This window comes from Dysidea avara, chromosome 6, assembly GCF_963678975.1.
Source record: "Dysidea avara chromosome 6, odDysAvar1.4, whole genome shotgun sequence".
Taxonomy (NCBI): domain Eukaryota; kingdom Metazoa; phylum Porifera; class Demospongiae; order Dictyoceratida; family Dysideidae; genus Dysidea; species Dysidea avara.
In genome coordinates, this window is record NC_089277.1 from 5025305 (window position 1) to 5313662 (window position 288358).

The 288358-nt window shown below is 38.1% G+C and overlaps 4 protein-coding genes and 4 long non-coding RNA genes across 9 annotated transcripts; 5 read left to right on the forward strand and 3 right to left on the reverse strand.

Moving 5' to 3' along the window:
• Positions 1-2227: 2227 nt before the first annotated feature.
• On the forward strand, positions 2228-31824 carry LOC136257629 (P-selectin-like). Its single transcript, XM_066050884.1, has 7 exons — positions 2228-2373; positions 2535-2726; positions 5480-5992; positions 6165-6359; positions 6415-6801; positions 30820-30999; positions 31285-31824. Exons 1-7 carry the CDS (start codon positions 2283-2285, stop codon positions 31647-31649), a joined length of 1923 nt encoding a protein of 640 aa, XP_065906956.1. The 5' UTR covers positions 2228-2282; the 3' UTR covers positions 31650-31824.
• Positions 31825-53105: 21281 nt separating this feature from the next.
• LOC136258664 (uncharacterized) lies at positions 53106-57257 on the reverse strand. The gene is made up of 3 exons (XR_010702915.1): positions 57199-57257; positions 57046-57144; positions 53106-53371 (listed from the first exon to the last, which is right to left on the reverse strand). It is a non-coding gene; the product is annotated as an uncharacterized lncRNA (long non-coding RNA).
• Positions 57258-59259: 2002 nt separating this feature from the next.
• On the forward strand, positions 59260-212649 carry LOC136257624 (uncharacterized). 2 transcript variants are annotated; one of them, XM_066050877.1, is made up of 18 exons: positions 59260-59372; positions 99132-99194; positions 114292-114777; positions 145277-145762; positions 148019-148213; positions 199687-200193; positions 200366-200560; positions 200615-201001; positions 201718-201861; positions 204832-204875; positions 205198-205475; positions 209903-210184; positions 211027-211180; positions 211241-211333; positions 211383-211496; positions 211550-211635; positions 211694-211741; positions 212348-212469. In XM_066050877.1, coding segments are annotated over exons 2-17 (3504 nt in total). In that variant the 5' UTR covers positions 59260-59372; positions 99132-99142; the 3' UTR covers positions 211695-211741; positions 212348-212469. The 2 variants fall into 2 exon arrangements, with proteins under 2 accessions (XP_065906949.1, XP_065906948.1); XM_066050876.1 differs by lacking the exon at positions 211694-211741 and having other exon boundaries at positions 212348-212649.
• On the reverse strand, positions 91137-92494 carry LOC136258449 (uncharacterized). Its single transcript, XM_066051760.1, has 3 exons — positions 92329-92494; positions 91650-92017; positions 91137-91604 (listed from the first exon to the last, which is right to left on the reverse strand). The coding sequence occupies exons 1-3, from the start codon at positions 92492-92494 to the stop codon at positions 91137-91139; spliced, it is 1002 nt and encodes a 333-aa protein (XP_065907832.1).
• On the forward strand, positions 106202-107417 carry LOC136258079 (uncharacterized). The gene is made up of 5 exons (XR_010702562.1): positions 106202-106331; positions 106380-106480; positions 106530-106752; positions 106808-106981; positions 107037-107417. It is a non-coding gene; the product is annotated as an uncharacterized lncRNA (long non-coding RNA).
• Positions 212650-228762: 16113 nt separating the features above from the next.
• Positions 228763-229250, reverse strand: LOC136258785 (uncharacterized). Its single transcript, XR_010703001.1, has 3 exons — positions 229123-229250; positions 228861-229069; positions 228763-228805 (listed from the first exon to the last, which is right to left on the reverse strand). It is a non-coding gene; the product is annotated as an uncharacterized lncRNA (long non-coding RNA).
• A 9415-nt stretch (positions 229251-238665) lies between these two features.
• Positions 238666-239846, forward strand: LOC136257631 (uncharacterized). Its single transcript, XM_066050886.1, has 2 exons — positions 238666-238939; positions 239235-239846. The coding sequence occupies exons 1-2, from the start codon at positions 238873-238875 to the stop codon at positions 239597-239599; spliced, it is 432 nt and encodes a 143-aa protein (XP_065906958.1). The 5' UTR covers positions 238666-238872; the 3' UTR covers positions 239600-239846.
• Positions 239847-241144: 1298 nt separating this feature from the next.
• Positions 241145-282721, forward strand: LOC136257633 (uncharacterized). The gene is made up of 3 exons (XR_010702087.1): positions 241145-241283; positions 281738-281800; positions 282594-282721. It is a non-coding gene; the product is annotated as an uncharacterized lncRNA (long non-coding RNA).
• Positions 282722-288358: the final 5637 nt, after the last annotated feature.

The window sequence follows — 288358 nt, forward strand, 5'->3', positions numbered from 1 at the left end:
AAATATTATACTTCTTGGAGTTGGGCTGAAAACTGTGAAAAGGATTGATATAGTCTACTCTAATTGAACTCTCAAATACCCTAATAGAGCAGTCAAAGCTCTTCATAAAGAAAACATGTTCCTAAAATTAGTCTTAAAATGAAAAAAATAGTTACAGCAGGAATTGTAACCACTGACCTCTTACTTGAGAGCTGGTATTTACCACTGTACCAGGTGTCTAAAGACTGGTTATAAATGTTTCATGTTTATTCAACAGCTTTTATTCTAAAAACTTTGCTAAAAAGTTTTTTACTGTATAGACTGTTTTAATATGTTTGACTAAAAAGTTGATGTTTTAGTTGAAAACTTTTGAAACATCATGAAAACTAAAAAGACTACAGTTTCTAGGGGGCTGTGCCCCCAGACCTCCTGCTGCTAGAGATTACATCAGCCCCCTCACATCAACTACTTCCTCTTTTTACCCCCTGACATCACTACCAAAGTATGGAAGGACATTAGGGCAGGTTCATAAACTGGATGATTTAAAATCATCCTGTTGATCATGCTATTAATCATGTAGCACAGTATAGTAATAAGAGCCCCATAAGCACTGCAAAGGTTCATTTGTCCCTTGTTGTGCATGCTTGTGGGATGAAAAATCGGTCTAACACTTCTTTGATGATAACTAACCATATATTTTAAGTGTACATCAGCCTAAAAAATAATTATGTGCTCAGAGCGACTTTGTTGACTCAAAATGCTATTAATAAGTTTTTTATTTAACTGAATGTTTAAATAATTGGTGGATACCCTCAGTCAAGTATAACTTGACTATGGTTGATATTACAGGCCTAGCTAATTTGTTTAATGTCATTCAGGCCTGCAAAGCACCTTTTTGCTCATCATAGCAGCTACAATGTATGCATCATGGACTGACATACCTTTGTCATCATTTGTGTCTTTGTGTCTATCATATTGAGAGAAACTTTGGTGAATTTGGTGATTTGCTACAATTTTGCCAAAGTTTAACCAACCAATTACTTGTAGCACCTGAGATAAACTTCTTTATGGCTAAAGATTGAGCTAGAATTTGCCAAGTCTATTTCTCGTAATAAAATTTTGCTATGTGGCTATTCATTCAAGTTTCCCTCTATACGGTATTTTTTCCACTAGCGCATGAGTATTGATTCATGCATGGGTAGCACATCTTGTGTTAAATTGGAATTGCTTCACTGAGTGGATTAATCGCACTTCTTATACTCTTCGTAACTCTGTGTAATGGAAGGAACACAGCTGAAAACATGTGAAATAGCCACATCAGTTGATAGTCAATAGGCATTTAATTTTGATAATGCCATACTTTCCTTTGATGTAGCTGGTATGAGTGGGCTCACCAGTCATAAGTTATGCTACAGAAAATAAGTATATAAACTAACAAGAATAAGAGAAATTATAAACTTTAGTATGGATAATGGAGTGAAACAAGAGGTTGCCTACATTTCCAGTGGACATTTATTTAATCCCAACCTCATTTGTGCATGAGTGTACCCATTATGACTGAAGTAGGAATTAAATATGCACTAGTATAGCTGCAGGTAAAAATGACCTTCGTTTATTAATACCTTGTATTCCTATGTTCCCTTCTTAAATTTTAGAATTCCTAACCTTTCCGCTACAATAGTAGTAGTAGCTATTGGAATGGAAGTGACATCAAAGTCTTGGTCCTGCTTCTAAATTCTAATATAATTCTGGAACTACAGTATAAAGTAAAATTAATAGATAAGTGCTAACAAAGTATCTATAACACATTTAAATCATACCTTTTACCCATGTGTTAGTAGTACGACATTTGGTTGTTAAATATTCACTGTTATGGTTTCATTCAATAGCTGGACTGACTTGTATAGATGTTGTTGATAATGTTCAGCAAACTCCTGATAGTCAGCTCATTGCTAATAGAACAGTAATTGTTCCACGTCTCAACTTTACTTGTAATGGTAGGATAACCAACATCAGGGTTAGGATAGATACTCCTACTGAGATACCTAATTATGATAACACTGGGACTAATCTTCCTTATATACAAGTATGGAGACAGTCACCAACTTCACAACTCAACTATAGTTTAGTTAATCAAGTTCAGATACAATCAAGGCATCTCAATACTCAGTCAACCCAAGCTAACATTCCACTTACTGGCAATAGCAGAATACAATTTCTATCTGGAGATGTTATAGGATTTTATAATCCACCTGATTCTGGTTATGTCACTAGAGATATGCAAACACCTGGATATGTGATGTATGTATTCATCGGATCTAATGCTTCATCATTTTAATCTTAGTACTGGCATCATGTCTGATAGACGACAACCATTGATCCAGTTCACACTTGGTGAGTATGGTGACAGTCTTTTTGTGTGCTGAGTATTATACACTTCAGTATCATAATGTACATAATATTATGTAGATATTCATCTATCTGTTTGTACTGCACCTTAATTAAATTTACTTAATTATCAACCATCATTTTTCTTAAATGTTTCATTTGTTTAGATATTCAGTGTAATAACCTCACTACACCATTCAATGGAGAGATAACATGTAGTTCTGGTAGTATAGGAGTAGGTTATGAGAGAGACACTTGTAGTTTCACTTGTAACACTGGTTATGAGCTAACTGGTAGTGACACTAGGATCTGTCAGAGTGATGAGACCTGGAGTGGTAATGATGTTGTGTGTAGAAGAGGTATGTTAACACATCTTTATTAGTTCTTAACCTATGGTATGAGTAATACTATGCTATTCTTTGATATTATCTCATTGTGGTATAGGAATATAACAAATCACGAATTATACAATGCTGAATAGCCTAGCAAACTTTTTAAGTTTAGAAATTTAACAACTGCAAATGTAAAATACTTTTGTATAGCCTTAGCTGTATGCCTCCAATTTGCAACACAAAGAATGATACCATCACACCCTCACTATATCATCTGATGACAGTACAGCTGAACATGACAGCTATAGGACAAACTTTTTTGTAGTGTTTTAGAGTATATATAAAGCTAAAACATTAACTGAAGCATGCAGCTGATTCCTGGAGGGATAGTGAGACATTTACTATAGTTCTAATTAAAGCTTAACCATATCTATGAGTGGATGTGACAACTCCATGAGAGGTGTATACGTAAAGGAGTGGCTAGGCCCAGCAGCGATGATGTCTTTTGTACAGTTGGTTGCTGGGACCAACATCCAGAATCATGTAGTCTTGTTGGTAGCAAGATAGCATAGTTGTTAATACATGATATATAAGTGGTACATATGTTGATGTTGTATTTAATTAAATAAGCAAACCAAGACCATGGTTTGGCTTGCATGAGTGGTGCCTGATTTCAGTATACTGATGCTGGAAACAAGATCTTTTGCCTGTGCCAATATGATCCCCAGGTATGTACTGCTACAACTGTTGCAAATAGTTGCTTCCACATTATGGCAATGTGTACTTGTGCTTGACCAATGCCCTTGGAGCCATTTGCCACACCAGTATGCACCCCATCCACTAGTACCTGGTATGCACCTGTGTGTAGTTGTATTGGAGTTCAATGTTCTTCTAATATTGGTTTATTTACTAGTCAGTATGGCAGGAAATCAAGCCACTATCATAGTCTATATAAGCATCTAGTCCTGGGATGGAGATGTTTCACTTTGGTACTTAAGTATATATCACCTTCTTAAGAAACTTCTGCTAGCAGGAACCACACACACCTTGCATGCAAATAAAAACTCTTATCAATGAGAGGAGTTCTCTCTTGGTACATTTCCTGGGAATTCTATCAGGCAGCGATCACTAAGTCTGTGTCAAATATGCCAACGTAATAAAAAGCATAATAGGCTGGAGTGCTGTGCCAGCATAGTGCTAGCATATCAGGTGGATATTTCAAACCATGGAACTCAATTCCATGAAAATAGAATGATACTCCCTAATAGAGCAATCAATGGAAACTGCAATAGAGTACTAATGTGTTGTCCATTGCCCTGTAGCAGCTGGCTAGAAGCCATCAGCCAATACATCATGATGTATGCTAATGAAGTAACAATAGGCTATTAATTGCACACACTTTTTAAAATACCATAAGTAAACAACATTTGCCATAAGTAAGTAAGTAAGTAATGCCATGAGTAAGTAAGTTAAGAACATGCAGCCTTCACCTATAGCTGACCCTCAAGGCCATGACACCTCTTACCTACAACCCCTTAGATAGAGCAGTCACTTTGTAGTGAAATACTAGTCAGAATAGTGATTATTTCTATGCACATATGTGCTTTAGACCAATGTCCTTGGAACCATGTGCATGTGCACCCCATCCATGGGTATCTGAGGCATCCATGTATAGTTGTAGCTTAGGACCTAGAAACCAATGCTCTTCTAATACCAGGCTTTTTCCTGGACGTTGTGGTATGAAATCAAGCCACCATCACATATCCATACAGACATCTAGGGTGATTGTAGTCCTGTGATGGAAATGTTTTAAGTCTGTCATCCTTTTAAAAAAATTCTGCCATCAGGAAGCACTTTTCATGCAAATAAATTTTTCTATCAGCAAGAGGTGTTCTCTCTTGGTGTGTGATCTCAGTTCTAGTAGTAGTGCCTACTTTAGTCTCTATCGTTATGCTTGCTTCCATAGTAAGGGTATTCAGATGTATGTATGCCTAAGCAAGTAAGGGAAGTTAAAGGGCCATAACCTTGGACGGCTTAATACAGGTACGTAGGTATTGTACATCTCTATGCCATAGTTATGTTGAAAAATCCAGTGCAGTGAAAGACAATTAAACAGATAGTGTGCTTGTCATAGACCAAATGGCAAACATGTATCAAATAGAACTGTCGTTTCCAACATATTCTTAGCAAGTTCCACTACACTGGTATTAAATGAAAAGCATATTTCAGGTCAATTTTGTTTGAGTAGCATTCACTGTCCTGATTTATTAACCTGTGCCAAAAACAGTCCAGCTGTAAAAAAAGGCGAGGCCAAGAATGCACAAGTACATGTTCATGGGGTAACCAAGACATGATATCAAAATCTGGCCAAGAAAACATTTACAGTATAGGCACTTTTGTGCATTCATTTTCTATATGCTTCACATTATCACATCCAGCTAGCTGTACATGTGTGCTTGCAATATAAACAATACTACTGAGATGATAAAAGATGATTACACTACATTGCTACCAAAATTAATTTAACTAAAAATTTACAATTGGTTTCTACTTGGCCATCTTTTTGCACTGTATATTAAAATAAAAAGATGGCCAAGCAGAAACCAATTGGATTTTGGCCTGTGTCAAATATGTGAGCATAATAAAAGCATAATAGGCTGGAGTGCTATACCAACATAATGCTAGCATATTACGTGGATATTTCAAACTACTCCTTTGTGTTAGTAGTATGATATTTGCTTTTTAATTGGTCATTCATTGTTGTGGTTTTCATTCAATAGCTGGACTGACTTGTATAGATGTTGTTGATAATGTTCAGCAAATTCCTGATAGTCAGCTCATTGCTAATAGAACAGTAATTGTTCCACGTCTCAACTTTACTTGTAACGGTAGGATAACCAACATCAGGGTTAGGATAGATACTCCTACTGAGATACCTAATTATGATAACACTGGTACTAATCTTCCTTATATACAAGTATGGAGACAGTCACCAACTTCACAACTCAACTATAGTTTAGTTGATAAAGTTCAGATACAATCAGATCACCTCAATACTCAGTTAACCTACCGAGAAGCTATCATTTCACTTACTGGGAATGACAGAATACAATTTCTATCTGGAGATGTTATAGGATTTTATAATCCACCTGATTCTGGTTATGTCACTAGAGATATACAAACACTTGGATATGTGTTGTATGTATTCATTGGATCTAATGCTTCATCATTTAATCTTAGCAGTGCAAGCTTCACTCCTGATGGACGACAACCATTGATCCAGTTCACACTTGGTGAGTATGCATGGTGACAGTCATTTTGCTGACTATTATGTACCTCAATATCATATATACATAATTATGTAGATATTCATATACTGTATGCGTTTGTACGGTACCTAAATTAAACACCTTTTTAATTTACTAAAATATCAGCCATCTGTTCTTTAATGTTTTGCTTGTTTAGATATTCTGTGTAATAACCTCACAACACCATTCAATGGAGAGATAACATCATGTACTTCTGGTAGTATTGGAATGGGTTATGAGAGAGACACTTGTAGTTTCACATGTAACACTGGTTATGAGCTAACTGGTAGTGACACTAGGACCTGTCAAAGTAATGGGAGCTGGAATGGTAGTGATGATGTATGTAGAAGAGGTATGTTAACACATCTTTATTAGGCCTTACCAAATTATATGCATATGTTATATAGTTCCCTGTCCTTTGCTTACTGACCCTAGTAATGGTACAATAAATTGTTCACTGGGAGATGATGGAGTTACTTCCTATGAAGACATTTGTAGTTTCACATGTTACACTGGCTATGAGTTAACTGGTAGTCCTCAGAGAACATGTCAGTCTGATGGTAGCTGGAGTGGATCACCAGTGTCCTGTACCATCATTGAGTGTCCCTCATCATCACTACCAATTAACAGCATGTTGGCTGAGTCTTGTAGTAGGTCATATCAGTCAATGTGTGATCTGCAGTGTGAAGAAGGCTTTGATGGTAGTGGAGAGCCATCATATGTGTGTGATGTATTGAGTGATGGATCATCAGTAATGTGGATGACAAGTGGAGGAGGATGGAGTTGTGAAAGGAGTAGGTTACTGTGTTGTCTTTGGTGTTGTGTATTCTTTAAAAATAATTTGTGATATGTAGCACATGAGGGGTCATAAGAGAGATGTGTACTGTGCATAGTTATACAGTACAAGTTTCACTGGTTATGAGCTAACTGGCAGTGACACAGTATTTGATGTGATGTATGTGCCTTTTTTATTTATAGTTTTGTAGGAATTTATATTGTATAGTTTGTAAATCACAGTGCTGTAGTTTAGAAGTAGTAATTTGAAACCTCTACAAGTTTAGCAATGTAATTAAATTAGTTAAAGTTTACTAGCTTAGTACACAATACCGGATTTATTATTCCAGAGATTATGTCTGTATAATGACCTCATTCCTGCACTCAGTCTCACTGAGTGCAGGAATGAGGTGACTGTAAGTACAGCTAGCATTACATCATGGATTATAAGCTATACTCATAATTATGGTATGGAAATAGATGTATGGTATGTACCATACACATATGGTTGTACTGTATAATTTTAATGGCTTGTGCCATATACGTGAGTTGCAATAGAAAGGTATGAAAATGGCTGAATTAGTAAATGAAGGAAGCCCCATGAACAACTGATAGCTATATCTCAGCTCCCATTTGTAGGTTATTATGCTAAAAGTTGTTTATCCATGCACATAAGAAGCCTGTCACTATGTTCGTCGCTTACTGATCCTTGTAACGGAATGATCACTTGTAACAATGGTTATAAGCCAACTGGTAGTGATACTAGGAAATGTCAGAGGAATAGGAGTTGAAGTGGTAGTGAGATAATGAAGTGGAGATAAATGCATCTAGCTAATGTGACTGCATCCTTAAACATGTATATTTTTTAAACCTCATTAAGCTAAGTATAATTTATATGTAATTACCACTTTCACACCTCAGTTCAAAGGAGTCTCCAGGGCTACGTTAGCAATGTAGCCCAGTTGGCAACTTGCCTGGGCTACATCTGAATGTAGCCCAGGCTACAACTGAGCAGGAATTATATAATCTAATCAAAAACAGCCAAGCTGTAAAAAAAGGTGCGGCCCCCAAAAAGGCCATGCTGAAAAAAGATGTGAAATCCAAGGTGGCGGCCAAGAAATGGCTGTGATGGTAAGTTAATGGTTACATTTTAATAACAACAATTCAGGTGAATTTGGTGCCAAGACCAAGTGGCACAAAATTCACCTGAATTGTCGTTATTAAAATGTAACCATTAACCTACCATCACAGCCATTTCTTGGCCGCAATCTTGGATTTTACATCTTTTTTCACCATGGCCTTTTTGGGGGCCACACCTTTTTTTACAGCGTGGCTGTTTTTGATTAGATATCACTTCTTTTTGTATTTGTATACTGCAAAGCCGGCCTATGGCTGGCTTTGGGGCTTTTTTAACCCATGGGTTTTTTTTTCTTTACCACAGGTAGAAGAAAAGAACTTAAAGAAGATTTGTAATACTTCAATTATTTTTGATTTTATTAGTAATTATATACATTATATACATATATTTATTACATGCCCATTATTCCCCACAGGATATTTTTTTGCAGCTGATCTCTCTACCGGGTGACTTGAAATGTAGCTGAACTATATACAGGATGGTTTCTTTGTAGCTGGACTCTCTACAAGGTGACCTCTTCTAGCTGGTCTATCTACAGGGTGATTTGTTTGCAGCTAAACTCTCTACATGGTGCTTTCTTTGTAGCTGAACTCTCTACATGATGGTTTCTTTGTAGCTGAACCCTCTATAAGGTGACTTTGTCTAGCTGAACTCTCTACAGGGTGATTTTTTTGTAGCTGAACTCTCTACAGGGTGATTTGTTTGCAGCTGAACTCTCTACATGATGGTTTCTTTGTAGCTGAACTCTCTACAAGGTGACCTCTTCTAGCTGGTCTATCTACAGGGTGATTTGTTTGCAGCTAAACTCTCTACATGGTGCTTTCTTTGTAGCTGAACTCTCTACATGATGGTTTCTTTGTAGCTGAACTCTCTATAAGGTGACTTCGTCTAGCTGAACTCTCTACAGGGTGATTTTTTTTGTAGCTGAACTCTCTACAGGGTGATTTGTTTGCAGCTGAACTCTCTACATGATGGTTTCTTTGTAGCTGAACTCTCTACAAGGTGAATTCTTTTAGCTGATCTCTCTACAGGGTAATTTGTTTGTAACTGAACTCTGTACAAGGTGCGTTTTTGTGGGTGATCTCACTGCAGGTTGATTTGTTTGTAGCTGAACTCACTAAAGGGTGATTTGCTTGTAGCTGAACTCCTTGCATTGTGTCTAGTTTCTAGCTGATCTCTCTACAGGGTGATTTGTTTGTAGCTGATCTCTCTACAAGTTGATTTGTGTGTAGCTGATCTCTCTGCAGGTTGATTAATTTGTAGCCGATCTCTCTACAGTGTAATTTGTTTGTAGCTGAACTGTCTATAAGGTGATTTGTTTGTAGCTGATCTCTCTGCAGATTGATTTGTTTTGCTGAACTCTCTACATGGTGATTTGTTTCTAGCTTATCTCTCTACAGGTTGATTTGTGTGTATTACTAACTGATCTCTCTACAAGCTGATTTGTTTGTAGCTGATCACTCTGCAGGTTGATTTGTTTCTAGATGATCTCTCTACAGGTTGATTTGTTTGTTGCTGATCGCTCTAAAGGTTGATTTGTTTGTAGCTGAACTCTCTGCAAAGTGTTTTGTTTGTAGTTGATCTCTCTACAAGATGATTTTTTGTAGCTGACCTCTCTTCAGGGTGATTTGTTTCTAGCTGATATCTCTACAGGGTGATTTTTTGTAGCTGACCTCTCTTCAAGGTGATTTGTTTCTAGTTGATCGCTCTACAGGTTGGTTTGTTTGTAGCTGAACTCCTTACATTGTGTCTAGTTTCTAGCTGATCTCTCTACAGGGTGATTTGTTTGTAGCTGATCTCTCTACAAGTTGATTTGTGTGTAGCTGATCTCTCTGCAGGTTGATTTGTTTTAGTTGAACTCTCTACAGGGTGATTTGCTTGTAACTGAACTCCTTACATTGTGTCTAGTTTCTAGCTGATCTCTCTACAGGGTAATTTGTTTGTAGCTGAACTCTCTATAAGGTGATTTGTTTGTAGCTGATCTCTCTGCAGGTTGATTTGTTTTAGCTGAACTCTCTACAGGGTGATTGCTTGTAGCTGAACTCCTTACATTGTGTCTAGTTTCTAGCTGATGTCTCTGCAGGGTGATTTTGTTATAGCTGATCTCTCCACAAGTTGATTTGTTTGTAGCTGATCTCTCTACAAGTTGATTTGTGTGTAGCTGATCTCTCTGCAGGTTGATTTGTTTTAGCTGAACTCTCTACAGGGTGATTTGCTTGTAACTGAACTCCTTACATTGTGTCTAGTTTCTAGCTGATCTCTCTACAGGGTAATTTGTTTGTAGCTGAACTCTCTATAAGGTGATTTGTTTGTAGCTGATCTCTCTGCAGGTTGATTTGTTTTAGCTGAACTCTCTACAGGGTGATTGCTTGTAGCTGAACTCCTTACATTGTGTCTAGTTTCTAGCTGATATCTCTACAGGGTGATTTTTTTATAGCTGATCTCTCTACAAGTTGATTTGTGTGTAGCTGATCTCTCTGCAGGTTGATTTGTTTGTAGCCGATCTCTCTACAAGGTAATTTGTTTGTAGCTGAACCCTCTATAAGGTGATTTGTTTGTAGCTGATCTCTCTGCAGGTTGATTTGTTTTAGCTGAACTCTCTACAGGGTGATTGCTTGTAACTGAACTCCTTACATTGTGTCTAGTTTCTAGTTGATGTCTCTACAGGGTGATTTTTTTGTAGCTGAACTCTCTACAGGGTGATTTGTTTCTAGCTTATCTCTCTACAGGTAGATTTGTGTTGATTTGTTCATTGCTGATCGCTCTAAAGGTTGATTTGTTGTAGCTGAACACTCTGCAAAGTGTTTTATTTGTAGCTGATCTCTTTACAGGGTAATTTGTTTGTAGCTGAACTCTCTCCACAGTGACTTGTGTGTAGCTGAATTCTCTAGAGAGTGACTTAATTGTAGCTGAATTCTCTACAGGGTGCATGACTGGTTTATAGCTGAACTTTCTTCAGTGTGACTTGTAATGTTCTGAATCTCTATAGTGATATACTTGTCCACATGGTGACTTGCTTCTTGCTGCACTGTCTATAAGATTAACCGTTTGCAGCTGAACTCCCTACAGAATAACTTGTGATGTAATAAAATTCTATAATGGATTAAATAAATTAGCCGAATGCTCTATTAGGGTGACTGTTCTATTAGAGTATCTCGATCTCGCATTTGCTACACGTAGTTGGCTTTAGAATCATAACTCAGTGGTTTGTAATCCGATTCTTCTGTACTACTGCAAGGACATTCTATGAATATTATTCCAGCTATACACCGATTTTCAGCTCATTGCTCTAAGCGGTTTGCCTAGTAGGCGTGAAAACTAATACTTTTTATTCGTAAAAATCGATTGCGTAATTGTGACACAGGTTGGGTTTTGTGTCATATCTCCATGGTCTTTATCTCAATTCCTTTCAAACCACCAAAAGGCACTCCTACGATGGTTACTCCATCTACATAGCAATTTTCAACTCATTCCATGAATCTGTTTACCCTGTAGGCGTGACAACAAATCGATCTTGTTTTACACGAATAATCGGTCATAACTCCTGAACCATTCATCGGATTTGTACCAAATGTGATGCTAGGATTCGCCGTTGGACTCCCTTTCTGTGTGCCAAATTTCATGGCGATCGGAGTACGCGTTTGCTTGTTATAGCAATTTTTGCAAGTGTGCGAAAAGACGAAGAAGAAAAAAATGAAGAAAAAAAAATGAAACTTTGGCAGCTCATATCTCGGAAATGGCTGGAGCGATTTCCTTCAAATTTGCAATGTAGACTCCCCTGGCTGGCGGGCAACTGTGTAGCAAATTTGGTTCCAATCGGATAAGTGATCACTGAGATACAAAGGTGTGAAAATGACGTTTTCGTTCTTCCTGTCAATATACTCATGGGTGTGGCTTGCCGGCTCCTTGGGCCGCACGACACACTACCGTGTGTCTTGATATTAAGACCAAAATTGTTTGTGGGGATCACATGCACATGATTAGTATGTATGACTTAGATTTGGCCATGAAAACCACTCAGACAGAAAGCTTTTTGTTACCTTCACTGTCCCATGAGTTGAAAACATTGGGCTAAGGTGAAAAACTAGTGCTATAGCAAGCATTTCCACATGTTTTCAAATAATGGGCCATACCCACATTACTGATAATATGAAATTACCACTCTACATGAAATAATGACTTTGCAAGCAAGTTTACCTATCTGGCTTTAGTAAACTCCGTAACTGTGATTCATTAGCACTGATTAAAATGTATAACCAACATTATATTTCTAGGATTTGTATGTTTATCATATTGTTGAACCATGTCATCCTAACCATCCAATATACAGAGAATACTCGTTATAAACTATGTTGTTTTTGTTAATTAACAATTACCTCAACAAAGTTACAAACAACCAAGTCTGTACTTTAGTAAAAACCAACCTGAACAAACAATGGAATTCCCCCCCCCCCCCCTTCCACAAGGTGTCTTACACTCCAAAATACTATTCTATACAATTTACTCACAATGCATGCAATCCATTCCATAGCTGGTTTCTTTGTAATTTGTCCACTTTTTGCTGTTACACATGCATATATTTACTGGCACTCGTGTCCACCATGCCATGTCCAGGATAAAGCAGCCGACTGTTGACTTTACCTGTCTCCATTGATGTATAACACTTTCTGTATACTTTTCAACTTGAAGAACGATTTAACTCACGAAAGGTTACATTGCTACTGCATAACAAACATACACTAATCTGAGAAGGATCTGGTTATCTGAGAAACAGAACCTCTATGGGCATGTCCATTTTAGTACTAGCGTATCTTACTGTGAAACACATTTTACAAGTTATAGCAAGGCTAAAGTTTTATTCTATGGGTAAGTTATGGTGCCAAACTACCATAATATGATTGCAGTGGCCATTAATGGGTTAATACATGCAGTATATGTTTGTGACTTGTTTATGCTATACCAGGAAATAGCATGTAAGTATGTACCACTGACTTTCTCAATATTATCTTAGAGGTAACAAAAAAGCATACAGAAAGCATGTTTTGCTATTTTCTCACCTACTGTTTCTTTTCAGTTATGCTTATTGTACTTGATGTTATGGTCAACATTAATTTTATTTACAACAGCATGGTGTATTTATTTGTTGTTCCTGACTTGATATTATAAAGATAAATGTTGATTGGGCTTAAGTTGTGCTTTTAGTGTACAACAAGGGATGCAATGTATGCATCATGGACTTACTTTTGTCCTTCTTGTCCCACTTTTTATAATAGTTTTACAGTGCAATGGTATTTATTTAAGCTTGCGTCGATTTTGCCAGCATAATTTTAGGCGTAGTAGGGCATGAAAAGCATAAAGCATAATGCTGGCATAATTGCAGCATAATGGGCCCAGCACAATAAGTATAACTTCTGCTATAACAGTTAGAAAGTAAAGGGCTAACCTGTTTTTGGATGGTGAAATAATTCCTCTCAATTAAGTAGAAGCAATGCACTACACTAATGCAAGTTTACAATCGATGGAATAAACGCTTTTCATTGTGGGTTTGAGTTTTATGGGACATATGCAGTCACGTGCCAACTAGTACCAAGGCATAGCAAAGCAGTTTAGTTTAGCTTCAATCATTGAATTTGGTATCATATCTAATGTGTCACACCATATGAGTTAGATAAAACGTGATAATGATGATTATGATTGTTGAAAGACAATATCTACGATGAAAGCTCTGATGAATAAAATTAATGTTGAGTCAGATAGCTGCTTCTTCTGTAGGGCTATGACAGTCCATACTGAACAATAAGATGGCTTTTCACCAGTTGAGCTGTGTGGGGTGTTACAATAAACCCAATGGCCTCCATGTATGTACTGATCCCATGTATTGCAGCTTGCTTCCTGAGCATGGATTTAAGTGTACGATTAAAGTATCCAACTGCTCCATCACATTCAGGGTGGTGGGCGGTGGTATTTAACTTCTTAATACCCAATAGTTCACATACATCTTTCATCAGGTGGGACAGCAAATTAGTTCCTCTATCAGAAAGAAGTTCCCCAAATAATGGTACTATCTCCTCAACCAATAGACAAGCAATCCATACTGCTTTCGATCAGGGGTGAGATAAACCATTGGCCACTTGATGAACAGGTCTTGAAATACAACCACATACTTGTTACCTCTTGTTGTTATCGGTAATTCCATCACATCAACTCCAACTATTTGGAATGGACGTTCAGTGGGAATAAGATGGAGCGAAGGTTTCTGTTTACTCCCCGCTCCTTGGGAAATGGCACATTGGGGACAACTCTGAGCATAATCCATGGCATCTCTGTCAGATACGATCAACAAACCATACAGTCGCAGTGATTGGTGGCTGTGATACAAGATTAGCGATACTGACATCATCTCTACTGGAAATAAGTGCCACTTGGACTTCTTCAGTACCCTCATCCTCAACAGGCGATGGTAGTACTGGTTGTCTAAATAAAGCATCTGCATGACAGTTGCTCTGTTTAGATCAGTAGACAATATCAACTTCTTGTATTCCACTACCATATACGTACCTTACTCCACCACCTAGCATGTTTCCCATTCAGATTAGGAGCACCCAATACAGCTTTCACTGCTGCATGGTCAGTGTATACCGTCACTTTGTGGCCATACAAGTGGTATTGAAAATGTGTTATTTCCCACACAATGGCTAAAGTTTCAAGCTGTTATGGCATAATACCTTTCACTAGATGACAAAGATCAGCTAGCATAAGCTAACAGGTGAAGCCTGGAGTCATCCTGGAACTGAGATAGTATAGCCCCCAGTCCCATTTGCTAGCGTTAGTCTCAAGCACAAACCTTTTCTAAAATTGGGATATACTGGTACTGGTGATGTTAACAGCCTGATCTCAATTCATCAAAAGCTTGCTGCTGTCCAATTAAATGGAGCTCCCTGTCTGGTAAGACCATAAAAACGCTGCATAATTGGGAACAAATCTTTAACAATGTAAGGCAGAGACAATTATAATTTTTTTTCAAACCCCAGTGAAAATGTTAGGCAACCTAAAGCATTACCTGACATTGATATGCTAATGTTTTACACAATTCATCATAATAGGGAAATCCTTACAATACATTGACAGAATAGAGTGACTCAACCTAAAATAATAATACAATCATTGTTGTCAAATTGTGTTTGCTATTATTGACAATGCTTCACTATAAAAACTCTACAACTTTCTTCTATTTTGATCTGACATTTTGTCAGGCAAACCTCTGTAATCTATACAAAAACGAAGGTCACCATTTCACTTTCTAACCAAAACTACAGTGCTAGCCCATGGACTCTCCGATGGCTGTATTACTCCCTCAAACTGCATTTTCCTTAGCTGGTTAGCAATTTCTTGTCTGGCTGCATAAGGTATTCTGCGGACTGCCTGCTTCTTAGGAGTAAAATCATCGGTATCAATACTAAATTTAACCAGACCAGTTTCTCCTCATTCTCCTTCTTCAAGAGAAAACACATCATGATGACTAGCTAATAACTCTGCTAACTGCGAACTCTCTTCCAGTGTAAGATTAGGGTTAACATTACATAATAACTTCATTTGTTGTCTCCTCCACTGTACTCTCTCATTGGTAAACTCACCATCCTCTACTACATCTGATGTGTCCTCTAGCTGTCTCAGTACATGACACAATTTGAACTTAGGAAGATTAACCATACTTACATCCTGGACTGTTCTTAACTCTTCCCCTTTCTTCAGTAAGTGACTGGTCTTACTGGTATTTGATGCCACTATCACAGCTATTCCATCCCTATCAACCTCTAACAAAGACTCTTCAATATGCAACATATCTACTAGGGCTCTAATAGTACTGTACCTCTATGGCCAATAATTTTCACTGGCATCACAGCTATGTGTTGTGCTGGAAGTTGAATGGACTGTATTATCTTCACTTTATCCTTAGAGATTGATCTACTGTGCCAGCTATACCAATGGTCTGATATTGACTTGGGGGTGATACTGAACGATTCCCAATTCTTAATAGACAGTTTCAGACAACAGCAACCGGTCAGGTGCCTTGATCTTCACATAAACTGTAGTACACACTTTCCTGTCTTCAAAGCCAATGTCAACTTCCATTTGTCCATCCAAGACAATAGGCTGCTTGTTGTAATTGAAAGCTCATTTATTGGCAGGTTTAAAATCCTCCTCCTTCAACCCGGTGTATTGACTACTGTCTTAAATAAGTCTCCACTTACAATACTAATGTTTGAGCCTGTATCTATTATACCAGTTACAGGTACTCCCTCTATCTCAACAGTAACACTCAGAGGACTACCCTCTTCACCTTGACAAGTGCCCTGACCTGCAGTTGGAGACATAGGCGATTCTAAGGGGGGGCCAGGGGGGGCCAAGGCCCCCCCGTTAAAAAATAACTTTTAAAAAATCTTGGGAAAAAGTTGCTGTATAGATTGGCATTGTTATTTTTAGCATTTTTCATGTTTTTAGAACAAATTTTAGGCTGTTTTCAAGCCTTTAAATTGCAAAAATCCTGCAGCTTCTGGTGCACCCCCAGACCCCCCTGAAAATTCTACTTTATACTATAGCCAAACAACAATAGTTATGCTGTTCCCTACTGGCCCCCCCCTGTAGGTCAGGTCTAGAATCGCCACTGTTTGGAGATGTAGTTGAATTTGATGGAAACAATATTTCAACAACCTTTTGAAACTGGCTTTTCTCTGGTGAACTAGCTTCCACTACTGAACAATTACTGCCATGAACAACTCTGTTCTATTTTGATAAACTACTCTTTCCCTCACTTTCAGTTTTCTGTACTTTGCAGTCTCTTGCTAGATGATTTGGACTGTTACAAACATGACATCTTGGCTGTTGTTTATAGGGTTGCTTCAATTTACTATTGTCAGTATTCTGTAGAGATTTCTAGTTGAGGTTACCTTGTGGCTGTCTAATAGAATATCTCTGTAGAGATTATCTCTGCTGATCTCTCCCATATTGCTGTCACTTCTTCAACTCTGCCAATCTTTTCTCTTCATTTCTGGCAGCTAGACACGGGTCAGTAGTGCTGTGAACCTGCAGAGTTTACTAAAACCGGTTATTGGAAGGTGAATAATTGGATATTGGCCGGTTATTGTCTGATTTTAGAAAGCAGCATGAATAATTCTCTTTGATGTTGACACAGTTAATGAGGTTATTAATACCACTTAGAGACCTGAGGTGAGGGCTCTAAGTTTCATTTAGAGACCTCTTGTCACGTGAGACTGTTGGTAAATTCAGCAACACTTCAAAAAGTTTTCTATGTCACTGATTTAATTAGTGGTTGTATGGTTAGTGAGAGTTGGGGTTTTACCTTCATCAGCCATCCCAGCACTTGACCAATCTAGCCATTAACCGAAAGAGCCAGCTGCTCGATGCACATCACAGTTACCCCAACAATGTTCACATTCACAACTAGCTAGCCATCAGTGAAACTACTGGTGTTGCGAGTTTACAGCAAGCACATTTGCGTTCGTCTGCTTGTCAGCACTGTCGCCATTATACCATCAACACACTTCAGCTATGCTAATGCACCTGTTTGTAACATTTGTCACTCTAGATCTGTGGCCAGTTATAAAGCCTGTAGCTTCATGGCCAGCTGTTATAAAGCTTGTCGCTTCGTGGTCAGCTGTTATAAAGCTTGTCGCTTCATGGCCAGCTGTTATAAAGCTTGTTGCTTCATGGCCAGTTGTAATACAGCTTGTCGCGTTGTAATAAAGCTTGGCACTTCGTGGCCAGTTTTTATAAAGCTTGTTGTGCTTCTTGGCCAGCTTGTATTAGCTAGTAAACAAGCCTTGGACCTAAATAACAGCTACTAAAACAACACTTACCTGGCCACTAAGCTGGCGGCACAAGCAAACACGCTGTAAAGGACCTTACCTAGCGTGAATCTGTGCTTCTTTTGTCAGTGCTGGTAACGAGCTGCTTTCTAAATAGGTTAGATACCCACTGTCGGTTTTTAGTAGGTTGAAACCCTCGTGCTTGGTTTGGCACCTCGGCAGGAATTAATTAGTGACCTCAGCTGTGCCTCGGTCACTAATTAATGCCACGCCTCGGTGACCAAACTGCTCCCTCGGGTTGTCAACCCTACTAAAAAACCTCCAGTGGGTATCTAACATACCCGTAAATTAGCAGACATTATGGCACTAAACATGCCTTTTGGAAGCCTTAGGGTGGTACCAAAGTGACCATCAACATCCTGCCTTGCAATAACAGCTATTACAAGCACATATTTACACATGCTTTGAGGTTATGTTGTGATGTTAACACTTGTCAGCAGGAGTAATTTATGGTTTACCAAGTGGGTGGGCAAAACTGGTTAAAAGGTTCTTAGCCAATAATTGGCTTGACCCAGACAATACCAGACAATACCGGACAATACCAGACAATACCGGACAATACCGGTTATTAACCGGTTTTTCCATACCGGTTCACAACACTACAGGTCAGGGTAGCTTCTTGCTCCTGACACAGCAGGGGCTTTGCTGAACTCAAATATAGGCTGCTCTGCAGCTGGCCATACAGCTACACACTTCTAGCCTCTGGGGATATCTTGTCTTTCCCAAAACCTATTGAAAGGTTCGTCAGTTCTAGACGTCTTATATAGTCCACAACAGTTTCAGAGTGATTCTTTACTGCATGGCAAAAATCAAAAGCTGCTAGTGTCTGATTCCCAGGGTCTAGTCATGTATGTAGAACTTTTATAGCTTCCTCATAAAGTGCCACGGTCCTGTCTATTCAACAACTTTCACTCCTGGAAAGCCCTGTTTCTCAAATACACTGCCAATTGCATTAGAGTCTCCTCTTCAGACCAACCATTCCATACAGCTGCTCTCTCCAAAGTAGGGAGCCAGTCATCAAATCTTATTTCGGGGTCCTCAGCTGTGAAGGGATCAATTGGTGGAGCCTTTCCTTGTCACTAAACTGGTTGTGTAGTGTAAGCTGGACCAGAGGGTACTAATGGAGGACATGAGCATGTGATTGGTGCAATGTAAGTACCAGTAGTTAGAGTCATTGACTCAGATGTGTTCAAAGGTGTTGACCCTACCCCTGTTACTCCACTTGTCACCAGTCTGTGTTGGCTATAGTCTGGTGGTGGGAGCCTTGTTGCACCACCTGAACTCAGCAATGTAGGTACTGAATGTGTTAGAGTTACACTTGTTGTTTGTACAACAGGTACAGTACATTAAACAATGGACTTTATCCACAATGATGTCACGAGCACAAGATGGCCATGTTATTCGGGGTACTAATGTACAGATGCCTATGGAGAAATTGCTTTGATCAATCATATTTTAGCCAGGGAAGGAGACGTTGAGCTCTAAGCAACAGGTATGGGTACAAGAAAACATAATAAATGATTAGTATTGCATGGTGGAAAATTTTCGAGATAACGCTTGTTTACAATGGTTTTTGTTACGTTATACCCATACCTGTTGGCTACTGGTTGGTATCTTTCTTCACAAGTGAAATATGACTGATCAAAGGAATTTCTTCATAGGAGCCTGTACATTAGTACCCCAAATAACATGGCCATCTTGTGCTCGTGACGTCATTGTGGATAAAGTCCATAACTCACCTACATTAAGTAAGGCTGCACTGACTCTTGAAATGCTGTAGAGAAGTTGAGTTGTACTTGGTTTATTGGCTGTCAGAAATTCAGAAGATTGCCCATAATATATGTGCTTTGAGATTTGCTTGGCAGCAGACTTCTTAGACTCTGTAACTCCTCGTCTTTAACCAACATAGCTTGATCAAACTCATTTAACTGCTCACAGTTGGTCTTCCAAAGGTCTTTGACACTACTCTTCCTTGCTTCCAACTCTTTATTCAACCTCTCAATTTCTTGAACAGCAAACTGTTGCTGTTGCTGCAACATTTCTACTTTATCCATCAGTTCTTCTGTTATATCCTTAAGAACATTCAAATCTTGTTCTTTAGTGTCCAATTCTTGCTCTTTTCCCAGGGGTGGTGAAGCAGGCCAAAGAGTGAGGGTGCCAGGCCAGCTGTAAATTGAAGACAAAAAAAAAGATCACAGCCTGCTGACAATAGCTGCTCTCCACCAATCATATCTCCTTATTTATAATTACACATATGTAGCTAAGTAACTTGCTACACTGGTTCTCTGAATACTGTGACTGCTCTATTAGAGTATCCAGATCCTGACTGTTCTATTAGAGTATCTCAATATTTTCTTACAAACAGTGTTCCTGGCCCCCAGCCCCCTCGTCTCCACTGCCTATGTCTTTTCCTCGCCTCAGGAAACTTATCTCCTCAGTGGAGTGGTGCAGTTACTCTTGCAACTTTACACAATTGGCCTCTAATTTTGATAACTCCTTACTTTATCTTTGTGTTTTCCTGGACATGTTTAGTTTAATATTCTTGTGGGTGGTCATCCTTGACCTCTTCTAGGGTTTCTTTAGACAGCTCTGAAGGCAATTCTTCCACAGGAGCTGAGATGTTCGAGGAGTAAGTGACTGTGAAGATAATGGTGAAGTAAAAGACAAAAATAACCCATCTACATCCTGTAGTGACAGGTTCCTTCTCCACATCAACCACAACTTGAGTGTCTGGAGGATTCTTGTCCATTGCTCTCAGTTTCTCCTCGATCATAGCCCTTAAATCATCACTGGATGCTGTAGTGGGGAGTTCTAATGCTTGTGCCAGCTGCTGTAGCTGGTATATCTTCAGTCTTTTAGAGTTTAAAGGAAACTCTGTCCTAGACTTTCCATTCCTCTGGCTCATATCCTAAGCCAAATCTTCAAGCCTCTATACTATGTACGTGGTAGCTCTACTAACGCACTAAGGCTAAAACTGCTATTGAGGTCCACTCTCCTCTCTGGTAACAGTCAGTCTCGGTAGGACCTCCAATGTAAAGCCATCTAGAACTGCTTTGACATTAACAATCTATGAACCCCCCCCCCCCCCCCCCCCCCACAAATCATGTCAATTACAAGGTTTTTATACACAAAGGTAACCTATATATCATGTGACCTATATATGTAATTGTTTATTGTTTAATGCTCTGGAATTATCTGGAACAATCTGAAGCAGTCCAGAATTTTCCTTATTGTATAAAAGGACACCACATCACACAATTATAAAAAGCATGAAAACAAGCATAAGAGACAGGAATGTTGGGAAATTCCAAAAAGTATAATAGGTACATTTTGGAGCATAATAGACTCAAGCCTAAGGCTAGTTTATAATTAGCTTTGTGCATAGGCCAGTTGTGGAGTACATGGGAATTGCCCATATGTTTTTGCAACAGTCAAAAGTGAGAAAGTTGCTTGTTTGTAAATAATTAAAATCAAGACACACAATAGTGTATTGTGCAGCCAAGAAAGCTGGTGTGCCACACTGTGAGTATATTTACAAAAATGCCATACTTAGTCACTGTAAATCCCCTCCACCTTCAGTACCCCACATACCAAGATTGCCTAATGCAGTCATGAAATATATGCCCTCAAAGTTTGGGCTTATTCTCTCCGTTCTTCTTTTTCTTCGTTTAGGAGGCTTGGAGGCTTAGATTATTCTTTTCGCACACTTTACAAAACTATGGAAATGCGTACTGTAGCTCAATTGTCTAGAAATTTTGTGCACTTTAAGAATCACGACATAATCACGTATCAAGTTTGATGCAAGTCTGATAAACAATCATAGAGCTATGGACGAGTATTTGAATTTAAAAAGACTGACTTGTTGTCAGGCCTATAGGGTAAACCGCTTACAGGAATAACTAAAAAATCAGCATGCGTATAGGTTCATCACACTTGTAGCTCAAACCTTTTGTGGTTTAAAAGAAATCGCATTGATAGCTATAGGGTTACAAGGCAAAAACTGGACTGCAGGGACAAGTTACTGTAATAGAACAGTCGTAGGGTAAAAAGGTGCACAAAAAATTTTGAACTTACCAGCGTTCAAACCAGGGACCTCCATACTAAACACCCAAATCCTTAGCCACTGAGCTGCTGTTTTCATGATTGTTCACCTCACTTAATTTCTACTTTATAAATGAAAATTCTAGCTAAAATCTACTTAATAGTAAATGTTGTAATTTAAATCTATTAGTGGAACATCTAGCATTCTGTGTGTGTTTTATTAGAAATTCTTTAAAAAAATGTGCACTCTATTAGAGTATTGACGAAAGTTATAAGTAAACTGTACAAGTTGTGAAATCAAAGGTGACGGTCATGAAATGGCTGCAATGGTGGTATTTTTAATTATTGCATTATTAGAATGTATTAGCATTAACATCTTAACAGCTGTTTCATGACCCCCATCTTTGAATTCACAACTTTTTTCACCCAGGCTTTTGAAGGCTGCACCCTTTTTATACAGCTTGGCTGTTTTTATATGGATTAGTAGTTATGGGTGTATAATATTAATCTAATCCAAAACAGCCAAGCTGTAAAAAAAGTGTGCGGCCCTCAGAAAGGCTATGGTGAAAAAAGATGTGAAATCCAAGGTGGCGGCCAAGAAATGGCTGTGATGGTAGGTTAATGGTAAAAATTTTAATAACGACAATTCAGGTGAATTTTTGTGCCGCTTCACAAAATTTACCTAAATTGTCATTATTAAAATTTTTACCATTAACCTACCATCACAGCCATTTCTTGGCCGCCACCTTGGATTTCACATCTTTTATCACCATAGCCTTTCTGAGGGCCGCACACTTTTTTACAGCTTGGCTGTTTTGGATTAGATTTCATTTCTTTTTGTATTTGTATACCCCAAAGCCGGCCTATGGCCAGCTTTGGGAATTTTTTAACCTATGTTTTTTTCTTTACTACAGGAAGAAGAAAAGATGAAGTAGATGTACTTTAAATATTTTATCAGTAAATGTACAAATTATATATACTGTATAATACATATGTGACCGGATTTGCGAAAAGGGGTCTTCCACACACATCCAATTTGCCAACTTTGACAATTGATAACTTCAGATTGGAAAGAGCTATTGCCTTGAATTTTGGACAGTGGTGAGCACCACTATAGCTGAATACGTGGTGAAATTGTCAGGTTAATATGTTACTTGAACACTGAGTTATGGTCTCCAACGGTTACGGAATTGGATGTGTGTGGAAGACCCCTTTTCGCAAATCCGGTCACATAATATTATATTGATTACAGAAATCTCCATGGTGGTTTCTTTGTAACTGAACACTCTACAAGGTGACTTCTTCTAATTGCTCTCTCTACAGGATGAATTGTTTGTAGCTGAACGATCTACAAGGTAACTTCTTCTAGCTGATCTCTCTACAGGGTGATGTGTTTGTAGCTGAATTCTGTATAGGTGATTTGTTTGCAGCTGAGCTCTTTACAGAATGGTTTCTTTGTAGCTGAACTCTCTAAAAGGTAACTTCTTCTAACTGATCTTCTACAGGGCAATTTGTTTCTGGCAGAATTTTCTACAGGGTGATTTCTTTGCAGCTGAACTCTCTACATGGTGGTTTCTTTGTAGCTGAACTCTCTACAAGGTAATTTCTTCTAGCTGATCTCTCTACAGGGAGATTTGTTTGTAGCTGAACTATCTACAAGGTAACTTCTTATAGCTGATCTCTCTACAGGGTGATTTGTTCATAGTTGAATTCTGTACAGGTGATTTGTTTGCAGCTGAGCTCTTTACAAAATGGTTTCTTTGTAGCTGAACTTTCTCCAAGGTAACTTCTTCTAACTGATCTTTCTACACGGTGATTTGTTTGTAGCTGAACTATCTACAAGGTAATTTCTTCTAGCTGATCTCTCTACAGGGTGATTTGTTTGTAGCTGAATTCTGTACAAGTGATTTGTTTGCAGCTGAGCTCTTTACAGAATGGTTTCTTTGCAGCTGAACTCTCTACAGGGTGATTTGTTTGGAGCTGAAATCCCTACAAGGTAACTTCTTCTAGCTGATCTTTCTACAGGGCGATTTGTTTGTAGCTGAGTTCTCTACAGGGTGTTTGTTTGCAGCTGAAATCTCTACATGGTGGTTTCTTTATACCTGAACTCTCTACAAGGTGACTTCTTCTAGCTGATCTCTCTACAGGGTGATTTGTTTGTAGCTGAACTCTCTACAGGTGATTTGTTTGTAGCTGAACTCTACAAGGCGATACTTCTAGGTGATCTCTCTACAGGATTCCTTGTTTCTAACTGAACTCTCAACAGGGTGATCTGTTCATAGCTGAACTTTCTACTGGGTGATTTGTTTGCAGCTGAACTCTCTAAATGGTGGTTTCTTTGTAGCTGAACTCTCTACAACGTGACTTCTTCTAGCTGAACTCTCTATAAGGTGACTTGTTTCTAGCTGATCTCTCTACAGGGTGACTTGTTTCTAGCTGAACTCTCTACAGGTGATTTGTTTGTAGCTGAACTCTCTACAAGGTAACTTCTTCTAGCTGATCTTTTTACACTGCATATTTGTTTGTAGCTGAGTTCTCTACAGGGTGATTTGTTTGCAGCTGAACTCTCTACATGGGAGTTTCATTGTAGCTGAACTCTCTACAATGTGACTTCTTCTAGCTGAACTCTCTACAGGATGACTTGTTTCTAGCTGAACTCTCTATAGGTGATTTGTTTGCGCTGAACTCTCTACATGGTGGTTTCTTTGTAGCTGAACTCTCTACAAGGTAACTTCTTCTAGCCGATCTTTCTACAGGGTGATTGAGTTTTTTGCAGCTGAACTCTTTACATGGTGGTTGCTTTGTAGCTGAACTCTCTAAAAGGTGACTTCTTCTAGCTGAACTCTCTACAGGATGATTTGTTTGCAGCTGAACTCTCTACGTGGTAGTTTCTTTGTAGCTGAACTCTCTACAATGTGACTTCTTCTAGCTGAACTCTCTACAGGGTGACTTGTTTTTATCTGATCTCTCTACAGGGTGACTTGTTTCTAGCTGAGCTCTCTATAGGTGATTTATTTGCAGCTGAACTCTCTACATGGTGGTTTCTTTGTAGCTGAACTCTCTACAAGGTAACTTCTTCTAGCTGATCTTTCTACAGGGTGATTTGTTTGTAGCTGAATTCTCTACAGGGTGATTTATTTGCAGCTTAACTCTCCACAAGGTGACTTCTTCTAGCTGAACTCTCAACAGAGTGATTGATTTTTTTTGCAGCTGAACTCTCTTCATGGTGGTTTCTTTGTAACTGAACTCTCTACAGGGTGATTTGTTTGTAGCTGAACTCTCTACAGGGTGATTTGTTTGTAGCTGAACTCTCTACAGGGTGATCTGTTCATAGCTGAACTCCCTATAACGTAACTTCTTCTAGCTAATCTTTCTACAGGGCGATTTGTTTGTAGCTGAGTTCTCTACAGGGTGATTTGTTTGCAGCTGAACTCTACATGGTAGTTTCTTTGTAGCTCTACAATGTGACTTCTTCTAGCTGAACTCTCTACAAGGTGACTTGTTTCTAGCTGATCTCTCTACAGGGTGATTTGTTTCTAGCTGAACTCTCTACAGGTGATTTGTTTGCAGCTGAACTCTCTACATGGTTTATTTCTTTGTAACTGAACTCCCGGCAAGGTGACTTCTTCTAGCTGATCTCTCAACAGGGAGATTTGTTTGTAGCTTAACTCTCTACAGGTGATTTGTTTGCAGCTGAACTCTCTACATGATGGTTTCTTTGTAGCTGAACTCTCTACAAGGTAATTTCTTCTAGCTGATCTCTCTACAGGCCGATTTGTTTGTAGCTGAACTCTCTACATGATGGTTTCTTTGTAGCTGAACTCTCTACAAGGTGATTTCTTCTATAGCTGATCTTTCTACAGGGTGATTTGTTTGTAGTTGAACTCTCTACATGATAGTTTCTTTGTAGCTGAACTCTCTACAAGGTGATTTCTTCTATAGCTGATCTTTCTACAGGGTGATTTGTTTGTACCTGAACTATCTACATGATGGTTTCTTTGTAGCTGAACTCTCTACAAGGTAACTTCTTCTAGCTGATCTCTCTACAGGACAATTTGTTTGTACCTGAACTCTCACATGATTGCTTCTTTGAAGCTGAACTCTCTACAAGGTGATTTCTTCTAGCTGATCTTTCTACAGGGTGATTTGTTTGTAGCAGAACTCTCTACAAGGAAACTTCTTCTAGCTGATCTCTCTACAGGGAGATTTGTTTGTAGCTGAACTCTCTATACATGATTTGTTTGCGGCTGAATTCTCTACATGATGGTTTCTTTGTAGCTGAACTCTCTACAAGGTAACTTCTTCTAGCTGATCTCTTTACAGGGTGAATTGTTTGTAGCTGAACGATCTACAAGGTAACTTCTTCTAACTGATCTCTCTACAGGGTGATTTGTCTGTAGCTGAACTCTCTACAAGGAAACCTCTTTTAACTGAGCTCTGTACAGGGTGAATTGTTTGTAGCTGAACTATCTACAAGGTAACTTCTTCTAGCTGATCTCTCTACAGGATGATTTGTTTGTAGCTGAACTATCTACAAGTTAACTTCTTCTAGCTGATCTCTCTACAGGGTGATTTGTTTGTAGCTGAATTCTGTATAGGTGATTTGTTTGCAGCTGAGCTCTTTACAGAATGGTTTCTTTGTAGCTGAACTCTCTACAAGGTAACTTCTTCTAGCTGATGTATCTACAGGGTCACTAGTTTGTAGCTGAATTCTCTACATGGTGGTTTCTTTGTAACTGAACTATCTATAAGGTGACATCTTCTAGCTGATCTTTCAACAGGGTGATTTGTTTGTAACTGAACTCTCTACAAGAAAACTTCTTCTAAATGATGTCTGAACAGGGTGAATTGTTTGTAGCTGAACTCTCTACAAGGTGATTTGTTTGTAGCTGATCTCTATACAGGTTACTTATTTCTAACTGATCTCTTGAATTCTGTTCAGGGTGACTGCTCTATTAGGATGACTGCTCTATTAGAGTATCTCGATCTCGCACTTGCTACACCAAGTTGGATTTCGTGTTATAACTCCGTGGCTTTAAGTCTGATTCTTCTACACCATTGAAGAGTCTTTCTAAGATGATAACTCCATCTGTACAGCGATTTTCAAAGCATTACCCCAAGTGGTTTATCTGGTAGGCGTGGCAAGCATAATAATAATAATAATAATAAAATAAAAAAATTAAAATTTAGCTAATCTCGATTGCGTGATTGTTACACACTGTTGATTTTTTCGCTGTATCTTCCTGGTTTTTAGCTCGATTTCTTTCAAACCACAAAAGGTTTAAGGTTCAATAGTTAACCTATTCACCCACCGATTTTCAGCTTCTTCCCATACGCGGTTTACCCTGTAGGCGTGACAACATATTGGTGTTATTTTTCGTGCATAATCGCTCATAACTCTTTGCCTGTTTATGGTATTCCACCCAAAGTTGGTACAGAGATGCGCCTTTATACCCCCCTTCTGTGTACCAAATTTCAAGGCAATCGGATAACGCGTTCGCGTTTTATAGCAGTTTTTGTAAGTGTGCGAAAAGAGGAAGAAAAATAAGAAGAAAAAAAAACGAAGAAACTAAGCCAATTTTTGAAGTCGCATATCTCAGGAATGCCTGAAGCGATTTCGCTCAAATTTGGAATGTGGAGTACTGAAGTTGGAGGGAATGTACACAGCAAAATTTGTCTTGTTTCATCAAGGCAGCACAGAGCTACGGAGGTGCGAAAATTGCGTTTTCTTTCTTCCTGTCAATATACTCACGGGGTTGCGCGCCGGCTTCTTGGGCCGCACGACACACTACCGTGTGTCTTGATCTGATTTTCAGTCTTGTCTGATCAATAGAGGTTATTCATTTACGTCATTTTAAGTTAGTAACGGTTACTAGCCACCATGTTTTTGAGGCATAAATTAATGGGACCCATGTGAGAAAGTGAAACTTTTTGTGATTTTTGTACAATTGAAGTTTATATTATTAGCCAAGTGAAGAGCGGGAATAGAGTGGACTGGGTTAATTTAGCGGTACAAGCCAGCAAGCAGCTGGAGTTTAATGGCCCTGTTTCTTCAGCTGAGAAGCGATATTACTAAGCAACGAATAACATAACAAATGCACCACAGCTTTCTTATTTCACTAGCATTCTTTGGCTTGTAACTCATTCTTGCTTCACACATTCATGAAGATAACCTGTAATTATATGGAAAATACTTAGTGTGACATCAAATGGATAACCTCTATAGCTGACACATGGTGCATAGAAATATACATCCATGCACTGCCCAAACAACTATTCAGTTATGATTCATGTACTACAATAGTGTATTACAATGAGCTAGTTGCAATCTGTGACTATGCTCAGCCTACAACTTTAAAATTAAATTCTACACTAATATTATAAAGTTGTGTATCAGTTAGTAGGGACCACAAAGGAGTAGGTATGGCCCACGGGATAAAATCGCACAAAAACCAGCCTTAATTTTTCCTGACGACAATGAGGCAGTATTGGTTAGGTAAAACTAAACCCAAATAAGTTTTCAGATCAACCCGAAATGATTTCAGCAAGTTGCTACGAAATTTAAAAAAATTTATAACAGAATCTTCTACTGACTGACTGACCGAGTAGTAACCGACCGATGCCTTCAGACAAGCATAACTCGATAACGGCTAAGGCTATGGGCTTGATTTTTTCACTGTTCAACGTCACTTCGGCCCGACAGGTGCTTTTTGGCATACCGCAGTTCGTACAGTGCATTCTTCATGGACTTACCAGCGTCTTCCTTTGTGTCCCATTCATCTTCGCTGACAACAAAAAGTGTCGATATGGTGGTAGCACGTGATGGCTTCCCTTTGTAACAGAAATCGTCCATATTTTTCATAGTGGCTATTTTGATAGCAGAGGTGCTTTTCAAACAGTTCTTAATTCGTACTGCTGTGCAATGGATTGAACATAGCCCACAACAAAGTGTAATGGATACTTCACTTTTCAGACAATAATAATTGATATAACTGGGGCGTGCGGTACCATTTTTTTCTTTCGGTATGCGTGGATTGCAGAGGTGCTTTTTGAACAGTTCTTGATTCAAAATGCTGCGTAACGCATTGAACATAGCTGACAACAAAGCATAATGGATACTTCACTTTTCAGATGATAATTGGGGCATGCGGCACCATTTCAGATGTGGTTCACCAGTCATAATAATTATTTACAAAAAATAGGTAACAAATAAGTACACAGAAAGATTCGAATTTTTAACTAGAGTAGGGACCATAGCACATCAATAAAAAGTACTGAAACAAGCTGGTGCACAATAGTAAAACAATAAGAAGTGTTATATCCCTACTGTGCATTTCCATTATAGTATCTTGAGCACAGTACGGATGTAACATTTCTTATTGTTTTACTGTGATTTAGTATCATGCACTACTCCAGCTTGTTTCAGTACTTTTATCGATGTGCTACAGTCCCTACTCTAGTTGAAAATTCCAAATTTTTGTGTGTACTTGTATAATGAGTCACAGTGTATTGCATCTTTGAACTGGTTGGTCATCAAAGATATCAACAAACTGCTTTACCAGTATACTCCCCTAGCAATGTGCTAGTTAAAACCTGATTGTCACCTTCAAACGCCCATGCTAATACATGCATATTGTGTATATATGAACTAGATTTTCTTTATTTATTTTTCCTAAGTGTCAGTACATTATTATGGATTTGGTTTATTACAATTAGACCATGAAATTTCTACCCTTATTAAACATTTACTTAGCTACGTATATAAATATAGTTACAGAATGCAAATATTCTATTCAATTACTGAGATATGACCTGGTATGTGACGGGGTGTAGTTTGTGCCTGCATGCTCTATTTTTACAGGCCCAGTCACAATTATTAATCAAAAACAAAATGAAGAGTTTAGATGATAGAAAGTATGAAATAAATGGTAACATAGCTACAAATGTGTATAAAAATCCCAACATCGACATGCTTTATGCCACTATCTGTTTAATGCCAAAGTATCACATAGCTACGTATATTGTAATAGCTACCATTTTTCATATTTTTATCTCTTGTTTCACTTGCTGGTATACTCTGCTTCATTTTTAAATTAATAACTTATAATTGCACTAGTTTGTTAACTTATTTGTTATGGTATAGCTATATTATACATGTGTGGTTGTGACTGCTGTATTAGAGTATCTGGCTGCTTGTCTTGAGTGAACTACACAATAGATTGAGAGGTGTAGTTTTTACTTATTGTTTTCTACAGCAAAACTGCAGATGATTGCAGCTAGATTACTAAACGGTATGGTCTGATCACTGAAGATGTGGCAATGCATTCTAATCTTTTAAGGACATGGTTTCACCATGAAACAGTTTTATGACTTGGGTGCAGCTACATGTATCTACTCCCTCTTATAGTAACACAAGAGCATCTAATAATTTTGTGGCATCTAAATATGCTTCTCTAAGGATATGAAAATTAATTCCTCCATATGGTTTCATTGCATAAATAAGAAAATGACCATACAATCAAAGATAAAAGGAAAGGCAAAGCGTGGAAGGTAGACACTCATCAAAACCTGAAAAGCGCATGCCAACATGAGTTCTTTATTGTGATGTAAAGTGGTAACTGTGTACTGCTTCGTTTGATATCTAGCCTTATGACCAAGTGCTGGCTGCATACATAGCCAACTGACTGACCAACTATCCAAATATAAAATCGGGTGATGACAATTTTGTATAGTAATTAGAATAGCTAAGTACATAATGTCTGTGGATGTACAGACACAAACCTAATACAAATACTTTTTTAAAAGTAATATGCGGTCTTTTGTATATTATGTTTTAACGATTTGATGTAAGGCTATTAGTAAAGGTAAATTTCATCACTTTTAACCGCAACATTTTGGTGGGTGCCATTCATTTTAAGGGGGGGGGGGAACCCTACTGCCGTACTGTTTGATATTGTTTCAATATAAACCAGGATCTCAAACAAGTGATAATGGAGGATCGTCTGGTGCTATTATTGGTGGAGCAGCAGGAGGAGTTGTAGTTATTGTAGTCATCAGTATAATGGTACTACTTGTATTAATTTATATGAGACAACTACATCAGAAGAAATCAAATTCAGTTGTGGCTGGGATAGCTAATACCATATCTGATAGTGAGTGTACATTATTATATACACATGTTGGAGTAAATGAAATTGACTGAGCCGAAGCCAATGATTTTAGCTATATATCTCAGTGCATATCTGTATAGCATGTTTGTTTGGTTTATATACTTTGTGTTTAATTGTACTGAGCTTTAATTTCTCCTTACTCACTTTGATAGCTTTACTGGCCATTACTTGCATGATACATGCTTTGTTGCCTTGTGGTCATAATAGTAGACTACTTTGTGTCTTAGTCATGATATGCACCCTTGGTGATGCTCACATGTACTACAGGTGGTGTAAGTTCTACAGAAAAGAAAGTGAAGGAAGAAGAATACAGTGAGATAGTGTTGCCTCAGTTACGTCGTGATGATCCTATCAAGATGAACTCTAATCCGTCATATGGATCTTACACAGGACAGGGTACTAATATTGCTGTACAACCTAACCCATCTTATGGTGTGAACAAACCTAACAATAAAATAACTGAAGATCGGTATGATTATACTCGACCTACTGAGATCACTAATGTTGCTATAGAGCCTAACCCATCATATGGAGTAGCCACAAGGATGGGAACTAACACCAAAACTACTCCAGGCTCTGGTGTTACCATTTCTCCCAATCCAGCTTATACTAGTGTGAAAGCTAAAAAGTAATTCAATGTGCTTATGTAGAACATCAAACTATTGCATCATTAGCTCTGTACTTTTGTAGTATATAGTGACATTTAACACATTAATTTTGTATTATTGTTAGTCAACTGTTTTTGGTTTTTTGTCATGTGCAGTGTTTGTGTTAGTCTCACAATCCAACATGCAAGACAATGTTTGATGTTTGGGTATTGTATAGAGGTACCATATTTCCTTGGTTAAACGCCACAACTTTAATAGTCACCACATTTGAATATAGTGGCCTTAAGGACACAGTATAAATGCTGCCCTTGAATAAACTCCTCAACTATTATTTGAATTCATAGTCCTTGATTATTCTGAGGCATATTTTGCTTATCTTTGGCGAAGTAGACTATCCTGCAGTGATATTCTGTAGTGTTCTTAGTGAGGAAAAGAACAATAGTTGTTCTACATCATGTACAGAGGCCATACCATTTATCTTCATTTCTGGTGTACATCGCATTGAAATAAAGTAGAGCTACTAAACATGAATTAAATAAGTACATACTATTATTATAACAACAATTTTTGTTTGCTATACAGAATAGTTGCCACAATTTAAGACCTGCTTTTATGCTACTAATTGCCACCTTCAAATACTGCCCACCCTTGAATAGTAGCCACACTGAATTTTGACACTAGGCTATAGTAACCAATACTAACCATGATGTTTAACCAAGAAGATGTATGCTACAGTGCAAAAGGATGGCTAATTTAGTTAACCATTAGAGTGAATAACCATGATGTATATGTTCCTGAAAATGTTTTGCAATCTTGATGTTATCTGCTACAATTTCAGGACATCTAGATATCATAGTATACAGTATGTGTAATATTTCTTTGACATTCACTGTCAACTACAGTTATGTACATGTGTAGGGATATGTCGTCTAAGCCACTGGATACAGTAGAAGCATAGATAACTGATATTGTATTCTAGTAATAGAATACAAAGCACTTTGGTTCATGGTATATACCTGTAGGGACAATTTCTGGCAAATTTCTTTTAGTGGCTACTACAACAACAATTTTTATGGCACCTTGCTACAAACTGGATTCCTAACATTGTCTAAGCAACTAAGACATGTATTGCTTGGATTCTTAAGTGAATAAGTACCCCTCGGGAATCAATAAAATTGGCTCTGCCTTGTTGATCACTGCATCATTCCTTCAGGTTGTACATTGTTTATCCCTATCCACTGAAGAAGCCTAAAACTGCATGCTTGTCTTATTGATGCTAACATGTTGACTTCTCTTTAGCAGCAAATTAAAGATGTACTAGTCATCCACTACCATACACAAGGAAATTTTGACATAAGAAATACTTGACAAATTCAGACTTCAGCAGATTTGACGAATAAAATGTTGACGAAAATCAAGAAATTGTAGGCAAAACCTGTACTTTTAAGGGCGCTTATAAACATTTGATGAATTTAAATTTGACGAATTAAACCAATTCGTCAAATTTTTTTGACATCAAAATTTCCTTGCGTACGACGATATCATAATTATCATGGCAAAAATGTTCTGCTCTTTCTTTCTCTTTAGTTACTCTTCACTCTTGTAATATAACTAGCATTAAACAATTTTTAAAAATTATAATTATAAGAAATAAAGATTGCTGAAAAAGGCAAGAACTAAGCAAGTCAACATGTTAATCCATACTAGAGCTACTATGGGGCATGTCAAAGATATATAGCCAAACAACTGAAATTGTCACACACAGATCTCTATTCAAACTCAATGATATGGTACATATTCTGATATATAATGGACTGGACTGTTCTATTAGACTATCTTGATTTTCACCTCCTGTTACCAAAAAGCATGCAACTATTAACAAGAAGGTATATATGTGACCAGATTTGATGAAACCAGGCTTCCACACACATCCAATTCTTTGACTTTAATCACTTGATTGTTTGATTGCATTATGTAATAGACCATACAACCATAACCATATACTCGTGTACATGACTGTTCTATTAGAGTATTATTTTCTAGCAAAATTTGCAAAGTTCATGTTCCCCAGTGTAAAATTGCACTGATTATGCCAGTATTTGCTTATTGATTTACCTATCAGCTGTGTCACAAAGTTTACTGGCAAAATCAATGCGTCTTTAAAAATTTTAAAACTTTTTTGTCAGTACCAATTTTCTAAATTAGGCTATGCAACACTACAGGATTGGATTAATACCTGTACTGTAAAATTCCTCTTATTAAGCCTCAGTTTTGAGCCCTTAATACCCTATAACTTTCCATCTATTTTTCCATCCATTTAACTCAAGCCACAAAAACATAATAATTATTAGTTGCTCGTGTTGCCATTTTTATGTCTCATCAATGATTGCTTGCATCATTGGTTGCTGAATGCAGTTAGCTAGCTGTTTTGCAATATAAAAACATTAGCTAGCTACAACAGACTATACAGGTTGTATTCTGATGTATGTAAGATAATTTAGTAATCATACAGTATGATAATATATACTGTATAGTAGGGACCACAAAGGCTTGGGTGTGGTCCATGAAAAAGCATCAGCCTCACTTTTCCCTGACAACAATGAAGCAATATTGGTTAGGTAAAACTATGCCCAAACAAGTACGCGTTCAGATCTGCATATGCTTTCAGCAATTTGCTATGAAATTAAAAAAAAATTATTAAACAGAATTTTCTACTGACTGAGTAACTGATGCCTTCAGACAAGCATAACTCAACAATGGTTAAGGCTACGGGCTTAACTTGATTTTTTCACTGTTCAATGTTGCTTCAGCCGGACACATACCACAGTATGTACAATGCATTCTTCATGGACTTGCCAGTGTCCTCTTGTGTCTCATTCATCTTTGCTTACAGCAAAAGGTGTTGATTTGGCACTAGCCTTCCCTTTGCCGGAAGTCATCCATATTTTTCATAGTAGTTACTTTGATTGCAGAGGTGCTTTTCGAGATTTGTAGTTCTGTGAAACAGGTTGAACCGAAGTGTAATGGATACTTCACTTTTCAGACGATATTTCATAGCTGGGGCATACAACACCATTTCTTTCTTTTATGCACTATGCGTAGGTTCACCAGTCATAATAATTTTGCACAGTAGGGATAGGGCTGGGCGGTATTGGAGTTTCGCTTCACGATATATCGTGCAGAAATATATCACGATATTACTATTTATCGCGGTTATTAAAGATGACTGCTATATTAGAGTAGCTGACTGCTTTATTAGGGTATCTCGATCCTAGCTGACTGTTCTATTAGAGTATCTCGATCTTTGTAAAAAAATTGACTAGCTAGTACTAGGTCCTTGTTTGCAGTAGTATCACGTGATTATTTGAGGTGCATTATAACAACCTTAAGGGCTTAATAAGCTGTCACAAACACTAAAAATCGTAATAATATCGATATCGTGATATTATCGTTTCACCGAAATCTACGCGATACAGATATCGTTTCATTGCAATACCGCGGTATTACTATAATACCGAGAAACCGCCCAGCCCTAAGTAGGGATATAACACTTCTTATTGTTTTACTGTGATTTAATATCGTGATCTACTCCAGCTTATTTCAGTACTTTTTATCGATGTGCTATATCCCGACTCTAGTTGAAAATTCCAATTTTTTTGGTGTACATGTTTTAATAAAACTAGTAAAGTTAGCAAACATCCAACAATGCACTTGCATTGCTATTTTAAGAAGCATCAAATTTTGTGGATGAGAAAATTCTAAAGACTAGGTGCTCAGTAAGCTAATATTTTTTCCCGCTCAGTAGGACCATAACCATGGATTCATGCATATAATATATACATACATAGGCGGATCTAGGAGGCAGTCAGGGGGGGCCAAGGGGGGGCAAGAAGTTTTAGTGTACAACAGCATCTATTCCACTAAGAGGAATTCTAGCACACAGGTTATATTCAGTTGTATAACTATATTCAGTATAGCTGGATGAATGATAGACATACAATTTTAAGATTGTAGTTAGAGAAAATTTTTAAAAATTAGACCTCCTAGGTTTGAATTTGGGAGCATTTTTGGTAACATTTAGCTAAAAAGTGTATGCTTGCAATGTATATAAAGATTAGTTAGCCTATCTGAGATAAAACCTGTTTGATGGTAAAGTGTAATAAATCAAAATATAAAGGTGTAGCTAGCATTGTTATGACATTAGAATTGTGACTGTTCTATTAGAGTAGTGACTGCTCTATTAGAGTATCTCGATCTTGGCACAAAAACTTAAACTTACTTTCTTTATAATGTACAGTATAACTGTAAAGTACATTTATAACTGTTGTCTTCTATTTACCCATTGGCTTTCTATACTTCTGAATACAGTATGAATGCATGATTCCAGTTTCTGGCATCAATATAGTACTGTGAGTCCAAGGGGGGCAAGGGAAGGGCCAGGGGGGGGCACAGCACCCCTTGGCCCCCCCTCAGATCCGCCTATGTATACATATATAAAATGTGTAATTTTGATTTCGTTTTTATTAAGGATGGGTAATTAATTCGATTAATATGAGCTATGTGATCCACTTAACCACTATAACAAAAATATTCAACTAGTAAATGGAAAAAAAATTCATGGTTACTCTTTAAAAATTCCTTAATTACTGTGCAATAATTGCCGATTTTGATTATCACTAATTAGATGATGTCAATTATTGCCAACAAAACAATCATGATTGTCGTGATAACAATAGATCCTTTGCACTCAGAGTATAAAGGATCTATGTAATAACAAATTGCCCATGGCCATCCCTATATATGTACTATACATTATCAATTACTTTTGTGTATTATGTGTAAATTATTAATTATTTTGCTATACACTGTTAAAAATTCAACCAATACAATTAATTATTAGCTAATACACTTAAGTAGCTACTTACGTACATATCTTCTAAGCTTGACTGTTTATTAGTTTGTATGAAAATTCTTTACACAATGCCCCAATGCTGCATTTCGTGTATAAGGATGGAACACATAATGCATGGTTCTAAGGGCATTTTACCAGTTTCCGGAAACCAGTCAGCTTTGAAAATAATTAAAATTTTAAGTCTAAACAAGGTGTATTACATGTGCTAAATTACATGTGCTAAATTACATGTGCTAAAAGATAGTAACTTTATAGTGATCAAACTACGTGACTTCTTTTGTGCACAAAATTGCTTCTCTCGAGCCTTAAATGTAATATGCACCTCTAAAATAATTATTGATTAAGCTGTTGTGACTACTGTAACTCTTTTTTTTCGGTAATGCATCAAATCTTCACTGCACGAAAAGTAAGATGTCCTGCTTGTGTCAGCATGTAGGAAATTTTTTTAATGATTTCCTATTTGAGTTATCATGTAGGAAATGTTTTTGAACAAGATTCACGAAGAAAGAAGTCACTGAAATGCATACCAGTGGATATTCCAGTATTCTTCTGGAGAAGTGTAGATAATATCAGAATGGTTTACAAAAACACAAAATTAATATTCTAATACTGAAACACCTGATTGCTCTATTAGAGTTATTGACTGTTCTACTAGAGTATATCGATCTTTTTCTCAGTAAAGCGTTTTCACACGTAGGTTTCAACATAGATCAGTGATTTTACTGGTAGTTAGCTATTAGTGTTATACTTGATGCTTTAGGCATCCACTGTGCTAGTAAAATAAGCAAGTACAAACGAACGTTATTTTATTCTCGCACGTGATAAGAATCGGTATCTGCAACAATAAATGGCCGATTCCGATACTCCATGAAAACAGCAGTATCGGCCCGATACCGATACCGATACTAGAATCGGTGCACCCCTAATATTATTAATATGTAGCTAATTTAAAATGTCTCAGAATAGACTTCCCCCACCCCTGATGGGCTTTTCTGCCATTGAGTTGGAAACCAGTCAGCAAATTTTCCAGAACCGGCCCCTGGAACATATCCTGTTAAACTCAATTCCTAGTTTATTTGGAAGTTCTCTATGTTATTTTGGTCATTAATGTGTCTAGAGTGGGCTGAGGAAGGCACTCAGAGCTCCTTCAGAAACTTGTTACTCCTGTATTTAAAATGGGAATGAGTGCCACTTCATAACAAAGCTTAATGATATGTGGAAGCTAACTACAGGCTCTACTTAGCCTTCTACTGGCTGCTTTTAATGCTTAAAACATATTGCTCACATGCCCAGAAGCAGACAGCCATACAAACACACACTCGTGTATGTTTTTCAGTAAACAAGCAGGCATGCATGCACAGCCAGCCTGTGACCAACTTTGGACATTTGAAATTGAATTAAGACTTTTGTCCACCCCTTCACCCGTGCATGCATTCACCACCTGATCAATGCTAATGTCAATTATTTAGCTTGACAAAAAAGTGCTGTGTAACAGAACCAATTGAAAGTCTGTAGTTACAACAAAATGTAACAATATTTCCTTTTATTGAAGTTTCTCAATCGTGAGTGGGTGGCATTAATATTTTACATGACATTGCAGTATGTTAAGGGTGCTCTGTACAGTCCGCTTATATGGCTTCCCATGACATTTAATTTGTTCTAGCAAATGTTCTGTACTTTTTTTACTGGATATAGGCCAACGTTGAAACCGGGTCACTAGCTACTGCTGACCCGGATGACCCACTGACCCGGATTAATTAAAGCCGAGACGTGTTTCGGCTAGTCTCGGGTGAGCGAACGAGTCTACATTTTGAGCGTTCGATTTGTGTTGAGTAAATATTGCAACTTCAGCCTAGCTGTAGGTTGAGGACCAAAAAAAAAAAAAAAAAAAAAAAAAGGTCTTCACCTACTGACAATAGCTACCCCTCACCATAGATACCCTTAGTTTCGTGCTACATACTGCACTTACTAACAAATAGGCGTGGCTGAACATATGTTGGTAATGCGATAAGTGGGCGTGGCTCACGAAAGAGCTACGCGACAGCGTTTATAAGTTCCACGTCGTCTAACGAACAATTTCGTTTCTCACGTGATCCAATCCGGGTCAGACCCGGATAAATTGTAAACCGGGTCAGACCCGGATGACCCGGAGAAAATGTGACCCGGATGACCCGGATGACCGGACCCGGTTTCAACGCTGATAGAGCTCTATAGGCTAACACTAGTGCACAGTTTAGTCCAAACCCAACTGCTAAATTTGCTTTAGAACATGATAGTAGGGTCAAAAATAGTGGTTTCGTGACCAACCTCTGGCTAACAAAGTTTGATGGTTTAATATTGTACTTTAGGGTATTTTAAACAAAATGAGCTCCCACGCCGCTTTTTAAAATCCGGGGAAAGTTCGGTACAGCCAAAAGTCCAAAATGGCTACTAGCTGACATGTGCAAAAATACAACAATGATAAAAAGTCAAATAAAGGTTCTTTTTAGACTAATTTGGGGTCAAGGAATCCATTTCTGATGTTAGTTTTGTGATTGGATGTTCTGTTAATGTAAAATGTTAACAATTTTGCTCAATAAGATGTAATGCATATAAATAGCGTGTTAAGTCTAATTCAAGGTTCATCCAATGACTCCAACTCATTTGATGATTCAGGTTCAGTATCAAAATCAGATTTAGATGCAGCTTCAGATTCAGCTCTGAATTGGCAGAGTCACAGCCATCCTGTTGTACTGATGGGACTGAAAGTGAAATTGGAAGGGCAGGTTTGTGTGGCACACTGGTCTGCAACAGCCATTCACCAATTCCTAACCATGACCTATAGGAGAGGGATGTCTTCTCAAGTCATGGTGGCACTGAACATAGGCTAAATAGTCTGCTGTCTTAGGGTTTTTGATGTGCACTTTTGGCAGAAATCACCAAATTTTGCACAAATGACCATTTATAGGTACTAACCAAATTCTGATATAGGACACGCCCCTTGTGTTTAATTAACATGCATTTTGCATAATACCACCGTTTTGATACTTAATTTGTTTTCACTATTGTAATAGAATTTGTTCTGTAGCTTTCATACAGTAATGGTAAATATTTTGAAGGTCATATGATAATCTATAACTGTAAATGGACACAAAGTTAATTAGTAGATGATGTAGTTTCCTGCGGCTGCCCATAACATGTTCCTCCACATTTACATCTGGCTGTGCACACTAGACCTTTCTTATAGCAGGAGCATTTTCCTAAACAGCTTTTTGTACACCCACACCTAACCAGCTCTTGCAGAGCCTTTGCTGCTTGAGGAAGGGGAGTCCAAAAAGGTTCCCACCCACACTCCGACTCAACCCATCCCCATGAGCCTGGATTAGGTAAGACTTGTTCCGCCACAAGAGATTGTCCCCATACATACCCAGCTTGATAAGTCACTCTCTTTATGTGCTCTATCAGAGCTGCCTTGGTTGGTGGTAGGTATTCAAATGTACGGGATGACTGGGCAAATATTTGCTGGCGTGCTTTGTTGACTTCAGTCAAGGAAGAGGTTGCAGAATACAAAGAGACAACAAAGCTCTCGAAGACTTTGATATCCTCTGATGGGAGTGTGAGGGGCCTTTCCATCAGGTGGCACAATGCTGTTGTGAGTTCTGGTCTTGTGGCCCACTTGAGATATGCCGATTTCTTTCCTGTTCCAGAAAAAAAGATGTGTTGTCACACCCTGTAAGGGCATGAAAACCAGGGAGAGCACGCGTTTTTGCAGGAGACATGGCACTGCAAATATCGTGAATGGAAATGTATCTCATCTTCTTGCCCTTTCCAAATGTCACCCATAATTTCTCTGCACCAATCTCGTTGAAGAAAGAAATAGCTAGGACAACAACATCAGTGTCATTGGCAATGATTAGGATACGCTTGTATCCTTGTGATGCTGCATTTGCTGCATGCAACATTACTCTTGTATCAAACTCCTCATGATTGCATGGAGAGAGAGGATACTCAGATCGAATCATGTCATCATCAGCACAAGGATTTCTGTGAACAGTTGTGTCAAATGTTGTAAAGACAACCTTCCCCTCATCAAAGGTAGACTGGGCAATCACTCCTGATAGGTGCTGAAACAGTTCAGTCTTGTTTGCTGAATTGCGAAGGTAGCTGCTCCAGTTCTTTGGGAACTTTCCATCACTCCGTAAGCGCTGTCGCACTCCAGCTCCCCTGCTCTCTCTAGTTGTTGCCTTCAGGCTGTCAGAGAGGTACCGGTCCCAGATGACATCAACACGTCCAGCAGTGATCAGATGCCGCTTGATGAATGGAATCACCTTCTTCTCAGCATAGTCATGGAATGTTTTTATGCTCCTATCTGATCCCAATCCATGAACCATGTTTGCACCATCAATGAGTTTAACATCCGCTTCACCAAAATCAGGCAGTGAGTCTGTTTGCAGACATGAGACCAGGTCAGACTTTTGTCCACTCCTCAGCTTGCCATTCTTGGACAAGGATGGTGGTGCATCGAGGTTTTCAACTTCAAACAAGCTGTCGGCATGGCCTTCTCTGGCTTGCAGTGAGATGTAGAGCTGCCCAAGTAAGTGCATGTCATCTTTTGTGCTGTCCACATGCTTCTTGCGTATTCGTGTTTTGTGTCTATTGCTGGGAAGAGAGATATTGTTCTTCTTGATGGGCTCGTGCAAGGAGACAGCTTGAGACTCCAGGCGCTCTTTCACAAAGGCTGAATGTTGCTTTTTCCCCTCTTCATGAGCACACATGACACTTCGAGCAACCTCATCTGACATAACCTCCTTGGTATCAAGGATGGTGATTTCATCACTGTCTTCCTCAAAAGGATTCCCCACTTCTTGGAATGCTGTAACAAGTGCCTTGGTATCTGCAGCAAATCTGTTTTGGACACTTGCACTCTGGTCATGATGCTTGGGAATGGAGCGCTTGCTTGAAGTCATGCCAGCCTCAAACTCTGCAATCACTCGTGCAACTTCTGGTCCTGCCACAGACCACTCTGTAAATACACACTCATCACCAAGATTGAGATTCCCACCATGCATTTTCAGTTCCTTGTTCAGCTGCTCATGGTTATGGTCAAATCCAATCAAGGAAAATGGATTGTTTGTCTTGGCAACAGTGAAGAAACCATCATCAAACTGCTTGTAAAGATCTGGGTGTTTGTACTCTAGGTTCAACATATCACGCACATGAACTGGAAGCCAGCGAGAATAATTGTAGTGATCAAGAATGAATGCCTAATCTGCAACCTCATCCAACGTCCTCACGTACAGATCAAAGTCACCAACACGAATAGAGCGTACAAAACACAGAAGTAGCATCTCCATGTCATAAACTGTCTGCCAGTATTTGAATTGAGGCAATGTTCCTACCATCTTGGCGCACCATTCAATGAATGGTAGAGGTTCATCCGCATTCTCCTGGCACTCACATGTGTACTTTGTGTATGCTTCCCTTCTCAGGATAGAAAGTGACAAGGCTGTGACCTGATGTGTGTAACGTGTCCTTGTGACATGTGAACCCTTGAGCATTGCCTCAGCCCGACCTGGTGTAGTCACTTCAGCATCAATGAGAATTGCTATCCAACCACTATCTCGAAGCCAGTCACCAAGCAATTTCAGAAGGAGCATTTCTGAATGGAGTGGGCCCAAGAACACTAAATAGTTATCTTCGTTGAACTCTGTATTTTGGTCCCACTGAATGCCTTTGGCAATTGCATAGAGTGGTTGGTCTAGCGTGATCACTGGTGTCTGCCCAGGGTTCAATTTCTCAGTTGCTCGTTGGATAACTGACATGGCATGGTAAATCATTGGGGAAGTACTGGCTTTGTTTCGGAAGATTGGGAGCATTGAAGTGATACAAGGTAGACGGTCCATTAGTGACTGATTGGAAGCGCAAAAAGCTGCCCATGAAACAGTGTCACCTTGGCTGAAATTATCCCTCTCAAAAATTGACTGTGCATGTGTAACCCAGCGTTCTTCTACTGAACTGGATGGGGTTGCACCTCCTGATGGTAGCAGGTTATTGGCAGTCAGGAGCATTGATTCTGTAGAGTCAGAAGTTTGGGAAAGAGCAGGTGGTGATGACGTGGAAACGTGTGCTGGTGGCCTACAAGGTCCAGTAACAGCTGGTAAAGGGACACTTTCAGTAGAGACTTGCACTTCCTTTATGCTTGTGTAAAACCCTGGTAACTGAGCAATGCTAGACAGACCTAGAGCAGCATCACGGTAAAGCTCCGCACTCCTTACAGTACCTGTGCTGGTGGCGGTTGGAAGTTGGGTAAGGGCACATCCAGTACCATGCAAGGCATCTTTGGCATCACGGTTAGTTGGGTTAACATCAATGTTATCTGCACTGCCAATTGTCACCAACCCCTTTCTCAGAGTTGGCCCACAAGGTGCACCTTCTGCCTCAAACATCTTGACAACAGAATTTCCCATTATCCTGGAGATATCTCTCACTCGAGCGTAAGATACACACATCCCAAGTTCATGTAACTTGTTTATGGTTTCTTCCGAGTGTTCTGTAGCAGCATATACTTTTAATGCAACATAAACTGGAAGAGGTGTCTCCCTTTCAACTCTGTGTCGGATGTTAGTAACTGATTTGGTTGGTTTCTTCTTCACAGCATTGTAGATCAACAACTGAGCAATTGCTAATGCCACAGACTTCCTGTCATCAACTTCCCTATTCGAGCTATCTTTCACTGAAGGGCCACACAACAACATGCCAATAAAGGATAACAAAACTGGAGGAACTGACTCCTCCTGTACATTGGTTGGAAATTCACCACTAAACCCTTGTTGAAGGTCAAAGATTTGTTCCCTGAGGTGAATAGCTGTTCGAGCCATGTTACAAACATCTTGATCTGGAGTCTGATTTAGCTCACGAGCAGCAGCTTTTCCAATTGCACTTTCACATGCAATGTAAAGCTTTCTATCAGACATTTGACCACTCATCCACGGTATTTGTGACAGAATGCGCTCTTGAAATCGACTTGTATGTATCCTGTCAGGGACCACGCCACCCAATTCATTTAGTCTAGCTGTGTACAAATTAGCCAGCTCTGTTACATAATAAGGGCCATCACTATCATCCTCAATCACATATGCTACCGTTTCAGCAAGGGCAATACCTTCCAGCTCAGATTGAGTGACCTTGCCCTCATTACGCCTATTGCGCAGATAGGACCTGTGACGAGTGTAGTATTTCGTCATGCATTCTTTGTGATACACTGCATCTTGTGCAAAGAGATCACTCCTTGTAAGTTTACCAAGCATATCAAAGTCCTCCAAGTCAGTAGCCCATGCTCTCACACTAAGGTCACACTCAGTAGAAGAGACACTTAACAAATGACCATCACTAATGCCACAAAATAGACAAATGTTAACTTCGCCATGACTTACACTGCATCGTCTGGTCTTCGCTGGACTTGCATGTGTTGGTTCCTCAACTGTAGTATAAGGTCGTTTTCCCTTTCTGTTTAACCGAGTGAGCTTGTTCAAACAAGCTTTATGAAATTTTGCACTGTTCTCCATTAAAGTCTCTTCAAGATTCACATCGTTTGCAATGAAAGCAGGAACATCTATTGGTAAGCTGTGGCTGTCCTTGAATTGTGAAAGTGCATTTGATATTGATTCATATCCTGCACCTTTATCTTTTCGCTTGCTTTGAGCTGGGCACCTCATCTCACCGCTAGCATTGGTTTGGCAGAGACAACATAGCGACCAATTTACTTCCGCTGAAGACATATGTAATCTACACATAAAATACAGTGCAGCAAGTTTAAGGTTGGTCCAGGTAAGGAAAGGCTGGTTTTACACAGTTCACACAGTCTAAAATACTAGTGATCACACTGTAAAGTGCAGCCAGTACTTAAGTGAAGTCTAAAAAAACCATCCTAAAAGTTATAGCTAAAGGCTATACACACTGTAACACTAAAATACCATAGTAATTTACCTGTTAGAAATAGCTAGGAACAATTCTGCTGCATGATTGGACTGTTTAAAACGGATACAAACTATAACACATGTGTTATGGTGAGTATTAAATAGGAACTTCCTAGTGAATGTTTAATGGAAACAAAGCAAATTATGTTTCTAGTAACTCTGTGGGTAGAAAACGGAGTCTAGTGTAAGTTGAAGTCTAGTGTATTCAAATATGCTAATTAAGGGGTGTTAATTAAACAAAAGGGTGTGTCCTATATCAGAATTTGATTAGTACATATAAATGGTCATTTATGCTAAATTTGGTGATTTCTGCCAGAAGTGCACGTCGGGTCCATATTTTGACCCTAAGACAGTGGACTAAAAAAGTTGGAACATTTGATATGCTGCTCAAGATTGTCATCATCAGGAGGCAAAACGCATTGAAGATTTTTTTCTCTAGTCTTTTCCACTTGGTTGCATGGGCTAGATTCAGAGAGGAATTTAGTGTGTCTCCGTACATGTAGCAGATAACAAAGGACTTTAGGTCATTCAAGACATTGTCACTCAGCAGAAGGTCTTCTCTATACACTTTGAGATGAGGCTATGGGCCTCGGTACGTTTTGACAATTTTTCATAGAGGGATATCTTGCTGTGCCCAGAAAAACAGCTGTTGGCATCACAGCCAGTCAAGACATGAAAAGGTATAAAAGATTTGGCAAAATCATCAGTACATACACATGCTTCTGCAAAAAAAAAAAAAAAACTGCTTTTTAGAGGTATTATAATACCTGGAATGTCATGTGAAATGGCTGCAGCCTGAATGTACACATCTGTGTCTTCTGCATCAATTACTATATATGAGATTGTTATAGCCAGGTGATATCGATCTTAGAGCTGCATAAACAGATAGCATAATTGTGTCAGCCTCATCCTGACTAAAGCCCAGGCTTTCTTTGGTGTCACCAGTTGACAGACTCACACAGTCCTCACCCACCGAGTAGACTAGTTCCTGACTGATAGACTTAGACAGTTCTGAGAGCTGATGAGTTTTGATTAGAGCCTGGAGGCGTTTCTTATTGCCAGCAGTGCAGAGAATTGTCTTGAATTTGTAGGCCATGGGAAACAGATCAGCTGGCTTCGTATACACATTGGGTATGGAACCTTGACCCTGAATGCGCATTTCACGCTCATCATCTCTGGTGTACTCAGCATAACCATGGGGATCATTGATGCAGATGATGGTGGTAACACTGACATGCTGTGCCAGGATCACAGACACTATTTTGTTGGTGTAGTCACCCCAAGTGTATGGAGATCACTCTTGACCCATAGGTGATGCTAGGCACTACATCACGTCCACTAATTCTGTGTAGGAGTTGACATCAAATGGCTGTAATGCTAACTTCTGCAGAAGTTTGCTCTTTTGAAAGTACCATTGGGTTTAAATGGTGTTAGGTATTCTTCAGATATATGATGTTTCATGAGCTCAGGTAGAGACAGTAGACCACTGAAATCAACACGGATGCTAGTGTCCTGCTATCCATTTTTCCTCGTTTTATTTTTAGTGTCTTTTCAGAGACTTTTCTTGATGGAATCCCTGCAAAGGTGAGATGCAAATTATGTTTTATGCGATCATGGATGGATTTTTCTTTAGAATAGATGCGCTCATCCATAAAATTTTTATTGGCTGGGTCTCCCCATCTTGCTTGGCCTTCTTGAAGTCTAAAATGAGCTCAAGTGTAGCTGGAATAGCTAATTGTAAGGGTCTTAGAGCAGGTGGTGCTAGATCAAATGGAAAGCATGATGTTAGATCTTGTACAGCTTGCCCATCTCTGTGCATACGTGCTAAACAGCTAGCTAGTTGTTCATTCTGGTAGCTACCAAACTTAAATTTCTTGGTTATAAGAACATCCAATCACAAAAATAACATAAAAAATGGATTCCTTGATCCCAAATTAGCCTAAAAAGAACCTTTATTTGAATTTTTATCATAATTTTATTTTTGCACATGTCAGCTAGTAGCCATTTTAGACTTTTGGTTCTACTGAACTTTCCCCGGACTTTAAAAAGCGGCGTGGGAGCTCATTTTGTTTAAAATACCCTAAAGTACAATATAAACCATCAAACTTTGTTAGCCAGAGGTTGGTCACAAAACCACAGTTTTTGACCCTACTATGAATTACAGTTTTTCCCTTTATACTAGAACTAGTCCTACAGTTTACGCACAAGAGCCTTGATACTTTCATGATACACTATGCTAAACAGCACAAACCATTGCGCATTTTTATTTTTGTCTTTTAGCTTCTCATTCATCACATATTTATCTTTTGAGATGACACTCCCAGAAATCCCTTTCTTTACTTCCATGTTATTCATCATCTCTGAACTTGCTATTTTTAAAAATGGCAAATGCTCTTCTTTGGCAAAATTACTAAAGTAGCTTGTGTGAAAATTTCATGTCCATTAGATTAAAAATGATGGAGTAGTTCTAATTTAAGTGAGAGGGTGTAGAATAGCAGGATGTGTGTTCTTGTTGCTATGGGATACCTAATTTATGGGTTCTAAAATGTGGCAACATGTCACAGACGAATTAAGTGACCTTAATATTTCTTTTAGTGCAAAACAGATTATGTCTTGGGAAGTCTTGTACGAACTGTACAGAGCATCCTTAAGTTAAAATAAATTGTGTTGTAAACATTTGTTATCCTGAGTATACCTACAAATGAAAGTCACATATAGCAGAGCTCTCAACTCCCACGCATTGAGCGTGAGACACACGCATTTGACTCCAATCTCACTCTTGATTTTGCAACTCACACATAGTTTTGCAAAAATCTCACCCATTTTTCAGAAACAGACTGTCTAGCTTTATAATATAGTCTCTATTAACTTACAATCTGAGCCCGATACAATCTTTGTACCCCCGCGACAACGAGCCGTATACTTTCGTACTTGAGATTTTGTAGTGAACGGCGCCAGCTCGCTTGTATCACATGCAAATACATGTGCAGCTGTACTGTGATGCTGTTCATATGGAGCAGCAAATTTAATTTTTATCTCTAAAGCTTCCTATAGTGAATAGCACCCAATATTATTCACAGTGGTTGTTTACTTGTAATATCTGGTTAGCTCAGTACAAGTTACTCCCCTTTCATAGTGGCCTTTGTGCCGCACTGCCAGCTATGGTGTTCTCTTTGTGTGTTGAATACAATAAAGCTCACAGTAGCAAACAATAACTCTATAGACTATGTTACATACTGTAGCTAAATAGTATAGTTGTACCATGCAAGTGAGTTGTTTTCACTGCTGTATAACTTACATTAATATTAATATTTTAAGATACTCTCAAATCTGTATAGTCTAGCTATTTTTCAAAATTTTCCCAGGGTACATGGCCACCAGGTCTTTGCACACTGTCGGATGTTCACCAGCATGTCTCACTCCTACATACTTATTTCTCACTCATGATCATTTTAAACTCATTCATCACTCTAGGGTAACTGACAGGTTGAGAGCTCTGCATATAGTTCTGTATAAAAGGTCACTGCAGTACATTTTTTTTACAGCAACCTATTCAGCAACAGAATAATATGCAGTATAATTATTTGAACTGATGTTCCAATTGATAGCAAAAATTTGTATACTTAGATATATTTTTAGCCACCAGGCATCCCACTTCGTGTGATTACTGCAATAATAACAGTGGATTTAAATTTTACGCTTTGTACATAATTCACTAGTATATGGCTTCTTGAAATCATGTGAATGTAACACCGTACATACATAAACGAATTAGAAATCAAAGCTGAAATTTAAAGCAGATCATTATTCTTACATAAAAATACCCAGTAAAAAAGACCACGTGTGGCTATAAGAGAAGCTTGTGAGCTCTTGGTCTGACAACTCTTCAGGTGAATCTTTCTACTGCTATATCAAGTCTGCCATGAATATTTGTAAGGTATGTTAAAGGTACAATGTTGTACTTGCTTGTTCAGTTGTGCACTTTTTGTCCCCACATCAGATGAACAAGTCTACAGCAATACTTGACAGTGAATGTAACCTCAAGAACATTATAATAATACTATAGCTTACTAGCATGTCACACATCATCATGTTAACCACACACTTGTCTGATACCATATATGTGTACTGTATAGCTCAATTAGCAGCTACTGAAGCGAAAAATTATTTAACTCTTTGGTGATGTGATCACACAACAAAGATATGCATTAAATGTATAATACAATGAGTCTTGCACCACAAACATGGACTGTATCATGTGATCAGCATCAAGACATTCTACTGGGAATTGTGAGAGGACTGAATCAGAATCTTGACACTAAAACTCTGTGATGGTGGAATGATATATGTAACAGCAATGCGACTTGCTTTCATTGTAGCTATATACATATAATTATATGTATCCATTAATAAAATAATATTATTAATTTTAGTAGCAAGTGTATTACTACAATTACATTGTTACCATGTATACTGCTAACCACTTTGGCCACTAAAGTGATTAACTATAAATGCTTACTGATAGGATGCAACCAAAATAATTCCCTTTAGAATGCTACCCATCTGTTATAAGTGGTTGTGATCAATACATTATTTTGGTTATCACAACTTCCATGTGTACATTCTGATTTACCCATCACATGTATGCATATCAGCTGTGGAGTATACAGCTTTCTCCTGTACCTGCATATTATCAGAAAGCATTATGCTGCAGAGAGAATCTTATGTGGGTCACACTTCTACTTTCCACGCTGTGTAATCTTCACATTAAAAATCAAACAAGAAACTTGATACTGGATACAGTCTCCAACCACCTCCTGGGCTATATACCGAGTAATTGTTGGAGTGTATACACAAATAAATCAATGAAATTTTTTGCTTGTTTTTTTGTGTGGTTTGTGCTGTGTATATGATATGTGTGTTGTATGTATATTTGTTGGGGGTCAATGTTCTTAGCTATAGGCTTTAGCCTCCTGCTCTCCCACAAAGAATTTTCACAAAGTAATAAAAGCAAACCATGTATTAAGTGCTTAATATTAAGAGAACTAACTTGTTACCATGCAATAAGTACTTTTATGCATACAGTATGTGCTCTGGAAACTTGGAACAATATCCAACAACATGTAATAAGATCATGTAATCCTATTGTATTTCAGGGACCCCGCATAAGCCAAAGTCAAAACTTGGACAGACCACCACACACTGGTAATAATCATAATTACTTGTCAGCTGGTCTGTTGAAGACAAAAAATATGGTGATGAAGATACTGACATGATGAAGTATGAAGAGTTACAATAATGTTCATCATAATCAAAACATTATATTTAATGGACATTTTGTGCTTTATTTTAAGAGTATATAGCCATAGGACGGTGTTTGCCATTAATTTCCAACCATATATGCATGTATTTTTATTTTATTGGGGTGACCAGAATGTTTGTGTATTGCAACTGGCGTGGTAATTTATTGAGTGACACTAGTTGGTTGTAAACTGTATGCTGAATGTAGATGTACTGAAGGACTGGGTTTTGTGCACTAAATTAAATGTGCAGCTTCTGGCAGCCATATACGTATATTGAATGGCTGCTGAAGGCTTTGTAGTGTGTGTGTGTTGTGTGTGTGTGTGTGTGTGTGTGTGTGTGTGTGTGTGTGTGTGTGTGTGTGTGTACATTAGGGACCCACCGATTATGCTGGCATAATTATGAGCATAATAGGTGCCTGAAAGCATTGAGCATAATGCTAGCATAATAGGTAGAATATTTGTGTAATAGTATGAATTCTAGCTTATTAAAATAGTTATCACAGAAAGATCGATATACTCTAATAGAAAAATCAGTAACTCTAATAGAACAATTAAATAGCTGACTGTTCTATTAGAGTATATCGATCTTTTCTGTGATATGCAGTAAGTTAGTGCTTCAGCCACTTATCATTTATCCATAAACTGAAAATTATTAGCAGAGCATGAGAACTGAGGCATAAATAATTGAGCATAATTTGAGCATAATAGGTAAGTATTGAGCATAAATTTGAGCATAATAGGTAAATTTTTGAGCAGTGCAGCATAGCTATAGCATAATAGGTAAAATTATGAGCATAATCGGCGGGTCCCTAGTGTACATGTGTGTGTGTGTGTGTGTGTACATGTGTGTGTGTGTGTACATGTGTGTGTGTGTGTACATGTATGTGCCCGTGTGTGTGTGAGAGAGAGAGAGAGAGAGAGAGAGAGAGAGAGAGAGAGAGAGAGAGAGAGAGAGAGAGCAGTAGCTAGTGGTAGAGCATTGGCCTGGTGGGATTCAATACATGGTTATGCCCAGTTATTGTTATACTTGATGACCTAGTTGGTGTTGATTAGGTGTATTATCAATAAGTACTTATGCTGAGCAAGAAACTACTCCAGGATCCAATCTACCCAGCTGCTTGGACCTAGGAAGTAATGTGAGCCCACCCAAGTGATCAAGTGTGTCATCATTAGTATTACTGGTGAACATAATAGGCTTAAGATATTAGGGGATTATTTGTCATTGACTCTATGCTTAAGTTGAACAAACATATTGACTCAGCACATTAACTGAAAAGCAAACAGTTCTTTAGCTTTCTTAAAGGGGACCTTACTATCTCCATGCAAACATGCATGGAATAGTAAAATTTTTGCGATGCCTCTGGAGTGTATATACTTCACACTTGTTTATAATGAAAGTCATCAACCACTTGTTGGTCCATTGTTTGGATCATTTTCATTATTTTTATTTGTCTATATATGGTAAGCAGTCATCTGCAAACAAGCTACTACATGAAGAAACAGTATCAGGTAGTAGTGATATAAACAAGAAATAACAAGGACCCCAAAACAGTTCCTTGCATGCACTGGGAGCCTCAAACAATATATCCAGTTTATTTGATAATCCCTTGAACAATTTAGGTGGTAACCCATCTGGACCCATTTTTTAAAATGGGTCAATATCATTAGGGTCATTCCATATCAAATCAACCAGGAATTTAGGGTCACCTCTCAGATTTTGACGAAACTTTGTAGTACCTGTGATGCTTATCACTCATGCAAATTTTTAGCTCCATACACCCCGTAGTTTCTGATTTATGACCACAAATAGTTTGAATATTTTATGAAAATTTGCTCCTGACCATCTCTAGTTACAAAATCAGTCATAACTTTGCATTGTGTGAACATTTTTAAACACAATTTTCACTGATGGAAGACCTGTTGATTGACCTTTCCAGTGATCCCTAAATTATGGGATATACACTTAATTATGGTTCAAAAGTACTGTATTGAAAACTTTAATTCTTTATATTTTGAAAATTGCTGCTTAAAATTCTTTGAATATTTTTTGAATAATGATTGGATTGTGGCCTATGTTTGATAAAACTTTTGTGGTGGGACCACAATGAGTTCAAGAAATATAATGAATCATGTTGTGGTATGTAGTAGAATTTTGTAGTCTATTATTGCTGTATGGGAGTGTACACCTCCAATAACCACTAGCAACAAGGCCATACCAAGTTTGTCTTACAGAGTGAAGGTGTCTAGGTACATGTGCAACCTGTATTAGTGACCACCTGTATTGAAAAACCATCTATGTGCTGCAGTTACTTTAATTGGATATTAATGTATAGCACCAAAGCATCAACTCTTTCTAGCAAATCCAAAAATAGACAAGTTGACAGATCTGACCTGACAACCATGTGTCCATAAACATATCATGTGAATGTTGTACTATCTCTTCAGAAATACCTTCTTTATTAAGTTGAATCCCACTGTACTGGACTTAGCCCTATTTAAGTTGTGTATGTGGTTGCATAGGTACACACAACAAATCTCCTCAAAGGGATACCTGGACACCTTGATAAGCAGGATGCCTGTTTGTATTCCCACTGTAGTCAGTGGCGGATCCAGGGGGGCACAGGGGGCACATGTCCCTCTTCCTCTCCAAAAAATCACAAAAGATTGAGATACTCCAAAAGAGCAGTCAGTCAATTACTCTAACTTCCACGGTAATTGCAACTTGCATCTGTAGCACCAACCCATGGACATAATTATATGTAGGCTTAGCTATATAGCCTGCTAGGAATTTAAATACATTTGGTTGTTTGCATATCATTCTATATACGACAACTTACTTTGGATTTGTAACTGAAATCATGACTGCATGATCCCTATAACTCTTTATCAATGAAGATTACTTAGAAAGCATGATTTATTGGATATTTGTGCTTAAAACTACCCTACATCAAAATTTTCAGTCATAAGATACCTGTAGCTTCCAAGATTCTGTGCTTCTGCTTTATAGCTACCTACTATGCTGGTCATGATGAACCCCTCTTGCCAAACCCTGGATCCACTCCTGCTAATGGTGCACATACATTTGGACCAAGATGGTTTCTGTAATATGAGCACTGTAGGGGTTTTACCATATACAAGCATTACATGCACCTCAATGTGTGAAATAAATTACTAAATTACTTTACACTCATGACCACTTTGAAGATATTAATCATAAATTCATGCACATACTCACGCAGGATGTAAACATGTTGATTACATTTTCGTGTGCATTTGCCTGTACTGATCTTCAAAGCATGAATGCAGCAAAATACTTTGCTAAACCATTTATTACTTACAGTACTATAAATCACACATTGAGGTACAAGCAAGTGTTCATAATATAAAAAACTCTTGGTACAAGTAATGCATCTACTGTATACAGTGTAACTCTTCTATTCACTGAGCCATTGATAAAGTGAGAAACCACATACTTGTCTTGGGTCCAAACGTACCTACAATTATAAAGTGAGATCAAGAAAACATATCTTGGATATCAAGGTGTCTGGGTATCCTTTTTGAGGAGGTCTGTTGTACCTATATAGACATGTATGTAACTTGAATAGTGTGGAGTGGGGCTATGTATGTAAGTGCACTATGGCAGGATAGTGCGTTTACACTAGTAGCTCCAGCTCGGTACGGTACAGCACGATACGGTACTCTACGTTTTAAGTGCGCGTTTACATTGGTAAGGAAATAACCGTGCTGGGCAAGTTTATACATAAGCACGTGATGGCTAAAGTATCATCCTATGAGATGTCCTCGCGTTTTCAAGCTTGTTTCAAGCTGTTGCTGTCGTACAAGTTACCAGCAATCCGTTTGAGGGACAATATCAGTGGCTACTGCTCGATGGACAGCTCATTTCAAGTCGAACGTGGTAACTGGACTTTGTTTCACATTTGGCCATGGTAGAAGCCATCGTATTTACGTACAGCAGCCAAGGATATAGCAAGGTTTGTTTCAATTTGTCTACCGTGCCATGCCGTACCGAGCCAGCACGGTTGAAGTAGCAGGGCCAGGCCAGCCTGGCACATAACAGTTTGGCTCGGATCGATACCCATTTACACTAGCAAAATTAAGCATACCGTGCCGTGCTGTACTGTACCGTATCACTAGTGTAAACGCACTATTAAAGTATTTCTGAAGAGATGGTACAACATTCACGTGTTTGTGGATGCATGGTGATCTCATTTAAAATCCACCTGTCTAATAAGGACCATTTTTGGATTTGCTAGAAAAAGTTGATGCTTTGGTGTTATACAGTATGTACATTAATATCCAATTAAGGTTACGGAATGCGTGGGCGGAACAAATTACAAAACCTGCTTTAAACCAAGCAGGGATAAATAATTTCAACAACTGTGTTATGTTAGCAATACAACTAATTGTGCTTGTTTGTTTTCACTACAGAACAACGACTGTTCTTGGGTGTGTGGTCTACAATAGAACGATGTTTTATAAAAACGCGCCGCCAAAAACCAGACTAACAGATTACTGAATCCTTATAATTTCAACACAAGTGACTAAACAACTAAAATATCTAGGTCCTGTGGAAGCGATTTTTTAAGTTACTGGTAGTATAGACGTTTTAGTAATAGTTAGACACTCGCAATAGATGTCTTCGAGGATTTAAAAACCTGAGGTGGCTTCAATAATTATTATTGACGTCACCGATGGTTTTTAAATCCTCGAAGACGCCTATTGTGAGTGTCTAAGTGTTTTAGACAATGGCGTAGAGGCAGTGAGTTAGTATAGAGAGTTCCCATTGTAAACACCTAGGGTATTTCAGCGAGCGAAGGATGTGAGGTCGCACAAGCTCGTGCGCAAGCCATGAAGCGCGAATAACTGAAGATTTGTAAAGTCGATAAAAAGTATGTTTGAGGCATTATAGATACGTGTGAATGGCAGCAAATGGGAATAGCCAGTGCCAACATGGCTGTCTTGCTTGGTCTACAGAGCGTGCTTTAATATGGCGAAGGCCACAAACTGAATTAATGGCTTGTACCACGATGGTCTATAAATCCGTTGAGCTACCCACGATAACAGCGTACCTGAGTGTAATTTCTTTGTAATAATCTGCTCGCAATCGCTTGGTGTTTAGAGTAAATTATCTATACTCGGACACCATGTATACTCGGACACTCGTTCTCGTAAACTGCTGGACGGAATCCTACGAAAATTGTTTTGGAAATACCTTGTATATAGCCCAACTATACCTCCAATTTTGAACCAAAACTCTTGTTTGATTGTTGTGCTAGACCACATCAAAGTCGTTGCTCAAAATCATATATTCTCGGACAAAATTCAAGTATTGTCGGACACCGGTCAGTAATCCTACATCAAATACTTTAAAGATTTACCACCAACACCATCTGTAGGGATGTTTATTAGCTATCAGCAGAGCTATAGTTTATTTCTTTCTATCTCATTTGCAGGAAGCTGTGATCGGAAATATGCGAGCATGTCACCACCTCTATTCTCGGACACGAGCTATCAGCTGGTTCTCGTACACGGTTATATCAAATCGTACAAAAATTATTGTGGACATACTTCATACATAGCCTATCTCAACCTCCAAGTTTGAGCTAAAAAGCTTTTATGGTTACCTAACTAGAGCGGATTAAAGTTTCCACGAGAAAATTAGTATTTTCATTTTTCTCGGATAATAACCGATGCTTCCTACCCCAAATAATTTAGCCACTTTCTACCACCACCATCTGATAGAGCTGTTCATTGGCTATCAGCAGAGCCATAGTTTATTTCTTTCCATCACCGTAATGGATAGTTATGATTGGAAATATGTGAGTATGTAATTACATCTATTCTCGGACACATCGTTTCTGTGCTGTCTGATTGAATCTTGGCTCAAGCTATTTCTGGTGAATTTTTTAAACTTTTTATTGACTTGAACTACTTTAAATAGCATGTAATGCCAGTGAACTACCTTTTTGCATCACCAGAAATAGCTTGAGCCAAGGTTTAATCAGACAGCACAGAAACAATGTGCCCAGAATAGATGTAATTACATACTCACATATTTCCGATCATAACTATCCATTACGGTGATGGAAAGAAATAAACTATGGCTCTGCTGATAGCCAATGAACAGTTCTATCAGATGGTGGTGGTAGGAAGTGGCTAAATTATTTGGGGTAGGAAGCATTGGCTATTATCCGAGAAAAATGAGAATACTAATTTTCTCGTGGAAACTTTAATCCGCTCTAGTTAGCTAACTATAAAAGCTTTTTAGCTCAAACTTGGAGGTTGAGATAGGCTATGTATAAAGTATGTCCACAATAATTTTTGTACGATTTGATATAACCGTGTATGAGAACCAGCTGATAGCTCGTGTCCGAGAATAGAGGTGGTGACATGCTCGCATATTTCCGATCACAGCTTCCTGCAAATGAGATAGAAAGAAATAAACTATAGCTCTGCTGATAGCTAATAAACATCCCTAACAGATGGTGTTGGTGGTGAATCTTTAAAGTATTTGATGTAGGATTACTGACCGGTGTCCGACAATACTTGAATTTTGTCCGAGAATATATGATTTTGAGCAACGACTTTGATGTGGTCTAGCACAACAATCAAACAAGAGTTTTGGCTCAAAATTGGAGGTATAGTTGGGCTACATGCAAGGTATCTCCACTCCAATTTTCGTAGGATTCCGTCCAGCAGTTTACGAGAACGAGTGTCCGAGTATACATGGTGTCCGAGAATAGATAATTTACTCTACTGATGTGCGAAATACTAATTGTCCACAAAAGGCTAATTGCATTACTTTAGGCCACATTGTGGTTGTAAACAACTGTCGGGTGTCTTACCAGTAAGACACCTGATACCAGGTTTCTTTGCAAATAAGAGACCTCCACACATCAAACGAAACACTGCATGCCATTGTCTAATCATAGGTCTAATTGAACTTTAGTAGTTTTTTCGGGTGAAACAAGCTCTTTGAAGGCTTGTATCCGAGTCACTGGAAAAACACGCCAAAAACGCTTCCACAGGACCTAACAAATTTAATATACAGTATCACTATGCCCCAGAAAAGCCAATAGAGCCTACAGCTTTTGCTGTATTTGGCGGCGGAAAAACATGGTAGTGACAGCTGGAGCTGAGCGATGTTGTGTTACTACAACAAATTGTAGTGTTCCACCTGCCTCAAACTACACTGTAGCTACATAAAAACATTAAATGAATAGTTTCACCTTCATTTAAAACTTTTCACGCTGCTAGACTGGTTTTATGGGCTTCTCAAAAAGTATCGATAGGCATTCGTGTTACTACAACAAATTGTAGTGTTCCACCTGCCTCAAACTACACTGTAACTACATAAAAACATTAAATATGAATAGTTTCACCTTCATTTAAAACTTTTCACGCTGCTAGACTGGTTTTATGGGCTTCTCAAAAAGTATCGATAGGCATTCAAAATTTTGAATGATTGCCCGTGACTATACCGTAACCCGAACTGCAGCACATAGATGGTCTGTCAATACAGGTGGTCACTAATACAGGTTGCACTGTACCTAGATACCTTCACTCTGTAAGACAAACTTGGCATGGCCTTGTTGCGAGTGATTATTGGAGGTGTACACTCCCATACAGCAATAATATTCAGGCCACTGCATACCACAACATAATTCATTATATCTCTTGAGCCCATTGTGTTCTCACCACAAAAATGTTATCAAACGTAGACCATGACCCATTCATTATTCACAAGAAAATTCGAAGAATTTGAAGCAGCATTTTTCAAAATATAAAGGATTAAATGTTTCAATACAGTACTTTTGTATCATAATTAAGTATATATCCCATAATTTAGGGATCACTGGAAAGGTCAATCAACAGTCTTCCATCAGTGACATTTGTGTTTAAAAATATTTCCATAGTGCGAAGTTACAGTCGACTTTGTAACTACTGAGAGATGGACCAATTTTTCATGAAATATTCAAAATATTTGTGGTCATAATCAGAAACTATGGAGTGTATGGAGCTTAAAATTTGTATGAGTGATAAGCACCACAAGTACTATATACACACACCAAATTTTGTCAAAATTCGAGAAGTGACCCTAAATTCCTGGTTGATTTGACATGGAATGACCCATTAGTAACTAAGATTATTATACCATTAGCAATTCATTTCTATATTGGACTATAGTGCCAAATGTGTATCTCTGATAGGCATAGCATTGTGATCTTTAGTAACTACGAGTAATAGGTAAACAATTGCCTACAATATTATGCACTTGCCCACTTGACTCTAGTCCTGCTCCATGACACCCTAGACATTATTATCAAATCCCAGCCTGAGTAGTCCCACATTAGCTCACCCTAGGCCTCCAAAACTACCTTGCAATTTCCTGTAGGTTTGGACTGAGTGTGACTGCAGGGGCGGATCTAGACTTTTTAAAAGGGAGGTTCCACTCTGGAATCTGGAGGATTGCAACTGATTCAGCCTAGCTGTAAGTCGGAGACCAAAAAAAAAAAAAAAGTCCATCACCTGCTGACAATTAATAGCTGCCCCTCAGTCACCATACATGATAGATACCCTCACCAACTACATTAACTCCACACATAGCCTGCCACACCGGCTACCCCCTTAAGATACTGTAACTGCTCTATTAGAGTATCTCAAGTAAGAGAGGCTCTTTCAAAGGGGGATTCCATGGAACCCTTTGAACCCCCCCTGGATCCGCCCCTGGACTGAAGCAGAGAGAGCTCCACCTTCTTAGCTGCTCTGGTGTAAATCCCCAATTCAAGCTTATGTACTCTTTTTGTTAGAATGATATCCTGGGGGAGAGTAGGTGGAAGGCCGGCTCTTTCACTACACCCAGCCCTTCACAGAGGCTCACAAGAGTTGGGAAGCACGATATGCACAGTGGAAACATGTTTACAAAGACAACTGCACATGCATGAACTTCAAATGCTGCTTCCCACCTACCCACCTATACATGCAATAACCTTAACTGTATCTATAAACTACATAGCTAGTATGCCCTTTAAAGTTTATACAGTCTGCTAGATATATCAGTGGAGTAGCTAAGTCACCACCTATATACTGAGTCGGAGGTAGTGAGGATGTTTCATAATGTTTACAGAGTTGACTCCAAGTTATTATTTATTATTATTATTATTATTATTGTTACTGAGCAGACAGCACAGCTGATATGCTCAGGAAAAGAAAAGCAATCATAAAATGAATTTAGCTACGTAGTTACAAAGATTACAGTTATTGAGTTCTATACAATGTTTGCAGTTCCGCTGAAAAAGAGTCAATATCATTTCCGTTTTATTCGGCCAGTTGTTTTACTTTCTGTTGCTTTATGTGTGTTTCCAGGCATTCAACCTCTTGGTCTGAATAAATAAAAATAAAACACGGAGCTTATTTGCGCTAATTAAATTGTGAACCGGGAGGATCGAGGCCATACGATCGCGAGACTAGCAATCGGAACAGACGCCGGAAAGTCTGAGAACAGACGAAGGTCAAGATAAGCCTAAACCAGCATTGTCCTTCACCCAGGATCGAGGTATTCATTAATGTGACGTGTACGCTAGTAACTGATTAATATAAAGTGTGTAGCTTCAATTGATTCGTAGCTTGCCCAGTAAGGCTTGCAGACTTGATTATAGGCCCCTGTATGTATGTTGTAATCAATAAGGCGTTTTTAATCAGCCTATAGAGGGAGTTCAGCTTTCGTCGTTTTTGAATATCTACGGCTATGACTATAATAATAATTATGATGATTTAATAAGAGCCCGGCTCTGAAGAGGGGGCGGGTACCACATGGCCCTTCAACTTTTCAGAATTAAACTGGTACTCATTTTCTTCGTTAGTGTACAGAATGATTAACAGCACGAGAAACCATCAGAAGAGGGTGGACACGATATAAGCGCTACTGAAAACTATTACCGTTAATTGAATACTTCTAATACCAAGACTAAAATGAAGTGATTAAAACTGTTTAGCAACAATCACACTAATTTATCTTGTGCTTCTTGTGACAAACGGAAGAAAATGAGTACGAAGGTGTCTTATTTCCTGCTTGATTCTCCATGAGGACACATTAGCAGCGTCCGCTTTCCTTTCTTTAATTCCATGGGAGCGAGCATAGGAGGCACATAATACCTTTCTTCGACGATTTTTGGGCTCGAATACAAGCTTCTAAGGTGTTTCTAGAGTGCAACGCATCGATTCCACCGACAAACTTACTGCACACATGATCCTCTATAAATTCAAAGAGCGATTTACGTGCCGGGAAGAGTGGGGCAGACCGGCGAAATATACTAAACATCCAGCACACTTTCAAATGGTACTTATTTAAACTTCGCTGAAGGCTTAGTTATACTTTTAATACAAATGTATGTGTTCACGTGCGCATGTCCACCCTCCTCTGAGAAACCATATAAAACGCATGTGTAATAGGAAGGCGTGTACCCCATGTAACATAATATATGCGCTTCCGATTCACATATCATTGCCAACACACTTTCAAATGGTACTTATTTAAACTTCGCTGAAGGCTTAGTTATACTTTTAATACAAATGTATGCGCTCACGTGCGCATGTCCACCCTCCTCTGAGAAACCATATAAACGCATGTGTAATAGGAGGGCATGTACCCCATGTAACATAATATATGCGCTTCCGTTTCACATATCATTGTTCAATTGACAGAAACATTAGTTTTAAATGGACCTATCAATGTATTGCCCCCCTGAAGGGTAGTTAACGTCTTGGGACTCGCATACACTATCTGAGACATCTAAATTATTATTTAGAAATCCCAAATCCCGAAACACATACAAAACATAGGTTATTCTCTGTTTATGAGTTCAATTACGGCAGCCACTCTATACAATAATTCTAATCAACAGTGCAAAGTACGCCTGTGCCTCTTCTGAAGTTACTCCGATCCCCTCTTAGTTACTCTCTTAGGTGTTTCCTGTACAAGTAAAACTTGAGCATCATGGTAAAATCGAAATCAGTATTATAAAATATTTTTGAATACAGAAATATTAACATTTTAAAAATACCTAACTATTGAAACTCTCGTACACCATGTTGGCTTTTTGCGTAAGCGTTGACTATCCTCCAATCCCCTTGGGCATACATGGGGATATAGTGGGGAGTTGACACAGCCAAATGTCAAATGCCCCACAGTAGGGCAAACCTATAGTGCCAAATCCCCTCTGTTGGCCCCAGTTGTAACACGGGATTTGACATTGCATAGAAAGTTACAACAAGAAACCATCAGTCAGTCAGTTACTGAGTCTAGAGTTGCACCGATAATCGGATTGGTTATCAGAAAAACCATGTATCGGCTGTGTTCTTTGTATATTGGTATTGGATCAGCACCATGATGAAAAAAACAGCAGATACAGATATATTTATGTATTTAGAAATACATGCTCATGTGCACCAAATGATGTTTACAAATGCATTGGGTTTCATTTTCCTATATTACAACATTGTTATTACTGCTTCAGTGTACTGTCAGCTGTTGTTGTAGCAATACTGCCACCAAGGAGCAGCCAACCTTGGGACTCTCGTACACTGAGAAATCCAATTAGAAATCCATTAAATATTTAGAAATCCCAAATCCAGAACCGCATACAAAATAGGTTATTCTCGTTTCCGTCTGTTTATGAGCTCAATTACTCTATACAACGGTTCAAATCAATAGTGCAAAGTACACCTGTGTCTCCTCAATTTCCTCTGATCCCTTCGAGGTGTCTTATTAGCAAAAACTCGAGGTAAAAACATCACAATAAAAATAAAAATTTAAATTATATTGTATTTACAAATATATTTTAAATACAGAAATCTTTTTGAAATACTTAAATATTGGGTACACCATATTGGGTTTTTATGTGGGCACTGGCTACTCCCCGACTGCCACTATAAACAAGCTAAATTGGTCCTTTACAATCAATTTCTTTGTAAAAATTGCTACAAAATAGACATGCTGTGTTATATCGGATTGGCTACATTTATTGGCTTGAAAATAGTATCCAATATCGGCTTCCAGAATATCGGAAAAATCTCATATTAGTCCAACACTAACTGAGTCAGTTAGTCACTAGAAAATTCTGTTTTTTAAATTCCATAACAACTTTTTGGAAGTGACTCGGCTCAATCTGAAGGCTTGTTTGGGCTTAGTTTTATCTAACCAATACTGCCTCCTCATCGTCATCAGGGAAAAGTGAGGTTGGTTTTTGGGTGATGTTTTTTCATACGCCACGCCCAAACCTTTGTGGTCCCTACTGTACAGTGCTATCATACTGTATGATATGTAGCTAAGTATAATACTGTACAATATAAAACACTAGTCTGCACTTAAAGCACTGAGATACTGTACTAGCAGCCTACTTGCACTTTCATTCCGAAAAGTCTATTAGTAAGAGCATGTCATGCTCCCATGCATTGTACATATCCAACTAACCACAAACTGATCAACACCCATGCAGACACACAGGGCCCTATTGATAGGCTCCTGCAGCTCAGTTCATACCTGCATTTATATAATGGTGTTGTCAAACGTGTTATCACTAGCTACAGCTTTATCTCTTTCACTCCCTATCCTGCTAATGACTGCTATACTCCTCTACACCTACTCTATGTGTACGACGCATGTATATATCAAGTAAGAAATTGTGGTCACGTGAATGAAGGTCTTCTCTTTATGTTTAATACACTTCACTGCAACATTTAATCAACATTTGTTTTCTGTAAAGTAAAACATTGTATCTTGGGATGTCTGCTCTAGCAGGTGTTTGAGTGTAGATACCACACTGCATTCACCATTGGCCACTTTCACTTTCAGTATCCTCGCTACAATTCCAGTGTATTTTTATTAAGCACCTACATAAATTAATTATTGTGTGCTTGTTATAGCTCAATATTGTTTGTCGCACGCAATCTCTAACCCGCTTGTTGAACAGAAAGGCTGACTCAAGTTTGATAACCTGGTTGGCCTGTATTGAAAGTAACCCGGGACAGTGTGAATGAGGTGTTAGTTTGAATACTACGAGGAATGCTTACAGCTATTAATGAGTAGATTATAGCTAGCTATTGCTATCAAAACAAGACTAAAATATTTAATATGCTTCCATTTTCTGGGGGGAAGGGACATGCCCTCAGAACCCTTATAGTAAGAGCATGTTATGCATGCTGCATACCAACTATACTCAGAAACCATGAGTGGCCCACCCGACTCAATCTGACCAGCAAAATAAAGCACTTCTAGGCGTATCACCATCAACCCATCTATGGTCAGGTCCTGCACTTGTCTGTCTACTGTCGATTCTGTTATTTTCTGTTTTTATTATTATTATTTTCTGCATATTTTACAGGCTTAGTAAAATGATTTTTGTAAGGGTGTCACTTCACATGTTAGTGTACTATCAAGTAAGTACCGAAAGATGAAGGTACAAACTTAAGCATGCTTTTATGCAGTCATTTACTATGGCTGTGAGCAGGCTAATAATAGTTTGAAAACTTATAATGGAGTACTGACTCAGGTGCGGTCTTGAGCCAAATATAGCACTCGGCCTTGCCTCGTGCTATATTTGTCTCTTGGCTATACTCTCGTGCCATATTTTCCATACCATGGTGCTTTAACTAGTATATAAAATCCCATTGTTAATTTAGCAAGAATGTATTCAAGCACAAGGCATACAATACAATATAGTTTCTTCAATTTTTTTCATCTGTCATTTGGGGGTAGGTATAAACAGTGGACCTGGGAACTGGAGATCCCACAAGGACCCAGGGTCCCAGTGGACCTCCAGAGACCCAACTTTTCATGGAAATTTACGTACTTTGCAATGTTTATACATATTCTGTACTTTTACTAGACACCTCTGCTAGTCACAGTGGCTAATCTCACTTGGCCAACCCACTTTCTGTTTGTTACAATTGTTCACACTGTGTTTAATTCAATTAGAAATAACAAGCACCTCTGAAAATTGGCCGCGGTAAGCTACTCGTGCTGCACAAAAACACGCTAGCCTATTTTATCCCCAGTTAAATAAGTTCATTTCACATGAAAATGACTTCAGTGAAGCAATTACTACATGCAGCTTGATAACAGACGTCATGTGGTGAAGGCAATGACCTGATGGAAACAGTTAATACTACAGTTATTGAAGACATGTGGCCTACAAGGCACTTATAATTTCTAGGCATTGTGCAAGGAACCGTTATGATGACAGGACAAAGAAAGAGTGATCTAGGCTATTTGAGACTAGCCACTGTGACTTGTAAAGGTATCTAGTACAAAGATAGAATGTATAAACATTGTTAAGTATGTAAAATTCTCAAAAAAGGTTCCACAAAACACATGGTCCTTGGGTCCCTTGGTCCTTAAATCCATGGTCCCTCAGTCCACTGTTTATACCTATCCGTCCACCTAAAAACCATATATGAACAACTGGAATGTGATAGATGAGTGCCTAATATATGTATCCATTAACAGCTTTTTGATGCCAGTTTCCTTATATGGTCAAAGGGAAATTATTTGGTATAGAATCAACACAAGTGCAATGAATGGCTTCTGTACTTGACAAACTGTCTGACCATATTAGCCTGCAATACAGTATGGTATGTATGGTATATTAGATCATGGAGGTTTGTGCTTTCTTTAAAACAAAAGATTGACCAGAAATCAGCCTCATGGTGCCTTGGCAGTATTTTGGTAGGTATAACTATGCCCAAAAGTGCAGCACTTCTACAATTATATTTAAATTATTCAGTATCATATTTAAATTATTCAGTGGATTTTTCTGGTGACTGCCTGACTTACTTATGCCTTCAGACAAGCATAACTTGATAATGGCTGAGGCCATCGACGTTACTTCAGCCCAACAGGTTCCTCTTGGCATACCACAGTACGTGCGATACACGCATCATGGGCTTACCTTTCTTCTCCTTTGTGTCCCATTTCTAGCCCAAGGTGTCAATTCGCAGTAGTGCAGTGACTTTCCTATTTTTGTAAATAGAATCGTCCATATTTTCCATGGTAACTGGATTGATTGCAGAAGTGCTTCTTGTACTGTTTTTCATATGTAATGCTGTGTAATGGGCTGAACATAGCTAAAAGTGAAGCACTGCACTTTTGAGTCGGTAATGTGGTACACAGATAATCCATATTTTTTTGTGGTGACTGAATGGATTGTAGCTGATTTTCATTTGTAGTGCTGTGTAATGGGATGAACATACATAGCTAAAAAAAAGGTTAATGGCTACTTCACTTTTGAGTCAGGAATTGATAGTTGAGGCATGTGTTCAGATGAAGCATTACCTCTGGCAGTATTCTTATTTTTTGATGCAGTATGTACCAAGTTCAACAGTCATAACAAGGTTACAAAAAAAGTAAACAAACAAGTGTAGGGAAACAAGGGAGGTTGCCTATACCTACAGATATACGTACTAGTGGACATTCAACATCTAATTCAGTAATCGGTATAGACTGGAAATAGGAATTAAATGTCCACAAGTATATCTGCAGGTGTAGGCAGCCACCTACTATTATTTCTATGATCCCTAATCAATTCCTTATACTTGTAATATTATGTAATCAGCAATGGTTGGATTATCATCAGTAATTAGGTGGTTTAGTACTGAACAGTGCTCTTAACAGTTGTGACAACTTTGCAGAAAATTTGCCAAGTTCACTGACCATGTAAAAGATTCAGGCAAATTTTTTGGTCACGAATAGTTTAGTTTTCTGTGAATCAAGAGAGATACCATCTAGATGGTCAAGGGAAGTCATAGATCTCTGTAATTTCATGCTTCTTTTTATTCAGCCATGCAGGTAGAATTTTGGATTTTTAGTTGAGGCATGATAATAGGTGACAGGCTCAGGATCAGTCATAACACTCCAGGAACTCTCATTCATGCACTTCACATGCCAAAAAGAACATTTTGTTAAAGCAACCAAATGCCTATATTTGGTCACAACATCAGATAACCTGGATTTCTAGTGTCTCTGCAGCATTGCACTACACTAGTGGTGTACAATATAATTATATTAATTATCCCGATAATTATTTGGATTATCAATTAGTAATTGTTATAACATACCATGAAACTTGTATTCTAATTTGTAACACACACAAACATACTGGTTTATAAAAACTAAATGGTTGTGTTAGTACAGTGTTACTACTGTTTTGTGAGGTATGAGGTGTGCATGGATCAAAGATTTGCAACACAGAAGGAGGCATGAACTACTGCTTCCCATCCAGATCATAAGTATTCCAATATTCAGCAGATTTATGGTTTATTTGTGGTGGTGGTATGATATAATATGGTTCCTTTGAAGTACTTAGTGGCCAGACTGCATGTGGTGCTTATCCATATTACAACCACTTGCTTACTGGTATTATACAACTGATTTGTAACACTGGCAGCAGCCTTTGATCTGCCTACAAACCACTTATCATACTGTATGGTATTTAGTACTGTATAATAGAGATCATTACTTTCTTCACAAAAAAATATTATTGATCAGAAACCAAATAATCGAGGGACACACAGCTGCAAGGTAAGACAAGCCTGTATGGATTCAGCAATAACAACAGCTACCAGACAAGAATGATAGTGGGATACAACTGTAAAATAACAATCCAGCAGGGAACAAAACAGCAAACACAGCTGCCCCTCAACTCCTCAGATATGATCCACCCATAGGGTTCAGAAATGATAGATAAACAATCACACAACTCAACAACAGGTAAATGCCAGTAGAGTATACCTATATAGCCTTATTACAATTTCTAAGTGTGCATCAAATATGAATCACCTATCACCATAATGTGAATAACTGTGAATCAACACTTACATGTGCATGGTAGAGAAAGAAATGGGACACAAAGGTGTGTAGGCAGAAAGGTATGTCTTGAGCCTAAGCAACATCAAATAGTAGTTATGCTTGGCTCACGGCATCAGCCAGTTAGTCAGTACATAGAAATTTTAAATAAAAAATTTCATTGAAACTTGTTGGAAACATTTTTGAAGACGCGTTTGCCATGAAGGAAAATGAGGCTGTTTTTGGATGATTTTTTTTTGCAGGAAAACCTTTAAGATCCCTACTAAACAGAGTACCATCTAAATTTAAAACAAAATACACATAAGAAGTATCTTTCAGCTGTTCTCTCTAACGTTTTCTTATGATTATTCTTTAGCTGGCACCTGAGTATCAAAGATTCCACTACTGGTTAACAATCTTGAACAGTCTGCTTTATAATTCAGTCAGCTTTATAATCTCTGAAATGTTACCAAATTAAAAACATTCCTAAATGTTTGTGTAAAAAAAATTTTTTTTACACTAAATAATTAGTGCCTTTCTTTTATTTATTTTAAAGAAGCGGCTACACCAACGGTCATAACAATGATACAAAAAAGTAAACAAACTAGTATAGGGAAACAAGGGAAATCGCCTACACCTGCAGATATGCTAGTGGGCATTTAACATCTAATTCAGTCATTGGTATAGACTGGAAGTAGGAAGCTATGTTTTTGGTATTATGGAAGTTTTAATGCCCCTTGTTCATCATACTTGTCATTATGCTATTTGCTACCAATCAGTAGAAATTGTATAGTGCCACACCTGACTGCTCTATTAGAGTAACTCAATGCCACTAACTACAGCATAGCTGAAAATTTTCGAGGGACAAAACTGTCATGAAACTGTGTAATATAATTTTTTGCATTTTTTAATTCATGGAATTCTAGAAACAATTTGTGAACATTTTTACATTGTTTTGCTAAGGTAATAGAATATGTAACTCCACACATTTCACGATTGTAGTAATGCTAAATTGAAAAGTTTCTTCCCTCAAAAATTTCTGTCTATACGTATATGTAATAGGATGGATGGCTGTGGTATTCGGGATTAATAGTGCGAGCATTGTAAACAGGAAGGAGTAAAATAGTGTGAGGCAAAGCCGAGCACTATTTCCTTCCTGTTTACAATGCGAGAACTATTAATCCCGAATACCACAGCCATCCGTCCTGTTGCAAATTAATCCGACAACCATAGCAACTGTTACTAGGCAACAGAAATTAAAAAATAACCACTGCAAAAGTCCAATCACACTTAGCAACCGTTGCTTTAGTCTCAAAATGACTTTTACCTTAGCAACGGTTACCTATCAACCATTGCTAGGCAACCATATTGTGTCATACCTTGGGGGCATCTATCACTATGGTAACAATAGTTGTCAAATCGGACATTTACTTCTAATATAAACACACCACGCTATTTTAGCCAATCAAATTAGTATTATAGATTTTTGTCATGGGACCTTGACAAACAAGTGTAATACTAATTCTATTGGCTAATCGCTTGACGTATTTCAATATAATACGTCCAGCTGCTATTGAGAGTATTATACAGTAACACATTCAGTTGTTGGATTAAGTATGCTAGCTGTCACTAAAGCTCAAGTAAATCATCAATAATCTATTAGACAATCAATAGATTCCACTGAAATCAATCTGTTGTGCTGAGGCATACAAAGTCACATAGCTACATACAAACTAGGTCAGGAGTTATCAATATAATATCCATGTTTAGACTACAACAAGAAATTTGATTGGCTGATCTACATCCCGTAGAGCTACACTCATGTCCAATAGAGACCACGCTCTTAGGCGATACGAAACATGATAATTATGCACCTGTAACATTGGCAATGCATGGGCAATTAAATGGCTAGTAACAGCCATGCTGAAATAGAGGGAGGTTTAATGGGCTTGTTTGTACTAATCAACACTGCATTTCTTGTTTACAAGGAGCTATCAAGGCACAACAACAGCAACAATGAGTTGTGGTCAGGTATTTCAAACATATAGCACACGCCTGTAACATTGGCAACGCATGGGCGTTTAAATGGGTACCAACAGCCACGCTGAGGAGGTGTAGAGGGCTTGTTTCTAGTAATTAGTGATACATTTCTCGTTTACAAGCAGTTGTCAACTCAAGGTACAATAGCGAGGTGTAGTCTAAATAATTTAAACGTCAAGAACCACTGGGTTCTACAGGATTTAGAAAACCCTCAGGCCCTTAGTAGCACGCTTGAACGCTACAGCCCAGGGCCTTTGAGTTTTCTAAATCCCGTAGAACCCTGGTTCTCGATGTCTAACTATTATTTAAGCACCTTGATAAATATTCAGTATTTCATTGAATTAAGTTACAATTAAAAACTTTAATGTGTCATTGAATTGCATTGCAACCTTACTTGTAAAAACTAGAATTTTTTGGAGTTGGACACACTTGCTGTGGATGCAGTTCTGTATGGAGCGTTTATGGATGTTTTCATGATTTGTCCAGTTTCAACTGTTGTAAATATTTCCTGCGGTGTTTGCCACTGCTAGCGAACATCTGATTAATGGAATCCTGTAATGTAACTTCTGGGCTTGTGATTCTTTTCTTGTTTGCCAAAGTTGTACATATGCCACCATTCTGCCAATTTTGTTTTAGCTTCTGTGTTGCTAGAATACATGTATGTGTGTGGTTTCAACCCGATGGTCAAAATGAAAGAAAGCTCACTGATCTGCTATGTCCCCTGAGGGGGGGCATTGCAGATCAGTGATCATTAGTGAGATCTGCAATGTCACTCAGGTGTGCATGTGTGATCATTAGTGAGGTGTACTTGGTGGTGACTTGATATGTAAGATACCTATCTGTTATATAGCAAGTCTCTAATCATTTTTGGGAACCTCTCCAGTGGTCTCTTAGAAACCTCATTATCTCCCAAAGATCAAAGGATCTAAATTAAATTAGAGTATTAAGTGACACATATCTTAAAAGTATAGATCAGATCATGACTTTTATGTCACCTATGTTTATTTTTCGGTCTCTTTCTGATGTGAAAAATTGGTTTGTTTATTTTTATATTGTCTACTATATGTACAATATCCTTACTACTTTGCATTGGTCACTCTTTAGGAAAACTTAACAAGTGATTTGCCTGATATATATGTATGAGCATGAGGGCCAAAGACTCGAGTATGAGTGAGTACATTTCAGACAAATCACAAGTGCCCATGTTACAACTAATATATTCCACTTGGGTGACTCACCTGCAAGTGTGGGAAACTGCAGGAATGCTTCACGAGTGTATATGGAACCATGTGAATTTCAATTGTGGATTATGTAAGAACAATGACAAGGTGATGCTAAGGCCATACGTAAGTGTATCAACATGAGGATGCAGAAAGCTTTGATTGTGGGTGTGCAATTAAACAAAAGCTGAAACATGAACTCATAGTGACATTTTAAGTGCACTGAAGCACTTACTTTAACTTTACTAGCTATGAATAAACTAAAGTAGTGAATATGTTTACAGTGCTAATAGCCTAATACCATTCCCAGTGCTAGAGGTGTACCGATAATCGGATCGGCTAAAATATCGGCCACTGATATGGTAATTTTTATCAATATCGGTATCGGTACAGAACTGTAGGAGGACCGATATCACTACTGATATTTATACAGTAGCAATAATTTCTACATAAACAGATTATGCATTGGTTTTCTATGTTATCCATGTGGCTCTTTAGTGCCTGTGGCTTATTGTTCACTCTGAAACAAGCTCTACAGTACAAGAAGCCATACAAATACACGTGATTGTAGTGTTTGTTGCTGCAAAGCTTATCACAGTCTTTACAAATGAAGCAGTTATTGGGGCAAGCCTGAGCGAGCCCCACACTAGCAGGACTTTCGTAGCATGGTTCATGCACAAAAACTACGACAAAAATCGGAGAACTTACATGTACGTCGTTGATAACACAGAGAATAATCGGTGTCATTTACTAATCATCCATATTAGGTACGTATGTCGTTGATAACACCAGATAGTAATCGGTGTCGTTACTGATCATCCATATAAGGTACGTACTTTGTTGATAACACATCCATATAAGGTATGTATGCTGTTGATAACACATCCATATAAGGTACGTACGTCGTTGATTACAATCGGTGTTGTTTACTGATCGTCCATATAAGGTATGTATGTTGTTACTGATCATCCATTATCATCCATATAAGGTACGTATGTCGTTGGTAACACAACGAATGATTGGTGCCGTCGTTTCATAACACAGAGAGTAATCATGAACAGAGAAGACCAGCTTAGAAGAAGAAATGAGCATGACAGATATAGAAAAATAAGAGAATCACCACAGCAAAGAGAATCTAGATTAGCTAAGAGAAGAGAAAAGGACAGAACTAAACAGACTGCAATCACTGTCAAATAAAGAGATTCCATCCTTTAGGCAAGTACAGACAGATATCTACATTTACACGACATTTCTACCAGTACATCTTTACAAGAACAACTTTCTGAAGATCAACGTTTACACATTTTACAGCAGGAAAGCTCATGCACATCACAAACCGTAATATTACAGCCCACTAATAATCAACTATTCAATATCATCTCATCCTACAACATCATACTGTACACACGTTATATGCTACATGATACAACGCCATCTCCCCCTAATGTCACATACAACATCATCTCCTATAATGTCACATAACATAACACCATCTCCATCAACTCCATCTATAGTATCAAGTAACAGCACACCATCTCTCCCTATAATGTTACACAATCGAACACCATCACCACCCTTGCTAACACACGATACAACACCATCTCTATCACATATCACCTCCTATGATCTCACATACTATGACACAGTCACCCTCAGTTTCATTTCTATGAGAGCAATATCATTAAATTTACTTCAATGAAATAACTACCTGTACCGATTATCTGTCAGCTAATAAATGTTACCTATGTTATGTACTCACTATATAGATTATAATATATAACATGTATAATATAAATTATATTAATTTACTTCTATAAATCTGTTTACACTAAAGAATCAGCATTAAAACACTACACTCAATGTTAGTATCAAGCATCTATACACACTACATGCTTTCCAAAATCCATGTAAATGACCTCCCAACTTTGAATTCTTGCTTTCACTTTCCACTCAGTAACACACATTTTCCACTGCCATTTAACTACTAGGTCTACATTTCAAATTATCCTTCTTGGCACAATTTCCACATTACATGCTTTCCAAAATCCAATTAAATGACCTCCCAACTTTCTATTCTTGCTTTCAGTTTCCACTTAGTAATACACACATTTTCCACTACCACATATCAAATTATCCTTCTTCACACAATTCAGATCACCACCTACAAAATATCAAAACACATCAATATTATACAACTGGCTATACCCATTTAAAATCAGTATATCACACACACACTCACCGCACACCACACCACACACAAATTAAACTACCTTAGGCTCGCCCCATGATGTTAAACATCTGTCTAGTAGAGTACCTTTGTAATAAAAAGAAGGGTCACGGAATAATCAAGGAAACTTTCTGTACCAGCTTTCTCACAAGCCATTAGAATGCAGAAATATCCATTTAAGGCTTAATGGGAGTATACATAAAAATGTTTGTGGGTGCCTAATTGTCTAATTACACAATAGAAACCCAAGCTGTATATATATCATCACAGGCAGAGTATAGTAATGAATGCATGCACATGTTGTAAATGTACACTTTTAACTATAATGCAAATATCGGATCGTCTATCGGTTATCAGCTTCTTTTGGTGGCATCAATATTGGATATCAGTACATGCCAAAAACCCATATCGGTACTCTACCCAGTGCTACACATGAGTGACATCAAAAGAACTATATGTGACTGGACCTGCGAAAAGGGGTCTTATAGTCTTTTCAAATTTCCAAATTTGACAAGTCATAACTCATCATGTGTTTGACCCATTGTCTAAACATTGCATCCAGGAATACTGCCGTGGTAAGAGTGTAACATGACCAAATTGCAGGCTGGTACCATACTCACAAGTCAAGTTATGGATCGTCGAGTACATGCAATTGGAATATAAGACCCCTTTTCGCACATCTGGTCACATATAAAGATGAAAATGCGAGCTTATTTAAGAGCACCACTAAAGTACTTACTTTACTAGACACGAATAAACTAAATATGTTTACAACTCTAATGGTCAAATCAATTAAGTGCAATGCCCAGTACTATATGTGACATCACACCAGGTGTCTATAATCAATCAAAACACTAACCTGTGACCTTATTTCAGTAAAACAATGATCCACAAGTTAACTCTGGCTCGACTTTACAGAATTATAACCCACAATCAATCCTGTGAAGTGTCACTATATTAGAGCAGAGAAAATACCAAAGTCTCATCAAAGAAATCTGATGATTTCTAAGAATGCATTAATGTGTAGTTTCTCATTACCGCATTCCTGAGCACTGATAGTAGTGCTATATGTCATTTATACACCTTTTCTTCCCTTTGAAATGAAGTATAAAAATGGTATATTACAGTAAGTAAATGCTAGTAGGAGTGACTCCCATGCAAATCAAGTATTAGTAAATAAAGTTTGCCAAAACATAACATCTTATGTGAAGAACAACACAGTTTTCAAGCTAGTAAATCATGCGAAACTCAATTAATCATTACTATAAATGACTTTGTAAACTGTCTAAATGAAAACAGCCAGATTGATTGTATCTTCTTAGATTTCTCAAAAGCATTTGACAAGAGTGCCTCACAATAGACTTTGCAGCAAAATTTCTTACTATGGAATCAGAGGTCCCGTTTTGTTATGGATAAAGCGTTATCTCTTCAACAGACATCAAATTGTAACTATAGATGGCACTAGCAGTTACTCTTCCACCGTTACATCTGGCGTACCCCAAGGAACTGTATTAGCCTCTTTACCTTTTCTATGTTTTTAAAATGATATACCCCTAAATGTCTCCACAAAGATTAAACTATATGCCGATGATATTTTACTGTATTGTACTATAAATTCTGAAGCAGATTGGTCCCTTTTACAGAAAGACATTAACAATCTTATTAAAGACTGGCAACGTCTTTTCAACTTTGATAAATGTGAATTCCTCTGTATCACTAACAAGTATTCTCCTATAGTTACAACCTACTACATGGATTCTAAAATTATAAAACAAGTCTCATCAGTAAAATATCTACGATTAACTATCATTATAGAACTTTGCGTGGGCGAGATCAAAGGAAAAAGTGTACTTTAAATTTCATAAAGTACACTCTCAGCCGGCCAACTGCTTCATCAACCACAAAGAGTGCTTTATTGCACCACAAAGAGTGCTTTATTCGTTCAATAAAGCACTCTTTGTGGGCAATAAAGCACAGTTGCCCACGTGCCTTAGTGTAGGTTAATAGCCTACGGGGCTCGCGCTAGTACGACTAATCACTTCACCATGTGACTCACAATAGAATCGATTGTGGGTTGCGAGCAAAACCTGCCAAAAGACGCGATGAACGTCTACTATGCCAAACTATGGTGAAATACGCGTGAGTTACTTTGTTAAACTAGTTTGTGTGCATTCAGGCTGCTAATAGTTCATGCAACGCTTGTTAATTACGAGTCCTAGTGTATGGTGAAGCTACACGACTAGAAAGTTCCATAAATCATTTAAAGCATAGCCTTGCTCGTGCTATATGAAAAATAAAGTACTCGGCCGCGCACCTCGTACTTTATTTTTCATATAGCACTCGCAGCTATGCTTTAACATATACACGAAAAACTGCTTTGGGGAGAACACATCTCCAACATTACAAAAAGGCTAATTCTGCTTTGGGGTTCTTATGCAGAAATTTAAGAAACTGTCCTACCCACATTAAAATCTCCTGCTACAGATCCTTGGTCATACCGATTCTTGAATATGCATGCACAATATGGGATCCTCATACCCTTAAAGATACTAACCAAATTGAAAAAATTCAATGACGTGCAGCTAGATTTGTATATAACTACTACTCATGGACAACAAGTGTAACTGGACTTTTACAAAACTTACAATGGCAGAGTCTCAAATCAAGAAGATCTAATCAAAAAGTCACCATGATTTTCAAGATTGTTCGTAATTTAGTATCCATTCCTCATAGCCTTTACCTCACCCCAAGCAATTCAAACACAAGACATTATAACTACACTTATCAATGCCCCTATTCAAGAGTTAATAGTCACCTCCATTCTTTTTCCCATCAGCCATCAGACTATGAAACAACCTAGACTATGAATCAGCTAATCAACCTTCTTTGCAGCAGTTTGAAAATAGTTTTACTCAATCATGCATTGTAATTGTATTTTTAGTTAAGCACACTGCATTTTGCACACACCACATGCACCTTATATTTGTGTTGTGCCTATACTCCCCATTGAGGTTTTGCACACTAATTATACAACCAAGTACTAAGAATAATAAGAAATGCGGTTAAAATTAGCTACATCATAAATAAATAATGTTCTCAAAAACTATGAGGCCTAGAGACGTGAACTAGATTTGCCTGTGAATGAAGGCACAAGCGTATAATAATTACGCCTGTTCATGCTGATGACTTGACCATACGTGTAATTCTATATAATGCCCAGTACCACACTCATGTTTAATTACATATTGCGCGAAGGAGATTAGCAAACGTCAGTGGAGTGATTACAGGAGAGCCAGCGGCCACTTTACACGTAAACGGCAAGATTACAAGTATGTTTACATGTACATGTTTGTAACTGTGTATTTTGTATGCAGCATATGTGCTCCAGGCACTCATGAACAACAAGGTAATGAGTATGTTTCAATGTGATACTTGTACATCTTCATGCATCCTTCACCTGGCTTGTTAGCTGGAATTATTTTCCACCTTTAGCTACTACTCTATAATTATGAGTCTGCAATAAAAAAGAAGATGCATTGCTGCATATACAACAATGTGTAACTATTTCCTGTATGTTGTGTGTGACCGTATGCATAATATTATAGACTGTGATCACTGTGCCAACTATGCCAATGCCACACCGCTGATTTACTGGCACATCACCAGTGGCCTCTTAGAGTCTATTGTGCCATATTGAGATCATTTGCCAGTTGTACCTTCACCACCTTGTTGTGCATAGCCTCACTTTACTGCTGAGTCATCTTCAGAGACGTGTCACACCTACATAAACTTTTAATATAGCTTGATTTTTGTGCAAGTTGTGTTTTAGTATTGTGATTTTCTGATGTTTCCTTGCCTGTGTAGATATGTATATCTATCATTTCCACCACCACACACACACACTGCTCTGAGACTGGCTATGGCACTGTTTATACATGCCCAATGGGTAGGTTGCAACGTTGGTGTATGTACTTGGTTGTATGTGACCGGTGCCCGCTACTTAGACTATAAAGAGGACAACTATTGACCTCACCATCCGTACTTTTCAGAAGTGCTTCTGGAATTGGGATCTTCTAAGTCTCTGGTTCAACAGATTGTGCTTTGCCGATTAAACAAGATAACTATACTTAACATTTACGCTTTATATTCTGTATATCACATTTCAAAAAGTGGGTTTTAACTCTAGTAGCATAGATCTATGGCTCTAGTTTAGGACTGATTTTTACTTGAAACCCGAATGTATTTATATGAGTTTGTTAAGCTTTCCCAGACAATGTGGATGGGGATTGCTTAATAATATAACTGTATTGGCCACACGCAGTGGATTAGCCTCGCTTAGTCAGACCATTTTTTTTCTTTTGTGTGGGGGTGGGAAAAAGATGATGTAGCTTAGGGGAGAATTGGTGAACATCCGTGAGTGATTGCAGGAGAGCCAGAGGCCACTTTACACGTAAACAACAAGATTACAAGTATGTTTTAATGTTCATTGTGAGTACAGCAATATGTGCTCCAGGCATCAGTGAACCACAACTAGCTGATACCAGCTCCGAGACCAGCTGATGCGTTCAACAAGATAAAGAGTATGTTTCAATGTTTTACTTTAATTGTACATCTTCATTCTTCACCTGGCCTGCTAGCTGGAATTTTCTTCCACCTTTAGCTACTAATATATAGTCTGTTGCCAATAATCTGCAATCAACAAGAAGATGCATTGCTGCATATACAACATTGTGTAACTATCTCCTGTATGTTGTGTATGCATAATATTATAGACTGTTATCACTATGCCAACTAGTGCCAATGCCACACCGCTAATTTACTGGCACATCACCAGTGGCCTCCAGAGTCTATTGTGCCATATTGGTTTGATTGGGATCATTTGCCAGTTGTGCCTTCACAGTCACTTGATTGCTAACTAATCTTCAGAGATATGTCACACCTACAATATAAACAAATCATTTAATACCATTATAGCTAACTTAACTTTTTTGTTAAGTTGTATTAATTATTTTTAGTATTGTGATTTTCTGATGCCAGTTAAACTCCCTTGTCTGTGTACGTATGCATACATATCATTTCCATAGGTACACACACTGCTCTGAGACTGGCTATGACACTGTTTATACATGCCCAATGGGTAGGTTGCAAAGTTGGTGCATGTACTTGGTTCATTGTTTTATACATTTTTACTGTGCTTTGTATTTCACCTGGCTTTTATTTCTGTGGTTGCCAATGGTCTGTGATCTATAAGATGCATTGCTGCAAGTAAATGTGTATGCATAATATTATAGATTGTGATCACTGTGCCAATGCAACACTGCTGGCACATACCAGTGGCCTCTAGTGACAACAGAGTTTATTGTGATCGTTCATGACTCGTGTGTATTTGTTTTACAAGTGTTTCCAGGTGGCACAGTGAGTCCCAAGTTGCTGCAGGACAGCTTCATCCTTCACCTGGCTTGCTAGTAAAGTGATTTTCCACCATCAATATTGCTAATAACACATTGCTGCATACATTTCTACTTTAATGTGTATCTCCAGTATGCTATCTATGGTTCAGAATGTTGTGTATGCACATAGTGTGTACATGTCAGCCACACCACTGATGTACTGGCACTTAGCTACCAGTTTCCTTTAGTGCTCAGCAATATATAATACCATTTATGGTGATAAATTAACATAATCAGATGTCATACTGTGACAGTGTTTGATAACTGGTATGTAAATACCAGTGTTTGTAACGCAGCCTTTGGTGTTTAATTACTCAATTTGTTGATGGTTTAGCAAGCCACACCCTAAACAAACACTGAGGTTGCCACATTACAAGCACCGGGTAGTTGGAAAAGGCGGATACAGCCGGACGCGGACACGGACGCAGACATTTTCAAAAAGCACTTTTACATTTATGTAACAGTTATTTTTCATATCTAATGCTGTTTTTACAGCAGTCTTTGCTTCGAGACCCAGGCGTCGATCCTTTCATAGCGCTTATCCATATATAAGCGCACGTGCGAAGGACTAGACCAGCACTCCACAGCATGCCAAAGACCATAATAGTGTTGTACACATGTTCTAAAGTCTAATACAGAGTTTTATAGTTGTAGAGATTAGCTTGTATGCCCCATGCAACTTAGCTTAGCAGGCCAAATCCACAATCTTACGCCTTTTAGTATAAGGCGCAGGCGCTTATACCGAGTGTTGAGGATTTCAAGGACCTGGCCGACGAGATTAAGTTGGGACATGCTAGATTAATCTCTGTGACTCTGAATTAGATTTCTAGAGCACGTATACAACACTATAATGGTCTTTAGAGTGCTAGTCTATCCTTCGCATGTGCGCTTATAAATGGATAAGCGCTATGAAAAGATCGACGCCTGGGTCTGGAGGCGAAGACTGCTGTAAAAATAGCGTTAGGTATGAAAAATAACTGTTATATAAATGTAAAAGTCCTTTTTAAAAATGTCTGTGTCCGCGTCCGTGTCTGACCGTACCCGCCTTTTCCAACTACCCACAAGCACCTGCTCACTTGTACTGAACTACATTCTTTGGTTTTTGGGATGCATACCTATTCATAATAGGTCCAAGAAATGATGCAATAGTCACTATGTCAAGGTAACTATATACCAATATACCACAATAATTTCTTGTTACTGATGCCGTGTTTTCAATAGGGATGTGCCGATTTTGCAGACAATTTTTTTTTGGAACAAAGCAAAATGCTATAAAAATAAGTAGAAAATTGGAAAAATGGGCACCAAGGAATGGAAATTTAACACATTTTGTATGAAAAAGATCGAGATACTATAATAGAACAGTCACGCATAGTATTAGGACATCGAGATCCTCTAATAGAACAGTCACGCATAGGATTAAGACAGCATTTGCTCATAGGAATGGCAACTAAAGATTGAGATACTCTAATAGAGCAGTCACTATGTACGAATATTCTAATAGAACAGTCATACATGTTTGTAAGCTTGAGATACTGCAATTAAATTTTACTGATGCTCAGCAAAATAGAAAAAATTCAAGCCAAATTTTGAGCAAAATAGGTTTAAAAAAGAATTGCTGGAAAGAAAAATAGGTGGAAAAAAAAGCAAAATAGGCTCATCCCTAGTGTTAAAATTTTAACACTGCCAAGCACTACACTAGTTGCCTTTAGTCTGTGCCGTATTGGGGTCATATGCTGATTGTGCTGGCCTTCACCACCTTATTGTGCATAGTGGCCTTACTTTTTGATTGAGTCACCTTTAGAGACATCTCACACCTACTATATAAACAAATCAGTTAATGACACTATAGTTCGCTCGTTTTTTATGTAAGCTACATTTTAGTATTGCGATTTTCTGATGTCAGTTAAACTCTTTCCTGTGTATGCATGCGTATCACTTCTGCCAGTACACCTATTGTTCTGAGTGCTGGCTGTGGCATATTGTTTATAAAAAGTTAGCATATGTACTTGGTTGTATGTGACCCGGTCCTAGTGAATAATTATACAACCAAGTACTAAGAATAATAAGAAATGCGGTCGAGATTACATCATAAATGTGACTGGATTTGCCTTTTTCACAAACAAAATTTGACCATTTTTTGTACTTTGAAGCTTCATAACTTTTTAATCATAGCATACCATTGACTGCAATTTTCCATGGGTGTACCAATTGTATCTGGCTGCATTTTGATACCAAGTACAAGTTAATCAGTGTAAGGAGTCAAATGTTACATCAGTTTGTTTACTGGTATATAAAATGTGTGGAAAAAAGTACCTTTTCACAAATCCAGTCACAAATAATGAATGAATAAATAAGTAAATAAATAAATAATAAATAATGTTTGAGAAAACTATGAGGCATAAAGACATGAACTAAGTGGGGAAAGATTCGCCTGTGAATGAAGGAACAACCGTATAATAAGTACACCTGTTCATGCTGATGACTTGACCGTACATGTAATTCTATATAATACCCAGCACCACACCCTTGCTTAATTATAGATTGTGCAAAGGAGAAGATTAATAAACATCTGTGGAGTGATTGCAGGAGAGCCAGAGGCCACTTTATATGTAAACAACAAGATTACAAGTATGTTTAAATTGTTTGTAACTGTGTATTTTGTATGTAGGATATGCGCTCCAGGTGTCAGTGAACAACTAGCTGATGACCAGCTGATGAGCTCATGAAAGACAAGGTAATGAGTGTTTCAATGTAATACTTGTATTGTACATCTTTATTCTTCACCTGGCTTGCTAGCGGCTGGAATTATTTTCCACCCAGCTTAACTACTACTCTACTGTGAGTCTGTAATAAACAAGAAGATGCATTGCTGCATATACAACAATGTGTAACTATCTCCTGTATGTTGTGCATGGCTGTATGCATAATATTACAGACTGTGATCACTGCCAACTAGTGCCAGTGCCACACCGCTGATGTACTGCCACATCACCAGTGGTCTCTAGTTACAACAGAGTCTATTGTGCCATATTGGCTTGATTGGGATCACTTGCTAATTGTGCCTTCACCACGTCCCTTGTTGTGCATAGCCTCACTTCAATGCTGAGTCATCTTCAGAGACACGTCATACCTACAATATAAACATTCAGTATAGCTAACTTAACTTGGTTTTTGGATAAGTTGTGTTTTAGTATTGTGATTTTCTGATGCCAGTTAAACTATTTGATACACTGTGGTACAACAGCCCACCAGTCTCTCATTCCAAAAAGTCTATTTGGTAAGAGCATGTGGGACAAAACATGCTTTTGAAAATAGTATAGGGGCCATGGCCCCCCTGGCCTCTATGTTCTGACACCCTTGGGCCACACCACCATTGGTACTGACTTCTCCTGTAAGAACATAATTGTTATCCAGTTAACTGGCCAATAAGCTTAGTTTGAATACCATGAGTACTTAGCTAACAAAGCTAATACATTCAAGACTAAATGTGACCCGCTGAGCAAAAATCCGACTTGTTTGCAAACTCTGTTTTAGAGATAAATATCATTGAAATACATTGGATAAAAACGTGTGCTACATAAATAATTTTATGCAACATTTTAATTGCTACAGTAAACAGTAAAGGAAGACCCAAATTGAATAATCTAATATAGCAGTGGATTCACCTCTTCATGGAGAGTAGGAATATATATCTTTGTTTCGTTTCTGTAACATAGAGCAAACGTAAGTTACATGTGTTTGTTTATATTGCAGTAAAACGTAACTTTATCATCGTCCTTTTTTTTACCTTGAACAGCCATCTTGCTTGATAGCATAGGTGTAGTTAAGTCAAACACTATATCCCCAGTTCCTGGTGAATAGAACGGCACAAGTCTCAACTCCGTAGCCCATTGCACTCCAGAGTTATGGTTAATTAAACAAGCACCTGTATTTTTTCCCATATAAGCACTGTACAAATCGATTGTTTTGCTTTTCTTGTTGTCTATTGATATAACTCCAAAACCACTTATCAGAAATGGCTGAAATTTTAACAGTCCATTGGTTTTTCCCTCTATACGACAAAAATGTCTTAAAATGAAATTCGAGGAAAATGCAAACAAGTTGGGTTTTTGCTCAGTGGATCACAACATAATTATGGTTCCAGATTGGTTCTCCTAGTCGTCCTATGTGGTTATTTAATTTTTTTTCTGGGGGAAGGGGTGGGGACATGCCCTCAGATACTCAGAGCCCCTATAGCAAGACTATGCTATGCATGCTACACATCAGAAACCATGAGTGGCCCACCTAGCTTAATTTTACCAGCAAAATAAATTGCACCTCTGTTCACACCTAGGTGGATCCCTGTCCACCCATATTATGGTCAGGTCCACTACCTACACCTGTCTGTCTTCTCGATTTCATTATTCCATATTCTTCCATTATTTTCTGGTATTTTATTTTTATTGTTATTTTTTTGCATATTGTACAGGCTCAATAAAATGGTATTGTGAGGGTGTCAGCTCACATGTCAGTGTGTTATCAAGTAAGCACCAAAGGTCGAAGGTATATGCATGCTTTTATGCAGTCATTTACTATGGTTGTGTGCAAGGAATAATGATCTGAAAAGCTGCCGATTATAATTGAAACTTGCCTGGGTGGAGTACTGGGAACAGGTAATTAATTTTATTTGGAGTGACCTAATACAAAAATCAGTTAGTGACAAGCATTGATATTGTAGCAACTCTCCAGCTCATTTGATGTGTAGTAGCTACAGCTATTTAAAACAACTAGCTGGCATTTAGCTACCCAAACCTTTTGTGGTACTAAGTATTTTATCAGTCAGGGTGATGCTAGCTGAGTGCTGCAGTACACATTGAATATCTTCAAATGAACAGATAAAAGGCTTCAAACAAAAATTGTATTTTATGAGAAAGTATCAATGGTGGTTTATATGTGTTTATTGATGCTAATAAGAAAACATGCATAAACACAAGCCACAAAAATGGTTAATTCTTATGTGTGGCTGAGGTCTATCATTTTGCAGCAATTAGCTGGTACATGCACTGGGTTATGAACATTACCCAAGAACAGTCCTGAATGTCAGTAGTATTATAACAGAGTTGCCTGGAGATCCTACATGTGTCTTTGTGTGCGTAAATGTAAATTTCTATATGTGCAGTCTTTCAGTTAAGTTATCAGTTGTGCAAAGCCCCTTGCATGGCTTTTAGAGCAAGAAGGTATATATACCATCAGTAAAATTCCGTTGTTAATTTTGCAAGAATGTATAATATTCAAGCACAAGGCATACAATACAATCTAATTTCTTCCATATTTTCATCTGTCATTTGGCTCCACCTAAAACTGTATGAATGACTGGAATGTGCCTAATGCATGTATCCATATCAGCCTTTAACAGCTTTTTGATGTCCTGGTGCCAGTGAGCTTATAAGGTCAAATGGAACTTTATTTGATGTAGAATCAACAGTGTTGGGCAAGTTACTTTGTAAAAGTAACTAGTTACATATCAAGACACACGATAGTGTGTCGTGCGGCCCAAGAAGCCGGCGCGCCACACCGTGAGTATATTAACAGGAAGAAAAAAAACGCAATTTTCACACCAATGTAGCTCTGTGATCCCTTATCCGATTGGAACCAAATTTGCTAGTGACGTGCCGCCCAGTTAGGGGAGTCTACATACCAAATTTGAAGAAAATCGGTCCAGCCATTTCCGAGATACGAGCGAACAAAATTTCGTTTTAATTTCTTCGTTTTTTTCTTCTCCATCTTCTTCATTTCGCACACTTGGCAAAATTCGCCATAAAACACGAATGCGTGCTCGGATTGGGCTAAAATTTGGCACACTTAAAGGGCTCATTAAGGCGGATCTCCGTACCAACCTTGGTAGGAATCCGATGAACATTCGCGGAGTTATTACCGATTATTTACGTAAAATAAGGTTGAAGGTCTGTCACGCCTACAGGGTAAACCTCTTGGAGGAATCAGTTGAAAATTGATATGTAGATGGAGCAACCATCGTAGGAGTGCCTTTTTGTGGTTTGAAAGGAATCGGGATAAAGACCATGGAGATATGATACAAAACCCAACCTGTGTCAAAATTACGCGATCGATTTTTATGAATAAAAAAACTATTAGTTTTCGTGTCTACCAGGCAAACCGCTTAGAGCAATGAACTGAAAATCAGTATGTAGCTGGAATAATCATCATAGAAAGTTCTTGCAGTAGTAAAGAAGAATAGGATTACAAATTACTGAGTTATGATTCGAAAGGCAACTACGTGCAGCAAATGCGAGATCGAGATACTCTAATAGAACAGTCACCCTAATAAAGCATTCAGCTGCATGTATAATTTACACAGTTATATTACATTGCAAGTTATTCTGTAGGGAATTCAGCTACAAACAAGTCACCCTGTAGTCAGATCAGCTAGAAGAAGGTACCTAATAGAGAGTTCAGCTACAAAGAAGCCATCATGTAGAGAGTTCAGCTCAAATAAATCACCCTGTAGAGAATTCAGCTACAAACAAATTGCCCTGTAGAGAGATCAGCTAGAAGAAGTTACCTTGTAGAGAGTTCAATTACAAAGAAACAATCATGCAAAGAGTTTAGCTGCAAACAAATCACCCAGTAGAAAGTTCCGCTATGAACAGATCACACTATAGAGAGTTCAGTTAGAAACAAGTCATCCTGTAGAGTGATCAGCTAGAAGAAGTCACATTGTAGAGAGTTCAGTTACAAAGAAACAATCATGCAAAGGGTTCAGCTACAAACAAATCACCCTGTAGAGAGTTCAGCTAGAAACAAGTCACCCTGTAGAGAGATCAGCTAGAAACAAGTCACCCTGTAGAGAGTTCAGCTAGAAGAAGTTACATTGTAGAGAGTTCAGCTACAAAGAAACTACCATGTAGAGAGTTCAGCTGCAAACGAATTGCCCTGTAGAGAATTCAGCTACATACAAATCACCCTGTAGAAAGATCAGCTAGAAGAAGTTACCTTGTAGAGAATTCAGCTACAAACAAATCAACCTGTAGAGAGTTCAGCTAGAAACAAGTTACACTGTAGAGAGATCAGCTAGAAACAAGTCACCCTGTAGAGAGTTCAGCTAGAAGAAGTCACATTGTAGAGAGTTCAGCTACAAAGAAACTACCATGTAGAGAGTTCAGCTGCAAACAAATTGCCCTGTAGAGAATTCAGCTACAAACAAATCACCCTGTAGAAGATCAGCTAGAAGAAGTTACCTTGTAGAGAGTTCAGCTACAAACAAATCACCCTGTAGGGGGTTCAGCTACAAACAAGTCACCCTGTAGAGAGTTTAGCTAGAAGAAGTTACATTGTAGAGAGTTCAGCTACAAAGAAACTACCATGTAGAGAGTTCAGCTGCAAGCAAATTGCCCTGTAGAGAATTCAGCTACAAACAAATCACCCTGTAGAAAGATCATCTAGAAGAAGTTACCTTGTAGAGAGTTCAGCTACAAACAAATCACCCTGTAGAGAGTTCAGCAGTTATCCTGTAGAGAGTTCAGCTAGAAGAAGTTACATTGTAGAGAGTTCAGCTACAAAGAAACTACCATGTAGAGAGTTCAGCTGCAAACAAATTGCCCTGTAGAGAATTTAGCTACAAACAAATCACCCTGTAGAAAGATCATCTAGAAGAAGTTACCTTGTAGAGAGTTCAGCTACAAACAAATCACCCTGTAGAGAGTTCAGCTACAAACAAGTTACCCTGTAGAGAGTTCAGCTAGAAGAAGTTACATTGTAGAGAGTTCGACTACAAAGAAACTACCATATAGAGAGTTCAGCTACAAACAAATTGCCCTGTAGAGACAAACAAATCACCCCGTAGAAAGATCAGCTAGAAGAAGTTACCTTGTAGAGAGTTCAGCTACAAACAAATCACCCTGTAGAGGGTTCAACTACAAACAAGTCACCCTGTAGAGAGTTCAGCTAGAAGAAGGTACATTGTAGAGAGTTCAGCTACAAACAAATCAACCTGTAGAGAGTTCAGCTAGAAACAAGTTACACTGTAGAGAGATCAGCTAGAAACAAGTCACCCTGTAGAGAGTTCAGCTAGAAGAAGTCACATTGTAGAGAGTTCAGCTACAAAGAAACTACCATGTAGAGAGTTCAGCTGCAAACAAATTGCCCTGTAGAGAATTCAGCTACAAACAAATCACCCTGTAGAAAGATCAGCTAGAAGAAGTTACCTTGTAGAGAGTTCAGCTACAAACAAATCACCCTGTAGAGAGTTCAGCTAGAAACAAGTTACCCTGTAGAGAGTTCAGCTAGAAGAAGTTACATTGTAGAGAGTTCAGCTAAAAAGAAACTACCATGTAGAGAGTTCAGCTGCAAACAAATTGCCCTGTAGAGAATTCAGCTACAAACAAATCACCCTGTAGAAAGATCAGCTAGAAACAAGTTACCCTGTAGAGAGTTCAGCTAGAAGAAGTTACATTGTAGAGAGTTAAGCTACAAAGAAACTACCATGTAGAGAGTTCAGCTGCAAACAAATTGCCCTGTAGAGACAAACAAATCACCCTGTAGAAAGATCAACTAGAAGAAGTTACCTTGTAGAGAGTTCAACTACAAACAAATCACCCTATAGAGATTTCAGCTACAAGCAAGTCATCCGGTAGAGAGATCAGCTAGAAGGATCACCTTGCAGAGAGGTCAGCTACAAAGAAATCATCCTGCTTCATCTTTTTTTCTTCCTGTAGTAAAGAAAAAATGACAGGTTAAAAAGCCCTAAAGCCAGCCATAGGCCGGCTTTGGGGTATACAAATACAAAAAGAAGTGAAATCTAATCCAAAACAGCCAAGCTGTAAAAAAAAGAGTGCGGCCCTGAGAAAGGCTATGGTGAAAAAAGATGTGAAATCCAAGGTGGCGGCCAAGAAATGGCTGTGATGGTATGTTAATGGTAAAAATTTTAATAACAACAATTCAGGTGAATTTGGTGCCGCTTGGTCTTGGCACAAAATTCACCTGAATTGTTGTTATTAAAATTTTTACCATTAACCTACCATCACAGACATTTCTTGGCCGCCACCTTGGATTTCACATCTTTTTTCACCATGGCCTTTCTCAGGGCTGCACTCTTTTTTTACAGCTTGGCTGTTTTTGGATTAGATTACATATTACTTGCAACTGAACTATTTAGTAACAGTTACATATTACTCATAAAATAAAGTAATTATAATTATAATAATATTACATATTATATTACTTTGTGTTCACAACCTTAAGCTGTCACGTGTGAAACTATCACCTTATCACGTGACATGTCTGCATTGTTGGACAATGTGCAAATCTTGGTTATAAGTAAGAAGCTGATGAATAAGCTTCATTCAGTAGGCTTCTTTACTTCGTTGTGGCTAGTTGTTACTCAGAGGATAACTAACGAGATTAGTATCTTCTTTACTTGTAGTAATAACATTACATAATATTAGACTCATTACAGTAATTGTATTACTTAGGTAACGCGTTACGTTTGTAAGCAAAGTAACTTGAGTTGTATTACCCGTTTTTGTAGCGTATTGCGTTATATTACTTAATTACCACAAAAGTAATAATGTTACGTAACGCGTTACTCCCAACTCTGAGATTTAACACAATTGCACTGAATGGGTTGTACACTATCTAGTTGGCTTCTGTACTTAACAAACTGTCTGACCATATTGGCCTGTTACATATCATATGATGTGGTAGGATCATGAAGGTTTGCACTTTCTCACAAAAAATGTCTACCAGAAACCAGTCTCATGGTGCCTTTACAGTATTTTGGTTAGGTTAAGCCCAAAAATGCATGCTTTCAGTATAAAACTTTTTTACAACTGTAATTTATTCAGTGGAATTTTCCACTAACTGCCTGACTGACTACGTGATTGACTGATGTCTTCAGACAAGCATAAATCAATAGTGGCTAAGGCTATCGACATTGCTTCAGCCCGAAAAGTTCCTTCTGTCATACCACAGTACATAAAATGCATGCATCATGGACTTACCTATGGCCTTCTTTGTGTCCTATTTCTTTTTGCAGACAGCCCAAGGTGTTGATTCGCAATAGTGCAATGGCTTCTCTATGTTTGTAAACAGGAATCATCCGTATTTTCCATGGTTAGTAGATTGATTGCAGAAGTGCATCTCCTACTCTTCTTCAATTGTAATACTGTGTATTGAGCTGAACATAGTTGAAACTGACTATAATGGCCACTTCACTTTCCACTCAGTAGTTGATAGTTGAGGTATTCATTCAGATGAAACATTACCTCATTTCTTTTGATGCTGTATGCACAAGTTCACCCAGTTGTAGTAATGTTACAAAAAGGTAAACAAACAAGTATAAGAAATAATTAGGAATTTTAGCGATCACAGAAAACAAGAGGGAGGTTGCCTACACCTGAAGATTACTGGTGGAAAGTTAATCCCTAATTTAGTCATAGGCTGAAGTAGGGATTAACATCCACTACCCCGTACGTATTTCTATGATCCTGGCCTAATCGAACTTATAATACCTAATTTGTGACCAAACCAATCTTATCGCCTATTTAAAAGTATCGAGAAATGTAGGTTTTAAGTATTTAGTGTGTTGTAGCTTGCCAATGGTTGAAGCTATGTGTACCAAATTTTCACATGTTTTATACCAATTCCTTATCTTCCAGAGCATCCACTGTACATGTAGCCCAGGGGGTAGGACATGATGTAACGATGATGCAATGATTGACACAAAATGCAATTACGAAGGTGGCAAAATTGCATTCCTTAAATTCCTAGTTTACTCATGCACGTGTTAAAATGGTTGTTGGTGGAGAATCTGGGGATTTTTGTGGGCCTTCAGATCCGAATAGTATGAGTGTGTACTATACAGCGAAAGATTTGAGATACACCAAGATTGCAAAAGAAATAATTGAAGATGACCAAACAGCATGCGTGTTGTCAGCAGGAACCAAGTTTTTGTATGTTCTGCCAGGATTCGATGTACTCGGAGTAGAACTGTGCCACCTCAAAGTTAAAGGCTTTGGTATAATTGGGAATGAAGAAGTGTTCGATGTCTTTGCTAAAAATGATGTGTCTTTGTGTTGATCCTATCCAGCTGCAATGACTGTCAAAGATCTGACAGTAGTAAAGGTGATTGATTATATTGTTATTTGGCTCACATTATTTTATGCAAAGTTTTAATATAATAACAACAGTAGATAATAATGCATACATATATGCTCTTGTTTTGCAACTGTTTAGGAGGAGGATTTAAGTAAAAGAATATTGACCTTAGTATTGACTCTGCCTCAACAGGGAGCTGTAGTTCTTTGGGAATGGGAATAGGTAGATGACAGCTTAACCCATGTGTCAGAAACAGTCCTATCCTCTGGTACTGAAGGACGTTTGAGTGCATATGATGAGGAAAGTGTTGATTCTAATTAGACACATTGTACCTGCACTGAACAGCTGAAGCACACAGTTACCTTCAAATGTATCGGTGGTGTATATGATGCACATGCACAAGATACCCTGTGTGCAGTAAGTCAGCTACTATCAAAGGGAGATGTTGTTCCAGTAAACATATTTCCCGAAGTGAACAATGCATTTGACAGCCGTACCATTGCATTCAAATGTTGGCATGAAGATGGATGGTAAAGGATTGGGTACGTCATAAAAGAAGCATTGAATGCTGTTTCACAATGCCAGAGACCATGATGAAATTACCAATCTTTGTTTCAAATGGGCCAAGTATCTTGTAACTTGGACTAGATCAGGTCCCGACTATTTTGCCAGGATAGATGTCATCAAATGTGGCCATTGGCCAAATGAAGTTTGCTCCTGTGCCAGCACTAGATGACTAATCCCAATGCTCCATGATTAATGCCAACATTTGATGATTAACTGCATTTGTATATATCCAATCTTGAATGAACCATTTATGTATATACTTGACTTTTTTTGATGAATTACTATTCAATTATTTACAGATGATCATGCATATGAATGTTCATGTAAAAAGATGGGTCCAGTGGGTGGAGGGGGTAGTTCAAGTGGAAGATTATGAAACTTTGGTCTTACAGCAAGAGCAAGGCTTCCTCGTATTGGCATTGTAGCACGCCTTGGAACAAATGCACCTGGCTGCTCTCTTCTAGGTAGTCTTTTCTCCTTCAGCTGCTTCTGTGGGGCCTTGTTAAAATCTGGATGACTGCCTTCGTAAAAGTGTGAATGAGCTGATGTATAGTAATAAAATGGAAGATCTGTATCAACACATTTTGAAAACTGTGAAATGATCTTCCTCATCCCAAATTTAATTTCCTCACTTGTAAAATTTTGCCCAATAATGTCACACATTAAACTAAAAAAGCATTCAACATCATCCGTACTGCAAGTCCTGTCTAAAGCAGCCACCTGCTTACTAAGGCCAAGAGAAGGTGACCAGCTTAGACAGGTTCCACTGTATATCACTTAAATGAACAATAGTGTACCAGTTGTCAAAACCCAGATCAGTCTTTTGAGCTTGTATTAATGCGTTTTTGATTTGATTAGTAGTCTGGTACTGCACTCCAAGACTTTCGGCCCATTTCATTAAAAAAAAAGAAACTTGTACAATTGATCAAGTTTTCCATCATTAAGATCAACGTCTCCACTCCAGACACAGACTCCCATAATCCTTTGATGACATCTGTATCATCTCCTTTTATCCACCATCGTGAATTTGGATTAACATTAGCTAATTTCTTGAGCATTGCAACCTATATGTTAATCATAAGCATTGACAGAGATAACATTTTCTAAAAAACCTGCACTTCTGCTCTAGTTGAGAAAGCACTTGCTGCAATATCTCTCCTTATTGTTCTCTCTGATAATGCAGGTACATTGGTTAAAGCCTAAGAAATAATACAAAATGATACAAAATAATGATGGTTAACAAACACAACACCTGCTACCTGAAGTGGATTCATTCTTTTATGCTTTTGATAGACCGAAATTGCTTGTCCCACTGGGACATGACTCCATGCTGGGCCTATAAATATCTTGCACCATTTTGTACCGAAAAGAACATACATGTTTCTATAACCATGATCAATAATCTGGTGGGCAAGTCACCTGTGCAGCAGTCAACATACTTTACTAAAAGTAACATTAGTCATATGTAACTTTACCTGCTGTACTGTTGCAGCATTGTAAAAGTTGACACAATATTCAATAAGGCCCATGGGCATTCTCTTAGCTGGCAAAATGGAGTCAGATCCATCTGGTCTTGCGGTACCCAATGATTTAGCCAGTAAATAGATAACATTGGAATGACTGCATTCTTTTAAATGAGTCATTCCCTCCACAGCAAATTCAATGAAGTTTGAGGCACATCTCAAGGTGTTACTTTTTTAAACAAACAAGTCAAATAAAGCAGACAGCACTGTGCGCTGTTCATGTGGTTGTAGAGTTTCAATGAGTTGCCAGCAGGATGTTTGCAACTGTTGCACACTTGATTTCTGTTCATGGTTACAGCTCCTCTCTCTGTTAGATGGTGGCTTTGTGGCAGCTGATGTGCTAGATGCATAGGATGTTGTTATTGATACAGATGGTAATGAAGCTTATAATGGCTGTCTTGTGCAGTGCTATCCACACTGACAATAATGAGGTCTGTAGGGGTGTGGTCTGCAGAGACGACTGTGGAGTAGTCCATATCTGTGACGATGGTGTGATCCCTACTAGTGACAACTGTGGAGTAGTCCATATCCGTGACGACTGAAGTAGTCCATACCAGGGATGACTGTTGAGCAGTCCATATCTGTGACGACGGTGTGATCCCTGCTAGTGACGACCGTGGAGTAGTCCATATCTGTGACGACTGTGAAGTAGTCCATACCAGAGACGACTGTGGAGCAGTCCATATCTGTGATGACGGTGTGATCCCTGCTAGTGACAACTGTGGAGTAGTCCATATGTGTGGCGACGGTGGAGCAGTCCATACCAGGGACAACTGTGGAGTAGTCCATATCTGTGACGACTGTGGAGTAGTTTCTACCAGTGACGACTGTGGAGCAGTCCATATCTGTTACGACTGTGGAGTAGTTCCTACCAGTGACGACTGTGGAGCAGTCCATATCTGTGACGACTGTGGAGTAGTTCCTACCAGTGACGACTGTGGAGCAGTCCATATCTGTGACAATGGTGTGATCCCTGCTAGTGATGACTGTGGAGTAGTCCATATCTGTGATGACATTACATTGTGAATTGTTGAAATGGATGCTAATGAAACTGAAGCAGTGCTCATAGGTGAAGGCACTGAGAATGAAACTGTTATACTACCACTTGTGGTAGACATGGCCACTGAATTAAGCCTATAAGGAGTTGTAGAAAGTAGAGAAAAATAGTGTTGCTCAGCAGCAGCAGGTGACCTGAACTTCTTGGCTAGAACTGCAGTAGCTCTTGACCTAAATGATGCACCTGCAAAGAAACATAGAAATTATTATAAAACAATAGGTAAAGCTAACCTGTTCGGCAGGACAAAGAGTGTGAATGCTGCATAACAAAGGTACCAGCATCTTCCCAAAATTTCATATCCCTATGTGCTACCTAGCTCTTTTCATCAGTACACAACATTAAGAACAGTACTAATGAGTAAATTTCTTGATCAGTCCAAGACTCTCGTGGTTTGTCTTCAAAAAGCATCCTTTGTCTAGATTCGAAGTTGAGCCAAGACTGTATTGGGTATTTCGGTTTGCTTGATCTGAACAAGGTGGCCATAGTAGCCTCACAGCTGCATGATTTTGGGCTTTCATTAACATGTATTTCACTAAGAGCGTTCACAGTTTCATTTAAGTTGATGTCCACACTCAACTTCTCAGGAGTACAATTGATTTCAGGGTTGATCGCATCGTGTGGAGTATCTATGATTGCATTGCTCCACCTAAAGTCATCCATGTTCCAAACAGTGCCGACACTTTTAAAACAACGGTATTCGACGGGGCTCAAGTAACAAAGTCAATATTTATTGCTGGAGTATGCCTTTAGTGCTAAAACTATTCCAAATAGTAAATCATAAAGGCATAAAAACAAATTCTATGCTAAACTCCATAGGCCTAAAAGCGTTATGTCACAAGGGCGTCACAAGATTAGTGTCGCATGTGTGCTTGTCCTACCCCCCCTGCATGTAGCCAACAACTAAGTTTCCCACCATTTTAGATAGGTTTTGAACCAAAGTTAACTGTATCAGGCTAGCTCCAAAAGGGGAGGGAGGTAGGGACCTGGATGGAGGGCAAAAGGCTGTTCAAAAAATTGAAAAAGAAGGCGTAGGGATGAACTAGGCCAAGTTATGGGCCATTCAGGTCTCAACTGGCTAAAATAAAAGGAAATTCACAGCAGAAGTATTTATCAACACCATGGAGCTGTACAGCCACATACAGCCATCCCCAGGCTGACCATAGTTCCATTAAGGTCCCACACCGCATGTATGGATCGCCACTGGGCTTGGGAAAAAGCAGCCAGCAAAATTAGACCACTCAAGTCTAGCTGGTTTTGATTGTGAAATTAGATAGTTTATTCATGTAGTTTTGTGTTCTGGGTGAAAAATCAAATCTGCTGACATGGGCAATACGACTGATTTTTTCACCCAGACTAGGCCACTTATACTTGTGATCAGCAATGGCTACAGCTGGGTCATATCAGGATTGGAATGGAAAGAAACTTACTAGGTGGTTTGGTACTAATCAGTGCTCTTAAAATTTATGACAACTTTACTTTTATTAATTTTTATTTTTATTTTTGATAAAGGGGCTAAAATAGTCTGTACACCAAATCATGATAGAAAAAAATACATATTATTAGTCCAATACATATCCAGCTCAGACTTGAAGTCGTTCAATGAGCGTCCCTCAATAATGTACTAAAGTAAACTGTTCCAAGAATTCAATACACGATGAGAAAAAAAAAGTCACTTCTTAGCAAACAAGAAGAATGGCACGTGTAAATTTTTAAATGATGTCCTCTGGTAATTCCTGGTGACTGTGTGATAAAATCATTTACATTGATATCTACTAAATTATTAAATATTTGATTTAGAAGTATCATTTCACCACGCTGACGACGATAATTAAGTGAAGGCAACCTTAATTCTGTGAGTCTTGTGCCATAGTCACTATCATGCAAATTGTTTATCAATTTGATTGCTCTTTCAACTTTCTTTTGGTCTAATAGGTAGTGGGGTCCCCATATTACATTACCATACTCTAGTATAGGACATACCATAGATTTGTAGAGACGAACCAACATGTCAGAGTCTAAATAAGAAAAACTTCTTTTAATCAACCCAAGTATGTGATTTGCTTTGTTGGTTACAAGCAAAGTGTGCTCATGAAACTTAAGATCTTGATCAATCATAACCGCGAGGTCCCTGAGAGATTGTGTTGTTTGGATTGCAGTGCCGCAAGGAAATAGATGTAGTTTTCTTTAGTGCCAAGATGAAAGATATTACACTTGCTAACATTAAATTTTAGTTTCCACTTAAGTGACCATTCAGAAAGGCAATTCAAATCTGATTGGAGCCAGATATAATCTTCGTGTGACTTACTGCATCTAAAGATCTTGATGTCATCAGCAAATAGAAGAATTGGACTATCAACAATATCAGGTATGTCAGTCTCATATATGCTGAAAAGTAAGGCTCCCAAAACAGACCCTTGGGGCATGCCACTAAGTACATCAGCCCAGGTGGAACAATGACCATTTAAGACAACTCTTTTTCCTTCCAGTAAGAAAACCTTCAATCCAAGAGAGTAATTTTTTGCCCTGAATACCATATCCATACAACTTGCTCAGCAAGTACTTGTATGGAACCGAATTGAAAGCTATTTGGAAATCCACTATGCAACATCCACAGGGGATTTGTCATTCAAACTTTGCAAAATATTTTTCAAGTTCACTGACCATGCCAAGGAATGTGAGAGTTCAGGCAAATTTTTTTGTTTGTTTCATACCACGATTCATGAGTTTTCTGTGAATCAAGAGAGATGCCATCTAAATCAGTTAGATGGCCAAGTATAGATTCATACTTCTTTTTATTGAGCCATGGAGGGCTATAGTAGCATTTTAGATTTGGGAGAAAAAGGTTCCCATCTAGATTACCAGTGTTCAGATATTCGTTGCTGAGTATATAATGATGTATTCAATGAGCTTAATGTATTGGCAGATTCATAGTTGTGGTATGATATATTATGGTTTCTTTGATACCTTTGAAGTAATTAGTGACCAGACTGCACGGCATAACCATATTACAACCACTTGTATTATACAAATGATTTGTAACACTGGCAGCAGCTTTTGATCCATGTACAAACCACTTATCATTCAGTATGGTAGTGCTGTTTACGAAGGTTTTTACTTTCTCACAAAAAAGTGTTATTAACCAGAAACCAAACCATTGAGGGACATACCTTGTGATACAGCTGCAAAGTGAGACAAACCTGTATGGATTCAGCAACAACAATAGCTACCAGACCAGAAGAACGATAGGCTGCAATAATTGTAGTGGGATACAACTGCAAAACGACAATCCAACAGGGAACAAAACAGCAAACACAGCCACCCATAGGGTTCAGAATCAATAGACAAACAATCACACATCACAACAGATAAATGGTAGTAGAGCATGCCTATAGTTTAATGACTCTTATTACAATTTCTACAACACAACTGAAGTGTGCATCAAATGTAAATCACCTATCACTACAAGTACACAAAAAAATTGGAATTTTCAACTAGAGTAGAGACCATAGCACATCACAAAAAAAGTACTGAAACAATTTGGAGTAGTGCACAACAATAAATCACAGTAAAACTATAAGAAGTGTTATATCCCTACTGTGCATTTCCATTATGGTATCTTGAGCACAGTAGGGATATAACACTTCTTGTGGTATGCTGCGTGGGCAAATAAAAGGCTGCCGCCAGTGTTACAAATCAGTTGTAAACTGGTTTACAAATAATTGTAGCATGGGCGTCTGGATTCAGTGGAATGGAATGGTGGAATGGAACGGTACTTAGGTAATTTCAATTAGTGGTCACCTCTTTAAAAAGACCACCTTCTAACAAAGACCACCTCTTTACAAAGACCGTTTTACTTTAATATCTGAATTGTTGTTTTAGAACCCTATAAGACAGTCACGCTTATTGATGAATCGTGTGCCACATGTTTATGTCTAAAAAGCCAGTGATATCTGATTTATGATACAATACAGTAATAGCTATATGACTGTATTGCTAATTAATTCCCTGTAAATCTAATAGGCTAGTAAATTGGTACCTTTCTAAATAGTCCGGCGTTGTAGAGGAGAAAAAAGGCAGCTAAATTACTAGCCAATTAGAGTTACAGGGAATTAACTAGGAATGCAGCAAGACTGTATGAGTCATTGATAAGACAAAATTTTTATAAATTATAGCAAGTTATTTGCCAGTATTTCTTGGCCTCACCCAGATATTAGCTCCTTTAGTTGTTGTGTTACTTTTAGTTTGATGGGGACGTCATTTTTGTACAGCCAAACTGTTTTTGCATGGGGTATATTGCTGTATTACAAATCAGATATCACTCTGACTTTTCTAGGCACGTGGCACACAACTGATCAACAAGACCATTATATGGGGATACACTCTAAGACAACAAGATAGCAGCAATTTAAACATTAAAGTAAAACGGTCTTTATAAAGAGGTGACCACCAATTGAATTTACCATAGTACCGTTCTATTCCAGTCCACCATTCCATTCCACTGAATCCAGATGCCCTTGTAACATGGCTAAGTACCTCCTTTTGGGCACACAGTCTGGCCACTAATTAGTTCAAAGACTTCAAACGAAACCAAACACCAGACCAACACAGGAAGTCACAATGCAAAGCTAATAATGTCCAGGACTGACAAGGAGGTAAATCGCTCTGGAATGAATGAACACACAACACTGCACTTGTCTGAATGAATGGGAAGCAGTACAACCACTGGGCTGAGCCTGGTAATCTACCACACTCTCGTTCGCCAATAAATTAAGCTAACCAAGACTATTATAGTGCTGCATCACTCAACAATGAATATCAGACACTTCAGTTACACCTGTCTAAATGATTCTGAAGCTGGCTGGAGTGATTGGCATCGATGATGGCACCTCACATTCGTGCATAACAAATGCGCTACCAATGCATAACAAACACGCTACCAATGAATAAACTAGCTAACAATGAATTAACTAACCATCAAGACAGTAATTAATGAGTAAAATCGTTCCTTGTACACAGCACTCAACGGTAGCCAGTATTAGCCTTGCGTTCATGCTCCTTCTGCGTTACAAATGGGCGCCTTTGATCTGCGCACGCCTCATACCACAAATCAGTAAGAACACACCCATTCGGTTTGTATCTGATTTGTAAACACTCCACCCTCAGGCCTGCAGCCCTCGGGTGTTGTGTTTACAAATCAGATACAAACCTCGTGGGTGTGTTACAACTATTACTTATAGTTTTACTGTGATTTAATGTTGTGCACTAGTCCAGCTTGTTTCAGTACTCTAGTCGAAAATTCCTAATTTTTCTGTGAATTTTGTTAACTTTTTTTGTATAAAAGTAGAATTATCATGACTGGTGAATCAAAAAATACTGCAGCAAAGGAAAGAAATGGTGCCACACACCCCTGCAATCAATTATCATCTGAAAAGTAAAGTATCCATTGCGCTTTGTAGTCAGCTATGTTCAACCTGTTACACAGCAGTATGAATCAAGAACTTTTCGAAAAGCACCTTGCAATCCAAGTGGCCACAATGAAAAATACAGATGATTTCCATTATGAAGGGAAGCCATCATGTGCCAGCTACTGCCAAATCGGCACTTTTCACTGTCAGCAAAGATTATGCAAAGGAGGGCACTGGTAAATCCATGAAGAACGTATTTTTATGTACTGTAGTATGTCAAAAGTCACCTCTTGGGCTGAAGCGACGTCAAACAGTGAAAAAAGCCTGTAGCCTTAGCCATTGTCGAGTTACGCTTGTCTGAAGACATCAGTCAGTTACACAGTCAGTCAGTAGAAAATTCTGTTTGATAATTAAAAAAAATAATTCTGTAGCAACTTGTTGAAAGTGTTTCGGGTCAATCTGAAGACTTTTTTGGGCTTAGTTTTACCTAACCAATACTGCTTGGTCATCATCGGAGGCTGGTTTTTGGATGATGTATTTCATGGGCCAGATCCACACCTTTGTGGTCCCTACTATACAGTACGATATGATAATGTGAGTAAACATCTCTAATTCTTTATCTGTGAATCAATATTTACGTGTGATGGAGAAAAAATGGGACACAAAGGAAACAGGTAATTCCATGGTACGTACATGCATCACAGATGACGCGGTAGGCAGAAAAGCATGTCTCAAGCCTAAGTAACATCGAACAGTAGTTATGCTTGGCTGACAACATCAGTCAGTTAGCCAATAGGTAGAAAAATTGGATTACTGTAATAATTCATTGAAACTTGTTGAAAGTATTTTTGGGTTACACTGGAGGCATGTTTGGTCTTGATTATGCCTATCCAATGCTACCAAGCTACCATGAAGGAAAAGTGAAGCTATTTTTGGATAATGTATTTTGCAGAAATACACAGACCTTTATGATCCCTACTAGACAGAGTACCATACTGTATGATGTGATGTACTGTACCTGAGCACCTAAATTTTAAGGAGCTTATATACTGGTAAATGACTGTAACTATGGAAATATCTGGCTATGACCTTTCTATGCAATTAAGATTTTTATGTTTATACCTTTTAAACAAGTTGATGCTGTCCTACTTCTCAGGCACCTTCCTTGTACTAGCTTATTGTTTATTGCAAAATTCTTATAAATGCAGAGTGAATAATGTTTCCATAGTCGATTGTGTAATTAATGTAAAAAGGATTTAAATACACAAGAAGTATCTTTCAGCTGTTCTCTCTTGTGCAAATCTTTAGCTGGCACCTGTGGAGTGAAGGTTCCACAACTCACTTATAGTCTTGTACAGCCTGGTTTACAATCTCAGTCCTCTGAAAATATTTATAAATATTTTTGTGTACTGAATGATTAGTGTAGCACCACCCATCCTCTATTTTATCCACAGAAGTTGATGTACCAGTCTATGTTGCAGTAATGTGCAAGCAATGTTTTTGAAGATTTTCTTTTTCATCGTGCTTGTTTGTTTCCAACTGACAGAAAATTTGACTGCTTTATTAGAGTTAGAGCATTGTGACCCTGTAGAATCTCTGACTGCTCTATTAAAGTATCTTGATGTCACTAACTATACTATCAGTAAAGTTCAAGACGCAATCATACATTATATAGCTACAAAGTTACAATGTCAGGAGTTATTGGTATAGAAAACTGAATATGCATATGTATACACCTTGATCAATTTCAGTATTTCAAGTTACAATCAATATGAATTCTATACTATACAAAAGTAAGCCTTATTAACCATACATGTAGGTAGACTAATGAAGATTCAAAATTTGTATTAATGTTTGCTACTAATATTTTGTAAAATGTGTTCACATTACAGCTATTGGTGAAATGGAGCTCATGTGCCTAGTAGTTGTATTGATGTGCAGTGTGACATATTCAGGTGAGAAATGCATAAATTTATACGTATTATTTGCATCTACAGGGCCAGCTTAGCCTCACAATTAGGTTGTACTTTGTAGAACAATATGTAATGGCAACTTATTCAGTTGAATCTTACCATTAAGGCTATATTAGATTTTAAAGATTCTTAACAGTTATTACATAATGATATATATCTAATCAAAAAACAGCCAAGCTGTAAAAAAAAGGTGCAGCTCCTAAAATGGCCATGGTGAAAAAAAATGAAATCCAAGGTGGCGGCCAAGAAATGGCTGTGATGGTAGGTTAATGGTAAAAATTTTAATAAAGACATTCAGGTGAATTTGGTGCTGAATCCTAGTGAAACTTGGAGGAAGCAACACAATTTCACCTGAATTGTCATTATTAAAAATTTTACCATTAACCATTTCTTAGCCGCCACCACAACCATCACAGCCATTTCTTGGCTGCCCCCTTGGATTTCACATCTTTTTTCACCATGGTCATTTAGGGGCCGCACCAGTTTTACCAAATTGGCTGTTTTTTTTTTATTAGATATCACTTCTTTTTGTATTTGTATACCCCAAAGCCAGTCTATGGCCAGCTTTGGGGCTTTTCAAACCTTAATACTTCAACTATTTTTGATTTTATCAGTAATTATGCAAATTATATACATATATTTATTACATATGTTTATTATTCCCTACTGGATAACTTGTTCGCAGTTGATCTCTCTACTAAGGGACTTGAAATGTAGCTGAACTCTATACAGGACTCTCTCTAGAGAATGAATTGTTTCTAGCTGATCTCTCTACAGGGGTGATTTGTTTGTAACTGAACTCTCTACAGGGTGATTTGTTTGTAGCTGAACTCTCTACAAGGTGACCTCTTCTAGCTGATCTCTCTACTGGGTGATTTGTTTCCAGCTGAACTCTTTACAGGTGATTTTTTGCAGCTAAACACTCTACATGGTGGTTTCTTTGTAGCTGAACTCTGTACATGATGGTTTCTTTGTAGCTGAACTCTCTACAAGGTAACTTCTTCTCTACAGGGTGATTTGTTGTAGCTGAACTCTCTACAAGTGATTTATTTGCAGCTGAACTCTTTATGTGGTGGTTTCTTTGTAGCTGAACTCTCTACAAGGTGACCTCTTCTAGCTGATCTCTCTATACAGGGTGATTTGTTTCTAGCTGAACTCTCTACAGGTGATTTTTTGCAGCTAAACACTCTACATGGTGGTTTCTTTGTAGCTGAACTCTGTACATGATGGTTTCTTTGTAGCTGAACTCTTTACAAGGTGACTTCTTCTAGCTGAACTCTCTATGGGGTAATTTCTTTGTAGCTGAACTCTCTATATGACGGTTTCTTTGTAACTGAACTCTCTACAAGGTAACTTCTTCTAGCTGATCTTTCTACTGGGTGATTTGTTTGCAGCTGAACTCTCTACATGGTGGTTTCTTTGTTGCTGAACTCTCTACAAGGTGAATTCTTCTACCTGATCTCTCTACAGGGTAATTTGTTTGTAACTGAACTCTGTACAAGTGCGTTTTTGTGGGTGGTCTCACTGCAGGTTGATTTGTTTGCAGCTGAACTCACTAAAGGGTGATTTTGCTTGTAGCTGAACTCCTTGCATTGTGTCTAGTTTCTAGCTGATCTCTCTACAGGGTGATTTGTTTGTAGCTGATCTCTCTACAAGTTGATTTGTGTGTAGCTGATCTCTCTGCAGGTTGATTAATTTGTAGCCGATCTCTCTACAAGGTAATTTGTTTGTAACTGAACTGTCTATAAGGTGATTTATTTGTAGCTGATCTCTCTGCAGGTTGATTTGTTTTAGCTGAACTCTCTACAGGGTGATTTACTTGTAGCTGAACTCCTTACATTGTGTGTAGTTTCTAGCTGATCTCTCTACAGGGTGATTTGTGTGTAGCTGATCTTTCTACAGGTTGATTTGTTTGTAGCCGATCTCTCTACAGGGTAATTTGTTTGTAGCTAAACTCTGTACAAGGTGCTTTTTTTGTAGGTGATCTCACTGCAGGTTGATTTGTTTGTAGCTGAACTCACTAAAGGGTGATTTGCTTGTAGCTGAACTCCTTACATTGTGTCTAGTTTCTAGCTGATCTCTCTACAGGGTGATTTGTTTGTAGCTAATCTCTCTACAAGTTGATTTGAGTGTAGCTGATCTCTCTGCAGGTTGATTAATTTGTAGCCGATCTCTCTACAAGGTAATTTGTTTGTAGCTGAACTCTCTATAAGGTGATTCGTTTGCAGCTGAACTCTCTACATGGTGGTTTCTTTGTTGCTGAACTCTCTACAGAGTGTTTTGCTTGTAGCTGAACTCTCTACAGGGTGATTTGTTTCTAGCTTATCTCTCTACAGAGTGATTTTTTTGTAGCTGACCTCTCCTCAGGGTGATTTGTTTCTAGCTGATCTCTCTACAGGGTGATTTTTTGTAGCTGACCTCTCTTCAGGGTGATTTGTTTCTAGCTGATTGCTCTACAGGTTGATTTGTTTGCAGCTGATCTCTCTACAGGGTAATTTGTTTGTAGCTGATCTCTATACAAGTTGAATTGTGTGTAGCTGATCTCTCTGCAGGTTGATTTGTTTGTAGCCGATCTCTCTACAAGGTAATTTGTTTGTAGCTGAACTGTCTAAAAGGTGATTTGTTTATAGCTGATCTCTCTGCAGGTTGATTTGTTTTAGCTGAACTCTCTACAGGGTGATTTATTTGTAGCTGAACTCCTTACATTGTGTGTAGTTTGTAGCTGATCTCTCTACAGGGTGATTTGTTTGTAGCTGATCTCTCTACAAGTTGATTTGTTTACAGCCAATCTCTCTACAGGGTAATTTGTTTGTAGCTGAACTCTCTATAAGGTGATTTGTTTGTAGCTGATCTCTCTGCAGGTTGATTTGTTTTAGCTGAACTCTCTACAGGCTGATTTGTTTGTAGCCAATCTCTTTACAGGGTAATTTGTTTGTAGCTGAACTCTCTACAAGTTGATTTGTGTGTAGCTGATCTCTCTGCTGGTTGATTTGTTTGTAGCTGATCTCTCTACAGGGTAATTTGTTTGTAGCCGATCTCTCTACAGGGTGATTTTTTTGTAGCTGACCTCTTTTCAGGGTGATTTGTTTCTAGCTGATTGCTCTACAGGTTGATTTGTTTGTAGATGAACTCTCTACAGGGTGATTTGTTTGTAGCTGATCTCTATACAAGTTGATTTGTGTGTAGCTGATCTCTCTGCAGGGTGATTTGTTTGTAGCTGAACTCTCTGCAAAGTGTTTTGTTTGTAGTTGATCTCTCTACAAGGTGAATTTTTGTAACTGACCCCTCTTCAGGGTGATTTGTTTCTAGCTGATATCTCTACAGGGTGATTTTTTGTAGCTGACCTCTCTTCAGGGTGATTTGTTTCTAGCTGATCGCTCTACACCTTGGTTTGTTTGTAGCTGAACTCTCTACAGGGTGATTTGCTTGTAGCTGAACTCCTTACATTGTGTCTAGTTTGTAGCTGATCTCTCTACAGGGTGATTTGTTTGTAGCTGATCTCTATACAAGTTGAATTGTGTGTAGCTGATCTTTCTGCAGGTTGATTTGTTTGTAGCCGATCTCTCTACAAGGTAATTTGTATGTAGCTGAACTGTCTATAAGGTGATTTGTTTGTAGCTGATCTCTCTGCAGGTTGATTTGTTTTAGCTGAACTCTCTACAGGGTGATTTGTTTGTAGCTGATCTCTCTACAAGTTGATTTGTGTGTAGCTGATCTCTCTGCAGGTTGATTTGTTTGTAGCCGATCTCTCTACAGGTAATCTGTTTGTAGCTGAACTCTCTATAAGGTGATTTGTTTGTAGCTAATCTCTCTGCAGGTTGATTTGTTTTAGCTGAACTCTCTACAGGATGATTGCTTGTAGCTGAACTCCTTACATTGTGTCTAGTTTCTAGCTGATGTCTCTACAGAGTGATTTTTTGTAGCTGAACTCTCTACAGGGTGATTTGTTTCTAGCTTATCTCTCTACAGGTAGATTTGTGTTGATTTGTTCATTGCTGATCACTCTAAATGGTGATTTTTTGGTAGCTGAACTCTCTCCACAGTGACTTGTGTGTAGCTGAATGCTGTGTAGCTGAATTCTCTAGAGAGTGACTTCTGAATTCTCTACAGGGTGCATGACTTGTTTATAGCTGAACTTTCTTCAGTGTGACTTGTAATGTTCTGAATCTCTATAGTGATATATTTGCTTAACTCTCCACATGGTGACTGTCTTCTTGCTGAACTGTCTAAAAGATTAACTGTTTGCAGCTGAACTCCCTACAGAATAACTTGTGATGTAATAAAATTCTATAATGGAGTAAATAAATTAGCCGAATGCTCTATTAAGGTGACTGTTCTATTAGAGTATCTCGATCTCGCATTTGCTACACGGAGTTGGCTTTCGAATCATAACTCAGTGGTTTGTAATCCGATTCTTCTGTACTACTGCAAGGACTTTCTATGAAGATTATTCCAGCTATACACCGATTTTCAGCTCATTGCCCTAAGCGGTTTGCCTAGTAGGCGTGAAAACTAATACTTTTTTATTCCTAAAAATCGATCGCGTAATTGTGACACAGGTTGGGTTTTGTGTCATATCTCCGTGGTCTTTATCTCGATTCCTTTCAAACCACCAAAAGGCACTCCTACGATGGTTACTCCATCTACATAGCAATTTTCAACTCATTCCATGAAGCGGTTTACCCTGTAGGCGTGACAACAAATCCATCTTGTTTTACGCGAATAATCGGTCATAACTCCTGAACCATTCATCGGATTTGTACCAAAGTTGATGCTAGGATTCGCCGTTGGACTCCCTTTCTGTGTGCCAAATTTCAAGGCGATCGGAGTACGCGTTTGCTTGTTATAGCAATTTTTGCAAGTGTGCGAAAAGACGAAGAAGAAAAAAAAACGAAGAAAAAATAACGAAACTTTGGCCACTCGTATCTCGGAAATGGCTTGAGTGATTTCCTTCAATTTGGAATGTAGACTCCCCTAGCTGGCGGGAAACTCTGCAGCAAATTTGGTTCCAATCGGATGAGGTATCACCGAGATACAAATGTGTGAAAATGACGTTTTCTTTCTTCCTGTAAATATACTCACGGTGTGGCGCGCCGGCTTCTTGGGCCGCACGACACACTATCGTGTGTCTTGATATATATATATATATATATAGGTGTTACCCAAAACACTCCTATAAAGTTTTAATGTTTTATTTAGTGCAATTTTCTACTAGCTGACTGACTAACTAACTAACTAATTGATTAACTAATTAACAAACTGATGTCCTCAGACCAACATAACCCAATAGATAAGAATTCGAGCTTTATTTCACTGTTAGACATTGCTTCAGTACCTTTTGGCATACTGCAGTACATACAATGCATGTATCATGGACTTAACTTTGTCCCTTAGTACTCCTTTGCGTCTCAGTTCTTTTCACTGGCAGTGCAAGGAGTCAATTTGCTGTAATGCAAGATTGGCTGAATTGTCTGCTATTCCACACCGTGCCTTGACATTCAAATTAAAAACTCCATATTCTTGTTGTAATTGTAGTAGCTATTGGAATCGAGATAATGCTAGAGTCTTCGGTATTATCCTGGTATACATCAGTATGAAGTAAAACAAATAGATAAGTCTTAGTTCTGCATTGCCACAAGTACTATACATGACCATCTCAGCAAAAACCCGACTTGTTCGCACAAGCATGCGTATTGAGAAAATCAAAATGATAAAATAATTCTTAAAATTATGCAAGCTACAAAAAAACTACGCAAGCTTTTATTGGGCCAGTACTTGAAGAAGGAAGACTCAAATCGATTAAAACTATGTACTATCTTATTTACCTGTTCATGGAGAGTTTGAACACCTTTGTTTCTTTTCTCTAGCTCCAACGGTATGCGTGTCACGTGCATTTGTTTACGATGCGGTAAACATAAACAAAATTGTCATCATTTCTTCTACCAAACCGCCTTCATATCCATATGCGCAAGTATCTACAGGGCTAATACTATACCTTGGCTGATGTGCTGATCCACGGTGAACGTTTTAAGCCAAATTGCAACATTGTAGACTAATCCAAATGGAAGTTATGGCTGCAAATGTAAGCACCTGTAGTTTATTTTCAGTATAGTCGCTGTGCAAATCGATTATCTTGCTCTTCCTACTGTCTAGCACTATAATTCCAAAACTACACACCACAAAAGGCTGAAACTTTGGTGGTCCATTCCTTGGATACTGCAGATATTGCTAAGTGAATGAGAATTATTTTATTGTGCGAACAAGTTGGGTTTTTGTTGAGACGGTCACTATATGTTAAAGTATTGCTGTGAGTGCTATATAAAAAGTAAAGCATGAGGCATGTGGCCGAGATGCTAATGAAGCATAAGGTGAAGCTGAGTGCTTTATTAGTATTGAGGCCAAGCACTGAGTGCTTTATTTTTCATATAGCATGAGCAAGGAAATGCTTTAAATAATTTATAGTTGCGTAGCTTCACCATACACTAGGACTCGTAATTAACATGAGTTGCACGAATTATTAGCAGCCTGAATGCACACAAACTATAATACGTTCACGTTGAGCTGAATCCTGGGTTGTTGATTAAGAAGCCATACAAGATCAAAGGCTTTAAACAATGTTTATGACGCATTTATTTGTAAGCCCATGTTACGGGCGCGCACTTAATTGTTGAGAATATGGCGTCCAGTGTACCGTCAGCGAGTGCGGAGCGAAACCCTTTTGGAAAGACGTTAAACAGCCAAACGAAGTATCTACTTATGAAACTATGGGAGTACTTTAAGCAAGAAGTGAAGAAATGCAAAATTTCTATCAACATCACGGAGAGAATCTCGAAGGCCACCGGTATTGTATCATGCCTTCTTTGGTGGGTTTTGGCATACATTACGCCACGCAGGGATTTCAAGGGCATCCATTAGAATGGAGCACCACAAGAAAGGCGGTTTATTTATGCCAAGAAAAAGGTACAAAATGCACTTTGCACAAGCCCGCTTAATTCTGTAATCGTCAGGTACAAATGTTCACGAGTCCATGTTGATACAGACAGTTTTGACCCAGATACTATCAGACAAGATACATTCATTGTACGGAAGGGAGGAAATCTATCGCTCTCAAAGATTTTAGTAAGTTAAAGTTTGAAACCTGGAACTTTGTCACTTACTCCATCTTAGGCCAAACTTAAGAATGATGGTGTTTTCTCTGGGGGTAGAACATTGCTTTAAAGAGTGTTGAGTGATATGGGATTTAAGTACAAGACGATTAATGACAAGAGGTTAGCATTGAAACTGTTTGTGCTTTAATTTCACTACACGGATGTGCAGGGTATGCTATGAGCAGCCCTGCACAGTCCATCAGTATCATAAATATTAAAGACGAACGAGGTGCAACAGAACTGAAGGAAGACCAGTTGTGTATTTGGATAAGACTTGGGTAATGAAGAACTTCTAGAGCAATTCCTCATCCAAATCAGCAGTGATAGTGAAGATGGTGATGGTGGTATTAATGAATTGTCCACTAGCAGCTTCTGGGTTTACTTCATCTGATGTAAGATTGTTTGATATTTGCAGCATTGGTGTTATAACTTGATTTTGTTCCCCAGGAGTCATCAGGTAGCTGGGATTAAACTCTGTGAAGTGCATGAAAATACAGATGAAGTACGTGTAAGTGTGTGCACTTTAATAAAAAATATCATTGCTTTATTGTGCTATCAGAAGTTGAACATACCATCCTTTGTATATTTAATCAGCTCAGGAGTGTTTGGAAGTCACTACAGGTACTATCAGCCCAAATTCATACAAACAGTATTATTTCATTTGTTGAAACTTTAGAGTTTTTTGGGAATGCAACTTCAAAAACAAAATGCTGGCTGGAAAAACTGTGTACATGTGTGGCGAAGTGATGAGAAAAGTATTAAAATGACAAATTGACTAAATGGGAGCAGAAGACGATAGTCAGCTGTGGTGAATGTGAAGTAAAATACATGTTGTTTGGCTCACTTGCAGGAACACCAATGCTACATAACGGATTTTGAACTGTTATAATTTGGTTTTTTTCTCTTTTGAGGCTGAAGAAGTTTTTACCTGAATATAAGCAGGCCACTTATCTTCTAAATACAGTGGCCCCAGCTCTTCTACTTATGCAACTCTGTTTTACACACACAAAATCTGTTTTATTTTTCTTGTAAAAGTGTATTACAGCCTCTTACATAACGGATGATGAAATCATGCGTGTTGAGGGCGGGTATGTGACGTCTGGCTTCGCCACAAACATGTGTCAACATGACTATCAAAGGGCCGCGCTTTAGAGGCTTCCCCATTGAAAATGCATGGCGAAACTTTGCAGTGTCATAACGGAAGTGTCTTACATTCGAATGAAGCGCTTTTAATATATTTTTAGCGGATCGAGAAGCACTATGTATCGAGCAATACAGGAGCCTCATGCGATGTAGCAATCGTAAGTTATTAATCGTTTTTGAGGGTTCAGCTCAACACGAACGTACTATAGCTTAACAAAGTAACTCTCGCATAGTTTGGCATAGTAGAGGTTCATCACAGATTTTGGCAGGTTTTGGTCACAATCCACAATCGATTCTATTGTGATACATGGTGAAGTATTTCCGTGATATCTCCAGCAGGACTTATCCATATACATTAACAAATGTAACAACATTACCTTCTCCCACCCATCGTTGAAGCATTTAGATACGTATGTCTATAAAAGCAATTCAGTGTAGAATTCGTATTGTCTGGGGTGGTCGACCACTCAGTGCGGCGAGGGCTATCAGTCATCACCAGCTTGGGTGATTAATTGTACTGGCGTGAGAGCTGCGGGCTATTAGCCTGCACTAAAGCACATTGGCAACTGTAATTTATTGCCCACAAAAAGTGCTGTATTGTACGATTAAAGCACTCTTTGCGGTGTAATAAAACACTTGTTGTGGGCAATAAAGCATTGTTTGCACTAAAGTGTACGTGTGCTAGAGTTTTGGACGATTTAAGCACTCTTTGCGGTGCAATAAAACACTTGTTGTGGGAAATAAAGTATTGTTTGCACTAAAGTGTATGTGTGCTAGATTTTTTTTTGGTTTTGAGATCACTCTTTGAGTGTTATATTTTTTTGTACAGCACAAGCAAGGCATTGGTTTAACTGATTTAACCAGTTCAAGTTTGAGTTAGTTAACGAGTGGCAGTTTAGCAAGAACATGCACAAAATTATTTGAAACTTATCAAGTAGCCTTAACCCTTAAACCCACGAAGAACATTTGGGAAATGCATGTTTACACAATATGGGTACGTTTGGTGACACTAGGTGGGGTAAATTATTCTTACAGCCTACAACTACACAATAATTAAAAGTATGTTCACTGGGCTACTTGAAGAAGGTTAAATGGACAGTGTAACTGCAGTGGGTTACTTGTTATGAAGCAATGAACATCAGTAAGTCACATCTCCATGTTTCAAAATTCTTGCCACATGTTTAACTTCAATTGTGGGTTTACTCACGATAAGTTCTGATAGAAAATTTAATGGAGAATAGGTCTGTGCCTATTATGCTGGCATAATTTTCAGAGTAATACGTCACCAATTTCGTGAGAATAATTACAAAATAATTGGATGGTTGCAGGCATAATTTTAGAATTATCGGATATTCACTGGAATATTCAGTGGAAGTAAGGGGTGTGTCTATTCTTGATTAACTAGAAGATAGAGGTAAGTTACTAAGAATTATACCCACTCAAAAACAGCCAAGCTGTAAAAAAAGAGTGCGGCCCTCAAAAGCCTGGGTGAAAAAAGTTGTGAAATCAGAAGTGGTGGCCAAGAAATGGCTGCAATGATGTTAATGCTAAAAAATTTTAACAATGCACACAGCCATTATTAAAATTTTTTAGCATTAACACCATTGCAGCCATTTCTTGGCCACCACTTTTGATTTCACAACTTTTTTCGCCCAGGCTTTTGAGGGCCGCACTCTTTTTTTACAACTTGGCTGTTTTTGAGTGGATTTCACTTCTTTTTGTATTTTCAAAAACGAAATCCTGCACCTTTTTACTGGGATATGATTTCCAGGCTGTTGTATCACAAGTTTTGTTAGCATATAGCACTTATTATGATGATTGCAATGATGATGATTGGCGTGAGTCGGTAATATTAGTCTGCTCACAGACTGTCTGGGGGCGAAACTAAGTTGATACTACAAATATACCACTGATTGATACAAAAATGGCTCTGATTTGATGAAATAGCTACTAGATTGAGCCTCAAAGTGTTGCAACAATAGTGTGGTGCTAATGCTCTAATAGAGCGCACGTTTTTGCTTTCACTGAAATCATCTAATAGAACACACATAGAATGTTCTAGATTTTCTATTGTTAGATCAGTTTTACTTATTAAACTAGAATTTTCATTTATAAGGTAGAAATTAAGTGAAGTGATCAGCCGAGATAGCAGTGGTTAAGGATGCAGGCATTAGCTATGGAGGTCCTTGATTTGAACTCTGGTCATGATGAGTTCATTTTTTTCAACATTTTTTATGCACCTTTTGCCCCCCAGTGACTGCTCCATTAGAGTATCTCGATCCTACAATTTTACACTTGCTCGGCTTTTGCTTTATAACTTTGTAGCTGTAAGTCTGTTGCTGTTCTTACCACCAAAAGGCACTCCTACGATGATCAGCCTATGTACACATGAATTTTCAAGTTATTCCTCTACTCGGTTTACCCTGTAGCCGTGATAAAAGTTTCATCTTTTTTTACGTGAATAAGCACTCATAACTCCTTGGATATTTATCAGATTCATAGCAAACTTGGTACGCGAATGTACCTATATACGCTCTTTACTTGTACCAAATATTGATACAATGGAGTTACAAGTTTGTGTTTTATAGCAATTTTTGCAAAGTGTGCGAAAAGAAATTGAAGCCCCATAGCCCCCTACAGCGAAGAAAAAAAACGAAGAAATTAAAATGAAACTTTGGCCACTCGTATCTCAGAAACAGCTAGGGAGATTTCCTTCAAATTTGGTATGTGGCATGGAAACTAGTTCCAATTGGATAAGGGATCATGGAGCTACAAAGGTGTGAAAATCACATTTTCTTTCTTCCTGTAAATATACTCACGGTGTAGCGCTGGATTCTTGGGCCGCATGACACACTACTATGTGTCTTGATATAGCTGGCATTATTATACGAGTGCTGGCTGAAAAGCCTCTAAAAGATCGATATACACTAATAGAATGTTTAAATACTCTAATAGAGCAGTCAGATCATTTCATATTAACAATCTGCAGCCAGCATCAAGGATGTAACTGAAACTTGTGCATGTATATTCTTCAAATCTTTGAATATTATTGATATCATTATCATGAACCATGATAGTGGGTTCATAATAGGGTTCGCCCATGTTTTTTGTAAAGATCCTAATAGAACGCACACCTAAAAACCACCTTGAAAAGCATCCTTCAACTCGAACAACCCTCTGGTGGTTCTTTGCAATTAGTATAGGTCCACTATTAAGTATCAGGTGAAAAGGAAACAGTATGTGTATTTCAGACAAAACTGAAATATGCCCGTTTGTTCATATATTATTCATAATATTATTATTATTATTCTTTCACAGGCATAGCAGAATTTACAAGGAGAATCCTGGAATAAAAAGTAGCAAGGCTTGCTGAATGGATCGTTGTGCATGTCCATGACCTATTTTTGGTTTCATTTTCGGATGGAAACAGCCCAAACCAGGCCGTTTCTTCTTGCCAAAATGCCATTACGCTCGAGAAGCCATACAAGATTTGCTAAGTTTTTGGATGTGCGCTGCTTGTGGCTAATAGAATCTGTCTTTATTAAGCTTAATCTGGGCTGATGACTTTGTTGCAAGGTGGTTTTTTTCGCTCCATAATTATTCTACGTGGGCAGGTTATCCAGATTAAATACCCTAATAGAGCAGTCATGTAAATACTCTAATAATGCAGTCAAGTGTATAACAACAATCCGTGCACTGAATTTGACAGCTGTTAAAGGCACCAGTAATGTGAATTGTAGCTCATATTGGGAGACTCTCAGTCTGTATGCACATAGCAATTTGATCAGTTTCATGTTTGTACTGAAACATTAATGGCGTTACTATGCAGAATGCAAAATTACACTATTCACCACAGTTTTCATTATCAATCAAAGAAATCCATGTTAATTTGTACACATGATATTGTAGTCAATGGTGTGAGAAGATATTGCATAGGAGATGATGTGTTCCAACAACTTGCAGCAAATACTAGTCAATGATATAGGTCTATAGTTCAATGGATTAGTACACAGGCCTTTCTTGTATACTGGTGTTACATATGCCCTCTTCCAGTCTGAAGGGAGTTTACCCTGATGTATATATAATGCAGTCAAGTGTATAACAGCAACCCTTGTACTGAATTTGACAGCTATTAAAGGCACCAGTAATGTAAATTGTAGTTCATATTAGGAGACTCTCAGTCTGTATGCACATTGCAATTTGATCAGTTTCATGTGTGTACTGAAATGTTGACAGTGTTACTATGCAGAATGCAAAATTACACTATTCACAACAGTTTTCTTCATAATCCATTACTGGATTAATAAAAAGTACACAAACTAGATGAATAAAAAATTGTAAATTTTAAAATGGGAATAGGGATCACTGAAAATAGCCACAAAACAAGAAGGGATCGCTGGGGTGATAATGTAAACCACAAATCCCTATTTTGACTCACTTCAAAATGACAGAACATGTAACTAAAAATTTATGAGTCAAAATAGGGATTTGTGGTTTACATTACCACCCCCAGCGATCCCTTCTTGTTTTGTGGCTTTTTTCAGTGATCCCTATTCCCATTTTAAAATTTCCAATTTTTTATTCATCTAGTTATATACCTGACTTAGTATGTAGCTATAGCTACAGCTTTAATGCACTAATAATATTATTGATAACACTTTAATTATTACTGTAGATATTCCAAGTCTGTTGTAACTATTATGGCTATTAATTCATTAATTAATTCTGGCAAAACTACTTATAGCAGCATCTAGCAACTAGGCACAGAAACTAAATGAGTATTATTATTGAATAATAGGCTAGATACAAAAATGAGAAAAAGAATAATAGGAGAAAATTTTGAGAAATTCTGGAAAGAATAATAGGGAAAAGTTTGAGCATAATGGGCTCAGGCCTAATGAAGAATTTGTTGCAAGGTGATAGGAGCAACCACCATCAAGTTATCAACCATTTTGTAAAGGCATGTAGAGGGTTTGCGTGTTTCCTTACCAAAAAGTTATTTTCACAGCTAGTTTTGGTCTCACCATGTAGTGGTAGGGAAAACCCTTGGTATCATTTTAATCCTTGTTACATCACAAGTAGAATGACATAAATCATGTTGCCATAGTCAAAAGTTACAGCACTTTGTGCAAGGCATGCATATTTGGTATCATTTTAATCCTTGTTGCATCACAAGTAGAATGACATAAATCATGTTGCCATAGTCAAAAGTTACAGCACTTTGTGCAAGGCATGCATATTTATTAAGTTTAAATCCAGTTTTCTGGATTATGTGGGTTTAAGGATTAACATAGTCAACCTTGTTCTGAATAATCATCAGACATACCATTGAGATCCTCTGGAGTAATTTCTTCTCTTGCTTTTGAGAGCTTTCTTCTTCGGGTAAATCAGCATGTAATTACCTCCATAATAGTCCTACAGTCACCCATATACCATTGTGGTTGCATATACAGCACTGTGGTCATTCTGTATGTTAAATAAAGCACTGTTTTTTTTGCTTTGATCTAAGAGACTACAGTATATATTATCGCATTTTAAATTGTGCTCTTTACCCATATCAAACGGTACGGTCGTACCGTTTAAGTAGGAATCCAGGTGAAAATTTCATGCGCCGCCAAAAATTCTGCCTTTAAAAATCATCCTAGAGATATCTTACGAGACGAAAATCACCTTTACAGAATAGTACTAGTCCATATAGTACATAAAACAGCATTGAATACAACAAAACGCTTACAGGTGGCCGGATATTAATTTTTAAAAGATTGCCAAAACTCGAACTTTCTCCTCACTGCCTCACTGCCTCACTGCCTCACTCACTGACCACAGTCGCAAGCCTAGAGCCCAAATGAAGCAGCGCACGGCCACCATTTTACGCCACAATAACAAACTCACCAATGGGATGTGCCTTTTGGGGTTCCAACGAGTGTGTGCCCTCTGTGCCTTGTCTTTTCTTTTATCTTCAATCAGGCTGCTTGTCTTCTTCTTCATCCAACGAAACCATATCGAGGCGTTAATTTTCCGTATCAACACTTTCTTTAAACAGCATAATAGACGCCACAAGATTGTTTAAGATGCTTAGACTATGCTACTGTACGAAGGAATAGATTATATATTCCTTACTGATATAATCTATGACGGAGGGTACTGCACGGAGGTACTGGTACTAGATAGCTTCACGATAGGTCACAAGATCACGTCCATTCTTCATTCTACGCATTATCAATCTATCGATTGAAACCACGATGACACACCCCTTTTGCACTAGCTGTATTTCAGTGACCACACACCTTCAATTTGGAAGGCTGACACGACATACTCTATAATCGATCGAAACCACGCCCCTTTTTGTCAAGCGGACATCTTGCAGGCTGCCTCGAGATACTCTAACACAGCATTCACCCTAATAGAATAGTCACATGTTTATAGCTAGCTGTATGCCTTAACAAAAAACTAAACAAACTAGTATATTAAAAATTATAAATTTAAAAATAAAGTAGGAATCCAAACTATAAAAAGTTGTGAAACAAGAGAAGAACAATGGTAGCTATTGCAGCATAGCTCAGTGGGAAATTCCTACTTTGGCATTTAACACAAAATAATGGTTATATCATGCCAAAGTAGGGATTTCCCACCAAGCTATGCTGTAATAGCTACCATTGTTCTTCTCTTGTTTCACTACTTTTTATATTTTGGATTCCTACTTTATTTTTAAATTTATAATTTTTAATATACTAGTATGTTATATGCTTGTTAGTTGTTCACTCATTGTTGTGGTTTTCATTCTACAGCTGGACAGACTTGTGTAGATGTTGTTAATAATGTTCAGCAAATTGGTGATAATCAGATCAGTATTGGCAGAACAGTAATTGTTCCACGTCTCAACTTCACTTGTAGTGGTAGAATAACCAACATCAGGGTTAGGATATTATCTGATAGCAGTGGAACTAATTTTCCTTATATACAAGTATGGAGACAGTCACCAAATTTACAACCCTATAGTTTAGTTGGTAGAGTCCAAATACAATCAAATCACCTCAATAATCAGTCAACTTACCTAGAAGCTAACATTCCACTTACTGCTAATAACAGAATACAATTTCTACCTGGAGATGTTATAGGATTTTATAATCCACCTGATTCTGGTTATGTAATTAGAGATATAGAAACACCTGGATATGTGTTTTATATATTCCTTGGATCTGATGCTTCATCACTTAATCTTACTAGTGGCAACACTTCTGTTGGACGACAACCATTGATCCAGTTTACACTTGGTGAGTATGGTGACAGTCAATTTTAAAGCAGGTTCACACCCACAGCTGGACACAGGTCAGCTGTTGGCATGCGCCTGTTTGTTTTGTGAAAAAATATTTTTGTTTGTTTGTTGTATCTTTCCTCACCCACATGAGTAAAATGACTTATACTAAATGCAGCCTGTATGTGAGAAATGAAGGCTGTACAGAACTAGTGTTACCTTCCAGGTGGGTAAGCTTTTGCTTTGATGTGGTTTATTCATGCCAGCTTGAAATGAGTTTCAAAACCTTTCAGTATATATGGGTGTAAAATAATCGGAATGATATATATAGCCTTGTAGGCTACAAGGAATAATGAAGTCCTTCGAAGTGAATAGGGGCGTATCCTTCACTTACATGAATCAAAACAAAGTTTAATTTCAAGTCCTTCTCCAATGAATTTGCTGAGAAAGCATGATCGACACACTATAAACTTCTGTGCATAATTTAAAGTGGTTTGCTTCCTTAGCAATGCATAGCAATATACATAATTACTAAATTACAAAATAATTCATCATACACCACACCATAATCGTATAAAATACTGCTTGTATTTATTCCATCTATATATTTGTGTTGGAACTGCTAGTCCAAAAATTTTATTTAGGCTTAGATTATACAGAATAGCATTGGAATCACTAATAGATTTGTGGTCTGTTTTACCTTGATATAAGGAGCTTTTTTGAATTAATGCTGACTAAATCCAACTGTTGTACTGACCACACCCTAGATAAGTATTTGAGTTGTTGGTACACTCTAATAACTAGTTACTGTATGTACTGTAGCTACCCACTGTACGCAAACTTCGACCTTTACCAGAAGTGAACCTTGACCTTAGTATAATCACTACATGTGTGAAGGAGCAAGAATTGAGCAAGACTGAACAGGCCCAAAAGCCATCCAACAACTGAACATTGTTTGTTTGTTTTTGTTTTATTTTGTACCACTGGTCTGGGCTGTTCTAAGAATTTTTGTATAAAGGGCCATTCTGTTGCACTTCTATTTGCCCTTGATATGAATTGTTGTCAATCAGCTTGGTGAACTGTGCTTGCCACTCTCACAGTTGGTAACTGGAGTAGGGTTCACATCACTACAGTCATTAAGCAAGGCCCACTGTCTGGTGTATGCTATGCTCAACTCAGGAAAACACTACCAACCTAATGAGATGATCATAGTAAAGTAGCAGGCATGAAAGAAGAAGTGAGAAGAGGAGAAGATGCATTGCGAGCAGGAGTGTGAGAAGACGCCATGTTCAAGAGCAAGCTGAAGAGAGAGCGAAGTACAAGCGGTTCATTCAAGGGCTAACCAAGTAGTGATGTGCGATATGTGATATTTTTATATCGATATATCATGATAAAATTTTCTGTATCATGATATGTTAAGGCAAATCTACAGAACAAATCCTCCTTTATGCTGTTGATACTATTGTAAGTGCTCTGGACTGCAGAAAAATTGGGTGCACAGCCTTTTTAGATCTCAACAAAGCATTTGATTCTTTGGATCACACAATTTTACTGAATTACCTTAGTGAGCTGGGTGTGTCTGGGAGTGAACTTACATGGCTCACAAACTATCTTTCCAATCGTCTCCAACGAGTATAACTCAATGGTAGTACTTCTTCCTTGACAACTGTAAAGGGTGGGATCCCTCAAGGCAGTGCTCTAGGACCACTGTTGTTCCTTACGAAATGCCTTCTATTGTCAAGTTTTGTAAACTATTACAATTTGCAGATGACACCACACTTATCTGCTCTAGTTCTGACTTTGACTCTGTAAAGATGCAGTTATCCTATGACTTTGCATTGGTTTCTGATTGGATATCTGCTAGTTGTCTGAAACTTAACATCAATAAATCCAGTGTACTGTGGTTTACACCTAAATCACCTCAAAATGTGTCATGTCCTTCCATTATTGTTAATGACAATCAGCTAAAGAAGTTGACCACCAAAGATATTTGTGACTGTCTCTGGGAAAACCGGTCTTATCGCCCATTTAAAAGTATCGAGAAACGTCGGTTTTAAATATTCTGTGTGTTGTAGCTGGCCAATGGTGGTAGCTACGCATACCAAATTTTCACGCGTTTCACAACAATTTCTTACCTTCCTAATCATCCACTGAAGAAGTAGTCAACAGCTAAGTTTCCCGCCATTTTAGATAGTTTTTAAACCGAGGTTGTCTGTATCAGGCGAGCTCCAGAAGGGGTGGGAGGCGGGGGCCCTGGAAGGCGGGCAAGATAGTGTTCAAAAATTGAAAAGAGACGTGCTAGGATGAATTAGGCCAAGTTATAGGCCATTCAGGGCTCAGAACTGGCTAAGATGAAAGGAAATTTACAGCACAGGTCATTGTCCAACACCACAGAGCTGTACAGCCACACACAGCCATCTCCTGGTCGGCCAGGGCTCCATCAAGACCCCAGACCACTCGTACGGCTCTCCACTGTGCTCTAGAAAAGCAGCCAGCAAAAGCAGACCACTTTACTCTGGTGGACTGTGGCAGTGAAACTTGATAGTGCATTCATTAAGCTTTGTGTTTGTGTGAAAAAATCAAACTTCCTGTCTTGGGCGATAAGAACAGTTTTCGTAGATCCAGTCACATTTAGGAATAATTTTTGATAAGCAGTTATGGTGGGATCATCAAGTTAATGATGTATGTAAACGAGTTGCATATTATCTTCACTTATTAAGTACTCATCGGAACTCTTTGACATTTCCTATCCTTAAATTACTAACAGAATCTTTCGAAAATAAGTTACACATTACCAGTGTGGGATCCTCCTTTGAGGAAGGATCAAATTTCTTGTTTACAGCAATTGCAAAATTGTGCTGTCTAAATCTTTATGTAAATTTGATCACGTATCTGTACATCATAGAGAGGTGCACCGGCTATCTGTACCTGACATCATACAATTACAATCTATTCCTGCTATGTTTGGCTACTACAAACAAAAGAGACTTCATCATTAGATCCTCCAATTGTCTTTCATTGTCAGCAGTCATACAACACATGCTGTGGTGATTATCTTGCGAATACTCGTAATTATAAGTTCTCCAGAACTAGGAGATATTTCGCTGTAGTGCCTCTGCTTATTGGAATTCAATTCATTCAACAGCATCACTTCCTAGTACATTGACTTGTCCTATCCTTGTTAATTATGATAAATCTATATACTTAGCTTAGTAATTACCAGTGTTAAATTTGTAGCTACGTGTCCTGTGTTGTGTAGTTATTATACATATTTTTTTATTGTTTGTTTGTTTTTGTGTAAATTGTTTGTGTTTTGCTCTGTGTGTTGTATATGTACTTAGTTGCTCTGGTAAGGAAGAACGGCTTATGCCGATTACATAGAGGATAAGCAATAAATCAAATAATATCAAATATGATATAGAATCTTTATATCGTGATATAAATCTAGGTAGCTTTAGATTTTAGCTATATATAATAAGAGAAAACATGTACCCAAAATGTCATTGTACACTGTACTTCTTTAATAAAAGAGCTTGCAATGTTGTATACTAGTCATGTACCATGTTGTATTGTGTTTCTAGTACATCAGTGCTACAATTGTTATCAGTGTAAATGCACAAACTGCATGATGAATTTGTATATCGTGATATATATCATCTAATCCAAAACAGCAAAGCTGTAAAAAAAGTAGTGCAGCCCTCAAAAAGGCTATAGTGATAAAAGATGTGAAATCTAAGGTGGTGGCCAAGAAATGGCTGTGATGGTAGGTTAATGGTAAAAACTTTAATAACGACAAATCAGGTGAATTTTGTGCCAAGACCAAGTGGCACCAAATTCACCTGCATTGTTGTTATTAAAATTTTTACCATTAACCTACCATCACAGCCATTTCTTGGCCACCACCTTAGATTTCACATCTTTTTTCACCATAGCCTTTTTGAGGGCTGCACTACTTTTTTTACAGCTTGGCTGTTTTGGATTAGATTTCACTTCTTTTTGTATATGTATACCCCAAAACCGGCCTATGGCCAGCTTTGGGGCTTTTTAAAATTATCTCTTTTCTTTGCCTTAGGAAGAAGAAAAAGATGAAGCAGATTTTAAATACTTTAACTATTTCTGATTTTATAAGTAAATCTACAAATCAAGACACACTATCGTGTGTCGTGCGGCTCAAGAAGCCGGTGCGCCACACCGTGGGTATATTGACAGGAAGAAAGAAAATGTCATATTCACACTTTTGTATCTCAGTGATCCCTTATCCGATTGGAACAAAATTTGCTACAGAGTTGCCAGCCAGCCAGGGAAGTCTACATACCAAATTTGAAGGAAATCGCTCCAGCCATTTCCGAGATACGAGCTGCCAAAGTTTCGATTATTTTTCTTCGTTTTTTTCTTATTCTTCTTCTTCGTGTTTTCGCACACTTGCAAAAATTGTATAAAACACAAATGTGTACTCCGATCACCTTGAAGATTGGCACACAGAAAGGGAGTCCAAAGGCAAATCCTAGCATCACATTTGGTGCAAATCCGATGAATGGTTCGGGAGTTATGACCGATTATTCGCGTAAAACAAGATCGATTTGTTGCCACGTCTACAGGGTAAACCGCTTCATGGAATGAGTTGAAAATTGATATATAGATGGAGTAATCATCGTAGGAGTGCCTTTTGGTGGTTTGAAAGGAATCGACGTAAAGATCACGGAGATATGACACAAAACCCAACCTGTGTCTCTATTACATGATCGATTTTTATGAATAAAAAAGTATTAGTTTTTACGCCTACTAGGCAAACCGCTTAGAGCAATGAGCTGAAAATTGGTGTATAGATGGAATAATCTTCATAGAAAGTCCTTGCAGTAGTACAGAAGAATCAGATTACAAACCACCAAGTTACGATTCGAAAGCCAACTTCGTGTAGCAAATGCGAGATCGAGATACTCTAATAGAACAGTCGCCCTAATAGAGCATTCAACTAATTTATTTACTCCATTATAGAATTCTGTTACATATATTCTGTAGGGAGTTCAAGTGCAAACAGTTAATCTTATAGACAGTTCAGCAAGAAGCAAGTCATCCTATAGAGAGTTCAGCTACAAATATATCACTGTAGTGATTCAGAACAATACAAGTCACACCGAAGAGAGTTCAGGTATAAACAAATCATGCACCCTGTAGAGAGTTCAGCTACAAACAAATCACACTGTAGAGACATCAGCTACAAAGAAACCTTCCTGTAGAGAGTTCAGTTACAAACAAATCACTCTGCAGAGAGTTTGGCTACAAACAATCACCATGTAGAGTATTCAGTTACAAACAAATCACCTTGTAGAGTGTACAACTAGACACAAGTCACCCAGTAGAGAGATCAGCTAGAAGAAATAACCTTGCAGAGAGTTCAGCTACAAATAAACCATCCTGTAGAGAGTTCAGCTACAAACAAATCACCCTGTAGAGAGTTCAGCTACAACCACATCAGAGTTTGGCTACAAAGAAACCATCATGGAGAGAGTTCAGCTGCAAACAAATCACCCTGTAGAGAATTCAGCTACAAACAAATCGCCCTGTAGAGAGATCAGCTAGAAGAAGTCACCTTGTAGAGAGTTCAGTTACAAAAAACCACTCTGTACAGAGTTCAGCTGCAAACAAATCACCTTGTAGAGAGTTCAGCTATAAACAAGTCACTCTGTAGAGAGATCAGTTATAAAGAAACCATCCTGTAAAGAGTTCAGCTACAAACAAGTTACCCTATAGAGAGATCAGCTAGAAACAAATCATCTTGTAGAGAGTTCAGCTACAAACAAATCACCCTGTAGAGAGTTCAGCTACGAAAAGATTACTGTGTAGATAAGATAGTTCAGCTATAAGAAGTCACCTTGTGGAGAGTTCAGCTACAAACAAACCACCATGTAGAGAGTTCAGCTGCAAACAAACCACCCTGTAGAGAATTCAGCTACAAATAAATCGTCCTGTAGAGAGATCAGCTAGAAGAAGTTACCTTGTAGAGAATTCAGCTACAAAGAAACCATCAAGTTGAAAGTTCAGCTACAAACAAGTCACCCTGTAGAGAGATCAGCTAGAAGAAGTTACCCTGTAAAGAGTTCAGCTACAAAGAAACCATCATGTAGAGAGTTCAGCTACAAACAAATCACCCTGTAGAGAAATCAGCTACAAACAAGTCACCCTTAGAGATATCAGCTAGATACAAGTTACCTTATAAGGATCAGCTACAAAAAAAAATCATCATGTAGAAATATGTGTTGGAAACAAATCACCATGTAGAGAGTTCAGCTAGAAACAAGTCACTCTGAAAAGAGTTCAGCTACAAACAATGGGAGTTTCAGCTACAGTTCAGTTATGTATAAGAAGTCACATTATTACCTACAGTATGATTATCTTTCATTGTTAAATATACAAATATTTTTAATCAGGCAAAAAACTGTACGCAACATTTCTTCCTTTGTTCCACAATTCCTGCAGAAAAGAAAATAAACAAGTTAGAAGGAAGCACCAAAGCCAGTTAATGGCTGGCTTTGTGGCTTGCAATACAAAAAGAAGTGATATCTAAACCAAAACAGCCAAGCTGTAAAAAAAAAGTGCGGCCCCCAAAAAGGCCAGGATGAAAGAAGATGTGAAATCCAAGGTGGCGGCCAAGAAATGGCTGTGATGGTAGGTTAATGGCAAAAATCAAGACTCATGGTAGTGAGTCGCATGGCCAGTAAAGCAGAAACGTGCGCCGCAGACAATAAATGATGCGACCACTACACGTGAGGATTTTACAGGAACAAACGTTGTCAAATTTGGCTTGTCTATAACTCACCCATCATTTATGCTATCGCTCTGAAACTCTAGAGTTAAACTCATCGTGTCACTAATAACTATCACACAAGCAGTGAAGCAAATCCATGCCGATTGTTTCGTGATGGAGATTTCCGACATCAAAGGGGATGTTTCATTTTTTTTTGTTTTTTTCGCATGCGGTTAGACGCAACTGCAGGTGCATGCCTTGCGTTCCTTTGTGCATTCCGAACATTGATTTCCTTGCTATCGCTTCAGTACTATCTCGATCACCTCAAGATTCACATCATTGATTTCACCATACATCATTACCCTACAATCGTAATTTCAGCACCAAACAAAGTTTCAGTTGTCCTCAGTCGACCTAGAGGCCAATACAAACCCCATATTGTTGTTTTCTGCAATACTCGCTTGGCGTGTAGGGCAATGTGTCTTTAAACTGTTCTAAAAATTTCGTTGAGATTGAAACATATGTTTTTGAGAATGGCTAGTTTGAAATTTGAATTTAGTCACCCCCACGTAAATTGCTCTCTGTAAGAATTTAACTCGGAATTTAAAGAATGATGCACAGCACAACTGCGGTCACTGGTTATTGGTGAACTGGCACTCTATGTAGTTAATCAGTGCATGTAGCCACAGAGAAGTGTGACTACCGTAGATTATAGTCTATAATCTATGGTGCTGCATACCATCGTTCGATTTGAATTTAGTCGCCCCCACGTAATTTGCTCTCTAAGGGCGCAGCTTAAAGAATGACACAGAGCACAACTGCGGTTACCAGTTGTTGACACAAGCTGTGAGTAATTAGCACATGTAGCTAGCCTAAAAGGAAATGTGCAAAACCACCTGAAAAATTTACAATTGTCACCATGCATTTTATAGCACCCCCACACAAAATTACACATGTAATTACAACATAGAGAGGAAACATGAATACCAAATAGTTTTCACAACAATAATGTAAGAATTGTACAACAATGACTGTGATATAACTGCTATGAAATTCTTCTCCAGTGGCCTGCCATGGTAGCAAGTCTCACACGATGGCATGTATATTCATCCATACACAATGGGAGTAAATGCAGTCACAACAAATTGATATGACTCCATTTGTAGAATCCAGATGAGTAAGTGTGGCTCCAGTATGTCTAAACAGTTAACAAACATTCTTGTTATAAATATGTGCTAGAGTTCATATATAATAGTATAGTATTTAAATACAACAATACATAGTCTCCATTGTATCACTATCAAACGACACTAAGTGTTGCATCTCTAGTATGCACAGTCCATCAGTACAACCTGTCTTAATGGCCACCAGTATAGAAAGACAACCTCTCTTGAAAAGCCAATTCCAAATTGAGAATTTATACACTGCTACCTGCTTATTGAGTAAAGGTGGCAATAAACAAGTTCCACCGTAACTAATGCAAGTGATCTGATCTTGTATATTCTGTCAGTGGATGAAATCCACTTGGCCAGGACAAAATGTGACCCAAATTGTCCTGGATGATCCATACTCAACCCACTTATGACCCAGTGGCACAATGGAACTGAGTATTTATAGAGAATACAGTTATAATCATTTCTAAGATGTGTGGACACACTACAACACATTACAACACGTGCATACAAGACATGCTACGTACCGTTTTAGCATTTATGCACAGACCAGTCAACAATGCTTCATAGTGCCCATCAGTAAACCTGAAAAAGAAAAGTTACAAAAAATAAAAATGCACATAAGTACAGTGAAACCTCATTACTAGGGCCAGCTCTGGGACCAAAAAAATTTGGCCTGAATAACAAGGTGGCCTTATTAATGAGGTCATAAAGTACTGCTTAGCTATATTTGGAACCTTCTATAGGGGGCCAATATAATGAGGTGGTCTTATTATAGAGGTGGCCACTAAGTGAGGTTTCTCTGTACATACGGTTAACAATGGTGAGCAATATTACTGGTTAATAATATACGCTGAAACCTTACTCAGGTCACTTCTTGTGGCAGATTGCTCTGTACACAAAATGACACATTCAGGGATTGTATTTAGATGGATGATAAAGTAATGCATTATGACTTAAATACTCATGATGTGTCACTGCTAGGCAGTCTCTGATATGGCTACTATATACACGGCACCGCCGAAGCACAACATCGCACTCGCTTACATGCACAATTTTGCTCAAAATTTAAAAAATTGATAATTAAGGGGTATGGCAACTGTTTCGCTCGCAAGACTGTGTGGCAGCTGTTCCCCTTCTGTACAAGTGGCCACCAAGACAGGTCCACTGTGGATGAAAGCCAGGCATTAGATATTTGGTATTTCATGTGTTGAAGGCATTCCAGGGCTTCTGGTAGTCTCAAATCTCACTACAGTTTAACTCAGGCAGTGTTGTGGTTGCCACTAAACCACTGGAATGCTGTGTTATGTTCATCCTATGCTTGGCTACTATATAGTAGAACTGAAGGGATACTCTGAAAAATATAATATATTATCCTATGGATAATGACTTCATCACTTTTGCTTATAAGCACCAAAAGTGAAAATTTTTACACGTTGGGCTGACAGGCAACTGCCTATGTCTGAAGCAGTGCCTTTGGTGCTCTAACAGATTGGCTGCTCCCTTGCTGCCAGCACTCACTGTCTCACATGCTGTTCGCACTAAATCCATCTCTATAGCCAGTTAGAACAGCATGCTTCTTACCATTTTAAGGCCGCAAAAAGCAGCCACCCCCTTAATAAGCTAGGTCAGAAAATTTTGTCCGTACCTGAATAATGACCTGTTTTCACTGTACTATTAGTGATTAGTGATCATGGAGGATTATTTATTAAGACACTAAGATATACAAACGCTACAACCTCTAAATATAGCAGTAAAAGTTTTACCCTGATCCAATAGAGCGATAACTTTTACGTCACAAAATTACGTTAAAATGCGTAACCGCAACTTCCGCGGGGCAAAAATTGGGGCAAATTCAATGGCGGAGCACCTTCAAGAGGCTGCAACTTGGCTTCTGGTGCTCCATTCAGCATGAAACTTACTCAGGACATAGATCAGAAGTTGGGAAACATGATGAAAAACATCACTTGGGCATCAGGTTGGTTTAAAAGGTAGCTAGCTATATAACTTTGATAATAACATAAATCAATAATAAATGCTCAAACAGTGGACACAGAGGCAAACTCTGTCCAATCTTGTGATGAAGGAATTGTCAGGTTGGCTTTACCCAGGTTAAAAGGATAAAACGGCTGTTAGTTTGGGCTGAACTCGAGAAAGCCATTGTCACTAAAAATCACTTCAGTAAGAAAGAATGAACAATAATGAACCATTGTATGTCAATTTGTTGAATATATAAATGTTGTGGGAATCTTCTATCGCACTTTTCAGAAGTGTCAAAATCCTTGTGACCACACAATTATCAGTCATAACTCGCCCAGCACGGATCAAACTAACCTGCACTTCTTATATATCTATTATACTACTCTCTTCCTTGTTCCTGATAACGTGGTTTCATTTAGAAAGACAGTCTCAACAAACCTCAGGCAAAGTAAACTCGCGCCCCAATAGCATGTGTACATTTTCTGCCCCGCGGAAGTGATTATGAAACAACTGTGACATCAGGTGTTACCACTCTATCTCTAATAATCATGAGAGACTACTGTACAAATCAAGGTACCGGCAAACACATGTTTTATCATGGTATGCGCTAATCGCCTGTTTACAATTAAGTTTACTACACAAATACATGTATAGTTAGACTCACCAATTGTGCACTAAATCCCTTCAATATGAAAAGACAAGCAATGAGACAACAGTCTCTCAAAGATCACAGCCTATTCTGGTGCGATTATTTAGTAGTAATATAAATTTTAAAGGCGTTTATTACATCAGGACATAATTACGCGCCCCCCTATTGTCTCTATACATACTTGCCATTTCTCTACTATTCTTATTTCATTTCACAAGATCTCCTATTGATATGGGAAAGGGCATGGTTTCTCCGCTTGAATTAGTCAATGCTTGAAGTAGATCAAGATACTCTAACAGAGCAGTCAATCACTCTAATAGAACAGTCACATTTCTACAGGTGCTGTATTTTTGTATTGTAAAGTCTGTAAGTAACTAGTAATTTAAACTATACAATCCAGTGTTAGGTAGAAGTTGTAACTATGCTGTAATATTGATTGCTCTGTTACAGCTGTTTTGTGACTGCTCTATTAGAGTATCTTGATGCAGTACAAGATGAAAGGCAAAGTGTTACTAAGGGTTTACTAGTTAAAATGGGTGTTAGTTGACTGTAGTTGCATGCCACTAAAATTACAGTTGTATTTTAATATTCTGTCACTGTAATCTGGGGTTTCTGTCAAAACCATGGAAACTCACCTATTGTTTTCAACAGTGTAATGCTTATTCTAACAAAAAGTATTGAAATCCCATCCAAAAACAGCTTGTAGCTGTAAAAAAAAGTGCGTGTCCAAGTAAAGCAGAGTTAACTGCGACAAAAAGTAACGATATCATAATGCAGCCATGTGCGAGGTGTGCAAGTTGTAAAATTAATATTAGCTAATGAGATAATGCAATGTTATTGTTAAAGTGTTAATGAGAAATATGTGATGCTGCTAGTTTTTAAGTGTGTGGGCATCTTCATAAATGCCACACAAATTTAATTCTCAATAAAGCAATGTGTATAGATTCTCTGATGGCAATAAATAGTTTGAGTTTAGCCGCCTTTCCTGTGTACGACAATGCTATGAACAAAGGAAAGGCGACCAAACTCAAACTATATATTGCTATCAGAGAATCTATACACATTGCTTTATTGAGAATTAAATTTGTGTGGCATTTATGAAGATGCCCACGCACTTAAAAACTAGTAGCATCACATAGTTCTCATTAACACTTTAACAATAACATTGCATTATCTGATTAGCTAATATTAATTTTACAACTTGCACACCTCGCACATGGCCGCATTATGATATCATTACTTTTTGTCGCAGTTAACTCTGCTTTACTTGGACACGCACTTTTTTTACAGCTACAAGCTGTTTTTGGATGGGATTTTAATTACGACAATTCAGGTGAATTTGTGTTGCCTCCTCCTAGGGCCGCACTTTTTTTACAGCTTGGCTGTTTTAGTTTAGATTATATGTATAATACATATATTTATTACATGTTAATTGTTCCCTACGGATAACTTGTTTGCAGCTGATCTCTCTACTGGGTGATTTGAAATGTAGCTGAAGTCTCTACAGGGTGATTTGCTTGTAGATGAACTCTTTGATTCTCTCTACTGGGTGACTTGTTTCTAGTTGAACGCTCTGCAGGGTTATCTGTTTGTAGTTGAACTCTCTACACAGTGATTTGTTTGTAACTGAACTCTCTACAGGGTGATTTTATTTGTAGCTGAACTCTCTACAAGGTAATTTGTTTCTAGCTGATCTCTCCTTTTTTCTAGCCAATCTCTCTACAGGGTAACTTGTTTACATGGTAGCTGAACTCTCTACAGGGTGGTTTCTTAGTAGCTGAACTCTCCACAGGGTGATGTATTTCTATCTGATCTCTCTAAAGGGTTACTTTGTCTGGCTTATCTCTCTAAAGGGTGACTTGTTTTTGTAGCTGAACTCTCTACAGTCACTGGTTTCTAGCTGATCTCTCTACAGGGTGGCTTGTTTGTAGATGAACTATCTGCAGGGTGATTTGTTCATAACTGAACTCTCTGCAGGGTGATCCTTCTAGCTAATCTCTCTACAGAATGACTTGTTTGTAGCTGAACTATCTACAGGATGATTTATTTGTAGCTGAACTCTCTACAAGGTGATCCTTCTAGCTGATCTCTCTACAGGATTACTTGCTTCTAGTTGAACTCTTTACAGGGTGATTTGTTTGCAGCTGAACTCTTTAGGTGGTTTATTTGTAGCCGAACCCTCTACAAGGCGAATTTTTCTAGCTGAACTCTGATATTTTCGTACCTGAGCTCTCTATAGGGTGATTTGTTTGCAGCTGAACTCTCTACATGATGGTTTCTTTGTAGCTTAGCTATCTACAAGGTAACTTCTTCTAGCTGATCTTTCTACAACATGATTTGTTTGCAGCTGAATTCTCTACAAGGTAACTTCTTCTGGTTGATCTCTTTACAAGGTGAATTGTTTGTAGCTGAACTCTCTACAGGGTGATTTGTTTGCATCTGAACTCTCTACATGATGGTTTCTTTGTAGCTGAACTCTCTACAAGGTAACTTCTATCTGATCTCTCTACAGAATGATTTGTTTGTAGCTGAACTCTCTACAAGGTGATCCTTCTACGTAGCTGATCTCTCTACTGGATGACTTGTTTCTGGCTGAACTCTCTACAGGGTGATCTGTTCATAGCTGAACTCTCTACAGGGTGATTTGTTTGTAGCTGTACTCTCTACATGGTGGTTTCTTTGTGGCTGAACTCTCTACAAGGTGACTTCTTCTGATGATTTGTTTGCAGCTGAACTCTCTACAGGGTGATCTGTTATAGTTAAACTCTCTACAGGGTGATTTGTTTGCAGCTGGACTCTCTACATGGTCTTTTCTTTGTAGCTGAACTCCCTACAAGGTGACTGCTTCTAGCTGATCTCTCTACAGGGTGACTTGTTTCTAGGTGAACTCTCTACAGAGTGATTTGCCTGTAGCTGAATTGTCTATCAGATTGACTGTTTGTAGCTGAATTCCTTACAGAATAACTTGCAATGTTATATAATTCTATAATGGAGTAAGTTATAAACATAGCTGAATGCTCTTTTAGAGTGACTGTTCTATTAGAATATCTCGATCTCACATTTGCTACTCGTAATTGCCTTTCGAATCATAACCCAGTGGTTTGTAATCCGATTCTTCTGTTCTACTGCAAGTACTTTTTATGATGATTATTCCAACAAAATATTCGGCTTATTGCTCTTAGCGGCGTGCTTGGTAGGCGTGAAAACTAATAGTTTTTTTATTCATAAAAATCAGTTGCATAATTGTGACACAGGTTGGATTTTGTGTCATATCTCCATGTTCTTTATCTCGATTCCTTTCGAATCACAACAAGGCACTCCTGCGATGGCTACTCCATCTACATAGAAATTTTCAGCTCATTCCTCCAAGGGGTTTATCCTGTGGGCATGACAGAACTTCGACCTTATTTTACGCAAATAGTCAGTCATAACTCTGTGAATGTTCATTGGATTCCTACCAACGTTGGTACTAATATTTTCCTTAATGAGCCCTATATGTGTGCCAAATTTCAGCCCAATTGGAGTATGCGTTCGTGGTTTATGGCGGATTTTGCGAAGTGTGCGAAATGAAGAAGAAAGCAATGAAGAAATTAAAATGAAACTTTGTTCACTTATATCTCGGAATGGCTGGAGCAATGTTCTTCAAATTTGGTATGTAGATTCCCCTAACTGGCCGGCACTTCTATAGCAAATTTGGTTCTAATCAGATAAGGGATCACAGAGCTACACAGGTGCGAAAATTGCGTTTTCTTTCTTCCTGTTAATATACTCACGGTGTGGCACGCCAGCTTCTTGGGCTGCACGATACACTACCGTGTGTCTTGATATTATAATAATTATGTTGTGTGCAATATTCGTGATAGGAAAGTATCCTATGTCGCATACCACTACAACCAAGAGAAGGCCATGTCGAGTATAAGTTGGGCTAGAGTTGTTAAAGTTGACAAATTTGTCTGAAGGTGACAATATAGAAGCTTTCCTGCTAACATTTGAGAGAGCAGCGGAGGCTCATGAGGTGGACAAAAACAAGTGTGTGGCTATTGTGTGACCTCAACTCACTGAGAAGGCTTGTCTGGCCTATGCTGTAATGATGGATGGATGTGAGGGACTATGATACGAATGATGAATGTATATATCAGCAAAATCCTTCGCAGCTGTGGTATAACCATTACATATGCGTATGTACAACTCACCGTAGTAAATTGCGTGGCCAGTGAAACAGAATTGTGTGTCACAGACAATAATGATGCAACCACTACACATAAGGATTTTACTGGAACGAACGTTGTACAAAGTTGGCCTGTCAGTAATTTGCTTGTCATCAAGACTCACGGTACTGAGTCACGTGGCCAGTAAAGCAGAAACTCATGCCGCAGACAATAAATGACATGACCATTACACGTGAGGATTTTACAGGAACGAACGTTGTCAAATTCGGCCTTCCTGTAACTCACCCATCACTTACGCTATCCCTCTGAAACTCTAGAATTGAACTCATCGTGTCACTAGTAATTACCACACAAGCAGTGATGCAAATCCATGCTGACTGTTTCGAGACTGAGGTTGCCGACATCAAAGGGGTTTCTTTTTTTATCGCATGCGGTTAGACGCAACCGCAGGTGTATGCCTTGCATTCCTTTGTGCATTCCAAACATTGATTGCTCTGCTATCCCTTTAGTACTCTCTCAATCGCTTCAAGATTCACATCATCGATTTCACCATACAGCATTACCCTACAGTCGTAATTACAGCACCAAACGAAGTTTCAGTCGTCCTCAGCCAACCTGAGTCTAAATACAAAACTTATATTGTTGTTTTCCGCAATACTCGCTTGGCATGTAGGGAAATGTGTCTTTAAACTGTTCTAAAAGTTTTGTTGAGATTGAAACATATGTTTTCGAGAATGGCTATTTTGAAATTTGAATTTAGTCGTCCCCACGTAATTTGCTCTCTAAGAATTTAACTCGGAATTTGAAGAATGACACAGAGCACAACTGCGGTCACAAGTTATTGATGAACTGTGCTGCGTGTAGTTAATCAGTGCATGTAGCCATACAAAAGTGTGCTGCATGCCATTGTTCGATTTGAAATTTGAATTTAGTCGCCCCCACATAATTTGCTCTCTAAGGGCGCGGCTTCAAGAATGGCACAGAGTACAACTGCGGTTACCAGTTGTTGACACAAGCTGTGAGTAATTAGCACATGTAGCTAGCCTAAAGGAAGTGTGCAAAACCACCTGATAATTTACAGTAATTGTCACCATGCATTCTGCAGCACTCCCACACAAAATTACACATGTAATTACAACATACAGAGGACACATGAATACCAAACAGTTTTCACAACGATATTATAAGAATTATACAATAAAGACTATGGTATAACTGCTATGAAAATCTTCTCCAGTGGCCTGCAATGGTAGCAAGTCTCACACGATGGCATGCATATTCAAACACAATGGGAGTAACGAGTAAGTGCAATGGCAACAAGTTGGTATGACTCCATTTGTAGAATCCAGATGAGTGGGTGTGGCTTCAGTATGTCTAAACAGTTAACAAATATATGTACTAGAGTTTCAATATAATAGTATAGTATTTAAATACAACAACACATAGTCTCCATTGCATCACTATCAAACGACACTAAGTGGAGGATATTGTTGCATCTCTGGTATGTACACTCCATCAGTACAACTTGTCTTAATGGCCACCAGTATAGAAAGACAACCTCTTTCAAAAAGCCAATTCCAAATTGAGAATTTATACACTGCTACCTGCTTATTGAGTGAAGGTGGCAATCAACAAGTTCCACTGTAATTTACATGCGTGATCTGATCCTGTATATTCTGTCAGTGGATGAGATCCACTTGGCCAGGACAAAATGTGACCCAAATGTCCTGGATGATCCATACTCAACCCACTTATGACCCAGTGGCACAATGGAACTGAGTATTTATAGAGAATATAATTATATTTATTTCTAAGATGTGTGTACAACACATTACAGCATGTGTATACAAGACATGCTACGTACCGTTTTGGCTTTTCAAGGTATCACATTATGCACGGACCAGTCAACAATATTTCATGGTGCCCATCAGTAAACCTGAAGAAGAAAAGTTACAAAAAATAAAAATGCATATAAGTACAGTGAAACCTCATTACTAGGGCCAGCTCTGGGACCAAAAAAATTTGGCCTGAATAACAAGGTGGCCTTACTAATGAGGTCATAAAGTACTGCTTAGCTATGTTTGGGACCTACTAGAGGTGGCCAATATACCGAGGTGGTCTTATATATTAAAGAGGTGGCTGCTAAGTGAGGTTTCACTGTACCTACCGTTAAAAATGGTGAACAATATACACTGAAACCTTACTCAGGTCGCTTTATGGTCAACCTTGTGGCAGATTACTCTGTACACAAAATGACACATTCAGGGATTGTATGTAGATGGATGATAAAGTAGCACATTGCGACTTAAATACTCATGTGTTACTGCTAGGCAGTATCTGATATGGCTACCATATATACGGCACTGCCAAGCGCAACGTCGCACTCACTCGCACACTCAATTTTGCTCAAGATTTTATGCATCGATAATTAAGGGGCGTGGCAACTGTTTTACTTGTAAGACTATGTAGCACCTGTTTCCCTCACGAGGATTGTAGCCAAAAAACAATTGCGACACCCCTTAGTTATTTTTAAAATCTCAAGCAAACTTGCATGTGTGAGCAAGTGCGACATTGTAATTGAACAGTACTGTACCTGAGTAAACCACATAAGTTGGTAGTCTGGCATTGCCAGCCCCTTCGCAAAAAGTAAGGGTCTGGTGAAATACAATTACCAAATCATTTCAAAAGGAATTCAATTAGACAGCACATGTAATGCTTATTATGTCAGATGATTGCACTTCAATTCAAACAAAAGCAATGTGTTGCCAAGGCAATTTATGTATGAACGTCACTTGCACGCATTAATTGGCTGCCGCTGAATCTGGGCAGTAGAAATGATTTAGTATTTGTATTTCACCAGACCCTTACTTTTTGCGAAGGGGCGGGTGGCGCCAGATTAATAAATAGGTTCAGTAAGATGGTTATTTTGGGCCAAATTTTCTTGGCTTATAATAAACAGGTACCTGCTTTAGCAAGGCATTAAACAAATTAAATTAAATTAAGGCACTGATTTAACCATATAAATGTCTCACAGAAGAATTTGAAAATTGGCCTTCTTAGGGAGGCAGCCTTCTGTACAAGTGGCCACCAAGACAGGTCCACTGTGGATGAAAGCCAGACATTAGATATTTGATATTTCATGTGTTGAATGCATTCCAGGGCTTCTGGTTATCTGAAATCTCACCACAGTTTACTTAGGCAGTGTTGTGGTCACCACTAAACTACTGGAATGCTGTGTTATGTTCGTCTTATGCTTGGCTACTATATAGTAGGACTGAAACAGATACTCTGAAAAATACATATCCTATGGATATTGACTTCATAGCTTTCTTCATCAGGAGCTTGTAAGGACCAAAAGTTAAAATTTTTACACTTTGGGCTGACAGCCAACTGCCTATGTCTGAAGCAGTGCCTTTGGTGCTCTAACAGATTGGCTGCCCCCTTTCTGCCAGCACTCACTGTCTCATACGTTGTCACGCACTAAATCCATTTCTATAGCCAGTTAGAACAGCATGTTTCTTACCAATTGCTTCAGGTTGCAAATGCAGCCACCTCCTTAATAAGCTAGGTCAGAAAATTTTGTCCCTACCTATATAATGACCAGTTTTCACTGTACTATTAGTGATTAGTGATCATGAAGGATTACTTATTGAGATACTAAGATATACATACGCTCCAACCTCCAAATATAGCAGTAAAATTTTCACCCTGGTCCAAGGTCACTAATCACCTTTTACAATTAAGTTTACAACACAAATACATGTATAGTTAAACTCACCAATTGTCTCTCAGTGGCACTAAATCCCTTCAACATGAAAACACAACCTTCAGGTGATGAGACAACAGCCTTAAGACCTTAAGAGTCTTGCCGGAAAAGATTACATCCTATTCTTGTGCAATATAACAGTCACGTTTCTACAAGTGCTGTATTTTTATACTGTAAAGTCTGTAAGTAGCTAGTAATTTAAGCAATGCTAGGCATAAGTTGTAGCTATGCTTTAACTTTTATTGCTGTGTTACAGCTGTTTTGTGACTCCTCTATTAGAGTATCTTGATCATTTAATGCAGTACAAGATGAAAGGCAAAGTGTTACTAAGGGTTTACTAGTTAAAATGGGTGTTAGTTGACTGCAGTTGCATGCCACTAAAATTACAGTTGTATTTTAATATTCTGTCACTGTAATCTGGGGTTTCTGTCAAAACCATAGAAACTCACCTACTGTTTTCAACAGTGTAATGCTTATTCTAACAAAAAGTATTGAAATCCCATCCAAAAACAGCTTGTAGCTGTAAAAAAAAGTGCTCGTACAAGTTAAGCAGAGTTAACTGCAACAAAAAGTAGTGATATCATAATGAGGCCATGTGCGAGGTGTGTAAGTTGTAAAATTAATATTAGCTAATCAGATAATACAATATTATTGTTAACGTGTTAATGAGAACTATGTGATGTTACTAGTTTTTAAGTCTGTGAGCATCTTCATATATGCCCCACAAATTTGATTCTCAATAAAGCAATGTGTATAGATTCTCTGATAGCAATAAATAGTTTGAGTTTGGCCGCCTTTCCTGTATACGGCAATACTATGAGCAAGGAAAGGTGGCCAAACTCAAACTGTTTATTGAATCTATACACATTGCTTTATTGAGAATCAAATTTGTGTGGCATATATGAAGATGCTCACAGACTTAAAAACTAGCAACATCACATATTTCTCATTAACATTAACAATAATATCAAGACACACGGTAGTGTGTCGTGCGACCCAAGAAGCCGGCGCGCCACACCGTGAGTATATTTACAGGAAGAAAGTAAACGTGATTTTCACACCTTTGTAGCTCCGTGATTCCTTATCCTATTAAAACCAAAGTTGCTACAGAAATGCCGGACAGGTAGGGGAGTCCACATACCAAATTTGAAGAAAATCGCTCCAGTCATTTCCAAGATACGAGCGGCCAAAGTTTGGGTTTTTTCTTCGTTTTTTTCTTCTACTTCTTTTCGCACACTTTGCAAAATCCGCAATAAAACACGAATACGTGCTTGGAACGGGCTGAAATTTGGCACACTTAAAGGGCTCATTAAGGCAAATCGCAGTACCAAGTTTGGTAGGACTCCGATGAACATTCACGGAGTTATGACTGATTATTTGCGTAAAATTAGGTTGAAGGTCTGTCACGCCCACAGGGTAAACCGCTTGAAGGAATGAGCTGAACATTGCTATGTAGATGGAGTAACTATCGTAGGAGTGCCTTTTTGTGGTTTGAAAGGAATCCAGTTAATGGCCATCGAGATATGACACAAAACCCAACCTATGTCACAATTACGCGATCGACTTTTATGAATAAAAAAAACTATTAGTTTTCACGCCTACCAGGCAAACCGCTTAGAACAGTGAGCTGAAAGTCGGTGTGTAGCTGGAATAATTATCATAAAAAGTCCTTGCAGTAGTACAGAAGAATCGGATTACAAACCACTGAGTTATGATTCCAAAGCCAACTACGTGTAGCATATGCGAGATCGAGATACTCTAATAGAACAGTCACCCTAATAAAGCATTCAGCTACATTTATAACTTACTCCATTATAGAATTATATGGCATTGCAAGTTATTCTGTAGGGAGTTCAGCTACAAACAGTTAATCTTATAGACAATTCAGCTACAAGCAAGTCATCCTGTAGAGAGTTCAGCTACAAATATGTTGCTGTAGAGATTCAGAACATTATAAGTCACACTGAAGAGAATTCAAGTCACCTTGTAGAGAGTTCAGCTACAACAAGTCACTCTGTAGAGAATTCAGCTACAAACAAGTCACTGCGTAAAGGGTTCAGCTACAAAAAAGCTACCTAGTAGAGAGTTCATCTAGATCAGCTACAAACAAGTTACTTTATGCAATGTTCAGCTACAAGTAAGTCACTCTGTAGAGAGTTCAGCTACAAAGAAGTCACTCTGTAGTACAAACAAGTCACCATGGAGAGAGAGTTCAGCAACCAATCAAAAAACCACCATGTAAAAGAGTTCAGCTATACAAACAAGATATAACTCTATAGAGAGATCAGGTAGAACCTTAACAGATCACACTGTAGAGAGTTTAGCTAGAAACAACTTTTCAAACACACCTAATGTAGCTAAAGTCTTTGAGCAGGCTGACCAGGTGTCCTACAGACCTTCAGCACTTGTGCTGTAAAGCATTAATAAGTAAATAAATAAATAAATAAATAAAAGAAACAAGTCATCCAGACTGAGTAGAGAGATCAACTAGAAAACATCACCTTGTAGAGAGTTTCAATCACCCTGCAGATAGTTCAGCTACAAACAAATCACCCTATATAGAGATCAGCTAGAAGAAGTCACCTTGTAAAGAGTTTAGCTACAAAGAAACTACCATGTAGAGAATTCAGCTATGAACAGATCATCCTGTCGAGAGTTCAGCTAGAAACAAGTCATCCTGTAGAGAGATTAGCTAGAAGAAGTTACCTTATAGAGAGTTCAGCTACAAAGAAACAACCATGTAGAAAGTTCAACTGCAAACAAATCAAACTGTACAGAGTTCAGCTACAAACAAATCACTCTGTAGAGAGATCAGCTAGAAACAAGTCACCCTGTAGAGAAATCAACTAGAAGAAGTTACCTTTTAGAGAGTTCAGCTGCAAACAAACTATCATGTAGAGACTTCAGCTGCAAACAAATCACCCTGTAGAGAGTTTAGCTACGAAAGGATCACACTGTAGAGAGTTCAGCTATAAACAAGTCATCCTGTAGAGAGATCAGCTAGAAGAAGCTACCTTGTAGAGAGTTCAGCTACAAAGATACCACCATGTAGAGAGTTCAGCTGCAAACAAATCGAATTGTAGAGAATTTAGCTGCCAACAAATCACCATGTAGAGAGTTCAGCTAGAAACAAGTTATCCTGTAAAGAGATCAGCTAGAAGAGGTTACCTTGTAGAGTGTTCAGTTATGAACAAACCATCATGTAGAAAGTTCAGCTACAAACGAATCACCCTGCAGAGAGTTCAGCTATGAGAAGATCACCCTATAGAGAGTTCAGCTAGAAGAAGTCACCTTGTAGAGAATTCAGCTGCAAAGAAACCACCATGTAGATAGTTCAGCTGTAAACAAATCATCCTGTAGAGAGTTCAGCTACGAACAGATCACCCGGTAGAGTTCAGCTAGAAACAAGTCACCCTGCAGAGAGATCAGCTAGAAACAAGTCATCCTGTAGAGAGACCAGCTAGAACAAGTCACTTTGTATGTAGAAAGTTCAACTACAAAAAAAAATCACCCTGTAGAGAGGTCAGCTACAAACAAATCTCCCTGTAGAGAGATCAGCTAGAAGAAGTTACCTTGTAGAGAGTTCAGCTACAAAGAAACCATCATGTAGAGAGTTCAGCTGCAAACAAATCACCTGTAGAGAGTTCAGCTACAAACAAATCACCCTCTAGAAAGATCAGCTAAAAGAAGTCACCCTTTAGAGAGCTCGGTTACAAAGAAACCACCATGTAAAGAGTTCAGCTACAAACTAGTGACCTTGTAGAGACATCAGTTACCTTGTAGAGAGTTCAGCTACAAAGAAACCATCATGTAGAGAGCTCAGCTGCAAACAAATCACCTGTAGAGAGTTCAGCTACAAACAAATCTCCCTGTAGAAAGGTCAGCTAGAAGAAGTTACCTTGTAGAGAGTTCAGCTACAAAGAACCATCATGTAGAGAGTTCAGCTGCAAACAAATCACCTGTAGAGAATTCAGCTACAAACAAATCTCCCTGTAGAGATATCAGCTAGAAGAAGTTTCGTTCAGCTACAAACAAATCACCTTGTAGAAAGATCAGCTAGAAGAAGTTACCTTGTGGAGAGTTCTGCTACAAAGAAACCATCATGTAGAGAGTTCAGCTTCAAACAAATCACCTGTAGAGAGTTCAGCTACAAACAAATCTCTCTGTAGAGAGATCAGCTAGAAGAAGTTACCTTGTAGAGAGTTCAGCTACAAAGAAACCATCATGTAGAGAAAACAAATCACCTGTAGAGAGTTCAGCTACAAACAAATCTCCCTATAGAAAGGTCAGCTAGAAGAAGTCACCTTGTAGAGAGTTCAGCTACAAAGAAACCATCATGTAGAGAGTTCAGCTGCAAACAAATCACCTGTATAGAGTTCAGCTACAAACAAATCTCCCTGTAGAGAGATCAGCTAGAAGAAGTTTCCTTGTAGAGAGTTCAGCTACAACAAATCTCCCTGTAGAAAGATCAGCTAGAAGAAGTTACCTTGTGGAGAGTTCAGCTACAAAGAAGCCATCATGTAGAGAGTTCAGCTGCAAACAAATCACCTGTAGAAAATTCAGCTACAAACAAATCTCCCTGTAGAGAGATCAGCTAGAAGAAATTACCTTGTAGAGAGTTCAGTTACAAAGAAACCACCATGTAGAGAGTTCAGCTGCAAAGAAATCACCCTGTAGAAAATTCAGCCACAAACAAATTGCCCTGTAGAAAGATCAGTTAGAAGAAGTTACCTTGTAGAGAGTTCAGTTACAAAGAAACCATTCTGTAAAGAGCTCAGCTGCAAAAAAATCACCTGCACAGAATTCAGCTACAAACAAACCACCCTGTAGAGAGATCAGCTAGAAGAAGTTACTTGTATATTGTTCAGTTATACAAACAATTCACCCTGTAGAGAGAGCAGTAAGAAGAAGTCACTTTGTAGAGTGTTCAGTTACAAAGAAACCACCATGGAGAGTTCTGTAATAAATATATGTATTATATATATAATTTGTACATTTACTGATAAAATAAGAAATATTTAAAGTACATCTGCTTCATCTTTTCTTCTTCCTGTGGAAAAGAAAAAAAGACAGGTTAAAAAAGTCCCAAAGCCGGCCATATATACAAATACAAAAGAAGTGAAATCTAATCCAAAACAGCCAGCTGTAGAAAAGTGTGCGGCCCTCAAAAAGGCTATGGTGAAAAAAGATGTGAAATCCAAGGTGGTGGCCAAGAAATGGCTGTGATGGTAGGTTAATGGTAAAAATTTTAATAACGGCAATTTAGGTGAATTTTTTGCCAAGACCAAGCGGCACAAAAATTCACCTGAATTGTTGTTATTGAAATTTTTACCATTAACCTACCATCACAGCCATTTCTTGGCCGCCACCTTGGATTTCACAAATTTTTTCACCATTGCCTTTTTGAGGGCCGCACACTTTTTTACAGCTGGCTGTTTTGGATTAGATTGTATTATCTGATTAGCTAATATTAATTTTACAACTTGCACACCTCGCACATGGCCGCATTATGATATCACTACTTTTTGCCGTAGTTAACTCTGCTTTACTCTGACACGCACTTTTTTTACAGCTACAAGCTGTTTTTGGATGGGATTTATGCTATCCCTCTGAAACTCTAGACTCAAACTCATCATGTCATTAGTAACTACCACACAAATAGTGAAGCAAATCCATGTCGACTGTTTCGAGATCAAAGTTGCCTACATCAAAGAAATTTCATTTTTTAAATTTATCACATGTGGTTAGATGCAACCACAGGCGCCATGCCTTGCATTCCTTTGTACATTCCAAACATTAGTTTCCCTGCCATTGCTTCAATATTTTCTCAATTGCCTCAAGATTCACATCACCGATTGCACCATACATCATAGCTCCAAACGAACTTTCAGTCATCCTTAGTCAACCTATAGACCAAATACGAAAATGATAGTTGTTTTCCGCAATACTTGCTTGGCATATAGAACAATGTGTCTTTAATCTATTCCAAAAGTTTGGTTGAGATTGTTATCTAAGTTTCTATTGTTTAGTCGCCCCCATATAATTTGCTTATTAATGGCGTGCTTAAAGATTTTAAAGAATGACACAGAGTACAGCTGTGGTCAGCAGTTATTGAAATGGGCAATGAATAGTAAGTGTATTAGTGCACGTAGCCACAAATGAACTGTGCAAAAAAACTGTGCCATTATATACATCAATTATTTAGAATTGTTACCATGCAGATCATTTTATAGCCTGTAAAAGCACCCGTACACAAATGATATGGGTACAGGCATGTACAAATGCAGTTACAACATACACAGGACACATGAATATAATACCCAACAGTTTTAAGGTGCACAATAATGTGAGATTCAAAAAAAATGTATGATATAATGACTGTGTCGTGATATACGTAGTTGTTATGAAAACAACGTCTTCACCTTTCCAGTGGCCAGCAGATGCTACCATGGTAGCAGGTCTCATATGACAGCGTATTCATGGTGTTTCTCCAAACACTGGGAGTAAGCGTACTGATGACAAGATAGTGTGACTACACTAATTTTGCAGAATCCAGATGAGTGGGTGTAGCTCCAGTATGTCTATAGACAATTAACACACATTCTTGATACATGGGTGTAGTTCACATAAGTATGTACTAGAGTTACAACAGTATTTAGATTATGGCACGCATAGTATGCTTTGAAGTTTAGTCATCAATGAGGTATTTAAAATCCAATAGATACCCTCAGGTAGGTATCTAAACTGGTTAGATACCTGTGACAATTTTTTTGTCATGTGCATTATGTGTTTTGCTGGATTCCATTCACAACAGCAGGGCTGGAGCCCATGGTCTGGCCGGTCTGGCATTGGCCGGACCATTTTTCAGCAACTTGAATTTGCAAAAAGGTTGAAATACTCTAATAGAGCAGTCAACATGATATTTTAATAGAGCAGTTAATCCAGTCATCGTGATACTCTAATAGAGCATTCACTAAGTATACAATATTAATGTTCTTAATCACTTGTTAAGCCTGTTAATTGTCTTCAAATTACTTTCCAGTGAGCTATCTTCATAGCATTGCAATGCACGTCATGCATTAGCAATTATATTACTATCAAAATTGCTTCTGTATCTCAAAAGAACTTGTATCATGAAAGCCAAATTAGCTGCTAGCTATAATATAAAATTGAATTAATTGGTACACAGTAGCTCAAAATTACCTGAATATAGTCTACCATAAAGACACTGTATGTAAAATAGCTTCCAGATGCCATTTCAGTACATGCATTTTCAAAACATTTCTCAGAGAGCATGCCCCCCAGACTTCCCTAGCTTGGCATGCTGGTGCATGCTGTAGCTAGCACATGCAAATGAGGATCACATGAAAGTATAATCTCTGATTAAATATCACATCAAATCAATAAAGTGTAGACTATGATCTCCATTGCAGTCTATGAATAGTCTGACCACTTAAAATCACAGGGCTCCAGCCCTGCACAACAACCATCCGAAATCATTGCTAGAGTGTAAAGGAAACATCACTGGATAATAAAGATGATTGTATTCATCCAGGAAGCCTATGCCAATGAGTTATTTTACTATTTCGATCAGGAAGCCGCCATTATTGGCAGTGATCAGAGCCGTAGGAGCCATGTCTAAATCAGTTATTGCCCAATTCCACAATATCTTTACTATTTTAGAGGCCTGAGGAATGGCACAATAATCACCAAGGGTGAATTATACCTGGATTTGTGCAATAGCCTATACGTAGAGTAGCAATACACCACATGACACATATTGTTGCATCTCTAGCATAGGCGGTGGAAAGGGGGGGGCTAGGGGGCTAAAGTCCCCCCTCAGAATGATATCACAACGAAATTATCTTTCTTGGAGTGGGGCTGAAAACCGTGATATAGATCGAGATACTCTAATAGAGCAGTCACTCTAATAAAGTAGTCAGTGTGTAGCGAGCTATGTAAGGATTTTTATGTAGTTTATCAGCTAGAAATGGTAGCTGGTGAGGTGGAAAGCTCTTGTCAGTTGGTTGTGACCTTTTTTTTTTTTTTTTTGGTCTCACCTTACCAAACTATAGAAATAAGCCTGGGTTAGCCCAGCCCCCCCTCATATCAACTACTTCCTCCGCCGCTGATCTCTAGTAAATACACTCAATCAGTACAATCAAGTGTGTTGCAGTGAAACCTATCTTAATGGCCACCAGTATAGAAAGACAACTTCCATGCCAAGAAGTTTGGGGAGATTTGGCCCAGCTGCACCGATTTGTTCACTATAAGTTGCATAGTTGTCTATTGTACTGACACTTTGTACTCATATCTTTACACTCAAAAGACGAATTTCACATTCATATGTACCATGAGAAAGAGAAACTCTTGGCGAACAGGATGTTACCAAATGAAGCTCAGTACACGAAAACTCCACTCATCATTTTCACAATAAAGAAACACAATCATCTGCAATACATTTCCATTGGGCCTTTTTGATGATTCTAATAGATTCATTCATATCTCATGACATGTTTGGATTATCCCAGATTTGCAGTTAGATTCTTTTAGCTTATTCTTGTGCGATTCTAACAAGCCATAGTGAGCGTTTATATCGTAAACTATCACTTGTCAAAATGATGACAAATTTGTTTGGAGGTTAAGGGGGCACACTACTAGTTCCATATGGCTTCATATGCAAAATCTTGGTTTTCATTGATCTGCGCTTGCTTTCCATTTCCTCTTGCATCAGATGTGTTTGTGGTAATTAAAAATCACCATCTTCAGTTAGAAGTACTGACTTCAAGGCTTAGGTTAGTATTTATGCCTAAAGAATTAAAATTCTACAAATTTTAGATCTAGTCTCACGTTTATCCCCTCTTGCATCAAATGTGTTTGTGGTAATTAAAAATCGCCATCTTCAGTTAGAAGTACTGGCTTAGTATTTATGCCTAAAGATTACAAATTTTAGATCTAGTCTCACAGTTTATTCTCTCTTGCATCAGATGTATTTGTGGTAATTAAAAATCACCATCTTTAGTTAGAAGTACTGACTTCAAGGCTTAGTTTAGTATTTATGCCTAAAGAATGAGAATTCTACAAATTTTGGATCTAGTCTCACAGTTTTAGTTCTACGCTTCATAAACTTTGTCATCTGCTACCTAGGTATGTTTGTAACAAAAGTATGGAAGCAATTTTTTGAAGTACTTTATCAATTGAGCTATCGAACTCTCTAAATTTCTATGAAAAACGGTAACCTAGCCATAGCAGTCATTTTTAAAAATCTGCTTCCATACTTTGAAAGTTAATGTTGGTACAAGCGACAGCAAGAATTTTTGGGGAGTTTCACAACTTGCTGTAGGAGAAGAATCGATTTTAGTGATTCACCACTTTACAGTTAAACTTCTCTCTCTTGGCATAATCTGCATTGCCATTCTAGTATAGCAGTAGTAACCATGTAACCTAATGGTCATTCAAGTCTGCCAAATCAGGAGCAAAATTAATTAGTGACAGTTAACTGTTTTTCTATTCTATCCATTGGGTAGTTGATGCAGCGGCAAGTTGATACAGCATTACAATGCTTTCCTCTGTGTGTGTGTGTGTGTGTGTGTGTGTGTGTGTGTGTGTGTGTGTGTGTGTGTGTGTGTGTGTGCATGCATGTGTGTGGGTGGAAGGGGGGAGGAGAAGGAGTGGCCTGACCATATGAGACTACATTCCAACCAGTTGCCCAAATATTTGGTTGAAAAGGGAAAAAAAACTGAGTTCAGTGGTCCAGTTCACCAGTCAAGTCTAGAGTCCAATCCAGTGATTGTACGTATACAACCAATGTCACACATTTTACACCAATCCATAGCCAGCAGCTAAGTTTTTTGAAAATTTTCTGTGCTGCCATAAATTTCAAGGTGCTATCCTTTCTTATACAGATTGCCCTTCACACCATGCAACTTTTCACAGAAGATTTTTTACATACAGAACAGTGGCCTTGATTTATAACAGTTTTAGTCAGATCCACATCATTTTTATAAAAAGACATTTCAAGCAGCATACAAAAGCTATTGACTTACAATAACAATCACAAGAATATCAGTAAAATGTTCTTGAATCTCACAGATGACATTTGTCTAGTACAAAATAGTTGTATAGAAGTCATTCCATAAAGTTTGAAAGATCTTTTTTCCTCTTCCATCACATGCGCAATTATCAAGATTCGTTTTGCATAGATCGTGTTTTCATCTCATTCTGCCATTTTATTAAGTTACAATCATGTGATACTACACACCGTATGATGTTCTGTGATGTGATGAGTCTTTTTGACGTTTATCCCACCACTGTAGTGTAAATGGGGATGATGTTACAGCAGGTTTTCTAAGTATAAACAAAGAATTTAGTTTAAAAGGATGTTTTAACACCTACATATTGTTCAAGAAAACAAGTTGATGTTGTGCTACCTCTAAAAACCAGGCACCATGCAGCTACATTGTAGCTAACTCATCTGGAATTAACCATAGATAGTATATGCTACTATGAATTAACCAACTATGTATTACTATTTTACAATAGGGTAGTTTTTTGGTTGTACAATAATATTATTGGTTAATTCTCATATTTTATAATTCATGAAATTTTTGTAATTCATTCAATTACGTTGCTATGCACTGCTAAGGAAGCGCTTGTTAAACTTTAACCAACACATTAAGCACAGAAGTATCTTCTAAACTGTTTTATAGTTTGACTATTGTGTTTTTCCCACAAATTCTCTCATCATTTTCATTTGCGTACGTAAGGGATACACCCCTTTTGAACTCGAAGCAATAGGCTATTCCTGGTAGTATACGAGGCCTGCACCAGTGTTTTTCAGTGGTTAAATGCGTGAAATCCTTAAAGGGAAGGTAGTTTACAAAGCCTGAGAAAAGTAACCACACCCGTATTTCAGTCCGCCGAAATGAAACCACCTCAGAGCAAAGTCACACCTGTGCAGAAGTTTAATACAGACTTCATTTCGCTTTTACTTTGTACGTAAAAGCTGCTTTTATCATTATTTAATGATTTTGTTCACATGGGTGCATACGGACAAACATAGATAGGTAGATAAGTAGGTAGATAATACAGTAGACTGCAGAAAAAAGTTAACGTTTCGTAATTTTAATTACGCTGTAGTAGCGTAATTACAAAGCGTAATTACGAATTATGCTCTATTGGTAACTATGAGTATATTGTATATATGGCTGGTGAAAAACTACTTTTTTGCATAATTACAGATTATGGTCAAAACGTAATTACAGTACAAACATGGTAATTACTTAGTAATCACACCGTAATTACAATTACGAAACGTTAACTTTATTTTGCAACCTACTGTAGGTACACACACACGCAATTTTACAAAAACAATTTCAGTAAACAAAGCGTGCGCCCACACGAAGGCCGGCTGTGGGCGCACACCTGGTTTAAAAATCTTTGGTACCATCATGATCGCTAATGTATGATGAATAAAATGGTAGTCGATTCATGGAAGTAGTAAGTGTGAGTGTCAAGTTATAAGATTTTGAATGGAATGGTGTAAATCTAATGCATAAATTTTGGGAATTTATGGATGCATGCACCATAGATCCTGTGAGCATCTTCATAAGTGCCATTCAAATCAAATTCTCACTAAAGTAATGTGTATAGATCCTCTGATAGCAATAAATAGTTTGAGTCTGGCCGCTTTTCCTTGCTATCAGAGAATCTATACACTTTGCTTTATTGAGAATCAAATTTGAGCGGCATTTATGAAGATGCTCACAGGACTTAAAACTATAGCAGCATCACATAGTTCTCATTAATACTTTAACAATTGTACTATCCAATTAATATTTACAACTTGCATACCTCACACATGGCCACACTCCAGTATATCGCTATACTTTTTGTTGCATTTTACTCAGCTTTACTTGTACGTGCACTTTTTATAACTATAAAGCTGTTTTTGGATGGGATACCCTTTACCCATGTGTTATTAGTGTGAAATTGGTTTGTTAATTGATCATTCACTGTTATGATTTTCATTCAATAGCTGGACGGTTTTGTGTAGATGATGTTGATAATGTTCAGCAAGAAGGTAATGATCAGATCAGTGTTAATAGAACAGCAATTGTTCCACCTCTCAAATTCACTTGTAATGGTAGAATAACCAACATCAGGGTTAGGATATCATCTGATAACACTGGGACTAATTTTCCTTATATACAAGTATGGAGACAGTCACCAACTTCACAACTCTATAGTTTAGTTGATAGAGCTCAGATTCAATCGAATCACCTCAATAATCAGTCAACTTACCTAGAAGCTAATATTCCACTTACTGGTAATAACAGTATACCATTTCTATCTGGAGATGTTATAGGATTTTATAATCCACCTGATTCTGGTTATGTAATTAGAGATATACAAACATCTGGATACAAGTTCTATGTATTCATTGGATCTAATGCTTCATCATTTGATCTAAATACTGGTGCCACTCCTGCTGACCGACAACCATTGATCCAGTTCATACTTGGTAAGTATGGTGACAGTTATTTTTGATGAGTATTTAATTATACACTTCAATATCATACAATACAATAGTACTGTATATTAGGGTTCATGAAGGTTTGGGTTTTGCTGGTCACCCTAAAACCAGTCTCATATACTTTCATGGCACCTTGGCAGTATTGGTTAGGTATAACCCAAAGTGCTGTCAGTACAACCTAAAATAAATGGTTTTTTTTTAAAAATTGTTTAGTGGAATTTTCTACTAACTGACTGACTGATGCTTTCAGACAAGCGTAAGTTGATAACAGCTAAGGTTATAGCTTGAATGTTTAACTGTGTGATGTCGTTTTAGCCAGACAGATGCCTTTTGGCATACCACAGTACATACAATGTATGCTTCATGGACTTATCTGCATCCTCCTTTGTGTCCCATTTTATGTATGTTGACAGTACAAGGTGTTGATTCACAGTAGTCCACATACTGGCTTCTCTATGTTTGATGGGAATTGTCTGTGTTTTTCATTGTGACTAGATTGATTGTGGAGACCTTTCTCCTAATGTTCTTCACTTGTAACACTGTAAACAAAAGAAATGGTCACTTCACTATTTCAGAAATTAGCATTGGGGTACATGTTCAGACAAAACACTAAGCTTGGTGCCATTTTGAATTTGGTATTCACCAGTCACAAAAATGTAAACTAACAAAAGTTAGGAGTGTTAAGTTTGATTAGGGATCAAAGAAAAAAGTACGGAAACAAGGGAGATCATCTGTACCTGCAGATATACTAGTGGACATCTAATTCCTAATTCAGTCATGGGTATAGAGTGAAGTAGGGATTAAATATCCACTAGTCATAGGCATAGCAAGCACCTCATAGTTTGGGGGGAACGGCACAATGGTAAGGATAAAATAAAAGCTGTACATGCAGAGCATACTAAACTAGGGGGTCTAAGGGCATGCCCCTCCAGGGAAGATATTTGAAAACTAATGTTCTGAGATTGAATTTCAGGGTATTTTTAGTATTTAAAACATACTTGAATCATTCCAGCAGTGCACTCTTACCTGTGTAATTTACTTCTTTGTAAGTCACAAACTTTATACGAAAATACATTTTAGAGATGTTTGTCATAATCATCGATCTGAAGTGTTGCTGAGGAGTCACTGTGCAAGTTGATAATTTATATAGTAATCTGAAACATCAGTGGTAAGTAGACAGTTGAGTACTTAAGGGATGGCTAGCCAAATTATAGGGTGCCATACCGCTTCCTACTCCTATGCTAGTATATCTTCAGGCATAGGTGACCTCACTAATAATATATTTTATGATCCATAATTGAACTTAAAATTCCTTATTATGTACATATGTAGATATTCGTCTCCATTATGTAGTAGTTCAATTTAACAAGTACACAAAAAATTTATTGTGATTTAATATCATGCACTACTCCAGCTTGTTTCAGTACTTTTTATTGATGTGCTATGGTCCCTACTCTAGTTGAAAATTTCAAACTTTTTGCGTAATTTAAAAAAATATATATTATGACTGGTGAACCCATGCACGCATACCGCATCTGAAATAATGCCGCATGCCTCAGCTATATCAATTATCGTCTAAAAAGTGAAATATCCGTTGTCAGCAATGTTCAACCTGTTACACAGCATTTAGAATCAAGAACTGTTTGGAAAGCAAGAACTGTTTGAACAGCACCTCTGCATTCAAAATAGCCACTATGAAAAATGCGGACGATTTCCATTACAAAGGGAAGCCATCATGTGCTACTGCCAAATTGACACTTTTTGCTGTCAGCAAATAGGAATGGGACACAAAGGAGGACACTGGTAAGTCCATGAAGAATACGTTGTATGTACTGTGTTATGCCAAAAGGCACCTCTTGGGCCAAAGGAATGTCAAACAGTGAAAAAATCAATCCTGTAGCCTTAGCTGTTGTTGAGTTACACTTGTGTGAAGGCATCAGTTACTCAGTCAGTCAGTAGAAAATTCTGTTGAATATTTTTTTTTTTGAAAATTCCAATTAATATATATATTTTTAAATTCTGTATCAACTTGTTGAAAGCATTTTGGGTTGCCTTGTTTGGGCTTAGTTTTGCCTAACCAATACTGCCTCATCGTCATCAGGAAAACTTGAGGCTGGTTTTTGGGTGATGTTATTTCGTGGGCCATGCCTACTCCTTCGTTGTCCCTACTATACAGTGATAGTACTGTATGATAGTGTTTAATTTACTCAACCATTTTTTTTCTTAAACGTTTCACTTGTTTAGATATTCAGTGTAATAACCTCACAACACCATTCAATGGAGAGATAACATCATGTAGTTCTGGTAGTGTTGGAGTGGGTTATGAGAGAGACACTTGTAGTTTCACATGTAACACTGGCTATGAGCTAACTGGTAGTGACACTAGGACCTGTCAAAACAATGGGAGCTGGAGTGGTAGTGATCATGTGTGTAGAAGAGGTATGTCAACACATCTTTATTAGGCCATAAGCTATGGCATGAATAACTTCATTGTTTTCAGTGCGTAAAACCTCCCATCGCCTCCCTTTCTCCCACCTTACGCCACCACAACAACATAGTGTGAGACCCCACACACTGATCAAGTAAATATGACAAGATTCTGTTATTCAATTTTTGTTAATTTGAGTGAAAGCTGGGTAATTGAGGATAGTCATGTAAAAACTATTGAAACCTTAAACCAACACAGATTTATCATACAGGATGAAAATCACCTTTAGTAAATAGTCCTAACATCAAACCTGCCCGCCTGCCTGCCTAGCTGACCACAGTCGCAAGGCTAGAGACCAAATGAAGCAGAACACAGCCACCATTAATTTTTACACCACAATAAACTCACTAGTGGAATTAGTAGAGTGGCATAGTGCGATAAGTTTTGATACAATTATGAAACTTTCCATATAACTTGTGACATATGTTTTTTATCTAGTGCCATCGCATATTTGACCTTTGGTGACATTTACAGTAGAGCTGTGAAATGATTTATATAAAAGATTATCTATATACCTAAACCAACTATCATAAATTAGATAACAAATTGTGACCAGATTTTACAAAACCAATCCAAATCGCACATCAGACAAAATCAAACTAACACCTCCAGTGGATAGCTACGCTATTGTACTAGTAATTTTGACACTCAAACTACTCGAGGCTGGTTTCATCAAACATCTTTTCTGGGTGGTGTGTAGAGCTCAAGTGGCAGTTTTAGGCCTTGTGAAGGATCTGGCTTGGCAAGAAACGGTGGTTTACTGGTGGACATCCTGATAATGTTGGCCAGACATTTTTCTGTGGATTTTGCTACATATCAGCCACTATGGAGTTAGCACAGCCCTGTAATCTCGTCTCTGGACTCCAATCATGGTCTGCCTCCATTTTGAGGTCTAACCCTTGCTCACCCCACCACCCCCCACCCTCAACCCCTTTTGTGAGCACTTGCGATACTACTTCGCTCATACAACTGCTCAGATTTTCTATCTTATTTGGCAGGAAACTCTATACAAGCAGCTACAAGTACTGAAAATGCCCTGAAGGGTAATAGATTGATGCATCTTTTGTGTAAATTTCATATGCATGCTTGCTATCCTTGGAGAGTTATGCTGGCTTGAATTCTTTAAAACCGTTTATCTCAAAACTTCTAATGTGAGATTTGGATTGTTTTTCCAAAATCCAGTCACAATTTATGTAAATCTCCGTAATCTATTGTAAATCAACCACAGTCAGATGGAAAACTTGTGGAAAGGTGTCAAACTGTTTAGGGAAGTGATAAAATTCTGGTTTAACAACCACTACTTATCAAAAAATGTGGTCCTATGATGTCACATATTATCAAGGTAATATCAATCTAATCCAAAACAGCCAACTGTAAAAAAGAGTGCAGCCCTCAAAAAGGCTATGGTGAAAAAAGATGTGAAATCCAAAGTGGTGGCCAAGAAATGGCTATGATGGTAGGTTAATGATAAAAATGTTAATAATGACAATTCAGGTGAATTTTATGCCAAGACCTGACTTGTCGTTATTAAAATTTTTACCATTAACCTACCATCACAGCTATTTCTTGGCTGCAACCTTGGATTTCACATCTTTTTTCACCATAGCCTTTTTGAGGGCCATACTTTTTTACAGCTTGGCTGTTTTGGATTAGATTTCACTTCTTTTTGTATTTGTATACCCCAAAGCCGGCCTATGGCCTGCTTTGGGGCTTTTTCACCTATCTTTTTTTCTTTACCACAGGAAGAAGAAAAGATGAAGCAGGTGTTAAATGCTTTAAATATTTCTGATTTTATCAGTAAAATTGTACAAATTATATATATATGTGTGTTTATATCAAGACACACGATAGTGTGTCGTGCGGCCCTAGAAGCCGGCGCGCCACACCGTGAGTATATTGACAGGAAGAACGAAAACGTCATTTTCACACCTTTGTATCTCGGTGATCACTTATCTGATTGGAACCAAATTTGCTACACAGTTGCCCGCCAGCCAAGGGAGTCTACATTCCAAATTTGAAGGAAATCGCTCCAGCCATTTCCGAGATACGAGCTACCAAAGTTTCGTTTTTTTTTCTTCGTTTTTTTTTCTTCTTCTTCTTCGTCTTTTCGCACACTTGCAAAAATTGCTATAACAAGCAAACGCGTACTCCGATCGCCTTGAAATTTGGCACACAGAAAGGGAGTCCAAAGGCGAATCCTAACATCAACTTTGGTACAAATCCGATGAATGGTTCAGGAGTTATGACCGATTATTCGCGTAAAACAAGATCGATTTGTTGTCACGCCTACAGGGTAAACCGCTTCATGGAATGAGTTGAAAATTGCGATGTAGATGGAGTAACCATCGTAGGAGTGCCTTTTGGTGGTTTGAAAGGAATCGAGATAAAGACCACGGAGATATGACACAAAACCCAACCTGTGTCACAATTACGCGATCGATTTCTATGAATATAAAAGTATTAGTTTTCACGCCTACTAGGCAAACCGCTTAGAGCAATGAGCTGAAAATCGGTGTATAGCTGGAATAATCTTCATAGAAAGTCCTTGCAGTAGTACAGAAGAATCGGATTACAAACCACTGAGTTATGATTCGAAAGCCAACTCCGTGTAGCAAATGCGAGATCGAGATACTCTAATAGAACAGTCACCCTAATAGAGCATTCGGCTAATTTATTTACTCCATTATAGAATTTTATTACATCACAAGTTATTTTGTAGAGAGTTCAGCTGCAAACAGTTAATCTTATAGACAGTTCAGCAAGAAGACAGTCACCATGTGGAGAGTTAAGCAAATATATCACTATAGAGATTCAGAACATTACAAGTCACCCTGAAGAAAGTTCAGCTATAAACAAGTCATGCACTGTGTAGAGAATTCAGCTACAATTAAGTCACTCTCTAGAGAATTCAGTTACACAGAATTCAGCTACACACAAGTCACTGTGGAGAGAGTTCAGCTACAAACAAATTACCCTTTAGAGTGATCAGCTACAAACAAAACACTTTGCAGGGTGTTCAGCTGCAACAAATCAACCTTTAGAGCAATCAGCAATGAACAAATCAACACAAATCTACCTGTAGAGAGATCAGCTAGAAACAAATCACCCTGAAGAGAGTTCAGCTACAAAAAATCACCCTGTAGAGACATCAGCTAGAAACTAGACACAATTTAAGGAGTTCAGCTACAAGCAATCACCCTGTAGAGAGTTCAGCTAAAACAAATCAACCTGCAGAGAGATCAGCTACAAACAAATCACCTTATAGAGAGTTCAGCTACAAACAGATTACCTGTAGAGAGATCAGCTCTTCAAACAAATCAACCTGCAGAGAGATCAGCTACACACAAATCAACTTGTAGAGAGATCAGCTACAAACAAATCACCCTGTAGAGAGATCAGCTAGAAACTACACACAATGTAAGGAGTTCAGCTACAAACAAATCATCCTGTAGAGAGATCAGCTACAAACTAGACACAAAGTAAGGAGTTCAGCTACAAGTAAATTACCCTGTAGAGAGTTCATCTACAAACAAATCAACCTGTAGAGCAATCAGCTAGAAACAAATCACCCTGAAGAGAGGTCAGCTACAAAAAATCACCCTGTAGAGAGATCAGCTAGAAACAAATCACCCTGAAGAGAGGTCAGCTACAAAAAAATCACCCTGTAGAGAGATCAGCTACAAACAAATTGCCCTGTAGAGAGATCAGCTACAAGCAAAACACCCTGTAGAGAGTTCAGCAACAAAGAAACCACCATGTAGAGAGTTCAGCTACAAACAAATTACCCTGTAGAGAGATCGGCTACAAACAAATCACCTTATAGAGAGTTCAGCTACAAACAAATTACCCTATAGAGAGATCGGCTACAAACAAATCAACCTGCAGAGAGATCAGCTACACACAAATCAACTTGTAGAGAGATCAACTACAAACAAATCAACCTGCAGAGAGATCAGCTACACACAATTAAACTTGTAGAGAGATCAGCTACAAACAAATCACCCTGTAGAGAGATCAGCTAGAAACTACACACAGTGCTGGTCACTGTAAAGCATTAATACAATACAATACAATACAATACAATACAACAATGTAAGGAGTTCAGCTACAAATAAATCACCCTGTAGAGAGTTCAGCTAAAACAAATCAACCTGCAGAGAGATCAGCTACAAACAAATCACCTTTTAGACAGTTCAGCTACAAATAAATTACCTTGTAGAGAGATCGGCTACAAACAAATCAACCTGCAGAGAGATCAGCTACACACAATTCAACTTGTAGAGAGATCAGCTACAAACAAATCACCCTGTAGAGAGATCAGCTAGAAACTAGACACAATGTAAGGAGTTCAGCTACAAGCAAATCACCGTGTAGAGAGTTCAGCTACAAACAAATCAACCTGCAGAGAGATTAGCTACACACAATTCAACTTGTAGAGAGATCAACTACAAACAAATCACCCTGTAGAGAGATCAGCTAGAAACTAGACACAATGTAAGGAGTTCAGCTACAAGCAAATCACCGTGTAGAGAGTTCAGCTACAAACAAACCAACCTGTAGAGCGATCAGCTAGAAACAAATCACCCTGAAGAGAGGTTAGCTACAAAAAATCACCCTGTAGAGAGATCAGTTAGATACAAATCACCCTGAAGAGAGGTCAGCTACAAACAAAACACTTTGCAGAGAATTCAGCTACAAACAAATCAGCTTGTAGAGAGATCAGTTACACACAAATCAACCTGTAGAGAGATAAGCTAGAAACAAATCACCCTGTAGAGAGTAGCTACAAGCAAAACACCCTGTAGAGAGTTCAGCAACAAAGAAACCACCATGTAGAGAGTTCAGCTGCAAACAAATCACCTTATAGAGAGTTCAGCTACAAACAAATCACCCTGTAGAGAGATCAGCTAGAAACTAGACACAATGTAAGGAGTTCAGCTACAAGCAAATCACCCTTTAGTGAGTTCAGCTACAAACAAATCAACCTGCAGTGAGATTACCTACAAAAAAGCACCTTGTACAGAGTTCAGCTACAAACAAATTACCCAGTAGAGAGATCGGCTACAAACAAATCAACCAGTAGAAAGATCAGCTACACACAAATCAACTTGTAGAGAGATCAGCTACAAACAAATCACCCTGTAGAGAGATCAGCTAGAAACTAGACACAATGTAAGGAGTTCAGCTACAAGTAAATCACCCTGTAGAGAGTTCAGCTAAAACAAATCTACCTGCAGAGAGATCAGCTACACACAAATCAACTTGTAGAGAGATCAGCTACAAACAAATCACCCTGTAGAGAGATCAGCTAGAAACTAGATACAATGCAAGGAGTTCAGCTACAAGCAAAATCACCCTTTAGTTAGTTCAGCTACAAACAAATCAACCTGCAGTGAGATCACCCACAAAAACGCACTTATACAGAGTTCAGTTACAAACAAATCACGCTGTAGAGAGATCAGGTAGAAGAATTCACCTTGTAGAGAGTTCAGCAACAAAGAAACCACCATGTAGAGAGTTCAGCTGCAAACAAATCACCCAGTAGAAAGATCAGCTAGAAGAAGTTACCTTGTAGAGAGTTCAGTTACAAAGAAACCATCGTATAGAGAGTTCAGCTACAAAGAAATTACCCCGTAGAGAGTTCAGCTAGAAGAAGTCACCTTGTAAAGAGTTCAGCTACAAAGAAACCATCATGTACAGAGTTCAGCTACAAAGAAACCACCTGTACAGAATTCAACTACAAACAAATTACCCTGTATAGAGATCAGCTAGAAGAAGTTACCTTGTAGATAGTTCAGCTACAACAATTCACCCTGTAGAAAGATCAGCTAGAAGAAGTCACCTTGTAGAGTGTTCAGTTACAAAGAAACCATCATGTAGAGAGTTCAGCTGCAAACAAATCACTCTGTAGAGAGTTCAGCTACAAAGAAACCGCCATGTAGAGAGTTCAGCCTTATACAAACCATCTTGTAGAGAATTCAACTACAACAAATCACCCTGTAGAGAAGAAGTTACCTTGTAGAGAGTTCAGCTACAAAAAAACCATCATGTAGGGAGTTCAGCTACAAGAAACCACCATGTAGAGAGTTTAGCTTCAAACAAATCACCTGTAGAGAGTTCAGCTAGAAACAAATCACACCGTAGAGAGATCAGCTGGACGAAGTCACCTTGTAGAGAGTTCAGCTACAAAGAAACCATCATGTAGAGAGCTCAGCTGCAAACAAATCACCCTGCAGAGAGTTCAGCTACAAAAAATCACCCTGTAGAGAGTTCAGCTAGACGAAGTCACCTTATAGAGAATTCAGCTACAAAGAAACCATCATGTAGAGAGTTCGGCTACAAAGACAACACCATGTAGAGAGTTTAGCTGCAAACAAATCACCTGTAGAGAGTTCAGCTACAAAGAAACCATCCTGTATATAGTTCAGCTACATTTCAAGTCACCCAGTAGAGAGATCAGCTGCAAAAAATATCCTGTGGGGAATAATGGGCATGTAATAAATATATGTATATAATTTGTATAATTACTAATAAAATCAAAAATAATTGAAGTACTAAAATTCTTCTTAAGTTCTTTTCTTCTTCCTGTAGTAAAGAAAAAAACACATGGGTTAAAAAAGCCCCAAAGCCAGCCATAGGCCGGCTTTGCAGTATACAAATACAAAAAGAAGTGATATCTAATCAAAAACAGCCAAGCTGTAAAAAAAGGTGCGGCCCCCAAAAAGGCCATGGTGAAAAAAGATGTGAAATCCAAGGTGGCGGCCAAGAAATGGCTGTGATGGTAGGTTAATGGTTACATTTTAATAACGACAATTCAGGTGAATTTTGTGCCGCTTGGCCTTGGCACCAAATTCACCTGAATTGTTGTTATTAAGATGTAACCATTAACCTACCATCACAGCCATTTCATGGCCGCCACCTTGGATTTCACATCTTTTTTCACCATGGCCCTTTTGGGGGCCGCACCTTTTTTTACAGCTTGGCTGTTTTTGATTAGATATATATATATATATAATTTGTACAATTTTTATATATATGTAATAGTTATACCATGGACAAGGGTGCTTTGCCTGATATATAGGCACAAACCCAAGGGCTGCAGGCTCGAGGGCGAGTGCGTATATACAGGCAAAGCACAAGTGCCCATGGTATAAATAATATGTTTTACTTTAGCACGTAGACTCACCTAATTGGCAAAATCCTTCATTGCTATACCCTTCTCTTATATAGAGAACCAAGTAAGGTGTGATTGTGGGATTGAATCCTGCCAAACAACCTGTGATTGTGGGATTCAATTTTAATACATTAACAGTAGTTTGCGTTAACGAGACATACGCACTGGTAGCAGTGCGGATACCTCGTTAACATTTTGAGTCAGTGTTGTATGTGATATATACGCACTGGCTTTCCTTTGATCTGAGGTGTGAAAGTAGTACATATATATATATATATATAAATACATATCAAGATACACAGTAGTGTGTCGTGCGGCCCAAGAAGCCGGCGTGCCACCCTTGAGTATATTAACAGGAAGAAAGAAAACGCAATTGTCACACCTATGTAGCTCTGTGATCCGTAATCCGATTGGAACCAAATTTGCTACAGAAGTGCTGGCCAGTTAGGGGAGACTACCCACCAAATTTGAAGAAAATCGCTCCAGCCATTTCCGAGATACGAGCGAACAAACTTTCGTTTTAATTTCTTTGTTTTTTTCTTCTTCATCTTCTTCATTTCACACACTTCGCAAAATCCGCCATAAACACGAATGCGTGCTTGGATCGAGCTGAAATTTGGCACACTTAAAGGGCTCACTAAGGCAGATCTCCATACCAACTTTGGTAGGAATCCGATGCACATTCATGGAGTTATGACTGATTATGTGCGTAAAATACGGTCGAAGGTCTGTCACGCCTACAGGATAAACCCCTTGGAGGAATGAGTTGACAATTGAAATGTAGATGGAGTAACCATCGTAGGAGTACCTTTTTGTGGTTTGAAAGGAATTGAGATAAAAATCATGGAGATATGACACAAAACCCAACCTGTGTCAAAATTACGTGATCAATTTTTATGAATAAAAAAACTATTAGTTTTCACGTCTACCAGGCAAACCGCTTAGAGCAATGAGCTGAAAATCAGTATGTAGCTGGAATAGTCATCATAGAAAGTCCTTGCAGTAGTACAGAAGAATTGGATTACAAACCACTGTGTTATAATTCGAAACGCAACTACATGTAGCAAATTAGAGATCAAGATACTCTAATAGAACAGTCACCCTAATAGAGCATTCAGCTATGTTTATAACTTACTCCATTATAGAATTATATTACATTGCAAGATATTCTGTACAAAATTCAGCTACAAACAGTTAATCTGATAGACAATTCAGCTACGTGCAAGTCACCCTAGCTGTAGAGAGTTCATCTAGAAACAAGTCACCCTGTAAAGAGATCAGCTAGAAGAAGCCACCTTGTAGAGAGTTCAGCTACAAAGAAACCATAATGTAGAGAGTTCAGCTGCAAACAAATCATCCTGTAGAGTTCAGTTACAAAGAAACCACCATGTAGAGAGTTCAGCTGCAAACAAATCACCCTGTAGAGAGATCAGCTAGAAGAAACCATCATGTAGAGAGTTCAGCTACAAAGAAACCATCATGTAGAGAGTTCAGCTGCAAAAAATTCAATCACTTTGTAGAGAGTTCAGCTAGAAGAAGTCACCTTGTAGAGAATTCAGCTGCAAATAACTCACCGTGTAGAGAATTCAGCTACAAACAAATCACCCTGTAGAAAGATCAGCTAGAAGAAGTTACCTTGTAGAGAGTTCAGTTACAAAGAAACCACCATGTAGAGAGTTCAGCTGCAAACAAATCACCTGTAGAGAGTTCAGCTAGAAACAAGTCACCCTGTAGAGAGATCAGCTAGAAACAAGTCGCCCTGTAGTTCAGCTAGAAGAAGTCACATTGTAGAGAGTTCAGCTACAAAGAAACTACCACATAGAGAGTTCAGCTGCAAAAAAAATCACCCTGTAGAGAACTCAGCTACAAACAAATATGCCCTGTAAAAAGATCAATTAGAAGAAGTTACCTTGTAGAGAGTTCAGCTACAAAGAAACCACCATGTAGAGAGTTCAGCTGCAAACAAATCACCCAATAGAAAGTTCAGCTGTGAACAGATCACCCTGTAGAGAGTTCAGTTAGAATCAAGTCATCCTGTAGAGAGATCAGCTAGAAGTATCACCTTGTAGAGAGTTCAGCTGCAAACAAATCATCTGTAGAGAGTTCAGCTACAAACAAATCACCCTGTAGAGAGATCAGTTACAAGAAGCCACCTTGTAGAGAGTTCAGCTATAAAAAAACCACCATGTAGAGAGTTCAGCTGCAAACAAATCACCTGTAGAGAGTTCAGCTAGAAACAAGTCACCCTGTAGAGAGATCAGCTAAAAACAAGTCACCCTGTAGAGAGTTCAGCTAGAAGATGTCACATTGTAGAGAGTTCAGCTGCAAAGAAGCTACCATGTAGAGAGTTCAGTTGCAAACAAATCACCCAGTAGAGAACTCAGCTACAAACAAATCTCCCTGTAGAAAGATCAGCTAGAAGAAGTTACCTTGTACGGAGTTCAGCTACAAACAAATCACCCTGTAGAGAGTTGCAAACAAGTTATCTGTAGGGAATAATTAACATGTATTAAATGTATTATTATATATATATATAATTTGTACATTTACTGATAAAATCAGAATTAGTTAAAGTATTTAAAAACTTTATCTTTCTCTTCTTCCTGTGGTAAAGAAAAAAAAGATAGATTAAAAAAAGCCCTAAAGCCGGCCATAGGCCGGCTTTGGGGTATACAAATACAAAAAGAAGTAAAATCTAATCCAAACCAGCCAACCTGTAAAAAAAGAGTGCACCAAATTTACTTGAATTGTCGTTATTAAAATTTTTACTATTATCCTACCATCACAGCCATTTCTTGGCCGCAACCTTGGATTTCACATCTTTTTTCACCATAGCCTTTCTGAGGGCCGCACTCTTTTTTTACAGCTAGGCTGTTTTGTATTAGATATTTATTACAGAACTCTACATGGTGGTTTCTTTGTAACTGAACACTCTAAAGGGTGACTTCTTCTAGCTGATCTCTCTACAGGGTGAATTGTTTGTAGCTTAACTATCTACAAAGTAACCTCTTCTAGCTGATCTCTCTACAGGATGATTTGTTTGTAGCTGAACTATCTAAAAGGTAACTTCTTCTAGCTGATCTCTCTACAGGGTGATTTGTTTGCAGCTGAACTCTCTACAAGGTAACTTCTTCTAGCTGATCTCTCTACAGGATCACTTGTTTCTAGCTGAACTCTCTACAGGGTGATTTGTTTACAGCTGAACTCTATGCATGGTGATTTCTTTGCAACTGAACTCTCTACACGGTAACCTCTTCTAGCTGATCTCTCTACATTTTGTAGCTGAACTCTCTACAGGTGATTTGTTTGCAGTTGAACTCTCTACATGATGGTTTTTTTTTGTAGCTGAACTCTCTACAAGGTGATTTGTTTGTAGCTGAACTCTCTACATGATGGTTTCTGTCTAGCTGAACTCTTTACAAGGCAACTTCTTCTAGCTGATCTCTCTACAGGGCGATTTGTTGTAGCTGAACTCTCTACATGGTGGTTTCTTTGTAGCTAAACTTTCCACAAGGTGACTTCTTCTAGCTGAACTATTTCTTTCCGTAGTGGAACTCCCTACAAGGTAACTTGATCTCTCTACAGGGTGAATTGTTTGTAGCTGAACTCTCTACAAGGTGATTTGTTTGTAGCTGATCTCTATACAGATTACTTGTTTCTAGGTGATCTCTTGAATTCTCTTCAAGGTGACTGCTCTATTAGGATGACTGCTTTATTAGAGTATCTTGATCTCGCACTTGCTACACCAATTTGGATTTCGTGTTATAACTCCATGGCTTTAAGTCTGATTCTTCTACACCATTGAAGAGCCTTTTTAAGATGATTGCTCCATCTGTACAGCGATTTTCAAAGCATTACCCCAAGCAGTTTATCTGGTAGTCCTGGCAAGTAGTCGTTTTTTATTAGCTAATCTTGATTGCATAATTGTTACGCACTGTTGGTTTTTTCATTGTATCTTTGTGGTTTTAGCTCGATTTCCTTCAAACTACAAAAGGTTTGAGGTTCAATAGTTAACCTATTCACCCACCAATTTTCAGCTTCTTCCCTAAAACGGTTTACCCTGTAGGCGTGACAACATATTGGTGTTATTTTTTGTGAATAATCGCTAATAACTCTGCCTGTTTATCATATTCCAGCCAAAGTTGGTACCGAGATGCACCTTTATACCCCCTTTTGTGTGCCAAATTTCAAGGCAATTGGATATGGTGCTCGCGTTTTATAGAGTGTGCAAAAAGCGGAAGAAAAATAATAAGAAAAAACTAAGCCAATTTTTGAAGTCGCATATCTCGGGAACACTTGAAGCGATTTCGCTCATATTTGGTATGTGGAGTACTGAAGGTGGAGGGCGTGTCCACAGCAAAAATCGTCTTGTTTCATCAAGGCAGCACAGAACTACGGAGGTGCAAAAATTGTGTTTTTGTTCTTCCTGTCAATATACTCACGGGTGTTGCGAGCCGGTTTCTTGGGCTGCACAACACACTACAGTGTGTCTTGATTATTGAGATAAAATGGTTGTCACTTAGTGAGATATAGGTTTTACCATTATTGCACAGCCTTACTTTACAGCCATTTATGTATTGAAAATTCATTGTTTGTGTCTTTATCTCCCTGAGGCATCAGTTTGCACAGTTTCAGAAATAAAATATGATGGCAGCTATGAGAGAGAACCCCTACTTGCAATTGGCATTGTAGCAATGTGGGAAATCCCTAAATTGGCATATTTTCACCATCTTTTCAATGCTCAATAAAAATGCCAATGTGGGATTTCCCAAATAGCTATAATATCAAGTAGGGATTTTCCCTCGTAGCCACCATCATCTCTTGTTTCACTACTTTCTATTACTGGAACCATATCTCCTTGTTTAAAGTAATAATCAAGACACATGGTAGTGCGTTGTGTGGCAGCGCACCACACCGTGCATGAGTATATTAGTAGAAATAAAGAAAACAGCTTTTTCATGCATGTATAGCTCCTTAAAGCTGTCCGCCAGGTAGGGTGGGCCACATGACAAATATTAAACTTGCAATAGACATTTGCAAGATATGAGATTCAAAGTTTCTCTTTGCTTTTTTCATTCTTATGCAGGGCTTCAATTTCTTTTTGCACACTTTGCAAAAATTGCTATAAATGTGTGTTTACCTTGATCTTTGGCACAAATGAAGAGCATATAAAGGTAAATTCATGTAACAAGTTTTACTGTGAATCTGATGAATATCCAAGGAGTTATGGGCATTAATTCACATAAAAATGATCAAACTTTTGTCACAGCTACAGGGTAAACTGAATATGCTCTAAGTTGGTGTGTACATAGGCTGATCATCGTAGCAGTGCATTTGTGATAATCAAGACACATGGTAGTGTGTCGTGTGGCCCAAGAAGCCGGCGCACCACACCGTGAGTATATTTACAGGAAGAAAGAAAACTTCATTTTCACACTTTTGTATCTCGGTGATAGCTTATCCGATTGAAACCAAATTTTCTGCAGAGTTGCCCGCCGGCTAGGGGAGTCTACATTCCAAATATGAAGGAAATCACTCAAGCCATTTCCGAGATATGAGCGGCCAAAATTTCGTTTTTTTTTCTTTCTTCTTATTCTTCTTCTTCGTCTTTTCGCACACTTGCAAAAATTTATATAAAATGCAAACGCGTGCTCCGATCGCCTTGAAATTTGGCACACAGAAAGGGAGTCCAAAGGCGAATCCTAGCATCAACTTTGGTGCAAATCCAATGGATGGTTCAGGAGTTATGACCGATTATTCGCGTAAAACAAGATCGATTTGTTGTCACGCCTACAGGGTAAACCGCTTCATGGAATGAGTTGAAAATTGCTATGCAGATGGAGTAACCATCGTAGGAGTGCCTTTTGGTGGTTTGAAAGGAATCGAGATTAAGACCACGGAGATATGACACAAAACCCAACCTGTGTCACAATTACGCGATCGATTTTTAGTAATAAAAAAGTATTAGTTTTTACGCCTACTAGACAAACCACTAAGAGCAATGAGCTGAAAATCGGTGTATAGCTGGAATAATCTTCATAGAAAGTCCTTGCAGTAGTATAATTGTACTCGTAACAGCCAAAATTGCACTCAAATGTGTGTGATTACCTATACTAATCAAAAAACAGCCAAGCTGTAAAAAAAAGGTGCGGCCCCTAAAAAGGCCATGGTGAAAAAAGATGTGAAATCGAAGGTGGCGGCCAAGAAATGGCTGTGATGGTAGGTTAACGGTAAAAATTTTAATAACGACAATTCAGGTGAATTTGATGCCAAGACCAAGTGGCACAAAATTCACCTGAATTGTCATTATTAAAATTTTTACCATTAACTTACCATCACAGCCATTTCTTGGCCGCCACCTTGGATTTCACATCTTTTTTCACCATGGCCTTTTTAGGGGCCGCACCTTTTTTTACAGCTTGGCTGTTTTTGATTAGATAGGAACAAATCACCCTGTATAGACTTCAGCTAGAAACAAATCAACCTGCAGAGAGATCAGCTACAAACAAATCACCCTGTACAGAGTTCAGCTAAAACAAATCAACCTGCAGAGAGATCAGCTACAAACAAATCACCTTATAGACAGTTTAGCTACAAACAGATTACCCTGTAGAGAGATCGACTACAAACAAATCAACTTGCAGAGAGATCAGCTACAAAAAATCACCCTGTAGAGAGATCAGCTAGAAACAAATCACCCTGTAGAGACTTCAGCTACAAACAAATCAACCTGCAGAGAGATCAGCTACAAACAAATCACCCTGTAGAGACTTCAACTACAAACAAATCAACCTGCAGAGAGATCAAATCACCTTATAGAGAGTTCAGCTACAAACAAATTGCCCTGTAGAGAGATCAGTTACAAACAAATCAACTTGCAGAGAGATCAGCTACACACAAATCAACTTGTAGAGAGATCAGCTACAAACAAATCACCCTGTGGAGATCAGCTAGAAACTAGACACAATGTAAGGAGTTCAGCTACAAGCAATACACCCTGTTGAGATTTCAGCTACAAACAAATCAACCTGTAGAGCGATCAGCTAGAAACAAATCACCCTGAAGAGAGGTCAGCTACAAAAAATCACCCTGTAGAGAGATCAGCTAGAAACAAATCACCCTGTATAGACTTCAGCTAGAAATAAATCAACCTGCAGAGAGATCAGCTAGAAACAAATCACCCTGTAGAGAGTTCAGCTAAAACAAATCAACCTGCAGAGAGATCAGTTACAAACAAATCACCTTATAGACAGTTTAGCTACAAACAGATTACCCTGTAGAGAGATCGACTACAAACAAATCAACTTGCAGAGGGATCAGCTACAAAAAATCACCCTGTAGAGAGATCAGCTAGAAACAAATCACCCTGTAGAGACTTCAGCTACAAACAAATCAACCTGCAGAGAGATCAGCTACAATCAAATCACCCTGTAGAGAGATCAGCTAGAAACTAGACATCATGTAAGGAGTTCAGCTACAAGCAAATCACCCTTTAGAGAGTTACAAACAAATCAACCTGCAGAGAGATCAAATCACCTTATAGAGAGTTCAGCTACAAACAAATTGCCCTGTAGAGAGATCAGTTACAAACAAATTAACTTGCAGAGAGATCAGCTACACACAAATCAACTTGTAAAGAGATCAGCTACAAACAAATCACCCTGTGGAGATCAGCTAGAAACTAGACACAATGTAAGGAGTTCAGCTACAAGCAAATCACCCTTTAGAGAGTTACAAACAAATCAACCTGCAGAGAGATCAAATCACCTTATAGAGAGTTCAGCTACAAACAAATTGCCCTGTAGAGAGATCAGTTACAAACAAATTAACTTGCAGAGAGATCAGCTACACACAAATCAACTTGTAGAGAGATCAGCTACAAACAAATCACCCTGTGGAGATCAGCTAGAAACTAGACACAATGTAAGGAGTTCAGCTACAAGCAAATCACCCTGTAGAGATTTAAGCTGCAAACAAATCACCCTGTAGAGAGATAAGCTAGAAACTAGACACAATGTAAAGAGTTCAGCTAGAAGAGGTCACCTTATAGAGAGATCATCTACAAAGAAACCATCATGTAGAGAGTTCAGCTACAAAGAAACCACCATGGATGTAGAGAGTTTAGCTGCGAACAAATAACCTGTAGAGAGTTCAGCTAGAAACAAATCACCCTGTAGAGAAATCAGCTACAGGTAGAAGAGGTCACCTTGTAGAGAGTTCAGCTACAAAGAAACCATCCTGTATATAGTTCAGCTATATTTTAAGTCACCCAGTAGAGAGATCAGCTGCTAAAAAAATATCCTGTGGGGAATAATGGGCATGTAATAAATATATGTATATAATTTGTATAATTACTAATAAAATCAAAAATAATTGAAGTATTAAAAATCTTCTATAAGTTCTTTTCTTCTTCCTGTGGTAAATAAAAAAAAACACATGGGTTAAAAAAGCCCCAAAGCCAGCCATAGGCTGGCTTTGCAGTATACAAATACAAAAAGAAGTGACTACCCTTAGTAAGTAATTTCAGAGTATGCTATAATCAATTGAAGAAAATAAAAGTGGTATAAATACTTTAAACCAATATAAACATGGTTAGAATGTTCGTACCTCAAAGTACATCGATCAATTCGCCTCAATCTTCAATCAACTAGGGATGATCTGTGGAGAAGTAAATGTATTATAAGACACACATTAAGATTAACTGTTTGCAGCTGAAGTCCCTACAGAATAACTTGTAATGTAATAGAATTCTATAATGGAGTAAATAAATTAGCTGAATGCTCTATTAGGGTGACTGTTCTATTAGAGTATCTCGATCTCGCATTTGCTACACTGAGTTGGCTTTCGAATCATAACTCAGTGGTTTGTAATCCAATTCTTCTATTCCATAATTGCACGAAAATGCGTGTGATTGCCTACTAATCACATAGTGACCACCCTTCATGGTTTGTAGTACACATCTATCCAGTTCTATGTGGCCATTAACTTCTACCAGGTGATTGCATCATCCTTCTTTGCATTACATCATTTGTTGTTGCACTTAAAAGGCTTCGTGTGTCAGCAATTCTGATTGGCTACTCAAAATGTCTACATATGTTGCACTTAAAAGGCTTCTATTGTCAGCTTCTTTGATTGGCTATTCATTATATCTCTTTCTTGTTGCACTTTAAAGGCTTCTGTTATTCTGCTATTTTATTGGCTACTTTACAGTGCAATTACAGAAACAAGGCCATGCGATTTGGGATTAATTGCACTCCTACTATTGAGACTAATGTATGGCAAATTAAATCACTATGTGATTAGATTTAAATAACAATACAGTTACAACTACAAACTTATAAAGCAAAAAACCAAACAAGTGTAAAATAGTGGGATCAAAATACTCTAACAGAGCAGTCACCGTGGGGTAAAAACTGTGCACAAACTAGTTTGATGTTGTACTACTTCTAAAAGTGCCAGACGCCCAGTAAATATGCACTATCCCTTGAATTAATCAGTTCTTTATCAACCAGCTAATAATGACTGAAAAAAATGGTCAATGGCAATATCTATGTCAATCGTCAAGACTGCAAATCCTAAATCCAAAATCAATTTTGACCATGGTTGCAAAGCATAGCACAGTGCCACAGAATTGTCTTAGTGACAGAATTGATTTCTTGTACTGTTCTTTATATTGCTGTGTAATGGCTGAACATACATAGCTGAAAACAAAACACATGTACAATGGGTACGTACTTAAGTTCAATAAATTGAATTTATGGTAAGTCTTGTACTATTCTTCCTTTGGATGTGGTATTTACCAGTCATAAGTATGGTCCAAAAATTTACAAGTACTAGGAATTTTATGTTCGATTTGGGATCATAGGAATAAAAAGTAGTGTAACCAGGGGGGTCTTTATCTTGCCTTGTTTTGTAACAGTACATACAGCAGTCTAGAGATGTACTGATCTAGTATCGTTCCCAGGGGTGTGGGTCCCAGCAATCAACATGTTAGCTGTGTATTAAGGATCATATCACTGTACGAATACAATAACAATACGTAAAGTTTTTATGAGTCCCACCGTATGTGCTGTAATAGGCATATAACGACTGAAAAAAATGTAACAGGCCATGCAAGCTACCAGGAATGGTGTATCGTAAAGGGAGATTATCCCCTTTGTACATGAACGGAGTTAAAGAGCAGCTATGAAGCTTTGTGTAGAGAATTTGCGTATGAAAACACATTAGACAGACTACAAAAATATATTTCTGTGTGTAATTTGTGGTTTAAAGTAGCTTACTGAAGTTATGCTTCTTTAGTGATGTATAGCAATATAATTGATGAATTACAAAAAAAAACATTTAATTTTAATGTACTGCATAGAGATGCACAGATATAACTTCTCTGAACTCAACTTATATCAATGCAATCTGATTGTTTGGCTGGTGTACATACCACCATTGGTATTGATTCCAGTAACAATGCTGTGATCATTATTCAACTAATAATTGACCAGTTTGAGATTACAAAATGCCATAAAAACTACCTGTAACAGATCAACCATCACATACATACTTATTAGATAAAAGATGTCAGATAAGTATAATATTGGTGGAACTATGAGAAGCCATGTATTTTAAATGAAAATTGGTTTAATTGATTTTGCTTAAATTGTCCAGATCTGCACTAATCCAATACACAACAATCATGCTACAGTAACATAATGACACCATAATAGCAAATGAGATTATTTGTACATGAGATCATGCATGATATGACAATAATATACGAATGGCAAATTAAGCTACTAAATCAATTTAATAAAGAGAATGAGTTTAGATGAACAATAGGCAACTGAGGAAATCATAGGGCGGACAGTAAGCTCTTTTATATATAGGGTAGATAAATGAACATAGCATTTGTGACTTAAAACAAGTGATGATAGCAAACTGCTAAGACACATCAAATCGCAGAAACTGATCGCTAGTAACCAAAATGACAGACAAAGCTATGTTATGAACATTAATCTTGGCATAAATTGATAAAGCATTACCGCTACATAACTAGCATCTAATTCCTCCAAATTTCCCCAGTTGCCCAAGCTTGCTGTACTCCACATATAAAAATTATGATAGTACACAGACAGTAATAATTATTATTGTAGCTAGTTAGAATAACTACACATAGCACAGATATGCATGAATCAGATGAAACATCCAGATGGTACACGTATATAGCAAATTATGACAATACTAAATGAGAATGCAACTAAGTGAGCCTTTATGTGTACCATTAGCGGTTAGCAACATACTAAGCAGAGTTGTTGCAGGACCAGCAGGGACTAGTGCCTAAGAACCTATGAGTACCAAGGAGTGTGCAAATATAGTATGAATGTACACAGCAGGTCAAGCATCAGCTACCTGTATGCAGCAACAAATGTACACACACATTAGTGAGCATTAAGTGAGTCTGCAAATAGCAACAGCCATCGCTATGCACTGCATGCAGCAATTTTTTTTTCTTTTTTGTGCAAGCATGTAAGTATAACATAAACATAAAAGCCCATAAGCAGAAGTGCAACTGAGGACTGGAAGTATGTAACCCCAAAACAAGCTGACAAACATTTAATTGCATAAGAAGAATGTAGATAGGTTGCAGAGGGTATGGAAAGCTTGCAAAGAGCCCTAGACAATGACGCCTATCCTACCGCTAAACCACGGAAACACTATAGTAAGATATTATATCTAATCCAAAACAGCCAAGCTGTAAAAAAACAGTGCGGCCCTCAAAAAGGCTATGGTGAAAAAAGATGTTAAATCCAAGGTGGCGGCCAAGAAATGGCTGTGATGGTAGATTAGTATAGGTAATCACACACATTTGAGTGCAATTTTGGCTGTTACGAGTACAATTATTCCATAATTGCACGAAAATGCGTGTGATTGCCTACTAATCACATAGTGACCACTCTTCGTGGTTTGTAGTACACATCTATCCAGTTCTATGTAGCCATTAACTTCTACCAGGTGATTGCATCATCCTTCTTTGTATTACATCATTTGTTGTTGCACTTAAAAGGCTTCCCGTGTCAGCAATTCTGATTGGCTACTAAAAATGTCTACATATGTTGCACTTAAAAGGCTTCTATTGTCAGCTTATTTGATTGGCTATTCATTATATCACTTTCTTGTTGCACTTAAAAGGCTTCTGTTATTCTGCTATTTTATTGGCTACTTTACAGTGCAATTACAGAAACAAGGCCGTGCGATTTGGGATTAATTGCACTCCTACTATTGGGACTAATGTATGGCAAATTAAACCACTATGTGATTAATGGTAAAAATTTTAATAACGACAATTCAGGTGAATTTTTGTGCCGCTTGGTCTTGGCAAAAAATTCACCTAAATTGCCGTTATTAAAATTTTTACCATTAATCTACCATCACAGCCATTTCTTGGCCGCCACCTTGGATTTCACATCTTTTTTCACCATAGCCTTTTTGAGGGCCGCACTGTTTTTTTACAGCTTGGCTGTTTTGGATTAGATTTCATTTCTTTTTGTATTTTTATACCCCAAAGCCGGCCATAGCGGCTTTGGGACTTATTTAACCTGTCTTTTTTTCTTTACCACAGGAAGAAGAAAAGATGAAGCAGATGTACTTTAAATATTTCTGATTTTATCAGTAAATGTACAAGTTATATATATATAATACATATATTTATTACAGAACTCTCCATGGTGGTTTCTTTGTAACTGAACACTCTACAAGGTGACTTCTTCTTGCTGCTCTCTCTACAGGGTGAATTGTTTGTAGCTGAATAGTCTACAAGGTAACTTTTTCTAGCTGATCTCTCTATAGGGTGATTTGTTTGTAACTGAACTATCTACAAGGTAACTTCTTCTAGATGATCTCTCTACAGGGTGATTTGTTTGTAGCTGAATTCTGTGCAGGTGATTTGTTTGCAGCTGAGCTCTTTACAGAATGGTTTATTTGTAGCTGAACTCTCTACAAGGTAACTTCTTCTAACTGGTCTTTCTACAGGGCAATTTGTTTGTGGCTGAATTTTCTACAGGGTGGTTTCTTTGAAGCTGAACTCTCTACATGGTGGTTTCTTTGTAACTGAACTCTCCACAAGGTAACTTCTTCTAGCTGATCTTTCTACAAGGTGATTTGTTTGTAGCTGAACTCTCTACAAGGAAACTTCTTCTAGCTGATTTCTCTACAGAGAGATTTGTTTGTAGCAAAACTCTCTACAGGTGATTTCTTTGCAGCTGAATTCTCTACATGGTGGTTTCTTTGTAGCTGAACTCTCCACAAGGTAATTTCTTCTAGCTGATCTCTCTACAGGGAGTTTTGTTTGTAGCTGAACTCTCTACAGGTGATTTGTTTGCAGCTGAACTCTCTACATGATGGTTTCTTTGTAGCTGAACTCTCTACAAGGTAACTTCTTCTAGCTGATCTTTCTACTAGGTGATTTGTTTGTAGCTGAACTCTCTACAAGGAAACTTCTTCTAGCTGATCTCTCTACAGGGAAATTTGTTTGTAGCTGAACTCTCTATAGGTGATTTGTTTGCAGCTGAACTCTCTACAGGTGATTTGTTTGCAGCTGAACTCTCTACATGATGGTTTCTTTATAGCTGAACTCTCCACAAGGTAACTTCTTTTAGCTGATATTCTAGCTGATCTCTCTACAGGGAGATTTGTTTGTAGCCAAACTCTCTATAGGTGATTTCTTTGCAGCTGAACTCTCTACATGGTGGTTTCTTTATAGATGAACTCTCTACAAGGTAATTTCTTCTAGCTGATCTCTCTACAGGGAGTTTTGTTTGTAGCTGAACTCTCTACATGATGGTTTCTCTGTAGCTGATCTCTCTATAAGGTAACTTCTTTTAGCTGATGTCTCTACAAGGTCACTAGTTTGTAGCTGAACTCTCTACATGATGGTTCTTTGTAGCTGAACTCTCTACAAGGTAACTTCTTCTAGCTGATCTTTCTACTAGGTGATTTGTTTGTAGCTGAACTCTCTACAAGGAAACTTCTTCTAGTTGATCTCTCTACAGGGAAATTTGTTTGTAGCTGAACTCTCTACAGGTGATTTGTTTGCAGCTGAACTCTCTACATGATGGTTTCTTTATAGCTGAACTCTGCACAAGGTAACTTCTTTTAGCTGATATTCTAGCTGATCTCTCTACAGGGAGATTTGTTTGTAGCCAAACTCTCTATAGGTGATTTCTTTGCAGCTGAACTCTCTACATGGTGGTTTCTTTGTAGCTGAACTCTCTACAAGGTAATTTCTTCTAGCAGATCTCTCTACAGGGAGTTTTGTTTGTAGCTGAACTCTCTACATGATGGTTTCTCTGTAGCTGATCTCTCTATAAGGTAACTTCTTTTAGCTGATGTCTCTACAAGGTCACTAGTTTGTAGCTGAACTCTCTACATGATGGTTTCTTTGTAGCTGAACTCTCCACAAGGTAACTTCTTCTAGCTGATCTTTCTACAGGGAGATTTGTTTGTAGCTGAACTCTCTAAAGGTGATTTGTTTGTAGCTGAACTCTCTACAGGGAAATTTGTTTGTAGCTGAACTCTCTACAGGTGATTTGTTTGCAGCTGAACTCTCTACATGATGGTTTCTTTATAGCTGAACTCTGCACAAGGTAACTTCTTTTAGCTGATATTCTAGCTGATCTCTCTACAGGGAGATTTGTTTGTAGCCAAACTCTCTATAGGTGATTTCTTTGCAGCTGAACTCTCTACATGGTGGTTTCTTTGTAGCTGAACTCTTTACAAGGTAATTTCTTCTAGCTGATCTCTCTACAGGGAGTTTTGTTTGCAGCTGAACTCTCTACATGATGGTTTCTTTGTAGCTGAACTCTCCACAAGGTAACTTCTTCTAGCTGATCTTTCTACAGGGAGATTTGTTTGTAGCTGAACTCTCTAAAGGTGATTTGTTTGTAGCTGAACTCTCTACATGATGGTTTCTTTGTAGCTGAACTCTCTACAAGGTGACTTCTTCTAGCTGATCTTTCTACAGGGAAATTTGTTTGTAGCTGAACTCTCTAAAGGTGATTTGTTTGTAGCTGAACTCTCTACATGATGGTTTCTTTGTAGCTGAACTCTCTACAAGGTGACTTCTTCTAGCTGATCTTTCTACAGGGAAATTTGTTTGTAGCTGAACTCTCTAAAGGTGATTTGTTTGTAGCTGAACTCTCTACATGATGGTTTCTTTGTAGCTTAACTATCCACAAGGTAACTTCTTCTAGCTGATCTTTCTACATGGTGATTTGTTTGTAGCTGAACTCTCTACAAGGAAACTTCTTCTAGCTGATCTCTCTACAAAGAGATTTGTTTGTAGCCAAACTCTCTACAGGTTATTGTTTTGCAGCTGAACTCTCTACATGGTGGTTTCTTTGTAGCTGAACTCTCTACAAGGTAATTTCTTCTAGCCGATCTCTCTACAGGGAGTTTTGTTTGTAGCTGAACTCTCTGCATGATGGTTTCTCTGTAGCTGATCTCTCTATAAGGTAACTTCTTTTAGCTGATGTCTCTACAAGGTCACTAGTTTGTAGCTGAACTCTCTATATGATGGTTTCTTTGTAACTGAAGTCTCTACAAGGTGACTTCTTCTACCTGATTTTTCTAGAGGGTGATTTGTTTGTAGCTGAACTCTCTACAAGGAAACTTCTTCTAGCTGATCTCTCTACAGGGAGATTTGTTTGTAGCTGAACTCTCTACATGATGGTTTCTTTGTAGCTGAACTATCTACAAGGTAATTTCTTCTATTGATCTCTCTACAGGGCGATTTGTTTGTAACTGAACTCTCTACATAGTAGTTTCTTTGTAGCTGAACTCTACAAGGTGATTTCTTCTAGCTGAACTATCTCTTTCCATATTTGCATGAACTCCCTACAAGGTAACTTCTTTTAGCTGATCTGTCTACAGGGTGAATTGTTTGTAGCTGATCTCTCTACAGGGTGACTTGTTTGTAGCTGATCTCTATACAGGTTACTTGTTTCTTGCTGATCTCTTGAATTCTCTTCAGGGTGACTGCTCTATTAGGGTGACTGCTCTATTAGAGTATCTCGATATCGCACTTGCTGCACCAAGTTGGATTTCGTGTTATAACTCCGTGGCTTTAAGTCTGATTCTTCTACGCCATTGAAGAGCCTTTCTAAGATGATTGCTCCATCTATACAGCGATTGTCAAAGCATTACCCCAAGCGGTTTATCTGGTAGGCGTGGCAAGTATAGTAGTTTTTATTAGCTAATCTCGATTGCGTAATTGTTACACACTGTTGGTTTTTTCGTTGTATCTTCCTGATTTTTAGCTCGATTTCTTTCAAACCACAAAAGGTTTGAGGTTCAATAGTTAACCTATTCACCCACCAATTTGCAGCTTCTTCCCATACGCGGTTTACCCTGTAGGCGTGACAACATATTGGTGTTATTTTTCGTGAATAATCGCTCATAACTCTTTTGCTGTTTATCGTATTCCAGCCAAAGTTGGTACAGTGATGCGCCGTTATACCCCCCTTCTGTGTGCCAAATTTCAAGGCAATCGAATATTGCGTTCGCGTTTCATAGCAGTTTTTGTAAGTGTGCGAAAAGAGGAAGAAAAATAAGAAGAAAAAAAAAATGAAGAAACTAAGCCAATTTTTGAAGTCGCATATCTCGGGAACGCTTGAAGTGATTTCGCTCAAATTTGGAATGTGGAGTGCTGAAGGTGGAGGGAATGTCCACAGCAAAAATCGTCTTGTTTCATCAAGGCATCACAGAGCTACGGAGGTGCGAAAATTGTGTTTTCTTTCTTCCTGTCAATATACTCACGGGTGTTGTTCGCCGGCTTCTTGGGCCGCACGACACACTACCGTGTGTCTTGATATATCTAATCCAAAACAGCTAAGCTACTACCAAAAAGACTATGGTAAAAAAACAAAGATGAATTAATACACAATGAAGCTTTAATAAACAAAGATGAATTTGATGAAGAACAGAATCAGAGATGTCACAGGCTACATACATATCATATATTTTTGTATAAAGTTAAAGCTACATGCACAAACATTACTCAGTTAATGTCTTTGTTCTATGAATATGCAGCTGGTAAAAACATGGAATCAAAATACAAACTCAAGCCATACAATTCCCAACATTGGTCAGATTACAGTTATAGCTTTTGACACTCATATATTTGCTTTAGCCATGTTATAGTGCAATAGATACAAATGGTGAAGACAAATGTGTGGCTGGCCTTCACACGGTATTTGTTGATGCCACACCAGCTTGTGACAGCGCACCCATCAAGGTAAACTCCAAACCACTCCACAAAAGCCATTTCTACTGTAGAGAGTTTTCTCAATGCATTGCATTTAAAGAAGATGAGAAATGCTCACCAAAGTAGTGTTAGCGGTACTACAAGACAAAGCTTTCTCACAAATGAATGGTTCATTTGATCAATTCCAAACAAGAGAGAAAATGGGGAAATGTCTGTATATTGGGACACTGTCTGTATTCAACTTGAAACTAACATAAGTAATTTTCATCAGAGTTCACTGGGAATTTTCTTGATTCTCTGAAACATATTGTGCCATGGTTTTTGTGCCTTGGACCATGCAATGGGTGCCTGTGCACATTCATGTTGATTTACAATGGATTGGGTATTCAGCAAACAAATAAATGCTTCTCAGCAATGTCCTCCCTAAAAAAAGCCACTTGTTTGGGCTACTAGTCACATTTCTCAGCATACTCCATAGTCATGGGATGGAAATGAGATGAAGAGGGAAACCCTGTTTGGACTATCCAGCCAACAGCTTACATTGCATGCATGGAGCTGGTGAAATGCAGTTGTAAAGTGAAAAGGGTGTGGCACCAGATGTAGTTGCAAAAAAGCCACTTGGTCATGCATATACTGATCTTTGCAGATGTAATGGATTTACTGTAAAAATGATTAATATTTGATTCGTTCTTTTTGTAAAATAATGAAAAAGTTGATTATTATTCTCTATTGTACAAGTACACGAAAAAATTGGAATTTTCAACTACAGTAGGGACCACAGCACTGAAACAAGTTGGAGTAGTCCATGATATTAAATCACAGTAAAACATTATATCCCTACTGTGCTCAAGATACCATAACAGAAATGCACAGTAGAGACATAACACTTTTTATTGTTTTACTGTGATTTAATATCATGGACTACTCCAACTTGTTTCAGTACTTTTTGTCAATGTGCTATGGTCCCTACTCTAGTTGAAAATTAGAAATTTTTTCGTGTACTTGTTTGTTAACTTTTTTGTAAATAATTTTATTATGACTGGTGAACCCATGCATACTGCATCTGATATTCCCAGCCCCTTATTGTCCGAAAAGTGAACTATCCATTACGTTTTGTTGCCAGCTATGTTCAACCCATTGCAGGGCCGGAGCCCAGAGACTTTGAGTGGTCCGGCCATCCTTGGACTGCAATGAAGGTCATAGTCATGCACACTACTCAGTTTTTATTGATCTAATATGATCTGTAAATCAGAGATTATCTGCTTTGGTGTATTACTTAACTGCATGTGCTATAAGTACACACAGCATGCTAGGCTAGAGGGGTCAGGGGGCATGCTCCCCCAGGGAAACTTTTGAAAATAGATACTCTGAAATGGTATCTGGAGGCTATACAAAGTCTCTTCTTTTTGTTAACATCAATGGTAATTTTGTGCTACATTACCAATTAATTGAGTTTCATATCTGACTATTATAGCTAGTAGCTAATTATGTTTTCATGATGTATACAAAAATTTCTAAACGTGAAAGTTTAGTTTTAGATTGTAACTGCATACTAATGCATGACATGCATGATCAATTAGCTCAATGCAGTGTGCCATTGGGTATTTTAAGACAGTTAATACAGATGTCATGGCTTAGATTATAAGTACTGATTGCTTTATTAGAGTATCATGATGACTGTTCTATTAGAGTATATTTTTGATGACTGCTCTATTAGAGTATCTCGATCTTTTCACTTAAAAAGTGATTGGCCGGACGTGAGCTCTGGCCCTGTCCCATTGCACAGCATTTGAAATCAAGAACTGTTCGTAAAGCACCTCTGCAATCCATGCATACCAATAGAAAGAAATCGTACCGCACGCGCCAATTATATTAATTATAGTCTGAAAAGTAAAGTATCCATTACGCTTCACTGTAGGTTCTGTTCAGCCCGTTACACAGCAGTATGAATCAAAAACTGTTTGAAAAGCATCTCTACTTTCAAAATAGCCACTATGAAAAATACGGACGATTTCCGTTACGAAGGTAAGCCATCACATGCTATCACCAAATTGACACTTTTCGCTGTCAGCAAAGATGAATGGGACACGAAAGAGGACACTGGTAAGTCCATGAAGAATGCATTGCAGAGCTCTCAGCCTTCAGCCTTTGCCAGGAGTGAGATCAACAAACTGCCGTCCATCCCATACAACCTGATGGAGTGAACAAGCACAACATACATAAACTGTGTCCTTAGGCTAATAATGTGTAGTTGTGCACTTATGCTTTCTATCTATCCACCTGTTTATGCAGGCTTAGTTGTATCTGTGCACGATACATTATGCTACCATCTGCTATGCCACACACTAGAATTAGTTGAGCACACTGACGTATCCATTGAATTCTGGTATTCTGGCAGTGCACTTTTAGCTATCCTTTGAAAGTACTGGAATGCCACAATCTTTTTTAATATTCAGCCACACTTAATCGCTTGTTCTCTATTTTCATCTTGCGGTGTATCCATGGCATCACGTGATCATTTTATCCAACACAGCTCAAATAACGCTTGTAGGTGCAAGGCAGTCAAAACATTCTTTTACTCTTTTATTTTACATCTCACTCTGATGTCCCCAGCCATGTCTTAATCCATTGCTCTGACCATAGATTATTAATACCACACACATGTCTGATCCAGCACCATTTCCTCATATAAATACCAGGGATCACATGAGAATGATTACGTGACACAACTGTTCACAACTACATAACTATCCTAAGTTTTACAGACTTTTGGTTCCAATATTGAACGTTTTTGTGATAGTTAAAGCTATACGTTGCTCATAGGCGTAAGATTCAATACCTTGGGTATGTGAGTATGAGATTGCACCTCAGACCGTGAGACTCATACCAGAGATGTGACAGTTGAGAGGTATGGCATTGTACATACTGCGGTATGCCAAAAGGCACCTGTCAGGCCGAAGCGATGTTGAACAGTGAAAAAATCAAGCCCGTAGCCTTAGCCATTATCAAGTTACGCTTGTCTGAAGGCATCAGTCAGTTACTCAGTCGGTCAGTAGAAAAATCCGTTGAATAATTTTTTTTTTTAAATTCCGTAGCAACTTGTTGAAAGTGTTTCTAGTCGATCTGAAAGCTTGTTTTGGCTTAGTTTTACCTAACCAATACTGCTTCATCGTCGTCTGGGAAAATTTAGGTTGGTTTTCGAGTGATATTATTTCGTGGGCCATGCCTACTCCTTTGTGGTCCCTACTATACAGTACTATCATACTGTATGATACTCAGAATATAGTGTTTGTACACATTTATTTATTTGCAACATCACACAGTTGCTTTAACACTATTGAAATCCATTAAAACGCATTGGTGGTGAAAATACACTAAGATAACTCTAAGAGTACAGTCACCAGCAATTAATTGACTCGAGGCATTAAATGAATTTGGATCCTAGCAAAAAAATGTTTAATGGATACTCATAAACTACCAAAAAAAGTTTGGTGCTTTTATTCGGCCTGTCCCCAAATTCTCTAAAATCTGTGCTATTAAGTAGCCATACTTGGGCAGTATTGCATACCAATAAATTGGATGTCTGGGATACACTTTAATGGAAGCAGTAATAACAGTGGTAACAGGCATGTGTTAGATGTAATCTTCACACAACATCACCCTCAGAGCTATAGCAGCAGCAACAATAACATTCATGCAACAGCAGTAATGGCATTCTTGCAACAGTGATAACATTCATGCAGCAGTACTCTCAGTGCAATAGCAGCAGTAATAGCAATATTCATGCAGCAGCATTCTCAGTGCAATAGCACTACAATAGCAATATTCATGCAGCAGTACCCTCAGTGCAATAGTAGCAGCAATAACAATATTCACCCTCAGTGCAATAGCAGCAGCAATAGCAATCAATATTCATGCAGTAGGCCATTCACCTTTCGAGAACGTGGTGTGTCACGTGACCGCAAACCTGTTAAACCAGTTTGTTGATTACACAATACTTTAAACCATTTCAACATTATTGCATGTGTTTAGATCAAAGCGCACCCTTAGGTCATATTTCTACATCTGCAGCATGCATGTTAACTTCAATTTATTGTGATGCATTAAATTACATTAAATTAGCATTAAGTAATGTATAATTTATAGTAATATACTAAACGATACATGACATAATTATGGATTATACGTAAGGAGTTTATGACAAGTTGTCAGTAGCAGAATTTGCCATCATTGTTTAATCTGCTGCAAAATCCATAGCTGATCTTTGTTATCACAAATGTAGTTACTGTCAAGAACACTCATTTCTTCATCGCTGCAAAACATGTCAATTGTCACACGCCTTCGCTCTTATTGCTGAGACCTGTTCTGGTTGATCTGCTCATTTTTGTCGCTGTTTCAGCCAGCTCAGCTGCAGAAGCTATTTATTCTTTGCCATTGTTTATTTATTAAGGCTTTTCAGTGCAAAAGCTACAATGTACAGAGGTGTACATGTATTACAAACAGACACAGAAAAATTTGGAATTTTCAACTAGAGTAGGGACCATAGCACATCAATAAAAAGTACTGAAACAAGTTGGAGTAGTCCATGATATTAAATCACAGTAAAACAATAAGAAGTGTTATATCCCTACTGTACATTTCCATTATGGTATCTTGAGCACAGTAGAGATATAATAACACTTCTTTTTGTTTTACTGTGATTTAATATCGTGCACTACTCCAGCTTATTTCAGTACATTTTATCGATGTGCTATGGTTCCTACTCTAGTTGAAAATTCCAAATTTTTCTGTGTACTTGTTAGTTAAATTTTTTGTAAATAATTATTATGACTTAGTGAACCCACGTATAATGACACCGCATGCCCCAATTATCATCTGAAAAGTGAAGTATCCATTACGCTTTGTTGTCAGCTACGTATTTCCAACCCGTTACACAGCATTTCAGATCAAGAACTGTTTGAAAAGTACCTCTGCAATCCATGCATACCAAAAGAAAAAAATGCTGCTGCGTGCCCCAGTTACGTATATCAATTATCATCTGAAACGTGAAGTATCCATTATGCTTTGTTGTCGGCTATGTTCAACCCGTTACACAGCTGTACAATCAAGAACTGTTTGAAAAGCACCTCTGCAATCAGAGTAGCCACTATGAAAAATACGGACGATTTCCGTTTCGAAGGGAAGCCATCACATGCTACCGCCAAATCGACACTTTTGCTGTCAGCAAAGATGAGTGGGACACAAAGGAGGACACTGGTAAGTCCATGAAGAATGCATTGTACGTACTGCGGTATGTCAAAAGGCACCTCTCAAGCTGAAGCAACATCAAACAGTGAAAAAATCAAGCCTGTAGCCTTAGCCATTATCGAGTTATGCTTGTTTGAAGGCATCAGTCAGTTACTTATTGAGTCAGTCAGTAGAAAATTCCATTAAATAGTTTTTTAAAATTCCGTAGCAACTTATTGAAAGTGTTTCAGGTCGATCTGAAAGCTTGTTTGGGCTTAGTTTTACCTAGCCAATACTGCCTCATCATCGTCTGGGAAAATCAAGGCTGGTTTTTGGATGATATTATTTCATGGGCCACACCTACTCCTTTGTGGTCCCTACTATACAGTAAGTATCATACTGTATGGTAACAAATAATTTATTTGATAATGCACTGATGACACACTGCACACTGGCATCCTGTGCCAGTTCCCAAAAACAAAAGTATATATAATCTAATCAAAAACAGACAAACTGTAAAAAAAAGAGTGCAGCCTCCAAAAAAGCCAGGATGAAAAAAAGATGTGAAATCCAAGGTGGTGGCCAAGAAATGGCTGTAATGGTAGGTTAATGTCAAAATTTTAATAATGACAATTCAGGTGAATTTGTCTTGCCTCCTCCAAGTTTCACTAGGATTCAGCACCAGATTCATCTGAATGGCACCTATTCATTACTTGAATTCGTATAATTAGAAAATATGGAACATGCACATTATTTGGGTGAAAATTGTGCTTTGATTCTTTAAACGAACTACCGTCTGGTCTTAATAGTCGTTCTGCTGCATTCTAGCACCGTTGTTCCCGATGAGTTCTTTTGAAAAGGTTCTATCCACTTTCAAACAAACTCAGGGAACCCACTAGAACTTTTTTTTCATCAGAAGATCACTAGATCACTGAGTCAGAAGCTCGGAACATCTGTTTTAATGATTCAGGCATCCTGGTTTGCAGCTAAGGTGGGTAGTACCATATAATGTAGCTTTGACTAGATCCAAGTGACTAGATTGAACTGTAAGTGCTTAGTTTGCATTTAGCGACTACCAAGTTTTCAACTCGTTTTCTAGCGGGTGTGGCATTTTGGAGGGAAGCATTAATTTTATAACTTTCTGAAGTGTGCAGTATAGGTAAATACTTGCTAGTTTGCTATGGTGCACTTTTGTTGTGTTCCAAACTGCTCAAATTGTTTGAACAAAGAAACTGCTTTGTCGCACTTCCAGCTTCCACTGAAGGTAAAGGTTCTTTTGTGATAGTGGAAATGTGTTATCAGGAGAAAGAACTTACTGCTTAACAGTAGCACTACAGTTTGTAGTGAGCATTTTATGAACGTAGCTAGATGACTATTAAGACCTGACGAAGTTCCTTCAGAGACACTGCCACTTTGTAATACTAACACTACAACTAGTAGTAGCCGGAAACCTTCCAGACGACGACCTTTTGTGGAATGCCAGACTAACAGCACAGCTAACTCGAATTTACAGGCTAGTAGTGCTCAGTGCAAAGAAGTAAAACAGAAGAACCTAGTGTAACTGAACTAGAGAAATTACCAAGAAAGAGAAAAGCAAAGTTGACTGAGGAGCTGACGGTTGCCAAGGAGCAGATTTCACGGCTACAATTTAGACTGGTGAATATCCAACATAATGATTTCCTAGTAAGTTATTACACCGGATTCCCATCTTACCATGCATTGAAGAGTTTTTATAATTACCAGCCATTAACCACTTAATATATTCACAAGAAGCAGCAAACAACAGTAATGATGTGTCTAAGCGATGCCGTCCAAGAATATTACCACCCATGGAAGAACTATCCATGACATTGGTTTGTCTACATGTAGGACTGTTTGAACCAGATCTTGCAATCAGATTCAATATCAGCCAATTAACAGTTTCTCGAATTATCATCACGTGGATCAATTTTGTGTACTTCAAGTTAAACGAAATTCCTCTGTGGCCACTTCATGACTTAGTCCAAATGAATATGCCAATAGTATTCAGAGATAAGTACCCTACCATAAGAGTAATCATTGATGCTACTGAGATATATATTGAACAACCAAAACTTCCAGAGTTGCAACAAATGACCTTCTCCAGCTATAAGAATGATAACACATACAAAGCTTTAGTTGGAATTTCACTGGATGGAGCAATAACTTTTGTATCCTTATTGTATCCTGGTTGCATATCAGACAAGGCACTTACCAGGAAGTCAGGAGTTTTGGATCTATTGGAACCTCGTGATTCTGTGATGGCTGATAGAGGGTTTGATATTGAGGAAAATCGAATGCTGTTAGGAGTTAAATTGAATATTCCTCCATTCCTTTGTAGTAAGGAACAGTTTTAAAGAGAATGAACTAGTGGTAACTAGATGTATAGCTTCTCTCCACATTCACGTTGAATGTGCCATGGAACAGATCAAAAACTTTCATATTTTTGATCGTACAATGCCATCATCATTAGCAGACATTGCTGACAGAATTTTTTTCATTTGCTGTGTACTGACAATTTTTTTTACTAGCACTTTGTGGTTGAATATTAACAATTGATAACTGTTGCAACCTGTACAAGGTCAATCCGTTATGTAAGTAAATTAATATGTTACGTTATGTGTTTGCAGTTCTATAAATAACAGCTGGGTTTATGATCTTGACATACTAATTCTGGTAACATGAAGTCCATGTAGTAGGTATCAAACTGAGAACAGTATGTTGATTACCACAGGGGGTCTGGGTATATTTGTTCTATCATTATTCCACATGTTGTGTACACACAGAAATCACACCGCTAGCACTGCATGTCAGATGTTACATACAACTGTAGCTGGACCTGATGGTAATATGCATGTGTTCTCTTCAGGTGCAGTTTGTCATGAACAATTGAACAGTAGAAGTCCACTTCTTTGCATGCCTTCTTAGGGCTATCAAATGCCTTTGAATAGGGGTATTTATACTCTGCAATTCCCTGGCAATCTGTAACAGATGGATCATTTACCCAGGCATTAGGTGATACACCTAGCCAACATTTGTGTGTATGCGCAACAAATCCAGCTGGTGTAGCTTCAATACCATAATGGCCTTGTTTCACCATGTGTATTAGGTATTCTTGCTTGGCCTTTATTTCATTTTGCTTACCCCAACCAATTGGTCTAGGGTCAAAAAGGAAAGGCTTTGGATAAAGACAAAATTGAAATAGGGCTTTGGTCTTCTGTTTTTTGTAGTAAACTCCGTCCACCTTTTGAGCCTGTAATCCTGAAACGCCATGCCTCGTGCCACTGATCACAGTCAAATTGGCTTTTAGTGGCCTTCTCTAAAGTAGTTCTCTCCTCTGGTATTACAACTAATCTTTGCAATATAATATTTAAACTTGTGATGTCATTTTGTTCATCAGGTTAACATAACTGGAAGGATTGGTAGTTTCTTCAAAGATCTCTTCATTTTGTGGGTTGACTGATGTAGATGTTAACATAATGTCTTGAGTGTTCTCATCAATGACTTCTTCCTCATTGTTGTCACCTTTCTGTGTACTTGCTTGTGTGGATGTTGATATAGTATCCACGGTGCTGTTGTCATTAGTTGTGTCAGTACTTTTGTTATGGTAGCAACGATCAAGTTCAATGTTATCAGTCATTTGTAATATATTTGTAAATGCACACTTCTGTTCAACTTGTAGCAAATTGTAACGTAAGTTCTCCAAGAGCTTTGGATCTACCGCTCTGTACTTAACTGGGCGAGGGTCATACAGCATCTTTGACCTTTTCCTTCATAAACTTGTAGATTGCAACTCCCAACAGAGACACCCAAGCTTTTCAACAGGGATTGGTTCAGCACGTGTAGGTCGAAGTATATTCCACTGCTGGGAAATAATGTTACATATTGGGGAAACATATGTAGCCTGCAGTAACCCACCAAAGCATAAGATAGTGCACCAATGTGCTTACAGCTACCTTGTGGTTCCTGCTGTACATCCATATTTGGCATAAATTATATCAAATAAACTAGAATTCAAGCCTACTTTTATGATGTACACTTTATCCTTTTTCATTTAAACACTTTGCCTTAAAGAGCAGGTGACCATCACATCTCACTGTCTCAATGCACTGAATATGCCCACAAATAAGCAAGTTTTCAGTAGTTTTGTTTATGGCTTTGAAATCATCTGCAGGGAAGTCATCAGAAACTGAGCGTGAGATAAAATAAGGAACTATTTCAGCTGAAGTGAAGTGAAGCAAAACTCTCCTTCTTTAAACACTGCTGTTTTTAGGTTAACCCAGCCACCTTCAGGAAATGTAATATTCTCTGCTTTACAACACGACCACCTGTCAGTCCAAACTTGATGCAAGCATTCACTTTGTAATAACACACATGCACATGTATTACATCGACATAAACACAACTGTGTTATTTGTATATTGTTCAAATCATTTAGGAAAGTTAGGTTCCCTCTATACAATTACTTTAATAAAACATACACCTCTTATTCTAATATAACACACACCTTTGCAACTACTCTAATAAAGCGTACACTTTGCTACGATCTTCCGTTGCTGTTATTTATTGAGCCACTGTGTGTAGCAGGTAAGTTTGACAGTAACACAAAAAAGACATGTTCACTAGGTTGCCAAGAGTTTTCTGCCAACTATCATAGTAACACAGCAACTATGCTGAGATTGGGTGTAAGTGTGGTCATCACTGATATTTATGTAGCTACCTAGCTTGGCTAAAAATATCACTGACCTTGCTATTAAATCAGACTTTTTACCCTTTGTAGGTGCGTGTCTGCACCAACCACAGCTTTAACTCAGCTACCTTTAATTCTGAGGGTTTCCTTCTGTCTTCCTTTAGCAACACAATTATCCGCATATGAGCGCATGTCCTTTCAACCGTATTTTCTAATTATATGAATTCAAGTAAAGAATACGTGTCATTGTCATTATTAAAATTTTTGCCATTAACCTACCATTACAGCCATTTGTTGGCTGCCACCTTGAATTTCACATCTTTTTTCACCCTTATTTTTACAACTTGTCTGTTTTTGATTAGATATCACTTCTTTTTGTAATTTCATACCTAAAGCCAGCCTATGGCCAGCTTTGGGTATTTCTTTTAACTTGTCTTTTTTCTTTTCTATAGGGATAACGATTATTAGGGAGAAAATTATCTTAATTGTTTAGGTATACATCAGGCTTGTTGTAATTACACACCAAAAGTAATCAGTACAATAACAATTACATTTTGAAGACAATCTAATGATTACAATTACAATTACTTTAGAATGCAAAATAATGATTAGTAATTACAATTATTTTTCATTACTGTACAAAGTACATTGGGGACAACAATAACTTACAATTCACCAGCATTCATCTTTAGGTATATCAACTGTTCAAAATTTTTTGGTAATAGTCTACATCTATTTGGTCTGAGAATATTATTATTATTATTATTATTATTATTGTGATTTTGCTGCTGAAAGACATGGATACAAACTGGGGGGTTGGTATAAAACTAAACTAGACTATAAAATACAGCAGCTGGTGTACTGATAAGAGCTATCAGCACCCAATTATAAGTTAAGATTACAAAGGAGCAACTAAAAATTACAAGTAAACTAATTAATTAACAAAGGGGTAATTGGGGTGGAACTACACCTATGACAAGGACATACAACATGATAAGTACAGTAATTATTGTCATCAAAGTTTGAAGTGAACATGGCCCAGAAGATGTTGTTTAACTGTCTCTTTAGTGTTGCTATAGATAGATCTAGATTTAAAGGTGGCAGTACATTCCATAAATGTGGTAAACGGTTAAAATAAAAGTGGCGGGAGGTGCTGTATTTGTATAATTATGAACTAGCTTGGAATGGGTTGATGATCTTGTAGAACTGTTGCTGTTAAAATGGACCCACTTGGAGATGTCAAAGTGTAAAGATGGATTCTTGATGGATTTAATAAAAAACAAGTCATTTAGTTCGTAAGTAAACATGAGGGGAAGCATCGACAACTTTAATAGTCTAGTTTTATAGGATGAAGTATAATCATTAAGAATGTACTTTGTGGCTCTCCGCTGAACCCTTTCCAAAAGCTGGATATCTTGAACAAGATTGGGTCGCCAGATTTGGGAGCAGTACATAAGTTGAGAACGCACCAAGGAGATGTATAATTGTTTCTTTGTCAAGATACAGTTGGTTGTAAAACTACGACGGATTAAGCCTAGCTGTTTGTAGGCTCTGGACACAACCATATTACAATGAGCAGACCAGGAGAGGTCAGTAGATATCATGATCCCAAGGTCTTTAATCAGTTCTGTCGATTCAATATTGTTATTGTTGAGGAAGTACTGAGCAGTACTATTATTGTTGCACCAAAAGTGTACAACAGCACATTTGGAGCAATTAAATGATAAATTACGCAACACGGACCAGTTGCTGGCTATGTTAAGGTCCTCTTGTATAATGTTGAAGTCTTCAGCAGTCTTAGCTGTATGTATACTTGGTGTCGTCAGCAAATAAAAAGGGCAGTAATTATTTTAATAGCGAAGGAAAATCATTGATGTAAAGAATGAACAAAAGAGGACCAAGGATGCTGCCTTGTGGTACTCCTGATAACATAGGTAGCACCTCTGAAATAGAATTGTTAATACGTACTCGTTGCTGTCTGTTGAGAAGATAAGCCTGAAACCAATTCCACAGGTCACCACGAATTCCCAGGAACCATAACCTGGTCAATAAGTCATTGTGGGGAACAGAGTCGAATGCTTTTCTTATATCAAGATATATTACATCAATGGGAGTGGATAATTCATGAGCTTCAATTACCAAGTTGATAAAGAGGAGTAGTTGTTGTAATGATGACCTGCCTCTAACAAAACCAAATTGTAATGGTGAAACAAGCTTGATTACTTTGTCAACTATCTTGCTGTACACTAATCTTTCCAAAATTTTTGAAAGAATACAAAGCAGTGAAATTGGATGATAATTTTTGATGTCTGTCTTCGGACCTGACTTGTGTATGGGAACTATAAGATGATTCTGCCACTCACTAGGAAGAGAGCATGAAGTGATGGACAAGTTAATTAAATGATGGACAATAGGAGTAATTGGACCAGCACACTGTTTCAGTACCTCAGGGCTCATGGCATCAATCCCAGCTGTTTTACTAGCATCCAAGGAAGACAGACATTCAAAAATTTCCTCAGGTTGGATATCAATTGAGGACATAGCAGGTATGTCAGAAGGGTTGTCTGCAGTCTGTGGTTGGTCCATAAAACTTTTGGTAAAAACTGAGTGAAAGTATTTATTAAAACCATTGGCTATACCAAGATCATCATTACAAGAATCAGAGTCAAGCGACATGGCTGCTGGAATAGACCGATTGTTTTTAAGGCTTGAGATAAATTTATAAATTCTATTGGAGTTTGATGAGGAATATTGTTCCACTAGAGAGGATTCATAGGCTTGCCTTGAAGATGTTATGAGCTGTTGTAGGTTTTCCTCAGCTGATTTCAGAGTAGATTTATTGTGTTCTGTTGGATTACGTTTAACCTTTTTACGTATTGTTTGTAATTTGTTCAGATAGTGTTGTATTTCCGAAGTAAACCACTGGGGCCTATTGGGCGGACGTTGTTGTTTCTTTGGGATGTACTTGTCCATAGATTCATGTAATAGGTCCTTCAACCTTGCCCAAGCAATCTCAATGTTATCAGAATAGAAAATGGCATCAGCGTTATTGAATGCAATAAATTGATTTAGGCCCAACCAGTCTGCTTTATTCAAGTTGTATGTAAGTTGCTTTCCATTTCTAGAGCTATGATGGTGAACAGAAGCACAAATAGAAAATGTTATTATAAAATGGTCAGATTGTAGTGGAAAATCAGTGAGGGGATGAACGACTAAGTCATTGATCAAGTCAGTATCACTGGTGATTACTAAATCCAAAATATTTCCATGAATATGTGTGGGCACAGTAACATGCTGGAACAAGTTGTGATCAATTATAAGATCACAGAGGCGGTCAGAACTGTCAGCAGTAGAGGCAAAAGTTTGCCAGTCTATATCTGGAGCATTAAAATCACCGAGTAAAATGACATCCCCTGAGCAACTTAATGTTGTGATATAGGAGTAAAGGTCTTGAACAAGATCAGTTTTGTAATTGGGTGGCAAATAGACAGCACAGATAATTAAGTTATGATGGGAGTGAACTGAAATTGTTACTATTTCTAGATTATCTGGAGAAGCAAGTTCAGTGGTTTTAAAGGTAGATTTCACTGCTAGAATGACACCCCCACCTTTGGAACAACGGTCTTTCCTGTATATGGTATAGCCAGTGGGGAGAATCTCATTGTTGTAAATGTAATCATGAAGCCAAGTTTCAGATATTACAATAAGACTAAAGTCTTGCGTATATATAAAAGATTGAAAATTTCTCAGTTTGTTAACAATACTACGTGAGTTCCACAAACAAGCAGTTAATTTCAAATGCTTACTAATTTGATTTACAGGCAACAAGGGAGTAGCACCTCTGAGGGTGCTACCCAGACTGGTCATTTGACACAGAAGCAGCTGAGCTAGCAACAGAAGAAGTGCCAAGAGATGAGTGAGTAGTGTCCATATCTTGAGCTCGGACTGATACTATTAGACCTTTACGTATCACTATGTTCCGCTCACCAGCATCTCTGCGACTATGTAGTTCAGCTCTTAGATTCTTCTGTTGTTGTCTTTCTTGAGGAGAAAGATCAGGGGTGATGAAAACCGTACGTAGTTGATCACTTTTGCATTGGCGAAGGTTTTTCGCTTTAGAAATCTTAACCTGAGAGTTGCACACCTCTACCTTAAGTAGGCGGGATCTTGACTCGACTGGACGACCCAGACGGATGGCATTGACTACTTCCAGGTGCTCAATTCCTAATTCTTTGGCGAGAGTGTAGATAAATTTGAGATCATCTTCTCTTCTTGTGGACGCTTCAGAGTGAGTGGATTCTGGGACTTTATGAAAGATGAGATTTAGCTTGCGTTGCTCGCGTTGCCTGTATTCGTCAACTGCCCTGAGAGCCAACACATCTGGAGCTGTGACATTACTAGTAACATTAATGGCCTGTGGAGAGTCAACAACACTACAGGATTTCGTTATCTTACTTAAACTGTTTGTCAAACTGGTTAATTGAGACTCTAAGGCTTTCAGACGGGACTCTATCTCACATTGTTGGCCTTGTGGGTTCACATACGGGGATGTGGCATCCTTAGGACGCCGCAAAATTGTGGGCTCACATTTTGCACAAAACCAGTGCAGTGATTTAAATTCATGTAAAACAGCAAACATTTTATCACAAACGTTTTGGCATGCACAGCAATACCACTGCTCACAACATTCACATTCCAACATTTGTTCAACAGACTTACTGCATTGTGAGCAAGTGCAATTATCCTCCGCATCATCGTCTGCCCTTGTAACGGTTAGCTGCTTGACAGTGGCTTCACTGGCGTCATAGGGGTTAGGCTGCTTCTTCTTGCGCCTAGTTTTAGGCATTTTTCTTTGTAGTGCACACCAGACCGCCGCGAAAGTGTAGAAACACAGACACTGCTGTAGCTAACACTTGAGTTGTCACTTGCCTGGAGTGATACTTTCCACGGGTATCACAAAAACGGTAATAGAGAATGAAGCGGAAAGGGTAAATCAACAAGAGAATAGTGAAGCTCCAATCGATCACGGTGCGCGTTAATTTTTTTTATTGCCGCTATGGCTAAATACGCATTCAATTGGTGCAGATGTTGCTGGGACTCCCAGCATATTCTTTGCTATTGTACTTAAAATGGGATATTTCTTTGCTTTTATCTTCCAAAATTTTAAAGGGTTTTCATCTTGTGTAAAATCTGTGTCATCTAGATACATTTTAAATTCTTTCTCTACTATTGAACCTTCTAAACTATCCTCAGTGTTTGAGGTATCAGTATCCATAAAGCTAAACAATTTTCTTTTCTTAGATGGTGGCTCTGCTGATTCTACTTCTTTTCCACTTGTTTCTACTGTAGGCATATGATGAGCATTGTCACTATCTAAATTTTTTCTCATTTCTCTTAAAACCATTTCTTCAATGAGTACCTTTTCACCTGATCCTGTACACCATTTCAATTTAAAAGAAGCGTCCAGCGTGGTTGCAATGCAGTAAAAGGAATTTCTTTCCATATGTCCTAGGTGCTTCTCTAGACTCTGGAGCAAAGTGGTTATTATTTGTTGATTGTATCGACTGGTATCTTGAACTTTCTTTACATTTTGAATTATGCCATAGTAAGATGGAAGGGCCATGCTAACTGATGAATATTTCTCTCCCTGTAATAGATCTGTGGCTATTTCAAATGGCTCAAAGATTGCTACAAAGTTTCATGTGAAGATAACTGTAATTCTTTCTTGTCTGTGACACCTTCAAGGTTTAATTCCAATATTCTTCTTACCATTTTAAGTTGAGAATGTCATTTTTAGGAATAACTCCCTTTTTATTCTGCTTCTCTACTCTTTCCATGGCAATGGTGGACTTCTTAATATGATTAATTAACTTGCTTAGTTTGTTAAGAAGTGAACTCATTTGTTTTGAATTGTTAAGGCCGTCTTTAACTACTAACTGTAGTGTATGTGCAAAGCAACTAAGTCGGTCACCATGATGAACTGGGATTGAATCAAATGCATTGGTCACAAAAGTGCTGTCCTCATCTTCATCTCCACTGTTATCATTTTCATCAGTGTCATCATCCTCACTGCTACTTGAATACTCATTTGTCTCTTCAGATTTATCCTCATCATCATCATCATCATTAACAATTGTCAGCTCATGAATCATTGGACCAAATGCCTTAATCATGTTAGAGGCATTGTCAGTTATAACTTTGAAAACTTTTGTTGTGATGCCATATTCTTCAGTAACGCTTTCAGACTCCAAAGATATACTGTCACCAGTATGCCTACCATTTATTTGCTTACAACACAATAAAAAAATTTTATTTGCCAATTACTGGATACGAAATGACAAGTAATTCCCAAGTACCCATGCATTCTTCTGCTACTCCAAATGTCCAATGTTACAGAGCAAGATTTAACATCTTCAAGCTGGTCTTTTATAGATTGTCGCACAATTTGTACCTTTTCTGGGACAAGAGTATACTGTAGACATTGTCGGCTGACCATGGTATACTTGGGCTCAAGAAGTAGAATCAAATTCCTAAATCCTGGCTTTTCAACAATATGCGTGGGAATTATATCTCTTATAATCATTTCCATAATTGCATTAGTTATAATTTTCTGCCTTGGGTGGTTTCTATTGTATTTGTCATCATCTGATGAAGTCTGATAATCCGTAATAAGGGTTTGCGGCTGTTTATCATCTGCTTGTACTTTTTTTTTCTTTTCTTGAAAACATTCATATACCTTTGGATGTTTTTAAACAATTTTTATCTAATAACATATCAGCTTTCACTATATTGCTACCTACCTTTAAATGCTTTATGAAGTTAGAGGTTACACTGACTTGTCCTTTGATTTCTTTCTTACACTCTTTACAAAATGCACTGACATTTCTAGTTCTTGAATCTTCAGAGTAGTTTTCGTAAAACTCAAATATGCTTGTTTCATTTTTACTCATAATTCTATTCTGTTTACAATTTAAACTGAAGATCTGTGTAAGAACTCACAGTTATGTACCCCATGGGCATCCCATATTGTACATGTTGACATGTTCATTACAAGTGACCATGGTCAACAACTATATACATGCCAATAATTTCAATAATGTACTGTAGCTGCATGGGCAACATGTCATAAACATGGGATTGTATACATAGTCACTAGTCAAGTTATGGGGTAGTACTTTTGTTTAGCATAACTTTGATTCCTTACATTTAATCTAATCAAAAACAGCCAAGCTGTAAAAAAAGGTGCGGACCCCAAAAAGGCCATGATGAAAAAAGATGTGAAATCCAAGGTGGTGGCCAAGAAATGGCTGTGATGGTAGGTTAATGGTAAAAATTTTAATAACGACAATTCAGGTGAATTTGGTGCCAAAACCAAGCGGCACAAAATTCACCTGAATTGTCGGTATTAAATTTTTACCATTAACCTACCATCACAGCCATTTCTTGGCCGCCACCTTGGATTTCACATCTTTTTTCATCATGGCCTTTTTGGGGTCCGCACCTTTTTTTACAGCTTGATTAGATATCACTTCTTTTTGTATTTGTATACTGCAAAGCCGGCCAATGGCTGGCTTTGGGGATTTTTTAACCCATATGTTTTTTTCTTTACCACAGGAAGAAGAAAAGAACTTAAAGAAGATATTTAATACTTCAATTATTTTTGATTTTATTAGTAACTAGCATTGGTACCTGCCCTATGTGCAGGACCATCTCCACATTAAATATTTTAATGCCACGAAGAGGGACTAAGCATTAAACACCAGCACTGCTAATGTAGCTATGTAGGGTACATGGTGATGTCACATTTTTTAAAGAGCATGAGGTTTTCTTATGTCATTAATGATGCAAAACACTAAAGTTTATTGTTTGTGGTTTTGACAGGAATGTAGTTTAATTATTCAGTGCATCTTCCCTACCAGTGACTTCAACGTGCTGTATAGAACAAACGAAACCTTTGCTGCTTTACATGAGAACTAATGCAACAATAATTAATATATTGGGAACCAAGCATAATATTAGTGTCCTATATTTGCTGTGTAGCATGTATGTTGATAGTGCTTTAAAGTACATGATCCTTATGCAGTACATAATAATTTATAGTGAAGCATGCATGCAAGGCTAGCTAATTAGTTAAACTGCATGCGAGCTAAGGCAATTGTATACAGTATACCCTACATTACATACAGGTTGTTTACACACGGTACAGTTTCAGTTTCTACATTTTGACGTTTACCTTACCGACTGTCACAAAGAGAAATGAACTTGAGCATAATTTAAAGTCAACACAATTTGCAGTTATAATTACTGCATGGCAAGCAAAAGTTCAGAACTTGTCCTATGCACTTTCAGTTCTGATGTTGCAGTGACACATATACCTCTTGCCATACAAAAACCCAGTTTTGAAACACCTGCAGTGTAATTGACCAATAAGGTAATGTATGAATCTTTAGAGTGAAAGCATGTAAGCAGGATAGTGAAACAGTTGTGCCAGGTCAGATGCAGTTCCTCGGTGTAAACTATGGATCTGCATGGTTCCAGTATTATCATTTTTCAGATGCACAGTAGTATTTGTTCAATCATGCAAGCTGCCTATTACTACAGCAGTATTGAGGTAAGTCTGAACAAACAGTTTTTCATGTCAGTGCACACCTATGTGCTTAAAACAAAGATGTAGATATTCTGGATACTGGTGAAAGAAGCTTTTACCTACTCTAATACAACACACTGGACCAACACACAGATGGACAAATATGTTGGCAATTTGTCTGCCCTGTCCCAAAAGTGCTATAAGAGTCCCTATTATGTGAGGTAATTCAGTGCCAGTGCTGAAAAACTGATCATAAGAGTTTGTAGATGAAGACTTGCATGGAACAGACAGAGCAAAAAGGTGCATCAAAAAGGTCCCAAAAGTGAAAAAAAAAGTTATGACCTAGGCGGGGATTGAACCCTGGCTGGTTATAATAACTTGGGGTTAAGGGAGGTGCACAAATCGCCACAGTTGTTTATCAGTGGTTTTGACAGGAATGTAGCTCAACTTTTCAGTGATCCTTCCCTACACCAGTGCCTTCATCGCCCTATAAAGAGCGAACAAAAGCACGTATTGATTTGCTACAACAACACTCGAGTTGCCAGATGATGGACGTTTAATTTCGCTAAAGTCCCGCCTCGATACGTGCTTTGCATGCCAAGATATGATGAGCTAAAAGTCGTGTTTTAAAAAGGTGTTCACAAAAAGGTACTGAGTAGAAAGAAAAAAATCTGTCAACACGTGGATTTGAACCCACGACCTCTTACACGCTAGTCAGGCGTTCTACCACTTGAACAGTATGTGCTGTGGTTTTCAAAGAAATGTTGCTCAAGTTTTCTCTACACCTTGGCCTTCTACGCGCTGTAGAGACCGAACGGAAGCACGCGTGAACTCGTGATAACAATCTTAGAGTAGGCGGATGATGAGCGCTTCATTATCAGCACAGACTATGTCGATTCGCGCCAAGTCTGGTGAGTAAGCAGCGTGACCGTCAGACAGACAGACAGACAGACAGCTTTTCAGCTTTATATATATAGATTATACAAATTATATACATATATTTATTACATGCCCATTATTCCCCACAGGATATTCTTTTGCAGCTGATCTCTCTACTGGGTGACTTGAAATGTAGCTGAACTATCTATAAGGTGACCTCTTCTAGCTGATCTCTCTACAGGGTGATTTGTTTCTAGATGAACTCTCTACAGGTGATTTGTTTGCAGCTAAACTCTCTACATGATGGTTTCTTTGTTGCTGAACTCTCTACATGATGGTTTCTTTGTAGCTGAACTCTCTACAAGGTGACTTCTTCTAGCTGAACTCTCTACAGAGTGATTTGTTTGCAGCTTAACTCTCTACAGGGCGATTTGTTTGCAGCTGAACTCTCTACGTGATGGTTTCTTTGTAGCTGAACTCTCTACAAGGTGACCTCTTCTAGCTGATCTCTCTACAGGGTGATTTGTTTCTAGCTGAACTCTCTACAGGTTCTTTGTTTGCAGCTAAACTGAGTAAACTCTCTACATGGTGGTTTCGTTGTAGCTGAACTCTCTACACGATGGTTTCTTTGTAGCTGAACTCTCTACAGGGTGATTTGTTTGCTGCTGAACTCTTTACATGATGGTTTCTTTGTAGCTGAACTCTCTACAAGGTGACTTCTTCTAGCTGAACTATCTACAGGGTGATTTCTTTGTAGCTGAACTCTCTTCAAGGTGACTTCTTCCAGCTGATCCCTCTACAGGGGGATTTGTTTGTAGCTGAACTCTCAACAAGTGATTTATTTGCAGCTGACCTCTTTATGTGGTGGTTTCTTTGTAGCTGAATTCACTACAAGATGACCTCTTCTAGCTGATCTCTCTCCAGGGTGATGTGTTTCTAGCTGAACTCTCTACTGGTGATTTGTTGCAGTTAAACTCTTTACATAGTGGTTTCTTTGTAGCTGAACTCTTTACAAGGTGACTTCTTCTAGCTGAACTCTCTACAAGGTGATTTCTTTGTAGCTGAACTCTCTACATGATGGTTCCTTTGTAGCTGAACTCTCTACAAGGTGACCTCTTCTAGCTGATCCTTCTACAGGGCGATTTGTTTGTAGTTGAATTTTCTACACGGTGATTTGTTTGAGGCTGAACTCTCCACATGGCGGTTTCTTTGTAGCTGAACTCTCTACAAGGTGACCTCTTCTAGCTGATCTCTCTACAGGGTGATTTGTTTCTAGCTGAACTCTCTACAGGTTATTTGTTTGCAGCTAATCTCTCTACATGGTGGTTTCTTTGTAGCTGAACTCTCTACATGATGGTTTCTTTGTAGCTGAACTCTCTACAAGGTGATTTGTTTGCAGCTGAACTCTCTACATGATGGTTTCTTTGTAGCTGGACTCTCTACAAGGTAACCTCTTCTAGCTGATCTCTCTACAGGGTGGTTTCTTTGTAGCTGAACTCTCTACATGATGGTTTCTTTGTAGCTGAACTCTCTACAAGGTGATTTGTTTGCAGCTGAACTCTCTACGGGATAGTTTCTTTGTAGCTGAACTCTCTCCACAGTGACTTGTTTGTAGCTGAATTCTCTAGAGAGTGTAGCCGAACTCTCTACAGGGTGCATGACTTGTTTATAGCTGAACTCTCTTCAGTGTGACTTGCAATGTTATGAATCACTACAGCGATATATTTGTAGCTGAACTCTCTATAGAGTGACTTGCTTCTTGCTGAACTGTCTATAAGATTAACTGTTTGCAGCTGAACTCTCTACAGAATATGGTAATAGAATTCTATAATGGAGTAAATAAATTAGCTGAATGCTCTATTAGGGTGACTGTTCTATTAGAGTATCTCGATCTCGCATTTGCTACACGGAGTTGGCTTTCGAATCATAACTCAGTGGTTTGTAATCCAATTCTTCTATACTACTGCAAGGACTTTCAATGAAAATTATTCCAGCTATACACCGATTTTCAGCTCATTGCTCTAAGCGGTTTGCCTAGTAGGCGTGAAAACTGATACTTTTTTATTCCTAAAAATCGATCGCGTAATTGTGACACAGGTTGGGTTTTGTGTCATATCTCCGTGGTCTTTATCTCGATTCCTTTCAAACCACCAAAAGGCACTCCTACGATGGTTACTCCATCTACATAGCAATTTTCAACTCATTCCATGAAGCGGTTTACCCTGTAGGCGTGACAACAAATCGATCTTGTTTTACGCGAATAATCGGTCATAACTCCTGAATCATTCACCAGATTTGCACCAAATTTGATGCTAGGATTCGCCTTTGTACTCCCCTTCTGTGTGCCAAATTTCAAGGCGATCGGAGTACGCGTTTGCGTTTTATAGCAATTTCTGCAAGTGTGCGAAAAGACGAAGAAGAAGAAAAAAAACGAAGAAAAGAAATCGAAACTTTGGCCACTCGTATCTCGGAAATGGCTTGAGTGATTTCCTTCAAATTTGGATTGTAGACTCCCCTAGCTGGCGGGCAACTCTGCAGCAAATTTGGTTCCAATCAGATGAGGTATCACCGAGATACAATTGTGTGAAAATGATGTTTCCTTTCTTCCTGTCAATATACTCACGGTGTAGCGCGCCGGCTTCTTGGGCCGCACGACACACTATTGTGTGTCTTGATTACATAATGATTACTGACTAAACAGCTAATTACAATTACCATTACTTTTATGCTCAGTGAGCAATTACAATTACAATTACAATTACGATTACTTGAAAATCACTAATGATTAGTAATTAATTACAATTACAATTACAACAAGCCTGAGTATACATGCACATTTAACAATATCATTTACAATTGTGTTGATTAATCATTAACTTAATGTGAGTACTCTACAAGGAAATGTGTATGTAGCTGAATCCTTTTACAGGGAGAATCATAAACAATGAGGAAATCTTTACTGTTGTTGTTGTTGTTGTTGTTGTTGTTGTTGTTGTGCGGCAGAAGAAGCAATGCACTTCAATTATTAAACATTAATTTTGGTGAAAGTGCCACAGAATTTCATGGTTTGCTTCATTGTTGAAAAAATTGTTATTAGGTAGCTAGCTCATTGTTGGCAACTGGAAGTAATGCTGATCTCATCTGAGAACAGCCGCCTGTACCCAAAGTACCTGTGGCCATTTGATGGTCTTTCAACTTAGCGGTTTCATTGGTCAATGAGTTTTGTATAGCAGCGGGTGAAAGGTGTTGAAGAAAAGTTGACAGCTGCGCCACTAGGTGTTGAGGTACATAGGAAGACACCATGATTATCTGGTGGAGAGGTGTGTAGGGAAGTGTGTTCTTGCTGACAGAAGTTTGAGCAAGAAGCTTAGGTGTCAGTAACCAGCTATTGTGTGTGAGAAGTTATGAGATTATTGGCCGTTAAAAGATGGTGTGAGTGTTGTGTGTGTCATTGTGGGGAGAGTGAAAATGTTCATGCAATCACTTTACTAAGATCATCTCCTGAGCTGATTTGGTTGAGTTATCTGCAGGACTTGACTTGCAGCTTGGTGGGGATTGTGCATCGCATGTAACATTATTATTGGTTGAACTTCTGCATTTAAGAGGCATATTTCTGTATTAAGTATAGTGCAATATATCTGCAGCATGCAAACATGGCCACAATATTAACACACAAGATGAATAGTAGGATGGTTTTCAGAGGTAGTTAGCTGGTTGGCTTGCTGCTACAGTAGCTGTATTGTTGAGCTACTCCACACTGCTTCTAGTTATCACAAATATATGTGACTCAGTCTGGGAAAACCGACCTTATTTCCCATTTGAAAGTATCGAGAATTGCCAGTTTTAAACATTCAGAGTGTTGTAGCTTGCCAATGGTAGTAGCTATGCGTACCAAATTTTCACACGTTTTACAACAATTTATTTCCTTCCAAATCATCCACTGAAGAAGTAGTCAACAGCTATGTTTCCCGCCATTTTAGGTTGGCTGTATCAGGCGAGCTCCAAAAGGGTAAGGGACCTCGAAGGTGGGAAAGATGGTGTTCAAAAATTGAAGAGAAATGTTTTGGGATGAATTAGGCCAAGTTATGGGCCATTCAGGTCTCAAAACTGGCTAAAATAAAAGGAAATTCACAGCAAATGTATTTATTCAACATCATGGAGCTGTACAGCCACATACAGCCATTCCCAGGCTGATCAGAGCTCCATTAAGGTCCCACACCACACGAATGGATTGCCACTGGGCTTGGGAAAAGCAGCCAGGAAAACCAGACCACTCAAGTCTAGCTGATTTTGATTGTGAAATTAGATAGTTTATTTATGTAGCTTTGTGTTCTGGGTGAAAAATCGAATCTGCTGACATGGACGATAAGACCGGTTTTCCCAGACTGGGTCATATATAAAGAATCTTGCCTGGGAGGATCAAAGCGTTATAATAGCCATACACTGTTCTATATTCTATATTGGGCAGTTATAGAACACTTTTATAGACCACAGTTCTACAGTTGATCAGGTAGTTATAGGCCTATTGCATGCTAATAGCCAGCTTTGGGTGACTATCCCTGAGTGATTATCCATAGTGATTATCGATGTGCTATGGTCCCTACTCTAGTCAAAAATTCCAAAGTTTTTGTGTACTTGTTTGTTAACTTTTTGTAAATAATTATTATGACTGGTGAACTCACGCATACCGCATCTGAAATGGCGCTGCATGCCCCAATTATCATCTGAAAAGTGAGGTATCCATTACACTTCATTGTCAGCTATGTTCAACCCAATATGCAGCATTTCGAATCAAGAACTGTTTGAAAAGTGCCTCTGCAATCCACGCATACTGAAAAAAAAGAAATGGTGCTGTGCACCCCAGTTATATTAATTATTGTCTGAAAAGTGAAGTATCCATTATGCTTCGTTGTTGGCTATGTTCAACCCGTTACACAACAGTACGAATCCAGAACTGTTTGAAAAGTACCTCTGCTATCAAAATAGCCACTATGACAAATACGGACGATTTCCGATGTGAAGGGAAGCTATCACATGCTATTGCCAAATTGACACTTTGCTGTCAGCAAAGATGAATGGGATACAAAGGAGAACATTGGTAAGTCCACAAAGAATACATTGTACATACTGCGGTATGCCAAAAAGCACCTGTTGGGCTGAAGCGACATCAAACAGTGAAAAAATCTAGCCTGTAGCCTTAGCCATTATCGAGTTACGCTTGTCTGAAAATTCCATTAAATAATTTATTTTTAAAATTCCTTAGCAACTTGTTGAAAACGTTTTGAGTTGATCTGAAAGCTTGTTTGGGCTTAGTTTCACCTAACCAATACTGCCTCATCATTGTCAGGGGAAATTGAGACTTTTTTTGAGTGATATTATTTTGTGGGCCACGCCCACTCCTTTGTGGTCCCTACTATACAGTACCATCGTACTGTATGATATAGCACTGAAAGAGTGGTCTCGAGATGAAATATAGCACTCGGCTTCATCTCATGCTATATTTGTCTCTCGCCCACTCTTTTACATGCTGTATTTAATGTATAGCACTCACAGCAGTGCTTATATATGTACTAGATAAAGCACTGCCGCGAGTGCTATACGGGAAATATAGCACGAAAAGAGTGGGCGAGAGACAAATATAGCACGTCTCGAGCTATATTTCGTCTCGAGACCACTCTTTGAGTGCTATATTTCACGTATAGCACGAGCGAAAGGCAGTGCTTTATCTGGTATAGAGAACTGTCAACTTGAGGTACACACAAGACACACGAAACAATTAGAAACTCACGGAGGAGTGTTATCATCAGTAGAATAAGCATTGCGCCTGTGTTTCGCCTGCATTGCACTGTGCTACGCCTTCATTAGTCGTTTTGTGAGTCTAGTCCGTCTTCTCAATACGTAAAGTTTTTGATTGTGGTATATTAATAAGCATATTTCCGTGATATTCCTAGGACTCGTCCGTTTATGTGAGCAAAACGTACTAAGAACGTTCACTGCTGCTGACCACAAGAAACCATTATCGAAATCTTCAAGTGTGTCTATAAATAAAATCCAGTGGTTTTTATCTTACTGGTTGGGTTGACTGGTCAGCCAGCACAGTCAGGCTATCAGCCTACACTGGCTTGGTTGATTGGTTGTACTGACCAAAATGAGTGATTACTCACTCAAAGTAGGCTATCAGCCTACAAAATAGACCTAGCAGTTCTATAACTACCTGATAAAGAACTGTGGTCTACTAAAGTGTTCTATAACTGCCCAATATAGAACACTTGTGCCTTTATGGCGAATATAGAACACTTTTTTGCTTTGATACTCCCACGCAAAGTTCTTTATATGTATATAAAGAACTTTGTGTGGGAGGATCAAAGCAAAAGAGTGTTCTATATTAGCCAAATATACAAGCACAAGTGTTCTATATTGGACAGTTATAAAGCCCTTTATAGACTCACAGTTCTATAACAGGTAGTTATAAAACTGCCAGGCCTATTTGCAGGCTAATGGCCTGCTTTGAACGAATAATCACTCACTCTGGCCAGTACAATCTAACAACCAAACCAGTCTAGGTAAATAGTCAATGGTTGCTTGTGCCCTACCAAGCTACGTAAGTGTCTAGATCCCCTGCTATGCCTATGCCATCCCTTGCTTGTCTATGTAGATGCAAAGTTTCAGCTTATAAAATTTTACTATTGGGTGCTTTTATGGCTTCCCCAATACATTTTATATTGGTTTCATTTGTCAGATTCTTGAGCATGATATGATTGGTAATTTAGCACCGTACCTAATATGAAATAGTATGAATCAGGCTAATATTGTATCAAGTTTGGTGCTTTTATCAAAACGAAATGATTTTTTGCTTAGCCCGCTCTACTAGAAGGGTTTTATGGGAAGAAATGTAGCTGAAAGAAGATGAAATGCCGTATATAGCCACATTGCTTTTCAATATTGGGGCATGGGAAATTGATCATACAGTATGGTAGTACTGTATATTAGCGATCACGGAAATTTGAGTCTTTCTGGGCAAAACAAATTACACAAAAACCAGCTTCACAATGCCATCCTGGTACCTTGGCAGTATTGGTTAAGTATATATAACTAAGCCCATAAGTGTCTTCAGTACGATCCTAAATTCTTCCAATAGATTGTTACAAAAATTTTTTAAAAACATTTATTCAATGGAATTTTCTACTGACTGACTGCCTGATGCCAAAGCATAACTCGTTTATGGCTAAAGCTACAGGCTTGATCTTTTCACTGTCTGACGTCACTTCGTCCAAAGACATGCCTTTTTGGCATACCACAATACATAATGCATGCATCATGGACTTACCTTTGTCCTCCTTTGTGTCCCATTTCTTTTTGCTGACTACCCAAGCGGTAGTATGATGCATGGCTTCCCTACATTTGTGAATGGGAATCATCCATATTTTCCATGTTGACTGGATTTTGGCCTGTGTCAAATATGTGAGCATAATAAAGGCTGGAGTGCTATACCAACGTAATGCTAGCATATTACGTGGATATTTCAACTACTCCTTTGTCTTAGTAGTATGATATTTGCTTTTTAATTGGTCATTCATTGTTATGGTTTTCATTCAATAGCTGGACTGACTTGTATAGATGTTGTTGATAATGTTCAGCAAACTCCTGATAGTCAGATCCTTGCTAATAGAACAGTAATTGTTCCACGTCTCAACTTTACTTGTAATGGTAGGATAACCAACATCAGGGTTAGGATAGACAATCCTACTGAGATACCTAATTATGATAACACTGGGAGTAATTTTCCTTATATACAAGTATGGAGACAGTCACCAACTCCACAACTAAACTATAGTTTAGTTGATCAAGTTCAGATACAATCAGATCACCTCAATACTCAGTCAACCCAAGCTAACATTCCACTTACTAGCAATAACAGAATACAATTTCTATCTGGAGATGTTATAGGATTTTATAATCCACCTGATTCTGGTTATGTCACTAGAGATATACAAACACTTGGATATGTGTTCTATGTATTCATTGGATCTAATGCTTCATCATTTAATCTTAACAGTACAAGCCTCACTCCTGATGGACGACAACCATTGATCCAGTTCACACTTGGTGAGTATGCATGGTGACAGTCATTTTGCTGATTATTATGTACCTCAATATCTTATATACATAATTATGTAGATATTCATATACTGTATGCATTTGTATGGTACCTAAATTAAACACCTTTTTAATTTACTCACATATCAGCCATCTGTTCTTAAATGTTTTGCTTGTTTAGATATTCTGTGTGATAACCTCACAACACCATTCAATGGAGAGATAACATCATGTAGTTCTGGTAGTATAGGAGTGGGTTATGAGAGAGACACTTGTAGTTTCACATGTAACACTGGTTATGAGCTAACTGGTAGTGACACTAGGACCTGTCAAAGTAATGGGAGCTGGAATGGTAGTGATGTTGTCTGTAGAAGAGGTATGTTAACACATCTTTTTAGGCCGTACCAAATTATATGCATATGTTATATAGTTCCCTGTCCTTTGCTTACTGACCCTAGTAATGGTACAATAAATTGTTCACTGGGAGATGATGGAGTTACTTCCTATGAAGACACTTGTAGTTTCACATGTAACACTGGTCATGAGCTAACTGGTAGTCCTCAGAGAACATGTCAGTCTGATGGTAGTTGGAGTGGATCACCGGTGCCCTGTACCATCATGGAGTGTCCCTCATCATCACTACCAATGAACAGCATGTTGGCTGAGTCTTGTAGTAACACATATCAGTCAATTTGTGATCTGCAGTGTGAAGAAGGCTTTGATGGTAGTGGAGAGCCATCATATGTGTGTGATGTGTTGAGTAATGGATCATCAGTAATGTGGATGACAAGTGGAGGAGGATGGAGCTGTAAAAGGAGTAAGTTGCTGTATTGTCTTTAGTATCGTGTATTCTTTAAAAGAACTTGTGCTGTATAGCACATAATATATGGAAAAGGGTCGACATGTACATAGTAGTTTCACTGGTTATCAACTACCTGGTATATAGTGACGAAGTATTTGATGGTAAGCATATGCCTTCTTATTACCTTTTTTTTTCATCATACGAAAGTTAGAGATTTTAAATTTGTGTAGGATCGTGGAAATAAAGAGTAGACTACATAAATACACCTGAAACTATACTAGAAAAAAGTGTCAGACATTTTCAGCATCTTAAACCAAACATGTTTGAGACACAATATCCAACATACATGTATTTCCACTCACTGTTGGTAGAAAGTTCAGATACTCATCATCATTTAGACATTATATAATATTTAAACAACAGAAAGCAACTGCACAAGTACATATAGTGCCATAAAATAATGCAATTACCCCTGAATGAAATCACTGTATATGACCGAGTGTCTGATCAATTAGCACTTTTGTTTAAATTACGGTACACCAATAGAATAATCACAACTCTAACAAAATCAATATTTGGTTAACCAAGAGCTAGGATAACTGGTATTTGGATAATTGGTTTATGGATAACTGAGGTTTCACTGTAAGTGCTACACATATACAAACATACAAAACTATAAAATACTGTGTTCATTAATAGCAAACTTTACATACTGCTATTATCATCATCAGGATCTACTGGAGCTGTTATTGGTGGAATAATAGGAGGAGTTGTAGTGGCTATGGTCATTATTGTAGTGTTGGTGGTGGTGATTATTTGGGTGAGAAGATCAAGAAGGAAACAAGTGGATATTGTTGATTATGATAAATCTAAAAGTATGTGTACATATGATAAATAATTTTATAATGGAAACACACCTTAAGTAGCTAAAGTCTAAGTAGCTAAAGTCTCTGAGCAGGCTGTAGGACCAGGTGTCCTACAGACCTTCAGCACTTGTGCTGTAAAGCATTAATAAATAAAAATAAATAAATGAAGGGAAGCATGATTTGTCCTATATGTCTACACCAGGGAGTGAGGGTGTACATACATACATACATATAAATCATATCTACCTAGTAGTATTGTAGCCTGCTGTTGATGCCCGCACTCCTTCACAGTTTAATTACCTGTCACTGTAGAAACATCTTATGTGATAGTTACCTGAGAAGTTTACATAAGTAGTTTAACCAGTAGTTTTAACCCTTAAACCTGCAGCTGTTTTATAAAACACAAGCACTGAAAACGCATAATCCTGTAACCTGGATAGCATCCCTTATAAAACTAAAGTCCATAGCACAGAAACCACTAAAGCTATCTAAACACCATCTTACTCACCGTTAAATTTTGGTTTAAATGGTCCCATACTTTGTCGCGTTCATCCAACCCAGAGCTTCCTGCTTCACTTTGAAAGAGCAAAAGAACAATCCCTCCGTCTTCCTTCTTCACATATACAGTAGTACTAATATACAGATGGCCATAACTTGGCTGTACTTCATCGTATCGACTTGTTCTTGGTATCGCGTTGCTCCTCATGATCACGTGATGGTGATTCAGTTGATATATATATATATATATATATATATATATATATAGATATCACATGATTAAGTCATTGTCAGACGAGCACAATGACTATACAAAGACGAAAGGACACAAAATGATTCAGCACGTCGTAGTGCATGAGTTCCTTGTTGTATGTTGAAAGTTTATACACAGTTAGATAGCTTACTCTTTGCCAATCAATAAAATCTGTTTTTCTAAGCAATTGTACGAATGCTTCATGAGATATGCCTGTTTGTAACCACCTATATAAACTGGCAAAAGTATTGTGTATTTTCAATTCATTTTATATCAAATCCAGTTTTCTGGATGATATGGGTTCAAGGGTTAATAACAGTGACACTGACTGCCCTATTATAGTATCAGGCCATCCACCAGTAAGCCAGTGATTCTTGCCTAGCCAGGCCCTTTACAAAGCCCAAAATCGCCATTCAAGCTCTCCACACCACCCAGAAAATACGTTTGTTAAAACCAACCTCAAGTAGTTTAAATAGTACTAAGGGTCATAGTATGAGTGTAGCTATCCACTGGTGGTGTTAGTTTGATTTTGCCGATTGATTTTGTAAAATGTGGTCACATATATGTTTGGTTGTATTTCACTATTTATTAATATGCTTTGTAGTACTCTAACAGAGCACACATTCTTCAAATACAATGTACATAGAATGTTCTAGAAAGAACAATCTAGAGTTTGTGTTGATATATATAGACCTATGAAATTCTGGTAAGAAATTCTGTTTAAAAGGTCAAATTGAACAACTGACTGCAGTTACTTCTCAGCAACTGTTTTACTGAACAAGCAACTGTTTTACTGAACAATTGTTTTTGACATAATTTGTGCATGTTTTTTTTTTACTTCTCAGTGACTGTTCTATTATACATTTTGATCACACTTGTTTCACATGTTTGGTTTTTGCTTTACATCAGTTAGATAATACTCTCAGTACTTTCAAATCACAAAAGGTCCATGCCATGATAGTCGGTCTGTATGCATACCAAAAGTTTTCAAGTTTTAACTTGTTTGTGTCAGTAGTTTACCCTGCAGGTGTGACAAAAAATTGCACTTACAATAGTTGAAAATTGCTCGTAACTTCTCATCACTTTCATCTATCTATTCACAAATTGAAAAATAAATGTACTATACTTATGCTCTTTATACCCTCCAAAATTTAAAAAGAATCCAATAAAACTTGTACAAGTTATGGCGATGTTTGTAAGTGGTACAAAGAGAAAAATTAACATGGAAGATATGAAGAAAGATGAACTTTGAATGAACATATGTAATTATCTCAAAGATGGCGGGGCCAATTTACCTCGAATTTAGAAATGGAAGATGTCCCACCCCAAGGAATGTTGCACAGAAAAAATGGGCTATTTCTCTTCATTTGTTAGTGAGGTACAAATGCATGAAAATCATGTTTATCATCCATAGTGATTAAGTGCTTCTCGTACTGTGTAATGACTAAACATATAGCTGAAAACAATCACTCCACGTTTCAGTAAATGATAGTTGGGCATGCATTCAGACTTAAAATTAATTTTATGAATTTCTTGCAGTATGTTTGCTAGTCATATGTAACTATGTTACAAAAAGACCAAGTACAAGAAAAATGGACTGAAGTAACTTTAATGAAAAGGTCACAACTAAGTGAGGTTTTACTGTAGCATGAAGTTTTGGCTGCTTTTGACTTTCAATGTTTTCTATTTCTGCCTTCCATTTCAATTGTCCCCTTTTTTCTTAGCAGAAAATGGTGAGTTAACCTGCTCGAGATGTTACATATAATGCACCTATCAATGTATTGCCCCACTACCCCCCCCCCCGGCATATATGGGGCTATAGTGGGGATTTGACACAGCCAAATGTCAAATGCCCCATAGTAGGGCAAACCTATCGTGTCAAATCCCCACCGTTGGCCCTAGTTGCAACGCGGGATTTACTCGGGATTTGACATAGCAAAGCAAAGAAATATTTGGGTGTTTACTGAACGATCGTCAAATGCCCCATAGTGGGGAGCAGTTTCATGTCAATTCCCCTGTAAATCTCCACTTACGCCCGAGGGGGGGGGGGGGGGGGTGGTGGGGCAATACATTGATAGGTGCATAACACTGTTGAAACACTGGGTAGTAGATATCCTTGATGTGAATGCTGCAACTCTCAATATTGTGGTGTATATATACAAGTACATCATGTAAAGCTAATTCCCATCTTACAGCTATGTATTGAACCATGTTGTTCTGTGTTACAGATGGAGTTGATTCAATAGCTACTCCTACTGCTGTCAGTGACAAAGTAAGTATCATGATGAATGGCATGTCAAGTTCTCCAAGTAACATGATTTGAGTAAGCTGTTTTAGATTCATTCCAAACTTGGCATAAGAATTTTAAAATATTGTATGATATACAGAAAATTTTTACACACATACACTTAGTCGATAAGCCAACTAGATAACTACCACAATTAACCAGCTTAATTATTTGTTGGACAGCACAGACTCCTTACTCCTTGAACATGTATAAGTATATTAATACACATGTATAATACGGATGTGTAATATATACATATGCATGTTTGTGTAGTTTGTTTGTAACAACTTACTATTTTGTTATGTAGCAGGGCTTAGATGTGGAATCACTGTTAACAATAGCCTTATCAGGCATAGATGTTATTTACGATGAAGTCGTCAGCTATGAAAAATCCAAAGGGATTTATTATATGTCTTCAAATGACGTTGCCAAGTCATTACAAACAGAAGAGAGTATTTATGATACTCCATATAGTCACATAGGGGACTGTGGTCCAATATACCGTGTGCCTGCTGATGATGAAAAGAAAATTTATGAAGAATTTGCAGGAAAAAAGTTTCGGAAATTACTCCACAAAGAAATCAAGTAAGGCAAACTAGTATGAATATACTGTGAAGGATGCTAGTCACCCGAAGTACAAGTTTAACTTCTATGATCCCTACTAGCTTGTAAGGTTTCTAGTTGTTTTTTTTCCCACACTTATTGATACATATGCATCAATGACCTACTAGACTTATCAATCACCATTGGTTACTTTTAATAATTATTAAGATCAAGTTACTGATGTTGATTACATGTAACATCATATCAAAACTACAGCTGTATATACAAGCTTCACATTACAGCATTTATACACAATTTACCACTGCAAATAAGGTTAACAGACAAGGAAGCCTGTGTTTGGTTGGGATTAAATGAATTAGAACCCATGATCAATAATATTCAATACCATCAAACGAGTGCATGTTGATCACACAGTTGCTACTTTCAAGTGCTACTTGGAGTTTCTTGTGCTGAACCCTGTCACAGAGATTGAATTCACTGTAAAAATATCAAAACACTCGTTGTTTGTTGCTTGTCATACATCGCTCATTGTTTGTTGCTTACCATGGATTGCTCATTGTTGCTTATCATGCATTACTCGTTGTTGGTTTCTTGTCATACATTACTCATTATTGTTTATCATGTATTGCTTATTATTTGTTGCTTGTCGTGCATCACTCACTGTTTGTTACTAATTGTGCAGTGCTCACTGGCTGCCATTTCATTGTTCTATACTTAGGGTTCCTCTCTACCACTACCATACTAGCAAAGTTTGGGAGAAACTGGGTGCAGTCAAGCTGTTTGATTTGACTTAGATATACAGCAGCTAGCTTCCTAACTAAGGCAGATATTGATGCAGGTGCACTTAGCTCCTAGCATCCATGGCTGCCTGATTTAACCCCCAAAGTATGTATATAGTGCCAGCACATCCCACGTAACGGTAGTGCATGTGGGCCAAGCTGACGTAGGATGTTAACTTATACAAAAAGGAGAGGAGGTTTAATATGTACATAGATACTTGTAAATACAAAAAATTAGACACTACATGTATTATAGATGTGTAGTACTGCAGTATAATTATCATACAGTATGATAGTACTGTATAGTAGGGACCACAAAGGAGTAGGCATGGCCACAAAATAAAATCACCCAAAAAACAGCCCAATTTCCCCTGACGATGATGAGTTAGGTAAAACTAAGCCCAAACAAGCTTTCAGATTGACCCGAAACGCTTTCAACAAGTTGCTATGGAATTTTAAAATATATATTTAGCAGAATTTTCTAGTGACTGACTGACTGAGTAACTGACTGATGCCTTCAGACAAGTGTAACTCGATAACGGCTAAGGCTACGGGCTTGATTTTTTCACTGTTTGATGTCACTTCGGCCCAACAGGTGCCTTTTGGCATATTGCAGTACGTACAATGCATTCTTCATGGACTTACCAGTGTCCTCCTTTGTGTCCCATTTATTTTTGCTGACAGCGAAAAGTGTTGATTTGATGATAGCATGTGATGGCTTCCCTTCATAATGGAAATCGTCCATATTTGTCATAGTAGCTATTTTGATTGGAGAGGCACTTTTCAAACAGTTCTTGATTCGTACTGCTGTGTAACGGGTTGAACATAGCCAACAAGGAAGCGTAATGGATACTTCACTTTTCATATGATATAATTGATGACTGGGGCACGGCGGCACCATTTCTTTTGGTATGCATGGATTGCAAAGGTGCTTTTCTTGATTCAAAATTAGTACTGCCACGATATATCATTATATCGATAATATCGATATAACAAAGTGGTGATATAGCCAATGAGTTATATTGATATAGTATAATGATGTGGGGGCGGCCAGACATATGGTATTTCGCATTTAATTAAGTTATGTGTTGATGGTTTAGTGGTGGTAACATGCCAACCCCAAAGTAAATTGTGAGGTTTGTATGAAATGCCAGCCACTTGTCTCAACTATATAGCAGTACTAAAATGCGTTTAAAACCTGGTAAACAAGAGTACCTTTACTTGTGGTATACATCCACCTTAAATTTTAGCTTAAAATGAGGAGTATGTACATGTTTGCCTTGCAAATGTTACAGTTAGTTCTATATCGTGATATATCTTCATATCGTGATATAAACCTTGGTGATATATGATATAAATTTTTCTATAATTATCATGGCAGCATTATTCAAAATGCTACATAATGGGTTGAACATAGCTGACAACGAAACGTAATGGATACTTCACTTTTCAGACGATAATTGATATAGCTGAGGCACACTGTGCCATTTCAGTTGCGGTATGCATGGGTTCACCAGTCATAATAATTATTTGCAAAAAAAGTTAACAAACAAGTAGACAGAAAAATTTGGAATTTTCAACTAGAGTAGGGACCATAGCACATTGATAAAAGGTACTGAAACAAGCTGGAGTAGTGCACGATATTAAATGTGACCAGATTTTACAAAACCGATCCAAATCGCACATCAGGCAAAATCAAACTAACACCACTAGTGGATAGGTACTACTAGTTTTGACCCTCAGTACTACTCAAACTACTCGAGGCTGGTTTTAACAGACGTCTTTTCTGGGTGGTGTGGAGCACTCAAATGGCGGTTTCAGGCCTTGTGAAGGACCTGGCTTGGCAAGAATCAGTGGTTTACTGGTGGACAGCCTTATAATGTTGGCCAGACGTTTTCTCTGTTGATTTTGCTACATATCAGCCACTAAGAAGCCAGCACAGCCCTGTAATCTCGTGTCTGGACTCCAATCGTGGCCTGCCTCCATTTTGAGGTCTATCTCTTTCCCTCCCCGCCACCCCTACCCTCCACCCCTTTGTGAGCACTCGTGATACTACTTCGCTCGTCCAACTGCTCAGATTTTCTATCTTATTTGGCGGGAAACTCCACAAGCAGCTACAAGTACTGGAAGTGGCCTGAAAGGTAACAGATTGATGCATCTTTTGTGTAAATTTCACACGCGTGCTTGCTATCCTTGGAGACTTATTCTGGCTTCAATTCTTTAAAACCATTTATCTCAAAACTTCTAATGTGCAATTTGGATCGTTTTTCCAAAATCCAGTCACAATAAGAAGTTTTATATCCCTAGTACGGATATAACACTTCTTATTGTTTTACTGTGATTGAATATCAAAAATAAGTGCACTACTCCAGCTTGTTTCAGTACTTTTATCAATGTGCTATGGTCCCTACTCTAGTTGAAAATTCCAATTTTTTTCTGCGTACTTGTATTGTTTAATTGGTAGGAATTATTTGGCAAATGGGTTCTTTATTCACTGGCATTAGCCATCAAGTCACAATAATATTAGTGAGTTTTCATTTAGTGCATCGAATTTTACCAATTTGTATATGTTAGATACCCACTGGAGGTTTTTTAGTAGGTTTGACAACCCGAGGGTGCGGTTTGGTCACTAATTAATGCTCACCGAGATGCCAAACCAAGCACGAGGGTTTCAACCTACTAAAAAACAACAGTGGGTATCTAACCTATTTAGAAAGCAGCTCGTTACCAGCACTAACAAAAGAAGCACTGAGTCACGCTAGGTAAGGTCCTTTACAGCATGTTTGTGTGTGCCGCCGGCTTAGTGGCCAGGTTAGTGTTGTTTTAGCAACTGTTATTTAGTTCCAAGGCTTGTTTACTAGCTAATACAAGCTGGCCACGAAGCGACAAACTTTATTACAACTGGCCACGAAGCGACAAGATTTATAACAACTGGCCATGAAGCAACAAGCTTTATTACAACTGGCCACAAAGCAACAAGCTTTATTACAACTGGCCATGAAGCGACAAGCTTTATTACGTGACAAGCTGTATTACAACTGGCCACGAAGTGACAAGCTTTATAACAACTGGCCACAAAGTGACAAGTTTTATGACAACTGGCCACAAAACATCAAGCGTTATTACAACTGGCCATGAAGCGACAAATGTTACAAACAGGTGCAATAACACAGCTGAAGTGTGTTGATGGTCTAATGGTGACAGTGCTGAAAAGCAGACAAACGAAAATATACTTGCTGTAAACTCAGCAACACCAGCAGTTTCACATAGTAGTGAATCTGGAGCATTGTTGGGGTAACTGTAATATGCATCGAGCAGCTGGCTCGCTCAGTTTGACGGCTAGCTTGGTCAAGTTCTGGTATGGCTGATGAAGGTAAAAACCCAAATCTCACTTAACCATACAACCACTAATTAAATCAGTGACATAGAAAACTCTTTGAAGTGTTGTTGAATTTACCAAAGCAGTCTCATGTGACAACAGGTCTCTAAATGAAACTTAGAGCCCTCACCTCAGGCCTCTAAGTTGTATTAATAACCTCATTAACTGTGTCAACATCAAAGAGAATTATCCATGCTGCTTTCTAAACTAATTTAGACTCCTTACCAATTAAACCATATATATAGTACCTACATAATTGTATTATATTTCTTAATCTACTTGCATCACAGGGTTGGTGAGAAATTAGGATCAGGAGAGTTTGGAATAGTTGCTCGTGCCATGTGGAAGCCTACCTCACGCAAGAAAGTGGAAGTTGCTGTGAAGACTTTAAATGAAAACGTTAGTACTAAGGATAGGGTGCGATTCCTCCAGGAGGCTGCCATAATGTGCCAGTTTGATCATGAGAATGTGGTCAAGCTTCATGGTGTAGTGACAGATGAACCTGTCATGATTGTATTAGAATATGTGTCCAGAGGAGACCTAAGGAATCTGTTAATACAGCTTCAACCTTCGTGAGTAAAAGCACATACTGTGTGTGACTAACTGCATGTGTGATTAAAACTAAACCATATTTGGTAGATCGGAATTTATAGCACCCCAAACTTCAGCTAAAGCCATGTGCTACTTTCCTTTCCTTTATATTGCCTTTTTCAAAGCTTGATTGTATAAATTTTAAAGCTTGATTGTATAAATTTTAACTTTTCCTGTTATGGCAATGTGGTGGCTTGGATAACTGCAGTTGGGTCTGGTGTGTGCAAAACTCTTAGTATAGGTATTGCACAGGGTGTGTTGTCTTCTCCAAGCCTTGTGAAATGTCTTCCACCATCGTCCCTCATTAACTGCCTACCCACCACTCCTATAAGAGTGTTTGTGGTATGGAAACCATGCTGACATCTGACATCACTATATGTAATACAAGATAAGGGTTTTGTATACAGTGTGCTTTTAATAGTGACTGTATGGGCCTGCAAAAATAGGACATGTGCATGGACACATAAATTTGTGTATTTATTTAAACTTTCATGACTCGTAACATTTTATAGCATCATGCTATTACCATTTTCAACCCTTATTAAACCTTTAATTGGCTATATAATACAAGTTTCAGACTGTAAATATTCTCTTCCAGTATTAAGATATAACCTGTTGTATGGTGGGGTGTAGTTTGTACCCACATGCTCTATTTTCATAGGCCTGGTCACTAATATATTTTTAATTTGAATGGTACAACAGCATCTTCTACAAAAAAAGTTGCAAGTGTAACTGTAAAATGTTATATTTGTCAGGTTTTTCTTTTAAACCACTCACAAAAAGAAAATGTTATCATGTAGTGATGATTTGTGTATGCCTCTAGAATTGGAACCAGTGTTCATGCAAAGCTACCATTACTTCTGCTAAAGTTTTGTCAAGAGATTGCAGCAGGAATGGCTTACCTTAGTGGTAAACAGTTTGTTCACAGAGATTTGGCTACAAGGAATATTCTTGTTTCTGAATCTGTTACATGCAAGGTATGTAGTTATTGAACTAATGAATGGAAACTTTATTATTGTTTACTGTATTGTAAAAAGATTGCTGATTTTGGAATGTCGCGTGATCTACTTGATGAAAACTACTATGTCACATCGGGAGGGAAAATACCAGTAAAATGGACAGCTCCTGAGGTATTTGTTGGGTTTTTGTCGTAATGTTTCACACGTTTTTGTGACTCAGGCAATACACTTTAGCAAGTATTCTTGTCAAAGTGATGTGTGGAGTTATGGTATTGTACTATATGAAATATGGAGTTTGGGACATGAGCCATATGAGTGGTTGAACCTTATCGAAGTAAGCAGCAGACACAAGGTACTCACATGTTTATAATACTATGAACCATTCAGTCAGTGGAGAAACTTGATACTGGATTCAGACTCCAACCACCTCCTGGTTGTCCCAGAACTATATACCGAGTAATGATTAAGTGTTGGTACGTATGTGTGTACTCTATGTATGTTATTAAGGACAATCACAATACGTATGTTAAGACTTTACACTGATCAAAGGAGCCAACCAAACTACATCTGTAATGTAAGGTAATTGGCCACTTCCCCTGGCTACATCTGTGGCTAGCTATTTATGTTAAAGTTTTGATTGTGGGAATCTATAATTATTATTGCTCGTGTGATTATTATGCACGACTTGGATTTTTGCCATAAAACCACTTAGACGGAAGTGTTGTTTCATCTTTGCTATCCTACAAGTTGGGAAACGTTAGGTTGAATTGAAAACTAGTGCTATATAACTTATTCAGAATCGAAGTGTTTTGGTACATTGCTGAATACAGACTGCACCCACATCACAGGTAACAATACAACAAAACATGCCCCTCAGGGCTTTAGTAAACATTGTAATGATCCTTAACAGCTAACATGCCTAACCCATACTGCCAAGCTGTTATGGTAATTAGAGAAATGAGGCTGATTTTTTGGGTGGGCAAGAAGATCAAACCTCCGCTATACAACACTACCATACTGTATGATGTACAATAATAATTTCACAGCACAATATTAGAAGAAATGGCATAGATATAATTATATGTATTCACATAATCTATGGCATTTCTTCTGATATCGTGCTGTGAAACTGTTTTTACTGTGTTAGTGGGATGATCAAAATTATTGTTACTGAATGTACTTCAGGGACCCTGAACCATTATTAAGGCCACAATTTGGACAGATCACAAAACTACTGGCTGGTAATCATAGCTACTTGTTGGGCTGGTCTGATGAAGACAAGAAATATGGTGGTGAGGATGCTATGAAGTTAGGAAGTCGTTTGGAGTGTGCCAACAATCTTTATTATGACCTGCAGATGAAGTATAAAGAATTACAATAAGTGTTTGAGTCTTTATTGAATGGACTCTAAGCATTTTTGAACAAATATTTTTTTTGCAGATTATTTTAAAATGTTTTATTGGATTAACCCAAGTATTTGGATATTACTTTGCATTCACTTGTTAGTAGCTACACAAATGCATTAAACTCTACATACTGCAAAGCAGCACAAGGCCAGTGCATGTACAGTATAGCAATGTTATATTATAGGAATGATAACAGGAGATGCAATGAGGTTCAGATCTATTTGCATACACATGTACACTTACACAGAGCACTACATATACAAAATATGTACAGCAAGTATGATGTATGTGGCTTAAGGGGTCTAACATGCCCTAACAGAATTTGAGCTATGTATTGTACTGGAAAATGGATAAACAATGCTTAAATTTTATTAAACTTTTGAAGGGTAAATGCCTGTGCTATTCAATTCATTTATCAATTTACACATGCAACAACAATGCTAGATTGATTGGTGCAGCTAGCTTTCTAGCCTGATCTTTCCAAAATTTCCAGAAAAACAGTTCTATATTTGTGTAAAAAATTAAGGCCAAGGAATGAATGGATACTTATAAACAAGGTACACCGACAAATATAACCAAATTTTAAATTGTTCAATATATAAAACATGGTAGCTACAGTAGTATGGACAGAGTAGCTTTATGAGCATTTAACGTTTCATGATTGGATTATACTCCAGTGTGCCATTTCAGTCCAACTTCGCATGCATCAATAGAGACCTCCATGCAGGTGGTACCAGATCATATCCCACAAAGGCTGGAACTACAATCCAATGGGTTACTAGTCCTACTATCAGGAACTGCCTGGAGAGATTGTGGATAGTACACTTCCCAGATCTAGAGCTGCATCTCCAGACAAGTTGATATTACATTTCATCATGCAGTTCAGCTTGTTATGTTACAATGGATTTGCAGCACTGCATTGTGAAAAAAGAGGAATATAAGATGGTATATCTAATGGCTTAAATTATACAAATCTCAGTATAGTCTTGCATTATACTAACTATCTTATACTTTAGTATAAACCCCATCTTATATTATGGGAAACAGATTATATTTTAGTTTAATACACATTCTTTTGCTATGGCTTTGTTTATTTAACTAAATGTGATAACTGACATTTTAACTTCACCATCTCATTATTCATGGACTTTTGTTTATGCAGAGACAGCATGTGACTTAAGATTTTTTTACTGTATCAAACAAGTCATGATTAGGCACCAGCCTATTATGCTGGCGTAATTTTGAGCATAATGGGTGCCCGAAAGCATCAAGCATAATGCTAGCATAATAGGCAGAATAATTGTCATACAGTAATAATGCATGCCACAGAAAAACTGAGAACGGCTACTTACAATAATAGAACAGTCAAAGCCACTGATATGGTAATAAGTAGTTATTTGACATGACTGTTATTATAGTTTACAATGTAGCTAAATTCTTAATGCACAACAAGCACTTTTACATTTAACCAGTTGTTGATAAGCCAAAGTTTATCATTATCCATTAGAAAGTAACAAAACATGGGAACTATGGCAAAAATTTTGAGCATTATTATGAGCATGATAGGCAAATTTTTTGAGCACTGCAGCATAACATAATAGGTAAAATTAAATCATGATGATTTTACAATAAGTACACAGTCTGTTATTAAATCAGTATAGCTAGCTTTGTTGTGATAGCTAATTTTACCATATTTCTGTAAATATAAGCTGCGAGAAATTTTCACAAGTTAAATATTTTTCACCGGTGTCCTCAAGCGATGAAAGTTTTTTAACAATAAATTATGTAGCTTTATTAATTCGTTAAAATTACACTGTCCCAGGGGCGGATCTAGGGGGGGCTTTGGGGGCTGAAGCCCCCCCGCCCCCTTCTTATTTAGGCTTTACTTGATCAATACGCTGAGTATTACAGGGGCAGATCTAGGATTTATAAAAGGGAGGGGGCTAACTCATGGTACTAATAATCTCTTGGCTATAGAGGTGTGCGAAGCATGCTGGAACTAGGGGGGTCTGGGGGAATGCCCCCAGGAAAATGTTGAAAAATAGATGCTAAAATACTGCAATTTGGAGACATTTCCACATAAAATTCATAATATTTTCTGCCTGTATACGTAGATATTTTATATATATATGGAGCATTTTGCTAATGGAAAATAAAGTTTGGGTAGGTACAGACAACCAAGTACATGATGCACCCCTCTCACAATTTCACAACACTGAATAGGTGCATGTTAGAATAGTAATGTTGAAAGTGGAAAATTTTGAAATTTGAATGATACAAGATTGAATCTGAGAGCATTTTCAATGGAAATTGTGAACCTGAATAAAGTATTGCCATACATATTAACTACACAAGTAGATGAATGAAGCCCTTTAAACAGACCAATTCACTTCATTCATTGGATGCATAGGTGCAGGCAGATTTGGAAAAATTCCATAACAGAACCAGCTACATGTTTCCAGTGAATGTTCTATCAGAGTAGTTAGCTGACTGCTCTATTAGAGTATCTCGATCTTGTACACCTCCAATGCTGATCCGGGTCCTTGTTGCATAAACTTTAGCATAAATTCACTGATAATACCTTGGAAAGATGTTTATAAGGTGTTTTTATGAGTATTTGTATTATTAGTGATCATGTAATTATGCTAAGACAAAATTTCATTATAATCCTCAGCATATTGCTCAAGTAAAGCCTAAATATGAATGGGGGGCTTCAGCCCCCAAAGCCCACCCCCGGATCCGCCCCTGTATTATAATGAAATTGTTGTCTTAGCATAATCATATGATCACTAAAAATACAAATACTCATAAAACCACCTTATAAACATCTTTCCAAGGTATTATCAGTGAATTTATGCTAAAGTTTGTGCTACAAGGACCCGGATCAGCATTGAGGGTGTACGAGATCGAGATACTCTAATAGAGCAGTCAGCTAACTACTCTAATAGAACATTCACTGGAAACATGTAGTTGATTCTATTATGGAATTTTCCAAATCTGCCTGCACCTATACATACAATGAAGTGCATTGGTCTATTTAAACAGCTTCATTCATCTACTTGTGTAGTTAATATGTATGGCAATACTTAATTCAGGTACACAATTTCCATTGAAAATGCTTTCAGATTCAATCTTGCATTGTTCAAATTTCAAAATTTTCTGCTTTCAACATTATTATAATTCTAACATGCACCTATTCAGTGTTGTGAAATTGTGAGAGGGGTGCATCATGTACTTGGTTGTCTGTACCTACCCAAACGTTTCCATTAGCAGAGAGACATACCTATAATCTAAAGGTCATACATACTTTGGCGTATTATGGGGGTAACTTGCCTTTGTTAATAAAGGGAAGATTTACGTGGATGTTTTCTTTGTTTATAAAGGGAAGATTTTACGCCAATGTCTCCTTTGTGTACTTAATGGAAAGATTTTACGCAGAGTAAGTGACGTAAAACCCAATGCATGCAATTGTATAGTATGTGCTTTCTAAAGGGAAAATTTTATGCAAACTGTCATTTAACATAATAGACACTTGTGGTAACCATGTTTCTTTGTTTATAAAGGGAAGATTTTACGCCAATGTCTCCTTTGTGTACTTAATGGAAAGATTTTACGCAGAGTAAGTGACGTAAAACCCAATGCATGCAATTGTATAGTATGTGCTTTCTAAAGGGAAAATTTTATGCAAACTGTCATTTAACATAATAGACACTTGTGGTAACCATGGCAACACTATGAAATGGATCATGATGTATCAATGGTAACAACAGACCATGGTATTGCAGTATCCATGGCAATGCTACAAAACATGCCTTCAAAGTTACAAACTTAATTACAACAGATCGTGGTATTGTAGTATCTATTGAAACACTATAAAAAACACTCCTTCAGACTTACAATTGTATGATTATTTATAGTCTATCATGTACATCTTCAACGACAAACTTCTTAAGAAGCTTCTGTGCTAATATAGCAATGTGGGTTTACAAAAGGTATAGCATAATATAAATAATATAGTAAAATCATGGGGAGTAAGTAGTGTACTTGTTACCCACCCTTGAGGAAAAAGGATACACATACTTCTAAGCTGCATGTGTGAAGAGAAGGTTGGTCAAAAGTGTGGCATTTCTCTGTGAGTGAAAATCTCCTAATTAATAATTTAAATAAGCCAATTTGTAGTTTTCCTCAAATTTGAAGAATGAGAAGAGGTTGTCAACTTGTCTAAAGTAACTAGCCCCACTACAGATTACTCACAGTCTACCTCCAAGCATATGCTAGACTGCAGTAGCACTGGCAGGTGCTGCATAGAAGAGAGTATATACAAAGAATGAAATAAATTTCTAGCAAGGATTCCAGCTGTGGAAGTATGGTATAACTCTTTGATGTACAGTACTTACTATACCTGCACCTTTGGTTATAAATATATTAATTTTGGGGTAGAAAATTTTCATAGTGTTATACTCATTGTTCATATCAAGACTCTAATTATTTCAAGGATTTTTGTGCAGTTTACGATTATGAATATACCCAATCCTATCCCTACCCATGACACAATATTACAAGGGGAACATGGGAAAATAGATGGTTTTGAGTTCCGTCTGCATTAAAATCAAGATACTGTAATAGTCTAAGAGTAGTCACCACTTTAAGAGTAGTATAATTATAAAACACTATACTAGATCATTCGTCTACAAAGAATATCTGACTAGGATCTAGATCCTAGTAGATTTGGGAGAATCAGTGTTTTGGTTGTTTAAACTGAAAAGCAGAAGCACCTGTACACCTCGCACCAGCAGTGCCTATTGCTTGTACTTTACACCTTATAGCTACTACTAATTCTGTTTTCTAGCTCAGCACTGTACATACGTATATGACTTTTCAATAAAACAACTTTAAGTTGAAGTGCCATCACATTCAATCTCAAAAGCTTATTTCTTCAAAATTTCCTTTGGAGAGATAATTCCAGACCCCACAAGAAATCTTATGCTTTGCATTTGCAGTGTGAATCACATGCATTGTGTGGTTACTTCTACCAGTGTGCTCTTTCTTTTGCAAAAATTCCAGATTCACCCCTACTGCTATCATATTACTAGTGCGGATTAGCCCTCCATATGTATATTATGTAAATTAACTATACTGCTATTGTATATATTATTAATTGGTGGAAAGCACAATAAAAATGTGGAATTGCTGTAATCCCATGGTCTTTAGTCATACAGCTATGAAATGGGCTGTAGTACCATGCACAGGGGCTAAAAAAGGGGCTAGTTGTGGCCAAAAAGCTAGTTGTAAATGGCTTTTGGGTGGTTGTAAATTGTGATTTGGCTAGTTGTAAAGTCAAACTACTTTATTCTTTTCTGAAGTCTGACTACACCACAGAAGAGAATAAAGTCAAAAGTTACATACATGTGCTGTGCATGTTTACAGGGATTTGACTAAAAGTACCTCAAGATTCACCCTTGAGATTGCCATTTTCATAAAATTTCCACTTGCGGTCCACTAAAATTGCATCTTATAGTTATGGTTATTTTACAGTCCACTATTGATATACAATAATTGCCTTAAAATCGTATAAAACAATATTTTGATCTAAAGAATTGGTTTGTACGTCACTGTAAGTTTGTTTGCTATTTCCTAGTTCCAGGTCTCAGTCGCCTATCTCAAATTGCTTACAGATTCAATCTTTCCACAATAGTTATGTTTAAATATGCTCCCACACTCCCCTAAAATTCCTTCAATTATTCCCTTCACTGAGACTTTGCTACACAACAATTATGACAATATAGAACACAAACTACAAGATATTTAGTTCAAACACAAAGAAAAGTTTGTTTTATCATATGTACTACTCTACCCCCCCCCCCCCCCCCCCCCCCCTCGGTCTCAGGTTTAGGCTGGTTGTAAATAATAGTTGTTTTAGCCACTGACCATGCATGAGATCCAATATGGAATGATCATTTTAGTACCATGATTCATATATAACTAAGAATCATATGTAAGTTTTGAAATTGAAAGAGCATGCAATTATAACTGGACTAGATCATACCAAAGGGTTGCAGAGAAGGTAAATCATTCTCTGAAGGGTAACAAAAAGAAAGCTACAGTTGAAATGTTTGCAAAATTGCCAAACTATATAGCAAAAGAAAAGAAAGACATCCTAGACTCTTTATGCCCTTCAAGTTACTGCGACTTTTTGCTTCTATTCAGGACTTGGCAGAATTAACAGACAAACAGAATAAGTAATCGACATCTAAATGGTACGTAATGTCAAACTTGGTCCAGGGCAAACATCAGTCTGGCCAGACCAGTTTTGGTCAAAAATCTGTCCAGCTGGACCAGTTTTGGTCAAAAATCGGTCCAGCTGGACCAGTTGTAGTCAAAACTGGTCCAGCTGGACCATTCTTGGCATCCAAAACTAGTCTGGCCCAACCAAAATCAGCCCGGGGGTTGCCAAACCAGTTTTCAGGTCTGGTGTGAGTTTTGGGATGTAGTTCACCAAACTACATGTGGTATATTATAGCTAGCTATCAGTTTTGTTCACCAAACTGGTCCAAACAAAGCAGGCTTACCCGAGAGCTTATAGTTAGCTACCACTGGATGCATACGAGCTTGGCCTGCGGGTAGGTACTTAGCCAGATTATAGCTAAGCTCTCAGTTTTGTTTTCAGATTTGGCATATATATCAAGACACACGGTAGTGTGTCGTGCGGCCCAAGAAGCCGGCGCGTAACACCCGTGAGTATATTGACAGGAAGAAAGAAAACGCAATTTTCGCACCTCCGTAGCTCTGTGCATCTTTGATGAAACAAGACGATTTTTGCTGTGGACATTCCCTCCAACTGCAGCACTCCACATTCCAAATTTGAACGAAATCGCTTCGCGCGTTCCCGAGATATGCGACTTCAAAAATTGGCTCAGTTTCTTCGTGTTTTTCTTCTTATTTTTCTTTTTCTTGTCGCACACTTACAAAAACTGCTATAAAACGCGAACGCCATATCCGATTGCCTTGAAATTTGGCACACAGAAGGGGGGTATAAGGGCGCATCTCGGTACCAACTTTGGCTGGAATACGATAAACAGGCAAAGAGTTATGAGCGATTATTCACGAAATATAACACCAATATGTTGTCACGCCTACAGGGTAAACCGCGTATGGGAAGAAGCTGAAAATCGGTGGGTGAATAGGTTAACTATTGAACCTCAAACCTTTTGTGGTTTGAATGAAATCGAGCTAAAAAACAGGAAGATACAACGAAAAAACCAACAGTGTGTAACAATTACGCAATCGAGATTAGCTAATAAAAAAACGACTACTTGCCACGCCTACCAGATAAACCGCTTGGGGTAATGCTTTGATAATCGTTGTACAGATGGAGTAATCATCTTAGAAAGGCTCATCAATGGTGTAGAATAATCAGACTTAAAGCCACGGAGTTATAACACGAAATCCAACTTGGTGCAGCAAGTGCGAGATCGAGATACTCTAATAGAGCAGTCATCCTAATAGAGCAGTCACCCTGAAGAGAATTCAAGAGATCAGCTAGAAACAAGAAACCTGTATAGAGATCAGCTACACACAAGTCAACCTGTAGAGAGATCAGCTAGAAGAAGTTACCTTGTAGGGAGTTCATGCAACTATGGAAAGGGATAGTTCAGCTAGAAAAAATCACCTTGTAGAATTCAGCTACAAAGAAACCACCATGTAGAGAGTTCAGCTACAAACAAATCGCCCTGTGGAGAGATCAATAGAAGAAGTTACCTTGCAGAGAGTTCAGCTACAAAGAAACCATCATGTAGAGAGTTCAGCTACAAACAAATCTCCCTGTAGAGAGATTAGCTAGAAGAGGTCACCTTGTAGAGAGTTCAGTTACAAAGAAACCACCATGTAGAGAGCTCAGCTACAAATTAGTGACTTTGTAGAGACATCAGCTAGAAGAAGTTACCTTGTAGAGAGTTCAGCTACAAAGAAACCATTCTTTAAAGAGCTCAGCTGCAAACAAATCACCTGTACAGAATTCAGCTACAAATAAATCACCCTGTAGAAAGATGAGCTAGAAAAAGTTACCTTGTAGAGAGTTCAGCTACAAAGAAACCTCCATGTAGAGAGTTCAGCTGCAAAGAAATCACCCTGTAGAAAATGCAGCCACGAACAAATCGCCCTGTAGAAAGATCAGTTAGAAGAAGTTACCTTGTAGAGAGTTCAGCTACAAAGAAACCATTCTGTAAAGAGCTCAGCAGCAAACAAATCACCTGTACAGAATTCAGCTACAAACAAATCACCCTGTAGAGAGATCAGCTAGAAGAAATTACTTTGTAGAGAGTTCAGCTACAAAGAAACCACCATGTAGAGAGTTCAGCTGCAAAGAAATCACCCTGTATAAAATTCTGCCACAAACAAATTGCCCTGTAGAAAGATCAGTTAGAAGAAGTTACCTTGTAGATAGTTCAGCTACAAAGAAACCATTTTGTAAAGTGCTCAGCTGCAAACAAATCACCTGTACAGAATTCAGCTACGAACAAATCACCCTGTAGAGAGATCAGCTAGAAGAAGTTACCTTGTACATAGTTCAGCTACAAACAAATCTCCCTGTAGAAAGATAATGTTAGAAGAAGTTACCTTGTAGATAGTTCAGCTACAAATAGACCTCCCTGTAGAGAGATCAGCTAGAAGAAATTACCTTGTAGAGAGTTCAGCTACAAAGAAACCACCATGTAGAGAGTTCAGCTGCAAAGAAATCACCCTGTAGAAAATGCAGCCACAAACAATTTGCCCTGTAGAAAGATCAGTTAGAAGAAGTTACCTTTTAGAGAGTTCAGCTACAAAGAAACCACCCTGTAGAGAGATCAGCTAGAAGAAGTTACCTTGTAGATTGTTCAGCTACGAACAAATCACCCTGTAGAGAGATCAGCTAGAAGAAGTTACCTTGTAGAGAGTTCAGCTACAAAGAAACCACCCTGTAGAGAGATCAGCTAGAAGAAGTTACCTTGTAGATCGTTCAGCTACAAACAAATCACCCTGTAGAGAGATCAGCTAAAAGAAGTTACCTTGTAGAGAGTTCAGCTACAAAGAAACCACCATGTAGAGAGTTCAGCTGCAAAGAAATCACCCTGTATAAAATTCTGCCACAAACAAATTGCCCTGTAGAAAGATCAGTTGGAAGAAGTTACCTTGTAGATAGTTCAGCTATAAAGAAACCATTTTGTAAAGAGCTCAGCTGCAAACAAATCACCTGTACAGAATTCAGCTACGAACAAATCACCCTGTAGAGAGATCAGCTAGAAGTTACCTTGTACATAGTTCAGCTACAAACAAATCTCCCTGTAGAGAGATCAGCTAGAAGAAATTACCTTGTAGAGAGTTCAGCTACAAAGAAACCATTCTGTAAAGAGCTCAGCTGCAAACAAATCACCTGTACAGAATTCAGCTACAAACAAATCACCCTGTAGAGAGATCAGCTAGAAGAAATTACCTTGTAGATAGTTCAGCTACAAACAAATCACCCTGTAGAAAGATCAGTTAGAAGAAGTTACTTTGTAGAGAGTTCAGCTACAAAGAAACCATTTATGTAAAGAGCTCAGCTGCAAACAAATCACCTGTACAGAATTCAGCTACGAACAAATCACCCTGTAGAGAGATCAGCTAGAAGAAGTTACCTTGTAGATAGTTCAGCTACAAACAAATCTCCCTGTAGAGAGATCAGCTAGAAGAAATTACCTTGTAGAGAGTTCAGCTGCAAAGAAATCACCACTGCCCAAATTTCAAGGTAATAGCTCTTTCCAATCTGAAGTTATCAATTGTCAAAATTGGCAAATTGGATGTGTGTGGAAGGCCCCTTTTCGCAAATCCGGTCATATATGTATTATATATATAATTTGTACATTTACTGATAAAATATTTAAAGTACATCTACTTCATCTTTTCTTATTCCTGTAGTAAAGAAAAAAACATAGGTTAAAAAAGTCCCAAAGCTGGCCATAGGCCGGCTTTGGGGTATACAAATTCAAAAAGAAATGAAATCTAATCCAAAACAGCCAAGCTGTAAAAAAGTGTGCGGCCCTCAGAAAGGCTATGGTGAAAAAAGATGTGAAATCCAAGGTGGCGGCCAAGAAATGGCTGTGATGGTAGGTTAATGGTAAAAATTTTAATAACGACAATTCAGGTGAATTTTTGTGCCGCTTCACAAAATTTACCTGAATTGTCATTTAAAATTTTTACCATTAACCTACCATCACAGCCATTTCTTGGCCGCCACCTTGGATTTCACATCTTTTTTCACCATAGCCTTTCTGAGGGCCGCACATTTTTTTTACAGCTTGGCTGTTTTGGATTAGATATATATATATATATATATATATATATATATCTAAGGAAAGATGGGTGAATGGAATTATTCAAAATTGGCATCATTATTCCCATAAGGAAAAGTGTATTTAAGTAGAAATAAAAAAGCCCTGAGAGAATGGAGATTGCCTACACCTACACATTTAATTCCAACTTCGATCATTACACAGCCTGTCAATATAGTATAGCCACAACTGGAGTAGGAATTAAGTGTCCTTTAGTAAATGCATAGTTGAAGTTGTAAATGGTCTCCCTTTTCAATGGCTTTTATTTCTACGTCCCTATACTCATAGTCAAGTTGTCATGAAGGAAGGTATGATGATGTTTATGGCAGGAGAGTATAAATATGTGTGATACCTATTCCATACTATACAGTACTAACATACTTTAAAATAATTAGTACTGTACAGAACTACAGAGCACTCACCCTGTTTGTTTTATTGCATGATGATTGATCATGGTTTTAAAGTGTGGATTAATAGCCCTCAGAACATTATAATTATTTATGCATCATTATGCTTTGCTATGTTAGAACATACCATTGTAGGTTTTATCGGTTGGTATATGATCACTTTAGGAAAAGGAACCGCTCAAGCCAGACAATATCTTAAGAACACAGCTTTGATACCCAACTGATTCAAAGATACGATTGCGATATACTTTTTTTTACTTGTATATTTAGCAGCACACAGCAGTATTAGTGTCTTAGTCAAGCAGAGAGTAGTCACAAAATTATGACAAGTTGACTGTTTTATGATGAATGGTTACTAAATAATCGTTTGGGCAATGCAATGATGCATATTTCTATGCATAACATGTTGAGCATTGTGTTATAGTGTACTAAGTACATTATCAGGAGCTTATGAGCCACCGAAGGCAGCGAAGGAGTGTGAAATTGAGTTCCATGACAATCCAAATTGTGTCACTGTGTTTGTTTTACATCACGTGCAAATGGAATTCCAGCTGCATGAAGTAGAGATGAGTTCGCCACCATCGAAGAAGAGAAAGACCTCAAGGAATTGAAGACTCAGCCAACTTTACCATCGCCATGTATCACTGGTCACATGCAATTTTGTATACAGCTTCAAATAACAAGATTTTACTTTCCTTATATAGAAACCAATTGGCGACTGATTTGGATTGTGATGGCACCTGGCAGGCAGTGTAAGTTTCATGCTCCTTCGGCTGTTCATAAGCTCCTGATATTTCTTATACAATAGCAAAGTTAGTAGCCTTAATGTAGTGCATAAAGTAAAAATGAAACTCAAACAGCAAAAATCTTCATGTGGACCAGGCTAAATCATCTACAAAAGCTTTACAAATATGACCTCAAGTGATCGGGACCAAGCTCCACAAAGCACCGTTGGACTTGAACAGGTAAGATTTACTTGCAAAGAATGGTGATCAAAGAACATCTTCATATGCAGCAAAGCAGTAATATAGTCTCTTTATGAATAAGACAAGTCTTTTGCTTTATAGGATATCTCTGCAGCAGATAACTAAAACCTTCCTATCACAGTTCTGTCAATCAGCAGCAGTGCTAGCCCATGGACTCTCCGATGGCTGTATTACTCCCTCAAACTGCATTTTCCTTAGCTGGTTAGCAATTTCTTGTCTGGTTGCATAAGGTATTCTGCGGACTGCCTACTTCTTAGGAGTAAAGTCATCGGTATCAATACTAAATTTAACCACTCTCCTCATTCTCCTTCTTCAAGAGAAAACACATCATGATGACTAGCTAATAACTCTGCTAACTGTGAACTCTCTTCCAGTGTAAGATTTGGGTTAACATTACATAATAACTTCATTTGTTGTCTCCTCCACTGTACTCTCTCATTGGTAAACTTACCATCCTCTACTACATCTGATGTGTCCTCTAGCTGTCTCAGTACATGACACAATTTGAACTTAGGAAGATTAACCATACTTACATCCTGGACTGTTCTTAACTCTTCCCCTTTCTTCAGTAAGTGACTGGTCTTACTGGTATTTGATGCCACTATCACAGCTATTCCATCCCTATCAACCTCTAACAAAGACTCTTCAATATGCAACATATCTACTAGGGCTCTAATAGTACTGTACCTCTATGGCCAATAATTTTCACTGGCATCACAGCTATGTGTTGTGCTGGAAGTTGAATGGACTGTATTATCTTCACTTTATCCTTAGAGATTGATCTACTGTGCCAGCTTTACCTCTATTCCCCAATGGTCTGATACTGACTTGGGGGTAATACTGAACTATTCCCAATTCTTAATAGACAGTTTCAGACAACAGCAACCGGTCAGGTGCCTTGATCTTCACATAAACTGTAGTACACACTTTCCTGTCTTCAAAGCCAATGTCAACTTCCATTTGTCCATCCAAGACAATAGGCTGCTTGTTGTAATTGAAAGCTCATTTATTGGCAGGTTTAAAATCCTCCTCCTTCAACCCAGTGTATTGACTACTGTCTTAAATAAGTCTCCACTTACAATACTAATGTTTGACCCTGTATCTATTATACCAGTTACAGGTACTCCCTCTATCTCAACAGTAACACTCTGAGGACTACCCTCTTCACCTTGACAAGTGCCCTGACCTGCAGTTGGAGATATAGTTGAATTTGATGGAAACAATATTTCAACAACCTTTTGAAACTGGCTTTTCTCTGGTGAACTAGCTTCCACTACTGAACAATTACTGCCATGAACAACTCTGTTCTATTTTGACAAGTGGAACAAAAAATTAGGAATTTTCAATATGAGTAGGGATCAAAGTAATAAAAAGTACTGAAACAAGAGAGATTATCTACCACCTGAAGTCATGCTAGTACACACGTAATCGCTACTTCAGTTGCCAAGATTTAAGATATAATGGCACTGAAGTAGGGATTACGTGTGTACTAGCATGACTTCAGGTGGTAGATAATCTCTCTTGTTTCAGTACTTTTTATTACTTTGATCCCTACTCATATTGAAAATTCCAAATTTTTTGTTCCACTTGTTTGTGTACTTTTTACAAACATTGCATGAATCTTATCTTTTATGTGCATGCAGTTTCTATTACACAGGACACTAAAGTTACTTTTCCAAGTCTTGATGGTAGTACTCCCTTTGCCTTTCCGCTGACTCAATGTGAGACTTTGCCAAATCTTTGTTAAATGATGTTTTGGTGGCTTCAGCTGATTTCTCACGCGACGCTGTTACATTTTTGTAGTACTCATTAGCATGACGCTGTGATCGGCATTCACTGCTGTACTTGTCCTTTCTCTCTGAGAGTATAGACTCTGTATGAGCTTCATAGTACGCCCTGTTATTCTCCTTCTTTCTACTCTTCCGTGCCGCTTCCTTCGAAGGCATTGCCGCACCCAATATTGCCTCAGAGAAAACACACAAAGCAATAATAACCACAATACCCTTAGCTAATGCTATTTTGCTACGAATTATTTCTAATATCGCTCAAATACTTGAGGTAGATATGTTGTTTACAGCAAAGAAATGCATTTACAAACGCAAGCAATATTAATTTTGCCGGTTAACTTTGCCAGAAACAAAAGATATAAGTCGCTAAATATATTCACTTACACGTACAAAGCTTCCCGATTGTGAACAGCTCGCTCTTCCTGCTCAAAATCAACTTCGAACTTTCAACCACGTGTATTCGAATATTTTACCGCGAAGATTAAGATTACTCTATTTAGCGAGCACTCTTATTGAAACGGACGGCGCCGTACATTGAAGCCATTTGTGGAGTTATTAACACTACCTGTAGTGAATCCCGGATGATGGCGACATTAAAGAACGATGAAAGGTAAGACCCTAGCGCAAGGATTGTATTTCTATCGGTGTAGGAAAGGTTTAATCTATAGGCAAAGCGAGCCGTTTTCATGCAAGAAGTAGGACTGTAGCTGTTATCATCTTCCCGCTAGGCCTGGCTGAAGGAATCAGTTAGGGAGTCAGTCACTAGAAAATTCGATCAGATAGAAATTTTTTTAAAATTCGTGGAAACTCATAGGATGCATTTCGTGTCGTTTTGAAGGCGAAATCGTGCTTCACTTTTGTAATACAATACTGCTGAATTGCCGAGATGGTTTTGCAAGTCTGCTTTTGGTGCATAATTTTTTGGCGGGAAATCGTGAACCTTGACGATCCCTACCATTAAGTACTACCGTACTTAATAATAAACTACTCCTTCCCTCACTTTCAGTTTTCTGTACTTTGCAGTCTCTGGCTAGATGATTTGGACTGTTACAAACATAACATCTTGGCTGTTGTTTATAGGGTTGCTTCAATTTACTATTGTCAGTATTCTGTAGAGATTTCTAGTTGAGGTTACCTTGTGGCTGTCTAATAGAATATCTCTGTAGAGATTATCTCTGCTGATCTCTCCCATATTGCTGTCACTTCTTCAACTCTGCCAATCTTTTCTCTTCATTTCTGGCAGCTAGACACGGGTCAGTAGTGCTGTGAACCTGCAGAGTTTACTAAAACTGGTTATTGGAAGGTGAATAATTGGATATTGGCCGGTTATTGTCTGATTTTAGAAAGCAGCATGAATAATTCTCTTTGATGTCGACACAGTTAATGAGGTTATTGATACCACTTAGAGACCTGAGGTGAGGGCTCTAAGTTTCATTTAGAGACCTCTTGTCACGTGAGACTGTTATGGTAAATTCAGCAACACTTCAAAGAGTTTTCTATGTCACTGATTTAATTAGTGGTTGTATGGTTAGTGAGAGTTGGGGTTTTACCTTCATCAGCCATACCAGCACTTGACCAATCTAACCATTAACCGAAAGAGCCAGCTGCTCGATGCACATCACAGTTACCCCAACAATGTTCACATTCACAACTAGCTAGCCATCAGTGAAACTACTGGTGTTGCGAGTTTACAGCAAGCACATTTGCGTCCGTCTGCTTGTCAGCACTGTCGCCATTATACCATCAACACACTTCAGCTATGCTAATGCACCTGTTTGTAACATTTGTCACTCTGTGGCCAGTTATAAAGCCTGTAGCTTCATGGCTAGCTGTTATAAAGCTTGTCGCTTCGTGGTCAGCTGTTATAAAGCTTGTCGCTTCGTGGCCAGCTGTTATAAAGCTTGTCGCTTCGTGGTCAGTTGTAATACAGCTTGTCGCGTTGTAATAAAGCTTGGCGCTTCGTGGCCAGTTGTTATAAAGCTTGTTGTGCTTCTTGGCCAGCTTGTATTAGCTAGTAAACAAGCCTTGGACCTAAATAACAGCTACTAAAACAACACTTACCTGGCCACTAAGCCGGCGGCACAAGCAAACACGCTGTAAAGGACCTTACCTAGCGTGACTCTGTGCTTCTGTTGTCAGTGCTGGTAACGAGCTGCTTTCTAAATAGGTTAGATACCCACTGTCGGTTTTTAGTAGGTTGAAACCCTCGTGCTTGGTTTGACACCTCGGCAGGCATTAATGCCACGCCTCGGTGATCAAACCGCGCCCTCGGGTTGTCAACCCTACTAAAAAACCTCCAGTGGGTATCTAACATACCCGTAAATTAGCAGACATTATGGCACTAAACATGCCTTTTGGAAGCCTTAGGGTGGTACCAAAGTGACCATCAACATCCTGCCTTGCAATAACAGCTATTACAAGCACATATTTACACATGCTTTGAGGTTATGTTGTGATGTTAACACTTGTCAGCAGGAGTAATTTATGGTTTACCAAGTGGGTGGGCAAAACTGGTTAAAAGGTTCTTAGCCAATAATTGGTTTGACCCAGACAAGAGTACTTTCACATACAAAATGTCCGACATTCCACTGGCTACAGTATTAGAACACAATTACCTTGGAATCCGTCTCCACCACAAATTATCATGGGATCCTCACATCAATTTCATCTGTAACAAGGCAAATCGACTCCTTGGATTCTTAAAAAGAAATCTCCACAATGCACCATCAGAAATTAAAGAACACGTCTACAAACAATTGCTCTTACCATCATTAGAATACTGCTCAACCATCTGGGACCCCTATCATCACACTAGTATTAGTAAACTAGAAATGATTCAACACCGCGCTGCTCGTTTCGTTTTGAACAAACCCTGGCACAGATCTAACCAAAACCATGATAGCATCACAGACATGTTAACCAGTCTTGAATGGCCTACACTTCAAAACAGAAGAACAATTGCTAGACTCACCTTCCTATTCAAGATTATCAGGAACTTACTATATAGCAATACCTGATCATTGCTTACCGTCACCAACTCCAGTGTCCTCCACCCGTGCTCAACATCCTCTCAAGCTAACTCAATTGCAAACAAGAGTTGATGTGTACAAATACTCCTTCCTCCCTCAAACAATTATTCAATGGAACTCCCTTAAAATTCCTAACATCAACACAATAGATCTTGAAACAGTTAAGAACGCTGTAAGTAATATAATATAATGCGTGATTGTAATGCTCATTAGCGTGTTGCCCCTAGTGGGCTTTGCTAATTAACAATAATAATAATAATAATAAGACAATACCAGACAATACCGGACAATACCGGTTAATAACCGGTTTTTCCATACCAGTTCACAACACTACAGGTCAGGGTAGCTTCTTGCTCCTGACACAGCAGGGGCTTTGCTGAACTCAAATATAGGCTGCTCTGCAGCTGGCCATACAGCTACACACTTCTAGCCTCTGGGGATATCTTGTCTTTCCCAAAACCTATTGAAAGGTACGTCAGTTCTAGATGTCTTATATAGTCCACAACAGTTTCAGAGTGATTCTGTACTGCATGGCAAAAATCAAAAGCTGCTAGTGTCTGATTCCCAGGGTCTAGTCATGTAAGTAGAACTTTTATAGCTTCCTCATAAAGTGCCACGGTCCTGTCTATTCAACAACTTTCACTCCTGGAGAGCCCTGTTTCTCAAATACACTGCCAATTGCATTAGAGTCTCCTCTTCAGACCAACCATTCCATACAGCTGCTCTCTCCAAAGTAGGGAGCCAGTCATCAAATCTTATTTCGGGGTCCTCAGCTGTGAAGGGATCAATTGGTGGAGCCTTTCCTTGTCACTAAACTGGTTGTGTAGTGTAAGCTGGACCAGAGGGTACTAATGGAGGACATGAGCATGTGATTGGTGCAATGTAAGTACCAGTAGTTAGAGTCATTGACTCAGATGTGTTCAAAGGTGTTGACCCTACCCCTGTTACTCCACTTGTCACCAGTCTGTGTTGGCTATAGTCTGGTGGTGGGAGCCTTGTTGCACCACCTGAACTCAGCAATGTGGTAGAGGAATGGAAAGTCTAGGACAGAGTTTCCTTTAAACTCTAAAAGACTGAAGATATACCAGCTACAGCAGCTGGCACAAGCATTAGAACTCCCCACTACATGATTTAAGGGCTATGATTGAGGAGAAACTGAGAGCAATGGACAAGAATCCTCCAGACACTCAAGTTGTGGTTGATGTGGAGAAGGAACCTGTCACTACAGGATGTAGATGGGTTATTTTTGTCTTTTACTTCACCATTATCTTCACAGTCACCTACTCCTCGAACATCTCAGCTCCTGTGGAAGAATTGCCTTCAGAGCTGTCTAAAGAAACCCTAGAAGAGGTCAAGGATGACCACCCACAAGAATATTAAACTAAACATGTCCAGGAAAACACAAAGATAAAGTAAGGAGTTATCAAAATTAGAGGCCAATTGTGTAAAGTTGCAAGAGTAACTGCACCACTCCACTGAGGAGATAAGTTTCCTGAGGCGAGGAAAAGACATAGGCAGTGGAGATGAGGGGGCTGGGGGCCAGAAACACTGTTTGTAAGAAAAGATTGAGATACTCTAATAGAACGGTCAGGATCTAGATACTCTAATAGAGCAGTCACAGTATTCAGAGAACCAGTGTAGCAAGTTACTTAGCTACATATGTATAATTATAAATAAGGAGATATGATCGGTGGAGAGCAGCTATTGTCAGCAGGCTGTGACCTTTTTTTGTCTTCAATTTACAGCTGGCCTGGCACCCTCACTCTTTGGCCTGCTTCACCACCCCTGGGAAAAGAGCAAGAATTGGACACTAAAAGAACAAGATTTGAATGTTCTTAAGGATATAACAGAAGAACTGATAGATAAAGTAGAAATGTTGCAGCAACAGTTTGCTGTTCAAGAAATTGAGAGGTTGAATAAAGAGTTGGAAGCAAGGAAGAGTAGTGTCAAAGACCTTTGGAAGACCAACTGTGAGCAGTTAAATGAGTTTGATCAAGCTATGTTGGCTAAAGACGAGGAGTTACAGAGTCTAAGAAGTCTGCTGCCAAGCAAATCTCAAAGCACATATATTATGGGCAATCTTCTGAATTTCTGACAGCCAATAAACCAAGTACAACTCAACTTCTCTACAGCATTTCAAGAGTCAGTGAAGCCTTACTTAATGTAGGTGAGTTATGGACTTTATCCACAATGACGTCACGAGCACAAGATGGCCATGTTATTTGGGGTACTAATGTACAGGCTCCTATGAAGAAATTCCTTTGATCAGTCATATTTCACTTGTGAAGAAAGATACCAACCAGTAGCCAACAGGTATGGGTATAACGTAACAAAAACCATTGTAAACAAGCGTTATCTCGAAACTTTTCCACCATGCAATACTAATCATTTATTACATTTTCTTGTACCCATACTTGTTGCTTAGAGCTCAACGTCTCCTTCCCTGGCTAAAATATGATTGATCAAAGCAATTTCTCCATAGGTGTCTGTACATTAGTACCCCGAATAACATGGTCATCTTGTGCTCGTGACATCATTGTGGATAAAGTCCATTGTTTAATGTACTGTACCTGTTGTACAAACAACAAGTGTAACTCTAACACATTCAGTACCTACTCATATCCTAAGCCAAATCTTCAAGCCTCTATACTATATACGTAGTAGCTCTACTAACGCACTAAGGCTAAAACTGCTATTGAGGTCCACTCTCCTCTCTGGTAACAGTCAGTCTCGGTAGGACCTCCAATGTAAAGCCATCCAGAACTGCTTTGACATTGACAATCCATTAACCCCCCCACAAATCATGTCAATTACAAGGTTTTTATACACACAAAGGTAACCTATATATCATGTGACCTATATAAATTATGTAATTGTTTATTGTTTAATGCTCTGGAATTATCTGGAACAATCTGAAGCAGTCTAGAATTTTCCTTATTGTATAAAAGGACACCACATCACACATTTCTAAAAAGCATAAAAACAAACATAAGAGACAGGAATGTTGGGAAATTCCAAAAAGTATAATAGGTACATTTTGGAGCATAATAGACTCAAGCCTAAGGCTAGTTTATAATTAGCTTTGTGCATAGGCCAGTTGTGGAGTACATGAGAATTGCCCATATGTTTTTGCAACAGTCAAAAGTGAGCAAGTTGCTTGTTTGTAAATAATTAAAATCAAGACACACAATAGTGTATTGTGCAGCCAAGAAAGCTGGTGTGCCACACTGTGAGTATATTTACAAAAATGCCATACTTAGTCACTGTAAATCCCCTCCACCTTCAGTACCCCACATACCAAGATTGCCTAATGCAGTCATGAAATATATGCCCTCAAAGTTTGGGCTTATTCTCTCCGTTCTTCTTTTTCTTCGTTTAGGAGGCTTGGAGGCTTAGATTATTCTTTTCGCACACTTTACAAAACTATGGAAATGTATACTGTAGCTCAATTGTCTAGAAATTTTGTGCACTTTAAGAATCACGACATAATCACGTATCAAGTTTGATGCAAGTCTGATAAACAATCATAGAGCTATGGACGAGTATTTGAATTTAAAAAGACTGACTTGTTGTCAGGCCTACAGAGTAAACCGCTTACAGGAATAACTAAAAAATCAGCATGCGTATAGGTTCATCACACTTGTAGCTCAAACCTTTTGTGGTTTAAAAGAAATCGCATTGATAGCTATAGGGTTACAAGGCAAAAACTGGACTGCAGGGACAAGTTACTGTAATAGAACAGTCATAGGGTAAAAAGGTGCACAAAAAATTTCTAACTTACCAGTGTTCAAACCAGGGACTTCCATACTGAACACCCAAATCCTTAGCCACTGAGCTGCTGTTTTCATGATTGTTCACCTCACTTAATTTCTACTTTATAAATGAAAATTCTAGCTAAAATCTTAAATGTTGTAATTTAAATCTATTAGTGGAACATCTAACATTCTGTGTGTGTTTTATTAGAAATTCTTTAAAAAATGTGCACTCTATTAGAGTATTGACGAAAGTTATAAGTAAACTGTACAAGTTGTGAAATCAAAGGTGGCGGTCATGAAATGGCTGCAATGGTGGTATTTTTAATTATTGCATTATTAGAATGTATTAGCATTAACATCAATACTGTAACAGCTGTTTCATGACCCCCATCTTTGAATTCACAACCTTTTCACCCAGGCTTTTGAAGGCTGCACCCTCTTTATACAGCTTGGCTGTTTTTGTATGGATTAGCAGTTATGTATTAACAGTGTTGGGCAAGTTACTTTGTAAAAGTAACTAGTTACATTGTAAAAGTAACTAGTTACATATTACATATTACTTGCAACTGAACTATTTAGTTACAGTTACATATTACCCATAAAATAAAGTAACTGTAATAATATTACATATTATATTACTTTGTGTCCACAACCTTAAGCTGTCACGTGTGAAACTACCACCTTATCACATGACATGATGGCGTTGTTGGACAATATACAAATCTTGGTTATAAGTAAGAAGCTATTCATTCAATAGGCCTCGTTACTCCATTGTGGTTAGGCGTTACTCAGAGGATTACTAACGAGATTAGTAACTTCGTTACTTTTAGTAATAATATTACGTCATATTAGACTCGTTACAGTAATTATATTACTTAGGTAACGCGTTACGTTTATAAGTAAAGTATCTTGCGTTATATTACCTGTTTTTATAGCGTATTTCGTTATATTACTTTGTTACCACAAAAGTAATAATATTACGTAACGCGTTACTTATGTAACGCGTTACTCCCAACACTGTGTATTAATCTGTTTTTCAGTCTTGTCTGATCAATAGAGGTTATTCGTTTACGTCATTTTAAGTTAGTAACGGTTACTAGCCACCATGTTTTTGAGGCATAAATTAATGGGACCCATGTGAAAAAGTGAAACTTTTTGTGATTTTGGTACAATTGAAGTTTATATTATTAGCCAATTGAAGAGCGAGAATAGAGTGGACTGGGTTAATTTAGCGGTACAAGCCAGCAAGCAGCTGGAGTTTAATGGCCCTGTTTCTTCAGCTGAGAAGCGATATTCCTAAGCAACGAATAACATAACAAATGCACCACAGATTTCTTATTTTCACTAGCATTCTTTGGCTTGAAACTTACTCTTACTTCACACATTCATGAAGATAACCTGTAATTATATGGAAAATATTTAGTGTGACATCAAATGGACAACCTCTATAGCTGACACATGGTGCATAGAAATATACATCCATGCATCGCCCAAACAACTATTCAGTTATGATTCATGTACTACAATAGTGTATTACAATGAGCTAGTTGCAATCTGTGACTATACTCAGCCTATATACAACTTTAAATTTAAATTCCATACTAATATTATAAAGTTGTGCAGGGCCGGAGGAGGGAAAATTGAGTTGGTCAGTCCATTGACTATAATGTTGAAATTGCTACTATATACATGGCAATGAGAGAGGAGCTGTTGCACAGTGTGTGAAGCACACTCTGCAAAGCACGAAGCACGAGCATTCTAGGGGGGTCTGGGGGCATGCCCCCACAGGAAATTTTTGAAAATTAGACACTCAGATATGCAATTTTAGTGATATTTCACTGCTAGCTAGCTATATAGATATGCTCAAGCCTATCTGTTGTTCTTCAGACTTTCTATACTATGTATAATTGTAGATCTGACATACAAGGGACACAGCATGAAACCTGCTGTATGGTTCATTTAGTTATAGCTAGCAATTAGAAGTTCAAGGAGGGTCTGGGGGTGCAACCCCCAGGAGCTGCACAATTTTTGCAATTTAAAGGCTTTAAAATGCTTGAAATTTTAAAATTGATGCTAAATTTTAAAGTAAAACTAGCTAGCAACTTGCAACTTTCCCCCCAAATTTCACAGGGAACACATGCAGCATGGTCCCCTTTAGCTAGGATATAATTACTATACAGTGAATTCACACAGCTACAATAAAAAGCTACACAGCTACAAAAATACAGTATACTACTATACTGGTTTGTATGGAGTGAACGGATCATCACGTAAATATACTGGTGGACAGTCACGATACCATGATCAGTATTCGAAATGGCGCGATGTGGGTGAGACTGAGAGTTTGCTCAGTATCTCGACAGGACGAGTGGGTAGTTGAAGAGTAGTGATTTCTACTCAACATCTCATCCAGATGGCCACCATGTAATGTATGGGTGTACAGCTTCTTGCCGCGGAATGAGTCATCTGGTTTGTCACTGCCAGCCCTTCGCCCAGTAAAAGAAGCCAAGAGAGACAAGCCAAGGAATGCTAATGATTATTTTATGAAGATTGAATTGTGATATAAGTGTGCTGGTTTAGAATCAAAGAAGGCACCTGCCTTACACGTGATAAATGCCAACATGCAGCACACGTGATACTGTACGTAGAACCCACAATCATTTCTGTACGAAACGATACGAATGCTATGCTGTACTGTAAGGTAATTGGAGGTACTATACGTGTAGTTCTGTGCTTTGGTTAGGCTAAGAAACCAGGTAACTACTCGTGTCATGCATTTTCAATAACATCTGTAAAATGTACGTAGCTACAAGTCTGGCGTAGCCGACCCGCGCGCGTAGCGCAAGGGTCTGGTGACAGCCGCATTCAGTACCTGTGCAGATGGAATGCAATTAAATTTGAAAATACGCGCGAAACACTTGGACAATTTCCGGTAAAAGAAGCGCGACAGCTACTGTACTTGTACTTGAATGACGTCTATTTCCTCTACAAACCCTTACATTTGTGCTGGTTGTAGAAAAGACATAAGAAGCTCGCCATAATCAGTGGCCAAATCGGAATAACGTCATAGAATGTTGTTAATTGGTCACTAAGCGATCTGATTGGACGCACCAGTTTTTCGTAAGGCTGGCACAGGTACTGAATGCGGCTGTCACCAGACCCTCGCGTTACGCGCGCGGATCGGCTACGCCAGACTACGTAGCTACATGTAGATGTGATCGTCCAAAGATTGCATGAGAGTAATATAGTTCGAGCTGGTCAGCTAGTTGGTTCAACTCCAGATTATTGGTCCGGCTCAGGCCTGACCAACCGGACCGTCTCCTCCGGCCTTGTTGTGTATCAGTTAGTAGGGACCACAAAGGAGTAGGAGTGGCCCATGGGATAAAATCACACAAAAACCAGCCTTAATTTTCCCTGACGACAATGAGGCAGTATTGGTTAGGTAAAACTAAGCCCAAACAAGTTTTCAGATTGACCCGAAACGCTTTCAACAAGTTGCTACGGAATTTAAAAAAAAAATCATTTAACAGAATTTTCTACTGACTGACTGACTGAGTAACTCAGTAACTGACTGATGCCTTCAGACAAGCGTGACCCGATAATGGCTAAGGCTACGGGTTTGATTTTTTCACTGTTCGACGTCGCTTTGGCCTGACAGGTGCCTTTTGGCATACAGCAGTAAATACAGTGCGTTCTTCATGGACTTACCAGTGTCTTCCTTTGTGTCCCATTCATCTTCGCTGACAACGAAAAGTGTCAATATGGTGGTAGCACGTGATGGCTTCCCTTCGTAACGAAAATTTTTCATAGTGGCTATTTTAATAGCAGAGATGCTTTTCAAACAGTTCTTGATTTGTACTGCTGTGTAACGGATTGAACATAGCCCGCAACAAAGCGTAATGGATACTTCACTTTTCAGACAATAATTGATATAACTGGGGCACGCGGCACCATTTTTCTTAGGTATGCGTGGATTGCAGAGGCGCTTTTCGAACAGTTCTTGATTCAAAATGCTGCGTAACGCGTTTAACATAGCTGACAATGAAGCGTAATGGGTACTTCACTTTTCAGACGGTAATTGGGGCACGCGGCACCATTTCAGATGCGGGTTCACCAATCATAATAATTGTTTACAAAAAAAGGTAACGAACAAGTAGCTACACAGAAAAATTTGGAATTTTCAACTAGAGTAGGGACCATAGCACATCGATAAAAAGTACTGAAACAAGCTGGAGTAGTGCACTATAGTGAAACAATAAGAAGTGTTATATCCCTACTGTGCATTTCCATTATGGTATCTTGAGCACAGTAGGGATGTAACATTTCTTATTGTTTTACTGTAATTTAATATCATGGACTACTCCAGCTTGTTTCAGTACTTTGTATCGATGTGCTACAGTCCCTACTCTAGTTGAAAATTCCAAATTTTTGTGTGTACTTGTATAATGAGTCAAAGTGTACTGCATCTTTGAACTGGTTAGTCATCAAAGATATCAGCAAACTGCTTTACCAGTATACTTCCCTAGCAATATACTAGTCAAAACCTGAGTGTCACCTTCAAACACCCATGCTAATACATGCATATTGTGTATATATGAGCTAGATTTTCTTTGTTTATTTTTCCCAAGTGATCAGTACATTATTATGGATTTGAATTAGGCCATACAATTTTCTACCCTTATTAAACATTTACTTAGCTACGTGTATATATATATATATATATAATAAAGTTACAGAATGCAAATATTCTATTCCATTACTGAGATATGACCTGGTATGTGACGGGGTGTAGTTTGTGCCTGCATGCTCTATTTTTGCAGGCCCGGTCACAATTATTAATCAAAAACAAAATGAAAAGAGTTTAGGTGATAGAAAGTATGACATAAATGGTAACATAGCTACAAATGTGTATAAAAATCCCAACATTGACATGCTATATGCCACTATCTGTTAAATGCCAAAGTATCACATAGCTACATATATTGTAATAGCAGCCATTTTTCATATTTATATCTCTTATTTCACTTGCTGGTACATTTTTAAATTAATAACTTTTAATCGCTTTAGTTTGTTAACTTTTTTGTTATAACATAGCTATATTATACATGTGTAGCTGTGACTGCTTTATTAGAGTATCTGGCTGCTTGTCTTGAGTGAACTACACAATAGATTGAGAGGTGTAGTTGCTATTTATTGTTTTCTACAGTATAACTGCAGATGATTGCAGCTAGATTACTAAAGGGCATGGTCTGATCATTGAAGATGTGGCAATGCATTCTGATCTTTTAAGGATGTGGTTTCACCATGTAACAGTTTTATGACTTGGATGCAGCTACATGTATCTACTCCCTCTTATAGTAACACAAGAGCGTCTTGTAATTTTGTGGCATCTAAATATGCTTCTCTAAGGATATGAAAAATTAATTCTTTAGTATGGTTTCCTTACATAAATAAGAAAATGACCATACGAAGATAAAAGGAAAGGCAAGGCGTGGAACACAGACACTCATCAAAGCCTGAAAAGACGCATGCCAAACATGAGTTCCTTATTGTGATGTAAAGTGGTGACTGTACTGCTTCATTTGGTATCTAGCCTTATGACCGTGAGCTGGCTGCATAGATAGCCAACTGACTGACCAACTATCCAAATATAAAACCAGGTGATGACAATTTTGTATAGTAATTAGAATAGCTAAGTACATAATGTCTGTGGATGTACAGACACAAACCTACTTTTTAAAAGTAATATGCGGTCTTTTGTATATTATGTTTTAACAACTTGGTGAATTTCATCACTTTTAACCACAACATTTTGGTGGGTGCCATTCATTTTAGGGGGTGGGGGGGACCCTACTGCCATACTGTTTGATATCGTTTCAATATCAACCAGGATCTCAAACAAGTGACAATGGAGGTGCTGTTATTGGTGGAGCAGCAGGAGGAGTTGTAGTTATTGTAGTCATCAGTATAGTGGTACTACTTTTATTGATTTATATGAAACAACTACATCAGAAGAAATCAAATCCTGTTATGGCTGAGATAGCTAATACCATATCTGATAGTGAGTGTACATTATTATATACACATGTTGTAATAAATGAAATTGACTGAGCCAAAGCCAACAATTTTAGCTATATCTTAGTGTAAATCTGTATAGCATGTTTGTATACTTTGTATTGCTTTATATATTTTGTGTGTAATTATATACTGAGCTTTAATTTCTCCTTACTCACTTTGACAGCTTTACTGGCCATTACTTGCATGATACATACTTTGTTGCGTTGTGGTCATAATAGTAGACTAGTTTGTGTCTTAGTCATGATATTCACCCTTGGTGATGCTCACATGTACTACAGGTGGTGTAAGTTCTACAGAAAAGAAAGTGAAGGAAGAAGAATACAGTGAGATAGTGTTGCCTCAGTTACGTCGTGATGATCCTATCAAGATGGACTCTAATCCATCATATGGATCTTACACAGGACAGGGTACTAATATTGCTGTACAACCTAACCCATCTTATGGTGTGAACAAACCAAACGATAAAATAACTGAAGATTACTATGATTATGCTCGACCCACTGAGATCACTAATGTTGCTATTGAGCCTAACCCATCATATGAAGTAGCCACAAGGATGGGAACTAACACCAAAACTACTCCAGGCTCTGGTGTTATCATTTCTCCCAATCCAGCTTATACTAGTGTGAAAGCTAAAAAGTAATTATTCATTGTGCTTATGTAGAACATCAAACTATGGCATCATCAGCTCTATACTTTTGTAGTAACTATATAGTGACATTTACAATATTGATGTTGTTGTATATAGTCAACTGTTGTTGGTATTTTGTCATGTGTAGTGTTTGTGTTAGTTTCACATGCTAGACATTTCATATGGACTTTCCACACAAACCACCTGCAAGACTATGTTTGTGTATGGTTGTATAGAAGTATCCTTATATTACCATATTTCCTTGGGTAAATGATGCACTATTAATAGTCACTGCATTTGAATAGTGCAGCTGCACTGTAGCCTTAAGAATAAAGCACAAACGCTGCCACAATGATTATAGAGGCACTGACACTTAATGTGCCATTATAATTATAGCAGAGGAAATGACCAAGTTTGGAGTTATAATGCATGATAGGTAATAAGGAAAAAGAGATATCACTAAAAAATCAAATAAGTCAGCATGCTAGAACTGTTCTAGAACTGTGACGGAACATGTCAAATCCTTTAAAGCCTAAACACTTGAAATTGTCATATATACACATATCTCTATTATAAATGGATATATATGGTAAAATGAATGTATCAGATGGACAGGATAGACAGTATAATTATATGGATAACGTATCTCCATCCTATCTGATGGTGTTACATGATTGGATAAGTTGAAGAATAATGCTGAGATTTCTGCTACACAACACCATGTTGTTAGTTGCTTGCTGAGAATATACATGTATATAGCTGTCTTTGCCATGTCTAAAAAATTTTTAAGTGGTACACATTAATACAGAAGCATTCTCAGTACTTATTTGTACCACTATAGTTAACAGACATATTATCACAGTCACAGTTATAGTTGGTACACAATTTCAAGCACACAGTCTCACAACAAACAAAAAGAATGAAAAGTACAACTTAAATGTAATAGAATGATGTAATTACAAGTGATTATGATATAATACAATTGTGATGTATGCATTAGTTATATAAGTCTGTCACACTAAATCTGCTCCTGATAAAACATCTATGTTTTCTCCTTTGTTTCTATTGAGTCTTAAGGGATCTGTGTGTGACAAATTTAATTGTTGGCCTTTAAAAGGTTTGATATGCTCCACTGAAGTTCTAGAACGGTTTAATATGCTGATTTATTTATGACTCTTTTTCAGGGATCTCTATTTCTTGTTTTACTTTTAGTTTGTGTGCATTTTGTAAATTCACTTATGGATAACACTCTAATGATTGCAAAATAAATGATGCTGGTTCTACTTGATATCACTAGGTACTACAAGTCAGTCATCAAGCTGCACATCCAGTATAATATATAGCTATACCGTATAACCAGAAATTGCTGAGGAAAGAAACTTTCACAAATTTTGTTAGTAATGGAAGCTTCATGAAAATATAATCGTAAGATTTATACACTTAACTATTAGCTTACCAAATCTGTTTTCTAGACTTTCATGAATTACAAAAAGGCGAAAATAGGATTTTACACTGTTTCACAAAAGTTGTTCTAGCCTCGCGCGCCCGACCCGAAATTGTGAGCAGGCACCGGCGATCACAAGACTAACACTCAGGCCAATAGACTTACTGAGAACAGACTGAAGACAAGAGAAGCCAAACTGACCGGCCGGGTAGTATTGTGAAAAGTATTGTCCATCGCCCAACAAGGATCGAGGTATCATGTACATACTGAGTTACGTAGCCATGTAATTATTGTGTAGTAGCTAGCAGCACCGGACCGTGAGCTTCACGCAATTCCTAGCTTGTATAGTCTCCTAACAAACATTCTTGTTTATAAGCCCCTGAAGATATGTTGTATTTTGTCGTAAAGACGTTTTTCATGTTAATCTTTTGCCGAATGGCTAACTCCGGAGGTGAAACTTACACTGCCTACTAGGTGCCATCACCAGTGGCGTATGTGCAGCAGGGCTTTGTAGGGCCTAGGCCCTATTAAATTTGGCTAGTGCCCTACCAAACTGAAGACTATGAAATCCACAATCACCAGCTTTTCATGAGTCATTACATTATCTAACAAGTGAAACCTAAATTACTCTCCAAATTATCAGCATTGAGCTGTCATGAAACCAGTAATTACGAGGATTCTAATTAACGTTCACCAACTGAGCACGTGATTTACTTATTTGTTGGTGGATAAGGACGTGTTTTCCTAGTGTTCTTGTAGTGTATAATCATCATATCTATAGATCCTTGTAAGATTTGTGGCACTTCATGTAGCTAAGGTGTAGTGTTGTCTTGGTGTAGTAAACATATCCTTTACTAATAAAGAGCGTCATTTTTATTTCAACCGAATCTGTCGCCTTTGGAATTCCCTACCAATCATTGATATAAGTTTGCCTATAGAAACCATCAAAAGACGCATCAAATCTTTTCTCTGGAATCATTTTATCACAAACTTCAATTCTACTGACCCACACAAATAGCTATCACTATCTCTGTACGTGTGGTAACTGTGTCAGCAATCATCTTGTCATGAACTTTGATCTCTTGTAGTTGCATACTAATTGATTTATAATTAAATAAATAAGTAACTTACTGTAGTTAAGTAATTAATTTTTGTAACATACTCAGGCCACTAGCATAGGTTGCTAGTGGACCCTCAGCATGGACTAATATTGTTTTCATGAATGTATAACCACTGTATCTGTATGTAGTTATACCCATGCTGAAAAGCCTTATAAATAAATAAATCTAATCCAAAACAGCCAAGCTGTAAAAAAAGTGTGCGGCCCTCAGAAAGGCTATGGTGAAAAAAGATGTGAAATCGGCGGCACAAAAATTCACCTGAATTGTCGTTATTAAAATTTTTACCATTAACCTACCATCACAGCCATTTCTTGGCCGCCACCTTGGATTTCACATCTTTTTTCACCATAGCCTTTCTGAGGGCCGCACACTTTTTTTACAGCTTGGCTGTTTTGGATTAGATTTCATTTCTTTTTGTATTTGTATACCCCAAAGCCGGCCTATGGCCAGCTTTGGGACTTTTTAAACCTATGTTTTTTTTCTTTACTACAGGAAGAAGTAAAGATGAAGTAGATATACTTTAAATATTTTATCAGTAAATGTACAAATTATATATATAATACATATGTGACCGGATTTGCAAAAAGGGGCCTTCCACACACATCCAATTTGCCAACTTTGACAATTGATAACTTCAGATTGGAAAGAGCTATTGCCTTGAAATTTGGGCAGTGGTGATTTCTTTGCAGCTGAACTCTCCACATGATGGTTTCTTTGTAACTGAACTCTCTACAAGGCAATTTCTTCTAGCTGATCTCTCTACAGGGAGATTTGTTTGTAGCTGAACTATCTACAAGGTAACTTCTTCTAGCTGCTCTCTCTACAGGGTGATTTGTTCGTAGCTGAATTCTGTACAGGTGATTTGTTTGCAGCTGAGCTCTTTACAAAATGGTTTCTTTGTAGCTGAACTCTCTAAAAGGTAACTTCTTCTAACTGATCTTTCTACAGGGTGATTTGTTTGTAGCTGAACTATCTACAAGGTAATATCTTCTAGCTGATCTCTCTACAGGGTGATTTGTTTGTAGCTGAATTCTGTACAGGTGATTTGTTTAAAGCTGAGCTCTTTACAGAATGGTTTCTTTGTAGCTGAACTCTCTACAAGGTAATTTCTTCTAGCTGATCTCTCTACAGGGAGATTTGTTTGTAGCTGAACTATCTACAAGGTAATTTCTTCTAGCTGATCTCTCTACAGGGTGATTTGTTTGTAGCTGAATTCTGTACAGGTGATTTGTTTGCAGCTGAGCTCTTTACAAAATGGTTTCTTTGTAGCTGAACTCTCTACAAGGTAACTTCTTCTAACTGATCTTTCTACAGGGCAATTTGTTTGTGGCTGTATTTTCTACAGGGTGATTTGTTTGCAGCTGAACTCTTTACATGGTGGTTTCTTTGTAGCTGAACTCTCTACAAAGTAATTTCTTGTAGCTGATCTCTCTACAAGGTGATTTGTTTGTAGCTGAATTCTGTACAGGTGATTTGTTTGCAGCTGAGCTCTTTACAGAATGGTTTCTTTGTAGCTGAACTCTCTACAAGGTAACTTCTTCTAACTGATCTTTCTACAGGGCAATTTGTTCGTGGCAGAATTTTATACAGGGTGATTTCTTTGCAGCTGAACTCTCTACATGGTGGTTTCTTTGTAGCTGAACTCTCTACAAGGTAACTTCTTCTAGCTGATCTCTCTACAGGGTGATTTGTTTGTAGCTGAACGATCTACAAGGTAACTTCTTCTAGCTGATCTCTCTACAGGGAGATTTGTTTGTAGCTGAACTCTCTACAGGTGATTTGTTTGAAGCTGAACTCTCTAAATGATGGTTTCTTTGTAGCTGAACTCTCTACAAGTTAACTTCTTCTAGCTGATCTCTCTACATGGTGATTTGTTTGTAGCTGAATTCTGTATAGGTGATTTGTTTGCAGCTGAGCTCTTTGAATAATGGTTTCTTTGTAGCTGAACTCTCTCAAGGTAACTTCTTCTAGCTGATGTCTTTACAGGGTCACTAGTTTGTAGCTGAATTCTCTACATGGTGGTTTCTTTGTAACTGAACTCTCTACAAGGTAACTTTTTCTAGCTCATCTTTCTACAGGGTGATTTATTTGTAGCTGAATTCTTTACAGGTGATTTGTTTGCAGCTGAGCTCTTTAAAGAATGGTTTCTTTGTAGCTGAACTCTCTACAAGGTACCTTCTTCTAGCTGATGTCTCTACAAGGTCACTAGTTTGTAGCTGAGCTCTCTACATGGTGGTTTTTTTGTAACTGAACTCTCTACAAGGTGACCTCTTCTAGCTGATCTTTCTACAGTGTAATTTGTTTGAAACCGAACTCTCTACAAGGTAACTTCTTCTAGCTGATCTCTCTACAGGGAGATTTGTTTGTAGCTGAACTCTCTACAAGGTAACTTCTTCTAGCTAATCTCTCTACAGGGAGATTTGTTTGTAGCTGAACTCTCTACATGATAATTTCTTTGTAGCTGAACTCTTTGCAAGGTAACTTCTTCTATTGATCTCTCCACAGGGCGATTTGTTTGTAGCTGAACTCTCTACATGGTGGTTTCTTTGTAGCTGAACTCTACAAGGTTATTTTTTCTAGCTGAATTATCTCTTTCCATAGTTGCATGAACTCCCTACAAGGTAACTTCTTCTAGCTGATTTCTCTACAGGGTGACTTGTGTGTAGCTGATCTCTATACAGGTTTCTTATTTCTAGCTGATCTCTTGAATTCTCTTCAGGGTGACTGCTCTATTAGGATGACTGCTCTATTAGAGTATCTCGATCTCGCACTTGCCGCACCAAGTTGGATTTCGTGTTATAACTCCGTGGCTTTAAGTCTGATTCTTCTACACCATTGATGAGCCTTTCTAAGATGATTACTCCATCTGTACAACGATTTTCAAAGCATTACCCTAAGCGGTTTATCTGGTAGGCGTGGCAAGCAGTGGTTTTTTTATTAGCTGATCTCGACTGCGTAATTGTTACACACTGTTGGTTTTTTCGTTGTATGTTCCTGGTTTTTAGCTCGATTTCTTTCAAACCACAAAAGGTTTGAGGTTCAATAGTTAACCGATTCACCCACCGATTTTCAGCTTCTTCCCATACGCGGTTTACCCTGTAGGCGTGACAACATATTGGTGTTATTTTTCGTTAATAATCGCTCATAACTCTTTGCCTGTTTATCGTATTCCAGCCAAAGTTGGTACCGAGATGCGCCTTTATATCCCCCTTCTGTGTGCCAAATTTCAAGGCAATCGGATAACGCGTTAGCGTTTTATAGCAGTTTTTGTAAGTGTGCGACAAGAAAAAGAAAAATAAGAAGAAGAAAAAAAAACGAAGAAACTGAGCCAATTTTTGAAGTCGCATATCTCGGGAACGCGCGAAGCGATTTCGCTCAAATTTGGAATGCGGTGTGCTGCAGTTGGAGGGAATGTCCACAGCAAAAATCGTCTTGTTTCATCAAGGAAGCACAGAGCTACGGAGGTGCGAAAATTGCGTTTTCTTTCTTCCTGTCAATATACTCACGGGTGTTACGCGCCGGCTTCTTGGGCCGCACGACACACTACCGTGTGTCTTGATAAATAAAAATAGTATCTATGGTTATAGTGTTACTGTACAATCTGAACAGGTTAAATTATATAAATAAACTACTTCATGAAAATCTGAAAGCATGTTTTTACAGCTGAAATGGCCTCAGATGCCATTTTACAGGCGTTGAAATTTTTCTGGGGGGGGGGGGGCTGCCCCTACATATACAGTGCCCTACCAATGGAGAAAGTCTAGATACACCACTGGCCATCACAATCCAAATCAATCACTGATTACATTCCATATAAGGAAAGTAAAATCTTGTTATTTGAAGCCGTATACGAAATTGCATGTGTCCAGTAAGGCCACTCCAAATGAGACTGTAGTTTCCCGTCCTCCACCCGCATCACGTCTAGGCACCCGCATTGCATGCCAATATTATTTTCCAAAACTACTTCCTGTGCTGCTTTCTGGAAACTTCTCCTGGAGCCTTTTATTTTGCATTGCTAAAAAGCACAATGAAACCTAAAAATGGACGGTTCTGGTGGTTGCTAGCTTGCAAAGAAGCCATTTTCATGACCTTGAATCCTCTCAAGATCAAGATACTCTAATAGAGCAGTCACACCTCTAATAATGAATAATGATAATAAGCCTCCCACCCGCATTGAATAATAGGATGGGAAACTACAGTCTCATTTGGAGTGGCCTAAAACATGGCGATGGTAAAGTTGGCTGAGTCTTCTTTGAGGTCTTTCTCTTCTTGGGTGGTGACAAACTCATCTCTACTTCATGTGGCTGGAGTGCCATTTTCACATGATGTATAACAAACACAGTGACGTAATTTGGATAGTCATGGAACTCAGTTTCATGCTCCTTCGGCGGCTCATAAGCTCCTGATAGGACGTGTCCCCCCATATCAACGTGTGCTTCCGTTTCACATATGTTGGTCAAGATATCAACAGACATCCGTTCTATAAAATTGATATCATGAACCATGATAGTGAGTTCATAATAGGGATCGCCCATGTTTTTTGAAAAAAATTCTAATAGAACACATGCCTAAAAACCACTTTGGAAAGTATGCTCCAACTCAAAACCACTCTCTGGTGGTTATTTGCAATGAGTATTGGTCTACTAGTAAGTATCAAGTGAAAAGGAAACAGTATGTGTATTTGGGACAAAACTGAAATTTGCCGTTTTGTTCATCTTCATAAATTATTATCCTTCATATTATTATTCTTCTTTTGTTTCACTCATGTGCAGCAAAAGTTATCCACTCATTCGCACTAAAATCTATATAACCATGCTTACTGAGTCCTTCTGCATGTAGAGCAGTTTCAAAACCATGGTAACCAAAAATTATGCAATGGACCACACCCTAATTGCCATGTTTTTGTACCAGACTGTTTGAGTTGCAAATTAAATTCCTCACTAAATTCATGCCAAGACTTAATACTACATGAGCAAAATAGATGCCAGTGATAGAATAAAATAATAGATGAGTTATTAGGCATTAAAAGATCCGTACTGCCTCCCAACAGGGTAATTTCGTAGGAAAGAGAAATGCGTAAAGATGGATTAGGCCAAATTGCGACCTATTTACCGCCCTAAGCTGGTTAAAACTAGGGGAAACTTACAGTATAGGTCTTTATCCAGTACCACAGCAGCATACAGCCACATCCAGCTATCCCAGAGCTCCTAAAAGACATGAGACAGGCTGATGGCGTACTACCAAACTGTGATAAAACGCCAGCAAAAGTAGACTCTTAGTGATGAATTTTACTAGAGTTAAGTTTTATTATCAAAATCAACCATCAGTTAAAGTTTAGGAGTCTTATTTTGCTGGCTGCCTTTTTACACGAAGTGGTGATCCTGGCACATGAGCGATTTTGATGGGGCTCTGGCTAACTCAGGGATGGCAGGATGTGGTTGTACAATGCTGTAGTGCTGGATGAAGACCTGTACTGTAAGTTTCTTCTTGCTTTAGCAAGTTTTAAGCAATGAATAGCCTGTAACTTAGCCTAATCCATCTACACGCATTTCTTCTTCCTACAAAACTTCCCTGTTTGGATACAGCACGGATCTTTTAATGCCTGATATATCTTCTACATATCTTATTCTATCACTGTTATCTATTACTTTCGTATTTGGTAAGTCTTGGCATGATTTTAACGAAGAATTCAACTTGGGCCATTACCAGCCAAGTACAAAAACATGGCGACAATTCCGTTTCCATGGTTTTGAAACTGCTCTATTAATAAGCCTGTATTCCACAGATCACCAACCACCCTTCACCTCTAAGTTCTCTTCGCCATTCACTATTGGCAGCAGTTCTGTATACTAAAGAAGCCGTATAACAAAAAATTACAGGATTCCGTTGTGTGAGCTCCTTTGGGCTTTGTTATAGCGTTAGTCAAGGCTGAAAGCTGTAACTGAGAACTTCTTACACTTAGAAGATCGCCCATAGTGTCTCTGCATGGTGAGAATAGTCTACTTATTCCTGTAAGTACACAATCGCGATTTGCTACTAGCGACGATACAAGCACTCTCTCAGTGACATAATGAAGTGATACCGCTGATACCAGAGACTATTCATTGCTATGAATATAGTTTCTATAAACCATATTTCCTTTCCACGCAAAGCCTAGTGAAGTCAGTATATTAGTCTTGTTAAAATTAATCGTTTAAACTATTTGTGAGAGCCATAGTTACCACATTGTGTAAACAACATGGCTTCGTGCTGCTGATAACCCATGGTTTACACAGCTACACAGACTTTGTTGTGAATGATGTGTGTGCATGCAGATTAGCTACTGTATAGTCTGACTGTTATGATGTAAGGGGCATAGGGAGGGGGGGTTCCAAGGGGTTCAGGAACCCCCTTGTAAAAGTTAAGCTTATGAGTTTACAGGACCCTAACACACCATTTAGTGTGGCAGGTCAAAATGAGTGAGTAATAGCAAGAGTTAATAAGAAAGGAGGGTGTCTAACGCTGTATAGGCCTGTAATAGATGATTGTACAGAAGTTAAATGGCTTCCTTTCCGTATAACGTATAGGCTTCTAGTATTTGTTCGTTTCACCGTGATGAATCCTCGAGAATATTCGAAGACTGAACTAAAGACTGAGCTGTATGTACAGTGCTCCTTCAATTGAAGAATGCTCAAAGGTAGGGTAACATGGCGACGCAGTGAAAATTCGAAGCGATACTCCACCTTTGGTTCAGTGTTTATTTATTTATTTTTTCCGCCTTTGTTTTGTTGATTGGTTTCTCAGACGCTCTCCCCCAGAGTTATCTTCGAGGTTAACAGCCACACTTCTTTACGCAACAGAGTGATGCTCTTCGTGGTGAACTTGAACATCGAGTTGAACGCACGCCCTTGTGTCTGGGATAGCCTTTGTGGTTAAATGCAAAAATATACTAGCCAGTCTGTACGTTACGCAGAAAAGAAGCCATTTAACTTCTGCGCAATCATCCGTTACAGGACTATACGGCGTTAGACACTCTCCTCTCTTATTATTAACTCTTGGTAATAGTGTATGGCACAGCACAACAATTGATAAAGCTTGCATTCATGTCTCGGGGAAGAATTTACAGAGGTAACATGATCCCTGTTAAAAAGATTGATATACTCTAATAGAGCAGTCACATATACTCTACTGGAACATGCCTGTAAATATCCATATGTCAAGGAACTTCATTAGTGGAGTTTTTCAGACATTCTAACATTAAATGCAAAACTGAGCATGACCTTATACTGCTATAGCTTTCGAAGTGTGCAGTGTTTAAAGATGTAAAACTCCAGTAATTTCCGGGCGTGTGGATTCAGTGGAATGGAGTGGTGGAATGGACTGGAATGGTGGACTGGAATGTAATGGTGGAATGGAACGGTACTTTGGTAATTTCAATTGGTGGTCACCTCTTTATAAAGACCACCTTCTAACAAAGACCACCTTTTATAAAGACCGTTTTACTTTAATGTTTAAATTGCTGCTATCTTGTTGTTTTAGCGTGTATCCCCATAGAATGGTCTTATTGATCAGTTGTGTGCCACATGCCTAGAAAAGTCAGAGTGATATCTGATTTGTAATACAGCAATATACCCCATGCAAAAAAACAGTTTGGCTGTACAAAATGACGTCCCCATCAAACTAAAAGTAACTAACAACTAAAGGAGCTAATATCTGGCAAATAACTTGCTATAATTTATAAAACATTGGTCCTTTATCATTGACTCATACAGTATTGCTGCATTCCTAATTAAACTCTAATTGGCTAGTAATTTAGCCGTCTTTTTTCTCCTCTGCAATGCCGGACTATTGAGAATGGTACCAATTTAATAGCCTATTAGACTTACAGGGAATTAATTAGGAATGCAATCAGACTGCACAAGTCAATGATAAAGGACCAAGGTTATTGTAAATTATACTTAGTTGCCAGTATATATTAACATTCATTTCTTGGCCTCACCAGATATTAGCTCCTTTAGTTGCCAGTTGCTTTTAGTTTCGTGGACACATCCTTTTTCTGTATAGCCAAGCAGTTTTTGTATGGGGTATATAGCTATTACTGTATTGTATCATAAATCAGATATCACTGGCTTTTCTAGGGGACATAACATGTGGCACACAATTCATCAATAAGACTGTCTTATAGGACTCTAAAACAACAATTCAGATATTAAAGTAAAACGGTCTTTGTAAAGAGGTGGTCTTTTTTAGAAGGTGGTCTTTTTAAAGAGGTGACCCTAATTGAAATTACCTAAGTACCGCTCTATTCCACCATTCCATTCCACTAAATCCAGACGCCCATAATTTCAGTTATCACTTGGGCATGCAAAATGAATCCATGCTATGCATATTTGTAGTTGTAATGTTTTGATTGCAAGTCATTCCATTTGTATGAGTGGATTCATGGATACCAGTGGGATAACTATCACTTACAGATGTGTATATGTGTCTCTATGTGTTATGCTGTCTGTTTCCACTAGGCAGCTTTATGCTTTCATCTAGTATTAGCAGGGACACTTATATGCATTGCACTATTTTTTACATAAAATGTAGTAATTTGCTGAGTTTTGATTCATTAAAATAGTGGAAGTCTCTCAGCAGCTGGGGGCTGTGTCCCCAGACCCCTGCTTCTGGTAACTTAATACTACTTTTGGAACCCCCCTTCAAAAAATCCTGGCTACACCCCTGGATGTAGTATATGTGAAACAATTTAATTTATTTGTAGATGCCACATAATATTGTTTGTGGGAAGCCATATGCATTCATAAAACATCCACAGCATAGATTTCACTGTAATAATTCTAGTCCATGTACGACGGGAAATCTTATTGTGTACAGTCTTGACTGAAATGATAAATTGAAAATTTTAAAAGGAGAATATAGGCAGGGCTCCCGTTAATTTGAGTGTACTGTCGAACTGCCAGTACAACACAGATTTTGTCCTGTCAAAACTTTAAAATGTCCTGGTACCAGTTTTGAGTTTATCAATACTCAAGATGTCGTCATGCCAAAAGTAGTATAACAATGTCATAACATAATGTGCACACTGTTTCTAGTCAAGTGCAACAGGAAACCAGTGCTTTAAGCTATTAAAATGAAGTTTCATGCATCCCACAAGTCAAAGGTAACACTGGTAACAAAGTTTTAAATACATTTTGCACTTTCATAGGTGACAAGTACAGGTAGGGCTGGTGTTCAAACCTCAAAGTTAGCTGAAGGTAAAGCTTGTGGCAACAAACCATAAACAAGTTAATTAAATATTACTGCCTTTGTAAGGCTGCTCTCCAGCAGTTGTGTAACATTCAGAGTTATCCAGCCACAATGTCCCAACAACAATAAAATGAACCTGCCAATATGCAATATTGACCCGGAAATTGGCAGACTGAATGTTATTTCGAGCCCTGATAGGGATCGCTGAAAAAAGCCACAAAACAAGAAGGGATTGCTAGGGTGGTAATGTAACCACAAATCCCTATTTTGACTCTATGTCATAAAAAATACATGCTCTGTCATTTTGAGATGAGGGATTTGTGGTTTACATTACCACCCCAGCGATCCCTTCTTGTTTCATGGCTTTTTTCAGCGATCCCTATTCTCCTTTTAAATTTTTCATTTTTTTATTTATCTGGTATACATAATTATTCTAAAGTACGTAACAGTAAACTAAATTAACTATTATAAGACGAGAGTAGTCACTTCCATACTGCCAATTGATGTGCTTGCGACTGGGATCAAGAAGCTTGATCACCAAACTATCGCCTTGATCACTTGATTTCATCTTTCCAAGTGCCTTGATTCTTGATCGTCAACAATAAAAACTTAGTAAATTCTCGTGTTGCCCCAAGTTAACTTTCAAATGCGTTGTGGGGGGTGCTGGTCACCCCGGGAATAAAAAAATTTCAAAGGTGCTTGATTGCCACTTTTGCAGATGCCTTGATCGCTTGATTCACTACAAAATACTCTTTGATCACTGATTAAATCTTGATCCCAGTCGCAAGTGCATCAATTGGTTGTATGGAGGTGACTGTACTACTCCTTGTAAGTAGCTAGTGATGAAGTCTTACGAAGTCAGTAAGTTTTAACTTCCCTCTATGAATAGGGATGCGGCAATTATGCTAGCATAATTTCGGGTATGTGTGTGAATCATACTAGCATTTTGAGGTGATTATAAAGCTTTAACAGTTAAGTAGGAAAATCTGCAGATTGCACAATTCAGTTAGCAACCAGCTAAAGAATTCAAGACTATTTGAAGCTTAAACAACAATGAATTGGTGTGATACAGCACTAAACTGGCATTATTAGCCAATTATGGTGGCAAAAGTTTGGGAATAATGGGCACTTCTCTAAAGCATAATAGGTGATTTTTTGAGCATTGCTCAAAAGCAATGTTCGGAGCATAATAGCCTCATGCCTATCTATGAAACCCAAGATAAATGCATCGTAGGGTAGGAATCATTCCTTCACTTCATGCAATAGACCCTTATACTACAAGAATTAGAGATTTTAAGTTGGATTAGGGATCAAAGAAAAGAGTAGTGAAACAAGGGAATAGCTAAAAGTGGTGAAACAAACAACTGCATGCACTGCAGAATAGTGTTTTGTATACTTCGTCTTGGCTGAAGTTTTTGTAAGTTAAAGTTTTACTAGTTACCTATTTAATGCTTTAACCATAATCTTCCTGTGACACTCTCTCGGTTGAAATAATAATATGGCAGTGACTAACATTTCGGTTTGTTTTGGCATGCTAGTCCTAGTCTAGCTCTTAGTATGGCAAGTATGTATCAAGACACACGGTAGTGTGTCGTGCGGCCCAAGAAGCCGCCGCGCAACCCTGTGAGTATATTGACAGGAAGAAAGAAAACGCAATTTTCGCACCTCCGTAGCTCTGTGCTACCTTGATGAAACCAGACAAATTTTGCTGTGTAGATTCCCTCCACCTTCAGCACTCCACATTCCAAATTTGAGCGAAATCGCTTCAGGAATTCCTGAGATATGCGACTTCAAAAATTGGCTTAGTTTCTTCGTTTTTTTTTTTCTTCTTCTTTTTCTTCTTATTTTTCTTCCTCTTTTCGCACACTTACAAAAACTGCTATAAAACGCGAACGCGTTATCCGATTGCCTTGAAATTTGGCACACAGAAAGGGGGTATAAAGGCGCATCTCGGTACCAACTTTGGCTGGAATACCATAAACAGGCAAAGAGTTATGAGCGATTATGCACGAAAAATAACACCAATATGTTGTCACGCCTACAGGGTAAACCGCGAATGGGAAGAAGCTGAAAATCAGTGGGTGAATAGGTTAACTATTGAACCTCAAACCTTTTGTGGTTTGAAAGAAATCGAGCTAAAAACCAGGAAGATACAGCGAAAAAATCAACAGTGTGTAACAATTATGCAATCGAGATTAGCTAATTTTTATTTATTTTATTATTATTATTATTATTATGCTTGCCACGCCTACCAGATAAACCACTTGGGGTAATGCTTTGAAAATCGCTGTACAGATGGAGTTATCATCTTAGAAAGGCTCTTCAATGGTGTAGAAGAATCAGACTTAAAGCCACGGAGTTATAACACGAAATCCAACTTGGTGTAGCAAGTGCGAGATCGAGATACTCTAATAGAGCAGTCATCCTAATAGAGCAGTCATCCTAATAGAGCAGTCACCCTGAACAGAATTCAAGAGATCAGTTAGAAATAAGTAACCTGTATAGAGATCAGCTACAAACAAATCACCCTGTAGAGAGTTCAGCTACAAACAATTCACCCTGTTCAGAAATCAGTTAGAAGAAATTTTCTTGTAGAGAGTTCAGTTACAAACAAATCACCCTGTTGAAAGATCAGCTAGAAGATGTCACCTTGTAGATAGTTCAGTTACAAAGAAACCACGATGTAGAGAATTCAGCTACAAACTAGTGACCCTGTAGATACATCAGCTAAAAGAAGTTACCTTGTAGAGAGTTCAGCTACAAAGAAATCATTCTGTAAAGAGCTCAGCTGCAAACAAATCACCTATACAGAATTCAGCTACAAACAAATCACCCTGTAGAGAGATCAGCTAGAAGAAGTTACCTTGTAGATAGTTCAGCTACAAACAAATCATCCTGTAGAGAGATCAGCTAGAAGAAGTTACCTTGTAGATAGTTCAGCTACAAACAATTCACCCTGTACAGAGCTCAGTTAAAAGAGGTTTCCTTGTAGAAAGTTCAGCTACAAACAAATCACCCTGTAGAGAAATAAGTAAGAAGAAGTTACCTTGTAGATCGTTCAGCTACAAACAATTCACCCTGTAAAGAGATCAGCTAGAAGAAGTTACCTTGTAGAGAGTTCAGCTACAAAGAAACCATCATGTAGAGAATTCAGCTGCAAACAAATCATGTATAGAGAGTTCAGCTACAAACAAATCTCCCTGTAGAGAGATCAGCTAGAAGAAGTTTCCTTGTAGAGAGTTCTGCTACAAACAAATCACCCTGTAGAAAGATCAGCTAGAAGAAATCACCTTGTAGAGAGTTCAGCTTCAAAGAAACAATCATGTGAGAGTTCAGGTGCAAACAAATTGTCCTGTAGAGAGATCAGCTAGAAGAAGTTACCTTGTAGAGAGTTCAGCTACAAAGAAACCATCATGTAGATAGTTCAGGTACAAACAAATCACCCTGTAGAAAGATCAGCTATAGAAGAAATCACCTTGTAGAGAGTTCAGCTACAAAGAATCTATCATGTAGAGAGTTCAACTACAAACAAATCACCCTGTAGAAAGATCAGCTATAGAAGAAATCACCTTGTAGAGAGTTCAGCTACAAAGAAACCATCATGTAGAGAGTTCAGCTACAAACAAATCGGCCTGTAGAGAGATCAACTAGAAGAAATTACCTTGTAGAGAGTTCAGCTACAAAGAAACCATCATGTAGAGAGTTCAGCTGCAAACAAATCCCCTGTAGAGAGTTAAGCTACAAACAAATCTCCCTTTAGAGAGATCAGCTAGAAGAAGTCACCTTGCAGGGAGTTCAGTTACAAAGAAATAAACCATGTAGAGAGTTCAGCTGCAAACAAATCACCTGTTGAGAGTTCAGCTAGAAACAAGTCACCCTGTAGAGAGATCAGCTAGAAACAAGTCACCTTGTAGAGAGTTCAGCTAGAAGAAGTCACATTGTAGAGCTACAAAGAAACTACCATGTAGAGTTCAGCTGCAAACAAATCACCCTGTAGAGAACTCAGCTACAAACAAATCGCCCTGTAGAAAGATTAGCTAGAGGAAGTTACCTTATAGGGAGTTCAGCTATGAACAGATCACCCTGTAGAGAGTTCAGCTACAAACAAATCACCCTGTAGAGAGTTAAGTTACAAATAAACCACCATGTAGAGAATTCAGCTGCAAAAAAAATCAATCACTCTGTAGAGAGTTCAACTAGAAGAAGTCACCTTGTAGAGAGTTAAGCTGCAAATAAATCACCCTGTAGAGAATTCAGCTACAAACAAATCACCCTGTAGAAAGATCAGCTAGAAGAAGTTACCTTGTAGAGAGTTCAGCTACAAAGAAACCACCATGTAGAGAGTTCAGCTGCAAACAAATCACCTGTAGAGAGTTCAGCTAGAAACAAGTCACCCTTAGAGAGATCAGCTAAAAACAAGTCACCCTGTAGAGAGTTCAGCTAGAAGAAGTCACATTGTAGAGAGTTCAGCTACAAAGAAACTACCATGTAGAGAGTTCAGCTACAAAGAAACTACCACGTAGAGAGTTCAGCTGCAAACAAATCATCCTGTAGAGAGTTCAGCTAGAAGAAGTCACCTTTTAGAGAGTTCAGCTACAAAGCAACCACCATGTAAAGAGTTCAGCTGCAAAAAACTCAATCACCTTGTAGAAAGATCGGCTAGAAGAAGTTACCTTGTAGAGAGTTCAGCTACAAAGAAACCACCATGTAGAGAGTTCAGCTACAAACAAATCACCTGTAGAGAGTTCAGCTAGAAAGAAGTCACCTTGTAGAGAGTTCAGCTAGAAGAAGTCACATTGTAGAGAGTTCAGCTACAAAGAAACTACCATTTAGAGAGTTCAGCTGCAAACAAATCACCCAGTAGAAAGTTCAGCTATGAACAGATCATCCTGTTGAGAGTTCAGTTAGAGACAAGGAATCCTGTAGAGAGATCACCTAGAAGTATCGCCTTGTAGAGAGTTCAGCTACAAACAAATCACCTGTAGAGAGTTCAGCTACAAACAAATCACCCTGTAGAGAGATCAGCTAGAAGAAGTTACCTTGTAGGGATTTCAGCTACAAACAAATCACCCTGTAGAGAGTTCAGCTACAAAGAAACCATTCTGTAAAGAGCTCAGCTGCAAACAAATCACTTGTACAGAATTCAGCTACAAACAAATCACCCTGTAGAGAGATCAGCAAGAAGAAATTACCTTGTAGATAGTTCAGTTACAAACAAATCACCCTGTAGAAAGATCAGTTAGAAGAAGTTACCTTTTAGAGAGTTCAGCTACAAAGAAACCATTCTGTAAAGAGCTCAGCTGCAAACAAATCACCTATACAAAATTCAGCTACAAACACATCACCCTGTAGAGAGATCAGCTAGAAGAAGTTACCTTGTAGATCGTTCAGCTACAAACAATTCACCCTGTAGAGAGAGCAATTAGAAGAAGTCACCTTGTAGAGTGTTCAGTTACAAAGAAACCACCATGGAGATTTCTGTAATCAATATGTGACCGGATTTGCGAAAAGGGGTCTTCCACACACATCCAATTCCGTAAACGTTGGAGACCATAACTCAGTGTTCAAGTAACATATTAACCTGAAAATTTCACCATGTATTCAGCTATAGTGGTGCTCACCACTGCCCCAATATCAAGGCAATAGCTCTTTCCAATCTGAAGTTATCAATTGTCAACGTTGGCAAATTGGATGTGTGTGGAAGACCCCTTTTCGCAAATGCGGTCAAATATGTATTATACAGTATATATAATTTGTACATTTACTGATAAAATATTTAAAGTACATCTACTTCATCTTTTCTTCTTCCTGTAGTAAAGAAAAAAACGTAGGTTAAAAAAGTCCCAAAGCTGGTATACAAATACAAAAAGAATTGAAATCTAATCCAAAACAGCCAAGCTGTAAAAAAAGTGTGCGGCCCTCAGAAAGGCTATGGTGAAAAAAGATGTGAAATCCAAGGTGGCGGCCAAGAAATGGCTGTGATGGTAGGTTAATGGTAAAAATTTTAATAATGACAATTTAGGTAAATTTTGTGAAGTGGCACAAAAATTCACCTGAATTGTCTTTATTAAAATTCTTACCATTAACCTACCATCACAGCCATTTCTTGGCCGCCACCTTGGATTTCACATCTTTTTTCACCATAGCCTTTCTGAGGGCCGCACACTTTTTTTACAGCTTGGCTGTTTTGGATTAGATATTATCATACAGTATGGTAGTACTCTATATTAGGGATCATGAAAAACTGGGCTATTCCAGTTGAAAATATCACTATAAAACTAGTCTCAATTTCCCTCCATGACAACTTGGCAGCCTTGGTCAAGCCCAAAAATGTCAAGTTCAAACCCTTCCAAAAATTTTCTATGGAATTTTAAAAATTTATATTTAACAGAATAATATGCCAACTGACTGACTATCTAACTAACCAACTAACTAACTAACTAACTGATGCCATTAGCCAAGCACAACTCGACAACAGATAAGGCTATGGGCTTGATTTCTTCACTGTTCTATGTCGCTTCAACCCGAGACATGCCTTTTCGCCACATACAATACACGCATCATGGACTTGCCTTGTCCTCCTTTGTATCCCAGTTCTTGTTGCTGACAATGCAAGTGTTAATTTGCAATAATATGATGTGGCTTCTCTGTGGCTGTGTTGGCTATTATGCTTATTGCCCATACTTTCCATAGCAACTGGATCAATTGCAGAGATGCTTCTCATACTGTTCTTTGCAATGCTGTGTAGCAGGTAGAAAACAAAGCGTATTGGCCACCTCCCTTTCTGTTATGTAATTGAATGGTGGGGCACATGTTCTAGGATTAGTTTGGCTAGTTTTAGCGATTTACAGTGCCATGCCAGTGTGTTGTTTTCATAACATTCTTTAAATAGATTCTCTGCATAACTGTACTGTGTTTGCCCAATTAAGTGCATAACTGTACTGTATTTCCCAATTAGCTGCATAACTGTTCTGTACGACTCATACAGTACAGTTATGCAGCTAATTAGTACTATATGGACAATACAGTAAGCAGCATTGCTTTGATCCTCCCACGCAAAGTACAATATACACTAGTTAAATCACTGCAGTAGGTGCAATATGAAAAATATAGCATGAGGGTGTGGTCAAGAGACAAATGTAACACGAGGCAAAGCCAAATGCTATATTTTGCTCGAGACCACACACAAGTGCTATAATTTCCATAGTGCATGAGTGCATGCAGTGCTTTAACTATATAAATCTGAAGTTACAATCAAGAAGTAGGTAATGAACCTGGAGCAGCGAGAAAGCTAGTGCCTACTCGTAATTAGCAGAAGGTTAATTTGTAGCAATTAATGCCAAGTTATTACATAATTTGTGATCCGTCATATCCAGGATTCACTTAGTAGCGGGATAGGAAGATGAGGAGAATAACATAGGAAGGTTAGCTTTCAGAGGAGGTTGGTCACGCATCATCAAACATCTCATGATTTCAAAGAAAAAGTTAATTAACCTTTCAGCTCTGACACCTTGTATTAATATAAAGTGTTCTAATGTGTGAATTGATATCGATAAAATTAGTTACGGTTCTCAGAGCCCTATTTCAGCTGTCCAATACTATATGGCTTTTATAACCACGAAACCAATGCTACATTATCTATACTTGTCATGAATGTGACAAAGGACTTCATAATAACAATACTAATTTCAGGCACCATGTTTTATTGTGCAATCACATATATATATATATATATATCATACAGTACGATAGCACTGTATGGTAGGGATGATGAAGATGTGGGCGTGGTCTACGAGGATAAATCAAGCCAAAATCATCTTTGCAAACCCTTCACGGCCACTTGACAGTATTGGTCAGGTATAACCAAGCCCAAACATGCCTTCAGAGCGACCAGAAGCATTTTCGATTAGGTGCTACGAAATTTAAAAATATATATATATTTTCGCGAATTTTCTACAGCCTCACTGCCTGCCTACCTGCCTGCCTGCCTGCCTGCCTGCCTGCCTGCCTGCCTGCCTGCCTGCCTGCCTGCCTGCCTGCCTGCCTGCCTGCCTGCCTGCCTGCCTGCCTGCCTGCCTGCCTGCCTGCCTGCCTGCCTGCCTGCCTGCCTGCCTGCCTGCCTGCCTGCCTGCCTGCCTGCCTGCCTGCCTGCCTGCCTGCCTGCCTGCCTGCCTGCCTGCCTGCCTGCCTGCCTGCCTGCCTGCCTGATGCGTTCAGTCAAGCGTAGCGGAAAATTGGCTACAGCTACAGCCTTACTTCTTTGGCGGAAATGCTTAGAATTTCATGAAGATGAAACTTTTAATATTTTAAATATCCTACAATGTATGCGCTATTGCTTACTGATTTTCCTTTGATCCTTCTTTATCATGGCCATTGCTCAGCAGTAGGGCTTCCATATCAATAGGGCTTCCATAATCATTGTGAATACACATTTTATCGCACCAAACTTTTAGAATACGTTTGAGATTTGACGTTTGGTTTATACAGGATCTATCGTACATCGTTGACAAGATACATGCATAAGATATCTTGTTTAGTATTAGTGTGTTTGTTGTTTAGCAGCTAGGTTTAACTGCTTGCGTTTCTAAAGGCATTTCTTTGCGACTAACACATTCTTCGCTATTACAGTATTAACACTTCTTTATGTATCCTTGCACGTGCTTACTATTGTCTACACAAGTCAGCAAAACCATATACATACATGATTGGAATAGTCAAATAACTATCTAAAGCTGTTAAACACTATTAAGTGTAAAATGCATATACAAAACTTCTAATTCAATGCATGAATAATAATGTATTAAGTGCATAATCTCATAGAAACCCTGCATATTATGTTTTGTCACAATTCCTTGTCAGTTGTCAGTCGCTCCAGCAACATCGTCCTTATGTGCAACAATTACTTGTTGTGTTCCACCATATTCCCACTACAATGATCAATGTGTACTGTATAGCTAACCTATGACAGGTACAAAGAAAGCATAGCTTATTTGGTAACATCATTGTTAACAAAGTTATAGCTAACGAATGTGTAAAAGGTAGAGTAGGGCTTATCATACAGTACGATAGTAACTGTATAGTAGGGACCACAAAGGAGTAGGCGTGGCCCACAAAATAATATCACCCAAACATCAGCCTGAATTTTCCCTTACAACGATGAGGCAGTATTGGTGAGGTAAAACTAAACCCAAACAAGCTTTCAGATCGACCCGAAATGCTTTCAACAAGTTCTTGATTAAAATGCTGTGTAACAGGTTGAACATAGCCGACAACGAAGTGTAATGGTAACTTCACTTTTCACACGATAATTGATATAGTTGGGGCACGCGGTAACTTTTTGGATGCGGTATGCGTAGGGTCACCAGCTATAATAAAATTATTTACAAAAAAAGTTAACAAACAAGTACATGAAAAAATTTGGAGTTTTCAACTAGAGTAGGGACGACAGTACATTGATAAAAAGTACTGAAACAAGTGCATAGGGGTAGTGAACAATACTAAAATACAGTTAAATAATAAGACGTGTTATATCCCTACTGTGCATTTCCATTAAGCACAGTAGGGATATAACACGTCTTATTATTTAACTGTATTTTAGCATTGTTCACTACCCCTATGCACTTATTTCAGTACTTTTTATCAATGTACTGTCGTCCCTACTCTAGTTGAAAATTCCAAATTTTTCATGTACTTGTATATATAGTAGTAGTACACCATAGGGTTAAGGTCCGCTCTGGCTAGCTACTGTGTATGTGAGTAATGGACAGTTTGTACAGCTATCTAATCATTGTTTGCGAGTGTGGCCTCAATGCTACAAAATTAAAGGTGTCAATATATCAAGCAGCCGGTCAATCCGAAAAGAATTTGTTAGACTTACGTACAACAAGTGCACAAAAAAATTGGAATTTTGACCATAGCACATCGATAAAAAGTACTGAAACAAGCTGGAGTGGTGCATGATTAAGTCACAGTAAAACAATAAGAAGTGTTATATCCCTACTGTGCGTTTCCATTACAGTAGGGATATAACACTTCTTATTATTTCACTGTGATTTAACATTGTGCACTACTCCAACTTGTTTCAGTACTTTTTTAGCGATGTGCTATGGTCCCTACTCTAATTAAAAAAATTTTTTTTGTGTACTTGTTTGTTAACTTTTTTTGTAAAATAACTGGTGAACCCACGCATACTGCATCAAAAGAATGAAATAGTGTCGCGTGCCCCGACTATCAATTATCGTCTGAAAAGTGAAGTATCCATTACGCTTTGTTGTTGGCTATATTCAACCTGTTACACAGCACACAGCATTACAAATCAAAAACTATTCGAAAAGCACCTCTGCAATCAAAGTAGCCACTATGAAAAATACAAACGATTTCCATTACAAAGGAAAGCCATTACGTGCTACTGCCAAATTGACATCTTTCGCTGTCAGCAAAGATGAATGGGACACAAAGGAAAACACTTGTAAATCCATGAAGAATGCATTGTACATACTGCAGTATGCCAAAAGGCACGTGTCTGGCTGAAGCGACGTCGAACAGTGAAAAAATCAAGCCTGTAGTCTCAGCCGTTATCAAGGTACGCTGTGTGAAAGTGCCTTTCAGTCAGTTACCCAGTCAGTCAGCCACTAAAAAATTCCATTTAATTTAATTTTTAATTTTGCAGCAGCTTGTTGAAAGCATTTCAGGTCAATCTAAAGGCTTGTTTGGACTTAGTTTTACCTAAGCAATACTGCTTCATTGTCATCGGGGAAAAGTGAGATCTTTTTGGGTGATGTATTTTCATGGGCCACACCTACACCTTTGTGGTCCCTACTATACAGTACTATCATACTGTATGATGATGGACAGTTTAGTGAACAAGAAGTCATGATTATTTAGTGGAATTACAAACATTCTTGTGTTAATTTGTTATTAATTGTTGTGGTAATATTGTTGACAGCTTTGTTAGTGTGGGGTAATTGTGGTCATTCCAGTGTCTTCATGGGTTGTGTTTATGGTTGTGTTTATGGTTGTGTTTATGGTTGTGTCAGGGTAGTTGGAAAAGGCGGATACGGACGTGGACACAAACATAGATATTTTTTAATAAACAGTTATTTTCATACCTAACATTGTTTTTACAGTAGCATTTGCTTCCAGACCCAGGCGTCAATCTTGTCATAGTGCTTACCCATTTATAAGCACATATGCGAAGGATAGACTAGCACCCTAAAGACCATATAGTGTTGCACACGTGCTCTATATATCTAATCTAATTCAATGTCATAGAGATTAAGCTGGCACGTCCCAACCTAATCTCGTAAGCCAGGCACTTGAACCCTCAACACTTGGTATAAGCACCTGCACCTTATACTAAAAGGTGTAAGATCGTGGATTTGGCCTGCTAAGCTAAGTTGCATGGGGCATACAAGCTACTATATAACTCTGTATTAGACTATAGAGCATGTCTACAACACCACACGGTCTTTGGCATTCTGTGGAGAGAGCTGGTTTAGTCCTTCGCACATGCGCTTATAAATGGATATGTGCTATGACAAGATCGCCCCCGGGGTCTGGAAGCAAAGACTGCTGTAAAAACAACGTTAGGTATGAAAAATAACTGCTATATAAATGTAAAAGTACTTTTTGAAAATGTCCGTGTCCGTGTTCATGTCCAATCGTATCCGCCTTTTCCAACTACTTGTTGTGTCACATTCACACAAAGTGTAATTGTCATACAAAGGAAATAAAGTACTCTTTATTGGAAAATATAGACTTTTGGCACAGTATAGAAACACACTTTTCCCTTTGAACTTGGATGGTATCATACATTAAAAGGTTACATATAATTTCTTTAATTTTTTCATCTATTATTTGGCTCCACCTAAAAACTTTATATAAATGAGTACCTAATATATGTATCCATTGGAGGGTAATGATAAATCCATCAGCCTTTAACAGCTCTTTGATATTGTCTTTATTGTGCATATCTCAGCCTGGTGCCATTGGCCTTATAAGGTCAATGGGAGATTTATTTGATGTAGAATTAGTGCAAGTGCACTGAATGGGTTGTAATGGATGGTTTCTATACATGGAAATCTGTCTGTCCATATTGGTACATGACTGAAATAGTTAAGTGTGCATATTATACGGTACACTAGTGCTGCTTATTAGGAATCGTGGTGGTTTGCACTTTCTCACAAAAGAAATATTGACCAGAAACCAGCCTAGCCTCACAATACCTTCATTGTGCCTTAGCAGTATTTTGGTTAGGTATAACTAAGCCTAAGACTGTATTCATTATGACTTGAAACACTTCTACAAAAAAATTTTAAAAAGTATTCAGTGGAATTTTCAACTGACTGCTAACTGACTGATGCTTTCAGACAAGCATAACTCAATAATGGCTAAGGCTACAGGTTTGATTTTTTTCACCGTTCAACATCACTTAAGCTCGACAAGTGCCTTCTGGCATACCGCAGTACATACAATGAATGTTTCATGTACTTACCTGTGTCCTATTTTGTGTCCCATTTGTCTTTGCTGACAACACAAGGTGTTGATTTGCGGTAGCACTGCATGATGGCATCCCTATATTTATTCTTAATAAGAATCATCCGAGTTTTCCGTTGTGAATAAATTGATTGCCATTGTCCATTTTGTAGTGTTCTTTGTTTATAGCACTGTGTAACAGGCTGATCATAGCTGAAAAATGAAGTGTTATAGCCATTTTGCTACTTCGGTAATTGATAGCTGGGGCAGACAAAAGTAATAGCTATATGTGACCGGATCTGCGAGAACCCGACATAATAGAGCATTTTTCAAATTCCTGTTTATTAAATATTTATAATCTACTTAGCCAAGTGTACCCTCTGGCAAAGTTTCAGCCTCACATATCAATAACTTTCGGAGGTTACAGCCCTACAAAATAGCAACAACAGAAAAATTGATTTGTACAGCAAGTATAACAAAAATATATTACAGGCGCTTACTAAAATGGTTGTAACTTAAGAACAGATTGATGTATGGAGTTGAAATTTTCACAATTGTGTTCACAATGAATAGGGAAATCAATTACTGGGTATTTTTGCCTTTTATTGCCTATTTTCATTGCATACAAAGGCAAAATTCACAAAGCAAAATCGATCATGTATGTACTAGTGATGTGCGATATAACGAAAAAATATAGATTTCGCAATAACTTTGTCGATATCGTTATCGTATCGATTTTCGATACTGCTTTAGCAGATTTCAATCTTTATCGAAATGGTAATATCTTTCAATAATTATCGAAATATCGAAAAATATTTCGATAAATCTACAGCATTTAGTGTGTGATTGCGCAATCATGCTAGAAATGAAGGTTGGTTCTGTACTATCTAGCCACTTTAAAAACTTGTCTACCAGTTTTCTAGGCTTATTATTAGTTTTGTGCAATGGTTTGTGTGTAAATTGTATTTCAAGCATATTTATAAATATCGGCCGCCCACGCAATTACAACACCCACACAATTAAAAATTATCGAAAATCGTATCGAAATTTCGATATTTACCCCAATATCGTATCGATATCATATCGAAATAAAAATCCTTATATCGCACACCACTAGTATGTACTCTTTGACATGAACTAATAAATGCTCATAACTTCCGTATCCTTGGGTCTACTGCAATGAAACAAAGATTTTCCAACTCCTCTTGAGTAGGCGAATAGGCTGCTATCCAGGTTTTTATTGTTAGTCCCTTCTTTCACTATGAAAGGTGTGTTCAAAAATTTATAGAATTTTTTCAATAATACGTAAATATTTCACCCATTGTAATTAATGCTTTATACTGTAAATTTAGGGTTGTGCTATTGTGTAGGGGTTTTTGCAGATCCGGTCACATATTTGATCACAAGACTAGGTAATGAGAATTTTCTTGTGCCTCTGCAATCATTCCATTAGTGATATACATTGATAAAGTCTTGGGATTATCAACTACATTTTCTTGTAATTGTTGTAACATACCCATGAAATTAAATCAGAATATAAACTGATTGGGTGTGTTTGTATAGTGTTACTAGTATGGGGCAAGCATGGGTCTAATACACCCATTTGTAACACAGAAGAAGACAGAACATATATGGCTAATGGTGAGAACTGTGCCCAAGGAACAATGTTACTGTCTTAGTTGCTTGAACCAGTGTACGGTGTACTGATACTTATTCAGCCCATGTAGCCATTGTGCTGCTTCCCAGATTACAAGTGTTCAGATATTCATTGCTGAGTAATATAGTGATGTATTATTAGCTTACTATATTGGTAGATTCATAGTTTGTTTATGATGGTGGTGTTTTATATGGTTTCTTTAATAGACCATATTACAACCACTTATGTACCATGAAACCACCTAACTTCAAAGGAGAATTTCAGGGTACATATCTCATAAACCATGGCTGGCCATGGTACATTTAAGTTAAACCCTGGATGGCCATGGTTTAACTTAAATTTACCATGGCCTTGATATCTGATGAGGTAACATTGTTTGCTTATAAAAGAATCCTGGCAGTATTCGATTGTGGGAGTTTATTATTGCTCATGTAATGAAAACCACGAACCCGATTTTGCATTCTACAACACTCAGACGGAGGCAATTCGACACCCTTACCACCCTATGAGTTGACAAATGGAAGTTTAAGGTGAGAACTAGTGTCATGGTTAATTCACAATCGCGTGTCCGCATGTTTGATTACGTACCACGCCCACTTTTCGTATATCACGAGGTAACCGCTCTACAGCGAAGCTTACCCCTCTAAATCGCAAAATTGAATGTTTCCGTGATATTCATAGGATTTTCCCATTTATGTTAACAAACGTAACTGCAACGTTACTTGCTACTAACCCATAATCGAATTTTACAAGACTGTCTATATAATAAATCCAGCGTGTTGCCTCGTATTGGCTTGGGTGATTAGTCGCCCACCACAGTAAGCTATTAGCCTACATGGTACATATCAGTTGTATCACGTGCCCTCGTGATCTGCCTGATATGTACACCCACGCTCTCGGGCCTAACGGCCCTCGAGCTTGGGTGTACACATAACGGCCTGAGAGCATGGGTGTACATATCAGGCAAATCACTCGGGTACATATACAACTATTACATATAGTGGTATACAACTGATTTGTAATACTGGCAGTAGCCTTCATCTGTCCACAAACCAAACTACAATTATCATGCAGTATAGTAGTACTGTATATTAGAAATCTAATCAAAAAACAGCTAAGCTGTAAAAGATGGTGTGGTCTCCAAAAAAGCCCAGGGTGAAAAAAGATGTGAAATCCAAGGTGGCAGTCAATAAATGGCTGTGATTGTAGGCAGTGACAATTCAGGTGAATTTGCATTGCCTCCTCCAAGTTTCACTCAGATTTGGCACCAAATTCATCTGAATTGCTGTTATTGAAGTTTTTGCCATTAACCTGCCATTTCTTGGCTGCCACCTTAGATTTCATGTCTTTTTTCACCCTCGCTTTTTTGGAGGCCGCATCCTTTTTTACAGCTAGGCTGTTTTTTTGATTAGATATCACTTCCTTTTGTAATTTCATACCTAAAGCCAGCCTATGGCCAGCTTTGGGTATTTCTTTTAACTTGTCTTTTTCTTTTCTACAGGAATGGGGGATTATGAGGAAGAAGATTTGTTTAGCTACAATCATGTTGATTAATCAAAATATCTAATTAACTTACTATAGCTATACAGGCTAATTGTTTGCAGCTGAATACTCTACAGGGAAATATATATGTAGCTGAAATTTCTATAGGGAGACTCATAACATAGCTGTACTATCAGACTACATGGTGAATGGTTTGTAGTTGCACAGAATGACTCATAACCTAACTAAACTCTCGACAGAAAGAATTGCAACATAGCTTAACTTTCTACAGGATAGTTTTCTTGTAGGTGAACTTTCTACAGGGTGACTTGCAATGCCAGAAATAAACATTCAGTATCAAGTGGTCACATGTCCTAGCAAGATTACACTTGCTAGGTCATTTCCAGATTTGGTTGGTCATCCTGCATCATTGGGAATACCCCATACAGTATGTATGTGAGTTTTACAGCAGCTGATGAGTTCAGAGTGACAAACAGGATACTAGTGGACACCAGGAGTAATCCTTCACTGTGCAATCACTAACAAAAGTACCACCTAGAAACATTTCTAACTCCACCACATACATTTTAGGAGTCCGTTTTCACGTGGACTCCTACTAAATTTTGTTAAACAAAAATGTGTGCATTAATACTGTGTATATACTAATGTTAGCCGACGGTACACAAAAGCATGTTGGGTATGATTTAGCTACTACATTAAATGCCTCAGCTTTGATAATAGCCATATCTGATGCTCAAGTAAATAGAGCTTATACTACCATGATAGTGATGTGGCTACAACAACAGCCGCTACCTTCCTTTTTTATTATTATCCATATCACCAGTTGTCACAACTGTCATCCAATGTGAATCCTCATCTGTTTTCTACTGTTTCCTTCAAGATTACTGTTTGAATCACCGTCTAATCCATGACTGTAAGGGCACCAAGATCTTAGCATCTGGCACCACTGGCTTAAGTGCAGCCTGCCAAAACCAGACATGTAACAAACCACTTATAAACTCTAGCAGAAATATCCTGAAATGTAACTGCTTCCACTTTTTCAATTGTATTTTTGCAAAGCAACACACAAGTCACAGACTGTGCACTAATGTATTAGAACAGTCCATCTTGCCTCACACCAATTTAAGTGGATTTCTTATCTCATTCCTGGTAATGAAACTCCTCTTCCAGCAGAATCATTTGAGCCCTGGGATACTGAGTAGCTGTGAGGTACTGTGTGTATCAACTTTGGAGTGGCACTGGTTATAATATCATTATTTGGAAATGGTAAATATTATTGTTATTTTTGATTGTGTGGAGCTTTGCCGTGGATTCTTCTGCTGGTCAGACGTTTGACCAACCAAACCACCAAATGATCATTTACACATGGAGTCACCAGAAAAATAATGGCTCGTAGTATACCTAATGTGGATGACCTTTTCAGCCATTTGAAGAATGCATTAGACACACCTTTATTCCTGCAGTAACTGGCCATTCACCACCTGGTGATTTAGAAAAGAGATTTGTTGACTCTTTCCACCTGAATTGGCGGTATGGGTATTATCAACCCCATCAAAATGTGTGACTTCGAGTTTTCTGCCTCTGATAAAGTTACCTAGCCTTTTCAGTCCCTTCTGTTATCTCAGTCTGGTACCTTTTCAAGTGATATTCGAGGTGAACAATTCTCCATAAAAGCTGAAATTCACCGCTTAAAATTTTCCATGATTTCTTCCATCAGAGCCACTTTACTGGAAGGAGCCACTACTACTTTGAAGACATTGATTAGGGAGCTTCAAATTGGCTAACTGTCCTTCATTGCAGGAGCACAATTTTTCCCTTCACAAAACTGCTTTCCATCATGCTGTTGCTCTCAGATGTGGATGGGATCCAGCCAGGCTCCCTCACATTGTTCCTGTGTAGCTAAGTTAACTGTTGAACATTCTTTTACGTGTTGTCCCAAGGATAGCTTTCCATCATTGAGATTCGTGGTCTGACAGCTAGTTTACTGACTGAGGTCTGTCATGAGGTTGCACATATACAACCAGTCACAGGTGAGCAGTTCATCCTAACTTCTTCAAGCACTGAAGATGGCGTTCTCCTAGACATTTCAGCTAATAGTTTTTGGGGAGGTCGTTGTGGGAAGACCTACACTAATGTAAAAGTTCTTAACCCACATGCGCCAGGTAATCACACCACTAATACCAGGGCCATTTAGAGAAAACATGAATTGTGTAAGAAGTGATCATATGAAGCTTGCATACCTAAAGTTGAACAGAGTTCCTTTACTCCTTTAATTTTCTCAGCCACAGGGGTATGGCTAATGAAGCAAATTTTTACAACTGCCTTGCCTCCCTTCTATCTTATAGGTGGGACTCAAATTACACAGCTGTAATGTAATGAGTACAATGCTGCTTGTCTTTTTCACTCAATAAGATGTTTAACCCTTAAACGCTCATGAAACTTTTAAGGAATTAGTCCTGAATGTGCACAGAACATTTGTGACCTGGTCTGCGAAAAGGGCTCTTATCACCTTTTCAATTATGTAAACATGGTAACCAATAACTTAGCTTGTGAATAAGATACAAGCCTACAATTTGGTCACTGTACACTCCTAACATAGCACTAGCTGAGGGTGTAATTACAAGATGATAGATTTAGCTGATCAGGAGTTATGATTTGCCAAACTTGGACAATTGGAAAGGCTATAAGAGTCCTTTTCGCAGACCGGGTCACATTTATGTAATGCGTGTTTACACAAAGCAAACTTATATGGTGAGGTAAGACAGCCTTTCCTAAATCTATTAGCCTAAAACCATATATCAGTAGAAAGCTTATTCATTGGTCTACTTGGGGAAGGCTAAATAACCACTGTAACAACAATGGCTTACTTGTTTTAAAACGAAGAAGATCGATGTCTTGCTTTATCGCAACGCCACATTCTTCGCTTCAATCGTAGTTTCGATTGTGGGTTTAGTCACATGAGCTATATATGGCCTGATTCGCCATTGAATGGCCATTCGAATAGTACTTGTTTGAAGCAAATCGGACGAACTGTCAAGGAGTTATGGATCATTTTCTAAAGGTATGTAATATATTTTTTGTGGTTAGTTGTTTATTTTCACGGCAATTTTTGGTCTTGTGCTTTGGTCATAGGGTAAACCCCTAGGTATCATTTTAATGCTTACTACATCACGAGTAGACTGGCACAAGTTACAAAGCCATATGGTAAACGCTTCAAAAGTTACTGCTCTTTGTTTACAACCATGCGTAAAAGCCTATATACCTGTATAGGCTTATGCGTTTTCAAGACCATGCATAATCTGCCTATATATAGGCTTATGCGCGTTTAAGGGTTAAGGGGATGTAGATCATCAAAGGGCAAATTTAGTCACTCTTTAGAAGCAGCACCAGTCAATCTCATCCAGAAAGAGACCAGACTTCCATCACTTATGCATTGTTTTCGTACATTTAATTCATTTGTTTTATTATTGTCTAAATACCATTTTATAAAAATTTTAGTGTCAGAAAATGAAATGTAGATGAACTCTCTGCAGGGTGACTTTTTTCTAGCTGATCTCTCTACAAGGTGACTTGAAATGTAGTTGAACTCTCTAAGGGTGACTCAATCAGGCTGATCTCTCTACAGGGTAACTTGTTTCCAGCTGAACTCTCTACAGGGAGACTTTTCTAGTTGATCTCTCTACGGAGTGACTTGTTCCTAGCTGATCTCTTTACTGGGTGACTTGTTTCTAGTTGAACTCTCTACATTGTGACTTGAAATGTAATTGAACTCTCTGTAGGGTGTCCTGATCTTTCTACAGGATGACTTGTTTCTAGGTGGTTCTCTATAGGTTGATTTGTTTCTAGCTGAATACTCTACAGGGTGACTTGAAATGTGGTTTAACACTTTGCAGGTTGACTTGTTTCTAGCTGATCTAGATCTCTACAGAGTAATAGTCTATACAGAGTGGCTTATAACAGTGTTAGATTCTCTAGACGAACGTTTAATAGAATAATTTATTTCTTAGTTGACTGCTCTATTAGGGTGACTGCTCTATTAGAGTATCTCGATCTCGCACTTGCTACACCGAGTTGGATTCGAGTTATAACTATGTGGCTTTAAATCTGATTCTTGTAAACCATTGAAGGACCTTTCTGAGATGGTCATAAACCAATTTTCAAATCATCCTCCTGAGTGGTTTTGCCATCTGAGCCCAGATTCAACTGTAGTCAATCTTCGTCAATAAGTCATATTCTAAATAATCCTTACCATTACCTTTGACTGTGTCAACCAGTTTCACCAGATTCAACTTTAGTTGGTGTAGATAATAAGAATTAAACTAGTATTTAGAGCTGTTCGATAATAATGAAAATGTGATTATCATGATACCTACGTCATTATCATGGTGAAGATAATGAATTTTCTGTTATCAATATCTCAAGACTATTGTATATTAAAAGCAGGTAGATGGTACTCTTGTGAGTAAGGTCACAATCAAGAGATACTCAATTGTTAATACACAACACTGTGCTTGTAAAAGTACTCTATGATAATACTTTATTATTGATAATATCTTTTATCGCGATAAAATCTTTTTTTTTTGTTTGTTATTGAAACTTTTCAAGATATAGGTTTTAATTTTTCTGTGTACTTGTTTGTTAACTTTTTTTGTAAATAATTATTATGACTGGTGAACCCACACATACCGCATCTGAAATGGCGCCACGCATCCCAGCTATATCAATTATCGTCTGAAAAGTCAAATATCCATTGCGCTATATTCAACCCATTACGTAGCATTTCGAATCAAGAACTGTTCGAAAAGCATCTCTGCAATGCATGCATACCAAAATAAAGATATGGTGCCATGCACCCCAATTATCATCTGAAAAGTGAAGTATCCATAACAGTTCATTGTCGGTTATGTTCAACTCATTACACAGCAGTACAAATCAAGAGCTGTTTGAAAAGTACCTCTGTAATCAAAATAGCTACTACGAAAATACGGAAGATTTCTGTTACGAAGGGAGGCCATCACGTGCTACCGCCAAATCGACACTTTTTGCTGTCAGCAAAGATGAATGGCACACAAAGGAGGACACTGGTAAGTCCATGAAGAATGCATTGTACATACTGCAGTATGCCTAAAGGCACCTGTCGGGCTGAAGCAACGTCAAACAGTGAAAAAATCAAGCCCGTAGCCTTAGCCGTAGTTACGCTTGTCTGAAGGTATCAATCAGTTACTCAGTCAGTCAGTCACTAGAAAATTTCGTTTAATAATTTAAAAAAAAAATTCCACGGTAACTTGCTGAAAGCATTTCAGGTTGATCTGAAAGTTTGTTCGGGCTTAGTTTTAACTAACCAATACTGCCTCATCATCAGCAGAGAAAATCAAGGCTGGTTTTTAGGTAATGTTATTTTGTGGGCCACGCCTACTCCTTTGTGGTCCCTACTATACAGACAGTACTATCTAACTGTATGATACTAAACAAGTATAAGTACTTTTAAAGAGCTCACGTGATTATATAGAATTATTTAGAAAACACTCTCCTCAAGGAACTTATGTTCTTCGCGCTTTCACTTGGCTGCATGTTTAAGTTATTGTCTGGATTATAGGTGTTTGGTAATGAAGTCCACTATGCAGGCAATCCAGTACTAGAAAACTCATGTGCTAGTAGTAATCCACAAAAGGCAGTTAGTTATATTCAATGACAATATGACAATAGCACTAACACAAGGTGAGATATCACCACAATAAAAGTGAACCCGTGTTTATTTGAGATCTTGTGACAAGATTACAATACCAGCGCTCACTGGACAATACATTTTTAATGGGAATGAATGAATAATTCATTGCTAAAATTGCAAAACCATCTACACATAAATAACTCAATGTAGTGGCTGCACACATTTTTATTGAGGTGCACGCTTTGTAGTTTTCTTGGTCGCGTAACTCACTATTGTGAGTCTTGATCTAATGGATGATTGTTTTACATAAGTAATGCATCACTGAAGTAACATGTTTGTACTTGTTGCAGTAATGTTATTATGTAACAAAGTAGTACCGCATTCACATTCAATACTTTTACTCTGTAATATTCCAGTAAAACCTCAAGCAGTTTATTGGAACTGTATAGTACATAGTTATTGCCTGGGAAATAACTACCATACAGTAAGGGTGTTAAATTATTCAGAGGTGTAGGAATGATTTTTAGAGTGTGGGGGCCAAGGATAGCCATAACCAATTACTACAAACTGATTAACACCCATGCAGACACACAGGGTCCCATTGATAGGGTTCCTATAGCTCAGTTCATACATGCGTTTATATAACGGTGTTGTGAAGTGTGATATCACTGGTTAATAACCCCGCAGCTGCACTGCATAGCTATTATCTCTTCACTCCCTATCCTGCCACAGTAATGTTGATGGTTGTCAACTTTCATATATCCTTGTATGTCTAGTATATATCTATCTAATCAAAAACAGCAAAGCTGTAAAAAAAGGAGTGCGGCCCTTGAAAAGGCTATGGTGAAAAAAAAAGTGAAATCCAAGGTGGCGGCAAAGAAATGGCTGTGATGGTAGGTTAATGGTAAAAATTTTAATAACAACAATTCAGGTGAATTTGGTGCCGCTTGGTCAATTGGCACATAATTCACCTGAATTGTCGTTATTAAAATTTTACCATTAACCTACCATCACAGCCATTTCTTGGCCGCCACCTTGGATTTCACATCTTTTTTCACCATAGCCTTTTCAAGGGCCGCACTCCTTTTTTTACAGCTTGGCTGTTTTTGATTAGATTTCACTTCTTTTTGTATTTGTATACCCCAAAGATGGCCTATGGCCAGCTTTGGGACTTTTTAACCTATATATTTTTCTTTACCACAGGAAAAAGAAAAAGATGAAGCAGATTTTATAAACACTTTAACTCATTCTGATTTTATCAGTTAATGTACAATTATATATATAATGCATATATCAAGAGTTCATAATATATAAAGAGAGTATATATTTATTACATGTCAATTAATCCCCACAGGATAATTTGCATCTGATCTCTCTACTGGGTGACTTGAAATGTAGCTGAAATCTCTACAGGGTGATCTGCTTGTACGTAGATGAACTCTTTACAGGATTCTCTCCACAGGGTGACTTGACTCTAGCTGAACTCTCTGCAGGGTTATCTGTTTGTAGTTGAATTCTCTACAGGGTGATTTGTTTGCAGCTGAACTCTCTACAAGGTAACTTCTTCTAGCTGATCTGTCTACAGGGTGACTTGTTTCTAGCTGGTCTCTCTACAGGACGATTTGTTTGTAGCTGAATTCTCTGCAGGGTGATGTGTTTGCAGCTGAACTCTCTACATGGTGGTTGCTTTGTAGCTGAACTCTCTAAAAGGTGACTTCTTCTAGCTGAACTCTCTACAGTGTGATCTTTTCATAGCTGCATGAACTCTCTACAGGATGATTTGTTTGCAGCTGAACTCTCTACATGATGATTTCTTTGTAGCTGAACTCTCTACAGGGTGATTTCTTTGTAGCTGAACTCCCTACAAGGTAACTTCTTCTAGCTGATCTATCTACACGGCGATTTGTTTGTAGCTGAACTCTCTACAGGTGATTTGTTTGTAGCTGAACTCTCTACAAGGTGATCCTTCTAGGTGATCTCTCTACAGGTTGACTTGTTTCTAACTGAACTCTCAACAGGGTGATCTGTTCATAGCTGAACTTTCTACTGGGTGATTTGTTTGCAGCTAAACTCTCTAAATGGTGGTTTCTTTGTAGCTGAACTCTCTACAAGGTAACTTATACTACCTGATCTCTCTACAATGCAACTTGTTTCCAGCTGATCTGTGATTTGTTTGTATCTGAACTCTGTACAGGCTGATTTGTTTGCAGCTGAACTCTCTACATGGCGGTTTCTTTGTAGCTGAACTCTCTACATGGTGACTTCTTCTAGATGATCTCTCTACAGGGTGACTTGTTTCTAGCTGAACTATCTACAGGTGATTTGTTTGCAGCTGAACTCTCTACATGGTGGTTTCTTTGTAGCTGAACTCTCTACAAGGTAACTTCTTCTAGCTGATCTTGCTACAGGGTGATTTGTTTGTAGCTGAATTCTCTACAGGGTGATTTATTTGCAGCTGAACTCTTTACAAGATGACTTCTTCTAGCTGAACTCTCTACAGAGTGATTGATTTTTTTGCAGCTGAACTCTCTACATGGTGGTTGCTTTGTAGCTGAACTCTCTAATAGGTGACTTCTTCTAGCTGAACTCTCTACAGGGTGATATTTTCATAGCTGAAATCTCTACAGGACGATTTGTTTGCAGCTGAACTCTCTACATGATGATTTCTTTGTAGCTGAACTCCCTACAAGGTAACTTCTTCTAGCTGATCTATCTACAGGGCGATTTGTTTGTAGCTGAGTTCTCTACAGGGTGTTTGTTTGCAGCTGAACTCTCTACATGGTAGTTTCTTTGTAGCTGAACTCTCTACAATGTGACTTCTTCTAGCTGAACTCTCTACAGGGTGACTTGTTTCTAGCTGATCTCTCTACAAGGTGACTTGTTTCTAGCTGAACTCTCTACAGGTGATTTGTTTGCAGCTGAACTCTCTCCATGGTGGTTTCTTTGTAGTTGAACTCTCTACAAGGTAACTTCTTCTAGCTGATCTTTCTACAGGGTGATTTGTTTGTAGCTGAATTCTCTACAGGGTGATTTATTTGCAGCTGAACTCTCTACAAGGTGACTTCTTCTAGCTGAACTCTCTACAGAGTGACTGATTTTTTTGCAGCTGAACTCTCTACATGGTGGTTTCTTTGTAACTGAACTCTCTACAGGGTGATTTGTTTGTAGCTGAACTCTCTACAGGGTGATCTGGTCGTAGCTGAACTCCCTACATAGTAACTTCTTCTAGCTGATCTTTCTACAGGGCGATTTGTTCGTAGCTGAGTTCTCTACAGGGTGATCTGTTTGCAGCTGAACTCTCTACATGGTAGTTTCTTTGTAGCTGAACTCTCTACAATGTGACTTCTTCTAGCTGAACTCTCTACAGGATGACTTGTTTCTAGCTGATCTCTCTACAGGGTGACTTGTTTGTAGCTGAACTCTCTACAGGGGATTTGTTTGCAGCTGAACTTTCTACATAGTGGTTTCTTTATAGCTGAACTCTCTACAAGGTGACTTCTTCTAGCTGATCTCTCTGCAGGGTGATTTGTTTGTATCTGAACTCTCTACAGATGATTTGTTTGTAGCTGAACTTTCTACAAGGTGATACTTCTAGCTGATCTCTCTACATGATTACTTTTTCCTAACTGAACTCTCAACAGGGTGATCTGTTCATAGATGAACTTTCTACTGGGTGATTTGTTTGCAGCTTAACTCTCTACATGGTGATTTCTTTGTAGCTGAACTCTCTACAAGGTAACTTCGTCTAGCTGATCTTTTTACAGGGCATGTTTGTTTGTAGCTGAGTTGTGATTGGTTTGCAGCTGAACTCTCTACATGATGGTTTATTTGTAGCTGAACTCTCTACAAGGTGACTTCTTCTAGCTGATACAGGGTGACTTGTTTCTAGATGAACTCTCTACAGGGTGACTTGCATGTAGCTGAATTGTCTATCAGATTAAATGTTTGTAGCTGAATTCCGTACAGAATATCCTGCAATGTAGTATAATTCTGTAATGGAGTAAGTTATAAACGTAGCTGAATTCTCTATTAGGGTGACTGTTCTATTAGAGTATCTCGATCTCGCATTTGCTACACGTAGTTGCCTTTCGAATCATAACTCAGTGGTTTGTAATCCGATTCTTCTGTACTACTGCAAGGACTTTCTATGATGATTATTCCAGCTACACACTGATTTTCAGCTCATTGCTCTAAGCGGTTTGCCTGATAGACACGAAAACTAATAGTATTTTTATTCATAAAAATCGATCGCGTAATTTTGACACAGGTCGGGTTTTGTGTCATATCTCCGTGGTCTTTATCCCGATTCCTTTCAAACCACAAAAAGGCACTCCTACGATGGTTGCTCCATCTACATAGCAATTTTCAACTGATTCCTCAAAGGAGTTTACCCTGTAGGCGTGACAGACCTTCGACCTTATTTTACGCAAATAATCGGTCATAACTCCGTGAATGTTCATCGGATTCCTACCAAAGTTGGTACAGAGATCCGCCTTAATGAGCCCTTTAAGTGTGCCAAATTTCAGCCCGATCCTAGCACGCATTCGTGTTTTATGGCGGCTTTTGCGAAATGTGCGAAATGAAGAAGTAGAAGAAGAAAAAAACGAAGAAATTAAGGGTGCTCTGTACAGTTCGTACAAAGCTTCCCAAGACATAGTCTGTTTTGCACTAAAAGAAATATTATGGTCACTTAATTAGTCTGTGACATGTTGACACATTTTAGTACCCATAAATTAGGTATCCCATAGCAACAAGCGCACGCATCTTGCTATTCTACACCCTCTCACTCAAATTAGAACTACTCCATCATTTTTAATCCAATGGACATGAAATTTTCACACAAGCTACTTTAGCAATTTTGCCAAAGAAGAGCGTTTGCCATTTTTAAACAACAAGCTCAGATGATGAATAACATGGAAGTAAAGAAAAGGATTTCTGGGAGTGTCAACCCAAAAGATAAATATGTGATGAATGAGAAGCTAAAAGACAAAAATAAAAACGCACAATGGTTTGTGCTGTTTAGTATAGTGTATCATAAAAGTATCAAGGCTCTAGTGTGTAAACTGTAGGACTAGTTCTAGTATAAAGGGAAAAACTGTAACTCATGTTCTAAAGCAAATTTAGCAGTTGGGTTTGGACTAAACTGTGTACTAGTGTTAGCATATATCCAGTAAAAAAGTACAGAACATTTGCTAAAACCATTTGTAAGTTATAGAACAAATTAAATTTCACAGGAAGCCATATAAGCGGACTGTACAGAGCACCCTTAAACCGAAATTTTGTTCGCTCGTATCTCGGAAATGGCTGGAGCGATTTTCTTCAAATTTGGTGTGTAGACTCCCCTTGCTGGCCGGCACCTCTCTAGCAAATTTGGTTCTAATCGGATAAGGGATCACAGAGCTACATAGGTGTGAAAATTGTGTTTTCTTTCTTCCTGTTAATATACTCACGGGTGGCACGCCGGCTTCTTGAGCCGCACGACACACTACCGTGTGTCTTGATCTTTAGGCTACTTGATAAATTAATTTGAATCTTTCAGTAGTCAGCAACTTCTGTACGCTTGAGCGCTACAGTGACTACAGCACTCTTTCCACTGTTTTAACTTTTCACTGCACATACTCCAATTGATTATTTCACCAACAGATATTACATGCCAGGACTAAGTTTATAGGTGGTTTGGGTTTAAACCTTACACCTGCATAAAAGTTTGAAGAATTCATGTTTGCACAATACAGGCATGTATGGCTTGATTCATACTGAGGATTCCATGAAGTTTAATATTAATTAAACCATACAGGTATATGCTACAAATTTCTGTGAATATTTTTAAGAAGACTGAGCATCCAAAATTGTGAACAGATTTAGCAAAATCAACCATATGGGTGCAACCTGGGTGCAACCTGTAGCGTTTCCAGACATCTGTACAGGTCTGTGAATAACAGGGAAGTGCTTTGGGGGGTTCATACACTGTGGACAGATGAGCAGGGAGCTGAATGTGTGATGTATGTTTGTTTTGTGAGATTTCAGTCTATTTCCTGCCTCTGACGGGCTGTTTTGTGGTCCGGTGCCTTCATTTACCATTCTCATCCATTTTGTAGTCTATCTCTTGCCCACCCAGCCACCCCCCACCCCCCACCCTCCACCCCTTTTTGAGGACTCGTGATACAGCAACACTGGTGAAAAAATATATCTAAAATGGCGGAAAACACTACAGGGATTACCTTGGCCACTAGCTGCTCTTAAAGGTTGTGAATTGCTCCATCTTTGCTGAAAAATCCAAACATGTAGCTGCCAAGGCTGGTGAGTGACAAAGCTTTAAATTATTAAAATACGTTTTTCTCTGAATCAACAATGCACCCATAAGGATGATTTTCCAAAATCCAGTCACAATTTTCTGCTAATATTTAGAAACTGTCTTTACAGAAGGTTTTAAGAATAATTGAAGGTTGGGGTTTGTTAACAGTGAAATTAAGACTAACTATCGACATGCTATAATAGCCCTAATTTGCAAGAACATTTGGTTTGAATGCTGTGATTTGTTCTGTAAGTCGTTTCACAGCTGTAGTCTGGAGATTCCTTACACAGTAGTACCGCTATGTGTACTTTAGCCCATTCACATTGCTCAGCTTTGAGATATAGTATTAAGCAATGCTCCACACTTTAACACAAATTTGTCATGAAGAATGGTGCATTGTTATTAGCATCTTGAAAGTGAGCGGTGTTTATGGGCCAAAGCACACATATATCGTTGACAGGTTCATAGGGGTACTGTGTAAGGAATCTCCAGAATTTAGCTGTGAAACTACAACTTACAAAACAAGTCATGGCATTCAAACCAAATTTTTCGTGAATTAAGGCTATTTTAGCATACCTTCTTATATCAACCTACCTTTGAGATTTGTTGATAAGTAGTCTTTGATTTCACCAGTAACAAACCGTTAACCTTCAATAACTCTTAAAACCTTCTGTAAAAACAGCTTCTAAAATGTTCGCAGAAAATTTTGGATACCCAGTCTTCTCAAGTGGGCAGCATAATTATATGGGTTAGCATGTAGCTTCTAGTAAATTAGTGCAACCCCCTATAGCCAAACACTACATATTGATCAAAAGCCTGTTCACTGGGCTACAAAGGTATGTATAGGGTTGCATTTTTCTCACTGAAACGTTGCTTACACTGCACATCACAAGTAAAGTTACATAAATTGCTTAGCCATAGGATGTTCCCTTTGAAGTTACAGCACTATGTGTAAGGCATGCATATTTATCAAGTTCAGATCCAGCTATCTGGACTATGCGGATTTAAGGGTTAATAGCAGTTGATGGTTTGCAGTGTAGTCACAAGAGACTGTGCTGTTGCATGATTGTTGTATGGCTTCTCATGTGGAGGTATGTACAGTATTTTGTATATATGTGACCAGATTTTACAAAACCAATTCAAATTGCACATAACAGAATCAAACTAACACCACCAGAGGACAGCTACACTATCACACTATCGATTTTGACCCTCAACATTACTCAAACTACTCATGGCTGAGATGTCTTTTTTGGGTGATGTGACAAGCTTGAATGGCCTTATGAAGGACCTGGCTCGGCAAGAAGCAGTAGTGTACTAGTGGATGGCCTAATATGGTTTGGCCAAATGTTTCCTGTACTGATTTTGCTATATATCAGCCACAAAGAAGGCAGCACAACCCTGTAATCTTGTGTTTGGACTTCAATCATGGTCTTCCTCCATTCAGAAGTCTATCTCTTCCCCATCCCACCACCCCCACCCTCTGCCCCTTTGTGAGCACTCGTGATACTACTTTGCTCATCTAACTGCTCAGATTTTCTGTCTTTTTTGGAAGGAAACCCTACAAGTAGCTACAAGAAATACTGGAAGTGGCCTAAAAAGTAATACATTGATGATGCGTAATTTCATATGCGTGCTTGCCATTCTTGGCATGACTCAGGGGGATCTGACACCACTCCAAACCCATGTGTTTGGAGTTCCAAATCACACCAATTTTTGCAAGGATTCCAGATTCCAACCAAGATTGCAAATTCTAAATTTCAAATATACATAGCTAGCTACACCATTTTTTATGCATTCAGCTAGCTTCCAGACTGATTAGATCACCAGTGAGGTCAGAAATACAGGTTAAAGTCATGCTATTGTCTGTACAAATATGTTGAGACATTAAACATTTTGATTTAAAGAATACAAGGGATTTGACACCGACTGGAATCCAATACAAATCACTTGGAATCCCAAAATGGAATTTGGAATCTTGGTCAAGAATCTGGAATCCTGATAAAATAAAATCTCAACAATTCTTTTATAAGTCCGATTATTTCCTGCAAATAATACCATAAATATTCATCTTGCAAATTCAATCAGTTTAGTCTCATGAGCACTGTGCAACACATGCGATTTAAATCGTTTTTCCAAAATCTAGTCACATATAACAGCCACCTGGCTGTTAAGGAGCCAAACATACAGAAACATACTTTGGAATCACTCCATGACCAGTGCTGGCCATTATACACAAGTCTTTCCACTGCTCCAGGATCCTTGGTAGGTCACATGATCTCACGTGATGCTCCAGAATTAATTTATAGGCCTCCTAGCCCGGTTTAATGCCCTTAAAATTATTGCCGGTGACAAAAAAAAAGAGTTTAGTTTAAACAGCAAATACAGCAAAATCAATTAAACACATTACATGTGTAGTGTTGATAATCAAAATTCAGTGTCAGTACAACATGTTTATGCAAGCTGCATACAAAGCCATTTTACATCAAAATACACCACAAAGTGTTTCACTTAGATAAAAGCAAAGCAGTCATAGAATACCTAGTTATTGACACTTGTCCTCAGCTTTGCTTCACCTTTGCTGAACACTGTATTCTAATAAGTAAGCATCATTAAACCAATTATTTGATCATTAGTCAGACACATTCCGTCAAGTAGTCGTAGTCAACAGGTATACTATAAAAAATTGTATTTGTATTTGCTACTATTGTAGAATATTAACATACGTACATAACTATATTATGTATGTTTATCTCATAGCTATTGGTGATATGGAGTCCATGTACTTAGTAGTTGTATTGATGTGCAGTGTGATATATTCAGGTGAGAATTGCATAAATATAAATTTATTTCTTGGATTCTGACATGGCTATTCTGATCTACAGAAAGCCAGCTTAACTTAGCAATTATACTTTGTAGAACAGTATGTGATAGCAACATGTCTCCTCAGCAATGTTTGAATCTTACCATTAAGGCTTTTGCAGAAGTATTTTAAAGGCCTTTAGCAACAATATTTATTTAGAGGTGCTGAATATGTATGTATATAGGTGCAATCCAAAGTGCTTATATGAAGCTTTGTAGTTTTATTTAGTGGAATTTTCTAGTAGCTGACTGACCAACTAAATAACTAATTGATTAACTAACTGATGTCCTCATACCAGCATAGCCCACTGGATGAGGCTAGCTTGATTTCACTGTTAGGTATGGCTTCAGTACAACATGAACTATTTGGCATACTGCAGTACATACAATGCACGTATCATGGAATTACCATTTGTCCTCCTTTGTGTCCCATTTCTTTTCTGGTGCGAGATGTCAATTCGCAGTAAGGCTAAAATTGTCTGTAATTTCCACACCATGCCTTGCCATTCAAATTTACAATTCCTATTTTTTCCTCATTCTTGTTACAATTGTAGTAGCCATTGGAATGGAAGTGACACAAAAGTCTTGGCGCTTCAACATTAGAACTACAGCATAAAAGGAATAGATAAGTATTAGCATTGCTATGAGTACAGTATGAAAAATATACTATGTAAAAGGACAAATAGCATGAGGTGAAGCTGGTACTATATTTGGTCTTCAGACCACTCTTTTAGTGCTATATTTTTTGGTATAGCTCAAGCAAGGCAATGCTTTAACTAATTTAAAGAACTTCCGGTTTGAATTTGAGCCAGTTAATGAGAGGCAGTTAAACAAGAACATGCACAAACCTATTCAAAACATACTAAGTAGCGTTGAAACAGCCAACCTTGTCCTAGATAATAATTGGACACACCATAGAGATCCTTTGAAGTGATTTCTTCTTTGCTTTTGGGAGCTTTTGTCTTCAGGTAAATCAGCGTTTCACACATGCAGAGTACTACCAACTACCTATAACACTGTGACCATGCAGCACATATCATTACGGTCACACATATTTCACTGTGGTCGCATATATATTCACATAGACCATTCTGCATTTATATAGCACTATTTTTTTTGCTTTGAGTTTCAAGTTCTTTTAAATATCAAGAGAGTATCATTAACACATTTTAATGACTTTATCCATGTATATTGTATGCTTGTTAATTGGTCGTTCATTGTTATGGTTTTCATTCAATAGCTGGAGAGACTTGTATAGATGTTGTTGATGATGTTCAACAAACTCCTGATAGTCAGATCCTTGCTGATAGAACAGTAATTGTTCCACGTCTCAACTTTACTTGTAATGGTAGGATAACCAACATCAGAGTTAGGATAGATAGTGCTACTGAGATACCTAATTATGATAACACTGGGACTAATTTTCCTTATATACAAGTATGGAGACAGTCACCAACTTCACAACTCAACTATAGTTTAGTTAATCAAGTTCAGATACAATCAGATCACCTCAATACTCAGTTAACTTACCTAGAAGCTATCATTCCACTTACTGGCAATAACAGAATACAATTTCTATCTGGAGATGTTATAGGATTTTATAATCCACCTGATTCTGGTTATGTCACTAGAGATATAGAAACACCTGGATATGTGTTCTATGTATTTGTTGGATCTAATGCTTCATCACTTGATCTTAGTACTGGCATCATGTCTGATAGATGACAACCATTGATCTAGTTCACACTTGGTGAGTATGGTGACTGTCATAGTTGATGAGTATTATATGTAACTTCAATATCATATGTTAGTTATTCATCTATATGTATGTGCATCAGGGGCGGATTCAGGAGCTGGCAAGGGAAGGGGCACAAACAGGCTAAGTTGTAAGTAGTTGGGGAGAGCCAGATTCTCTTGTTAGTTGCTGCATTTTTGAAGCAGTAAATAATCACCTCTTAGCAGTGTCTCACTGTTGATCTTTGCCATTTTGGCCTTTACAGATGGTTGTAAAGTCTTAAAAGCTGTTTAAAAGGGTATTAATGTATTTTAAAGTAGCAACATGATAATTATTTTTAGAGACGCTTAGTGCACACGAAGGTGCTGGGTGACAATTTCACAGTTAGTTTTGACTGATTCGCTGTGAATTTGCAATAACAAATGTTAGTAAAATGTGCATATTTTGTGAGTTATAAATTGATTTTGAGTTTAGTATTAATCAAAAGTATTAGCTAGAGGCTAGCTATAGCTACTCCACAAGAGGGGGGCATTTGCCCCAAATGCCCATCCTGGATCTGCCATTGTGCAAAAAAATTTTAAAAGTATTCAGTAGAATTTTCAACTGACTGCTAACTGACTGATGCTTTCAGACAAGCATAACTCAATAATGGCTAGGGCTACAGGTTTGATTTTTTCACCGTTCAACATCACTTAAGCTCGACAAGTGCCTTCTGGCATACCGCAGTACATACAATGAATGTTTCATGTACTTACCTGTGTCCTATTTTGTGTCCCATTTGTCTTTGCTGACAACACAAGGTGTTGATTTGCGGTAGCACTGCATGATGGCATCCCTATATTTATTCTTAATAAGAATCATCCGAGTTTTCCGTTGTGAATAAATTGATTGCCGTTGTCCATTTTGTAGTGTTCTTTGTTTATAGCACTGTGTAACAGGCTGATCATAGCTGAAAAATGAAGTGTAATAGCCATTTTGCTACTTCGGTAATTGATAGCTGGGGCAGACAAAAGTACTAGCTATATGTGACCAGATCTGCGAGAACCCGACGCAATAGAGCATTTTTCAAATTCCTGTTTATTAAATATTTATAATCTACTTAGCCAAGTGTACCCTCTGGCAAAGTTTCAGCCTCACATATCAATAACTTTCGGAGGTTACAGCCCTACAAAATAGCAACAACAGAAAAATTGATTTGTACAGCAAGTATAACAAAAATATATTACAGGCGCTTACTAAAATGGTTGTAACTTAAGAACGGATTGATGTATAGAGCTGAAATTTTCACAATCGTGTTCACAATGAATAGGGGAATCGATTACTGGGTATTTTTGCCTTTTATTGCCTATTTTCATTGCATACAAAGGCAAAATTCACAAAGCAAAATCGATCATGTATGTACTAGTGATGTGCGATATATCAAAAAAATATTGATTTCGCAATAATTTTGTCGATATCGTTATCGTATTGATTTTTGATACTGCTTTAGCAGATTTCGATCTTTATCGAAATGGTAATATTTTTCAATAATTATCGAAATATCGAAGAATATTTCGATAAATCTACAGCATTTAGTGTGTGATTGTGCAATCATGCTAGAAATGAAGGTTAGTTCTGTACTATCTAGCCACTTTAAAAACTTGTCTACCAGTTTTCTAGGCTTATTATTAGTTTTGTGCAATGGTTTGTGTGTAAATTGTATTTCAAGCATATTTATAAATATCGACTGTCCACTCAATTACACCACCCACACAATTAAAAATTATCGAAAATCGTATCGAAATTTTGATATTTACCCCCAATATCGTATTGATATCATATCGAAATAAAAAGGCAAAATTCACAAAGCAAAATCAATCATGTCCTCCTTTGTGTCCCATTTCTTTTCTGGTGCGAGATGTCAATTCGCAGTAACATAATATTGGCTAAAATTGTCTGTAATTTCCACACCATACCTTGCCATTCAAATTTATAATTCCTAATTTTTCCTCATTCTTGTTACAATTGTAGTAGCCATTGGAATGGAAGTGACACAAGAGTCTTGGCGCTTCAACACCAAATTTGCTACACAGTTGCCCGCCAGCCAAGGGAGTCTACATTCCAAATTTGAAGGAAATCGCTCCAGCCATTTCCGAGATACGAGCTGCCAAAGTTTCGTTTATTTTTCTTCGTTTTTTTTTTCTTCTACTTCTTCGTCTTTTTGCACACTTGCAAAAATTGCTATAACAAGCAAACGCGTACTCCGATTGCCTTGAAATTTGGCACACAGAAAGGGAGTCCAAAGGAGAATCCTAGCATCAAATTTGGTACAAATTCGATGAATGGTTCAGGAGTTATGACCGATTATTCGTGTAAAACAAGATCGATTTGTTGTCATGCCTACAGGGTAAACCGCTTCATGGAATGAGCTGAAAATTGCTATGTAGATGGAGTAACCATCGTAGGAGTGCATTTTGGTGATTTGAAAGGAATCGAGATAAAGACCACGGAGATATGACACAAAACCCAACCTGTGTCACAATTACGCGATCGATTTTTATGAATAAAAAGTATTAGTTTTCACGCCTACTAGGCAAACCGCTTAGAGCAATAAGCTGAAAATCGGTGTATAGCTGGAATAATCTTCATAGAAAGTCCTTGCAGTAGTACAGAAGAATCAGATTGCAAACCACTGAGTTATGATTCGAAAGCCAACTCCGTGTAGCAAATGCGAGATCAAGATACTCTAATAGAACAGTCACCCCAATAGAGCATTCGGCTAATTTATTTACTCCATTATAGAATTTTATTACATCACAAGTTATTGTGTAGGGAGTTCAGCTGCAAACAGTTAATCTTATAGATAGTTCAGCAAGAAGACAGTCACCATGTGGAGAGTTAAGCAAATACACCACTATAGAGATTCAGGTCACACTGAAGAAAGTTCAGCTATAAACAAGTCATGCACCGTGTAGAGAATTCAGCTACAATTAAGTCACTCTCTAGAGAATTCAGTTACACTGAATTCAGCTACACACAAGTCACTGTAGAGAGAGTTCAGCTACAAACAAATTACCCTTTAGAGTGATCAGCTACAAACAAAACACTTTGCAGGGTGTTCAACTGCAACAAATCAATTACCTTTAGAGCGATCAGCAATGAACAAATCAACACAAATCTACCTGTAGAGAGATCAGCTAGAAACAAATCACCCTGAAGAGAGTTCAGCTACAAAAAATCACCCTGTAGAGACATCAGCTAGAAACTAGACACAATGTAAGGAGTTCAGCTACAAGCAATCAACCTGTAGAGAGTTCAGCTAAAACAAATCAACCTGCAGAGAGATCAGCTACAAACAAATCACCTTCTAGAGAGTTCAGCTACAAACAGATTACCTGTAGAGAGATCAGCTACAAACAAATCAACCTGCAGAGAGATCAGCTATATACACACAAATCAACTTGTAGAGAGATCAGCTACAAACAAATCACCCTGTAGAGAGATCAGCTAGAAACTACACACAATGTAAGGAGTTCAGCTACAAACAAATCACCCTGTAGAGAGATCAGCTACAAACTAGACACAAAGTATGGAGTTCAGCTACAAGCAAATTACCCTGTAGAGAGTTCATCTACAAACAAATCAACCTGTAGAGCAATCAGCTAGAAACAAATCACCCTGAAGAGAGGTCAGCTACAAAAAAGCACCCTGTAGAGAGATCAGCTAGAAACAAATCACCCTGAAGAGAGGTCAGCTACAAAAAAATCACCCTGTAGAGAGATCAGCTACAAATAAATTGCCCTGTAGAGAGATCGGCTACAAACAAATCAACCTGCAGAGAGATCAGCTACACACAAATCAACTTGTAGAGAGTTCAGCTACAAACAAATTACCCTGTAGAGAGATTGGCTACAAACAAATCAGCCTGTAGAGAGTTCAGCTAAAACAAATCAACCTGCAGAGAGATCAACTACAAACAAATCACCTTATAGAGAGTTCAGCTACAAACAAATTACCCTATAGAGAGATCGGCTACAAACAAATCAACCTGCAGAGAGATCAGCTACACACAAATCAACTTGTAGAGAGATCAATTACAAACAAATCACCCTGTAGAGAGATCAGCTAGAAACTACACACAATGTAAGGAGTTCAGCTACACATAAATCACCTTATAGAGAGTTCAGCTACAAACAAATCACTCTGTAGAGAGATCAGCTAAAAACTGGACACAATGTAAGGAGTTCAGCTACAAGCAAATCACCCTTTAGTGAGTTCAGCTACAAACAAATCAACCTGCAGCGAGATCACCTACAAAAAAGCACCTTGTACAGAGTTCAGCTACAAACAAATTACCCTGTAGAGAGATCGGCTACAAACAAATCAACCAGTAGAAAGATCAGCTACACACAAATGAACTTGTAGAGAGATCAGCTACAAACAAATCACCCTGTAGAGAGATCAGCTAGAAACTAGTCACAATGTAAGGAGTTCAGCTGCAAGTAAATCACCCTGTAGAGAGTTCAGCTAAAACAAATCAACCTGCAGAGAGATCAGCTACAAATAAATCACTTTATAGACAGTTCAGCTACAAACAAATTACCTTGTAGAGAGATCGGCTGCAAATTAATCAACCTGCAGAGAGATCAGCTACACACAAATCAACTTGTAGAGAGATCAGCTACAAACAAATCACCCTGTAGAGAGATCAGCTAGAAACTAGATACAATGCAAGGAGTTCAGCTACAAGCAAAATCACCCTTTAGTGAGTTCAGCTACAAACAAATCAACCTGCAGTGAGATCA

Bases quoted from the DNA above. Each gene is read 5' to 3' on its own strand.
- LOC136257624 (XM_066050876.1), top strand. From the start codon at position 99,143: ATGGAGCTCATGTGCCTAGTAGTTGTATTGATGTGCAGTGTGACATAT. The intron at 99,195-114,291 runs GTGAGAAATGCA...TTCATTCTACAG, and splicing joins GTGCAGTGTGACATATTCAG to CTGGACAGACTTGTGTAGAT. The intron at 200,561-200,614 runs GTATGTTAACAC...TATGTTATATAG, and splicing joins TGATGTTGTCTGTAGAAGAG to TTCCCTGTCCTTTGCTTACT.
- LOC136257629 (XM_066050884.1), top strand. From the start codon at position 2,283: ATGTATTCATCGGATCTAATGCTTCATCATTTTAATCTTAGTACTGGC. The intron at 5,993-6,164 runs GTGAGTATGCAT...TTGCTTGTTTAG, and splicing joins ATTGATCCAGTTCACACTTG to ATATTCTGTGTAATAACCTC. The intron at 31,000-31,284 runs GTGAGTGTACAT...CATGTACTACAG, and splicing joins AGCTAATACCATATCTGATA to GTGGTGTAAGTTCTACAGAA.
- LOC136257631 (XM_066050886.1), top strand. From the start codon at position 238,873: ATGAAACAACTACATCAGAAGAAATCAAATCCTGTTATGGCTGAGATA. The intron at 238,940-239,234 runs GTGAGTGTACAT...CATGTACTACAG, and splicing joins AGCTAATACCATATCTGATA to GTGGTGTAAGTTCTACAGAA.
- LOC136258449 (XM_066051760.1), bottom strand. From the start codon at position 92,494: ATGGATGACTTTAGGTGGAGCAATGCAATCATAGATACTCCACACGAT. The intron at 92,018-92,328 runs GTGAGGCTACTA...GTTTCTTTGCAG, and splicing joins AAGCCCAAAATCATGCAGCT to GTGCATCATTTAGGTCAAGA. The intron at 91,605-91,649 runs GTAGGAACTACT...ACTGCTCCACAG, and splicing joins CTGCTCCACAGTCGTCACTG to TCGTCACTGGTAGAAACTAC.